The sequence below is a fragment of the Erpetoichthys calabaricus genome, chromosome 14 (genome assembly GCF_900747795.2).
Source record: "Erpetoichthys calabaricus chromosome 14, fErpCal1.3, whole genome shotgun sequence".
NCBI classification, from domain to species: domain Eukaryota; kingdom Metazoa; phylum Chordata; class Cladistia; order Polypteriformes; family Polypteridae; genus Erpetoichthys; species Erpetoichthys calabaricus.
The window spans coordinates 18,032,633-18,320,990 of NC_041407.2; the positions used below are offsets into that span (position 1 = coordinate 18,032,633).

Below are 288,358 nucleotides of genomic sequence, written 5' to 3' on the forward strand. Positions count from 1 at the left end.
ACCCGTAACAGGCTCCTTACAGTAATGAATTATATTAAATATCCATGAATAGATGGTTAACAGATTTGTGAAATACCAGTGGCTCATGAGACTCTTGCTGCATGCAATAACACAAGCAGGTTTTCTTAAGATGTTAATATCCTGCTAGTTAGCCTTCTATACATTAAAGATTGCAGTTTTCCATGTATTGTAAAGCTTTTTTAAAGCACCAAGAATCAACTTTGTATGCAGAGGACCCGTCCCAGAATAAAATGGTTCTTTGTCAAGCAATAACTGTAGGAAAAATCACAGAACCCAGTAAAGAACCTCAAAATGCTATTAAAGAACTAGGATTTTGAAGAATGTATGCATTACTTTTCTCAAACTACTGTATTGTATATACAGGATGACTTAGTGGGCCAACACAATAACATGGAGCCTTTTTAAGGAGTGTGTATGCAAATAAATGCAAAACAAGTATTCAATAATTAATTAATGGGCAGATATTAGGTAACATTTTAGCTATCCTTCATAAGTAATTATTAACAGTCTGTAAGCATTTCGTTAATTGCTCTTAGCATCAATAAACAATTATTAAACACAATAAAATTCAATTATCTTGTTTTAATATCTTGAAAAAAAACCCACAATGTATTATACTCGTATATCAGGCTATTAAATATTACTCATTTACTTAACCATAAACTGCTGGGCTCCATTTATGTTAACAGTTTGGAAGCATTTTACTTTTCAGCCTGTTTAAACAAATCTGTCTCTTTATATTTTTAGTAATTGATAAAAGTTTTTTGTACCTACCTGTGAATTGTCATTGCCTTCATGCACGCAGTGAAGTAGGCTATTCAAAAATAAACTGAAATGGATTGAATATTTAATGGTTAAATGAGAAATTCTAAATATGCCACCTTAGAATTTTATAGTTGGTTTCTTACAGATAACAATTATATTATACACTAAAAAGAAAAATAACATTTTTTTTTAAATAAAAAGAAAAACGTGGTCGAATGACAACAATTTCACTGTACACTGACAATTAGGACTCTATAAACCTATTCACATTTTTCTGTTGCATATTTGAGACTCATAAAACTTCATAATTTTTTGTTTTTTAGCAGACTTTTGTTGACAGTGTTCCACTGGGTTTTGATGGCAGCTGGTACAAGTCACAAGACTGGATGTTCCATATTACCAGAGGGGTGTCTTGTATCATTTAATAGTTTAGAAACCATCTGAATGTGGCAAGGCCTCTCGATCTGGAACTCAACACCCAAAACAGAAGCATCTCTGCTGCTCAGGCAGTTCTTTTTCCACCATGTATCGCTGACGTTAACACATGTAGACATAGCCCCGGCTTGTTTTAAAATAGTTTATTTTGCTCAAAATCCTCTTACAGTGATTCAAGTTTGTCTGCGGTTGATTTTTTTTTTTTAATTACACATTTTGCACACTTGTGTTCCCCTGCCCTGTGAAATTTAGTCTAGGAGCAGCAAATGGCAGTAATGCACAATGGGGGTTCTGTCTGTCGGCTTTAAGCACCAGTGTGGCGTCACGTAAACACTGAAGAGTCTTTTCCCAAATCACAGTGCATCGCAACAACCTGTCCTCTCAGGTCCAGTGATTATTTTATGTGAGATTTAACTTTGCACTTTTTTTGTACTTTGAAAGATTCGGCCCAATCACGCAAGTGTCTTAAGAGAGGATGTGAAGGACACCATCTTTGGCTTTTTTCGATTGGCCACTGTGAAAACATCGAAATAGCTGGAATGCTTTCAGGGCCACATAGTGTGGTAAAGTGATTATGGCTCCTCTGTTGGTAACGGAGCTGACATTCAATCTCCAGGAAGATTTTTTAATACAGTACATAGCAACAGCTGCTGCTCTTGGCCCTCCCTATCCTGAGAGGAAAGATGTTCTTGTTCCTCCCTGATCTGCTTGGCTAGCTGCTGAAAGCCCAAGTGTTTTGCAGATGGTGGCTCTGTGGTCTGGTGTGTACTAAACCGAATAAGTGAATTTCAGAAAGCATATCGCTCTTAATATCACATTCTTCTGTTCTGCCCTGAGATGAATGGCTTACAGGACAGCTGAAGTTGAGGCTGTGGCCAGCAGCATCTCACCAGATGATGTAGTCAAGGTTGACTGAGACATCTAACCATCTGAAGACAAACAATAGCAGACACCAGCACCTTGCACTTTACCATGTCTGGATCAGATTACCCCCGGCTGACTAGGACCTGCCAGACCACTGGTTATAAGATGTATGGTGCAGCTCAAACAGAGCGTTTGCTTTTCCACGGGAGATTAACTGTTTCACCTGATTTATTGCTCTAGTGAATAAACATGATCAGTGTTCATCTTTCCTATAAGTATAAGCCTGTATGCAGTTCCCGAGCTGGACAGAAGACAAAGCTTGTCAAGAGTGGTTTAATGAGTGATGAGAAAGTTTAGACTAGATTAGAAGTTTTTCTTCAGACAGAGAACCATAGACACATGGAACAAGTTACCAAGTAATGTGGCAGAGAGTAGGATTTTAGGAACATTCAAAACTCGATTTACCATTGTTTTGGAGAAATTAGGTGGATAGAACTAGCAAGCTTTGTTGGGCTGAAAGGTGTGCTCTTGTTAAAAATATTCTAAGGTTTTAAGGATAACCACATTCACAAGAAGTGTATCACTCATTAAATCACTAATGACAAACCTCCTAAAACTACTAGAAAGCACCCACTGGCCTTCAGACACATTCACATTTAGTTATCTATCAATGATGACTATGAGCTAAAGGTAATGTCACATTACACAACTTCTAGTCAGAGGGGATGTCAAACGTGACAACTGCATTTGCCGATCTCATCAACTGAGGATGTCATACTATGTCAAATTTGACAACTGTGTGACATCTTTCCAGCACAGTTCCACATTTCCAAAGTATCACAAGCTTGTCCCTTTTACTCACATCGATTAACGGTGACCATGAGAGGGCTTATCATGTATGGCGAGTTCAGCTCCAATCTCAGCCTTTCTTCTTTTTTCAATTCTGTTGTGGTACACATGAGCCTCTCTTTTGTTTGTCATCTCCAAAACACCCATGTCCCCTATTCCTCAAAGCTGCATTTTAAGCAGTGTACTTCAGGCTGAGAGGTTATTGATGACCAGCACTCATGCACAGTTCTTGTCCCTATGACCTGAATGATTTTGTTGTGATTAGTCACAGATTGTTTGGACTGAGTCAATGGAGATGTCAGACTGCACAACTGACTATCATGATATCATGCAGCTAACTGTGTCCGACCCGTTAAGATTATGTAGATGAAGTCTGCAATTGAAAATCGCTGGAAAAGTCATGTAATGTGACATGGCCTTTAGCCAACAGTTTCTATAGAACTGTCTCTACCCTCCCGTAATGATTTTGATTTGTGTCCACAATAAACCTGACAACTTGGGAAGTAGAAAAGTTTATTGTAGTTCCCTTATTTTTGTTCAACCAGCAAAAAGTTGGAAGTGGAACTGTATTAACTCCTGAGACTTGATCACTAGCTACTTGTCACTAGTGTGTCCTCTTTACTAGTGCAGGCTTTCTTGCATGTTAGCATGAGGAGCAGCAGCATAGGCAGGTGCCAGAGGCTACAGAAAAACAGCTTGCGGGCGCTCTTGCGATCGGAGTCTCTATAGAACTGGAAGCTGAGGTAGCTGATGTACAGGTTGATGGGGAGAGAGATGAGAGGGAAGGTCCAGGTGGTCACATCCAGAGCTGGGGCCAAGGCAGAAAGTCCAATGAGGGCAAGGCTGTGACGGAGAGCTACCTTCTTGCAGAGTGCTGGGTGAGTGACTGACATCATGCGGTACCCTCCTCTCGAGTAGTCTTCACGTAGATTCCAGCTCAAGGCATTGAAATGAGGAAATTGCCAGGAGTAGAGAATGGCACCCATTAGTAAGGCACCTGCGGACAGAAAGCAGGCAGGGTTAATAAAGACCTTGCAACTTAACCCAGGACAGTGGAATAAGGAAAAGGCAATAAATTGTCCTATTAGCTGCATGCATGAAGCATTGATATGAATATTAAATATACCACAAGGCAAAATAAATGCTCCTTTCCATGTGTGATGTAATAGATAAGAAAGAAAGATGTAAAAGGCACTGATACATAGATAGATAGATAGATAGATAGATAGATAGATAGATAGATAGATAGATAGATAGATAGATAGATAGATAGATAGATAGATAGATAGATAGATAGATAGATAGATAGATAGATAGATAGATCTGGTTTAACAGAAGCACAAGTAGCACAGAAATATTATAATAATAAACAACAATCCCCACAAATATACACAAGAATTGCAAAAAGGAAGAAAGAACATCAGAGTTGGAAAATGGTAAGAGAATAGTCACACAATGAGGTATTATAAAGGAATATTGCTGTAGGAACAAAGGAGCCCTACTAATGTTTCTTGACATACTTCTGTTGAATAATTTGTTGACTGTTAGTCCTCAATGCACATGTGTCGGAAAGAGTATGTGAAACATTGTTCATAATGGCGATGAGTTTTGCCTTCATTCTTTCTTCTACTACTACCTCCAGTGGGTCAAGAGTGTGTCAGACGGCTGAGACTGCCTTCTTAAATCAGCTTACTAATTCAATAGGACACACATGAAGTGATGTTACTGGCCCAGCAATCTATAGCATACACAGTCACATTTGCATTCACAGAGGTATAGAATATGTAAAGGATGCCACCATCCACATTAAAGGAGTTTCCTCTGCCATGTTCTTATGGAGTTCCTAGAGGAAGAGAAGCAGCTAATGACAGGGGTGCACACTGCTTCCAAAATAATAGGATATTATCTTCCCACAGTGGAGACAGTCTACATCTCCAGACTGAAACAAGAAGTCTTAAAGATCGTCCTATACCTGTCGTACCCCATCCACCTTATGTTTACTCTAATTCTGTCTGGTAAATGGCTTGGGCGTATTAAGAGTAGGACCGCTGTTTCATAACAATGCTTATACTTGTAAGCTGTCAGAGCTTTTAATGTAGCATTCTGATCTCTGTTTTGTCTTACTATATAATCTGGCAGTGGCGTCTGCTTGAATATGCTCAAGTGTGTTTGTTAAGCACAGTAGAGAAAAAATACTGCAACCCTCATGATGCATATTTGTAGCAATACTGGTATAAGCTTTACCAAATTTTCATTAAACTGGCAGTGTTGTGGAAATAATGTAACATCTAAAGTTTTAATTTCACAGCTATCAAGTTATGTAGCTTCTACTTTTTATTTATTTTTTTTTAATCTCATATATTAATTATGTTGGCCCCAAGGGTTGGTCTCGGTTTTGCTCAGTGTTGGGAACAAGTTATATTTCCAAGTAACAAATTAACGCTTTTATGTATATATGAGTGATTTTTGTTATGCAGTTAGGTTAGGAGAAATTTGTTTGCGATTTGTCCATTAAGGAAGACAGAAGTTTCAAGGTAAGTGATAAATGCTTCCAGGTGAAATCCGTAATACTGACTGATCACGGCACCAGAGTTGGTAAGGTTTTGCAAATGATTACCCTATGGAAGTAAGAATTTCACTGAACTGTAGATGTGATAATAATGACTATGTAACTGCAGACCTACATTAGCGTGTACAAAATAAACCATCAAGTGTTCCTCACACCGATCTACATCTCACTGAAATGGTTGATTAAGCTTCACAATTCAAAGTGTCACATACTCTTAGCTCTTCAATGTGCATCTTGCTGTAAGAAGTGTAAAATTATCTTAAATAGCAGCCAACCATTACTTAATGTAGTTGGACCTTTCCACAGCGCACACCATCTCAACGGGCTTTACTGGTAAAGTGTATTAACAAATATATTTGTGTAAAATGGGAGTAATGCTAGGTTAAATGACACCAGGGTTATACAGTCCTGGAGGTGAACCAGTAGCCTTGTACAGGCAGAGTGAATTATTGGTTAAGGCAGTTGACTAGAGTGGTGCATCTCATTAAGAGTGCAGATGATCATAAGTATATGCATTTTCATAGGTTTCAATCGCAATCTGATTATTTGGATATTTACCAGGTAACGCTTGTGGTTGGTCTGTCAGTAGGCAAACAACCGTCATGCTCTCTCAATTGCGAGAAACAGATCATAGATATGTGATACCGTACCTGCCAAATAATACAAAGAGTACACGACATGTGTTTCACCCTAATTGGGGCTCATCAGGTGTACACACCTTTGCATACCCTTATGGGGATTGAACCTCAGATCAGATTGCGATTCAGACCTATGAATGTAATATGGCGATCTTCACCCTGTCAAGTAAGTGAACCAGGCGCTGTAGCGCAACGTCCGAGGTTCGATCCCCGCAATTAATTACATAAAAAAGGCAAATTTCACTTTGCATGAAGGTGCATAACTGCACAAGCTTAGATATGAATATCTTAAGTCACTCTTATCTAGCCTGCTCGAGAGAAAATGCTAGTGTGATAATCAATCGAACTGCCTCGCTGCTTCAAAAACCTGAGCTTGATTCACGGTCCAATATGTGTGGACACTACATGTTCTCTTTGAATAGTCTCAGTTTTAATCAAATCTTATGAGTGTTACCTTAATTAACTAGTTTAAATTAGAAAAAAAAATTTTTTTAAGGAGTTTTTAAATTTTTTCTTGAGTATTGCCTTAGATGTCATTCTGCAGTCTCAGAAATTAGTCACTGTGTATGTTTTCATTTGTCTGTAAAATTCAAAAGATGTTTGCTTTGACACCTGTTAGCATACAGGAATTGGTTTATTCTTTCTCCCTATCCACTTGTTAACATTTTTCTTCAAAAAGAAGTAAATTAATCTTCTTCTTTCACCTGCTTCTGTTAGGGGTCACCACAACAGGTCACCTGTTTCCATATCTTCCTGTCCTCTCCATCTTGTTTAGTCACACCCATCACCTGCATGTCCTCTCTCACCACATTCATAACATCCTCTTAGGCCTTCCTCTTGCTTGGCAGCTCCATTCCTAACATCCTTCTACCAATATACTCAGCATCTCCCCTCTGCACATGTCCTCAAACTAACACAATCTTGCCTCTCTGGCTTTGTCTCCAAATCGTGCAACCTGAGCTGACCATCTAAGGTACTCATTTCTAATCCTGTCCATCCATGTCACACACAGGAATGGACGGGGTTAAAAATGAGTACCTTAATAACGAGGCATAAATAAGAATGAAGCCAACATAACCTTGGACCATTCTGCAACTGTGAGTGTCTGTCATAAAGAATCTGTTACTAATTACTTGGGGGGGGCCCTGTTGCATTACCTGCATTGAAATGGTATGTTCAATTAACATAAAGAAACTGGCTGGCAAAAGTAGCATAAAAACTAAAACCATGTCAATTGTTAAGATGTCTAAACTAGGATTTTATACAACATAACCTAGGTTTTTGAAAAATGTCTAACAGTTAGATCCTGGAATTCTGTGGAAGACTGGAGAGTTTCAGTGACTTCACTAGTATTTAAAAGCAATATATCTGACATGTTACAAAGTTTAGCAACATTTCTCTATTTTTTGTTTCTTGGCATTGTTTCTCTTTGGTTCACTGAGTTGCAGAGGTCAATTCAAATCCCCAATTGCAGAAGTTTTGGAGGCTGAATTGAGGACAGCAGCCCCATGACTTTTTCACTGTCCTTTCCAGTATGTGAAAGTAGTAAATGGATACTGTAAAAGGAGGTTGGGGGGGTGGGGTGGGGGGGATTAAACAGTCATGATTGTGCACCCTGCAGTAAAATAAACACCCTGCCTCTCCGCACTCTCTGACTTCAATGCCGAACCTCAAAACCACTTGAACAATACTTAACTGACACCTGTTCGGCAGAATGCATCTGTCTGTGACTTCAAAGAAGAAATTGTCATTATTTAATGACAAAACTTGCCAACCACTGTTAGCATGATCATGGGAAGACTGTGCTGCCCTTTAAAGAGAGAGCAGGCTTCTACAATATGCTGCAACCTTGCATCAGTGATGTCCACTACCTAAAATTGTAAAGGCACCTGAATGGTTCTGGACAGTATTTCAAAAGTGTCCACTGAATGTGTTATCTATTTTGAATTACTTTTTTTTCAGGCAGTGACTGATGCATAAACCCATGTCGGTTTATCCCATAAATTCTCATCTCTGGAACAAACTCTCTTTATAGCAGTCTCTGGGTGGAGGAGTCTTGCTGTACACAAGGAAGTGGTGTCTATAACCACAACTGTTGAATGAAATTGGAGGGCTAGCATTTCTGAGCCAGACTGTTCTACTAAGAGCTAGTAATAATGTAACTGCTGCAAATCACACAGGAATGTGAAAAATCTAACTTATATAGACATCTCGGGACAATGAAATCATGGCATATAGGAAGTTCATGCAAAGACATTCTTGACCATGGACAAAGAAAATTAGCTCAATGGTATCAGTGCTCATGCACTACAAATTTAAATAACAATGTGAATAGCTCTTTACAAGCTAGTGGTATAGTTCTGTTAAGGTGTCACTCTATGGAGACACTTAAATGAAATTTACTAAACTGGAGTAAGTTATGGTTAGTGGATCAATGAAGAATAAATAATGTTGAGACAAAAGGAAACAAATGCAAAGCTTTTTAAATTATTTATCATATTTTTAGTTAAGAGGCCAAGCAAAAAAAAGGGATGATGCTGATAGCTGGAAAAGTATGAGCAACTCCTATGCTGGTATATATGTCCTTCTCCTTCTACTCATTCAGGTGTCATTGGGTCCAGTTATGCTGAAAAAGGACATTCTAGAGGTTGAAAATGATCTGCTGAGATAAGGCAGCAGAGTTGGATGAGATCTAGAAATGCTGAATGCAATGAATGTTGTGGAGGTTTACTGGTTAATGTAACTTATCAATACTGTGAGGAAAAAGAGAGACAGTGCCTTAGACTTTGGGTATTGAAACCCATTTCTAAAATGAATAATACGAGAATGTACTACAATGACCGAGTGATCCCAGATTCTGTCTCTCTAGGTTAACATTTCCAGGGGTTAAGGAATGACGTCTCTGAACAAAAATTAAACCTCAGATTCAGCAGAAGCAGAGAGAATTCTTTCACAGCTATGAAACTTTGAATCAACACTTCGTTGTTGCACTGACATGAAAGGTCATGGGGAGGTTGAAAAATCATGTCTTCATATATATTAAGGACTTCAAGAAGGTTTATGATAATGTGCTCTACATATGTCGTAAAATACTACAAAAACTGGGTTTGCATGGCTGGTTCCAATATGCCACTGTATATCCTACTTTGCAGAATAAATTTTGTAGCTGCATGTAAAAGGGGGTGATCAGAAAGTTTTGTTCCTCACCTTTTAAAAGAAACATCAGCAAAAGTTTTCAGCATAATCACTGTGAACATTAGCACATCCATTATAACATTCCCAAAGTATTTCTAGGTTACTCAAAACATTCTGTCTTGCTTACGCATCCACACTTCTGCAGCTGAGTTTGTGGTTTTATCTTTGGCACATCCCATAGAGGAAATCCTTCACATTGAGAAACAAGCGGTGGACACACATCTCCAGGACTGTACAATAAGACAGGTTTGGCATCTTTTTGAATCCACAGATTCACAAAGAAACTTTTCCAATCTCATGCAGTGTGAGCTGGCACATTAATCATAGGGGGTTGTCAACAGCTTTTCTATTCAGTTTTTCTATATGATGACTGCAAACGATAACGCAAATCAGTATATAACCTGGTTAAATGAGCTTTTAAAGACATGTGATCACCTTGGACTACCTCCTTAACAACTTAAGTAAAAAATTGCGCACTTACTCTTGCCATACTGGCATGGACCTTGAATTTCTATGGTGTTGAAAAGACACTATTCTGTTTCAAATGCTGTATGGACACTAGGGTTATACAGATGTATCCAAGTTTCATTCATAGTTATGAAAAGCTTCTTAAATTTCTCCCTCTCAATATTCAATAGCTTCAGTTTCTCTTTGAAAAATTCAATGTGGTGATGCTTGATTTCAAAAATGAACATGCACAGAACCTACTCATAAAGAACTGCTTCAACTTATTAATAACAATTCCCTATAGGGCCTGCTATCTTATGTACTATCACTTAAAGCCTCCATTACAATCCGCTCTATAGGTCAGCATTTACTTCTGTCATCGATGGTGAATTCTAGCCAGAAGTTGGGTTATTTTTTTAGAGACATCGTGATATACAAGACATGTGAAGAGGGCTAGCCCTGATGCACTCTGACTAGAGAAGAATGAATCTCTGAAGGCTTCTTTCTTCTAGCATTTAATTTTGTCGTTTTCTGCATGAGGACTTGACTCCAAAACAGGCAATACACACTATAAACCGCAAATGCTACAGGCTTTTCATTCACATATTTTAGTAGAGAGGAACTTATATTTGACCACTTACAAAATCTGCACTGTACATTATCCTTTTCTGGTTCAGGTTCAGACTCTTTGAGAACTCCTATGCTCTTAAGTGGAGTCTTGTTTAAAATGGTCAGTCGTGGTTTATATCCAGCCTGGACACCAGAGAATTGAATCTTTACCAGTTGCTGATAATGATATCCACTTGACCTGATTTGAACGTGCTCAATAGTATGGATGTAAACTACAGCAGTGTAAGTGTTATGGCATCTCTACATTGGAGGTCATGATCCACTCCCAACAAACACTGGCTCGTTCTCTGCAGGCGATGTGATAGATGGTCTCAAAGAATTACAAAGGGAAAAGCTTCACCAAAATGTGTCTTGCCACAGTGTCACTTGTACTAAGAAAGACAAGATAATTTGAGAACTATTCTTAAGTGTTTTCTGTCCATGCATGAAGCAATCTATCAGCAAAAATATGTCTGTTAAAAATGTTAGCAACAATAGCAAGAAATCAAGCAAAAAAATAAATAACTACACTATCTGACACAAAGCAATGTTTGCAATTGTTTTGTAAGTTAAGTCATCTGCCTAATGTTTTCAGTCTGTGACTTGTTTCTTAGCAGCATCAGACCACCAGTGATTTATGTGGCATATACTGTATGAATACATGTTAACAACTATAATTGACAGACAATCGAATGCATTTAATTTAATAAAACAGAGGTCTGTGTTTTGAATGGTTTTGATACATACAATCACAAACAAGGGGCAGATTGAAAGAGTGGTTAGCACTGTTGCATTACAGCTCCAAAATACTGGGTTTGACTACTGGCCTGGACATTAGCTGTACAGAGTTCTCATATTCTCTGCTATGTCATCATGTTTTTTTTTTCTCTGGGTTCTCTGGTTATTTTCCCACATCTGAAGGTTGCGCAAACTGGTGATTACAAAAAAGGCCTCATTTGTGTGAATGCAAGTTGGCTTCAGTTTGCAATATGGTGGCAAACCTTTCCGCAGTTGCTTCTGCCTTTAGTATAGTGCTGTTGGGATAAGTGGTTGAATGAACACTCTTGATCAGATTATAAGTAAATTCTTACAAAAAATGAGCTTATTCTATATGATTGAGTTTGATAATTCCACCTTGCTTGGTTATACAAAGCAAAGAATACGCATGACAAATTCCCGCTTACTTGATGCTCTGCCCCAAATACTCTATTATAATAATACTAGCATACGGCGGTGTAAGAGAATAGGAACAGAAAACGGTGAGAAAGGAATTCAGAAATCAAGAAGAAATAAATACTTCTTGAAAGACGCAGTTGTGCATAGGTATTTTGGTGGAGAAAACAGAATCGCTGCAACATGGGTGTGACATGTCGGGGCATTGTATCGTCGTAAATCCTGCCTAGCGGTTTCCTTGAAAACCATTCGTACAGATGCTGTTGGATTGGACTGAGCGATTTCATGCATGTGTTTGTATGATTTAGCGAAGGGGTTGATGGTTCTGAGCATGGAATCTAGCTGGAGAAGTACATTTTCGCTGCATGCAGAGTTTGCTTTATTTTTTAAGCGTACTTCAGTAGCTTGCGCTGTGTCAAAAACATACAACTGTCCATATCCTGGAGAGGTAGAACTGTTAGTGTATAGTGGAGAGATTTGGTGATAAATTTGCCCGTGTATTTTAAAACAGTATGGTCCGTGGCCAGGAGGTTGAGTTATCTGTGCACCCATGGAAGCAAACGCTAGAGAAGGGTTGTATTCTCGAATGTGTTCACGATAATTTTTAGCTTCTGATGTTTGCAGTGTAAGAAGCTGTTGTAAAGACACAGGTGGCTCCCGCAAGGGTGGTAAAGCTACTTTACCGTTGTGGCAGCACCTTGAGTACTTGTAGGATGTATTACGCTCAGCAGGCCAGTATAGTACATGACATGAAAGACGACGAATAGGAATCGAGAAATGCCGTGTCGGCTGCGTGTGGGCGGGACCGGTTTTGAAGTGGAAGCATGACGAACCAGAAGAGAAATATATATAAGAGATTGTCATATAATTAACAATACAAGCGTTATCAGATCTAAAGGGAAACTTTTAATGATCCCATAGGTTCAATGAGTTAATATTGTTACATGCACAAAGTACAGTGAAATTTTTATTTGCATGTGCTAATCAACATTCAGCATGTTGCCAATGTCTGGTGCGTGATACTTGATCTTTATTACATCAGTTTGGGGATAGCACCTAACGCTTATAGTAACAAAATATCCTTGATACAAGATTCTGTTAAGATGAACGAAATATAACATGATAAACATAGTGAATCATATTACTAGTACCATCTTTCTCTGTTGTAAACTTTACCAATTTAGCAGACAGACCCGAGTACTATCACTGGTAGAGAGGCAAACAAAGCTTTTGCTGGAGAATTGGACTGTGGGCTAAACCATGGAGGCAAAACGTGCAGAATTGGCCTGGCTACCATACACTGTGAACACACAGTACCACAGGCAGTATGGATCATTAAATAATACATACCTGATTACTAAAAGACAGAGGATAGTGAAGCTTTTCCAAGATATACATTATTATTATTATTATTATTATTATTATTATATGTTAACAGTATACAGAGTAGAAACTTAAAAAGTCTCTTTGGTTTACAAATGAGTATTTTAATCAGTTTCAAACCGATATTATGAAGTACATGGACCCCAAGAAAAACAGTAAGATAAGCTTAAACTGCATGGTGAGATCTCTATACTCTGCAATTGATTGGTGAACTTCTGTTTACTTTTTTCTTTTTGTCTCCATTCACTATTTTGCAACATTAAAAATGCTTCCAATGTCTTGGCAAATTCATTACTTTACAACACTCGGTGTGTTTGCTTTTATTTTTTTAATGTTGCAGTTTGTGGTTTTGTTTTGGACTAAGAATCGTCACACTGTTTTCTCCTGCAGAACTGCAGTTCATTGTCAATAGTCAATACATGTACTGTACAGCAAAGTTTTTTGTTGGCTCATTTTTCTTGGGTTGACTTTACACCTGTCTGCTTGAACAATAAGAAAGTTGTATGTTCAATTATGTGATCTTTATTGGACTGGTCGAATGCTTTGCAAATGGTCAAATTGTTCATGTAGAACAAGTGAATGCTTATTTTATAGTTACAGTATACTATGCTGCACAGTAGGCGAGTTTGTGAAGCATTTTAAACTAATAAGCTACAGGATAAAAAGATGCAACGTGTGAGAAAAGGTTTTACACTGTTAATTATCACAATGGTCCTGTAAATGTCACAGTAAAATGAAACAAAGTGGGACTAAAAACTTCAGGAACAACAACCATATCATAGAGATACTGCATGGAAGCATGAAACTGTCAATGAGCTGCACTTGAGGTCCACCTATGTGAAGAGCTTTAGGTTATAGAGTTTGGCAGTTATTGTCTGCAAAATGTCTGCCCAAGAAACAAATTAATTCTAATAGATTAAAAGGGGTTAACAAGAATGGAAAAAAAAATCTACATACCCGCACCCAGGCTTCCTGTTGCCGCTGTCCAGCCCATGACAGGTGGAATTGCACCCACCAATGCCCCTACCCAGGTATTAGCAATGCTCAGCCTCTTCAAAGGAGTGTAGCAGCAGGTGTACAGGAAGATGTTAAAGGCACCAAGGGCTCCAGTAAGGGGGTTCACACCAAAGGTGAGAAGGGCAATGCCAGGAACGGTACAAGCCCCTGCAAATGTCACCGCATGAAGAGGACTGGAAAGGAGAGAAATATGCAAAATGATAAACTTAAAAGGAAAAGTTAAAAGATAAAAATTAAAAAATGGAAAAATATAAACTTTAATTTGAAATGCTGCCCATACAATCATAACCTGGTTCTGTCTCAAAGATTACAAGCAGTGTGTGTGATGTGTAACTAGACATTCATGCAGTCACTTCCATTTTAAGTTACCCCAGATTCAGGGATGTGACAAAAGTCCCCAACACTAACAGCAATTATAAACACGCAGCAAAGAAAACTCCCTCTATATTATACACTGATAACTCAATTCAAACACTGCTGACCTATAAGTTTTAAATTGGCCTGCTCTGAGTGGATATGTGCATAAGGATAAACTGTCATGTTCCAGTGCTGCTAGGAATTATTTTGTGACTGAATATTTTTATGTGGGTTTAATGATGAATGAATGGATAGCACACTGAGAAGCTGATTTAATCTGCTATACTAAGTACTAAAATGTAGAGAGACATATATTCTCAGACTCACTTAAGGGAACACTCAACAGCTATTACTGTCTACATATTATAACCTTTACCTTTTTATTTTTTGTACTACCGTATATTCTCACGTATAAGTCGGGTCTTGAAACCTGAAAAGTCGATCATAAAATCAAACCCTGACTTATACGCCCGTTCAAAAATGCAACAATTTTTTTTTTTTTTACATCTTCTTGCCTCTTCCAATCTTGCACCAGTTTCTCAGGCACATCGGATTTTGTTGCAGCAGCGCAGTTACCAATTTCTTTTGCCACTTCAACGACTTTTAATTTAAAACCAGCTTCATATATTTTCTTCTGATTGAATGCTCCATCGTAGATAAGGGATGCTCTTACGATAAAGGTGTATGAGGGTGTGAGATACAAAAAAAAAACAAAAAAACGTGCGAACGTCGCTTTGGATTAGTCCGTGTATTCAGGAACAATAGTGAGAGAGAGAGAGAGAGAGAGAGAGAGAGAGAGAGAGGTTAGGAGCACACGCTGATATAGTGCATTGCCACACCAACATGGAAAAGAAAGGCTGTGTTCTCCGTGGTTACTCTCTCAGGTGGGCGTTGGCATATCATAATTCCTTGTACCAATAACATGAGTTTTCCACATTCGATTTATACAACCGACATTATCGGAAATTATATGTGACTTATCCGCGAGTATATATGGTAACTATTATGATATCTGATTTCTGTATATTTACTTATGTTGTATTTTGTGATGCTTATTTTCTTTCTCCACCACCACTCTGGTAAAGCATGGATACCTGCACTTTTTGGACTGTGAATCAACTGAGATCATACCACACCTTCAAGTCTCTAACACCACAGACTAATACAAAGAGCAAAACAAGGGAGAAAAATCAATACGGTGGCTGCCTAAGAAGAGATTGTGGTGAACCTGTTACATCAGTCATCATGATTAAGTCATTCTCAGTGTCAGACAAAATTAGGAGCCTTGCATTATTAGGTATTATATAACAGGCATAAGGCTGGTTCTTGCAAAAATCTACATTAAGGCTTTCCTGCCATAAAAATTACTACCTTCCATCTGCTTTTGTGCATTATCATATAAAGAGGAGAGTCTCAAAGACAGAAAGACACTAAACCAGTGAAAAACCATTAATGTATAGTGTAAAATGTATTTTGACATCCATTAGTCAGAAGGGGAATATTTTCTGAAAAAGTGGAAAAGGTTTTGAGAAATAACCATAATAAAGGGTCAGTTGCTTAAATAATTTGATTAACAGTCAGGCTTGTTTTAGGCCAGCATTCCAAATTGTAAGTAACTTTGGCATACGTTCCTCCGGATTTATAGGCACATCATGCCACATCAAAGGAAATTCTGGGAAAGCTCAGACCGAAATGTGTTATGAAACCATTTCTAGGATTCTGTGACGCCACTGAACCACAGTCTTAACAAAATTGTCCAAAGGAAGGACAGAATGCATTTCACTTGTACCTCGGATAAATGTCAGTTAAAACTAAATTATCAGGAATATACAAGATAAAAAAAGAAACTAAAAAAAAAAAAAAACTAATTGGAGAGACGGCAGAACAGCAAAGCAGAAAACCATCTCTTACTAATATTATTATTCCTGGATACTCTTCAAGAATTCTGCAGCAATGTTCTATGGACAACTGAGTAAAAGTAAAAATTTCTATCCCACACAGGACTGATAAGGACAGAGAAAAAACTAACATTAAATTTTACTGTTAGGCACAATTCAGGTTTTGGCCTGTGTAAGCTTTGCTGAATCGGGACCAGGACAAAGTTCAATTAATAAAGAAAGCATGAATGCTATTTTTTTTTTTTTTTACAAGAGTGTAAGCAAGTAACCATTAAAATGAAAAAAAGAAACAAAAAATTACAGTTTTGTAATGGTTTAGTCTAAGCCCTGACCTATAGCCCACTGACCCATTGTATCAGGACACAAACAAACAGTTCATGTTTAAAAAAACATGTGTAGCACTGAGCTGAAGCAGGTCGGCAAAGTATACTTATGTCAAATTCATTCACCGATTGGTAACTGCAGAAATTGTTTAGATGCATTTTATATACTAAGGAGGCAATTAGTATTTCACATGGATTTAATTTTCTTTAATACATTAAATGCATATAAGAAAGTTGTGTTATAAGTTCATTCAGTATCTCATTTTAATCTGATATAACTAGGGGGCTCCGCCCCCTGCTCGCTTCGCTCGCCAACCCCTGGTGTTGGGAATGACAAAGAGCGTGATGTATGAATGAGATATAGAATAGTGTGACGGTGTAGATGATGCAAATAGAAAGCACCCAATAAAGTGTGTGGCACAGTGTAAAGGTTTATTTGAAAATTTCTTTGTACACGCCGTTTAAGTGTAAAAGGTAATTCCAGCTCAGAACTTGTAAGGTCATTTAAGATGGTTATTGTTGTGATCAGAGTCAAGTTTGTCAGAGCTTAGAAAGAGTTGTGTGTTTCCAGGAAGTAATGGAATGACTTGGGTATTTATGTTTTCCACATTAATATTTTTTGGACATAATATAGTGCGTTGTGTTAAAAGGGGCATTTGGTCTAATGAGATTGCTGTTCCAAATCTCTCTGTAACTAAGTCGTCGCAGATAAAGGCTTGAGGAATTGTAATAATATGCGGGTGAAGTCCATCTGTATTAGTGAGTGTACCATCTCTCAGTTGTAATAAGCAATTGTTATGATCTGGTTCTGGACATCGTATCTTTTTTACTAACTGTATCTTTTGAAAGCAATGCCAATTGTCTGCGTATTTTAAGGTGCACTGAACAATAGCTGAGTGAATGGCATCTGGAAGAATAGCTAATCACTGTCTAAAATCTCCTCCTCATAAAAGTACCTTTCCTCCAAATAGAATATTATTATTCATAAACGTTTGTTCATGCCATTGAACATTCATCAATAAACAACATTTTTTCAAGACGGATGTCACGTGCAGTGCCACCGTTAATGTTCATAGTGGATTCCGATTTGTAGGATCTAATGTAGTTGATAAAGATTTCACTTTCAGGTACATCGTCAGTTATAAGCCTCTGTAGATATTCAGTATATGAATGTAAAGAAGGCAGTCTAATTTGACCCTTTTGACAACAACGTGTAAATGTATAACTTGTATTGCCAGTTGTTTCTTCAGGGAAGTGAACTAAATGACAATGATTGCAAATGACATTCATTAATCCGAATGAATTTTCCTGGTGTATGTTTTGCTTGTGCCGTTTGAGAGGCGCGTTGTTGCATGTGTAGTATTTGGGACGTGTTGTTTTGGAGCTGTAATCGATTTGCCTGTGCTGTGTGAGAAGCCCGTTGTAGCCTTCGCTGCCATTAACGTATGTCTGAGACGGGAGGTGTTTCGTTTTGAATCCGTGCCTGTTGCGATGCAGCACTTTGATTGATAGTTTGCGTCATGTGGATCTAGGATGTAGATTTGTGCATATTTGCGTTGTTGATTTGTTTCAGGGTGCACTGTTCCAACGCGATGCAGTATTTGTGCACATATGCGAAAGTAGTATGGGCCATTGCCTTTTGGTGGCCTGATATTTACTCCGGTATATGCAAAAGCAAATGAACCATTGTAGGATCTAATGCAGTTCATAAAGTTTTTACTTTTAGGTACATCGTTAGTTAGAAGCTTTAGTTGAGCTTTGCGTTTTTGGAGTCGAGACATTTTTTCTTTTAGAAATATGGATAAGTAATAAGGAGTATTGCACTCACTGTTAATATGGAGCCTTTTCTGCGGTTGAACGGTTAATAGTGCCTTATTGTAATGAGATCCACCTATGCTGCATAGCCGTCTATTTTGTTGTTTCTTTCGTTTTCGTGTGTTTGTTCCTGTTATCCTTTCCTTTTCGTTTTGTACCCGTGACCGTGTATTCATGACTTGTTTCTTTCTCAGCATGCGAAATATGGATAAGTAATAAGAAGGATCGCAGTCACTGTTAATATGTTTCTTTTTCTGCAGTTGAACGGTTAATAGTGCTTTATTGTAAGGAGATCCACCAATGCTGACACCTATGCTGTCTAGTGTGAAGGTGTTGATGTTCACTTTAGAATATGTGGCTTTGGGCGTCACTTCTTATGGATGTGTGTGTGTGTGTGTGTGTTGGGGGGGTTGAGGATTGTTGTCGCGCGAGCGTCTTCTTTCTTTTTGTGTTCCTGTGTCTTGTTGAATCCCCCTCTTTGTGTGTGTCCCGTCCCTTGCTTGTAGGGTCTGTGGGGTGGTTTTGTGTTCTTTTTTTTGTGTTCCATGGGCTTGTTGAATCCCCCTCTTGGTGTGTGTCCCGTCCGGTGCCTTTTGGGGGGGGGGGGGGGGGGGGTGCCTTGCTGTTGTGCGCGAGCCTCTTTTTTTTTTTTTTTTTTTTTTTGGGTCTAGTTTCGTGTGCAATGTGTTTCGTGCTTTGCTTGCGTTTGAATACTTTTTTATGTGCCGTTTCCTTTTTTCGGTGCTCTTTGCGCCTCATTTCTCAATTTTTCCTGTGCTCACTCCTTTTTTCTGTGGTCTTGTCTGCCTCTCGCGGCCCCTCATCCGCCTCTCTCGCCCTCTTCTATCCGCCTTTCTCGGCTCCTCAGCCGACCCTCACGGACTCTTTTTGCGCCTGCGCAGTACGTCTTTTTGCAGCTACGGCCCATTGCCGGATGTGCCTGCGTCCATCATCCGGTTTAGCATTCTCGGTTAGTAATATGGATTTGTTGTTTAAAATATAAAATAATGCAGAGTATTTTCATTTACACTCTAGCTATTACAGCTAACTACATTAGTTGTCAAGTTGCATTGTGTCATTGCCGGTTACCAAAGTAAAATCTGCACAGTAATCTCTCAGAACAAATCATTAATACCTTTTTATATACCTACGAACATGGTTCCTCTGATATTCTTCTATTGGGCCTCTAAGCAGTATAACTATGCATAAAAAACTGTACGCATAACATTTTCTGGAATACAATGATGCAAATATCTCACCTCCCCCAAAAAAAGACTGGTAATTACAATTCCATATAAGTGCTGGGTGGTATACCGGTTCATACCAAAAACCGTTTTTTATTTTTGTTATGGTATAGATTTTTCTGATACCGCAACAATGGTGTATTTTGCCTAAACAACGCTCAGAACGTGGCACAGAGGGAAACTGTTTAAGGGGGGGCCTTTTTTCACTGCTACACCGCTAAACACACATGCAACGGAATACGTGTGTTAGTGCAGGTGTTCCGCGGGGGCTCTTTTTTACTGCTATACCTCTAAACAGGCATGCAACGGAGTACATGCGGTAGTGGAGGTATTGCATGGTGAAAATGGACAGAGAACATTCCGAAACTTAAGCTGTAGCAGACGATAAAGTTGAACATGATGACACACAAGAACTTTTGCCAAAAAAAGGAGTCACGTTTGTTGTCTGGAGATACTTTGCTTTTAAAAGGTCGGATGTGGACCATTATGTTCAAATGTGTGAATACTGTTTCTATACTACAAGCCAACTTGTTGTAGTTTTATTTTTTTCTATACTGTGTAATGTACCTGGGTACTGTGTAATTGTGTGATGACATGTTGACTTTATTCTCGACAATTCTACTTTATTCTCACCGTTTTTATGTACATGTGCTTTCTCAATTGTTTTATTTTTAATAAATTTGCAAAAATCTCAAGTAAACCTTTTTCACGTTGTCATGATGGGGTGTTATGTGTAGAATTCTGAGGAAAAAAATGAATTTAATCCATTTTGAATAAGGCTGTAACATAACAAAATGTGGAAAAAGTGATGCGCTGTGAATACTTTCCGGATGCACTGTATGTGCATATATACATATATATATATATATATATATACATATACACACACACTGAATGCACGCTAAGGAGATGCGGACAAATCAGCTGCTGCTACCGCGCTGCATATTCTGCATGTCGCACTGCGCGACAATCACTTAAAAGCCTGTACAGCAGCTGCTGCTACCGAGCTGCGTGTTCTGCATGTCGCACTGCGCGACGATCATTTAAAAGCCTGTACAGCAGCTGTCCTTTTGTCTCATTTCCTTGTCTCCCGGGACGTTAAGGTGTCTGCGAGAAATTGTAAGTAGGGCGTGACGTGCAAGTAGTCTCGCGGGACTTCAAAGTTTCTCTTCAAAGAGAATAAAATTTTTTTATGTAACAGATACACACACATATATACAGGTGCTGGTCATAAAATTAGAATATCATGACAAAGTTGATTTATTTCAGTAATTCCATTCAAAAAGTGAAACTTGTATATTAAATTCATTCATTACACACAGACTGATGTATTTCAAATGTTTATTTCTTTTAATGTTGATGATTATAACTGACAACTAATGAAAGTTCCAAATTCAGTATCTCGGAAAATTAGAATATCAATTAAGATCAATGCAAAAAAAGGATTTTTAGAAATGTTGGCCAACTGAAAGGTATGAACATGAAAAGTATGAGCATGTACAGCACTCAATATTTAGGTGGGGCTCCTTTGGCCTGGATTACTGCAGCAATGTGTCGTTCCATGGAGTCGATCAGTCTGTGGCACTGCTCAGGTGTTATGAGAGCCCATGTTGCTCTGATAGTGTCCTTCAGCTCTTCTGAATTGTTGGGTCTGGCGTATTGCATCTTCCTCTTCTCAATACCCCATAGATTTTCTATGGGGTTAAGGTCAGGCGAGTTTGCTGGCCAATCAAGAACAGGGTACTACCATGGTCCTTAAACCAGGTACTGGTAGCTTTGGCACTGTGTGAAGGTGCCAGGTCCTGTTGGAAAATGAAATCTGCATCTCCATAAAATTCGTCAGCAGCAGGAAGCATGAAGTGCTCTAAAACTTCCTGATAGATGGCTGCGTTGACCGTGGACCTCAGAAAACACAATGGACCAACACCAGCAGATGACATGGCACCCCAAACCATCACTGACTGTGGAAACTTTACACTGGACTTCACGCAACGTTGATTCTGTACCTCTCCTCTCTTCCTCCAAACTCTGGGACCTTGATTTCCAAAGGAAATGCAAAATTTACTTTCATCAGAGAACATAACTTTGGACCACTCAGCAGCAGTCCAGTCCTTTTTGTCTTTAGCCCAGGCGAGATGCTTCTGACGCTGTCTCTTGTTCAAGAGTGGCTTGACACAAGGAATGCGACAGCTGAAACCCATGTCTTGCATACGTCTGTGCGTGGTGGTTCTTGAAGCACTAACTCGAGCTGCAGTCCACTATTTGTGAATCTCCCCCACATTTTTGAATGGGTTTTGTTTCACAATCCTCTCCAGGGTGTGGTTATCCCTATTGCTTGTGCACTTTCTTCTACCACATCTTGTCCTTCCCTTCGTCTCTCTATTAATGTGCTTGGACACATCAGTCTGTGTGTAATAAATGAATCTAATATACAAGTTTCAGGTTTTGAATGGAATTACTGAAATAAATCAATTTTGTCATGATATTCTAATTTTATGACCAGCACCTGTATGTATGTATATATATATATATATATATATATATATATGTGTGTGTGTGTGTATCACCCCAGGTTAAGAAGGGGTGAAAGTGCTTACCTTCTCCTCCTCTCATCCCTCTGCAGCACCAAGTAGATGCCCAGGGAGTCCACCCCTTCCACTCTCACGCTTTTAAAGACTACCTCTGCTGGAAGGAAGCAATCAGTTCTGAACCGACTGCACCATACAGCGGAACTCCCTAAAACCTAGTCAAACACATTGTTGGAGACAGACAGCTTTCTTTTCCTCAGTTTCTTTTGTTGTTTATTATAGTGGCATGCATACGGGCCCATTTTGTTTGTTTTAGGTGGGACGTACAAGGAAGAGCTCTGATCAATAGGGTAAATTAACAAATGAAGAAGGAGAGGTGATCTAGACAGTGAAAAGAGATAGCATGATATGAGGCGTGCACAGTGAGTTGTGAAGTAGAAGGTAAAGCAAGTGCGCTATAAAGCTCAAGTCTGGGTGCCTGGCACTGTGGATTTGAGCATTGGTGCTGCTTTGTTAAAAGTACAATTGGAGGGACAGATCAGTAGAGAATAAAGTGGTATTCTCTGTTATAGAAAAGTTGGAATGAATGACGCCACAGCTAGTGCAGTAGAATACCGTATGAATGATTACATTATGATATCAGCATACAGCATAAACATGATTCCACATATCTAGATGATTGTTAATTAGTAAATACTTGCATAAATGCAGGGATTTGATACATATCCTTAATCAAAGTAAGTATGAACAGTCTGCCAAAGAATCAAAATCAAATATACATAATGTCAAGATCAGACATATATATTAAATACATTTTTGTCAAAAATCCCCTTTTAACTGTAAGGTGTAAATGCAGCCATGTCATATTCCAAAATGAAATATCACAGAGCACACAGCCACACTGCAGACTTTTTTCTGATTAAAAGATTCTTGACACTCACTGACAGCTGCTTGTTCCGATTAATTTTGATCTGCCTGAAGTGTGCAGTTCTGTACCTCACTATGAAAAGCATACATAAGCCTAACTCATGCCAAATACAGAAAAGGATGCTTTCATCTTCAAACCCCACAGAAACCATACAGATTACAGTTGCTTATTTTACTTTCAAATTGCACAGTATTTTCTTTGGCAAAGACAATACACCTCATTGGAGGGGGAGAAATGAGGGTCTCGATTCAAAGTTAATCTGGTGAGCCACACTGGCCTCAGCCTTTACTTTCAAACTGCACTCAGTAACATAATTATCCAATTATATATTTACCACTCTACTGTGCACTGCTGGCAAATTTTACACAATAAGTACACTTTTCTGTATATTCATTATATAATAATGACAACAAAGTAAATATTCCAACATAATACTAGAAATACACTGATAGAATGACTTCCCATGTTAAAATAATTTCACAATTACAAACTCATAGTACTTATGTTTACGTTTACTTATTTATCTGTTTATTTATTTACAGTTAATGCACTATCAGGCTAAGTAACTCGCTCGTAATTCTAAATATCAAACACTAGACACCATTCAGCCTCTGGGATTGGCAAAATAAGAAATCATTAAGGCATACTGAACTCTTGAGTTAAGAATCTTTATTCTTAAGGGGGCTTAGAGCAAGATACCAATATGGAATAAAACATAATTACCCCTTGTAAACAGTTGCAATACAGAAAGAGGCATACAATATGACTAGCTGCCCAGTATGCAATACTATTTGACAAAATGAGGGCTGGCACTGAATTAAATCAAATTTTGTGAATTTCCCCTTGGGATTATGTATGTATGTGTGTGTGTGTGTGTGTGTGTGTGTGTGTGTGTGTGTGTGTGTGTATCTATCTATCTATCTATCTATCTATCTATCTATCTATCTATCTATCTATCTATCTATCTCTAAATCCCTTTGCAGGGATCGAACCTCGGAAGTCAGCGCTTAAGGTGCAAAAGTGTATACACTTTATGAGCCCAAATTAGGGCGAAACAAATGTTGTGTACTCTTTGATTTATTTGAAAGGTACTCTATAACATGGCTATGATCTGCTTGTCGCTACTGAGAGGGCGTGGCAGATGTTTGCCAACCAACCACAAGCTTTACCTGGTAGGTGACCACCTAAACAATCAGATTGCGATTCAGACCTATGTGTGGTAGAGGATCACCTTCGGTTCTCGTCTCATCTCTAGAATAAGAGGGGGTGCTGCCACTAATCTTGTCCTCTCCCTTGGCCTCCACAGTGCTGAGAAGACACCCAGTGAGGTCAACTGACATCACCCCTTCTGGTTACCGGTCCATAAATTCTGAACTGGTTGTAAAAGGGGTATCTTTTGCTGAGGAAGCAATCTGTGACACAGATTTTCCTAACTAGACCAAGAGCCTAGACGGCAAGCAGAACTTGAGTGCCCCAGAGAGGCTACCTTTGTTCCTCATCTGCAAATAGCGCCAACGAACATCCTTTTAGTTAGCTTTCAGACTTTGAAGTAAATGGGGACAGCCGGGTGACACCCCAAGACTTCCTTTGGATTACCTGTCATTCCGTGCATGAACACTCTATATATATATATATATATATATATATATATATACTGTATATATAACTGCCACATAAAATACATGCATTGCATAATAATGCCACTCAATTAATTATTATGCTTATCTCTCTGTTATAAAAAAATCTTTGAACGAGGGGCTGGAAATAGACAAAGTAGAACGTCGTAAAGAATTCAAAAATGTTGGCGTGATGCACATGCAGAACAGGTTAGAGACAATGGAAGTAGGAAAATTTGAAAGTCTCAAGAAAATGATAGTAAAGATCGCATTAGTGCAAACAAATGGAAATTATTACTCAGTGAAATAACGGAACAGCGAAAAGAAGATCGAATAGTGTTTGACAATGCCTGGGGGAGAAGAAAGACAAGGCATCGAGATAAAAGGACAGCTGCTGTACGGGCTTTTAAACGTTCGAAGCACCGCACGAGATGCAGCTGATCGAGCATAGACGAGGTTTAAAAAAAAAAAAAAAAAAAAACTTTTTGTTTACCATTGTATCATCGTTTAAGAGGGATTTCAGAGGAGCGACCGTGTCTCCTTGGAATGCGTTCAGCCCCCCTTTTCACAATGGTGTGCAGCGTTGGCGAGGTAGGGGTTTGGCGAGCGAAGTGAGCAGGGGATGTGGCCCCCTAGTTACATACAAAAACAAGTTAATCTCGCCAAATACACTTCTCTCTTTAATTATATTTTAAAACAATATATTCAATTAACAAGCACAAACAATCCAGCTAAACAAATAAATATGCATTTTTTTATTTTTATAATTATATATATTTTTTTTGATGAGACTCTTCCAACTAATACAGGCAGCTGAGACAGGAAGCAAACATTGAGTATGCCAGCCCCTTTATACAGGAAATTGACATTATAACAAATTTATACATTTATATTTTTAACACATACATATACGTTTTGTTACTTTCTTTGTATATTAAATTTTATTAATGAATTTGTTAACAAACTTTGGAAATGGTGTACTGCTTGTTTAGGTAGCATTGTCAAATTATATATTGTTCAAATCTACACATCCTTTAGGATATCTGGATGAGAATTATTTAATGATATCCCAATTCCACGAAGATACATCTCATAGTTGCAGCCTGCCATGTTTTGTGCACAATACAAGCAGAGTGTTAGGAACAGGCAGGGTCTCAGGGTTCCAGCTTGTCATCCAAGTTAGCTGTAATCACACCAGAACTCTGATTATAGTAAAATATCTTTGACAGGTAATAGTTACATTTAAAATTATTCAATTGTCAAATTTGGACCCATTCTCTGCTTGTAAAATCCTGAAACTACTTACTCCATAGCTATACTATGAGCAGGATTGCTTTACAAGTTTAAATCACAGAGGAAACCAAAAGCTCTGTTCATGAATGTTGTTAAATTGATAGGCCATATGTCTCACATATGAATGCAATTATCAGTAACATGAGCACCACTTTTTTGTTTTTTTCAAATAATTATACATTTAGACAATTATTAGACTTTGAATGACTAGAGAAACACAGACATACTTGAAAGCAAAATGCCAGGCTACCATTCAGAAACATAATGCAATATCAACATTTCATTTTACTTGAACAGTCAAGCTAAATAGAAATAACTCTAAGCTCATGGGGGAAGACTGTAATATTTAAACAAACAATTTACCTTTCAATAAGAAGAATTAAGCCAACCATTTCATATTACTAATGACCCAAATGTTACATGTATAAGCCTGGAGAGTGAATGAATTTGGGAGAGCAAAAATCCAGTTCACTGTCTGCCAATATCACTGACAACTTTGGAAAGTTACCTAAAATGTTGGAGGGAAAGCAATGTGGATCTCTTTGAACAGTTTTTAGGACTGACATTTTAAAAAGTTTAGATTTACTGTAAATAATTTTGTCATAACTGGGACAGTAGGGTTTTTGTTCATGTAAATATGTGTCTCTGAAGTCCCAGTTTAGTTCAATTGATTTCCTAAATTCTCAACGTCCCACTCATTCACAAAGGGAACTTCAGAGTTTTGAGCAGGATGCTGGTGATGATTATCTAATTTAATATTGTGGTCGTGTAGGGAGAATACTGTATCATTCAAACAAAGGTCTTGGGGAAAGCCCCTTCTCATGCTAGCACAGGGATCTTAAAGTACATATTTAACTTTTCAATATGCATGAATGATAAGCCAAAAATTTAAAAGATGTCAGAAGCAAAATATGTATAGAACAACAGCGTCTTATCTTCCAACTGAAGTGGGATGGGAAGACTCCCCTTACCTAAAGCAATATGGGGCCAGCCTATTCACGTTGAACAAAAGCCTACTGTTCCTTATGTCCTACGAGGCTATGTTAGCTGTGGCCTCAAAGCCCTCAACATTGCCCTCTCTGGTGTACATCTCACACTACTCTAGGTATCCCAGTACCAGCTGCATCTCATGAAATATGCACCGACAGTTTGGATAGGAAAATGCATGTGTAAGCATTAATTGGCATAAGTCCTCAGCAATAGGAGGGAACAGCAAGGTAGGGTCAAATGTCAACGGTTGGCCCCAGAGGACAAACTATAGCTGGGCGTCCTGGCTCTGACCCTGCTCCTGGCGTGGCTGGCGTCAGCCGGATGGCGACTCCTCTTGCACTGATAGAGACCGAATTTAACCACAAGGCACCATGACACTGCAGCATCTGGGCAGTTTCCTAATGTGACAGAGCACACAAAGCAATTGAATTTATCATCCATCTCCCCTCCAATTAAAGATTGTGATGAATAAATCAGGAATAAAATTAAAAATGCAACACTGAAGGCAGCATGCTGGCAGGGAGGAGTCACCGCATCAGAAGAAGTGAATTTTTGATTAAATAAATACTGTGGCCTGACACAAATGAATGCCTCTATTCAAATGCACTGAGTATTCAAGTTTAGATGACAAAGGTCAGCGCCAGAATGAAGTTAAAAGAGAATTGTGGCACAAAGTATACAGGGCATTAATGTGTAAATTTCAAGTTCATCTGTGTAACAATTGAGGAGTGAATTTTCTAGCTGCCACTCCATAAACATTTTGTCCACAGAGCTTCTTTGTGATTGTGTTTCAGGTGTTAATCAGTCACTGCTTTTCAAATTGCTCAAGTAAGAACGGGTATCTGATTTTATATGACTTTTTAGCTGAACACAAATATCTGTATACAATTCTTACAGGTAATAGTAAGCATAAGAATTAAAAAAAAAAAAAATGTAAGAGGCAGAAAATAAACATAGGGGCCTTTAGGAGTATCTTGTTAGTTAGTAGTTATTACAGGTTTAAAATGTTCACTTCTTATACAGCACCTGAATTCAATCACAGACACGAGGGCTTTAAAGCTATTTGTTGAAATATGAAATTAAATATGAAATTAGCTCTGGCACATGAAAGGACCAGCTTCAGCAACTGCTGCAGAGTTAGTGTTTGGTCACAGCTGAAGCCCATCAGCCTTCAGGTCAGACTTTGTCACACAAGAAATCTGCAGTCACTTTAAAAACACATTTATAAGGAACGTTTGAATGCAGCTGTTAAATATTATTAAAAGCTGACCAATTCTTTTTAAATTCAAGTTATCTGGCAAATGAAGTTGTACCAGGTATGAGATGACATCAAATGCTTTATACATAGTTTTGTGACACTGTGGTGTGTTGGAGAAAGAGACATTCAGCAGAACACAGAAAGGTGAATCCATTCAAAAAATAAAAAAATACATTACAAACTTAATATGAAGTGTCACAAAGGCATACAGAAGTATACATCTTGCCATGTTTAACCTAATCTCTCTCTTTTTTTAATCCACAACAGCAACAGAATTTCACATATATCACAAGCAACCGATTGCTAGTTTCTTTTCTTAAGAATATAAACTTTATTTCTGAAAAGGAAACTAGATAATGGGGGGCAAAAAGCCGAATATAAAATTCAGCTGTGTGCACAAGATACCAGTGTAGATAAAAGCGTCACTTGATTGTTGTAACGTTGGCTCTGAATGCCTACACAACACAAGCACTGAGTTGGGGGGGTGGGGATGGTGGTGGGGGAACACAAAATGGAGAAAAAAAAACTGTCTAACCTTTAGGATTTTAAACTTCTCTCTAATTATCTGCAGAAAAATGTTCGCTACCGCATATTGGCAAAGCCCGCAAACTTTAAGTAGATTATGCATGTTTAAGAAAGAATGAATTTATTTATAGTTCCTAATTGTTGATACTTTGTAAATAATCCTTATTTTCTTTATTAAATTAATTAAAAATGTTCAAATTAATTCAAATTTAACATCAAAAATAAAAAAAGCAACAACAAAAGTTTTATTTTAACTCAGAACAGAGAATACTGTACAAAGGAAATAATAGGATTTACACAAGTATTTTTTTTTTTGTTTTGGTTTTAGAAGAAATTAACTTCAAAACCCTTTGTTTAAGTTTAAAACAGCATCTAAAGGGACTAAATTAGTGTGCTAAAGCGATAGCGGACGGAAAGAGAAGCAAAGCCACTAAGAAATATTCTGTTATCTAAACAAAACACAGGAAATGCTCACCTTCAGATGTGGTAGTTGACAGGCTATTTGATGTTGAAATAAACAGTCTGAAGACTCCAATTTACATTTCAAAGTAGGTGCTCTTTAGTTTAATATCACCTGCTGTACCTGACTGATTGTTATATGCTTTGAAGAGACAATGACATAGTATACTGTAGCAATGGGCATTACGCTAGGAAAGAAGCTCACTGCAGCCTCAAAAAATGCTTTGACTACTCAGAACAATTGTCATTTCATACTCATGTCTAGTTTGCACTTTAACATCTCTGACACCATTGTCCTTCCTTGTAAAGCACAAAACAACAAACCTCCCCACACTTACCAAGTTGAAGAGTGACTGAAAATTTTAGGAATACTCTGAAAAATTATGCAGCCTTTTTAGTAAATGGTATTGGTAGTATTCCATTAGACAGGGGCATTGTTTCTTTAGGATCGTGCCACTTAGGCCAACATATGGTGTAAATAAAACGCCCAAATAATCTGCCCAAAAAATGTCCTATTCCCAATTCATGGCTGAACAAGCCAGGGGTGTACAATACAAGACTACAAATAGCCTCTAATGGGACTGAACTGACAGGGCATATCTATATTAGACCCAAATGTGGCGACTGGAGGTTTCTTCAGATAATCTTATAATTAGAAGTTGCACCAAGCCTGTTTATATTATACACTTGTTTCAGCTCTTAGTCTGTAAATTCACAGTCATTCAACGAGAGAGAGATAGAAATTAAGAAAGGCTTACTCAAAGTTCTACACAAAAATCATTATTATTCATTTTCAGCATTTTCTCTAACTGGTTTCTGTAGCTTTGCTGTTTACATGGCTCTCATTTACGGTTTTCTTCCTTGTGCGAAAACTGTGTCAAATTGATGGTGTCAAAATTATTTGGAAAAAACTAACACAAATCTGAGTCTAAAAACTAAAAATAAAGAGTGAATGTATTGCAGTGAGCCTTGTAGTGAAGAAAAAATCACTATAGCAGGCAAAACTGCTAATGTCTCCACTAAGCCAAGTTGTCTGAAGTTTTTCTCAGGTTCCAGGAATATTTCTACCTTCATTTAAACAGTTTCAAGGTCTTATACTATTCATTTAGAGTGTTTTGTAGTAAAATTCATTGAATTGTTTTTGAACTGCATTTGAATTTATACACCTTAAATACAGTGCTTTAAGTGTCTACTGCTAATCAAAGCAAAACACCGTTGGTTGTTTCAAACATAGTGATAAATGCACAAATTGTGCCAGTATTTTCAAACATCTAAACAAAAAACAATACTGCAGTAAATTCACAACTCTCTTCAGTGAGCACAAACAAGGTGTATCAAAGCAGTTAAGCTTTTTAAAAACCCTTCTCTAACAGTTAAAGTGTACTGCACACATAAATACACAGGTTAAATATGGTCAGGCTTTTTATGCAATATTAGTCAATAAATGAGGATTCTCTCAGCCTACCAACTTATTTTAGACCATACATAATGTAAGAGGTCATGGTGCAAAAGGAAAACATAAAAATGTAAAATGTAGTATTTTCTGATGCATAATGCTGATGCATCTGAAGTACTTTCTGATGCTTAAGTTCATTTTTGCAATCAACATCATGAAAGGCAAAAGACAATGTTATCCTGTGTATGCAAAATCTAGCCTAAAATAACTTAATAGGGCAAAAGATTATGATTAATCTACTGGTTAATATAAAACTAATAGTCATGTGAATCCCCAGGAGTGAGAAAATTACTCTTAAATTGATTACCTTCACTGACTCAAAAACTAATTAATAATCAGCTAGGTAACAGTCACCCCACTCACATTTTCCCCAAGTATCTATACAGGAGAAATTATACAAGATTAAAACAAATACACAAAGAAATGTTGTACCCCTTTGGCACAAGATGAAGTAATAAATGTCAGAAAGCAGCCAAAAACAAACAGCTCACACTAGTCTCCACACACCACGACAAGTCATTCAGTTTAGGTGAATAATGTAAGTAGGTACTGTAAATAAGCATAACATGGATAATTTTGATAATCTGAAAATGTACAGTATAATTCCTAAAAATGTAAAAGGAGACACATTCAATGTCATTTTATTCAGGAAATGGACCAGGACTACTTCAATCAAAACTCTTGATTTCCAGGTGGCCAAAAAGACTAATAAGTAAAGACAAGAATATAAGACAACAAGATGGTGAAGACAGAAAATATACCTACTTTGAAATGGCTTAATGTTATGTTGGTTAGAGTAAGAAGGTCCCTACTCTGGTAGCAGCTGGTGCAATGAGGAAACCAGACTGGGACCAGGAGGCCTGTTTGGCGGTGCCACTTTACCTGACACAAATGTGTTTAGAACAAGGGAGGAAAACCAATGTACCTGTTGGAACACCCATGCAGATGTGGTGAATACATGCAAACAGCCAGTGCCTGGACTGTGAGGCAGCAGCGCAAAATACTGTACCCTGGTTTCTCTCCATACTGATAGAGGCAACATTCCAAAATGAAGGCAGCAAAAATTATGTAAAACAGCATAACATTCTTAAAACCACTTAATAAAATTCAGGGATGTGGGGGCCTGGGGCCTTTCTAAGGCAGCACTACAAAGTGGAAAACAGGCCTGGATGTCAAGTCCATCACAGAAGCAACTTAGAATACCCAATTCATCTATCCTACATTTCTCTGTAGGAGTAAAACCAGTGGAAAACCCATGCAGATGTGAGTGAGACTGTGAAGCAATGCAAATTATGTAAAATGTTTTCATAGGGCGGAGTGGTGGCTGTGAGGCTAAGGATCTGTGCTGGTATCCCGAAGGTTGCCTGTTCGAATCCTCGTCACTGCCAAAAGAGATCCTACTCTGCTGGGCCCTTGAGCAAGGCCCTTAACCTTCAATTGCTCCAGGGGCGCTGTACAATGTCTGACCCTGTGCTCTGACCCCAAGGGGTATGCGAAAACTAACAAATTCCTAATACAAGAAATTGTATAAGGCGAAATAAAAAACAAACAAAAAAAAAAAACGGTGCCACAGTTGTTCCCACTGAAATAATGTCCATCCATCCATCCATTGTCTCCCGCTTATCCGAGGTCGGGTCGCGGGGGCAGCAGCTTGAGCAGAGATGCCCAGACTTCCCTCTCCCCGACCACTTCTTCTAGCTCTTCCGGGAGAATCCCGAGGCGTTCCCAGGCCAGCCGGGAGACATAGTCCCTCCAGCGTGTCCTGGGTCTTCCCCGGGGCCTCCTCCCGGTTAGACGTGCCCGGAACACCTCACCAGGGAGGCGTCCAGGAGGCATCCTGATCAGATGCCCGAGCCACCTCATCTGACTCCTCTCGATGCGGAGGAGCAGCGGCTCTACTCTGAGCCCCTCCCGGATGACTGAGCTTCTCACCCTATCTTTAAGGGAAAGCCCAGACACCCTGCGGAGGAAACTCATTTCAGCCGCTTGTATTCGCGATCTCGTTCTTTCGGTCACTACCCATAGCTCATGACCATAGGTGAGGGTAGGAACATAGATCGACTGGTAAATTGAGAGCTTCGCCTTGCGGCTCAGCTCCTTTTTCACCACGACAGACCGATGCAACGCCCGCATTACTGCGGATGCCGCACCGATCCGCCTGTCGATCTCACGCTCCATTCTTCCCTCACTCGTGAACAAGACCCCGAGATACTTGAACTCCTCCACTTGGGGCAGGATCTCGCTACCAACCCTGAGAGGGCACTCCACCCTTTTCCGGCTGAGGACCATGGTCTCGGATTTGGAGGTGCTGATTCTCATCCCAGCCGCTTCACACTCGGCTGCGAACCGATCCAGAGAGAGCTGAAGATCACGGCCTGATGAAGCAAACAGGACAACATCATCTGCAAAAAGGAGTGACCCAATCCTGAGCCCACCAAACCGGACCCCCACAACGCCCTGGCTGCGCCTAGAAATTCTGTCCATAAAAGTTATGAACAGAATCGGTGACATAGGGCAGCCCTGGCGGAGTCCAACTCTCACTGGAAACGGGTTCGACTTACTGCCGGCAATGCGGACCAGGCTCTGGCAACGCTTGTACAGGGACCGAACAGCCCTTATCAAGGGGGCCGGTACCCCATACTCTCGGAGTACCCCCCACAGGATTCCCCGAGGGACACGGTCGAATGCCTTTTCCAAGTCCACAAAACACATGTAGACTGGTTGGGCAAACTCCCATGCACCCTCCAGGACCCTGCTAAGGGTATAGAGCTGGTCCACTGTTCCGCGACCAGGACGAAAACCACACTGTTCCTCCTGAATCCGAGGCTCGACTATCCGACGGACCCTCCTCTCCAGGACCCCTGAATAGACTTTTCCAGGGAGGCTGAGGAGTGTGATCCCTCTGTAGTTGGAACACACCCTCCGATCCCCCTTCTTAAAGAGGGGGACCACCACCCCGGTCTGCCAATCCAGAGGCACTGTCCCTGATGTCCATGCGATGTTGCAGAGGCGTGTCAACCAAGACAGTCCTACAACATCCAGAGCCTTGAGGAACTCCGGGCGTATCTCATCCACCCCCGGGGCCCTGCCACCAAGGAGTTTTTTGACCACCTCGGTGACCTCAGTCCCAGAGATGGGGGAGCCCACCTCTGAGTCCCCAGGCTCTGCTTCCTCATTGGAAGGCATGTTAATGGGATTGAGGAGGTCTTCGAAGTATTCCCCCCACCGACCCACAACGTCCCGAGTCGAGGTCAGCAGCGCACCATCCCCACCATATACAGTGTTGACACTGCACTGCTTCCCCTTCCCCTTCCTGAGACGCCGGATGGTGGACCAGAATCTCCTCGAAGCCGTCCGAAAGTCGTTCTCCATGGCCTCCCCAAACTCCTCCCACGCCCGAGTTTTTGCCTCAGCAACCACCAAAGCCGCATTCCGCTTGGCCTGCCGGTACCTATCAGCTGCCTCCGGGGTCCCACAGGATAAAAGGGACCGGTAGGACTCCTTCTTCAGCTTGACGGCATCCTTCACCGCCGGTGTCCACCAACGGGTTCGGGGATTGCCGCCACGACAGGCACCAACCACCTTACGGCCACAGCTCCGGTCAGCTGCTTCAACAATAGAGGCACGGAACATGGCCCATTCGGACTCAATGTCCCCCACCTCCCTCGGGATGTGGTCGAAGTTCTGCCGGAGGTGGGAGTTGAAGCTACTTCTGACAGGGGGCTCTGCCAGACGTTCCCAGCAGACCCTCACAACACGTTTGGGCCTACCACGCCTGACCGGCATCCTCCCCCACCATCGAAGCCAACTCACCACCAGGTGGTGATCAGTTGACAGCTCCGCCCCTCTCTTCACCCGAGTGTCCAAGACATGTGGCCGCAAGTCCGACGACACGACCACAAAGTCGATCATCGAACTGAGGCCTAGGGTGTCCTGGTGCCAAGTGCACATATGAACACCCCTATGCTTGAACATGGTGTTCGTTATGGACAATCCGTGACGAGCACAGAAGTCCAAAGGCAAGGGAAAACGCCGTCCAAAATTGTTTTCCATCATAGGAGGTTTGTTTAACCGCTCTTTGTCTCATCCCTCACCTAGGACCAGTTTGCCTTGGGTGGCCCTACCAGGGGCATAAAGCCCCGGACAACAGAGCTCCTAGGATCATTGGGACACGCAAACCCCTCCACCACGATAAGGTGGCGGTTAAAGGAGGGGTTATTGGACTTCTGAAATAATGTGTTAAGTGAAATCTTCTACATACACACACTAACAAAGGACAAAGTATGGTTTTATTATCATATCTCGCACAAAGCTACTAATATAGTAGAATAATGAAAAAGGCAGGTGTGAGATCATCACTTCCATTTGCTAAAGCACAGAGTGACTACAACTGTCAGATAATCAGTTTACCTTAATATGAGGCTTTATAAACCACAAACACTGCTGACATGTAAAAAGATATAACTAGTTAAAATAGTCTGTCACTTAATAAATATTACCAGTAAGACAGCAGAGTTTGTTTTCTTACATCAGGACAACCAGAAATCTGAACTGTGATTAAGTCCCATTAAATAATGTAGTCAACAAAAAAACAAAAGAGAGAACAACCTAAAATGCTTCAGAACCTTCAAAAAAAAAAAAACCTCTTTAGCTGCTTGTTACTTAGATGCTGTGATGTTGTTGTCAACACTTTGAACTCAACAGACTCATAAGCCACCCTGTCGTACAGTCTGCTTCACCCAGACAGGAGGAGAGACGAAAATCATCAAGGTAACTGAAGTAAAAAAAAAAAAAAAAAAAGGTACCTGCATGCCACCACCTGCTCCTCTCATTACGTACCTGAGCTGTCCACGCACCAGGGGCCTTTTTTTTGTCCGATTCATGTTCGAGTCAAAAGGAACTTCAAAGTACTGTGGTAAAATAAGAGAAACAAAAGAGAAGATGGATTTAGAGTTACAAAAAGAAAGCAACAGGACAGATGACTTACAAAATTTTAATTTATAGTGGGAGGTGTGCAACTGTTGTGACACCCTCCACTCTCTCAAATACTGGCATATGAACTCCCTCTCATGTGAAGCAATGCTTTATTATATTAAAAGCTTGAGTAGATAGGAAGAGCAATTTTAAAACAAAACCTGGGAGCTGACACCAGAAAGCCTAAGCAATATGAACAACAAGATGTCTATTTCAAGTTGCTCAAAACAGAAAACACTGTTTTTTATCTATACATAAAAATGTAGGTAATAAACCCTGCAAGCACAAGCTCTTACAATCAAGATGTTTGTACATTTTTTCTGGTGCTTTCTGGACCTTTTGAGGAAATCATTGCATTTTGGAGAACCAAACTGTTTCATTTATTCTCACCTTAAGAGTGCTTTTCTGGATAAATAATCAAGAGTGCTTTTCTGGATGAAAAATGTTTCAAGCCTTACCGTGACACCATTATTATCTCATACGGGTGCTGCCATTTTGTGGTATTTTTTCTTTATCGTTGCCCGAGTGTTGCTACGCAGGGGGCAGCCAGAAGTATTTCCCAGTTATTCGAGATTGTGGATAAAACCTAAAAGATACTGGCAACTAGCGCCTTGTGAAATATTCAGTTTTGACAATTTGCTTGTGCTAGTAACTTTGAATTTTTGTCTTAGCATTTTGGTTTTGAGTATTCTTTTTCTGACCATTAGTTTTGACTTTTGACTATGTTTTATTGCCTGGACCAACTGACACCATTAGTTAACAATTTTCCATAGTAGTAGAATACAAGCACAACAGGTGGCCACTGTAGTTTAGGAGTTCTCATGGACAAGTGTTTTTAAACAGAGCTGATGAGTAACACTTTAACTGTGTTCAGAAGTCCACTGTTTGTAAACGTTTTAAGACTTTTAAAGGCAAATATTTGCATAAGAAATTATTTAACCAAGTTGATGAAAAGATATAAATATAGTCGTTTTATGTTTTGGATTTGTTACGTAAAAAGTTGTATAAAATTCTGTATTTGTTTCAATACACAGAGTCTAAAACAAGTATTCACTGTCAACCACCATCTACCTGTAGCGGGGCCACATAGTTATTGTTGTTTATTGTGTTGCACCCAGTCGCGTCTCGTCTTAGCACCCCGTTTAAACTAATGTGTGTCTGTTAAAATGTCGTCCCCATAATAAGAAACGGGGAAGGGTGTTGCAGGGAGGCAGCGACCCCCTGGACACATCAGGACCGGGATTTTAACAGTTACATCCGGCTCATCATTATTTAAACCATCAGGATGGAAAGAAGGGAGGAGAGGGAGAGAGACAGAGATTTCAAGTACCGACAACCGATCAACATTATTCTGCTATTATTTACATCGCGCCTGGTTCCAGTTTGATTCTCATTCTGCCGAAATTACAACAACACCATCATCGACGGAAACCCCGGGGTTGGACATTATAATCCACCATTCGCGGAGGAAGCACGGTGAGGTCGTTCTGTTTTATTCGGGAGATTCAAACACATCCATTTTGATCAGTCATCCGTATTCTTGACAGTGATTTACCAGGACTCAATTTGTGTTTTGTGTTTGTTATATGTTTGCAGGGGCAAGGGAGGTTTTGTAATTGTACAGGTGTTGTTTTCACTTAGCTGCTTTGGTGGAGGGATATATATATATATATATATATATATATATATATATATATATATATATATACACATTGCATTCATAGTCTGAATCACAATCTGATTGTATGGGTGGTTACCTACCAGGTAACGCTTGTGGTTGGTCAGCAAGTCGGCTAACATCCGCCACGGTGCCCTCTTTCAGTTGCGAGAAGAAGATCATAGAATGGTTAAAATAGTTTTACTGTCAAATAATGCAAAGACTACGCGACACGTGTTTCGCCCTAATTCTGGGCTTATCAGGCGTACACACTCACTGCACCCCCCTCTCAGGGAACTGAACCTCGGACGTCTGCGCCAGATATATATATATATATATGTGTAGATATATTTTACATCGTGGATTTATATTCTTGTATCTGTCATTGTATTGTATTTAATATATTCCCACACTTATTTTACATATTTGCTTTTGTTTGCTAGTCTTTAACCGTCGATTGGGGAGGAGGGAAAATTATTACTTGTTAGAGGTACGGCTTGGTATTGATAGGTTTTCTCAGTAATTCATCCAGGCAAAAGGTCCTGGTAGTATGGCTGCCGGCTGGGTAAGGGGTCGGCTGTTACACACCCACTTCAGAGTTTTTTCATTTCATTATCATACAACATTGAATTACAGTGGATTTAAATTGCTTTTTATGATACAAATCAACAAAAAGGACTCTTTTAATGTCAAAGCAGAAAGAGATATCCACAAACTGACCTAAATTAACTACACATATAAAATGTAAAATAATTCATCTCACGAGCATTCACCCTTCAAATCAGTATTTAAATGATGCGCCTTTGGCAGCCACGACTGTTTTGAGTCTGTGTGCTTAGGTCTCTATCAGCCTGGCCCATCTGCACACTTTTTTCTCTGTTCTTCTTTGCAAAACTTCTCAAACTTTGTGAGATGTTAAAGGCATTTATATGTGAACAGCCTTTTTCAAGTCCAGTCACAAATTCTCAACTGGATTGAGATCTGGACTCTGACTCCGTCACTCCAGGACATTAACATTGTTGTTTTGAAGCAATTCCTGTGTAGCTTTAGCTTTACGCTTGGGGTCGTGATGTTGCTGGAAAGGTTTCTTGCAGACCACATCAAATATTCCTTTAGGACTTCCCTGTATTTTGCATTATTAATTTTCCCCTCTTCTCTTACATGCCTTCTAGGAGGCGCTGCGACGAAGCACTACCACTTGGCAGAGATGTGTTTTCACATGGTTTGGTTAATCAGTGTCAAAAAGGCCAAATGGAAACCCACTGTAATTCAATATAGTATAAAAATAAAATGTAAAAACATCCAAAGTGGTGAATACTTTTTATAGGCACTATATATATATAAAATATACATATACACACACATATATACAGCATACCATATTCTAAATGTGAACAAGGTAGGATGGTGGGAGCAGTATAGCCTTTTATAGCTTATGTATCTGCATGACCTTGTCTTTCATCAGCAGAGGCATCAACATGGTCACTCCACTTACCACATGCACCAACATTTGTTTTTGTGAGCTGAAGGTGTATGAAGTTCAGAAATTAAATGACTCACAGGACAGGGTGGTGACAGGACTTTGTGGCACTGAAGCATTACAATAGACTGACATGTTTAAAACCAGCTAAGGAGTGTCAGTGACAAACAACTTGGGGGCCCATCCACCTCAATGACTTGAGGAGATGTTGAACATATTCACAGAGAGTAACTGTCAATGAAGTGGTAAGCCTAATACATATTAATAGTGACTTTGCTGATGTGACAGTGATGAACAGGTGGGTTTCCACATGGCTGAAAAGACTTTTCTGAAGGTATGCAATGCAAAAACATGTGTTAAGTGTACCTAAAAGCAAGAGGGATATGTTGAAACACGAGGCACTAATTAGTATTAGATATATCTGATATGACAAAGAGGCAGACAGAACAGAGGTAGTGATGTTAGACCCATGGCTCTTTAATCTATCTGCTTTGTTATGTTTCTTTCAATAAAGATTATTTTACGGGGAAAAGAAAAATGGTACAAGCCTATACAACTCTAAGAAAAAGAAGTTAAAATTCAAGTGCAATGTGAAGAAGTGATTAATAATATAATCTTTTATTTCATTCCTGGGTTGTTCCCCCCAAACCCCCCAAGTATAGTTATTTATATGTGCTGTCATGCACTTGCCCGCATAAAGAGGCCAGCTGCTTTTCATCTCTGGGCGAGAAATATGCCATTAACATGTAACAGTATTCATGGCTGTGCTGTCGTAAAGGTTTGCAGATCTGAAATACATCAACTTAAGTGTCATGTTGTTTCATATTTGTTAGCTTGCTTGCCTTCTTTTACAAGCATCATCTGTTTTCCATCAATACAGTTCACTACTTCCTGTCACTGTCAGGCCCATCTGTATGGGACATTTGCTGTTTATAACTTCACACTCTACACAGACACAGTCAACAACGTCTGTTTTGATGACAAAGGTGCAGGCGGATTTTATGCTAATATGACTTCATTGTTGAATTACTTTTTTGAAGTGAATACAAAATTACGATACGATTGTTTTTAACAAGGTAGTGTTTGTGTTCCTGCACGGTTTGGGTTTCTGTATTTGTATCCACTGGCACTTGTACAAACTTGTCTCAAACTGTATAATTTTAATCTAAAAAAATTCTTAACTATGTAAACAAAACATACACACAGCCATTTTGTCCATGCAGGATTATTTTCACACAAGTCACACTGCTTGCTACCGAGCTGCTGTTAATACAGAGCACATCTTAGTAATATTATCACCGAATGAAATCCCAAGTGATTTGTTACTCTAGGAATACTGAATCATGTGGCGTCTTAAATTAGTAAATCTTTAAATCACAGGGAAGTTGAAATGCTGTCATGTTTTACGGTGTGTGCCAGACGATTGACTAACAAATAATTTTAAGCAAATGAGGCAGCAGAATAGTTTACCTTGGTAAAACAACAGGCTGTGTATGCCTAATACCAGTGATCAAAAATGACTTAAATTACTTCAGAAACCTCATATGTACCACTTATATTTCCAGGTATGAACAAGAGGGATTACAAATAAAGTAAAAAAAAAAAAAAAGAAAAACCTGTAAACATTTTTCTAGCACATCCTTGGATTCAGTGACCTTTAAATGGCGAGCCAGGGTCTGCCTATAGAGAAAATTACCAGATTTGCTTAATCCTGGCTAGGGTCTTGTGGACAAAGCTTAATGTGCACGGAGTAGCAGTGGACAAAAATGGCAATCATCCTTGGATTGGGCATTTGCTCTCTCCATCACAGGGGCCACTCTTTCACATAATGCCCACGCTCGCGCACACACACAGGGGGCCAGGTAGGGCTGGATGATTTTATCAATTAAATAGTTTAATGCAAATTAACGTTTTAATGCGATATTTAAATACAATTTATTTATTTTTTTTAAAGTACCAATTAGTACATTTAAACAGTAATGCAAACAATGAATATGCCAATGGACAAAACAATTGAGCTACCAGTCACTCCAGTTTGATTATCTGGTCACGTGTGTATAGCCAAAACACATTAATACAGAAATGGGAATGAGCTTGTTTCAAAGTCAGGTTGAAACTTTAATTGAATTGTATACAATTGGTTTGGAGATGAAAAATCAGATGTCGAACAGAATAACATAAAATGCAAAATTTTCAAAATGACAATAGCAGTTTAGAATAATAGCACATGCAGTTTATTTCCGCACTTCAAACAGAAATACCCAGTGGACTGGACAAACACTTCAGCATGCACCACACAAGGTGTGTTCTCTATTAGGTATCCCATCAAACAGCATGATTATGTTAGGAAGAGAGTGTTCCTTTTCCAGGGACTGATTGAAGAATACACCAGAGATGTCAATCGTGTCTTCTCTGCTTGCCAACATAACCTGACTAAGCTACGGTTGTCAGAAGATTGAATGGGCTGTCTGTAGCAGAGGGGGGCTTATCAGAGCATGCTTGGAGGAAGGGACTCCTCTACATCTAGGTCACTCTACAGACCTGACGTTGGAGTAGTGGAAAGAAGCTGACTGGTGTGCTCTGCAAGCTAAACTGTTGTTTGAGTTAAAAAAGAAGATACAGAGAACGGACTATGGTAGTACTGGAAGGAGTGTCTCAAATACAGGGTAAAACAATGAACAAAATGTTTTAAAGAAAACAGCAGAGTCTAAGGAAAGTTGTCTAAGTATCGTGAAAGGAATGTGGAGGCCACTGGGAGGAAGAACAAGGGATGCAAATGTAAAAACACATTTTAAAAAATGTATTTTAAAGTATGTGCAGAAAGTTTTTTTTTTGCGCCTTTCCTCATGAACAATAAAAATATGTTTTTGTATTTCGAAGAAGAATGCAGTTGTATTTACAATTTACAAAATGTGGAAAACCTCCTTATTTTTTTTCGTAAGAATAGTTCAAAGTGTTTTCTATGTCAAAATACTTAAATAAATCATGACTTGTCTCAAAATGAAAAAAGTAAATAAATAAATAGAGATTTACTTATTTGCCATATCGCACAGCCTTTGTGCCATGTTGGAACAACCTGGGATGTGGAAAGAAAGTAGCACCCAGAGAAAATCTCAAGCTGCCATTGGGAGAATGTTCAGACTCCACACAGACAGCAGAAGCTGTAGCCTCTGTTCTGCTATACTGCCTGTGTCAGCTTACGTTAAATATAAATTGCCTGCAAACTGAAAATAATTTTTTAACGTTGCTTTTACACAATGTAAACCAAAACCACATGCTGACTGAGACAATGATGTTTCATTGTGCATACTCAGTGGGAACATTAACATTTTTACCAATACATACTGTATACTGTTAGATGCTTCTTAGGTTCGTGAGATCAATATTTTAATAAGGAAACTGAATCCTGCCAACCTTAATCATGAAGTACAAACCTTCTTTTGCTTCTAGGAAATGCCCAGGAGAGGCTTCTGTGAATTTATAAGTCTGAACAGTTCATTAAGTTTAAACTAAAACAAGTGAGAAATGGTTATTCCAGTTCCTGATCTGGACTGAGGGTATCACCAGCAAAATATGCAAAAGTGCATCCAATGTGCCCCCATTAAAAGTACTACAAAACTCGATTACTCCTTTGAGAAGAGTCTCCTATGAAATATACATAATGACAAATCCAGTTTCTGTTTTCCTTGAACATATTGGAAAATCCACACTTTACAGCATATTTGGGGGGGAAACACACACATACACACACCTACAATCATACACATAAATGCATGCTTCCCATCATGACAGATGCTGAATTATTGCTAGTCTGCTGCATATACTCTCAGTCTTACCAGAATTTTCTAAATTGATCCTATCCTACTTAGCTGGGTTTTAAAAAACAAAACTCAGCTTTGGGCAGTACAACACCATGTCCCATTAGACGGCTTAACGGCAGCTGTCATTGGTTTACTATCTTACAGTTTGAATAGTTGTACTGTATAAGAAAGGTAAGCTAAAATTACATTTATTTTAATTTACACCTAATCATAAACCTTTCATCCTTCCGGTTTAAGGAGGTGCTAAAAGGTTGAAATCAAATCATAAATAGCACAAAGTATAAAGTAATCTATGAGCCGGTCCAGCAACAATAAATACAAGAAAGAAAAGAATATATTAAAAAAGGGCAGCAGACCTCTCTCAAAATATGAAAAGCCAATGGGCATCAAGTTTAAGTGAGTAAGGGCATTTCCAGCTGCCAGTAGACAGAGCACTGGCATAAGTATACACATGGCGTAGTCTAGGATAGTCATTAAGTTCTGGCAGATGGGAGTCTAGTTCTTGCAAATGCTGCTGTATATTTGTGTATCTATGCCAAATTCCACTTGCTCAGTGGAATAAAAAACAAGCTACTGTAGATTATATATACATATATATTTCTTAGATATAAACGTCTACGCTTGGAAGTGTGTGTGTCTGTCCGCCCCAGAAGTGAGAGGTGGAGTTGGGGTAAGGGCTCCACCTCCGAGGATACGCAAGCAAGGCCAGTACGTCGGCAAAGCGAAACCACCGAGGAAAGAGTCTCTCACTTAATGGCTAATACATAAGACAGGTGAGCACATCAGCAAAATGGTATCCCTTTCATTTTTCCTCCCGCCGCTAATACACAAGCGAGGTGTGCACACTGGCAAAACGAAACCTCCGAAGAAACTTTCAATTACCTGACATCTCAACATTTCAATTTTTTTTCCTGACGATTTCAATAGTTTCTAGGACCCCATGCTGCTTACACAGCTAGTATCTATATATATATATATATATATATATATATATATATATATATATATATATATATATATATATATATATATAAGCCAAATACCACTGACTCACTCATCACGAAATCTCCTGAACCATGAGGACTTCGAATTTGGAATGTAGGTTACCCTCGGTCCATAGGTGCTTGCTAAGAAACGGTTTTAAAAATTTCGTGGTCCAAGCACAAAATTTATTAGTTTTTTAGACCCATTCACTCAATTTCTTTCTAAAATAAATTTCTTTAAAGTAAATTAAAAATACTTTAATTTTTCTGAAGAGAAGAAGTTTTGTTTTGATATTTTTGAGTTTCCACAAAGCGCTAAAATTTGCTATTTATTTATCTTTTTAAAATAATTTAGTTAGGTTATTCCAAGGTATATTAAAGCAATTTTCTTTTTTTTTGAGTTTTTTGATTTTCATACCTTTTTTCTTTTTCATACTTTCTTCACAAATTCTTCTATTAAGTTTATACCTCTTTAAATAAACCCGTAAAACTATGACCGTGGTACGGATGAGTGGTGACGGCTCGTGCCTCTTCTCCTCGCTGGCCTACCTTGTACATGGCACCACCTCTCTGGCCACTCAGATGCGGGGTGACATTGTTAGCCACATTTCTAATAACTGGCGGAGGTTCAAGCCGTACACCATGATGCGGACTGGCAACCCCTGTCGCACCAAGCCTGTTATTTTTGATTTTTGTTTTCAAGTTGGGTAGATTGCTTAGGATTTGTAATTATTTTTAGGATCTTAAAAACCACTTGAAAATCTATTTTTAATATAATTAATATTATAACATTCATCTTCATCTATTTTTAATAACAAATAAATTTAACACTTAAAACTTACGTGGTCTGGTTACTAAATAATACCAGGAGTGGTGATGGGTCACTGGGGCATTAGTACAAAACAAGTTTTGATTATCACTGTTTAAGTCTTCTATACTTAAAACAGCTTATATTTGAGTAAACCATTTCAAGAAATAATTAGTAACCTATTTTGTTTCGTATATGTGCTAAACCATGCCTTATGACTTTTACAGGATGTATACTGTCACTCTGTATATTTTAGAACACATTATTCCATAGCGAAGCATGGGTATTCAGCTAGTGTGTATATATATATATATATATATATATATATAGTATTATAGTATAGTATTTATATACACTCACTTTGGCTGTTAGCAAAAAACTAGGCCAAGGCTTATGTGTGAAATGGCAAACTATTTTGCCATGCAAATAAGTACAATTAAAGTGCTTCCATGTCAATGCCAATAACATACCATGCAAAGAAATGTACAGTAAAAAATGTAATCTGTTGTCTCTATCCCATTCCTAAAAAACACAAAATATAGAGGACAACTACACCAGAGAGACTGTGCAAGATTAAAATCATTTTGTAAAGAGCTTTTGAAGAAATTGTTTCACTAATTTTACACTGTTTGCAGTGAAACTCATTTTATAATGACATAAAATTAAAAACATATGATGGTCATATGAAGAACTTTACACTGATCATGCTTTGTGACAACATTTTGCTACAATGTACTGTTCACCACCAAATTCCTAATTCCTCTTAAGACAAAACAAGCAAGATCATTTGCAGTCTGTCTTTAAACGATACAATTTCAGAGCAATTCTTCTGATTCCAGTAAGAAATGCTCTAATAATAAAATAACTGCAAATCTTCATTTGGTTTAATTTCAAGACACAACATGCTGTACATGCAAAATGGGAGATGCATAATATTTTGGTTCCTTTCTAATGCTGGACACAGTGGTAGTGGTGGCATTGGGGTATTAAACTGTTTGTATAAAAAGTAACTTTTCTGTTTAGAAAGCTAAATTCTGTTCACTATAAAGGTACTGTGTAATAAAACTCTCTCGAGGTTGAGAAGATGTCTAAGCTGCCAACTGTCACCAAAATTAATAATTCACTCTTTACGAATATAGACATTGGTTTTATACATGAGCTTTAGGTACACAGAATTTAATTTACCTCCCTTCTCCTAGTACTATATAGACAGATCATTACAGGTAATCAAACACCCTATCACTTAGATGTTTCAAATGTAATCTGAAAAGTAATACACCAATGGAAGTGGCTGTGAAGAACCCATTACACAACAAGGGATTGTTTTTCATTGAGGGTGAGAAGTATTAAACATTCAATGTATAACGGTGTCAGTTTTTGTTTTTTCTTCAGCATGACTCAAGAAATATTTCCAAAATGTTCTTGCTATCCAGAGCAGACACATAAACTCTGTTTACTATTTGCTGTCCATTTCATGCCACTAATTTTATGTATGGTCAAAGTTCTTTTGCTAAAAATTTGCATTCAACAAGTTCTAATAGCAACATTCAACCATAAAAGATTAACCACAAAGAGGAGAATTCAGCAATATTAGCCACAGCTGAATGACAATTTTCTTACTGGCAATGCCAAACTGCTTTTGTGGCTTTCTTATTTTCCACTTTCCCAGATATAATAAACGCCAGTGGGCAGCTGGAAGTAATTGCATACTACCAGTCATGCTAAAAGGCTTAGGCTGCTCCAAACAACACTTATTCCAATGAGACAATTGGCAGGTCTTACTGTGTTGAAAACCCACATGAGGCATTACAAATATCCACCACTTTTCAAACAATAATCTGAATGCATGCATTTTTAATAACTCATGCCTCCTTAACCATCATACATAAAAGGTTTAATATATATATATATATATATATATATATATATATATATATATATATATAGTACTTAAAAATGGAAGTCAAAAACTTGACAGAGGGAGGTAAAAACAAACAAAGAGATATTTACTGTTTATTCACAATAAAAGATAATTACAGGGCATTTTTTGACCGTATAAGTAGAACTCTGAGAATAAACACGCTCTATAAGTAAAACACATAAACAAAAACTTGCATACTCACTCTCAGAAAAATATGCATATACTTGTCAATTTTACCCATCACAAGTGGTATATTTGGGGTCTGCCATTACCACAAGGCACACAAGATCAAATATCCAACTTGAATTAAAATAAATAAATAACCCTGCTTATCATCGTGGCAGCTTTCTTGCATCCATTTCAACAACACGTTTATCATTACTGAGCTGCCAAGTTTGTTTCCAAATTGACCCCAAGGTATATGCTGTTGGCTGTGGGGAAGGGCTGACTGAAATGCCACAACCAGGTGTGAGAGATGAACGTTTGTATGGGGGCTTAAGAGGAACACTTAAACCTGATCAGCATCTTTATGGCTGATAAAGAACAGTGAGGAGGAACACATTGAACCCTCTTCAAATACCTGTGATGTGCTGGAGAATGTGTGTCTGTGTGTGTGTGTGCACAAGCAATAATCCCTCATGCACTCTTCTTTAAAAGAAAAAGGATTTAGAAGAAACTCCCTAAGGATACAACCTACTGATGGTAAATGTGACAAAATGAAGATGTATTTTAATCTGAAGTGAGGCTCTTATAATGGTGAAAAGAAGGGAGTGGTAGAAGAAAATTGGCAACACCATGTAAGGGAGTGATTCAAAACAGGTTAAAAATATGAGAAAAGGCGGAACATGAGAATAATGAGCAGTGAAAGAACGGTAATGAAACAGAAATAACTAGGAATGCCATGTATGGAAGAGCAAAGACGGATACAAATTAGAATTTGATTACTCTGAGAAGATGAAAAACACATTTTATGGGTACATCTCAGTTTATACAGTGCAGATGAAACACACTAGCTTTACTATTATTAAAGAACCCTGAAAAATTAAAACAGAATTACAAAAATGATTTTTTTTTCTTTTCATTGACCTTTTTCATAGTTTAATGAGAAAACATGAGCCCAAAGATAACAGGAAAGTAGAACATGTAAAACCATTAGGGCACACAAGTTGGCAGGAGTGGATGCATACAATCTCTAATTGTATACTGTAATACCATTAGTGTTTGATGTACAAGTGTTATTAGGTAATACAGCACTTTTGTTAGATATTTAGGGATGAAAATGATCTTCTGAGGTTTCTGAAGTTACAGTGTGGACAGCTAAGGGCATGCCTAGTAAAGAACTTCTCAAATTTGACTGTAAGTGAGTCATTATGTTGTAATGCTTTGCAGTGATACTCATTTTTTAATCATGCTACACAACACCAGCCAAAAACAAATGTGCTAAGGAATATGAGAAAGTAAACAAAATAAGAAGATAAGAAGTATTACAAATGGGGAGAACATTACATTTCTTTGGTGAGCAGTAGTTAAGTTTAACCAATATATCATCTAGATACTTTCAAAAGCTGTTAAGCTTCTTGTCTCAGCTATCTGACTTGGATATTTGTTTCTGGCTGATGGCACCCTTGTTATGAAAAAGAGATTCCTATCTTCCAGCTTGAATACATTTCCCTTAATTTCTATAGGTGTTCTAAAATATGAGATTCACAGTTTAACTCTTATCAAAGCCTTTTACGAGTTCCCAGGCAATCATCTTCGTTTCCCCCTAATGAGGTTTACTGTTCTTAGCCTGTCAAAATTTAACATGCCTTTAACTCAAGAACTGCACTTGTTGGTTGCTCTTTTCTGCACAGCTTCCAGAGCAGTTAAGTATTTTTTGTTGTGTGGTGATCATTTAATTAATGAATTACCAAGGATAAACTTTGCATCCTTTGATTCAAATGGAGCCATTTTTTTGAACAGAAACTGACATTTTATTTGTCTTTTTAATGAATTCTGTACAATAGCTAGGGGATTAGAATATTATATCTATGTACACCCCTTATTCTTTTACTGAGGTCTTGCATATCGTGTATATATAATTAATGCTTCTTTTGTTTAAATGTAGCACTTTAAACTTGTCTACATTACCTAATGGATTTTCCAAATGTTTGCCTGCTTTTAAAGAGCGCCCAGGACATTTTTCGATTAATTTTGCTACACCCTCAGTATTTGTTATCCTTCTAATTTTGTTGTCATCTGTAAATTTCACAAATGTGCGGGAATAAGGTGGTGAATGAGAGAGAGAAAAATCCTGAGGAGCATGCTGACAGCACAAAGTACACAAGATGAGAAACACAGGCTAAAGTAAACTGACACTGATGAAAAGGTATTTTTTTTTTTTTATTATTATCAGGCCTCTCATATATCTTTTGGCAGTGCCAAAGCTTTTGTTATCCTTTTGCTGGCTTAATTCAGACTATGCAGGATGCATCTCAGCCTCAGTTAGGGAACTTGGACTGAAATGATGCAAAATCATTTGTCACTTCTTATACAAGTAACTGGCCATACGGTACTTTAAAAATATAATACAATTTATTTTGTACAGCCTGCTTCTGTAAAATCTTCCAATACTGACCCAAAATGAAAACAAAGGCTTAGATCAAGCAGAATGTCCTACGTCTAAAGTGCAGGGCAGTGAAGAGTGACTTAAGTTGACAACATTTTCATGGCAAAAACAGTTCAATAATTGTTCTCTACAGTACCTGCAAGTGCAAGTTGTTCCAAAAAAATTAAATACACCACACGATGAAACGTGTCAAATCTGATTTCACATACTGTATGTACCCAGGAACACCTTTAGCTTTGGTTTAATATTCTCTTCAAAATTAGTCATATTTGGTGCAACACTGTACTAAAAAAAAGAAGCAGATGTAAACATATAATCTAGCACACACATATATATGAATACAGCTAAATCTTTGTAGATGCTTCATAAAAAAAGGTACTAAAGTGTGAGATGCTGCTACCATTACTCACATTCAGAAAGTTGACGTATGTGTCTATTAAAGGTTTGCAATCCATCTACTCATATGGGCAAACTTATAATATTATATCAACACATTCTTTGGTTTAGAGAGGGGGCCTATCCAAACAACACTGGAGTTAAGGCAGGAAATAATATGGACAAGGGGAATCTGGAATCTCCGATTAGTACAACCTGCATGTCTTCAAGAAAAACAGGCATGTTCAGATTAAACCCCACAGAGACATTGGGAGAACATGCAAACTCCACACAGACAACCTCAAACATTTCACTTAACGGTGGTACACAAATTATTTCTTAGTTCTGAGGCTTACCATTCTGTTTTGTCCTTCTGAAATGCAGAACATACCATGCTGTTCTTTTTAATAAAAAAATGGATTATTAATACTTACATTTTTAAACCAGCATCTTCTTTTTTCCATATAGCAAGTAGTAACATAACAAAATCATATGATATTTTAGTTTTAAAGGCATATGAAAATGAGAGCCCTACCCTCACACCTGAACACACAGTAACATTTTCATACATAAATACAGATCAAAGAGATTTGCAAAAATTTAAAGGAAAAGTAAATTTACAGTGATACATCAACCAATCAATCAGTAAATAAATGAATAAATGGAAAAGTCCCAAATAGATAGATAGATAGATAGATAGATAGATAGATAGATAGATAGATAGATAGATAGATAGATAGATAGATAGATAGATAGATAGATAGATAGATAGATAGATAGATAGATAGATAGATAGATACTTTATTAATCCCCATGGGAAATTCACAGGAACTTAGCATAATGTCATTTTTTGTGTAAAAGTACTAGGTGTTACTTGAGCATACAGTATGACCACTACCACTCTGGGCTAGTTTAGGCAATTATCCTTGTATGCATGTCTTTGAATGATGAAGGAGAACTGTTATATCCAGAGAAAAACACACATATACATGGCAAGAACCTGCAAAAGCCACACAGACAGTGACAAGGTAGGTTAGCTTCAGACCACCTCCTTGTATGTCTACATTTTCCTATAGCTATGTGTATTAAAGGCCTCTATACCTTCAAAATGAACTGTACAAGTCAGAATAGCAAATAATGCTGAACTTTATGTCCTCAATTCAACAATGAAACTGCTGAAGAATGCTAATTGCTTCCAGAAAACATGCAAGTGTCAGTAAACAATGTGAAGAGAAAGTAAAATGTTAAAGCTGAAAGAAATAGTAAAATCAGAATGGAGGAATGAGTGGCATGAGTGCACTATAAATTAATCCTATGTGGTAGAGGCAATGAAGATTGAATTAAAGTACAAACGTACTGAACAATAATTTTCTACCAAAGACACAGGCACTATATGGCGTTACAAATACTGGGCACGGAAAAGGGCCAAACTGAACATACTAAAAGACACTGACAAAACATTAACACTAGTAGGCACTACATGAAGGTAGTATGAAAAGTACCAAGAATTTGCATGTTTACAGAGGACTTAACTATGCTGGTGATTAGTGTCTGTCCAGCGTTTGCTTTGCACCTGATGCTGACAGAATAGACCAGCTTTTCTCAACCTTTAAGTATTTGCGAGTTTTCATAACAGTTTTAATCGTGCCCCCCCCTAACATTTTTTTGAAAGGAGCCCACTAATATCAATTTGTTCTTTTTTAATTAATGATATATCATAGATGCAGATTTTATTATACCTACTTAACTTTTATTGACATTTGTCTAACTCTATATTTATTTTTCTAGTAACAGAATGTAGTTTAAGTTCATTTGTTTTAGTTTCAATAGATGTATTTTTCATATTTTTGATTCTTGTTTTCTTTTTTTCACATCTTCGCGCCCCCCTTTTTGTTACTTCGCGCCTCCCACCCCACAGATTGAGAACCACTGGAATAGACCCTGAATTGGGACAAGTCAGTTAAGAAAACGGTTGGGTGTTTGACTGTATTTTTAATTGCACAAGTAGAGATACTGCAACTGAGAATTGGAAATTCATTCATTTTCCCTAAACTACTTCTGTTGCTTCTGGGCTAGGATCTGACTTGATGTGACCCTGAATTGGATTAAGTGTGTTTTAAGAAAGTTTTACTGTCTGTGAAAAGCTAGAGCCTATCCCAGTGGTATTGCATTTAAGGAAGAAGCCATGCTTGTATATTATTCTATTCCATCACCAAGTACACTTAAAACTAGGCCAATGTAGAATTGCCAAATCAGCCTTTGATATGGTGGAGGGAAAACAAATTAATAAACAATTATTAGCAACAAATTGTTTTATCGTTTAGCTGGCTATCTAAATCCCATGTACATTTATTGTAAATCACATTAACAAGTCAAGGAAAAACACATTTTAATATATGCTGAAGGCTGTGATAAGACCATTTAAACAGTTGTGTACATCCATAATTCTTAAAGGTCTGGGCTCACTTTAATTTGACATTTCCTATGAAGAAAGATTCCTGCAACATGTGCAAATGTCAACTCCCTTAGCATGGAATCATGGCAGCAATGTGCAAGCATTTGAAGAGTACATGTGCAGGAACTATGAGAGGATGAAGAGGGCTCAGCATTTTAAATTTGTATTGTTTGAGGTGAAACAACTTCATCGCTGTTCAGTTTGCATAAGCCCTGTTTTGCAGTGTAACCCAACATGAATAAAACCATGCCCAAATCACAGACCACACATAAAAGTTAATTAAATTTGCCACTGGAAGTGACTAGTTGATTTAAGACTGTGACCTGACACAACACATTCATCATCAGGGAATGAGAACTGAGTGACCGAGTATCAGAAAAAGCATTTGCAAATGTATGCTTCATTGAAAATAACATACAAACTTACTAGAATCATATGTTGTGTGGTAGAAGACCCTGTGAATAAGAAGCTAACTTCAGTCTCATGAGAACATCATTCTGTATCACGTAATGAAGAATAGTGTCATGAAATGCAGCTTCCCTTCGCTGGTGTATAAGGATGACAAAAGGGAGAAATCTCTCACCTTTTGTGACTGTTATGTTTAAAAAATGTATACTTCTCTTTGCAGAGTAATACTGTACCTGAACATGATGGCAACATGCACAGAATCATATAATTGATAGTACAGTGGAACCTCGGGTCACGAACGTCTCTGAACACGTACAAATCGGGTTACGACCAAAAAGTTTGCCAAACTTTTGCATCTGTTCACGACCACACACTCGGGTGACAAACAAGCCAGTTTCCCTTCCGGTTCGTACATGCCGGTGATTTCCGTACGTGTTCAGTCTCTCCCTGGGCATTCCCTGTGCAGCGAGCGAGTGACAGTGAGAGAGCGAGCACAAACGAGCGAGAGAGAGAGAGAGCGAGCGAACAGATTAATTGTATTTACATACAATCCTATGGGGGAAATTACTTCGGGTCACGACCAAATCGGGTTGCAACCAGAGTTTTGGAACGAATTACAGTCATGACCCGAGGTTCCACTATATTCTGTTATTATTCACATGTGCAACACAGTAAACAGCCATTTTAAATTTCAAACATCAGACAAACAGACAATACCATACCATATGATTTTCAAAGCTTGCTTAATCCTAATTGGGATGGCAGGGAAGCTGGAGCCTCACCTGTACAAGCTCTTTAATATCTGACACTTTTATCATTTAAACTTTGCAAAACCTACTTAAAAATCCTCACTTTAGACACACATCATTGCTCAGTTGCATAAACATAAACAAAAAAGATACATTTGCGTCTTAATAAAGTCTCCCCTTTTCTATTTTCAAACAGTTGTTTAGGGTGTGGGGTTATGACTGAAACTATCCATGAACCACTGCCAAAAAATAAGAATTTGTTCCACAACCTGAAACCTAACACACGATTATTATAACAGTCGTACAATGTATTATATTACATCCATGCCCAAGTGAGTAGCTGTTTGTAAAATTACTACTAAAATAAAAATAACTGCAGTAAAATAACTAGAAGCAAAATGTTTAAAGCTCCACTGAAGCACAAGCTGAGAAGTTTATAAATGTCCAGAACCATATAAGTAAATAAGTGTTATGGAAACGTAAATGGAGATGGAAGCAGCTTCCTGACGTCTGTACAGGTCAGATTTTAAAAATGAGTACTGTATTTTAAAGTTCACAAAACATTCATTGAGATAGATTCTGCCTCAATACAACGGAACCTTTTAACAGTTACTTAATAATCCATGTTGCAAGTTCTTCCATGTCCAAAAGCAAACCCTACATACAGTAAATGCCCCTTTGCATACTTTCTCTATTAGCTGTCTCTATTGTACTCACTGTCTGATGTAGTACTGCCACTAGTCTGTGGGAGACAGGACTTACAAGAATTTTATCTGACTACATACACTTGGCAGTAAATTTGATCTTGAACTCAAGTTGCCTTCCTAAACTTCTACACTGTTCAAAAAAGGACTCTGCTTCCTTTTTTTTCCTGCTGCAGTGTCCCTGAAAAGGAGGGAAGCAATAAGTTACAAAGCATACGTTATGTTTGGATTTGTCCAACACTCAATAAATGGAAGTTTTTCACATGTGCAAACCTTGAGTACGCATGGCAGGAGAGGATCAGCAGCAGGGTCACAACCAAAATGTCCAAACCACTATTACTTCTCTCACCTACTACAGTCTTCTATCCAACTTCAGGACTGAAAGCAGGAGTGAAGAGATTATCAAGTTGTAAGATGAGGATGCTCTTGGGCAACAGGAGTCAATCAAGTCCTTATATCCTTTGCTGGGAAGCTTCATGCAAAGGGAGGGAAATATCTTAAGAGTGATGGAAGGTTAACAAAGGACAGAGAAGTATTATCCCAGCTGCTGTCCTCTGTGGCAGGCGACAGAGAACCTGCTTTAGCTGAGCTTTTGAATCTTAATATAATAACATTTTTGCATTGCATAGCATAGCATATTCTAGTGTCTAGACTGCTGTTGAAACTAGTAATGTTAACTTTCTGTATTTTTTTTGTTTACTATTTCTAAAAATTTTGAAAACAATGCAAAAAATCTCTTTCCTATGCACTTCAAGAAAACCTTTGTAGTTTGTGCAACACACAATGTTACACAAATATTTCAAATACAATGTTACTGAAAGAGTGCATTGTGCAATTTGGGGAATAAGAATTGCATTTTACATGTTTGAAATAAAACCATTACATTTAAGTAAAAAAAAAAAAAAGTTCATTTAAAATTCAATTAAATCAGTTATTCAAAGTAATAATTATTTATCAAAACAATTGTTTGGTGCAGTCCAAATATGCATACATATGTTGCTGCTTGAAAGAGAACATTGTGTGATATGGGAAATACCATTTAAATTTTTCATATGAATAAAACACTTGCATTTAAATTTAAAAAATGATTAATCAGAGAACGAAATAAGTGATTTTAAAATATAGTTTTCAGATGCAGTCACTGTATTTGTCCTTGTTTAATGAAATTAAAAGATACTTGTAGGCCCAATATGTCGGTGCTCCAAATATGCTACACAACTAGTTTTGCACAGAGAAATTACAAAAGTGTGCTACACATTACTACAGCAATGTATACAGCAGTAAACAAATTATTTCAATTAAGCAAACATGATGCTTACCCAAGTCAATTTGCATACATCAGCATTTCTAAATGCCATATCAATAGAGTTATGAGTAAATAACAAATGAAGGTATATAAAAAAAATACACTTGGTCAATTGCAGATTACTTGATGAGCTCCACCTACCTTTCCGTTATATGGTAGTTTGAACAATATGCCTCAAGTATCACTTTTTAATCTCCATGAGAAATAATTAGGAAAGAATATGCCTGAAAAAAATTAAGTAATTGGAGAAGGCTGTGTTTTAAGAATATATTTAGTCTATAAAGGGGTGTTGAAGTGATTTTTTCCAGTTTATCTGTATAGTTCTAAATACATCTGCCTGACATTTAAGCTGTGTGTTATTAAATTGGGTAAACACCGGATAAGGTGACCTTACTGAGAGATCATTATACAGTATCACAACTAATACAGAACACAGTTTATAAAGGAGTCAATGGAAAAAGGCTATACTGCTCATCATTGCTTTTCAATTCCTATTCACTTTGTGTGTTCCAATTACGTCTTCAGAAAGAGACCACCTCAAATTACATAACAAAAACATATTAACTTAGAATAAATAAACTTAATAAATACAAGTGAAGAACACACTCAAGAAACTGAAAGACGCCTCCCCCAACAACACACTCAAAGAGCGATGAATAGCTGGCCACCCTGCTGCTCTGACCACAAGGCTGCTGGTGGCCTGATCCTGCTGGAGGTGGAGGATGAGTTTTTAGATATAAGGGCTCCTAAGGGTCCACTTGCTCTGCCTCCACAGAGAGGTTTACACACATATATTGCACTTTATGACACTTTACTCTGCTGTTAAAGCAAATGCTAGTCAAGTTTGAAGGGTGCTGCTAAATCAAGAAAAAGACTTTTCATTCACACTTAAGTCAACGTCCCCACACCTCAGGTTTTATAGGCAAATTAGAAAGCCATCCCAAGCTGCTTCTTATTCATTCATTAAGGTGGTATTTACTGCCACTAAAAGCACTTATTGTGTGATTTTACGTTGTCTGTTAAGTTTTATTGCACTCTCGCTCTGCATTTAGTAATTGACCCCCACAGGCTCCCTGCAAAGAGAACAGGAATATCTGAAGTATCACGGCAGGAGAAAAACGTGTTAAAAAAACAGTCAAGGCATGGAATGCAGGAAAGCACAGGAGAACTTTCTTCATTTTAACAATTAAACACTTGCCTAGAGCCAAGGGTCCAGACAGCATGCATTGTGTGGTCTGACATATTAATGTGAAGAAAGCTTTCCTTGTGCTTTCCTGCTTTCTTTACTATACTCCACTGTATGTAGAAGTCTGTGCCCAAAGCAACACACAAGGCTGCATATATATGATTAACGATAAAGCAAAATCTTATAATAAATTCACCCCCCTACATCCACAAGCGAGACAAAGTGACACTAAATAAACGCGCTGTTATATTCCCCTTATAGCTTGACCAAAAAACAAACTAAAAAGGGCTATGGGTTTAATCAAATTCTATTTTACAAATATGAGAATTCCAGCAGTAGAGTGAATCAAACAGAGTCCATCTGAGACATAAAAAGAACAACTCCTTTATAACTGTAGTAGAATGAGATTCAAACTTTTATTTTTTGGCTCTTGATTCTTTGATTACCACTAATCTCCAGCAATTAGCTTTGGAGGGTGTATTATACTATCTCTCTCTCTCTCACTGTAAACTAAGCAGCCAATTAAAGACTTACTTGTGGGGATTTTCTCCCTAATCTGATTTCTAATCAGCAGGACTCTCGCCACACAATACACACAAGGGAGTGGCAACAGGCCTGCCTGAATAAGTTTAACACACTGAAGCACGAGATGCCACTAAAGAACACCTTTAAGGCCAGTCTTCAGATTAAACGGCTAATGCTGCAATATATATTATGGGAACTGATCAGATAATGAGCGTCTTAAAATTCCACAAAACTTATAATCTTATTGAAGCCAGCGTTTGAGAAACCATTCTGTATGCCATAAATAACGGAAATTATACAGTATATGGTTTTTAATACTGCGCGTAATGAAACCAGTGTTTGGCAAGCACAGCATTTTATTACTTTATTTAGCTTCTCCCAATTCAACACGCTTACTCTGGTGTTGAATAAAACTGGTATTCGGGTGTGAACCTAAAGTGGATTAAGAAGGTTCAGAAGACACAGATTACAGTAAGACCTACATTATATCTTACTTGAAGAAGGGGCCTAAGCGGCTTCGAAAGCTTGCATATTGTAATCATTTAGTTAGCTAATAAAGGTGTCATTTTGCTTGACTTCTCACTACATCAACAAGATCTACGAAAAGGTTTAACAGACAATAGAGAATTCCACCCAGCTTGTCAATTATTATTAACCTATGGTGTCCAATATTGTATTAGTTTTTCTTAATTATATCTTTTATAATTGGGGTGTTGTCATATAGGATTATAATAGAGTACCACATCAAGTGGTCTGGTGGTGCATAAGAGGGAAAGGAGGACCAGCGAAGTATGTGAGGTATTTTTCATAATATGTATGAGGGAGGGAGGACTCGGGTTAAAAGCAGTGTTGGGGTAACAGACAAGATCCCAGTTAGAGTCAGTCTGCATCAGGGATCTGATCTTGTTATGGATATGTTGAGCCATGGGATAAAAGACAAGTCGCCATGGTGAAGGCTTTTTGCTGATGACATTGTGTTGTGTAGCACCAGAAAAGAGGAAGTTGGGGGAAAGGAGAAGGGCATTGGAAGATAGATAGATAGATAGATAGATAGATAGATAGATAGATAGATAGATAGATAGATAGATAGATAGATAGATAGATAGACAGACAGATAGATAGACAGACAGACAGACAGACAGACAGACAGACAGAGGATTGAAGATAAATAGGAAGAAGACAAACTAGAGGTTTAATGAGGATCAGGATTCAGAAGTTGTTGAAAACAGTGGATAAATTTAAATATCTAGGATCAATGGTAGCCAGAGATGGAAAATTGGATGCAGTAATAATCCATATTGTGCAGAGTGGATGAAACGATTGGAAGAATCAGGAGTATTTTGTGACTGAAGAATTAAGGCAAAGGTTAAATGTAAGGATTCTAAAACAGTGGTAAGACCAGTATTGATGTATGAAGCTGAGACATGAGCAATAAAGGAAGAGCATGAGAAGAAGTTGGACGTGGCAGAAACGAGAATGTTGAGATGGATGTTTGGAGTGGCAAAAAAGGACAGAGTAAGAAATGTAACAATCAAAGGTACTGCAAAAGTGATACAGACATCTAAAAAAGTACAGGAAAGTTGTTTGAAGTGATATGGACATGTGACAAGGAGAGACAATGAAAAGGTGGACAAAAGAGTGATGGAATGGAAGTACAACGGAAGAGAAAGTGAGGGAGGCCAAAGTGGAGATAGATGGATAAAGTACAAGATTTGAAGGAAAAGGGGTTAACTGGCATGGAGATGCACGACTGAGCTGTTTGGAGAAGGTTGATGAACCTCACACAGAAGTGGGAAAATATGAAGTGGGAGCAGACAAGATAAGATAAATTTGATTAAATTTTAAACATCTCCAATAACAAGAACTTCATGGGCCTCAAGACCAGTTCTTTTTCATTTAATTCATGTCAGAATTTGGAAAGGTGTCTCCAAACGCAAATATTAATTTAGAGCGATTTCAGATAAAAGTGGAAATGTGGCCTGTAAGAAAACTAAAGAAACCATTTGATCCTGGGGTTTAATTTCATCATGACAAAATAATTGGTTATTTTTTTTTAATTAATTTCTGTTAAAAATCTTTTTATACTGCTGAAAAATATTTTTTTCCATAAAACAGCTCAAAAAGAAAAATGAAATGTTATTGCTATAATTGTTTATATACAACATGTTTATTGAAATATTTTGTTATTTGTAGACATTTTAACATTTGAAAATGGAACCAAATGAATTTAAAAGCACATTGGCGTAGTAGTAGCAATGCTACTCCTCACAATCTCATGGACTGTGGTTTCATTTCTGGTCGATTCATTATCTGTATGGCTTTTGCACATTCTCACTGCGTGTCAGTGAAGGTGCCTTTTTTTAACCCCCCATTTCACTCCTACATAACAAAGATTTGCATACTAGTTTAACTGGAAACTAAGACTGAGTCAGTATGTATAACATTGTATGGACTGACACCCATTCAAGGCTTTCATCCTGTCTTTTGAAAAGTATTATGACAGGCTCAGTTGTCTCAGTTCTGAAACAAAAAAAACTGACAACCTAAAAGCAGGCAGGGCACATCTCAGTTATCGTCAAGAAGGCTCACTAATGTCTATTTACTTCTACATTGTTATGTACAAATAAAGTTAATTCAATTTAGCCTTTTCAAAGACATGTCAACTTGTTTGTATTAAACTCTGCGTCTTGAAATTTTAGGGATAACCACAACAGTAAACTCTCTATGACATTATATCTATCAAATATCTGTAAGTGCGAGAAGATATCCTGTTTAAACAGTCACTCTAAAAACAAAACCCTGAATGGTTACATTAAGTTGTGATTAAACAAAACACACCAATCAGTGTGACCTAATCAGACAAAAACCACTGCAGCAATATAGTGGATTTTAAGGACAATACTAAGGCTGATTAGCCTGTAATGTATGCAGTCTATCAAAGGACTCAATTCAGCTAGCACACACTTCTTCCAGATTGGAGTAAGCAGTCCCACTATGCTGCATTTGTGAAAGGACTGTGCTAATGGATGTCTTGTTTTAAGCTGTACTATGACTGTTAAAAATATTTATGAGTCGGTTATCTGAACATAAGGTCACACTATTATTTTTATTTTTAGTTTAGTGTTAAGCAGATCAGTGATTTAAATATGTCAGATACCAACTTTCATGGTCAAGCTAGCTTCAATATAACAAAAACATTGTTAAAAATAATAAAACATCACACATTATATAATGCCAATTCCAAAAAAGCTGGGGCACTGGGTAAAATGTAAATAAAAACAGAATGGAATGATTTGTAAATCTCATAAGCCCATATTTTGTTCAGAGCAGAACATAGAAAACATAGTTTCATGATGGCCAGATGTTTTCAGTTTTGGAAAGTCTGGAGTGCAGGCAGGCCAGTTCAGCTCCCGGACTCTTCTACTATGAAGTCATTCTGTTGTAATAGATGCAGTATGCAGTTTGGGATTGTCTTGCTGAAATATGGAAGGCCTTCCCTGAAAAAGACGTCAACTGGGTGAGAACATATATTGCTGAAAAACCTCTATATACGTTTCAGCATTGATGTTACAAGCTGCCAATTTCATAGGCACTAATGCACCTCCATACCATCAGAGATGGAGGCTTTCAGACTGAGCGCTGATAACAAGCCAGGTGGTCCCTCTCCTCTTTAGTCCAGAGGAAGTGGCATCCATTTTTTCCAAAAATAATTTCAAAGTTCGATTCGTCTGACCACAGAACAGTTTTCCACTTTGTCCAAGTCCATTTTGAATGAACTTTGTCTCAGAGCAGACGGCGGTGTTTCTAGATCATGTTCACATATGGCTTCTTCTTTGCATTTTAGAGCTTTATCCTGCATTTGTGGATGGCACGGTAAGCTGTGTTCACAGACAATGATTTTTGGAAGTGTTCCTGAACCCATGCAGTGATTTCTACAAAAGAATCAGGTCTGTTTTTAATGCATTGTCACCTGAAGGGCCGAAGATCACGGCATTCAATATTCATCTTTGCCCTTATCCCTTGTGCATAGGAGATTCTTAGAATCTTTTGATAATATTCTATACTGTAAATAATCAAAGTCTTTGCAACTTTACATTAAGGAACATTATCCTTCCACATTTAGTAGATACAGGTTTTTAAAGATTGGTGAAGCTCTGCCAATCTTTACTTCTGAGAGACTCTGCCTCTTCAAGATGCTCTTTTTATACCCAATCATGTCACTGAACTTTTGCCAGTTAACCAAATGAGTTGCAAAATGTTCCTCCAGCTGTTTCTTTTTAGTACCACTTACTTTTCCTGTCTTTTTTGAGACGTGTTGCTGCTATCAAATTCAAAATGACCTAATATTTGTCATAAAATATAAAATGTCTCACTTTCAACATTTGACATGTTTTCTGTGTTCTCCTGTGAATAAAATATGGGTTTGTGAGATTTTACACTGCATTCCAATTTTTTTTTAATTGGGGTTGTATATGAAAACAAACATACAGTACTTTCAGAAAGTATTCACTTTTTTCCACATTTTACTATATTGCATCTTATGTCAGTGGACAGCTACTTTCCTGTCTCTCCAGGGGTGTTCGATTGGGTTCAAGGCCAGGAACTGGCTGGTCCACTTAAGCACGTTCACAGAGTTGACACTAAGCTACTCCTGGATCATCTTTGCCTGTGTTTATGGTCCTTATATTTCCGGAAGGTGAACCTTCAGACCACTCTGAAATCCACAGTGTTCTGCAGCAAGTTTTATTAAGGATATCCGTGTACTTTGCTCCATTCAGCTATCACTCCACCCTGACTAGTCTTCCAATCCATCCTGATGAACACTAACCACATGATGCTGCTGCCACCAACATGCTTCATTATTGGAAGGTATTGTACATGATGAGCAGTGCCTGGCCTCCTCTAGACATGATGCTTAGAGCTGAAGCCAAACAGTTTGATCTTGGTTTCATCAGGCCGGAGAATCTTGTTTCTCACAGTGAGAGTCCTTTAGGACCCTTTTTGTAAACACCAAGCAGGCTTTTATGTCTTTTAATAAGTAGAAGTTTCTATCTGAGCACTGTACCATAATGCCCACATCACTGAAGTGCTATAGTGGCGGTTGTCCTTCTGGAAGTTTTTCCCATCCCCATGCAGGTTCCCTGGAGCTCAACCATAAATGACCACATGAGGTTATTGGTTACCTCACATAAAAAGGTCATTCTCCCCAATTTCTCAGTTTTGCTAGCTCTAGGAAAGATAAGGGTTATTCCAAACGTCTTCCATTTCACAATTATAAGACCACCAGTCTCTTGACATCCTTCAGTTCTTCTCTTCTTTTTTTTTTTTTTGGCTGCTCCTGTTAGGGATCGCCACATCGGATCATCTTCTTCCATATCTTTCTGTCCTCTGTATCTTGTTCTGTTACACCCATCACCTGCATGTCCTCTTGACATCCTTCAGTTGCTTCATAATTTTTTTCTGTATCCTTCCCCAGATCTGTGCCTTGACACAATCCTGTCTACATGCTCTGCAGACAATTCTTTCTAACTCATGGCTTGGCTTTTGCTCTGGTATACCTTGTCAACTGTGGGTTTTTATATAGACAGGTTGAGTTTACCGCAGTTGGACTCTGAACAAAATGTGGAAAAATCTCAAAGGTGATTAATAAAATGGGCTGCAATTGTTCCAAATTTCAGTTTTAGATTTTCAATACATTTACAAAAATTTCTACATGACTACTTTTGACACCATGGGGTATTGAGCATTACATGAAAATGAATGTTAACAATTTTAGCATAATGCCACATCATAACAAAATATAAAAAAAGTGAGGGGCTCTGACTACTTTCTAAATGCATTGTATATACAAAGTATATACAGGGTGAGTCAAAATTATGTTAACACTAATGGATTATTTTTATCTTGACCACACCTTTCCAGGTCGATGGATAGGTCATGGTGGATACATTGCCACGGCCTTCATACTCCCCTGATTTGACTCCCTGTGATTTCTGGTTATGGAGTATGGTAAAGAAGCGCGTGTATGGCAGGAAAGTTTGTGATATAAATAACATGAAGGACAGAATATGGACTGTGGTATCATCTATTCCCTGCAAAATGTGTGTCCGGGCTTTAAATGGTACTGTTGCTCGCTGGTTTTTTGTGTGTTGAACATGATGCCGAACAGGTTGAGACATTCCTGTAAATCATCTTGCATATATGAAGTATGTTTTGTGAATAAATTGTTTCCGCCATTCAAATGTTAACATAATTTTGACTCACCCTGTATACATATAAAAACACACATATATATCTGAGACAATACAAAAGTCTGATGCTCTAGTCTACCACTAAATGAATAGGTGAGAACAATCCCACAGCAGAATACAATTTTATAGAATACATAAGATAAGAATGTCCAACTTGCTTAATGTTATTCAGTGTAAGGGCAGGATGTCCTTGAGACATTTTAAATGATTACTCAAATTTTTTTTGAATTAAGACATTTCCATTCTTGCTAGAAAATTCTGTCAATCTGCCACCAAAGTAGTAAACATTACTCAGAAAGAACAGTACTCAGGAAATTACTCAGCTATTAAGTAATATGAAAAATCAATAGTAGGGAATACAATTTTTTTTTTTTGCATTTTAACTGTGTGAAGAAAAATAAATATGCCGTCACTGACTTGCCTACATTTTGTGTTTATATTGTGGTAGAGGCTGTACATGCCATTTAAACATTTTCTTTCAATTAAGTATTAGTAAACTTTTCAAAGAATGTTGCAATCGAAAATAAGACTGCCAGAGGATGCAACTTAGTGTTTCTTTACACGTCACTCAAGTAAAATAAGAGATTAGCTGTATTTAATAACACACATTAAGTGAGTCTGTTCAATTTACACAGTTAAAACACATCCTGCTTGATCTCCCCTATTATTCAGCTAGCATCAGGTAAACATAGCTTTATATACCATAAGAAATCCATGCGAGATAAGAGGACATGTTAACTGCTGTTGTCACTTTGCAATGGGCCTATCTGCCCAGCTAATAGTAATTAATGACAGAAATAGCCAATTCTGGTTACTATTAACAGAGCCTATTGATCCTGTGCTCCCTGTTAGAAATACATTTTCCTTTTCTCTTGCTACTACCCTCATCAGTCCTAGGGTGAGGTGAAGAGTACTGTATCACAAAGTATCATTAAAAAACACTAAACCTGAAAGCTTGTTTAAATAGAGATTCTCATCAATCTGTTTCGAAGTGTTAGCTGGTGGGGTTCAGTTTGTCTCTGTTGAGTCTTTGTGATAAAGTCCAGAGATATGGACCCCCATTAATCTTCCAAAAGGCTAAAGGTGACTTTTTTTAAAATGGCATGAATAAAGCAATGCTATCAAGAAGGAATCCACGTTCCATTACCTCTAACAGAGATGTAAGTTAAGATCCATCATCAATCCATCAGCAGCCAATGCAAGTTTGTGTTCACTCACAGGCTTATCTGACTGTGACTGAATGAACTAATTTGCAGACAATGGTGGGGGAGATAGCATTTATCAAACACTCCTCATTCAGTTGTGTCAAAAACTCTTGGCATGCATCTTTCAGAGGACAAAGTTTCCAATGCTGCTGCATTTTTTTTAATGGACATGCTTTTCAATCATGATGAGAATTTGTGTTGTTTCGTCAGTGACCCAGAAATCTGTATGGACTACAATCCCAAATTAGGTTTATAAACTCTGGCAGTTAAATGCGTCATACTGAAGAGCTCAGTGACTTTAAATGTGGCACTTTCATAAGATGTCACCTTTACCACAAGCCAGTATGTAAAGGCACTATATAAATAAAATTTATTATTAATTATTATTATTATTATTTATTATTATTATCAACTCTGCCTCAGTTAATTCTATGTGCTATTATTATGAACTGGAAGCTTCAAGGATCAACAATGGTTCTGCCACGAAATGGCAGAACACACAAACTCACAGAGCAGGACCATCAAGTGCCGAGGCACATAGTGGTTCATAATCATCTCTCCTCTATCGCATTATTCACAATAAAGCAAACTGCCTTTAGAAGCAACATCAGCACAAGAACTGCATGTGGGGAGCTTCATGGAGTGGGTTCCCATGGCCGAGCAGCTACACACAAGCCTAAGGTCACTATGTGAATTTCCAAGCATCAGCTAGAGTAGTTTAAAGCACACTGCCAACAGACTCTGGAACAGCTGAAATGCATTTTCTGGAGTGATGAATCACACTTCCTGATCTGGCATGAATCTGGATGAATCTGGGTTTGGTCAATTCCATGAGAATGCCACCTTCCAGACTGCACACAGCCAACTGCAAAGTTTGTATGAAGAAAGGATAATGGTCTGGGGCTGTTTTTCAGGGTTTGGGCTAGGCCCCAATGGTTCCAGAGAACTGTTAATGCTACAACATACAAGAGACGTTCAAAAAGTTTCTGCACTTTTATATTTTCGTTAGAAACGGTGAAAGCGGAAGGAGCAGTATTGGGCATTAAAAAGTTGGTACGACGCTGGGAAAATTGCATCGCAAAGGAAGGTGACTATGTAGAAAAGTGGCAACAGTCTGTGAAGGCCGTTTACTGTTCCAACATGGCCAAGTACCGAGCACAATGCCAGGTTCATAAAGACATGGAGGACCACAACCTTGCTAATCACCTTTAGGGAGAACTAGAACAACAATTGCATGCCAAGTCTTCTTTCTGACCTCACAAATGATCTTTTGGCTGAATGGGTGAAAATTCCCATAGACACACTCCAAAGTTAATTTCATATCAATGGCTTTGGAATGGGATACCCAACAAGCTCATATGGTATAATGGTCAGGTGTCTGCAAATATTTTGCTATATAATGTATTTGTAACTGCTCTTATGGTTAAACAGTGGATGACTAAAAATTGCATACATACATACTAAGGTTGGGCGGTATCCAAATTTTGATACCGTCAAACCTCCTCCCTATTTTACCTCGGTATACGGTATTACCGTGAATAATAAAAAAAATGTGAGGTAAGGCTCAGACAGCGTCACCAAACTGTTGGCTTGTGCCTAAACCGTTCAGAAACTGAATATCAAACACTAATACTGAAACAATAACAAAATAACATGCAGAACAATATTAACAACTTTTATTAGCAACAAATAGCAGTTTATAAAAAAGTGCAAATACAACAGTCAAACAGAATTAAATTAACATAAACATCCAGAACAGGTTTCGCGCGGAGACGCGCACACAAATCAATTAAATTAAATCACACCGCCTGAACAACTTTTAATAACAAAGAAGAGCAGCTTATAAAAAAGTGCAAATAGACCCACAACAGTCAACCAGAGTTGAATTAACATAAACATCATCCATATTATAAAAAGTATTGCAAAGCAATAGTCCTAAACAAAAACTTCTTTCCAGTCTTCTTTCCAATATTGTTTTTAACGTAAACCAAATAAAAATACCTGAATCAATTAAATAAATAAAAATAAACACAGTGCGAATAGGAATGAATGGCAAGTGGCATCAATCTAGTCAAGATTTTTCGCTAGAAAAACCAGCATGTTTACTTTGTCTGGCTTTAACAGGGCACGTTGTGGACCGACAACTTTACCAGCGGTGCTGAAAACCCGCTCCGATGGTGTGCTTGTGGCATAGACGCACAGGTACTTTCGTGCCACTCGCGACATCTGGGGAAAACGCCTGGCAGCATTTTTCCACCAGAAGTGGGTCCTCGTCTCCTTGAGTATCTGGCTCCAAACAGTAGGCTGTTATTTCAGCTCCGACTCGGTCCTCTATGGCAGGGGTCCCCCACTACCGGGCTGCAGCCCTCTGATAGCCGGGCCGCGAGAGAACTGCCGGCAACGGAGACTCTCTCAGACTTTTCAGAACGCTTGGCGGGCGGGGCTTTGCAGCAGCACAGAGAGAGGAGAGAGACCGAGGTGAGAGAGTATTACAACAAAGTATTGTTACAGTCCCGACAGTTTCCCCATATGACATGAGTCTATAGAAATCGCGTTACGACGAAGTACATTCAGCAGATGCTTTCATTACAACGAAGTGACCTTGAAATGCCTGAATGAATCATACACAGAGCAGTTAGATCTGTGGTCGCAGCTCAGATGTGCACGTTTGCACAACAATCCCCAAACAGAAACATTGTAAAAAAAATTCTTTCTTCGAACTTTCCTCTTTCTGTTTTTTTTCTTTTGCTGTTTTTGTTTTCTGTGGTTTTCAGTGATACCTTTTGCTTATTGCTTGTCAACATTTGAAAAACATCCATTGGAATTTAACTCATTGTCACCCTCCTATAGAAATGGCAGACACGAAAAAAACGAAAACAGTGTTAATGTTTGTGATGTGCAATCTGTTGAAATGGCAAATGCAAAGCATATGTCTTTGTTATATGCAAAAAAAGAAGAAAAATCTCAGGTTGCAAACGTATGCGAACTGCTTAATAACTTAATAATAATAGAAATGTTATGTAAATTGTGTATAAAACTGCCCCCCCCCCCACTCCCCCTAGCCCCCCCCCCCCGCCCCCGACCGGTCCGTGGAAAAATTTGCATCTAATAAAGTGGTCCTTACTGTCAAAAAGGTTGGGGACCACTGCTATACGGTGCCGATGCCGACGGGACCTGCCATTGCATCAGATTTTTTTTGCAGCATACTTCCCAGAGTCATCTTTTTTCGTGAGGGTGCAGGTTGCACCTCTCCCTCTTCCACTCTGATGGCCACTGGACCTGCTGCCTCTAAGCTCACGATCTCAGCCTGTAATTCAGCCTTGGTCTCAGCCAATGCGTTGTCATCCGTCTCATATCCTCCACGGGAACGAGGGTCGAGGAAAGTGCATTTTCGCAATATTTTGCGCACTGAATTGGATTCATACTTGGCCTCCAACTTTGTCAGAATTCCAGTTTTGATTGACTTTGTTAGCTGGAGGTCATTTTCTGACGCAGCCAACACATTGTCCCTGCAGAGCTGTAGTATGGGGAGGATACAGGAACTGGTCACATAATTTTCTCCTGACAAAATATCAGTGAAGTCACCGACTGGTTTCAGTGCTTCGTGAACAGCTTTCAAGACGTCCATGTCCTGCCAGGTCAGGGACAGGCTGCTCCTTCTGTCATCAGACAGGACGTGTCTGATCGCTTGGGCCTGCTCGAGGATGCGCTCCACCATTGCCAGTTTGGAGCCCCAGCGAGTTGTACAGTCCTGCCGACGGATGGATGGATGAATTAATTAATGAATGATGAATAAACGATTAAATGAATGAATAGGCCTAAATAAACGAATGAATGAATAAATAGGCCTAAATAAACGAATTAATGCATAAATAAATAAGTCCATTAATGTATATTATTCCATTTGGTCAAATTTGCATGCACATTTATTTTAGGCTAAATAAGTCCCTTATGCGCATCAAGCCTGCATTTATTTGATAAAAAATACAGGAAAAAAATTACAATTTAAAAAATGGTTTTCTATTTTAATATAGCCTACTTTTCAAATTAATTTATTTATGTGATGCAAAGCATATATATATATATATATATATATATATGCCCCTTTTTTTATATTTGAGCCCCTGCCCCTGAGGACCTCTCTGCACGTTTTATGCTTACCGTTATGAGACTATGTTTTGGGAGTCCCAAGTCCACTTGCTTCTTGTGGAGTTCATGCTTACGTTGCCAGCTGTGTGAAAAGGCCCCGACAATATTACGGCATAGTCCGAGGGGGCGCTCGGTTTTTTGCCTCTGGTCATGCAATCCATTTGTGACAGCCAAGTTTAGATTGTGACCGAAGCAGTATAGCCACGGCCAATGCAGGGACCTGATCGCGGCATGAATGTTGGCAGCGTTGTCAGTGGTTATGGCTGAAAGTTTTTTCTCGTCAAGTTGCCATTCCTGAAGTGCAGCTCTGAGCGCAGCAGCAAGATTGTCCGCTGTATGACTCTCAGGAAAATACGTAGTTTGGAGGCATTTGGATTCAAGTTTCCAGTCAGGTGTAATAGTATGGACAGTCAGAGACATATATGGTGTCATGTTAACTGACGACCACGTCAGTTGTTAAGGAATAACTGTCTGCCGCTGACAGCAGCACTTGAACATTGTCTCTAACTTTACTATATAAATGTGGGACGGCTGTTTGTGAGAAATATTTCCGTCCAGGCAGCTTGTACTGGGCATCTAGGACCTTTACCATGTCTGTAAAGGACTTTTTTTCCACTGTGTGGAAAGAGACCATTTCCTTCGCCAAGTATTTTGTCACTGCATCAGTACAGGTTTTCCAACGGACACTGTCCCTTTTGTACTTTGTTGCTTTCCCGAAGGCCCCCATTATCGTCGGCTGCATACTGGCGGTGGACCTAGATGTTGTTGGTCAGGAGGCGTTGAAACTGTTGCACTGAGTGAACTCGGGTCCATCCTCGCAGCAGTGAGTGGATGGTGGTTTCGTATATGCGACCTTAGGTTCGAGGTATTTCCATCTCTCGCGGTCACCTTTTTGTTGCACAATTTGCAAATTGCCTCGTCTGTATTTACCGCCTCTCCCTTCTCGTTCGGTCGAAACCTGAAATACTGCCAAACTGCAGAAGTTGTGTTCTTTTTCGAGACCAGGTCACTTGGTGCGCGACTCGCCATCTTTCCCCACCTCTCTCTTTCTCCTCCACGCTGTCACATGATGACAACCATGCATACGCATTTTTAGGCATTAAATAAATTATATTTAATATTTAATCCTTGTCTCCCATATAAGTGCATTGTTTTTATGACGGTATAATGGTATTGAAACTGATACCGTTGCTATTTTTAGATCCCGCGGGATACCATATTACCGTATTACCGCCCAAGCCTAATACATACATACATTCTTGAAGCCATTCAATCCAATTTAGGATTATAGGTTGGTGGAAACTATCCAAGAAACAGGGGGCATAAGTTGAAGACAACCCTTGAACAAGGTGCCACTTCTTTGTGGAGCTTGATCTTGAACATGCCCACACTTACAATGGGCCAGTTTAGAATCATCACATAGCCTAACATTCATGTATTAAGGAAATTTGGAGGAAAAAAATAGAAACTCTAAAAGAAAATACACAAAGACTGAGGGAAAAGATGCTAACACCACCAAGAAATCAACTGGGTATGGGATCCATGAGGTAGAATCACTAAAAGCTTTCTTACCCTCTTCAGCTGAAAGCTATTTTCTCTAAAATAAAAAAGATGTTATAGTGAGAAGTAAATTTTGCAAATGCAAGTTTTTATATAAACTCCAGTTCTTAAATCACTGCATTGGCTTCCATTTAAGTTCAGCTCAGATTTTAAAATGATTCTTTTGGCATAAAAAAATGTGTGAATTCCTAAGCACCCAACCTAACAACACCCCCTACTGTAAAGAATACATTAATACATGTATCCCAAGGTGTAAGCTGTAATCACATGGTGAAGGTTAGCAACAAATTGGAAGGATGAATAAAACCACTGCTGCAAGCAGAGCTTTCAGCTACACAGCCCACTATGCAATTCTGTACCAGCCAAAATTGCAGAAACTTTATCAGTCTAAGCATTTACATAAAAGTCAAAGACTAGTTATTTTAGCATGGTATATTGAAATTGCTGCTAATACTTTGCCATTCCTTCTTTTCTGTGTCCTGTGATGGTTTCAATGGCATTTTGATCAAGTCACCCCTTACCAATTCTGCAGCAAAATCCTCTCGTGGGGCACATGTATTGTGTGCCTCATATGAATGATTGAACCATCCATTCCTAAAAATATGTACCTCCTTTCAATATGATGTGTGATTAACAGATATAATTTTATGCTGCTACCTTTCATTTTTACTTTTAAGCATTGAATAAACATTCAGTTACAGTATATCTGTCTCTTTAGTGATGATGAAATAGCACATTCAGCTAACATTCTGTACTGAAGATAAAACTTTGTACTCTAAATAGATACGTCAACTACAGGTACCAGCAGCTATTATTTATTATGAAAGATCTAAACATAAATGTGCCTTTATATGACTCATTCTGAAGATTAATACACTGATGCTCTTATCTATATACTTTCTATAAGTTTTCACTAACCTCCGGGGAATCTTTCTGCAACAAACAACTCAGGCCTATAATCCAGCTAACTAAATTTCAATTGCAGAGTTCCAGGAAAAAAAGCAGTGGCATTTATCTTTAGGAGCTTCCTGTCCCTGAATACAATGAACGAAAATTATAATTTACATTCCACAATTAGAACCTTTCTTTGTATGGCTGCTGGCTTAGTGTGTGCTGTACCTGCAAGCCTGTACAATAAACAGCACAGGAGATAAACTTCTTTACTAAAAATTGATAAAATGCTTGAGTGCTGTAATATTTCTATCATGCCAAAACATCCATAGATTTGAACAGGATTATTTATTTTTATTGTTTGCGGTGGGAAAGAATAAATAGTTTGTCAAAAGCCTGAAAGGTCATAAAAGAAGAACATCTCTCTCTTCAAGCATAAGCAGAATTTCTGCCCATCATAATTTCTACTGTGATGACAGCATATTAACACAAGACGCCCTGCTAAGGTATCTGCTTTCGTTTCACTTCTTGAGCTCACTACATGTCAACAGGCAACTAAACCTCAACTCAGTAACTGAGCAAGCTGTCAACAGGACAGCTCTGGAGGATTACAACCAGCAAATTAAACCTGGAGAAGACCACGTTAAAGCTGTAGTAAGAAGACACCAAACGATTTGGCAGAGGAGTCCATAAAATACCTTTGGATACAATGTCAGACTTTTAGACACTTTTTCTCTCGTAGATTGTAACACAAATACAAAAGTGAATTCAATATTGAATATTCCCATTACATTTTTATATAATCTTATTGAAACGAGACTGTTCTAAATGTGAAGTGACAGGTGAACAAATATTTTTTAATGAAGATTCAAGTTACATATTTCCAAATATTCATTCATCCATTTATTTATTGATCACTCTTATTCTAATTGGGTCATGGGGAGACATAGCCGATACTGGCAGCACTGGGCACAATTCTGGAACTAACCATGCATGAACAAGCAACCACTCGGATTTCAGCTCACAATGCTGGGTCTGTGAGGCAACATCACTAACCACTGCATTACTCTGCTCAACTGAAAGACCACTCTTAGTTATAAAAAGTCCATGATTAAATGAAGACTGGGTACTCACTGCAAAAAATGGCTGAACAAATTATTATTGATTCTATTGCCCTTTAATATTTTCTACCGTACCGTGGTGTCTGTTAACTATCAGCAATAAAGCACACAAGATACAAAGTAAAGGGAGACTTTTGCAAAAGTAAAGAATTCAAAGTTTACATGTTGGTATTCATGTGGTTGCGCATGCAAACAGATTCTACCGTTAAGCAAACTAAAAGTTAAATTGTTATGGGTAACATCTTCAGTACTTCAAGTGTTTAAAAAAAAAAAAAAAACTCAAATTCAGTAAAAATGGGAGTAGGAATGACTAACACTTTTTTTTTGCAATACTGGAAGAAATTAAGAGTAACTGTGAGAAAATACAGAGATTCAATACATTTATACTCATTTATTAGTGCCATGTTATTGATAGATAGACAGACAGACAGGTGTGAAAGAGACAGACAGACAGACAAATCTGTCTGTAGGTGGCACTGCAGCACCCCAGACAACTCACCAGTCTCGATTCAATTAAAAGAATAATTTTTATTCAATATCTTACAGAAGGCTTCTCTCTTCTCTTTCACTCCTCCCAGGCAAGCTTTATCTGTCTTCCACACCAGACTCCATCTCCCTGGATGAGGTCGAGCGGCTTCTTTAATCTACGACACTGGAGCACTTCTGGGGCTACGGCATAGTCAAATGAAGGTCCCTGAAAGTAGGGATAACAAATCCCAGCAGTTCCTCCTGGCAGCCCCCACGGAACCCAAAAAGGGCTGTGCCACAGAACTACAGCTCTCAGCATGCCCTGTGGGTGTCGATGAGGGAATCCTAATCTAGGGATGCTCCCATCTAGTGCATCGGGGGATTGTCTCCCCCTGTCCCAACATTGCACTGACCTCCCAGTCAAGTAAGGATCTTGGGTCAATCCATGCTGGAATGCCAGCATATTTGCTCTGGGGATGGTGGCCAAGGCAGGGAACAGTCTGCCTTTCTTCTTGGCCATTCAGTACACTGGCCTACCGACTGGGTAAGGAATCATGTACGGACAGATGGAGAGAAAGATGGAGACATACTTTACTTATCAAGAGTAAATTAAATATTATCATAAACAACAACTTCTCTCAAATACACACCAGAATTACTAAAGCAGAAGAAAATTCCTGCCTTGGCTTAAGATAAAAGGAGCAGTCACAACATATCAACACAAAAAATTAAATTAAAAAGGCAATGTGCTGGAACATCTGCTCAAAAAAGTGATGTATCCAGGACAAGATACACTTGAAAACAAGGTGTCCTTAAATCCAAGAATAAAAGGAAGCATTTGTCTGCCTCTCCCCTAGGTCCAAGGAAAGGAAATATCTGCAAAAATCTCTCTACACTCTCTTTGTTAAATAAACCTAAAAATATTAAATATCAATAAAGAACACTTTCATGGAAAAAATATACAAAAAGGCTGACATTGTCTATTACAAGGACCTGTATATGACAGAGGGATTTTCTTTTTTAGATCTTAAGAGAAGGCAGTATTTTATTAGATGAATCTTTACGAGATCACCAGATGGGGGTATGAAAACAATGCGGTATGTCTTCATTTTAAAAACTTTAGGTTAAGTCACCAGTAAAGAACTCTGAAGGCATATAAGACCTCTTAAACACTTTGTCTCTATTTTCATCCGTTTCCTGCTCTGTCTCATAACTAAAACTTTTCCAGCTTCAAAAAAAGATTAGAACATGGTTTGCCCTGCACTGCTGCAGATGTAGAAGACATAAAGACTTTGTCGGACAAACAGCTGCTTCATCTAAATGTTTAGATGGGACATTTTAACATCGGAAATAAAGCGGTTACTTAATTAAACAGAACACAGCAAACTGCTGGAAATCCTCAAATTAAAAGCTCCCCAAATTTCAGTAAGACAGTCACCAAACAAATGCAAGGAAATTAGAGAACGCCAAGTATTATCACTGTTAGCATGCCTCAGTGATGATAATGCATTTGTGACAGACCTTCAAATGGATAAGAAGTTAGGCAATTTATAAACACAGTGCTCACCCACACGTGAGAAGTACAAACAATGAGTAAAAGCGAGAGGGACAGTCCACACCTGTGGATACAGAGACATCACTAAAGGGTAAGCATTGGTAGAAAGTTCAAAAACTGAAAAGATGTTTAAGCACCAAGAGGCAAAGGAATAAAACCTCTTCAAAAGAGGGCAAACACTACTTTTTCTATCTTGAAAATGTTACAGATTTTTGTTGCAAAGATTAAAAAAGGCAATGCTATTTTATTCTTCACGTTATAATTATTAAAAATGAGTCTAAGATAATTTGCCTTTGCAATCTTTAAAATATTATTTTGGGATGTGAGAAGAAGATCACCACATACATTTCATCAAAAGCATAAAGGGACAAAGCAATCTAAATATTGTAATTTACCATTCATTTTGTTTTCACTCTCTTTTCAAACTCATACATGAAGTTAGTCAGATTTGAACAAGTTATGTTTCTTATATTTATGTGTCTATGAACACACATAATCAGACTGCATCAACAAACCAATGCTCCACAATTCTGCTCGTCACAGTCCACCCTATATTTTTTGTTTGCTCTTTGTTTATTTTGTGTAGTTGCCTAAACCATCAAATTGTCTCTTTTCAAGTAAGAATAGCAGCAGCAGCATTTCATCACGGACTTCCCATGTTACAGTTCTGAGCAGCCCAGAGCAGAATTTTCATTTAGGATACTAAACCCAGTCACTACTGAAAGCTTCAGCATCAGGTTTAACACCTACTGGATGGTTAACCAGTTTTACTATTGTCTATAACCACTTGTAGCTACAGCCTATTCACCTGTAGATCAGTCAACCACTCTTTTTAGGGAGAGGATCATGATCTCATATTTGGAAGTATAGCGTCTAATCCTGGCCATGTCATGCTCAGCTTCAAATGATTTGCCCCTCTTTTAAAATAAAAACAAAATGATACACACAAACACACGCACACACACACAAACACACATACATACATCTCATATATATTTCTCTTCTGGTTTATCCTGCTTCCACTTCAAAACCGGTCCCGCCCACACACAGCCGACATGGCATTTCTCGATTCCTATTCGTCCTCTTCCATGTCATGCACTATACTGGCCTGCTGAGTGTAATATATCCAACAAGTACTCGAGGTGCTGCCATAACGGTAAAGCAGCTTTACCACCTTTGTGGGAGCCACCTGTGTCTTTACAACAGCTTCTTACACAGCATATATCAGAAGCTAACAATTATCGTGAACACATTTGAGAATACAACTCTTCTTTAGCGTTTGCTTCCATGGGTGCACAGATAACTCAACCTCCTGGCCATGGACCATAGTGTTTTAAAATACACAGGCAAATTTATCACCAAATCTCTCCACTATATGCTAATACTTCTACATCTCCAAGATATGGACAGTTGCATGTTTTTGACACAGCGCAAGCTACTGAAGTACGCTTACAAAATAAAGCAAACTCTGCATGCAGCGAAAATGTACTTCTCCAGCTAGATTCCATGCTCAGAACCATCAACCCCTTCGCTAAATCATACAAACACAAGCATGAAATTGCTCAGTCCAATCCAACAGCACCTGTACGAATGGTTTTCAAGGAAAACCCTAGGCAGGTTTTGCGACGATACAATGCCCCGACTTTGCAGCGCTTTTCGTCGGAGAAGATGGCAAAACACCTGCCGTAAGGGACATTTGCATCTATCTCATAGGCAACTCCTGTAAACAGATTTCCACGTTCAATATGAATTGCGATCCTATGGTTTACTCACTTTTATTCCCTTACGGAGACATTGGCTGGCACAAAGATTTACAACATGTTCCCGATAAAAGAACCGTCAAGCGAATAAGGCTTACTCAATGCCAATTTTACGCGTACAGATTAGCAATGAGGAATACATTTAGTATTTTGCACTCCAGCAGCAAACTATTCCAACAGTATGTTATAGATGCGTATGTTAAAACAGAGGGCACGTGTCTCAACTATCTCAGATTACATTAACAAGATCTGCGCGTGGAACAATACAAAGGACTATTAGACGCACTGCAAGCAAACACTGAAAATAACAATGTATGTGTAGGCAAAATGATCATATTACCGTCCACATTTCCAGGAAGTCCAAGATACATGCAACAAAACCATCAGGATGCCATGGCCATAGTACGTAAATTTGGAAAGCATGATTTTTCACATGTAATCCTGCTTGGCCGGAAATTCTACATGCACACTGCGTCTTTCAAGAAGTATTTATTTCTTCTTGATTTCTGAATTCCTTTCTCACCGTTTTCCGTTCCTATTCTTACACTGCCGTATGCTACGGCGGGTGTCGGCTAGTGTGTGTATATATATATATATATATATATATATATATATACATACATATATTACCAACAGTAAGAGTTAGCAGAATCTATAGTACTACAACAACAACAATATATTCTTGTATAGCCCAAAAATCACACACCTCAATGGGCTTTAATTGGCTCGGTTTCTGACAGCCTCGACTCCCTAAAAGACAAGAAAAACTCCCCCCAAAGAAAAAAAGCCCTGATGGAAAAAAGAAAAATGGAAGAAATCTTGGGATAGACTCAAGATGCTAAAATTAAGCTGGAACGGAATGTTTTTAGGCATTGGATGAATGTTAACACTGTTGGTGTTTCATAGTCAGGCCAGTAGTTCCAAAAACAAGGAGAGACAAAGTTAAATAAGCATTCAGAAGAACTATATAAAGAGACTGAACAGTAGGATGAGGGCCATCCTCACATGATTTTACTGCATGTACTTTGCAGTCTGAAATTAAGCCAAGGTTATTTCACTTCATATTATTAATTAGATTTTATGTTGTGAGAATCATTTCAGTTGTTTTTGGTTCACCTTAAAATATGTTCAATCAATGAAGATTAAAAGATAAGCTTGGTATTTCTCAAGTCATAGGTATTTTCTTTGCAAACATGGTATATATGAATTTGCCACATGAAATTTGGAAAGTTTGGTCTGTAAGAAGAAAAAAAAATATATATATATATATAATATTTATATAAATATTATCCTGCCCTCACTTGTGCTTTATAATGGAGGCTGATGGAGCATAAGGCATTGTCATATCCAACTGCAAAAGAAATACAAAATTAAAAGGGTCAAGATTGCAGTTGAATTCCCCATTGCTTGAAAGCACTGGTACAGGCACAGACTTTGTCAGTTATCATGCAGCAAGCTCACAATACTTTGGAAATTTTAAACTATGACAGAAAGTCAATACAAAATCATTTAATTTGTCTTTCCCTGTGATTCCAGGTCATGGAATTTGACATCTTCAAGGCAATATGATCAGCAAGTACAGTTGTCAATTATGTTTTCTCTTTTGACTAAAACTTGTAGAAAAAAGTCAGCAGCACATTTCGAGTCTCAGTCCTGGGGACCTCTATGGCTGTAGGTTTTGTTCTAACAATTTCCACAATCAGCAAATTTTCACCTCTGATTTCAAAATATAATCAGCTGGTCTTTTTTCTTTATTCTGCGTTTAGAAAAAAACAGTAGTGTGAGATTTATGTTCATTAAGATATTTAGAAATACTCACATTGTTTGCCCCATTTTTCATTTCTTAATTCTCTGCTGTCATTTTACTATTTATCTTTTTTATTTTTAGAGTTACTCCCTTAATTGTATACTAATAATGAGAATTAACAATGAAAAAGTAGACCCCAGTGCAAACAACACTTCCTTCTTTGTGAACCTTTTGTTAGACGAGCTCTAAAAGGATTTCTTTAGAGATGAGCTCCAAGCACTATCACCGCAGGGTCACCTAGGCCTGCAGCTGACCGTTCCAATTCATTTGAAAACAAGAGGATAGTTCTCACCTTTTAATCGGACATCTAGCATAATTAGACATGATTTTAGTATTTATTGTGTCTCTCCACAAATGCCCAGCAGGGTCTGTTTTCATTTTCTAAAGGATTTACCAAATATTTGACTAATTTGTGATTTGTATTGTATTTTTGTTTGCTTCACCTTGTTGTTTTGCTCACAGTGAAAGCACAATCTTAGATAAAAACTAATTGTTTAGGTTCTACAATGGATCTTTTAACACTGTTAATAATGAGTACACATGCCAACAGAATGCCTCCTCTTTGCTTTGTTATCTGTACCTGTGTTTGCCGTTTGCAAACTACAAGCTCAAAAATGCAAAGCTCAAAATTTTAAAACACATAATGCAGCAAGCTACTACAGTACTGAGAAAGAAAAAAGAGAGTATAGTAATGCAGATGATAAAAAAAAAATAATCCTTCTAAAAACATTAATCACAATTTGATTGTGAATGATAAAACCTAAAAATCTGCTGTCATAAAGGTAAAAATGTATATTTAGCTGTCACAATACCTTCTAGAGTTAAAAAAAAAAAAACTACTGACTTCACACAGGCAAGCAATAATCTAATAAATTAAACAATAATGCTTTCTTCTTAATACATTAAATTCACTTTGTTACACTGTCCTCTATGAAGCATTCCCCATACCTCACAAAATAAATTCTACAAATGAGAAGAGTCCAACTCACATATCTTGCAAGTTTCTAATTAATCTCTCTCCTGCTCCCTCTCTGTATCACATCTATTTTTTTTATTAGACTACTTTATGATATCTGCTTTAATATTATGGCTTTGCACTCAGGAATATTCAATCAGACAGAACAGCAAAGCTATCATCTTTGAACTCTCATGATACGTTTTATAGATTTATGTATAAGGAACCTTTTAAAAAGGTTACTTATGTTTTAGGTGCAGTGACTTCTCCTGCTAAAGTAATCCATCTAGTCCCCGAGAAGGAAAATAACTGTCCAATTTCCCCTCTCTCCTGATCTGGCGCCACTCCCAGAACAGACTATGCATAGGTTGACACAAAAGAAATGATAACACGGAGGTGCCCTTTGCTCCAGCCTTGCTCTGTTTTAATCTTTGGCAAATTTGTAACGCTGTTAAGCAGACTGCTGCAGCAAGAAGGAATCCAAAAAGAAAAAATAAATGAATAAAATGGGAAACTACGAGAAATGTTTACAAGATTACACCTCCTAGAAATCTGAATCATGGCAGCCAAGTAAATGTTTCTTTTTTTTTTTAATTAACATGGAAGTTGCACCTTAATTTACATGGGTTTATAGATGGGGAGAGAGAGAGAAAACACACAGCTTAATATGAAGAAAACAAAAAATATATATAATCAATGAGGAGGCAACATAAATGTAATGACTCTTTTTACTGGAAATTACACTTGCCCTCAAATCAAACCAATCATAATCAAATTCCAAATACTGTCCAAAAAACTCCCCTTTAACCAATACTGATTGCGATTGACTCTAAATAAAATTATTTACTCTAGCAGGATCTCCCTGGTTGCATAATGCAGAGATAATCAAGGTTTAAAAAGTGCTAACAAAAGATAAAGTGGGATCTCATTGTTGAAAACGTATAAATCTAGACAGGAATAAAGCAGAACACTGAAAACTTTACATGGGACATTAACAACCCTGAAGGTCATTATTAAGAAGCTGAGTAAATATGGCATCACTAGGATATTGAACAGATTAAGATATCCCTCCATGAATGACTCAGGCGCCGCCAAGAGTGGTAGCCTTTTCAGCAGCTCCGTGTACGATTTTTCTACCCTTTTTTTTTATTTATTATTTACTGTATTTCTCTTTTATTTTTTATTGATCATTCCTATCACTTTCTTTTATGTGGATTCGTTCCCTGGACACTTTTACTTTTACTACGTGGACATGGATTTTTACACGCCGAGACTCGTCTATTCAAGTAGTCAACTTCAAGCGCTGAGAACAAATGCCAGTGTCGGTGTGGTTCCCTATTTACGCGACAAGGTAAGAAGGCGGTATTGTGGCAGCAGAGCCGGCACTAAGCTAAAAATGAAGTGGCTTGCGAGAAAGTGGTGTTTTAAGCCTTCGGTGCCTTCTGTGATCTTGGGAAATGTGAACTCAATATCAAATAAGATCGACGAACTGGCTGCGCTGGTGAAAAATGTAAGGACCTACAGAGAATGCAGTTGGTTGTGTTTTTGCAAAATGTGGCTAACTACCACCATCCTAGATGCTAACGTGGAGCTACCCGGGTTTAGCACAGTTAGAGCGAACAGAGACGCAAATACCTGCGGGAAGCACAAAGGTGGTGGACTTGCTCTCTATGTCAATACAAGGTGGTGTAACTCTGGACGTGTAAATGTCAAAATCTCCACTTGCTGCAACGCTTGGTCAGCAACACAGGAGCGCTGTGGGGGACTGTACTTTCTCCGGTCCTTTTCAGCCTATATACATCGGACTTCCAATACAACTCGGAGTCTTGCCACGTGCAAAAGTTCGCTGACGACACTGCTATCATGGGATGCATGAGGAGTGGGCAGGAGGAGGAGTATAGGAACCTCATAAAGGACTTTGTTAAATGGTGCGACTCAAACCATTTACACCTGAACACCAGCAAAACCAAGGAACTGGTTGGTGGATTTTAGGAGACCCAGACAACTCCTGGAAAACCGTGATCATTAAAGGTGACTGTGTGCAGAGGGTGCAGACCTATAAATATAATTGGGAGTGCAGATGGATGATAAATTGGACTGGACTGTCAATACTGATTCTCTGTGCAAGAGAGGACAGAGCCGGCTATACTTCCTTAGAAGACTGCCGTCCTTCAACATCTGCAATAAGATGCTGCAGATGTTCTATCAGATGGTTGTAGCGAGCGCCCTCTTCTACGCGGTGGTGTGCTGGGGAGGCAGCATTAAGAAGAAGGACGCCTCATGCCTGGACAAAGTGGTGAGGAAGGCAGGCTCTATTGTAGGCATGGAGCTGGATAGTTTGACATCCGTAGCAGAGCGACGGGCGCTCAGCAGGCTCCTATCAATTATGGAGAATCCACTGCATCCACTAAACAGTGTCATCTCCAGACAGAGGAGCAGCTTCAGTGACAGACTGCCGTCACTGTCCTGCTCCACTGACAGACTGAGGAGATCGTTCCTCCCCAGCACTATGCGACTCTTCAATTCCACCCGGGGGGGTAAACGTTAACATTATTCAAAGTTATTGTTTATTTTTACCTGCATTGTTACCACTCTTTAATTTAATATTGTTTTTGTATCAGTATGCTGCTGCTGGAGTATGTGAATTTCCCAATGGGATTAATAATCTATCTATCTATCTATCTATCTATCTAAATTGAAAAACTGGGAAGGAGAAAACTCATCAGGAAGACAAGTGAAAGGCCAGCGAAATTAAACAACTGCAGTAAATGACCTTTCCCTGCACACCTTATTGCAATATTTTGCATAACTCTTAGCAGTGACTGGAAAGTCTGAAGACATTTCTCCAAAAATGACATTCAAGCCCATTTGAATTTTGAACAGGTCCTTCACACAAAAAGATTTTTGCCAAATATCCATTACAGTTCATCGTCTAAAAAAAGACAGTACCTACCATTAAATATGGAGGGAGCAACCTCATGCTATGGGGCTAATTCTTTCAGCAGGAGTACAGGCTCTGGTCAGGATTGAGTGCAGGGATGCTTCAGTAATTTTTTCTAGGGCCTATACAAGTTATTAATTTTGTGTCATTTTATAATCAACCTTTTCCAAAACCATTTTTTTGACATTAAGATCCTACATAACTAGCTACATATTAGTCTCTGTACTGATTTTATAGGGTGGCAGCAGTATTTAAAGGAATATTCCACCCAAATATGATATTTTTTTTAAATGTTACCTTACCCAATGTAATTTGTAGTAGTAGGCAAGAAAACAATATATACATGTTTTTGTGGAGAAATTATATATTGTAGATTCAATATCAAAGGAACACAGTAGAAGCAGTCCTGGACAATGGCAAACAATGCAAAAAATATCCATGGAAAGAAGAAAACAAATTCTCACGGAAGAAAAGTTACCACATAACTCATGTTGCATAATCTGTTATCCATTCGTATGGTCAAAACATGCAAAATGTGTGCATTTTTTGCTAAAATATTATTTTCAGTTACATTCTGAAAACTCAGCACTGAATGTCAACGGGAAAGACTTCATTCCCACCATAGTGAGTATATGAATTGAAGACAGGATACTTGACCAATGAATAAGGGAGAGAAATCTTTTCTCATTGTAGCACAACTCCTTGGATTCATGATTATTCTTATTACATTACTTCCTTTATTGTAAATGACAATATCTCTGTCTTCTCTCTGCTAAATGCTTAAATGTAATAATTTTAGAAGAGCACTACTATTTAATTACTGTAATACTGAGAAAAGAACCTGAAAAATATATACAGTATAATTTTTTTTTAAACCTGATGCAGTCACTTGCATTTAAAACTGGACAATGTCAAGAGGCTGCCAATTGATCAGAGCATCATTAATAGAGAGGATATTAAACAGCTCCAAATATAAATGTTTCTGGTGTACTCCTTACTAGCCCCCTTAATTCTTACCTTTCAATACGAGGCCCTAAGTCGACTCAACCTAAAGGCAGCTTAGAAAAAGTGAAATGAATGTCTAGTTATGTGCCAGATAGAGTGTGGACTTTAATCCAATGGAAAATGTGTGGGCTCATCTAAAATGGGCTCTGCACAAAGGAGATCTCCTTATAATTTCATTATATTTAAACACGTCTACAAAAGGGGATACAATTGCAAACTCCAGGAATGCTAAGTTGATGGAGACATATCCAAAGCTGTTTACTGTTGGTATCAAACCAACAGGTGCTCCTATAAAGTATCACTTAAAGGATGGGAACATGGCAGCTAACCTGGTAATTCAACTTGCCACATTGGCAGTATGAAACATATATACTTGCAAACTATTTTAAGTTTAGTGAAAGCTCAAAGATGAGGGCCAAAAATGCATATATTCTTCTGTTAAAAGAAATACCAGAAAAACTAAAGAAATTTTATTTTTCACCATAATCTCCATGAACTCTAATGCACTTATGATAAAATTTGCAAAGTGCCATTCAGATAATACAGTGCATCCGTAAAGTATTCACAGCGCGTCACTTTTTCCACATTTTCTTATGTTACAGCCTTAGTCCAAAATGGATTAAATTAATTTTTTCCTCAGAATTCTACACACAACACCCCATAATGAAAAAAGGTTGAGATTTTTGCAAATGTATTAAAAATAAAACAATTGAGAAAGCACATGTACGTAATTATTCACAGCCTTTGCCATGAAGCTCAAAATTGAGCTCAGGTTCATCCTGTTTCCCCTGATCATCCTTGAGATGTTTCTGCAGCTTAATTGGAGTCCACCTGTGGTAAATTCAGTTGATTGGACATGATTTGGAAAGGCACACATCTGTCTATATAAGGTCCCACAGTTGACAGTTCATGTCAGAGCACAAACCAAGCATGAAGTCAAAGAAATTGTCTGTAGACCTCTAAGACAGGATTGTCTCAAAGACACAAATCTGGGGAAGGTTACAGAAAAATTTCTGCTGCTTTGAAGGTCCCAATGAGCTCAGAGCTTCCTAGAGCTGGCCGGCCATCTAAACTGAGCGATCGGGGGAGAAGGGCCTTAGTCAGGGAGGTGACCAAGAACCCGATGGTCACTCTGTCAGAGCTCCAGAGGTCGTCTGTGGAGAGAGGAGAACCTTCTAGAAGGACAACCATCTCTGCAGCAATCCACTAATCAGGCCTGTATGGTAGAGTGCCAGACAGAAGCCACTCCTTAGTAAAAGGCACATGGCAGCCCGCCTGGAGTTTGCCAAAAGGCACCTGAAGGACTCTCAGACCATGAGAAAGAAAGATGAGACAAAGATTGAACTCTTTGGTGTGAATGCCAGGCGTCACGTTTGGAGGAAACCAGGCACCGCTCATCAGCAGGCTAATACCATCCCTACAGTGAAGCATGGTGGTGGCAGCATTATGCTGTGGGGATGTTTTTCAGCAGCAGGGACTGGGAGACTAGTCAGGATAAAGGGAAAGATGAGTGCAGCAATGTACAGAGACATCCTGGATGAAAACCTGCTCCAGAGCGCTCTTGACCTCAGACTGGGGCGATGGTTCATCTTTCAGCAGGACAACCCTAAGCACACAGCCAAGATATCAAAGGAGTGGCTTCAGGACAACTCTGTGAATGTCCTTGAGTGGCCCAGCCAGAGCCCAGACTTGAATCCGATTGAACATCTCTGGAGAGATCTTAAAATGGCTGTGCACCGACGCTTTCCATTCAACCTGATGGAGCTTGAGAGGTGCTGCAAAGAGGAATGGGTGAAACTGGCCAAGGATAGGTGTGCCAAGCTTGTGGCATCATATTCAAAAAGACTTGAGGCTGTACTTGCTGCCAAAGGTGAATCGACAAAAGTATTGAGCAAAGGCTGTGAATACTTATGAACATGGGATTTCTCAGTTATTATATTTTTAATAAATTTGCAAAAACCTCAAGTAAACTTTTTTCACGTTGTCATTATGGGGTGTTGTGTGCAGAATTCTGTAGAAAAAAATGAATTTAATCCATTTTGGAATAAGGCTGTAACATAAAATGTGGAAAAAGTGATGCGCTGTGAATACTTTCCGGATGCACTGTATCTTGCCAATGCAACCACAAATGAAGCTGGCTTAACACACTCATTGTCAACTTGAAGAGGTATCTCTCCATAATGGAGAACAGAGAGTCCCATGGAGCAAGGCTGGTGAATTAGATAGGTATGAAGTTTGTTAGATTCCAGTTTCCTAGCCATTGTAGCTAGTACAACTGTGAGTGGAAGCTTTGTTGTGAATCAGAAGTAGTATGGTCAGCAGCGTTACTTGATGCTTTTCCCCAATTGATTACCACAAATAACAAAATTCATTATTGGACTATCAGTGGGGACTTTTAAGGTATAAAGCACATATATAAAAAAAATTACTTGCCGGAAATGGCTTGAATATTGAAATCCACTGGAGTCTAGTGATGTATACAGGTTATGTCTCCTCTTATGAAACACTTTGTCAGTTTCTCCAAGTGTGAAATTTATCAGCTTAAGATTCTTATTGGAATATTGGATGTGGCGAAGCTTCATTTCAGGGGTTAACATTCTGGGTACTCAATGTGTGCAGATCCTCCTGAAGTTAAACTCTCCAACACAGCTGAACCATGCCTAATCTTATATACATTCGCTCTTTGTTAATTACGATTTGTACAGTACAATAATGATCATTTTCTTCTGTCACTAGACCTTGTGTCATTTTCGAGAGACATTCTGCCACTACAACATTCTGCAGACAATCTCTTGACTGTGATATATGAAGGGGGTTGATCTTGGCAAGTGGTGAGAATAAAGGTGAATTGTTCTTTCGTTTTAGATACTCGGTTACAGCATGATGTTTAATTTAGCTGTTTTTGGTATTTAAGTTTATATTGTTAAGAAACAGAAAAAAAAGAAGTATGTGGTTTACAGTGTAAGTCACATATTTTAATATGGAGGAGTTAATCTTTGGCCACTTACAAATTCAGCACAGGGGAATACTCCTTTCCGGTTCAAGTTAAAAAAATATTGTTTCTTTTTATTTATTTTTTTAAATCAGCCTTCTTATAAGAAAACAGAATTTAGAATATGTAAAAAAACACAATTATGTAACAAAATAAAAACAAAACAGTGCTGTTGAACATTACTTAATAGCTTGGGAAGCCACTGTTAATTTAACTTATCGCAAAATAATCTCTGTAAAAGTGCTAAACCTGTATCAGCAGCTTTTGTCCAATCTGGACTGCACTATGGAAAAAGAATTTGTTTAATATCCTGCAGTTCTGCAAAATGCCATCTCAATGTATAAAGTATGTAAATTATGCCATTCCAAAGAAAACCATCTCAAACGCAGTAATCTCAATCAATTTATTTTACACTATTCTGAAGAAATCACATGGTTTACATATTACAACAATTACAAAACTGAAATACTGTTTTACATTAACTATTTGTATTAAACCTATCATTTAAAAATCACAATTATTTATGTTCTTGCTGGTAAAAGAATGCCTGGGCAGTGAGTGTAACAAATTGCTGTATTCAGTCAAAATATAACTGACGCCTTTAACTTTCTTCACTAAAATTTACATTATACCAGAAGCCACTGAATAGCTAATGTGGTCAGACTCGACACGTTATTTCTAAAATATCTTTCAGCTAACAGGGACAACGGCAGCAAGCCACAATGGAGCTCCGGAGAACATTTAGAACATGAAAGATTTCATAGAACAGTGTGAATCTCTAGATCACAGGAACTTACTTCACAGCAAAAATAAATACATAAATAAAGCATACTTTTCCAATAAGTGGAAGTTTAGTTTTTTGGGTCAATTTAGCTGTTCAAAATCCTTTGAAGCTAGATGGGTTATTAATTTTCTTTAAATATAAAAGTGTTAATGTGTCTGAAAAGTTTTTTTTTCCCCCCCCAAAAAAATGTTTATTTTGCTGGAAATGGAGTACCTGATAAAGTGGAGTCCTAAAAAAAAATTCCAAAATTGTACTTCAATTTAAAGTGTGCAATTGACAATTAAGAAAATATTTTTGTGCATATTATACCATTTTCTTGCACTTTAAATTCTAGATACCAGAACTAGAATTTTAACTTTTACTTATGTCTCCCTCCTTTTTATTCTCTAACCAGTAACGGCGCACTGCATGATAACGTGCAGTGAATACACTTGACTTGAGCATTCCTAGTTTTCACCCTCTTTCTCTGTATATTTAGCATTTGTTTGCTCAGAGGTTGATGCGCTTTCTGCTTCCTGAGCAGCTCTTCTTCTTTTCTCCACCCTAGTGGTTTGCTTCTTCTCTTCTTTCGTTGGTATCTTTTCATGTTAAAACTGATTAAGTAATTGTTTGTGTTGCAATTACTTAGTAAGTTTTCCTTCATTTTTCACTCAAGTCTTCAATCTGCCTCAAGAATAATTTAAAATATGAAGAGGTAGAGGAAGTGACGGCGAAGGTCGTACGGAATGAGAACGGCGCAAGTACGCATGCACCATACGCATGCGCCACATGGCTGCCCTGCTGGCTGCTCCCAAAAGTTGATTCTACAATAAAATGAAATAAAAATAAAAAGAGGAATAAAAATCATTACCCAGAAAGAGGACAGTAAAGGTCACATAGTAAATGTGTACCAAATCTCAGGTAAATAGGTCAAACAATTTGCGAGCTACTGGTGATTTAAAATCCTGGATAGACAAACAAACAGCCACGGTAGCGTACTATATAAGAAGATGGTGTATTTATCCTATGTTTGAATTTGTTGTCTGCTTTTGGTATTATACTATTGTCCCTATTCCATGGGTGATATATAAGTAAGAACCTCATTGTATTGTGTACACAGTAAACCCTGAATTTTCACTACATTAGTTTCTTGCAGCATCAATTTCCTCCAAAATCTTTTGCCGAAGTTATAGGAAAAGAATAATAATGCACCCGTTCATCCCTCAATGTAATGATCTTTGAACAGTCAGCTTCAGGAATAACATGACAATGCACTGTTTAGTAATTGGCTAGGCTGAGTCAGTTGTACAGGATAAACATTAAAATGTCAAAGTATAAAGGATAAATAAAAGGAATATTAGGATTTTGACAGGTTACTACTATTTATTAAATTATCAAGTTTAAAGGTGACGGCACAAAGCACTTGGCCGAGAGTGTCAAAAATGGGGGGATAAAGTAAAACTGAGGAAAAATTACCTATAAACAGCACTTGTTTGAGAATCAAGTCACAATGAAATAAAATGTATAAAAGATTTTAAGTAATCCCAGAAGCTGCTTGACATCTAGGTCATGTATCAGGGACATAAAATGTAATTAATTTTCACTCAGTCATTCTCTGATGGTACCGTTATCTTTTGTTCCACATTTAGTGGGCTATTTGCTACATCTTGCACTTTAAGGTGCTCTATGACAGTTGTCACTATAAAAGAAGCTGTATAAAGTTCCCGATATGTAAACTAAGGATTAAGTAGATCTCTTTGGAACATGTACAAGTCAAGCCAACTTAAAATCTGCTGCAGACAAACATCACACCCACATATACATTCACTTGCATTTTCACACAATCTAAACATGCTAAAGTTACTTCAAGCTTTTCAAAGGCATTTTTCCTTAACTTCAGGAATTAACTTCCTTAATTTTTACTTAACTTCAGGAACGAAAGAGACAGTACTATTTAGAATCCCTGAAGAAATCCTTTTTTTTAACTAAAAGTCATTAACCATACTGAATCTCCAAAACTACGGTTCAAAAGATGTGCAGAGGAAATGGGCAGAACGAAGCAACATACTTTTTCAAAAATGAACGATTTCTTTATAAAAAGCATCTCCTTTGTTCTGAAACTTAAAAGGCAGGATTATGTATTCGGAAATGGGATGAAGCCACAAATAACTGGGTAGGTTTTTACTTATTACATATTCACCTAGGTTGACTTTTAAGACCTGTACAATAAGCTTTTGGTCATTTATGGTTCCTGAGAAAGGCTCATCTTAGGCAAATCTCAAATAGAGAACTATTAATTGTTTTAGACATAAATGTAAATTTTATGTAAGGTCTTGCATAATTTATGTAAATGGAGGAACACATTTAGAATTTCATTTTGCTATACACCTTGGAAAGTGCACAACAGAAAACATTACTATGTGCTTCAAATAAAATAAAAGAAAAAAAGTTAAGCAAGCTCCAGACAAAACTCTGATAAATGCGTGTAATTCACAAGTGAAATCTGACCAAAGCCCAGAGGCATGACTCTTGTGGACACATTTGCACTGCTTGCCATATCCATGCCATCATAGGTAAAAAAACATGCCATATGTTTCAAGGAACACATGCCTGTAAACAATTACCTTTCTGGAGCTCAAACTATTTGCTTTTATTCAGAGTGGTCTGATAACTACCAGGAAACCATTAGTTCACTTAGAACAGAGCTGAGAGCATTACTGTTAAGTGATGCCATTATGGCCAAAGTGTGAACGGATGCAGCTAAACAGTAAATGAAAACTGGCCTCATGTGTGGATGATATAATATACACATAAAAAGGATAATGAGTGAGACAAAAAACAGATTGTTTGACATACTAAAATCACTACATTTCTTTTATTGTATTTACTTACAATACCCTCAAAAGTTTCCTAAATTGTGGCAAACTTAAGTTTCAAAAAAAGACGATTGTTATGTAGAAAACCTAGACATAAAGTGTAGTGCAACAAACAACCACACGCATTCTAAAAGTAACAGGAATGAAGAAGTCAAAAAACTTTTTTTGATGTAAACTCAACATAAGCAAGACAAAAGAGCTGGTAGTGGACTTCCAGCGTGCCAAGAAGCCTCCAAGAGCATTCACCATTCAGGAGGATGAAATGGAAATGGTGCAGAGCTACAAGTACCAGAAGTTTATAGCGGATGCCATGTGGTGTGTGGGGTGTCATAGACAGTTTGTGCCATTCCCTAGTCCTGATGGTGCTGGAATTGTAAGGCAAGCCAATGGGGAAAGGAGCACCTAGCTCAGAGGGACAAATAAACTTTAAGGGGAGGAGCTGACCATAATTAAAATCATGGCAGGAAAAACACTTGAGGCAGAAGGGAAGAGAGCGCCAGACCAGAAGAAGTCGTCAGATGCCAAAAAAGCAAGAACAAAAGCTACACTACTTGCAGGGAAAAGTCAGGTGAACCCAGATTCATTTCAGTAAGAATGGCTTTCCTTTTCTTCTGGATGAAGTGAAGTTATTCGGGAGAGGACCTTATGGGCCAATGTAAGCGACTGTGTATTATTACTTTTCCCAGGTCAGGACGTACAGCTCGGCACATCCTTCACCATAACAGTCTGTATATGATCATGCCTAACATTGAATATTTAAAGGACTCTGGTTTTCATTAATTCTATTCTCACTATTATTATGTGTGCATTAGTGGTGTATTTTGTTAAGTGTTTTGTTTCGTGAATCATGGGGTTTGCGCTATAGCGCAGTACTATGTTTCTTATGTAATTCATAATAACAAACTTTGTTTAACTCAACATTTGCTTTCACTGGTGTGCTTCTGCACTAGTGGTGGTCTAGTAGGGAAGCAGATTTGGTAGCTCATGCCCCACAGCATTTCTTTATTCATTTTTTTTTCTCTCTAGGTTACTAGGTAAGGTTACTAATTAACCATTGTAAAAAATAGTAAAATGTAATAAATTGAAAGAAAATTGTGTTTCATGTTGCGTTAAGAGGTATTCATTGTGTTACACATTTTCATTCTTTTTGGGTTTGAAATTAACACGCAAATACTTATTAAACTTACACTTTTACTCTAAAACATCAATAAAAACAATACAGTCATATGAAAAAGTTTGGGAACCCCTCAGCCTGCATAATAATTTACTCTCCTTTCAACAAAAAAGATAATAGTGGTATGTCTTTCATTTCCTAGGAACATCTGAGTACTGGGGTGTTTTCCGAACAAAGATTTTTAGTGAGGCAGTATTTAGTTGTATGAAATTAAATCAAATGTGAAAAACTGGCAGTGCAAAAATGTGGGTCCCCTTGTGATTTTGCTGATTTGAATGCCTGTAACTGCTCAATGCTGATAACTTGCAACACCAAATTGGTTAGATGAGCTCGTTAAGCCTTCATAGACAGGTGTGTACAGTCATGAGAAAAGGTATTTAAGATGGTCAATTGCAAGTTGTGCTTCCCTTTGACTCTCCTCTGAAGAGTGACAGCATGGGATCCTCAATGCAACTCTCCAAAGATCTGAAAACAAAGATTGTTGAGTCTCCTGGTTTAGGGGAAGGCTACACAAAGCCATCCCAGAGGTTTAAACTGTCAGTTTCAACTGTAAGGAATGGAATCAGGAAATGGAAGGCCACAGGCACAGTTGCTGTTAAACCCAGCAGGTCTGGTAGGCCAAGAAAAATACAGGAGCGGCATATGCGCAGGATTGTGAGAATGGTTACAGACAACCCATAGATCACCTCCAAAGACCTGCAAGAACATCTTGCAGCAGATGGTGTATCTGTACATCGCTCTACAATTCAGCACAATTTGTACAAAGAACATCTGTATGGCAGGGTGATGAGAAAGAAGCCCTTTCTGCACTCACGTCACAAACCGAGTCGCATGTTGTATGCTACTGCTCATTAAGACAAGCCAGATTCATTTTGGAACAAAGAGCTTTGGACTGATGAGACAAAAATTGAGTTATTTGGTCATAACAAAAAGAAGAAGAACACCACATTCCAAGAAAAACACCTGCTACCTACTGTCAAATTTGGTGGAGGTTCCATCATGCTGTGAGGCTGTGTGGCTAGCTCAGGGACTGGGGCCCTTGTTAAAGTCGAGGGTCACATGAATTCAACCCAGTATCAACAAATTCTTCAGGATAATGTTCAAGCGTCAGTCACAAAGTTGAAGTTATGCAGGGATTGGATATTCCAACAAGACAATGACCCAAACCACAGTTCGAAATCTACAAAGGCATTCTTGCAGAGGGAGAAGTACAATGTTCTGGAATGGCCGTCACAGGCCCCTGACTTGAATATCATCGAAAATCTATGGGATGATTTGAAGCAGGCTTTATTTGAAGCAGCAATTTAACTGGAGAGATTTTGTATGGAAGAATGGTCAAAATACCTCCATCCAGAATCCAGACACTCATCAAAGGCTATAGGAGGCGTCTAGAGGCTGTTAGATTTGCAAAAGGAGGCTCAACTAAGTATTAACCCTAATTTTTAGTGAGTGAATATCATTTCTTTTTCACTAATAAATAAATAAATAGATTTTTCTAATGTTTGTCCCTGTGATTTATTAATTGTCATAGCAAAAGCTATTCTACCGGGAAACTGTAAACGTTTTAATACGAATGGCATATCAAGATCTCCTTTGGTGTCTAATGTTATCCGCGGAAGATGTACTACATTACCTTTCTTGTCGACTGTTAAAATTTTTCGACCAATTTTCAATACTGCTAATCTTTTCCAATTGCATAGCCCATCACTCACACATAAATTACCCAATAACATTACGATACATCCTTCTTTTAACAGTAATTGGGACGGGTGGAAGACCAAAAAGTGTGAACGGTTGTAGATATTCTACGGGATATTGTAAGGTGATGTTTTCATCTTCCACACCATTACCACCAACTGTTTCAGCATAGTCTATTGATACACATTTAACCGATTTGCCGTGTAACCGATCAACAATTTTCACGTTAATTTGTTTGACTTCATCATTTCTCGGTGCTAGGATTGCCCGTGTACTCATTTCTTCTGTTGATAACCCTTCGGGATAAAATTCTTCAATAAGATTTGGACGTAATAAGTCTCCTTTTATTGGGAACTTAAAGTGAGGAAAACGTAAAAATTTATAAGAGCTGACAGCGCAAGAACTGTGTCTGACAAAAGCATTCACACGAAAGAGACGCGAGAGGACCGCGGGCATGGGCCACTAACCGGAAATGGTTGAGAGGAGGGTAGGACCCCCTCTACAAACTGGAAAATATCTCTTGGCAATAGTCTCATCTCAAGATTTTCTTTTATAATAGACATATTTTAAAAAAAAAAAAAAAAAAAAAAAAAAGGAAAGAAATGAGGCTATTAATTTTTTAACCACTTGATGTTTCCAACTTGGGCTTGTCTAAGCAATGTCTGAAAGCAATGGCCTTCATCACTGAGACCACACTTTTGTTTATGCCAGAATTATGTTAAACATATGTTCTGGGTCTTCACATCAATTAGTTCTGATTTTATTTTAGTTATTCTCTTATTTAAATAACTACTGGATGAAAGGTCACAGAAAGACAATGAAAGAATAAATGCATAATAACCAAAAACTACACTCTCCTATTTCAAAATGCTCACCTGGCCTTACTTCATTATTTACATGCAATAGTTAATAGCTCTCTTCATTTTTCATTCCTTTCACATTGAAGTGTTTATTATGACAGACAGTCACTCCCCCCGGCAGGTAAGAAGTGGAAAGCTTTATTAGCCGCTGTGTGACGCAAACACGGGCAGTTTTCAAATTTTAACACCTGTCTAGGTTTCACACCAGGGAACATGATCACGTAATTGTGTTCATTAACTCCAGGTTTTCAGACAGGATCAAAACAACCAGAATTAATGGCGACACTGGCCTTTTGCATAAGGCAGTAACACAGAGAACAAAGCAGCAGGTGGACAGACATTCTTGGGAAGATTTCATTGAATGAATCCACCTTCAGCTCACCTCAAACAAGAAGATATTTGCACTTTATTAAAAAAGAAAATGCCACTGTCACATTCTAGAATGATGCATCCAGCAACTACCCAGTTGTCCGCCAAATTGTAAGAAGGGGGTAGGAAAGCAGTCACCCCCCACACATACAGCATATGACATTTATACATGTGAAAAGAAGAAAGACGGTGTGGAAAGTAGATCTCAGATCGTTACAATAGTGACATCCTAAACTTTGAAAGAAGATGTCACTGCATTCACATTCAAAGAAATCATTTGTACAGTAGTATTACTGGTCTTGCTTTTTCTGCTTTAAAACAATGTATTCCATATCCCACAGCATAAAGTTACACAGTCATCATTCAGTAGCTTTGGATGGATGGTCTTATTCAGCTCATATTTTAATCCAAAGCAATTTATAAATTAGAAGAACATATAATTACTTCCATTTATCCATAACTGGAGCAATGACTCACTACTTAACCTTGAGGAAGCCACATAAGCTGCTTCTACTTAAAATATGAGACTATGTATCTTTGTTATATAAGGATGCTATGAAATAATGCTGAAATAAAATGAGTTAGGCGATTGTTCACCCTGAAATACACCATAAAAATAAAAGGTGGATTAGACAACCATTGCTTGTTCATTACTTTTAGCAATCAGCTTGTTTGCACTTCCAACAGACTGTAAATTACAAGATAAATGGACCTCCTTTTTATCAAGTATTGTCAGCAATTGCTTTAGGTGATGGGGATGACAAAGACCTTTCAAAACTGTTGAACTGTCTAGTGAACAGCAAAAATAATGGATTGCAAAAAAGAAGAAAATTGTGGAGAAATTCAGATTAAATGAAACTGCATAGAAGTTCACTCTCAGTGAGTCTACATTAGCTCTCTTTACAGCAGACTGGTGGTAAGCTCAAAGACAACAAGTTTAAAAGATGTTGTGGTTCAGAATTTAGATTTTATCAAAATGTTCTTAACTAGCTGTGCTACCTGTCTAAGATGGGTTGAAATCTAAGCAATCAATGTACACCTCAGCATTAATGTTTGCAGTACAGCATGCAATTACATATGTCTTTGTTATATGGCATTTGGTATGTGATTCAAAAAGGCAGTACTAATGTTTTTGATGTGCCATCTATTGGAATGAGAAATGCAATGCATTTTATAAAAATGTTTGAGAAGCGCTGTCTATTGGAATCACAGAGACATAGCAAATGGACGGACACACCGAAAGTCACATCCTATTATTATTAAGGTGGATTCAAAATCAAGTCACACCAGTCAACTTCAACACATTAGAAAAACCACCGTTTTATCCACATTATGCTAGACCTCTGACTTATCCTCATGATTTTGTTCAAATTTCCATTTTCTATAAAAAAATGCAGTAGGTAGCTATCCATAAATGGAAGTGGTATGGGGAAAATAATTCCACAATTAAAACCAAATCCTAAAAAAAGTCAGCTGACAAAATAGCATGCTGACTCATAGATATAGCTGCAGATCATAGTTCTCTTTGTGTTGGTGGAACCAGAATGAAAAATTATGAGAACATAAAAACCTAAGTAACTTTGCTTTAGTACAGTAAGACAACTTCTTCTCTGCAAAGTACTTCTGCATTCTGAGATACAACTTAGTCCAATAAAAGTCTGCATTACTCTGTCTGGGTGTGTATTTAGTTTATGGGTGTTTGGGAAACAGTAAGCTGTTCCAGAATTGCTGATCATGGAAAGTGGTATAGCCACATCACTTTGATTTTGTGAAAGGTAATAGCATTTAGTTGTTATTTTGCTTTTATAATTTAGATGTGAAAATAAGTAGGTTACAGTTATGTCCCTTGATGGCAACTTGGAACCATAATGTCACCTTTGCTCTCAATGTTACCTATCCCACCCACACCCCTCACTTGAAAGAGTTAAATTGAACATCATATAATTCTTTGTTAATCCTAGCAATACAGATAGCATGGAGTCACGGCTCTCATGTTTTCAGGATTTAAAAAAAAAAAAAAAAAACTAGACACATCCAGAAATGGCTTTCTCGATATCATGTAAGAAACAAAACCCAAAAGATGCTTCAGTTCTCTTTCAGTAGGTTTTAAACTTCTTTATTATTCTCTGTTGTATCAAAATACAAAATTATGCAGTGGAGTAAAACCTGATTCGTTTTCACAGTAGAACTCTGTTTTTATTGAAATTTTAGCGAAAAATGTTTTAGGGAGTAAAAATGGTCTCTTGCTTGACTTTTCCTTCGCAAAATGAAAAGAACACCCAAAGATCTGCTTTAGATTGTTCAGATTTCGCTTCTTCATTCAAAAACGATTCTCTTCATCTTTTGGTGGCTGGTACTGATTAAAAGGAGCTCCATAACCACACTCTGCTGTTAAGACATTTTTCTTTTTTAAAATAGTTATCGTGACAACTTCTAAATAATGTTAAAACTCTTAATTCATCACTTGGTTTACGATAAAATGACCCAGCATAGTCTTCCAGAGAGAATTGTGGATGGTACGCAAAAGAAGTTTGCTATCTAAATGCTGTAAGTAAAATATATAGCTGCTTCAATATATATTTGACAATTTATGCTTTGCATGCACATATACATGTGGTGAACAGTTGCAACATAAAATCTTCAAGGAGTTGTCATGTTTGAAAACAGGCACTCATGAAAATTCCTGGCACATTCAAAATGAATGTTTCTTCTTAATGAAGTGGTTTAAAGTGAAGACAACAAGCAACACAAATATATATATTTAGAATGAATACAAAAGAAGTTGATATTAAGTCTGTCGAAATATAAAAATGTGTCAAACTAAGCTACAAAAAGGAATTAAAGGCAATAGCTTGACAGATGTCAAAATCAAAAAAAAAAAAACAAAAGAAAAGAAGCCTGAGCCTAAAAGACCTAACATGTTCCTGTGAATGCAAGAAGGGATTCAAAGTGATAAAGAAAAGCCCTAAAAGCACTTTCACTGCATAAACAAAACATATCTGAACTCTTGACTTCAGGGTGCTAATGTGTCATAATGAACTGTTAGAAATGCTATCACCTCCAGCCAATCTGATTCATGTCATTATGCTCAACATGCTCTTAAATTTCTCATGGCAAACAATGGCTCCAAATCCCATGTTCACTCATGTTGAAGGCCTGTGGCTCCCCTCTTCTCATTACAGATGTTTAGAATCACGCCTGGAGCAGACAGGTTACATTCCAGAGAACTTGGACCACTGACACGGCTCTGCTTTCTGGGAGTAGATGAGCTTCACTATACACATGGGCGATGCTGCTCCTTCTGTGCCTGAGGAGGCTCAACTACACCTTTCTAAGTGACAGAGCAGACATGAATCCGTCGGCCTGACAGCTTTCTGCAACACTCAGAAAATGCATCCTTTTATGAGAAAGAAAATTCAAATCTTTCAAGCGGAGAAGAAAAATACAAAGCAATTAAAATTGCAGGTGGAAACCATAAACTAGCACTATAACATGAATGGATTTGTTATCACTCAGAACAGCATGAAATTGAGCCTTGTAGTAAAACGCCTTTGGAAATACAACACCAGATCTACATGGAATACAGTAATTCAAGCACATGTTCCTCTGGGAGCTCTGACCTCCTGACATGCATCTTTTACAATGGTTACCTCGGAATATTAAGCAACTTTAGAACTTTAATCATATAGCACATGTAACCTGTTTGCTTTATTTTTAGTTTATAATATTTATGTTCTCGTCTGAAAGATAATCTATCTACATTTAAAATAAAAAAGTGAACTGTGATGAGATGATTTTCTTACACTATACAGTATATCTGATAAGCTGTAAAATCAGTTTTTATATTGGAAAAACAGCTAAATCTACTGTATGTACACTCATTTATATTCTGAGAAAGGGGCTGGATGACACCTTTTATTGGCTAACTAAAAAGATTACAATATGAAAGCTTTCGAGGCAACTCAGGCCCCTTCTTCAGGCAAGATGTAATGAGTTGCCTTGAAAGCTTGCATATTGTAATCTTTTTAGTTAGCCAATAAAAGGTGTCATTTTGCTTGGCTTTTCTCTACATTCATAATGGCTAACACGGTACAACACCCTAGTACTAGAGAAAGGGGCTGATACTTTTACAAAAAATACCATTTTAATTAAAATTCTACATAAAAGACTCTAAACAGTCAATAACATTTTGTTAACCTCAAAACACTGTCAAAAGCAGAAATACGCACTGCATAACATTATAACTACGTTCATATTAGTACTGTTTCATTTAGAAAATGTAGCTTTTAAACAAAAACAATATTCGTCCATGCTAGAATTTTCAAACTGTCCCCACTAAAACATCCAAAAAAAATGCATGTGACGTAGACATCTGCCTACAATGAGTATGTGCATTAGGGCTGCACGATTAATCTTTTTTTTCTCATGATAACGATATTTATGACCCACGATCAGTTAATAAATATCGTCGCGATTTTACAGTATAAAGACCAAACTGTTTTTTATGGGCTGAGTTTACGGATTGGACTGCGTCACTATGACGTTACTGCGTCTTGATTGCAAGCGCTTTCTGAAGCAGTAGAAGTCAATAGCAGCAATAACAGTCAGTCAGAATAAACATATGATGGCGGAGCAACGTGCAGAAGTGCGATCGTTAGTTCCTAAAAAGGGGTCATACTCAGTTGTCTGGAACAATTTCGATTTCGAGGAATATGATGTTGATCAGGTACGAGTCTTGTGCAAACTTTGCTCCTGTTCCGTCCAAACGTCCCAAGGTAACACAACAAACCTCATCAACCACCTTAAAAGCCACCACAAAGTACACTATCAAGAATTTCAACGACTGAAGGCACAAACAGCAACAACAAAAAATTACCAGCCATCCACAACACAGACAACAATATCAGGGACATTGTTCAACGCAATACCATATCTGTCTAGCCAGTACCGCCGCTCCCTATACGCAGAGTACGCAGTCTGCGTAGGGCACCAACTCCCAGGGGGGCACCATCCCAGCTGCTCAAAAAAATCGTTTTTATATATTATAATAATAAATTAATAGTAATAATATACATATACAAATAAACAAAAATATAAACGTATAAATTGCATTTTACGGTGAACGCAGAGTAGGCTAAGCACACGTGATGACGCGCGCGCCCTCACCTCTGTACCCAAATCTCTGTATTGCTCTGCACATAGCAGTGACGCTCCCTGTAACTGTTGCCTCTGCTGAGTGAAGTTTTTCTAAAATGAAGCTCATCAAAACGTACTTGCGCTCATCTATGGCACAAGAGCGCATGAGTGGTCTGGCAATTGTCAGCATCAACTCTGAATTAGCAAAGGCTTTATCATATGAAGAGCTCATTTACGACTTTGCCTCAAGAAAAAGCAGAAGTGTGCCTTTGTAAATTTTAAACTTTGGAAAGCTCCAGCAGATGACAGTGTTGATTTTATTTCAGTTTATTATTGTTTATTTTATTTATTATAAATGTTTTACTTAAAGTGTGATTTTAGTTTGTATTTTTTGCTGTGGAGCTACAATTGTAATTTATAAATGATACAATTTATTTATGTATTTAATTTTATTTGAATAAAGTTCTATTTTGGCCCCTATAGTAGGTGTTTTTTTTATTATTTTATTTTTACTTCCGTAATATTTGGGGGAGGGGGCACAAAAGTAAATTTCTGCTTAGGGCACCCATTTGGCCAGCAGCGGCCCTGTGCCTAGCTCGCAAAGACACCGGGAAATAACAGAAGCGATCACGTACCATATAGCCAAGGATATGTGTCCAATAACCACCGTGAGCAGTGAGGGGTTTAACAAAATGATCGCAACACTTGATAAAAGATATAGCATTCCCTCACGCAACCATTTTTCCAATGTTGCGCTGCCCTCGCTGTATGCGAAATGCCGAAAAGAAATAGAAAGAGAAATTCTCAGGCTCGGCCTTGAATATTTTGCTGCCACGACCGACTTATGGTCAAGCAGAACTGCGGAACCGTATTTGAGCTTGACAGTTCATTTTATTGACAGCGAGTTTGAGATGAAAAGCAAGTTTTTGCAAACTTTGTTTTTCCCACAAGACCATACAGCGGAGTTTATTGCAGTGGGCCTCAAAGAAGCGATGTCCGCTTGGGGCTTGGTGGAAGGAAGACTTGTGTGCATCACAACGGACAACGCAGCTAATATGATTAGGGCAGCATCTGTGAATAACTGGCCGAGGCTACACTGCTTTGGTCACAGACTTCATTTACCACAGGAATAATCGTCATTATTAATCGTGATAAAAATTTTGAGCAAAATAATCGTGATAATCATTTTTTCTGTTATCGTGCAGCCCTAATGTGCATATTGGTAGAAAAGTTACTGAAGGGACCGTGTTGCGAAAAATTCAAAGCCTGATGAAAATCAGATCCCCCTGTGCTTTATGTGGGTTCAAAAGTATCAGCATGTGTAGAACACTGATGGCGCACTCACAGCATTGAAAATCTTCAAGGAACCACAGAAAATTGCCCAGTGTTACATTAATGCGTTGAAGTAATTGTTTTCAGAACCTGCAATGGCAGTCTTCTCATTAAATAAAAACAATGCAAATGTTAAAGCGACACATAAAAAAAAAAAATAGAACTATATCGTGATCAACTCTGTGTTCATTCGTGGAAGGACTGAGTACGAGGACTGACTAAAAAGTAACCAGACTGTCCCTGTTTCTCTGTCAGGGACGTAGACATGAGAATGTTGTTCAGGTGTTTGTGAACAGTATACATCAATGTGTGTGAACCTGCAGATGGACCGCCATATTCTGCAGCATTCTGTCACAGCGAGTGGAAGCACCTCGTATGTGTCGTCATGGCATATGAAGATGACATTCTTGTTAGATTACGGCAGAGGTGTGTGACTGAATTTTAAGTTAAGCTTGGGAGGAGCGGTAACAAACCTCTGAAATGTTATGACCAAATACACAGTGATGAAACAATTAGCTGTATTTTGGTGGTGGAAGCACTTTCGTGGAGAACATCTTCCGCAGTCACCGATGTTAACATTGCCAAGGCTAACAAGCTGTTAGCAAGAAGAGAACAGGTTTAGTTTATACATGAACTTTCAATGTGTAGGACACTACACCAAAAAAAAAAAATGTTCCAAGCCTGTGGAGTCATCCAATTCTGAATAAAAACAGTCTCATTAGTTTTCAATCAGTCCTCGTATAAGCAATTCACAGCAATCAGAGCACATCTTGTACCAAATAATTGTAATTTGTAAAACTAACTCAACAGATAAAATGAACAAATAAATGGGATTGTGCATGTCTATATCTTTGCTTTAGTGCATTGTGCTTTCGCATCTCTGAGCTGTATTTACTGTGAATTCAGCTGCGTTCATGGGGCTTTGAATTTTTCACTACAACATTAATGCCACTGGCAACAGGATTCACAGCAAAACTGTAGCAACTAAATTATTGGCCTTTTTGCACATGCATGCAGCATTCAAACTGTACAAAACACAATTTAGATTCATACGACTAAGCAAATCAACAAGTGTCATGGAAAGTGACTCCTCTATGTCTGTCATGTTGGAATGTATTTTTTTTTTCCCCTGAGAAAGGTGACCAATCAGAGAATGAGTCCTTGCAATAAACAGAATCCAATCAGGGACGAGTCATGTAATAAGTATGAACCAACCCACAGTGTGGTTAGAGTGTGCTGTTTCAGAAATCTCTGTTTTCAACCAGCTTCACCGAAACGCCACACAGGCTTTTTGAAAAGTCTTTGGCTCTGGAGAGCATTTTCAAAAGTGTTCATTTTTGTCGGTTCCAAACGTTGAGGTAGCGTGGATGAAAGGTGAAAATGGAGACAACAGTCTGCATTTTTAAACAAAAACGTACTAGTGTGGACAAGGCCTTCTGGAAAGAGCGAGGAATCCCATTCAATTCTGGACAGAACATCCGCAAAGATCTCTTACTTGAAAATTAAACTGCTCCCTGCACACATTTTATTTTTCTTAAGTATGATAAAGTACTCCAAACCAAACATATCTGTTAATTAAAAAAGTACTATAATATGCAGTATTTTGATGCTACAAAATATCAGCACACTATTGGCCTCCATTCATAAAAGCTCTGCTTTTAAAACTTGTCTGAAGAAGTGCACAGAACCTGTTGTTTTTGCACCATTCAAACGGAAAGATTTAATTAAGAACACCCTCTGGCCATTTAAAAACTAGACAATCTGGCAGGCATGCCATGGATGCAAACAGTTGAAACATGAATTTACAGATTGCTAGTTGATGGACCTGTTTATTTAGTCGGGCACTCTTTTGGCTGGGTCACACTGCTGAACATTAAAAGACTCATTCAGGAGAATCTTGGAGCATGCTTTCTGCTTATTTCTTCTCTTTTCACTGTGGGTTTTCTTTCAAATGTCAGTCATGTTTCCATTAGGCCTTCACTCCTTTATTCCTCTTTTTTATAGCTGAAAGTCACTTATTTCTTATTACTCTTAACTGCAGATGCACAAAGGTTTTTAAAAGCAGACTTGCATCTCAGATTTTTAACTGCCAGGCAGGCCAATTGGAATCTCCTTAACTATTTCAAGACACAACCCACAGGCAAGTCAAATAAATGATTAAAATAGAGTCCTCAATTTTTAAAGAAATTTTGGGATGGCAACATTTAATAATGTAAGAAATACAGTTACACTATATGCTTCAGGTAGCACATGTCTGCTCAGCAGAGGAGAGTACATAGTGCATCCATACATCTAACTAAATTAGGAAATCCATGACATGCTGCAAATGAAAAAGGTTAGCCATAAAATGTAATGAAATCCAGCACGGGTGGAATGTGCGAAAGAGATCAATAAAGTGAACAAACTGTAAAGAGGCCTTACTCATCATTACTTTTTCTGCACTTTCACATTTTGCAATAAACTGAAATTCTGTGACTCACTTTGATATTTTTTATGAATCAGCAAGCAGCTAGACTGATGAAAAAAATTAAAGGACAGAAGTCAGCTGAAGCAGCTTTGATCTTAACAAACACAAAGGAAATCCTAAATATGTTTGCATCCACCCCTACATATGCTTAAACATGAAAGATGAAGTGAGGAGTTCTTTAAAAATCTTGTTGAAGAAAGACAGGATAAGCTGAATTTTGGGTGTTATATAATTCAGATTTGGTAAGGCTAACAAAACTTCTATGAAAATGCAGCACATGTGTACAGAGACTTGGTAACTTAAGACATTCCAGAAATCTGTGGTGCAACTGTGTACAAAATCCCTCACTTTTACCTCAAGTCATATTCACAGGGGTGCATTTCTGTTTCCCAGGAAAGTCCATTCTCATGTGCACAGTAACAGAAAGGACCTCCTGCTGATTTTAGCACTAACAAAGCAAATGTTAATGCTGCCCCAAATTTTTAAGGGCTCATGTAAACTCTATGTAAATCAGAAGATCGGATATCAGACAACCAGCCTGGTTTTTCCATGCCTGTGTCTGTCTTGGACTTTGCATTTTCACAAAATCCTGCAACATCCTTAAGGCAACCCTCAAGCTAAGCTGAAAAATGGGGCCAAGGTCCACAGGTCTTAAATAATATGTGATGCCCTTCTGCAAAAAAAAAAAAAAAATCTTCTAAGGTATACATATCAAATAGCAACAAAGGATTTTCCAGAGGCTCCGTTTGCCAACCTAACTGATGTCTGTTTGCAGGTTAAATTGTTTGCTGGAATGGTTTTGATATTACAATTACTAGTAGCTGCTAGCTTTCATTCACATATTCACTTATAAATCATTCAAATAAAGTATACCCTCTTAAGATTTTACACACACACACACCCTTCCATTCAAAGTACTAAAAATGTGACTCTGTACAGATGCCATATATATAGTACTGCCATTGTCAAGTGAAGCTTTTATTAGTCATTTTCATTGTGTTCAGTTCTTTCAATATAACAAGTCAGCTTTTAGTAAACATGCATTTTTCCGAACTCTTTTCTGTATTTTTGCTCTAGCCTAGCGCCATGTATAACAGAAGTAGCCTCCATGCCGGAACATGAGTTTACTACGTGACTTTGGCACAAAATGTAAATAAAATACTAAAAACTATGTTTAAATACTATTACGGAAAACCAAAAAACACATAATTGACTTTTACTTAAAGTGAGAGGTGATTAACAGATGCCAGCAGCATAAATAAAAGCAGAGTCTGCTTTTGACTGATAAAGTTGATGCCATACTGCAAAAGCTACAGCTAAAACTGGCACGCAGTGTTGATAGTTTAAGAATATTAAAATTTTTATTAATAGAACTATACTTTGAAAATGATTTCTGCATATATATTTTTTTTATTTCTGTTCCACTGTGCTTTAATGGTGTAGTAGTTCATCGTTAGTGGTCAGTCAAAATTATCTTGTGCCCTTATGTAGAGTCCCAGTTTTGGGAGTCTGTGATCATGGTGTTCCATTTGGCAGTGGCTCCGTGTGGTTGTCTTTCCTCTCCATCTGTTGTCACATTTTGTCTATAAATGATCTTAAAGAAAGCTGCTGCTTGATGGTCATGTACAGCTACACGGGATGTTCAAAGGTTGATGTTTCAGACTTTTAAGGTGAAATTTGTGTTATGTATTATACTATTATAAAAGGTCTTGGACTTGTTCCTCTGATTAAATACTAATTAGCTAAAGTCTGTAACAAACGGGTTCTATTTGATACATCAAAAATGACAAATTGTGGTTTGGAATATTATCAAAGACTAGGTTTCATCTCAGCCCCTAGAAAATGGGATTTTTTTTATACTTTGCCCAGTGGGCATGAGCTCAAAGGTTGCAGGATCAGCCCATCTATACTGTTACATTTGAACACTTGCATAAGCCATTAGCCACAGGATATCCCGAAAATACTCTAAAAGCCTGCTTGTCCATGGCCCACATGGTAGGCTGGGTTTTAACATTCTTACTGAAGTTAGATGAAAGGAACCTGTTGCCTGTCAGAAGAGGCCCCATCTAAAATGACAATAGTAAAATGTTTACTGCCCCCACCCCTTTGTAAAGAAAAAGTTGTATACAATAAAAGTGGATAGGCATGAGGCGACAAGGAGTCCCACATAGAGTTGCTGTTCCTCTCCTCACAACTCTCAAAGGAAACACCCATAAGCTGATGTCATAAATGAAGAATTTTTATATCGTTTGAAACTGTATACACTGTAGTTACCTCTCACTGGGGGATAGATAAAGGGAGACTGAACATTTTATTGTCTTTGAAGATGACTAGAATGAACTGGTGTTATGCAAGATACAGTTACAGGCAGCAGCACTTGCTGAGATGCAAAACAGAAAAATGCTTTAAAGGGGTATTCAGCTGAACCAGCATGGCCAAGGGCAACACAGCGGCAAAAACATTATTGACACAGTGCTCTCAAAATAAGAACTGCCATGCCAACACAATAGCAGAAGGCTTTAAGGTAAAATCCCTTCATCTGGTAAAGATTCAGTTTATCACTTTATTCTGGAAAATGTCATTTTAAAGGTAAACTACCAAGCCACCACAGAGTCAGTTCACTTCAACAATGCAAAGCACAGTCTTAAGGGTTTCACAGGATGTAAATAATCAGCGTAACATATACACATCTGTTTTAAAAAAAGTGTAAAATCTTGCAAAATTTATAAAACTGTAGTATCTAAATTACATAATTTTCATAAAGATGGTCTACAAAGATCTTGAGAGGACTACATCCGGAATATAAAAGAATGCATGTATAATTGAGTTGCAGCTAAGGAATAGGTCATTAATAAGACAATTACTTATCTTCTAAAAGAATAAAGCCATAATGCAGCTATATATTTCATAAACCAATATACACACACAACACTTTGTACTCACTCAAAATTCTTATAAGTAACATCCCTAATGCAAATATTTTTATTATCACACCTATATTTACTGTCAATCAAAAAAGCTCCATTCCCTGCCAGAATCCCATCATTTCTAATAGAACAATCAATCTACACAAAGGGAGCAAACAGAAATAATTGTTGAAGAAGGTATATAATATTTTGTTGTTTCATTGTTGGGTTTTTCATGTTGTATGAGCCTGAATTCTCTATGTGTTGTTTTGATGCCTATTTTTCAATTGTCTGTTGCTGCATTTTCTCACATATATTGTTAGTGTGTACTGTAGAGAGACAAGTCACCCATTTGCCATCGTGCCATGCCACTGCCACCAAGTTTTCTGCCTGCATGAAAACCGTATTGTCACCTCTTTTCATCTTCTGAAACTTTATGAACTTTATGTATGGCATTATAGCCTGGCTCACCCCATGGGATTTGCTTCTGTTTATTACAGAAGTGAATAAAACTTTGCAGCAGCACGTACCTAAGCCACCCGGGGACAAAACACGTTTGGACCAATGCTCCCTGAAGTTATCTCACCAGTTCTGTCCCATCTCTATTTGTAATGCCACAGCGCGCTTCATCTCGTCTTTCGTTGTGGGTTTCCACTTTGAATAACGAGAATGCGATGCAAAGGCAGCCCGCGATTCAAAAAAAATCTCTGCCTACCTGTTTGTCTCGTCTGACAGTAGCTGAAAAGCAGCATCAGGAGAGAGCAGCCTGAAGTACAGTAGCTGGTGATCTGTCGTGTCCAAAAACAAGCCATGCCGTCTTGTAAACTCCGGTAGCCATATCGGCTCTCAACGGATCAATGTATGTGTATTTATCCCATGCGAACCTTGCTGTACATGCATCGGCTGCGCGAAGGCACTCAACTGGCAGCAGATCCGCTCGCGTGGCATCAGCTGGTGTCTGATCAGCTGATGCCTGCTTCTAACTCTCTTGCTCGATCTCCTGATCACTGCCAATAAAGTCCGATTCTGAAAAATCAAGAGTCCGACTCCGCGGTAATGCGCAAAACAACGTCTGCCAAGTGTTTTCTTTTCTGCACTTGCTTCGCTGCCTTTTCACATGTCGGTGCCATCTTGCCATTGTTTACATTTCGCAACTCACGCACACGCAATGTTTATTTGCCGAGTCAACGAGTGTATTTTTAAGCCAGACACTTTCAGAATATCATAAGCCAGCTATTTCAGCTAAGTCCACTATATGTCACACCATTTCCTGCAAGGAGTGATTTAGGGCCTGATATTTAATTCGATTAAACATAACTTCCACTCCCAGTTGCAAATGGGCCAAAGTGTGTTCTATTTTTCTTTCTCTCCTGAAGAGTTAAACTAGCTCATTGCCTCTTTTAGAACATATTATGCTATCTATATATTTACGTGTTCTATAAGAATTCATTTGGTTATTTTATAGGTTTTAACTGCTAAAGTAAATGCATTTTGCTTTTAATGGGAAGTAAGCATAATAAATGCAAATTGTGATTAATACAGTTCTATGGAATGTGCTAGAAGCAGCAAGAACAATGGGGAGCATTGCGCTCACACTAAGAAAAGTTAATACTATTGATATTTCATAACCAAAAAGACAATTTAGAAATTAGGCAAGCAATTCAGCAAACAGTAAAATCGATTTTCTGGCATGGTTATCCAGACCATGTTTCTGACGGCTAATGCCTGACCCAGACAGGGTTAGACCTGGGAAGGGTGTCATAAATACTATGTTCATAAGAATTACTATTTGAAATCACTTCAGTTTTTTGTTTTTCTTTTTGTCCAGTGCCTCCCAACTCACAGGTACGAGAAAACCTCCACATGATATACAGTGCATCCGGAAAGTATTCACAGCGCATCACTTTTTCCACCTTTTGTTATGTTACAGCCTTATTCCAAAATGGATTAAATTCATTTTTTTCGTCAGAATTCTACACACAACACCCAATAATAACAACATGAAAATAGTTTACTTGAGGTTTTTGCAAATTTATTAAAAATAAAAAATGTACATAAGTATTCACAGCCTTTGCTCAATACTTTCTTGATGCACCTTTGGCAGCAATTCCAGCCTCAAGTCTTGTTGAATATGATGCCACAAGCTTGGCACACCTATCCTTGGCCAATTTCGCCCATTCCTCTTTGCAGCACCTCTCAAGCTCCATCAGGTTGGATGGGAAGCGTCGGTGCACAGCCATTTAAAGATCTCTCCAGAGATGTTCAATCAGATTCAAGTCTGGGCTCTGGCTGGGCCACTCAAGGACATTCACAGAGTTGTCCTGAAGCCACTCCTTTGATATCTTGGCTGTGTGCTTAGGGTCGTTGACCTGCTGAAAGATGAACCATCGCCCCAGTCTGAGGTCAAGAGTGCTCTGGAGCAGGTTTTCATCCAGGATGTCTCTGTACATTGCTGCACTCATCTTTCCCTTTACCCTGACTAGTCTCCCAGTCCCTGACGCTGAAAAACATCCCCACAGCACCATGCTTCAGTGTAGGGATGGTATTGGCATGGTGATGAGTGGTGCCTGGTTTCCTCCAAACGTGACGCCTGGCATTCACACCAAAGAGTTCAATCTTTGTCTCATCAGACCAGAGAATTTTCTTTCTCATGGCCTGAGAGTCCTTCAGGTGCCTTTTGGCAAACTCCAGGCGGGCTGCCATGTGCCTTTTACTAAGGAGTGGCTTCCGTCTGGCCACTCTACCATACAGGCCTGATTGGTGAATAGCTGCAGAAATGGTTGTCCTTCTGGAAGGTTCTCCTCTCTCCACAGAGGACCTCTGGAGCTCTGACAGAGTGACCATCTGGTTCTTGGTCACCTCCCTGACTAAGGCCCTTCTCCCCCGATCGCTCAGTTTAGATGGCCGGCCAGCTCTAGGAAGAGTCCTGGTGGTTTTGAACTTCTTCCACTTACGGATGATGGAGACTACTGTGCTCATTGGGACCTTCAAAGCAGCAGAAATTTTTCTGTAATCTTCCCCAGATTTGTGCCTCGAGACAATCCTGTCTCGGAGGTCTACAGACAATTCCTTTGACTTCATGCTTGGTTTGTGCTCTGACATGAACTGTCAACTGTGGGACCTTATATAGACAGGTGTGTGCCTTTCCAAATCATGTCCAGTCAACTGAATTTACCACAGGTGGACTCCAATTAAGCTGCAGAAATATCTCAAGGATGATCAGGGGAAACAGGATGCACCTGAGCTCAATTTTGAGCTTCATGGCAAAGGCTGTGAATACTTATGTACATATGCTTTCTCAATTTTTTTATTTTTAATAAATTTGCAAAAATCTCAAGTAAACATTTTTCACGTTGTCATTATGGAGTGTTGTGTGTAGAATTCTGAGGAAAAAAATTAATTTAATCCATTTTGGAATAAGGCTGTAACATAACAAAATGTGGAAAAAGTGATGCGCTGTGAATACTTTCCGGATGCACTGTATAATTCAACTCATCTTGATGTCTAGCTATGCAAGATGTTGAGCTTTCTGACCCTCTAGACCAAAAAAACTAAGTTTCAGGCCATTTTCAGACCATATACAGTAGAGTCTCGCTTATCTGACCTTTGCTTATTCGACATTCTGTGTTTTCCGACGTCCCACCGCAAAAAAAAAACAAAAAAAACGCATCAATCGGCAACAAGAACTACAAGTTGCGAGCATGAGATTAGTCTATTTTTTTGTTGATAAGTTCATTTTTTCAGTTGTTTTGTTGTAAAACATGATGATTATTAGGTTCATAATGTTTAAAATTATAACATAGTTTGACGTTTAATAGGCTTTATCTTAACACCTCTCATTATCCGACGTTCTGCCGGCCCGTTTATGTCGGATAAGCGAGACTCTACTGTATTCTGCAGAAAATTACACCCTTTTGGTAAAGTGTAAACCAATAGGAGTCTTCAGCAAGAATTACCATAAGGACTCAAAAATGTGCACATCACATCAACTGACACCAGAGGTTACAGCCCTAATGAGTTACGATGGGTCACAGTTACTCCTTTTCACAAAATTCCAAAAAAAGAAGAGGGGGGGAGGGATAGGCATGTGTTTTATACTATGTCAAGGTTGCTGATCGCAGGCATTGATAATATTTTGATATTTGATTCGTTAATAGTGATTCTAACACTCTAAGAGCCTCTCTCGCAAAGCTTAAAAAACGCCAAATTTCAAACATAATCATTTTAGACATTTTCAAGGCCAGTGATTACAAATATGATGTTATTTTCGATCTTTCACTAGGGATCTAGCCCTCTATGGACCTCTATCAGAAGTGAAAAATGACACATTTCTATTATGATCAAAAATATTTAGACTTTAAAGATTTAAACTGAAGAACACATGTAATATTTCAAACTAGGGGGTTTCGCTCGCCAACCCCTTCCCCCAAACCGCCACCAGCGCTATGCGCCATTGTGAAAAGAGAGGCTGAACGCATCCCAAGGAGACACGTTTTTTTTTTACCTCCTCTTTGCTCAATCAGCTGCTTGCTGCTACTGCTGCTGTGCCGCGTGATCTGCATTTCGTGCGGCGCTTCGAACGTTTAAAAGCCTGTACAGCAGCTGTCCTGTTGTCTCACTGCCTTGTCTCTCATCTCCCCCAGACATCCTCAAACACTTCAATCTCTTTTTGCTGTTCCGTTATTTCACAGAGTAATATTTTCCATTTGTTTGTGCTAATGCGGTCTTTACTCTCATTTTTGTGAGACTTTCGAATTTTCCTACTTCCATTATCTCTAACCTGCTGTGCATGTGTATCACGGGACTTGCTTCCAAAGGCTGTAAATATGACGTGACTTGACCGTCTCGCGGGAGATGAGAGTGTCTCTCTGTCTCTCTTCAAAAGATCACGTCTTGTTGCAGGAAAAAAGTCTTGTATCGTCGCAAGTTTTTTTTTTTATAATAGAGAGATAATCTTGCTGATTATGTACTTCTACCTCAAGAAGAAAATCATTAAATTTCTTATGAACACCCCAAATTAGGGCGGCCTACGCTAATTCGGACTTGTAATTAAATACTTTTATATTGGAATCAAAACTTGCCTGTTGTTTGCAAAATCTGCCTTTCCCTTCAGTATTAATCTTTCATCATGAACAAGGCAAAAGCTGACTAAACCTAGCAAGTCTGTAAATCCCTCTTACACACCCACGTAACATAAAAAGTATGACAGTTTACTGATGTTTATGAAGCTGTTTGTCCCTTTTCATGGTTTGCAATGGTTTTTCTTTAGACATCTAGAACCTTCTGCAGTAGGGATAGGCTATGGCCCATTGCACCTTAAACTGAATGAATAAACAATTTTTGAACAGAATGCCTTGAACTGGAAATTGTATGCTTTTATCTTTGTATTACTTGATTTTGGGTGTCCACCTAACCCTTTCAATTTTAAATTAGTTTTCCCAGTATAAGGTAAAAGGGGGATCTTTCAGTAGATAACAAACTAGGAACAGAGTCTGGATGAGGATCATTTTATTTTGCCTTTGAAAACTAAAATAGTATGGTGAGGACTGCAGTCTTCAGTTATGATGTTCTGTATGTACCAGGTTCTCATCTTTTTGCATTCCTTAATATGAAGCATTCAAAGAATGTGTTTGGATCTTAAGTGTTGCTTAATTGAATTGCAAAATGTTAGATTGCATGGAAAAGGTCTCAAAATGTTAAACTGAGAGAATTTCCAGCCAAACAACAACATGCGATAAGAATATGACCTTGGAATGAATACGTTACAGAGCACTTTCAAAGGAAAATATAACATGTGATACAATCTATAAAATTTCTACATAGGTTACAACTATTATTTTTTCAGTTCTTAAATCACCCCAAAGTATTATGAATCAGACAACACAGACACGAGGAGATTTTAATTAAACAAGGTGACTACTATCTATCTACAAAATATCTATGATGTTTCACTATGAATCTGTGACCTGGAATGTCGAGACAGGCAATCTGTAAAATAAAGGCTTTGTTTGCAAATCCATTTGTATCCAGAAGATGAGACTATATTAGTTGTAACTTGTAAATGCAGTCTTAATATCTTCTTTAAAAAGAAAAAATGCCTGTTATCAAATGTTTACTGCATTCTTAGGAGACGTCTATCTAAATTTCATAACATACCTGTGGAATGAAAAGTATATCTAGCTTTATCATGTCACAGCTATGCTTTAAAAGGTTTCCTACCACACAGGCAATGTTGAATCAAAGGAATATGAAGTTGAACTCTTTAAAAATGAGAACTGATAAAGCAAAACAATGTTAACTAAGGCAATGCTAAGCAATTACTGTTGTTGAACATTTAAGGAATGTTGAGAAGCAAGGAAGAAAAGCAAAAATATCTGTTAAAAACATTACGGTTTGAACCACAAAACACAAATGATCCCAGAAATACACTTAATGGAGCTGGGATCCACAGGTTGTCTTTTTAGTGGATGAAACTGTATTTGCTGTTTGCCAGTGAACCTGAACATAAAGCCTACTTGTCAAACCTAAATTAAAACTTCACAGGCACCATATGAATCCCAGTGGACTTGTAAATCTCCGTATAAAAAAGACTCTAATGTGAACGACAAAAATAATGTGTGCTTTTTATTTTGAACTAATGAGAGGCTTGTGCCTGGATGTTATGAAAATCATTTTTTTTTTTTAAAAAAAAAAGGCAATTACAGTTTTTACTTTTTTTGAGTCGAGAACAGCTCTGACGCAAGTCTTTAAGTAATAAAAACATTGCTCTTCATAAGAAATCATTAGAGACTCAAAGTGACAAGTTTTTCTGCACTATAATAGATTAGTGTTTCTTGTAATATTTTCACTGGCTTACTTCAGATTTAGTGGCTGCTGGAGATGCAAGACATACAAATAGAGCACATAATAAATTAAAAAAAGAGTATAGGGGCTGTTTCAAAAGTGGGCTCTTGTGCGTCTTGCTTTTACTGGTTTAACTATGATTTGCAAGAGAAAAAGGTTTTACCTATTTCGCAAGAAATGATGCTGTCAATACAACTTGTGTACAAAAATTAAACTAAAACCTGAAGATAATGCTATTATGTGACGATCAATTAAAGCCAAAGCTGTATGAACAGGCCCTGCGGTGGGCTGGCGCCCTGCCCGGGATTTGTTTCCTGCCTTGCGCCCTGCGTTGACTGGGATTGGCTCCAGCAGACCCCTGTGACCTTGTGTTAGGATATAGCAGGTTGGGTAATGACTGACTGACTGACTGAATGAACAGGCAAGGGAATGTTAAATAAATCAAACTTCCTCACTTTCAGTGTTGTGTGCAAAACAAAACAAAATTAAAAAGGCTATTCAACCCAGCATAGCTCATCAAACTTTTAAAAAAAAAAAAAAAGGCAATCATGTTGAGATTTGAAGGTCCCCAAAGTACTAAAGTACTACCATTAACTAGACTGCTCAGTAATTCTTCTTATGTTATCTATTGTTTCTTGTGTGAAGAAATACTTTCAAACATTATTGCAAAATGTACCCTGAAACAGCTTCCATCTGGGCCCCATGTTCTTGTTGAAGAGCTCATTTTAAAGTAACAGCTGGCATCTACACTATTAATTCCCATAAGAACATTTTTGACAAGAGCAGGTTATTCAACCCAACATAGCTTGTCAATCCCTATTCACCTAATGAAATTGTGTACATTTAGTGTACATACAAAAGGAATAAATGTTTTAAAGCTCGCAATTGTAACATAATATAAATCCTGTAAACATACAAACTCTATTATGCTACTAATATCAGCATTTCATTATAAACTACAAAAGAAAACAGTTTATGAAACTAGAAAGTTGTGAACAATCTTTGCTATAAGCAATGGAGACTGATGAAATGGAAATATTATGTACATACAGAATAAACGTGAAGTATAAATATAATCAATAAGAAATAATACAAAAGTAGAATGTGTTATTGCATTCTGAGCTGTGACATATACCCTCATCAGATCATGGGCAAAAACAAAGTCATCATGAGGAAGGCATGTCTCCAATCTAATAAAGCCACCTGCATACTGCAAAATGCTTACATTATATTCTCCCTAGACATAATAATTTTTAAAATAACTTTGATTACTTTTCTCCTGTATACTTTAAATCATGCTGTCAGTTTAGCTGCACACTTAGTTTTTGCACTGCTCTACTGTTTTTCACATCTATCTATCTATCTATCTATCTATCTATCTATCTATCTATCTATCTATCTATCTATCTATCTATCTATCTATCTATCTATCTATCTATCTATCTATCTATCATTTTCCCTTAGAAGAATCAGTGCATCTATTAAATGTTTAGCGTTTGTAGTTTTTAAAATAACTACTTGCTCAGTTATTATTTCTAAGAAAGGTAAAAAATCACAAAATGACATCTTGTACACTCCATGCTCAGTAATAAATCTGAGCTGTTCACAACACTCATCTTACCTTTCAGAACCTCGTTTAATAAGAATAATCTTCATTCAGAATTGAGAAGTTTATTTGCAACATATACTGTATGTAACGAACATGAAGGGACTCCCAAATAGAGTGCACATTAGGAGGGTACACAAATATACTAAGATGATGGATACCATTTACTTTCAGTTTTAAAGTGTTGTGAATTTCCCCTTGGGATTAATAAAATTTATCTAATCTGATCTAATCTAATCTACCTAATTTACATTAAAGCCAAATAAACAGGAATGGAGAAATAAATTTACAATTTCAGTGAGATTATAGTCTGTAAGTTTAAATACGGGAAAACACGCTGTCATCGAGCTATAAGCATTTTAAATACTACTGAATTCTGAATTCTTATTTTGTGCACTGTTATTCTTCTTAGTACTCATCTTGAGTGTATGTTTTATGATAACATTAGTTTTCAGTTGTTGTGTCTTGGCTTACATTTTTGTATCTTATGTTCTGTATTTTCCTCTGGGATAATAAAGTCAACGCAAACTTCCCTAAAGATCAAAACCGTTTTCCATGACTTTAGCAAAGTTGATAGGTCAGAAACTCAATACAGAATTAACAATTAAAAGGAGCAGTGAACAACTAAATAAAAATGTTTATAAAAGAGTATTGTAATTGGCAACTACAGTGCTTTGACCCCTAAATCCTTTCCAGAGGAGCAGATTATTTAAAAGAAAAAAGTAAAGTGCATTAATGCTTATCAGCTTTTTTTGGAAGCTCAAAAGACGCAATTTGTTTTCCCACTTGTAATTAGAGAAAAATGAACACAGAGAATCCATCTGCCATACACAAATACCCTGCCCTCTGGTGGACAGAGAAAAGCTAATTCTTCAAATGAATCGACCCCTTCCTTATACAAAAGCCCATGAACTCCACCCTGCACTCTTAATTTGATATTTCCTTCATAAGTACCATGCATAAAACACACACTAAATGGACTGCACCAGAGGTCAATGAAGATAAATGCTGCCCTCTAAATGTTAGATAACAAGTCTACAATTCATCAGATTTCTCATAAAGCAATCTTAAGGAAAAAGGTTCAAAGGTCAGCTCAATAGCAGCCAAACAAAATGGATTCAGCCACTCTGTAGTCCACTGAGAACTGCCTCAGAATTCCCATAAGCAGCTTCATCATGAACGCAATGTTGGCTGGCAAATAACAGCAACAGGCTTGTTCCCAGAAAGCTATGCCATCTTACCTTAACCAAGGCAGACTTTTATATTTGAAATATGATACAGTGTAACTCAAAAAGCACATCTTAACCCAAAGGAAGTGTATGATACACTAATTACGATGCATCTTAAAGGTTTGGAAACCAAATGTTTTACTTGTCACACTAAGACATTTGCTTTTAAAATGATTCAGAAACAACAGCAAAAATATTAAAACAAACAAAGCAAACTGAAATACACTAATACAAATATGAGTACTATAATAACAACTGAACTGAGATATATTGTTGGGCCTTTCACAACACTAACCCATGCAAGACATCTATTGTCTCCTTGCTAATGTTAACTCAGCTCTTTCTCAAAACATCTTGCAGGGGGCAAAACATGTTATGTACTCAACTAAATTTCCCCCATCCAACCATTTTTTTTTTCCCCTAACTTTAGGCCACAGGGAGTCACCGCCTTGCTCAGCAGCACTGGGCAGAAGACAGGAACCAACTCCAAATAGGATGCCTGTCCATTGTTGGGTACACTCACACGCTTGCTCATCCCAGACAAACTTAAGTCACTAATTTACCCTGAACAACCTCAAATGCTGCTATAACTTGGCATTTTCTCCACTTCTTCAAATGTTATTACCACACTATCATATTAATTATTTGTGAAATTCTGCACATTCCACATTTTTAACCACAAAAAACTGAAATTTGTGCAGTGTGTGTTAAGGATAGCAAAAATACTGGAGAACTTTAAACCTAACTAGGAGACACTCTAATGTGGTGCATGAAATATCTGGAAACATTAAAAACCCCTTACATTAATTTAATTTTATAATTAAATTTGCCACTCCTCTTGTTGTGAAGAAATCAATAAAATACTTAAAAAGCTGTTTCAACATTTTTTTTAATTAAATTTGCACTGCAATTGCATTTGGAAAATCTACTTTAAGGGACAGTTTCAAATTTAACAAAAGAAGAGAAAATTAAGTTTCAGTTCAATTTTAGAATGGCATTCTGAGCCAACGAGGCCTTAAAAGTTAATCATATACAAGAACATCCAAACCACAGCACATAAATAAATACAGTATACTCATGTAGGCAACGTAAGGGATGATAACGAGGAAAACAATACATCAAGGAAGTGTAAGATAATCAGTTGTAAATAGACTGTCTCAAACAGGAGATAAGAAGAGTTTATATAAATGTTACAATTTCTAGTACATGGCTACAAGAAAAGTCAATGTAACGGGAAATAGAAAAAATATGCACTGTAAATTTTTTGTCTGGAATGTTGAGCATTGAAATGCTCACTCCCTAAAGCAAGTAAGTATGCTTTCATTGAGGTAAACGTGTGGTGTGGAGGATATATTGATGTCGTTGAAATAAGACTCCAATATAAATTTTACCTTAAATGTCTAATTTGGTATGCTGTAATTTATACATTAGCAGCAGTTGGTGTGACTCTAGGCCATGAGCCAGTCGCCGTTAGAATTAATATTGGCTCTACTAAGATAACCAAGATGAATAAATAATTATTGCTTAGTTATAGAGGCATATTCATTAATGTCATACTGATTTCTTTCCTTGAAGCAGCTCTGCAGGAATAAAAAAAAAAAAGTCTCTACACATCTTGCCAACAGTAGATAAAATTATTATGACATAATGTCTGGTTAATAGTATTCCAACTCCATAACCTGCATTAAGTTTTTAAGTTTTCCTCAATGCACCAAATCTCAAAAACACTTTTATACTGATCCTTTTGAGTCACACAGCCCATTAAAAGAGTATGGAAAAAAGACTATGGGAAAAAAACGCCTGATCCCAAAGAGCATGCTCCAAATCCTGACACTGACAGATTTTTGGCTATAAAATTAAAATGTCTCTCAGTACAGCTGCTTTGGGGGGGGGGGGGGACTGTCTTAAAAAACATGTTACACTTGCTTTGAATTTTAAGACTTATAATTTACACTAACGTAAAAGCCACCACCTTATAATAATAACACAGTGTCTAACATACACTTCTTGCTGAAAATGATTTTGTATGCAGCATTTTAAAGTATTTTCTTTGTTCAAATTAATTTTCTCTGCAGAGTTCATTCATTTGACCCTTCAATGCTGGTTCTTCCTGTAAATGTTACGTAGAACTTACAAAGCGTGGGTGTGTTTACCCATCAATAGGGATGGTGAGCTGGGCCATCTTGAGATAGGTTAGAAGTGACAGTCACATAATGAATGGAGTATTTCATATTTGCTAACTGCAGTTGCTGACCTCGTCGCTGGACCATATCAGTTTAAGTGACTGAAAAATCACAGCCCATGTCACATTTATCTACTGAATATTGACCTTCTAGCACAGCTGTGCACACAGTGCCACCGCTACGACTAAAGTTAAAATCAAACCTGTTTTAGTAGAAGTGAGTGGTTGGCTATGTCACATTAGGTGACCGGCTTCATGAGAGCGAGCTGCCGACTGCATCAGACTCACTGTTTATGCAATTGAAAGCTACAACTGAAAAATCACTGGAAAAGTTACATAGTGTAACAGATCCTTAAGACAGGAACCATAAGTACAGATATTTTGTGTGTGTGAGTGGCACGGCAATATAAATAACTAGCATCTATAAATGTATGGTTTCCTTGTAAAAGTAATGATGTTTAGTCCTGAAGTGGTACGGTGAGTCAATTCCTGCCTTGTAATCCTGGGTTATGCTCCAGTTCTATGTGACCATGAACTGGATTACACAAGGAAATTGATGGAGAGACTTGATACCCTGTGACCGTTGTTTTCATCTACAAACTCGTTTTTTAATATACGAGACCTAACAAAAAGAAAGAGAAACACACACCTGTTGATCATTCATCTCAGTCAAGTTCAGTAATGAGCAGTGAAAAAAGAAATTAATCATAATTTTGTAGCTGATTGAACATCAGAGGAAACGGGAAAAAAACATGTACATCCCTAAATGGTATGAGTTACATAAAGAGAATGAACTTTCTACAAACTCATTATTATTTAGGTATGTTGGTGAACAGGAGAAAGACAGAAGCAGCCTGGCATGGCACAAAAGCTGTGTCAGCTGTGTGTCAAGCTTATGCGGCCAGCAACCGGACGCCCAACTTGCAATTACCAAGTTGTATTTAGGAAAACAAAATAATAACACCTTTGGTAAGAGAGTGACCTACACATCAATCAGTTAGGCTTTTAACATGACAAGTTTACACCCAAGAGAGGGTTCCCATGTAGCAGCTTGGCACATACCACTTGACAGGATTGTCATTCTGCACATTTTCATTTACAATATGACGAGGAAAGCCTCCAGTCAAGATTAGATATCAATGACGGGAAGAATTATAATAATGTGCTACATTTTCACCCTCCCCCCCCCCACCCCTTATATCGAAAAGCCACATTCTTGGGTTTCATAAGGCCACACCCTGTGTGTGTGTTCTTTAATTTGTCCTTTTTATTTTGTTTTTAAAAAGCAAAGCTTGGCATGAGATCTGAGAGATTTTTTTTTAATATTATTAGGAGAAAAGAACAATGCACTAAGATCACTTAGCCAGGTATGAGGGCGTTGCATCCCGCTAACACATGCTGATCTGTTTTTAAGGAGGAGGAAGACTGATAGTTTATAAAATGTGTGTTTGAGAACAGGAAAAAAAACTATTTATAAATAAACTTAGATAAAACAGTTATATTATTAAATATGGTGCACTCAACAATTCTGCATATTGAACTGTATTTGTATTCAAAAGCTTAGAGAACAGGACCACCAAATGCTATATTGATCTATCAATTTTTTTTAATGCACAAAACAGAATGTGTCTTTTTGGGGGAGGAAGGTCAAGTAATTTAATTGGCCAAGGTGTTCATTGAAAGAAACATTCAAATATTCAAGCACAAAATGTTACTTTAAAAATGTAGAAGTGCAAAATATATATTTTTTTTTATTTCCAACTTTTTCAGGATCATTTTAACTACAGATGTTGGAAAACTAAAAAAGATTCATATATACAGCACAGTGAAAAAGTAAGTGTCCCCATTTTCATTCTGATGGCTTTACGTGACATAAAAAATATCTAATTCTTATTAAATTCTGAAATTTTACAAACTAACCTAAGGTATCAGACAACACCCAATAGGGTTTACTTTCTCATAACTTTACTCAACAAAAGTAAGACATCATTCTGAAGTCAGGCATAAAAAATTAAGTGTATCCTTACTGTTTTCAGTCAAGAATATGAAGTGCTGCTAATCCATCATACCTGGATTACTAATAATTAAGTTGAGAGGAGATATACTTAAGGTGTCAAATGACCTGCATTACTTATTTAACTATAACAAAGAAAAAATGTTGAAGTGATAAGATAATTATAAACACTGAAAAAACTCAAATATGCATAAAACCAAAAAAAATGAAAATGCTAATTTTCATATTGAGAAACTTATAAGGAATGATTTGAGTGATTGTACAATACTCCACCTTAGGAGGTCTGTCTAAAACAAATTCCTAAATTACTATACAGGAACACATTATGCAGTAATTCCATCTTACATATAGCTCATCTTTTATTTCACATCAAAGAGGTTTGACTGGATAAAGCATTTTCTTCCTCAGTATGTCACAATACAGCCCACTTACATATAATTTTTCTAGCATTTAAGAAAAAGATAGATATATTTTATATATACACAATATAATATTTGTTTTAAATATTCTTGTTAAAGTTATGGTTGAATAGGTTAGCTGAAAAGCCTTCTTTTATTTTGTACATATGAAGTATGGTGCTAACTTCATTCATTTTAACTTGGTAAAAATGGAAGCTATTATGATGCACTGCAAATAAAAACTACTCAAAAACTCTGTCTTAAATAATTTTATAATAAACCTGCAGTTATTGTGTAAAACAACTCCTAAAAGATGTAATTTCTCACATTCAAGACGATACCCTAAAAATCCCCTGCTCCTAACATTGGACACCTAGCAGTATGTGAACGCCTGCAGAGTCCAGGATGCTAGAAGAATCCAACAGTCATCAGTCACGTCTTAGTAACTAACTCAACTTGCTCTGCTGTACTCTACTACTTCTCGTGACATCAGGCACTTCACATTCCTTTCCGTTTACAACCTTCTAATATTCTCCGTTAAAAAACATAAATTAATCCCTATGACTGACCCAACTCTAAAGCTGCGAGACCTGCTGACAGATCAAAGCCACAGTACATCAAACACCCAAAATGAGGACATTTACTGTAATAGGCTAACATTAAAGTGCTTTGTGCCATCTATCACATCCCTTTTAGTGACATCAGCCCGCCCTAAAAAGGTAGCAAGGATACAGACGACAGGCAAAGACCACCTTAACCCAAAGCTCATGATTCTAATGAGCACTGGCGCTCTAGCTTTTGATCAAGAAGCAGATGAAAGGCTGGGCTACATGACTTTGCCCTGGGCGATCTGTGCAGTCAAAACAAGAACATCACAAACAGTGAAAGAAGAAGGAAAAAAAAAAAGTGGAGAGTTTCAATGAGACCCACAAAAGAGAAGGAGTGGTTAATGTGTGCTTGAATGGAGGGAAAAAAAACTTTAAAAGAGCAGTGAGCAGAGGGGGAGAGAGAGAGAAATTTGCATGTTGTCATTCAGAGCTTTGAAATGCCAACCCCAGACAACAGGCCATCTGGAATTATGGCAACTGCATGAGACCACAACAGTAGGAAACGTGGAGAGAAAAAAAAATGTTCCAAGCTATTAAAGTTATATTTACCGTATATATATATATATATATATATATATATATATATATATATATATAAAATCATTCATTTTTCATTTTATGTAGTACGCACCATGGTGCATTCCATCACAAAGCACTGTAAAAACCAGATAACCTTTATTGGGCCCTTAAAAAAATTAAAGCAGACTTTACATTGTCCTTTTTTGTAGTACACTCCACCACAAGCTCTTTTACATAACAGCCAAGCAACCATTGTATAGAAAGTATATTCTACAACGACCACAACTAGAGAAGGGCAGCACATTAGGCTCAAATTCCCGACCCAGTTGCAGAGTTTTCACATTCTCAAGCTTCTCTCCAATGTCCCAAAGACTGGCAGGTTAGTGTTCTAAACTGGCTAGTGACAATATGGTTGTGTCCATGAGTGGGCCCAGCAATGAACTGGTGCCCCCTGCAGTGCTGGTTCTAGAAATTCCTTTATCATGCCAAATTCTACATCTCCTGGACCTATCTGTGCGCATTCCAATCCAGTAGAGGATATTCTTTCCTGCAGTGCCAGTGCGTTAAATAATGCCAAATGAGGCAACAGAAGTGACTAAGTGGTAAAGATTTGCAGTTCTGAGATATCTAAAATATAATTTAAAATAATTCTTACAATATTTAAAGGCAGTAAGTAATTTAGGCACTTATAGGTAACTTACGGTTTGTGCTTAACTCTCATGTTTTGCATTACTTCAGAATGTTAAAAAAAAAATACGAAAAAGACCCTAATTGAAGTGCCTTCTGGGGCAACTGCTTTGTTGTCTCACCCCACGTATCAGCCATGTCTTCCTAGTACCGTTGCTGTTACACTGGCTCTAGTCTCTTGTTGGAAAGTCCCTATCTCTATTTGTGCTGTCAGAAATTCTCTTTTTACAATCTGATTCTTCTTGAGCTCTGGTTGAGGTGGAGCCCACATCAAGAAATGGCTATCTATTACCAAGCATGAGGTATACCTAGATATCTGGAGGCTGGTGATGACTGGACCTCAATCTCCTTAATTTCATTTATCTCATTTATTTGTATGTTTGTTTCCTTGCTTCTGTGTTTTCTCAGGTCCAGTTGTGGTCTCTGCTTTAACTGATCGTCAGTCAGACACTCTATCAGGGATGGCCAACTCTGATCCTGGAGAGCCACAATGGCTACAGGTTTTCATTCTAACTATTTTCTTATTTGGTGACTAGTTTTTGCTACTAATTAACTTTATTTAATTTATTTGCTATTTAAGACTCCAGACTCTTTAAATCACGGCTGAGCAACGTCAGTACTGAAGGCCGCAGTGTCTTCAGGTTTTTGTTCCAACCCAATTGTTTCAGGAGAAATCATTCATTGCTGATGAAGCATTTATTGCTCAAGTGACATTTTTCTGCTTAAGTTTAGCTGTCTCGCCCGTTAAGATTTTGAACCCTTAATTGCTTATTTTAGTCTTAAACAACTTTATTCATTGTTTTAACTGCTCCTTATTAACAATAAGATGCAAATGACAAGGGAACCAGACGTTCTACATCTAGCTTGTCTCCACTTCCACCTGTGTGTATTCATCATTCACTATTTTGTTTAATTAAGTTCTCAGAAGGAAACTGAACTGAAAGTGAAGAACTGAAAATTACTCTTCCGTTTTAGGCTTCCAATCACTTGGATCATTAGAAAGGGAAAAAAATCTATGATTTAAGAATGAACTTACATGGTAGAGTTAAAACTCTAACAAGCCATGGAATTAAATAAGATGCTGTTCTTGGTGAGGATTAGCTTCTAATTAAGCAACTGGGTTGGAACAAAAACCTGCATCCGCTGCACCTCTCCAGGATCACAGTTGGCCACCCCTGCTCTTTATATTCCCTTGATATCCTTTCTATTTCACATTTATCACCACAGGACAGGGTTTACTAATGAAAAAATATGCAAATAATAGAATATTTGTATTAATGCTGTTATGCATGCACGTCTGTGAATCACCCTCTGGGCTTGTCTGAAGCAGGCAATAATCACCCCGGGCCAAGAGGGGGCACTTGTGTTAACCTTCCCTTGTTTTGTCTCCGTAGCAGTGAGAAGACAACCAATTGAGGGAAACTGGCTCTGCATCTACCGGTCTCCCTCTTTTAAAGCCCGCCATTAACCCTTAACCCTCCGGGGTCATAAAAGATCCCTGGGAATCTTTCAAAAAGAGTGGAGTGAGAAGTCAAGCAAAATGACACCTTGTATTGGCTAACTAAAAACATTACAATACGCAAGCTTTCAGGGCAACTCGGGCCCTTTCTTCAGGCAAGATGTGTTCTCCAAAGTCCTGTCTAAATTTCCTACAATGGTCTGGCCATTCTGGCCCCCTAATCATCTCCTGTCTCTAATCAGCTACTCCTCACCACCTAATACCTAATGTGTGGTGAGAGTACTAGAGTAAGAACGGCTACTGTTGCACCATCCGTGTAAATGCTACACATTGGTGGTGGTTTGATTGGTTTCACACGATCTATGTAAAATGCTTTGAGTAGGTTAGAAAAGCGCTATATAAATGTACTATTATTATTATTCCTGTAGGTTGTTAATTAAAAACCCCAAAGTTAACTTGCTCAACTCATGAAACAAACCTGTTGCCAGCTATTGACACATTTTTTGCAATTTTATGATTCTCCTAATGTGAAAAAACAGATAATGGCTTATCAGTACTACCCAAATATGTCTTATAAAAAGGAAACCTGAGTGATGTCAGGGTGTGCATAAAACTATCTAGAGAGTTGAGATGTTCCCACTACCAGTACTTGCTGCTGTAGCAATAATGTAACTGCACCTTAAAAAGAAAAGAACTATTAACCACCTAATTTCTATTCCACTTTCATGTTTTTAAAAGATCATTATCACAGTTGCTCAATTAAGACAAGATCCTGTGCTTACCGATGCAAGAAGTCACTTGTTGATTTTCTTAATTGATGACTAATGCTCCATAATTAAACTTACAGCACTAAAAAACATTTTCTGTCTGCAAATATATTGAAATAATAAGGTATGATCTCAGACATAACTAGTATTTAAACTCATTAGTCATCATTCAAAGAGGTAATAAATGTCAAAAGGAAAACACAGGGTTGTCAGACCAAAATATCATGTTTATTAATCCAATTCAATTTTCTAATTGTCCAAAAGATGCTGCTTTAACTTCAAAAGTGAAACTTAAGGTAAACCATTTAAATGAAAACAGACACACGAAAAGAATGAATATGTCAACCTTAAACCAAACATTTATGAAAAGAATACATTGGTCCGCTGTCTACGAGAATTGAAGTGAGTCCTTCAATGGACTGAGGATAGATTCCCACTTCACAGCCAATTCAACTAGAATAGATTTTGGGGTCCTGCAACCCTGAACAAGATAAGCACATAACTTTAGCCTTGATCAAAAAGTGATTCTTGATTTTAAATTGTTAAACCAGATTGAAAATTAAAAATTTAAAATGTAGGCTTATTCCCGTTACTTATTACGTTTGTAGACAACACGTAAACAAAAAAAATCTATTTGGCAAAGATGTTCAGATTAGTTTGATTAGGAACACTAAACTAACCCTGTACATACGAGTGTGGCCTGCAATAGACTGGCAACCAGTCTAGTTTTATAGTTATTGCCTTGGTCTCAAAACTGCTGGGGCATGCCCTGGTACCCTGAATTGTATTAAGGGGACTCAGAAAATGAATGGATAAACAATTATCACATTAAAGTTACACAGAAACATGGAATATGCAATAATATTTTGGTCCAAGCCAGATCCATGCTTGCCAGCTTCTTAGAACCGGCCTTTGTCATCGGGCCAAAGATATGCTGTAGAAGAACACTGCTGAAGAATCTGTATTTTCTCCAAAAGAATACTATATACACACAAAAAATTACATGTATTTATTCAACAGCAATCAATAAATAAAAAGTATAAGGTAAAACTTTATACATTTTAACACTTTGAATAGTAAGAGTGACTTGTTGGGGTTCACTTTGGGCACTAGCATTGTGTAGTGAACCAAGTAACATTGAGGTTTGCAATTCTGTGCTATGGTGTCTAAGAAACATCGTTGGTGCTAAAACAAATATCCTATCTCATATACAGCCAGAAAATAAAGATTTTCTTGCACTGGTAGACTCAAACAGCATTCCATAATTGTCTGTATTTTTTCCTTTTGATAAATTCTTGCTCATATTAAGAAAAATTAAAAGCTTGTCTGAAGACTACATGAAAAATTAAAGTTGAAAGAGATTCTTCACATTCCACAAATGGTAATGGTTAAATTAGAGGTTAAATAACTGAACACCCAAATGATAAAATGACAGCAAAAAATTTGTAAGTGTAATCAAGAAAATGTACTTTGTTAGTACAACAGGTAAGGATCTGTACAAATTACCGTAAAAGCTAAGTGTGCAGGAGCTATTAACCACCCAGGTCAAAAGGTCTCTAAATAATCAGCATTGTTGCCAAATTACTGACTGCAGTGAGCTGAAATTGAGTTTAGTGCAGCATGGCAGCTTCAACACAGTACATTAAAAAGTACATTCCAGAAAATTCAGCTTTTAAATGAAAGCATTTCAAGTATTTGTAATGTTGCTTGACTTGACTTTTAATGACTTGCTTTAATTTTAACCATAAGAAATGTCCAGCACTCCTGGTTTCTAAACACTGATCATTCACCTTAACGATTTAAACACTCCAGAAGAAATGCAACAAAACAGATGACGCAATAAACAAGACATGCGTTAGTGAATTCTCAGACAATAGTGAACAAGAGAAGGGGTAGATAAAAACTGTAAAGTAACGTGTCTGAGATTGCAAAGTTATAAAACCAAAGGATGGTATTTACTGCAGTTTGGATGCTAAAAACAATGACTCCAGATCTTCAACACTCAAATGTCTACCTTTATTGCGTACCTTTATAATGATAAACTAGGGGTTCTTTTCGCTCGTCAACCCCTTTCCCCTCCCCACTCCTGCCCCCGTCAGCGCTATGTGCCGTTGTGAAGAGGGTGGCAGAACGCACCCCAAGGAGACACGGTCGCTCCTCCGAAACCCCTCTTAAATGGTAATACAATGGGAAATTTTTTTACCTCCTCTTTGCTCAATCAGCTGCTGGCTTGCTGTGCCACGTGATCTGCATCTCGTGAGGCGCTTCGAACGTTTAAAAGTCTATACAGCAGCTGTCCTTTGGTCTCCCTTCTCCCACAGACATACTCAAACATTATTCGATCTCTTTTTGCTGTTCCGTTATGTCACCGAGTAATATTTTCCATTTGTTTGTGCTAATGCAATCTTTACTATCATATACTTGAGACTTTCAAATTTTCCTACTTCTATTATTTCTAACCTGCTCTGCATGTGTATCGCACCAACATTTTTTAATTCTTTACAACATTCTACTTTGTCTTTTTCCGGCCCTGGGCATGGTTAAATCTCTTGGCACAAAGTCTAGTCTCGCGGGACGAGCTGATTATTACTTTCCTTATTTTCAGAATTTGCACATAGATTATTTTTGTTCTTTTCTGCATTCTTTCCTCTCCAACGCTTTTGGGACTCTTTTCGACGCGCTGCTCTTTCTTCTTTGCTTAGTCGTTGACGTATCATCTAGAACGTATAAAATTTTTAAGAGCTGAGAGTACATGGAGTGTGTTTGCCAAAAGCATTCCAACAACTGAGAGGTTAGATGACTGTGGTCGTTTGAAAATGTTTGTAAGTAGGGCGTGACTTGACCGTATCGTGGGAAGCGAAAGTGTCTCTCTTCAAAAGATCACGTCTCGTCGCCGGAAAAAACAGTCTCGTCTCAATATTTTTTTTTTATAACAGAGAGAAATAAAAACCTGAAAGCAAATATGACTTGAGGAAAAAAAAGTGTAAGAGGAATCTTTAACATACATAACATTTCTAAAGAGTGTACAACATCATCCATTCATTTTATTTACCCACTTAGGCCTATACAGTATATGCTAAAGCTTTAAGAAGCCACTGTACTACCAAACATAGCAGAAATTTAGTTAAGAAGAAAATATTAATGTATTTTATGCACACAAGAATGTATAAAATAGTCTAGTTCTATTTCATTTTAATAAGTGCACAAAGAATACAGAAACAGAAAATAAGATGCTGGGTTTCTTGTATGCAACTGTAAAGGATGATTATAACTCTGTGGCACTGCCTCCCCCAAGTCGATATGACCACAGCATGATATGTCTGGTTCCCCTGATATAAACTTACTATCAACAACTGCTATATTTATCAAAAAGGACTGTGAAGAAGTGGACCAAACAGGATGAGGGGGCTCTACAGGATGGCTTGGAAGAGATGAACTGGTATATGGATGTATACAGAGGGGCTTAATCACTTATAAAATAGACAACACTAATTTGTGCACAGGTAATATAGTTCCCACAAAGATAGTGTGTTGCTTACTCAGTACCCATAGACTACTAACAACCTGGACCAAAAAAATAGTTTTTTTCAGGTTAAAAGATAATAAAGAAAGAGTACAATGAGAACCACACCCACCAAAAAGCAGAAAATTAAAGGATATGTTTGGCATTTTTCAAGTTATGTCTTCACAATTAGGGTATCTATTAATTTGCCACATAAAATTGTCTTCTAAAGTGGTGCTTTTTTATTTTTTTATTTTACCAGCTCCTTGTGTGTTTTTGCAGCTTACAATGGGACTAATGGACATAACATTAATGAGAACTTAAGACAATGTGATTGAGTAAACTCACTGACACTCATTCACACCAATTAATCTGCAAATATACAAGTAGAACATGCAGACATGGGTGCTGTGAGGCAGTAATAACAGCGGTGTGCCACCTGTAGAAATTTGAATAAAAGCAGGTGGCAGCGGTGTCAGCAGCAGCTCCGAAGACTGGGAGGCAAGGGTGCAAACTGCAGAAACAGCATTTGCTGAGCCTTAAATTATCCATGTGTTTGAAGGCTCTATTAGTCATACCTCGCATGACAGATTACTAGTACAGTTTGCATGTTTGGTAGAAAAATGTGGCCTGAGATTGTGCTCCTGATGCATAGCCGCCAGCGAGGAGTCAGTGAAAAGAATGGCATATGGGTTGCCTTTGACCCCGGGTGAGCAGAGTCAGGTAGGAGCATATGTCACTGTGTGGTGGAAGTGGCTGTTGAAATAATGAAGTAAGCTTCCGTATTGTGAAAGATACAAGCTATCGCAAGTGCGACTTTTTCAGTTATTATTGCTTAGTTATCTACAGAACACTAAAATTAACATTCAGTGTCAATGACAGTGCTTGGTGATGACAATTTGAGGAGAATTCAAATCCCAGACCCTGAAAGATGTTGCGAATATGACAAGCGGCGGAGTAAAGTGCACAGTCTCCTTTTAATTTGGGAGAATGATACAAAAAAGTTTTGCTTGTTTCAACTAGCTCCATTGCAAGCTACAAGAACAGACAAGGAATTTTTTAAATTTAATAAACATGCTTCATTTTAGAACACAATTTTAAGTGGCAAATTAGTATATACCATGAAGAAATAAGTTTGTTATTTGTCAAGTCAAAGTTATCTTTTAATCATACTGTAGAGGGGACTTTACACAGGAAAATTATTGAAATGTTTATTCACAAATATGACAGCCATCCCCTAGTGAGGCTCTGAACTAACGCCACTTGCTTTTATGTGCCAGAGAAGAAAGATCTCCATGCCATCATCTTGCACAGACACTGATGTCTGTACCCACCCCTATTTGCACTTCCCAGACTGTAGTTTGTAGCTGATCAAGTAAGAAGAAAGCTAAACAAGTTATGAAAAGGCAAGGTAGGTGGACTTGATGGCATCAGTCTAAAGGTATTCTGTGTTTGATTTTGAGAAGGTTCACATCCTTAAATGTGTGCAACCAACTGCAAGAGATGTTCTACCAGTTTATATTGGCTAAGGTGCAATTGTTAACAAGTCTGTATGACCATCAGCATCAAGTGACTCCGTGAGAACCCTAACTACAAAGAGGACTATTTCATTTATGCTAGGTAAAATGCCCAGTGGGGACTGGACGGTCTTGTGGCCTGGAACCTCTACAGATTTTATTTTTTTCTCCAGCTTTCTGGAGTTTTTTTTTTTTTGTTTTTTTCTGTCCACCCGACCTTATGTTAATTAATATTGCCATATTTTAATTTCTTATTTTGTCTTTTATTTTCTTCATTATGTAAAGCACTTTGAGCTACTTTTTGTATGAAAATGTGCTGTAGAAATAAATGTTGTTGTTGTTGTAGTCTGCTTGAGGAGTAAGACCAGCTCACTCAATGCCAAACACTTGAACAAAATGATCTGGAATCTTTATGTATAATATGTTACCGTGGCTGTTTGTTTGTCTGTCCAGGATTTTAAACCACCTGTAGCTGTCAAACCGTTTGACCTATTGACCTGAAATTTGGTACATATATACTACGTGACATCTGATATCCGCTTTCGGGGTGACAATTGACCTCCAAGGTTATTCCTCTTTTTATTTTCATTTTATTGTAGAATCAAACCTTGGCAGTGCACAGTAGGGTGGCTGTGCGGCACATGCGTATGGGCGCCATTCTCATCCCTGCCACCTTCGCCGTGACTTCCCCTATCTCTTCATATCTTAAATAATTCTTGACGCAGATTAAAGACTTAAGTGCCAGCTTAAGTGAACAATTAAAGAAAACGTACTAAGCAATTGCAACACAAACACTGACTTAATCAGTTTTAAAGTGAAAAGATGCCGACGGAAGAAGAGAAGAAGCGGGCAGCTGGGGTGGAGAAAAGAAGAAGAGCTGCTCAGGAAACAGCAAGCGCATCAACCTCAGCAAACGAATGATAAACATACAGAGATAGAAAGATGATGAAAACTAAGAATGCTCAAGTCAAGTGTATTCACTGCATGTTATTGTGTAGTGCGCCGTTACTGGTATCAGTATATTGGTTGTGTATTTTAGGACTGACTACCCCTGAACTCACTAGAAAAACTATCAGAAAAGGGAATAATTTAAAAATTCAGGTCCATCATGTCGAATATGGCTTATCGACAAGGTGATACATTGTACCAGAACATCTTTAGACTCTGTCTCGTTCCACAATAATAATAATAATTCATTACATTTATATAGCGCTTTTCTCAGTACTCAAAGCGCTATCCACACAGGGAGGAACCGGGAAGCGAACCCACAATCTTCCACAGTCTCCTTACTGCAAAGCAGCAGCACTACCACTGCGCCACCTGTGAGGACGATGATGTTCTAAGAGCAGCTATTGAGTATTTTTTTTTGTCCACAGACATGACACTGTACCGTGCCTCTTCCCATCATGCCCATATTCACTCTAACAAGGTACAACAAACATATTGGAATACAGAAAATGTTTCATTAGTATATAAATACTAGGGGGCTTCGCTCGCCAACCCTCCTGGTCTGTGGTAAGCGCCAGCCAGTCTGCGTCTCTGCCACTTTCATATGTGGATTTCACTTTCACTAAACAACAAATCTTTTAATTCTCGCAGATACGCCTCTTCACTGGGAAGAAACACTACTTTTCCCTGATGGCAACACGAATTAGACGATCTACAAGTCCCCAACTTAAAGTTTAAATCTGAAGAATATATTCAATCTCTTTTCGCTGTTCCATTATTTCAACGAGTAATAATTTCCGTTTGTTAGTGCTAATGTGATCTTTACTCTCATTTTTTTTGAGACTTTCAAGTTTTAGTACTTTCATTATCTCTAACCTGCTCTGCATGTGTATCGCGACAACGTTTTTGAATTCTTCACGACATTCTACTTTGTCATCTACTCTTTGTCTTTTATTTCCGGCCCCGGGTGTGGTTAAATCTCTTGGCATAAAGTCTCATCTCTCGGGACGTGAAAGTATCTCTCTGAAAAAGTCACATCTCGTCTCATGCTAAAAAGTCTTGTCTCGTCCCACGATTTTTTTTATTATAATAGAGAGACTACATATATAGTAGTTTGCTTTTGTTTCTTGCTTTGCATTGTGTTTCTCTAACACTGCTGCTGGGGAAAAAGAATTGTCCATCAGGGAACAATAAGATTTATATATTTTCCTTTCTATGTAATTCTTGTTATTTTATTTCATTCTGACAACAATTTTCACAAGAATTAAATTTACTAAGGCTTATACATCTGACTCATCCAAACAAAAAAAAGATTCCATTGCTGAAACTAGTTACGGTACAAATTAATGGTAACATAAGATTTCACATATGTTTTCTAGTCAACTCAAGGGCCGATATATAAAAAAAATTAGCGTCTCTCATCTCTGAAGTATTTTATTTTTTCTTAATACACTCAATACTCTAAAACACCTCCTTAAAATATGTAATCACTGTGGTCTCACAGCTCTAGGGATGCTATTCTAATTCACAGCCTAGCAACGTTCTGTACAGAGTTTTCAAGTTTACTCTTGATCAGTGGTGGTTCCCTCACTGGGTTCATCACTTCCTCCCACACCCAGAGATATGCATAAAGTACTGATGAGTGTGTCTACATGGGCAATGTACTAGCGAGTGTGTCCTGGCATTTGCCAGGCATAGCTGTTGTCTTCTGTGAAAAGCAGCTGAAATGGACTATGGCTCTGCATAAACTTGGAATTGATAAATTATGTTTAGAAAAGCAATTTAACAAATGATGGATGGATCAATTACATTTACTAATCTCTCTGTGACACCATAGAGTTTACAAAATACAGCTATTAGCATCAGAGAGTTTGGTTTTCTTAGTGAAGCCATAAAATGCCTGTCAAACAAACATCCATTGCTTTTAATGTGACATAGAGAAAACAATCATAAGATGTCTAACAAGTACAGAACCCAGAATTGTTTACAATCCTTTTTAAAACTGGAGCTTAGTTATGTTAAGTGACTTGCTCAGGGTCATTCAGTGACTCAGAGGCTGGGAATTAAATGATTGCAAACAGTTTATATTAACCCACTGAATTCCACAAATGAGTTCCTGAAAACTTGGGATTTCTAACCATCCATTTTGAAACCTTGGTATTTAGGTATTTTAAATACATATAGTAAATTTCAGTAAGTCTTTAAATGCTTAATAAATTGAAGGCATAACAAAAAGTGAATGCAAAGAAGATGGATACAATTGCTATGTATCTTACTCATCCATCTATTTTCTGAAACTGCTTAATCTAATTTCAGGTTGTATTCTATTTCTTTTTTCCCTTTCTGGCTATTCACCACTTTGCAATGAAAACTTTAATTTGTTTTAATTAAACAATATTACTTACAAACAAAAGGCTAAATATGATCTAGAACACACAGGAAGAATTACATCTCTTGACTGGCATAGAAATGTCCAGGTATTCCCAGAGAAAGAAATAAAAAACATAACTGATGAAATGGTGGCATGGTCTGCTCAGCTCTGGAAAGTGGCCAACACGATCCAACCACGAAAAAGCAGACAAAGAAATGAAGTGATGACCTGATGGGAAGAGTTTTGAAAAGCACTTTGCACATCTGCTCATCCCCTGCCAGTCTGTGAGAACATTTTATTCAGCAACTTGATTTTTTTACAAAGCAAATGATGTAGAATCTCACTAATACATTTGTCATGCGAGTTCCTACCATATTGAAGTCAAAAGAGTACTTGATTGATTAAAACACAGAGATTTCTATGAATAACCTGTTTCTACCTTACTAGCTAAAATATTCCCTTAGACTGTTTCAAATTTAAATGTATATATGTATATAATGTACATATTTAAATGTATACATCACAGATTAAACTACTAGATCAGTGTTATGACAGAGTTATCAAAAAAGCTATTTCCTGCATGAACTGTGTCTTTCTTAAGGAAAAGAGTCAAACACTCTAATTAGTGTAACAAAATCTCTATGACCTTTAGCCAAGTCTCAACACAGAGTGCTGAGAAGCATTGAAACATTTTTAAATCAAATAGATGGTTAGGCTGATTGAAACAATGTAAATAAACTAAATGGAGGTAGTTTTGTTCAGTGTGACAGGAGCTGGACTTGTAGAAGTTGACAGGGTCAAATCTCAGCACTGGCTCACAGGGGTCACAGATGGTGAGGGCCCACTTCCTACTTCCCTGACTCTTGTCTCAAATTAATTTAAACACTGCTTCACCTTAGCCTCTAACCAATTCACACAAGACGCACTTTGTATGGGAAGAGTACTGCTTATGTATTGAGGCGGTAATCTGAAGGAGAGGGCACCTCAGGGTCCTAAATAGAAGAATTACATGATTTGACACAGAGGATAACTTTACTGACTGTGTATGTAAATTGAAGACTAAACAGAAGTAAAATTGGAGCTTTGAGCACATCTGTTTAATTAACATCTGAATAAGCTCCCTTTTCACAAGACCATGCAGTGGAGTTGCAATCTACCTATGGTGTTAATAAATCACAGTGTCCAGTGTGTGACAATACAATATAAATATGAGAGGAGGTCCATTGCTTCAATTCTTTTTCAGAACTAATGCAAAAAATTGAATTTTTAAATAGAGATTTATCTAGTTTATAAGGTTTTAATATTTCCTCAAAAACATTCTTAAAGTAGTTTACAGATCACATTTTTTGTATTTATTTATGATATGGGTTATCCTAGACTGCATGACTCCTCTACTGTGTAATTTTCTATTTGTTTAAACAAGTTTAACAAAAGTAACACTTTCTATAGTGGGATTGAAAATATTTTTGATTCTTTCTTAAATATTAATCTCAAAACCTTTTCAGTTTCTATTGTACAAGGCAGTTTGATGTGCTGATAGTCCATAAAAGACTTTGCTAATGAAACGTGCGACAACAAGAGTTCAATTTACATAGTATATTTGTAACATTTATTCTTCTATTCTTTGAAAATTTATATAAAATACAGGTGGAATCCAGTTGTAACACAATTTATGGGACCATAAAAATACTTTGTTAGTACAGAAATTTCATTATAATGAACATGGAAAAAATATGTATAATATTGTGACTGGGGTCACCAGCAATTCGCCATCTCTAATAGCAGGGGAGCAAGGACAGCTCCGTAGCTGCTCTGCTGCATCTGGAAGACAGTAAACCGAGGGCAATGTAATCAGTTGTCCTCTGCAGGATCAGGCATACCAAATAATATGCTTGTCGCATGATGCTTAACAACATTTAACTCTGGGATCTGGCCTGCTATTCCTCGCACTCCTCCTGGTCTGCCACCATGGTGATTCCGAGCCGCTGGTGATCTTCTAATTTGAAGATGGGAACTAAGGCAGGATGATTGCCATGTCATGATTCCTAACAAATCCTACTTTGAATGAAGTCTTGAAACTGAACCTGCCCTCTCAATGCAGTAATAAAATACCTGTATTTTCCTTGGAAAACTGGACTCACCTTCCCATCTCTCGTGCAAATCTATGACCTAAGCATGACAATACCTTTATAAAAAAAAAAACAGCGCTTTCTAAGCTACAAAAATATATTTTACTTGAAAATGAGACATTAGATGTAACTTTATTTTAACAAAAATACAGGTATGAAAACACAATGAAAATGAGACATTAGATGTAACTTTTTCAGCATAAACTGACGCAGTTTCTCACTTTTTTCGTTGATTGCAAAGTAAACTCTGAGAAGTACTATGAAACTCGAACAGTAAAGTAGCCGCATGCAACACAACTACCCATGTGGATGCTCTGTGGAGCACAGCACTGACTCAGAATTCAGCTATACCTGTATTATGTTATGCCTACACTCTCGCTGAGCTTCGCCGAGAGTTGGCAACAGAATATCACTTTCTTTTGATCTAACAAGACTCTGAGAAAGTTATAGGCATGGCATTAAGAATTTTTTGCATCGCATTATCATCTTTGGTGACCTTTTTTGGCCAAAAAAAAAAAAACATTTGTTACTACTGAAATTTACATTTTGTTAAAACAAAATCTGTTAAACATGATGTTGTATGAACATTTGTCTGGGTCAACAAAAAGTATTTGTTATTCTGAAAATTTCATAACTGTGGTATTTGCTATACAGTAATCCCTCACTTATCGCGGGAGATAGGTTCCAAGGCCGACCACGATAACTGAATTTCCGCGAAGTAGGGACACCATATTTATTTAATTATTTAACGTGTATTTGGACGTTTTTAAACCCTCCCTGTATTGTTTACAACCCACCCTTTACTCTATTAATAACAGGGACAACTGCTAAGCAATATGAAATCGGTAGATAAGTTTACACTTACTGTATAGTGAAGTACATGTAGCAGCTTGTAGGCGGTCATGACGTCGTCGACCTTGTTGCAAAGATTCCTAAAGCAGATTCCATCCAGACTACTGCCTTATCACGTCCACTTGCAACTCGTTTTGCACCCTGGTTAAAGGACACTGCGGCCGTAGATCTTATATGCTTTTCCTCCTTTTTAAATAAAAAGAATCGATGTCCTGCAGTGGTGTAGCTGTTCCCTTCCTTCAGCATATCCATAACTTTTACCTTTTCTGCAATCATTTGCATTTTCTGTTGGTGCTTGGACACGGCCCCTGAAGCATTAGCACGTTAATGATGAATGAGTGAGATGAGACTTCCTGGTTAATGCAACACTCCGTCGCTGAGCCAATCAGCAGCACACAGGAACTTAACTGCGTGCTCTGATTGGGTAGCTTCTCAGCCATCCGCCAATAGCATCTCTTGTATGAAATCAACTGGGCAAACCAACTGAGGAAGCAAGTAGCAGAAGTAAAAAGACCCATTGTCCGCAGAAACCCGCGAAGCAGCGAAAAATCCGTGTTATATATTTAGATATGCTTACATATAAAATCCGCAAAGTCGTGAATCCGCGAAAAGTGAACCGCGAAGTAGCGAGGGATTACTGTAATGGAATTTGACCTGTATATCATATCTAATCTTATTAATTATAAGCACTTAACACTCTTTGTCAGACCATATGAGCCTCATTTTAAACTGTGGTATATGTCTATACAAACCCTGCTCAAGTAAGATCAAACTGGATAGATTTCCTACCTTTAAATTTAATATGGTTATTGTTTCATCAATTTGTTAATTTGACACCAAACTGTGATAGCACCAGGTTATACTTGCAGAACTGACAGAACTTTAGAACAAAAATTGAAAAGAGAACAACCCATTCAGCCCAACAAGCTCATCTATCCCACTCTCCTAGATTGTCCAAAATAACATCAAGACATGATTTAAAGGTCTCTACAGTCCTACTCTCCACATTATTTGGTAATTTATTCAATGTGTCTATGGTTCATTTCATGAAGAAAAAGTTTCTAACATTTGTGGAAAATCTTTCCTTAAATTTCCAATTTTCTTGTTGTTAAAGTAACATCTGGGGTCCACTGTACTAATTCCTTTCATAATTTTAAACACTTCAATTAAGGTTTAAGCTCCTTCAATCTCTACTCATACCTCTTATTGCAGAATCTGCCTAGTTACTCTTTTCTTGACTTTTTCTAGTATTGCTGTGTCTCTTTTTGTAAGAAGACAAAATCTGAACAAAGTACTCCAAGCAAAGCTTCACTAGTGCTTGATCTCTCCTGTACACTGTTTGGATGTTGATAGTGATGTGACCAATATGACTCCTACTCATAAGGTGTCTCTTCAGGTTTCAGACCTACCATTATGTATTCAAATTTAACTTTTTAACTTCCTATGTGTGCTACCTTACATAAACTCACATTAAATTTCATCTGTCTGCCCAAGCCTGTGTGTTATTCAGATTTCTCTGTAACAAAGAATCAGCTAAATTGTTATGTACCCCAACACCTTTGGTACCTGTGTTTGGCTTACTCTTCTACATTAGTTCATAGTCAATTAACTACTTAATTCTCTTGTATCTATACCAATTCCCCTAAACAACACACAAAGTATTGGTATACATTAATCCACTAAATAAAACACTACTTTTAATTATTTTGGGATATAATTTACAGTATTTTGAATTGTGCTTCAAAAGTAGCACTTTAATGATGCTATGCTTATTTCAAAGTTTAGGTTAAGTTAATGAAAATGAGACACGATATTTTATAGATTATCCATATGATAACTCATTTAACCTTTTCTTTTTTATTATTTTCTAGCTCCATTGGAAAAGAAAAGCAATCATTAGAAGAAATGATAAAAAAAAAAATATATATGCTGACGATATAAAATTTGCCACCCGAGTGTGTGTGTGTGTATATGTATATTATATATATATATATATATATTATATATATATATATATATATATATATATATATATAGGGCGGCACGGTGGCGCTGTGGGTAGCGCTGCTGCCTCACAGTTGGGAGACCTGGCGACCTGGGTTCGATTCCCGGGTCCTCCCTGCGTGGAGTTTGCATGTTCTCCCCATGTCTGCGTGGGTTTCCTCCGGGCGCTCCGGTTTCCTCCCACATTCCAAAGACATGCAGGTTAGGTGGATTGGCGATTCTAAATTGGCCCTAGTGTGTGCTTGGTGTGTGGGTGTGTTTGTGTGTGTCCTGCGGTGGGTTGGCACCCTGCCCAGGATTGTTTCCTGCCTTGTGCCCTGTGTTGGCTGGGATTGGCTCCAGCAGACCCCCGTGACCCTGTGTTCGGATTCAGCGGGTTGGAAAATGGATGGATGGATGGATATATATATATATATATATATATATATATATATATATATATATATATATATATATAGTGGCGGGCGGCTGGGAGCTGTGCCCAGCCGACAGCTAGAAGGACCGAGAGAGGGACTATGCCTCCCCCAGACCACGAGACGGCAGCCGCCCTGGCTTGTATGGAGGCCACGGGAATTGTGCATGGAAGCTCAACCCTATAGGAGCCCATGGCCACAGCCACAGGGTCACCCTGACAATTGTTGAGTCCTGGACATCAGCACTTCCGCCACGAAGGATTACCAGGGACACCCGGAGTACTTCCAGGTGCTCATGCGGCACTTCCACCACACCAGGAAGTGCAGCAGGAAGTTCATCAATGGGCACCTGGAGCATGTCTGGGTGGGTATAAAAGAGACTGCCTCCCTCCAGTCAGAGGCCGAAGTTGGGAGGAAGAGGACGAAGCTCAGAGGAGAGTTGTGGAGGTGGTGAGAAGAGGAAGGTGCATTGGAAGGCACGGACCCTAAGGGTGGATGGTGCAGGAGCATTGTGTGCTGTGCGGGACTTTATGGACACTTTTAATTGTAAATAAACGTGTGTGTTTTTGACTATCGGTGTCTGTGTCCGGAGTTGGTTTTCCACAAATATATAATTTCATTAAGGCTTTAAAATCACGTGTTTATATTATTAGGCACCAATGTAGTAGCAGGTGGCGCAGTGGTAGTGCTACTGCTTTGCAGTAAGGAGACTGTGGAAGATTGTGGGTTCGCTTCCCGGTTCCTTCCTGTGTGGATAGCACTTTGAGTACTGAGAAAAGCGCTATATAAATGTAATGAATTATTATTATTATTATTATTGAAGTGTTATCAGTAAATAAGCAGCAGCAAGTCATTTTGAAAACATTCTATGTACTGCAGGTTAAAAATAAACCCATATTGGTACAGTTTGATGTAAATTAATTCAATATTGAGGCAATAAATATAGTATAAATATTTAAAAATGACAAAATACTGATCATGTTTATGGATTTACATTTTATCATCAGAAAAACAGACAACTAATAACACTCTGTTTATTCTCTGTAACTTGCAAAAAATTATCCACAGATCAAAATATTCTGCAATGACCAATTCCCATTGTGTTAATCATTGATAGCTCTATTCTTATTTTGCTTATGAGGTTTGAAAAAGCAACCAAAGATGCCCATTGTTCTACAACTGACCTGGTTGATGGAGTTGGCAGCACAGGAAGCTAGTCCTGTTCCCACTGAAGTAAGCAAGAAAACAGAAAGATCAAAAGGAACTGGAGCCATAATGTATCCTGCTGCTGCAGTTGTGACAACCAATGCTAGTGAGAAAATTAAAAGAAAAAAAAAAATCTCAAACAAAGAAAAAAAAAAAAGTTTACAGATTGAAAATGTGAATTGTTTGTTAACAGGTAAACATTATAACATATTAAACCTTAGTTTATATTTTATTCCTCAAATAACAGCACAAACTCATTCAACTTTTAAATCAAAGAATATGCATTTTAACTGGCTGCACACTGTTTCATTAATTTAAGTTATAAAGCAAAATTAAAAAGGTTGAAGAGCATAGATTTACTATGATATGAAGAAGTATGTTATACTCAACATAAAAAAACACTTTTGTTTACACACAATTGTTGAGTGGCTTAGAAGAAATAAGAAGTTATCATCAGAGGTCAGAGGTTAGACAACCAACCAGGACTAGCTAAGCCTGCAGACCATCCCCTGGGACAGCAGGGTGGGGGTAGCTCAGGGGTTATGGTCTGGGACATAAAACACCTCTGTTATTTTAGATCCTGGAAGACAACACAGAGAGAAAACATTCCTCAGTTTGAACCATTCTTACCAGAAAAAGTAAAATGGTGCTCTATAATTTTTGGTGTTCACAAAAAAAGCATGAAAGTATCCAGATAGTGAAAAAACAATAAATTCTAATTCTTCTATTAGATGAGCCACTGTCATTTTAATAGACACTCTTAACTTCATAAGTCATTTTATCCTAAAGCACAAACAATATGTTTTATAATGATTACAGCATAAAAGTAAATTGAGTACACTGAATGAATATCACATTTATTAAAAGAAAAACATATGTCTACAGAACAAGGAGATAAATTGAACAGTTCTATAACACCAAGACAGTACCTCAAAATCATCTTTAGTACCAACAAGCTAGCATCTTATACTTGGATCTCAACCAAAAAAAACACAGCAGAACATCTTTTCATAGACCAGTGAGAAGCAATGGAAGTGACAACAAAAAGAAGAAAATTTAATTTAAAAAAAACAGTGCATTTAAATGGAGATGAAAAGCTTCACTGAATCTACCACACAAAACAGTCCTGATGTTAATCACATATATATGCTCTGTTCCAGTGCCAACTAAATTCTAAATTTGTACGGTTCAACACCTGTGAAGTACTTCAACACCAATCAAAAACATATAAGATAGCTATTAATCCTTTTAAACCCCTGTTATAAGCTGTCCAGTTTAAGTCTTAGTAAACACACAAGTGTTTTGTTGTCATTTATTCTGTGCTACAAATATACAGAAATCATTAAAGATGTTTTGTGCTCTTATGGAGCAGAACTATAACAACAAGAGTAGCTTGGTTTTCCCCTGTCTTTGGTCTTGAGTAGACAAAAAAGGTAATCTCTAGCCAGGCAGATTGTAACCAGATTAAAGAATTCTATCACACAATAATGGATGCATGATAATGAACATGTTTCACTTAAAGTCCATGAAATGCAGAGAAATGTTTAGTTGATCACAAAATCTGTTGCATTTGGAGTTTCTTATGCCCATTTGGAACCATTTCATTTTTGTTAAGGGCCATTTCATAAACAAACGCAGAGGCACTATATAAGAAAGGGCAGAGAAGGCTCTATCTTCTAAGGAGACTGCATTCCTTTGATATGGGAAGTGACATCCTTCACATCTTCTACAACTCTGTGATGGCTAGTATGTTGTTCTGGGCTGGTAACAACACTTCAGGAGAGGACCACTTAATCAACCAGCTAATTAAAAGGGCAGGCTCAGTTATGGGACATACTCTGTACCCTCGGGAGGTAGTAAATAAATGAGAAAATTAAAACAAAACTGAGTGCCATTGTGAACAATGCTGCACATCTTCTCTGCGACACATTAATACTGAGGACTTTGAGCAAACAAATTATTCAGTAGAAATATGTCAAGAAACACAACTGGAGCTCTTTTGTACCAACAGCAATACACCTGTATAATGTCTGACTATGAGAGCCTCTGCCAAGTCTGAAGTTTTCTTTCTTTTGACATTTCTTGCTGTTTAGTCATTCTGGCATGTGTTCAGGCCATAGTGTGCATTTCAACATTCTGATGACCAGGGTTGATTAAAATATATACAGTGGCATGCAAAAGTTTGAGCACCCTTGCTTAATGTCTGTTACTGTTGATAGTTAAGTGAGCAGAAGATTAACAAATCACCAAAAGGCATAAAGTTAAAGATGACACATTTCTTTAATAGTTTAAGCAAGATTACATTTTTATTTCCATCATTCATAGGCACAGAATACCAAAAAAAATAAAAAGGGCCTGAAGCAAACGTTTGGGCACCTGACATGGTCTGTATTTAATAAGACCCCCTTTAGCAAGTCTCATAGCTTGTAAATGTTTTATGTAGCCTGCCAAGAGTCTTTCAATTCTTACTTGGGGTATTTTTACCCAATTGTCTTGAATGCCACAACTCTTCTGAAATCTATCCACAGATTTTTAATGATGTTTAGGTTGGAGGACTGAGAGGGTCATGGCAAAACATTCAGCTTACGCCTCTTTAGGTATTCCATTGTAGATTTTGAGGTGTGTTTCAGATCATTATTTAAGACCCATCCTCTTTTTAACTTCAACTTTTATTTCTAACAAATGGTGTGATGTTTGCTTCCAGACATTGCTGGTATTTATTTGAATCCATTCTTCCCTCTAGCAATGACATGTTCCCTGTGTCACTGGCTGTAGCACAAGCCCAAAGCCTGATCAATCCACCTCCATGCTTAATAGTTGGAGACATGTTCTTTTCCAGGAATTCAGCTCTCTTTTATCTCCAAACAAGACTTGTTTCCAAAAAGCATCAGGCTTGTTTAGATGTTCATTTGCAACTTGAGCCACTGAATTTTGTGGCTAGGACACAGGAAAGGATTTCTTCTGCTGACTCTGCCATGAAGGTCCTATATGTTCAGGTGCCGCTGCACAGTAGAACAGTGCACCACCAATCCAGAGTCTGCCAAACCTTCCTGAAGGTCTTTTGCAGTCAAACAGGGGAGTTTTGACCTCCACTATTCCTGTTCACTCTCAACATTACAAACTAAGGGAACACCTACCTGAAGATGCTTTGCTGTCTTCTTGTAGCCTTCTCCTGCTTTGTGAGCATCAATTCTTTTATTTTCAGAATGCTAGGCAGTTGCTTAGAGGAGCCCATGGTTGCTGGTTGTTGAGACAAGGTTTAGGAGTCGCAGAATTAATACAGTGATCCAAATTGCATCACTTGGGGTTTCCTAACGATGACTGTGAACAAGCCATAGCAATAAGGAGTTAATGAAGGTCTGAGACCTTGGGAAAAATTATCGGAGACGTCATATATCTTGGGGTGCCAAAACGTCTGCATGGTGATCCTTTTCTTTTTCTCATTGTACAGTACTATTGTACAAAACAAAAACTATACCCATAAAATGCTGAAAAGAAATGTGTCACCTTTAACTTTATGCCTTTTGGTGATCAGTTCATTTTCTGCTCAATTAACCATTCACGGTAACAGACATTTTCAGCAAGAGTGCCCAAACATCTGCATCCTACTGTATACTTTTTAATATATTCTGTTACCTTGTGAATAACAAAGATATTAAAGTAATGCTTTAGAAATAAAATATTGGTCAGTATACAGGATGCATATGTGATTTAGAAAGCAGTTGCTCTTTTAGACTGAAACAGTTGGACATAAAGAATAACTGCTTACTTTAAGCCAGGCAAGCTTTCTTTCTGTAACAGAGGTCAAAGGAAATGTGCTGCTGGTCAAGCATTTATCAGCCACTAAGCAATTTTTTGACGTTTTAAGTGTGTTAAATAAGACTTTGAATTCAGCTAAAGTTGTCAAGAAAAAGAAAAGGAGGATGACCTTCTTAAAATAAAGCTTGCAGGTTCCATTAATCTTTCTGCTGTAAACTGTGCTTGCAACTGTAACCAAGATTTGAGTTAAGATGTGTTTCAATATGCAATCACTTGCACTGTATCTGTAGCGATCTCTCCTAAAAACTCTATAAGTTGACAAAAGAAGGAATAAAGCAGGAAGATAACATTAAATTATGTAGTGGACAACCATGCTGTGAATACAATCCTTTAAAAATACAAAAGGGAGTGTTTGCAATTAGCACACCGATTTACATTTAATTATACCAAAATTCACTTGGTGAAAACAGACACAAGACCTCCAAGTGCTTTATCCACTGCAAAATGATGAAATGCAATTAGAACCCAATTATTCACATTCATGTCCTGTGTATGATTATAGAAAACTACAATCAGAGAAAAAAAAAAGATGAAAAGTGTTTATAGAGAAAACTTTATGAAGATCTTAGTAGTCATTGAAACCTGAAAAAAAAATGGCGTGGATTTAATAAATACAAAGGATCAATGAATCTGAAAGTACATATATAGATTTAAAAAAGTGTAAATGTCAGATATTGAGTAATGTTGTTCGATTCAAGGATGGAATTGCATCACGGGGAAGACAGAGGGGTAAATATAATTGTCAAATCACTTTGAATCAAACAATAATGTCACTTTTACTGATGGCTACACTTTAGTATTCATGTATATACTTAGCTTACATTTACATTATCTGTATCACGAATATTAAACACAATCATTATGAGTTATAATAGAAGTTCATTTTGAAGAATCAAGGTAAAGCACTAGATATTCAATAAAATCAAAAACTTACTTGAAAGTTGTTTTAGTCACCAAAAGAAACAAGGAAACAAATGGGGCATTTGAAAGAATGCCGCACCCAAAAATGACATTTTTTATGTTACTTACCGCATTTAATGTGCAGTGATGACCGAAAACAAAATGTTTATTTTCCAGTTTTCATGTAGATTGGAGATAAAGTTCTAATAGAATAGATGTCTACGGTAACAATGCTGGATAACAACAAACAATATCAAAAATATCCCTGAAAAAATATCACATTACTCATGTCACATAATCCGCATTCAAGGATTTCTCAATTTCCCCACAGGATTAGTAAAGTTTATCTAATCTAACCTAATGTCAAGTCGTACTTCCAGTAGTACGATTATAACCTCCACACACATATTTTGTTACTAAAATATTGTTAAATAAACCATCTCCGGAAAAGACTTTTGTGAGCAAAAAAATAAAGCATGCTAAGATGTGAATATCCATTTCAACTGTAGACCCCGCCTCCTGTCGTTACATTTATATTCGTAGTGGTGAGCCACAACTGGAGCACTTCGGGATTATCTGGGGGAGTGGTGGCTCTGAGGCTAAGGATCTGCACTGGCAATTGGAAGGTTGCCAGTTCGAATCCTGTAAAGGCCAATAGGGACTCTGCTCTGTTGGGCCCTTAACCTGCAATTGCTAAGCACTTTGAGTAGTGAGAAAAGCGCTATATAAATGCAAAGAATTATTATTATTTAGTGGAAGTCTGGGAAACGACACAGGTGAATTGGGCTGCTTCTGGCTGAAGCATCTCAGATATGCATATGTACAAGGTGTATTCTCTTCTTGATAGTGTTTTCAGTTGCTCTTCATAAACTTTTAACCTTTAGTTTTACATGTCTCTCAGTGCTGGCTTTTTGTTGATATCATGTGAAGTGCAATGTTAGTCAATGAGTAAGCTGAAATCTCGTGGTGGTGAAGTGGGTGGTCAATTCAAATGCCTGTCCCGGAATGTTTCATTTTTGTTCATGAGATTGTTTTCTGGAAGTGACTTACTTAATGATATTTTAGCAAAAACAAATGCGTTTAGGACCGCGTGGGCATACAAACCAGATGACATGATATGTATATTATACAAAACAACTTTTTTTTAAAGGACATTTTAATACTGTTTGCTGTCATCCAGCGTTGGCCACCACAGAGGCCTGTTACATTAAGAACTCTGTTATCTCCATTCTGCATGAAAACAAGAGGTTATTTTTTTTTCTCAGCCATCACTAGAAACTACATGAGGTACATAGCAAATAAAGAAAAAAAACATCACTTTGGGTGGAGTATTCCTTTAAGGCAAGTGTTTTATCTTCTTTTTTTTTTTAACAGTTCAAATCTGGAGTACAATAAAATAAGAAATAAAAAAAAAACAGCGGCTCTGAAGCTCAGTGTCTGTAGGTCCATATACGTCCTTTATATACTGTATGTACCATACAGTGGAACCTCGGTTTGCGAGTAACTTGGTTTGCGAGTGTTTTGCAAGACGAGCTAAAATTTTTAATAAATTTTGACTTGATAAATGAGCGAGGTGTTGCAATACGAGTAGGATGTATACACTTTGTCTGCTGAGCATCATGTGATCACAACTGAGCTGATGGTTCTTCTCTCTCTAGCTGCGGGATTGTGGGCAATCGTCTACTATTCTCAGTCTTAGTTGGTGTGCCTCACTCATATAGTCAACATCCTTACGTGCGTATACTGTTTACTACAGCATTGAGACATTGTGTGTGTGTGCTGTTACGTGCAAGTCCCCGTCTTGCACCCCAAAACACGAAGCCGAGCCTCAGTACTTTAGCAACACCAGCTTTATTCAGCTTGAAACAGCAACAGCGCGGTTATTTATTGTAGCGGGATCTGCCGCTCTCCTATACACAGACACAGCAGTCAGGCAGGGTCGTGGCCGCGCATTTATAATGTTCCTTGTATCACCCATTGACGGCAGGCGCTTATAGCATGTCCGTGATCTTTTCGGATTTGCTTTTACGGCGAACTGCTACAGCACTGGGAGACTGCGATTGCTTTGGGACACTTTTCCGCGTGTCGTCCCGTTGGGTGGAATCCCACAAAAGTTTTAGAAACTCACTCACACCAGCCATGATTCTTTTCAATGGTAAAGTGCAGGTTAATTTGTTTTATGTATTTTTACTTTATATTTTGTATTAATCATTTTTATATGAATTCGCTTTGATACACGAGTGCTTCGGACTGCGAGCACGTTTCTGGAACGAATTATGCTCGCAAACCGAGGTTCCACTGTATATGTCTTTGGAGAGCTTATCTTTAAACAGAACGATGAGGAGTCAACTGTAGAGCCAAAAACTCCACATTTAACAAGAAATGTGTCTATTATGCTGTGGGGCCAGAGATTATGCTGATGATGACAATGATGATACTCTTCTCTACAGTTGCTTTAATGTGCAAAGTTAAACTATTGTTCAAAGCCAAGGAGAATTCTATTTCTTCTAGTGTCTCTGTCTATGTCTGTTTGTTGGCTTCAAGCTGGATACTAAGTTTTCTTTTCCCCGATAGCATGTACCAACCTGCACAATATAACATGGGGATGCATGCTAGAATTAATGTTCATTGACTTTAAAAAGTATCAAGAAAAGTATATCACACCATTACCAAAATTCTTTTAAGATGCAGAAGCTATAAACAATTTCAAGAGACTTCTCAGACTAGACATACATTCTGGGGTATTATTAACTTTTTCCCCTTAATAAAGGCAAGTCATATATACATTTTTTTTCCTCCACACTTTACAACAGTGAAAAAAGTATAAGATGTGTAAGTCAATAGCATATGTGCATGACGACATGTTTCATAAATAAAAGGGTCATTAGCACTATGAGCACTCTCAAGTTGTTATCAGCGTATTTTTAAAAGGTTTCACTTTGTGTGCTACCAGTAATTGTTTAATTAATTGGAAACAATACTCAGACAAACCGTAAGCAAAAGTGTGGTTGAATCCAGAACTTAAAACATTTGCTCCATGTGGTTTGCATGTAATGTGATCATATCCATGTGCCTCATATTGCTTTTTTTGTCAGCTTGCAAAGTGGTTTGGCTCCAAACCAGGTAAACACTTTCTCACTTCTCTGGAATCTCATGCCAGTTTGAAAAAAGGTGGGCTGTGCCCACGACTGGAGTGCTACTGTTAAAAGTCTTTTTCAGACAACTAAAAAACCCTGCATTAAATCCTGAGATATAAATGCTAAATTAGAAGTGTAAACTTGTGTCATTTCGGGGCATCACACATGAAAAGTTGTGAAGAAAGATAGATAGCCAGTTATGTCTAAATGAGCCCCAAGTGTGAGTCTTTGCGCAAAAAAAAAAAAAAAAAGCGCAACGTTAACGTTTTCAAACCTGCTTACTCCAGTTCTGTGTCAAAGAGGCGCTGGAGCCTTAGACAGAGGATCAGTTCATTGCAGAGCCCATTCATGCATACATCTAAAGAAGACAAATTTAACCTAACACTCAGGTCTTTGGGATGTGGTAGGAAAAAAACTGATAATCCAAAGACAAGGGGGATATGTGCAAAACTAACAGAAAGAGACTGTGTGAGGAAGTTGACTTCAGGATGGCGAATCTGTAATACAACTACACATACTAAACACTATCCACGAAGAAAGCTATTAGGACATTTTAATTCAATGAAAGGAAATATTAGCAGCTTAAACAAGTCTGCTATCTACCACAAAAGATAACATCTAGTGCATTCAACTATAGAAATCATAGTCTAGAGGACTCAGGCAGCATTTCTGTAATATATAAAACTATTTTACAGTCCCTCCCTTTCAAAAATCCAAGAGGACAGTGGGAAAAAAGATCTCTTACTCAATATTTCAGAAAAGGAGTGGAAAGTAGCAATGCAGAGAATTCACTCGAGCTCCATATGTGCAAAGCATAGAATTATTCAACTTAAAATTATATATTGAGCACATCTGTCTCATTTAAAACTGTCCAAAATGTTTCCTGGGCAAGATCCAACTTGCAAACGCTGCAATCAAGCTCCAGCCTCACTGGGTCACATGTTTTGGGCCTATATCAAATTAACATCATTGTGGACCAAAATCTTTAAATGCCTTTCAGCCAGCTTGGATGTCACAATCCCTCCTAATCCACTAACAGCTGTGTTTGGTGGGCTCACAGAGGGGCTTAAAGTGGACAAGGACAAACAAACTGTAATGGCCTTTACTATACTATTAGCACATAGACTTATCTTGCTCAATTTGAAGAATCCTAACTCACCTATTCTATGTCAGTGGGTAACTGATGTTATATACTATATGAAACTGGAAAAAATCAAATTCTCACTTGGAGGATCTGTGCAAAACGTTTTCAAAACCGGCAGGATCTAATCAATAACATATTAGAATAAGCATTTAATTTGAGGAAGCAGGTTCTCTCCCCTCTTTTACTCCATTTATCTTTATTCATTTATTATTTTATCTATTCATTTGTCTTTACTAGCATAAAGGTTTACACTACTGGCCTAGCTCTCTTTCTCAGGGGTGGGGGTTGATTTGTTTCGAACCTGTATCTTTTTTTTTCTTTTTGTAAAACTCGAGTTATGTGTATGGAGTGTTATTTGATTTTAATAAATTCAATAAAATTCCAAAAAAAAAAAAAAAAAGAAATCATAAAAGTTAGATTGCCTTAAATTTGCTTAAAATATTAAGATAGATAGATAGATAGATAGATAGATAGATAGATAGATAGATAGATAGATAGATAGATAGATAGATAGATAGATAGATAGATAGATAGATAGATAGATAGATAGATAGATAGATAGATAGATACTTTATTTATCACATTTCTCAATTAATGATGCCTTCTGGATGTTAATGTTTATAAGACAATCACCTATCCATTGAGTTTAGAAGTCATTCAATCCAATTCAAGCTTATGGGGGACCGGAGCCTCTGGCAGAAGACAGAAGCCAATGCCATTAAGGCCAGCCATAGGAAACGAATGCCCGAAGTTAAACTGTCAGTTTAGAATGTTGTAAAAATGTAGTAATTAGGCAGGAAAGTTTCTCAATAAAAATTAGTCCTCACTTTCAGAAGATTCAACAGAAAGAAAATGTTAAATACACTTTCTTTCTACATAAACAAGAGCTAGCCGAGGACATTTATCGCTTACGTTCTTGAAAGATATTTCTAAATTCCTTCCAAAAAAAGCAAAATTAGAAAGCAGCAGCTGCTTCCTGCTGCCTGGCTGTTGGAATGTGTTATAAATGCTTCACATACAAAACCTCACAAACTGACCCTTCTAGGAGTGTTGCAGCATCTCCTGTCGGCTACATGCAGCGATGCTCAGAGAAAAATATCCTGCCAAAGGTCCAATTTTCAGAATTGCTCAATATTTTTTACATTTGGAGTTTTGTCCTTTTCCTGATTATTTCCAATCTGAAAGTAAGTATAAGCATTTGGATTGACAGTCAAAGTGGTACAGGGGTTAGTACAACTTCAGTCATCAGCAATGAACTGTTCACTAACTGCCCAGGTTAGATATCTAATGCCATGCTATCATGGTGAAAAAAATCATTTGGGAATACAAAATTTCTATTTAATTTCCTTAACTGTTTAAAAGAACAGTGCTTATTAATTGTCTTCTTGATTTCTCTTTCATTATTCTGAAAATCTTCTCCAGTATTTTCAATTAACATCAAGAGGCAAACAGGAAGGAAGTTGCAATTTCAGAAGTGATTTCTTCATTAATATTTTACACTTATTAAGAAAAACATCACTTAAGCATTAGCGGGCCATACATTTTCCTCAGAAAGCGATGGATTTTTCATTTTGAGTCTGGTTTCATTTTGTCAATACAAAAAAACGAACACTTAGGCAACATTTGCTTTTTTTTTGCCAGATAAAATGGAGGAAATAGTACAGGGACAAGCTAGATGTAGATTAGGTGAACTGGCAATGCTAAATTGGCCCTCATGTGTGTTTGCCCTGTGATACACTGGTGCCCTGTCTAGGGTTTGTTCCTGCCTTGCACCCTATGCTAGCGAGGATTGGCAACCCCCATGACAGCCATGGTCTAGATTAAGTGGGCTAGAAGCTGACATGACAAGCTAAATGTTTATTCCTACATATGATTTTTGCTTCCAAGAGTTTCCTAGAGCTTAGAGAAGTGTGACCACTCATTTCGCAAGTATTCAGGACAAAAAAGCCTTGTTAAAATCTACAGGAAATTGTAAGAGTGTCTCCACGTGGGTAATACAACTTAACTGCTTTATGAGTTGAGGGCACATAATGCATCTATTTATAAACTAGATTTTCCAGTCACATAACAGAGATAAAAAACAAAGCAAAACAGACATAATTTCTTTAAGATAATAAACACAATTATAAGTATGCTAAAACTAACACTCTAACGCGATTTGACAATGTGTGCTGAAAAAAAAAGGGAAATAAGTTATCTTTAAACTTTTAGTAAACACATTTCAGCAATCTCAGAAAAAAAGGAAGACAACGTGTAATTAGTAACTTGCAATTCTTTTTTTACCATGCAAAATTACAGACACTACAACAAGAAAAATTGAAGAAAAGAATATTGCAAGAAGAAAATCCTGATAAAACAATACATTAGATATATTAGAACAGGCAATTAGAACATTATGACAATTTTAAAGAGAAAGGGCTTTTCAGCCCAAAAAGCTTGTCTAGCCTATTCACCTAGATTGTGTAAAATAACATCAAGTCATGATTTGAAGATCCCTAAAGTCCTACCACACTACTTGGTAAGTTATTCCATGTGTCTGTGATTCTTTGCATGTAGAAACAATTTACAACCTTTGTGCTAAATCTCTCAACAAGCTTTCAATCATGCCCAGGTGTTCTGGTTGCAGAGATTCACTTCAAAGTAACAGTTGGGATCCACCACACTAAAATTCCCCTCATCATTTTAAACACTCTGGTCGTGTTCTCTCTTAATCTTCACTTGCTTAAACTGGAAAGGTGCAATTCCTCTTCATAGCTCTTATATCTGTCTTCTTAAACTGAAAATGCCCAGTCTCTCCTCATAATTCGTATCTCTTATTTCCACAATCAGCCTGGGAACTTCTCTCTGGGCTTTCCCTAGTGCTGCTATTTCATTTTTGTAATATGAACACCAAAACTGTATACAGTACTCTAGGTGAGGCTGCATTAGTGCATTATATAATTGGAAGTTATGAAAGCTGTGGAAAACAAAACATTCACCACGACTTAAGTCCACTTTAATAATACTAATAATAATTCTTTGCATTTATATAGCGCTTTTCTCACTACTCAAAGCGCTCAGCAATTGCAGGTTAAGGGCCTTGCTCAAGGGCCCAACAGAGCAGTCTCTTTTGGCATTTACGAGATTCGAACCGGCAACCTTCTGAATGCCAGTGCAGATCCCTAGCCTCAGAGCCGCCACTCCTCCTTTTCAAAAAGTACCTGAAACAGTACTGGACCAAAAATTAATTTTACAGCTTGAAGCTAAAGGCTTCAGACAAAATGTACAGGACTGAATTTTAAGCTGGTTAATCAGGCAAACAGTGCAAATAGACAATGCTCTGCAAGAAGTGCTATCATGTGTGAGGTGCCTAAAGGGTCTCTGTTCAAACTGCTACTCTAATTGATTTTAATGACACAAAGATCAAAATAGTGAAAAAAATTAACTTTGTAGATGACCAAAAATAATTAGAAGAATGGTGAATAATGAGGAGACATAAACATACCGTATATACACGCAGAAAAGTTCTCTCTTGGATAAGTCAGGGCTTGATTTTACCATATAATTTCCGGTATTTTATAATGTCGGTCGTATAAGTCGAATGCGGAAAACTCGCGCTATTGGTCCAAGAGATTATGATATGCTATCGTCCACCTGAGAGAGTAACCACGGAGCACATAGCCTTTTTTTTCCTATGTATTGTGCCTACGTGACCACACAGTAATACCCAAACTATTCTGAAGCGACATTTGCACCGATTTGTGTTTTTTGTATCTCACACCCTCATACACCTTTATCATAAGAGCATCCCTTATCTACGATGAAGTGTTTCATCAGAAGAAAATATGAAGCTGGTTTTAAATAAAAAGTTGTTGGAAGTGGCGAAAGAAATTGGTAACTGCGCTGTTGCAACAAAATCTGATGTGTTTGAGAAACTGAAGTGAGATTGGAGGAGGCAAGAAGATGTCAAAAAAAAAAAAGTGTCGCATTTTTGAACGGGCATATAAGTCGGAGTCTGATTTTATGATCAATTTTTCGGGTTTCAGGACCAGACTTATACGCGAATATATACGGTAATTTAAAAAAAATTGGAGAGTCTTTAAAATGGGGGCAGACTACAATTTAATGAAGACATATTAGATTAGATTCAAGCAGAGAAAAATGGTGACATTTGTTACAAATACAAAATGGCAACACTGTCCTACAAAAGCAATCCCTGAAATCAATTTAAGGATTTTTACGTTGTTCCTCCAAGAAACACACAGAAAAAAACAGGCAAATGAAAATGACGTTATTTTGCAAAAAAACTGTTGAATATAAATTGTGGGCACAGTAATCAAACCTGAAAATGCACTAATTACACTGCATCAGGATTACCGTGTACAGTTTTGGTCACCAGACTACCTAAACAGCATAGCATCTCTAGAAGCTATCCAGAAGAGAACAACCCAGGAGTAAAGATCCCATCCGATTATGACAGAATAAAGGAAGTAAACCTCTTTAGTCTTCAGCAGAGGAGGTTGCATGCTGACCACGCAAACCATCTCACTAGCGAAGTTAACAATGATTGACAAAATACTGAATATAATAAATGTCCAAAAACATGTCTTCGAACTTTTTCACATATTAATAAAACAAGCCTAGCAGAATTCTTTCAATTAAACAATGAACAACAAACTCAAGAACACTAGCAGAAATTAGCGAGAAGTGCATTCAAGGAGGAAGCCAAGTAGCACTTTTTGCACACAAAGAGCTGAAATAAACTGGGAAAACAATGCAGTTGAAATAGCTTTTAAAAAGTACGACATATGATGACGACATATTGGAACAACTAAACTATTAGGTAGGCTTGAATAAGCTTCAAGGACTAAATATGAGGGGTATTCAATTATAAACAGGAATTTTCATGCTCTGTTCTTATAAATAGTGCTAGGTAGACATGAATCATTGGACAAACGCATGCATCTTTGAACTTGTCATTAGTAGTGCTAGCTGCTCTGTCCCCCCTTCCTGTCAGTTGTAATCAACATGTCGGAGCAGGAGGTACATAGTCTTGCGCAGCGCATTATTGTTCAATTTTTGACAAATGAAGGAGTCATTCCATCTCAGATTTATTCAAGACTAAAAAACAGTTTGGGGATGAGTGTCTCTCTCTCTCTCTCTGTCTAAAGTGTATGATTGGTGCAAGTCATTCAGAGAGGAACTATCATCTCTTCGGTCCACTTAAGGAATTTCTAGGAGGGAAGAAATTCAAGCCGAATGAGGGGTATCCTTCAATAAGGGTAAACACAACAAAATTATTACAGAAAATCTATTAGATAAAGGCAATGATTGAACGTATAAAAAGGCGAAAGCAAGAATATTAAAACATCCAATTAATTAATGCATGAACTTCTAACAAACTATTTCTAAAGCTCTCTATATTTCGTTGTTTTCTGCTCTTACTCATTGTTGTGTTACACTTGAAGCTGTAGATTATGTGCAATGCCACGTAGATATTTTATTATTATCTACTATTATTATCTATCTATTATTATCTAAATTATCTACGAACGCCTTTATTCGCCGCGCTCAATTGAGGTCGCCCTTTTGAAGCTCGCCTTTATTTACGCGTGCCTTTATTCGCCGCGCCCAATTGAGGTCGCCCTTTTGAAGCTCGCCTTTTTGTGCGCGCCCTTATTGAATAGAACCGAATGAGGAGGTTATTGACACTGTGCAAGAATGGTTCAACATGCAGTCAAAAGTCTTCTACTCTTCTGGGATTTAGGAGTTTACTGAGCACTGGAACTAAGTGTATTGCAGTGGCAGGAGACTACACAGAAAAATAGTGTGTAAGTCGTTTCACTGTATTTAATAAATAAAGCATAGCTCATAAATTCCTGTTTATATTTGAACGCCCCTCATATTTTACTCTCTTTTCTCAAACTTCCTAGATTATTGTTGGACATTATTATAAACAATATTTTTTCAGTCATTAGTTTGCTGATGACATTGTGATCTGTAGCGACAGTAGGCAGCAGGTTGAGGAGACCCTGGAGAGGTGGAGATATGCTCTAGACAGGAGAGGAATGAAGGTCAGTTGGACCACCATGACAGAATACATGTGTGTAAATGAGAGCAAGGTCAGTGGAATGGTGAGGATGCAGGGAGTAGAGTTGGAGAAGGTGGATGAGTTTAAATACTTGGGATCAACAGTACAGAGTAATGGGGATTGTGGAAGAGAAGTGAAAAAGAGAGTGCAGGCAGGGTGGAGTGGGTGGAGAAGAGTGTCAGGAGTGATTTGTGACAGACGGATATCAGTAAGAGTGAAAGGGAAGGTCTACAGGACGGTAGTGAGACCAGCTATGTTATATGGGTTACAGACGGTGGCACTGACCAGAAAGCAGGAGACAGAGCTGGAGGTGGCAGAGTTAAAGATGTTAAGATTTGCACTGGGTGTGACGAGGATGGATAGGATTAGAAATGAGTACATTAGAGGATCAGCTCAAGTTGGACGGTTGGGAGACAAAGTCAGAGAGGTGAGGTTGCGTTGGTTTGGACATGTGCAGAGGAGAGATGCCAAGTATATTGGGAGAAGGGTGCTAAGGATAGAGCTGCCAGGGAAGAGGAAGGCCTAAGCGAAGGTTTATGGATGTGGTGAGAGAGGACGTGCAGGTGATGGGTGTAACAGAGTAAGATGCAGAGGACAGAAAGATATGGAATACGATGATCCGCTGTGGCGACCCCTAACGGGAGTAGCCAAAAGAAGAAGAAGGTTAACTTCTCTAGTAAGATGGTTTGATTAATGCCAGCTTGAACATTTTTTTGACCCTGACAACAAGAATGACTTACAAATTAGAGTACCTTGGAATGACTCATTTTTATATGTACCCAACCAAACACTTCCTTAATAAACAAACAAACAAAAAATTATGACACAAACTTCCAGGGTACATTTAAAATTTACTGAAATGCTGTTAGCAGTTAGCAAAAAAAAAAAAAAAGACCCCTAGTATTTCTCAGAAAGGAAGCTTTGGATTAAAAGTTTGTGCAGGTGTGATTTCATCTGGTCATAAGCTAGCTAATTATGTTTTGGATAATTATACACTAATGGAAACTGCAAAACAACACCTAGAAGGAATCTAGTTTGGAATCCAGTAAAACAATATGGTAAAGACAGAGAGGAGACAACGATATGATTAAAGTCTCAAACTGAATGAAGCACTGCCTCACGATACAGTATAGCAAAGATCTCGCCACTGCCATTAATAGGTGGTGTTCACAGCACTACGGAAATGGTTATTTGTGTTATTGCGTAATATGTGAAATAATCTTCATGCCTGGTAGACACTGCTGTGTATAATTTGTTCAGTTACTCATCAAATATAATGTCACAATGCTATCTTGAAAATAAATGCCTTACTCTCAGCAGTCAAAGTACCTTGAGTTCTTTTGCACAAATGAAGGTAACTGTGAGATTGGTCAATGAATCAGTGTGGCATCTGTTGGACCGTAAGCAATAGAAGAATGGCAGTGGTGAAACAGAAGCCAAGTCCTTGGATGAAGCTTTTGATTTGTCAGTCAGGCTACCTCACCATTCTATCCTATGGTCATGAGCTTCAGTTAGTGAACCAGGATGAGGTTGTAAGTACAAGTGGACAAAAATTATGTTCTAGCATTAGTCTACTGGGTGTATTCTCCATGAAGGAGGAACTTGGCAGTCTGGGATGACCTCTGATTAGTGCTACTACTTCTACTACCTGTTAGCAAACAACTGAAGTTATCTGGACAGCTAATGAGGATGTGTCAAGTGAGATGCCCACTAAGAGAAGGCATCTCATAATGCAGACACAGAGCATACTGGCCTTGAGCTGCAGACTGTTGCTAGGGAAACGGAAGTCATACCTGATTAATTTAATCTGTCATAAAACCATAAAAGCAGATCAAAAATAAAACCAGTGTTCCTAAAAGCTCTTTTCTTTCATTGACACTAACTATAATGTTCACAAATCTCTCAGTTAAACCAACCTGTTAGTTTGATTTTTGACAGGCGTGCATAAATGCCAGGAAGATCTTCTAGATGCACCCGGATTTCTTTCCATTGCTTTACTTCTCCTGACTCATGTGTTATTTCAGAGACCACAGTCGAAATATTTTCTTCCTTTTTCTCTTCACTTGAAAATGTTACAGTGGATGGATCTTGGCTGATAGCTGGTATTTGCTGGACGTGATGAATAACCGTTTGCTCTTGTGCCAAATGCGGCCTTTCTAAAAGTGGAGAACCTAAAGGCTCCTGCTTAGGCTTTGCATGCTGACATAAGCCATTGGACATTTTGGTAACATACTGGGAAAGAAAAGAAGCAAACATAAAGTTTGTCAAAATAGTTAAAAAACAGAATACTTGATGTCATTAAAAAGAAGATTCACAATACATTAAATGGAATATGGTGGCCAAGTACAGTGAACATTATAATAAAATAAATCTAAATAAACGTAAATACTTAACATGGGGCCCAACCACCTCTGAGATCAAAAGAGGCAGAATGATCCAGTAATGTATGGTAATGTCCAACTGATTCGGGAAGTTAGCCAAACTATAATTATTGCTATATATAACATGCTACCATGGCTGTTTCGTTTGTCTGCCCAGGATTTTAAATCACCTGTAGCTCTATGAACTATTGACCTGAAATTTGGTACACATATACTACGTGACGCCTACTATCCGCTTTCAGGGTGATGATTGACCTCTAAGGTTATTCCTCTTTTTATTTTATTGTAGAATCAACTCTCGGCAGCGGCCAGCAGGGCGGCGGTGCGGCGCAAGCATACAGGCGTCATTCTCATTCCCTACCACCTTCGCTGTCACTTCCCCTACCTCTTCATATTTTAAATCATTCATGTGGCAGATTGAAGACTTAAGTGAAAAATCAAGGAAAATGCACTAAGTAATTGCAACACAAACACTCACTTAATCTGTTTTAACGTGAAAAGATGCCGATGAAAGAAGTGAAGAAGTGGGCCGCTATAGTGGAGAAAAGAAGAAGAGCTGCTCAGGAAATAGCAAGCGCATCAACCTCTGAGCAAACGAATGCTAAACATACAGAGAAAGAGGATGAAAACTAGGAATGCTCAAGTCAAGTGTATTCATGGCATGCTATTGTGCAGTATGCCGTTACTGGTAAATGCATAAATTAGTAAATGCTGTGTTCCATTATAAAATTATAATAATAATTCTATACATTTACATAGTGTTTTTCTCACTACTCGAAGCACTTCAGTGAGTGGGGAGTCACTTCAACAACCACTAATGTGTAGCATTAACCTGAATGATGCGATGGCATCCATATTTGCGCCAATACGCTCATAACACATGAGCTGTTAGATGGTGAAGAGGTGCGAGAAAGAGCCAATTAGAGACAGGGGATGATTAGGTGGCAAGAATGACCAGTCACGATGGGCAATTTAGCCTGGGTATCGGGATACACCCTACTTTTTATGAAGGATGCCCAGGGATCTTTTAGGACCACAGAGAGTCAGAAACTTGGTATAATATTTCATCTGAAGGACCACACCATATTTAGAGCACAGTGTCCCCATCACTGCACTGGGGCATTGGGATTAATATCCAGACCACAGGATATGCGCCCCCTGCTGGCTTCACCAACATCTCTTCCAGCAGCAACCCAAGTTTTTGCTAGATGTGTCGAAAGCAGTCATTGGTTTGCCGTGTCGTGGGTATGGCAACTTGCTGTATCAGTGCATGCTCCCAACCCCCAACCCCCCTATCCCCCGCTCCCTCCCTCTCCCTCTCTCCAGTACTGGCTGGGCCCCAACATGCTTAGCTTCAGGCCAATGACCTGATCTGAAGCACTTGTGGCACGGCTAAAATTATTATTATTATTACTACTACTACTATTATAAATTGCTCATTTATGCCATTTTCCATGATCTATAAATAAAAAGCAGAATGGTATTAATTGTGAAAAAAAGTAATTTTATTTAATTTTGAGGCTGTTTCTGATGAGTTTGCACACACTTTGTGTGAGGAACTTGCAGATTTGGGTGCGACTGCCAATCCTAATGTGATGTGGGAGACCTTCCGTGATAAGACCCTGAAGGTTGCTGAGGGTTGTGCTGGTGTTACCGGTGTTCCCAGAAGGAGGTGTGTCATCTTGCAGGGCACCCTGGATATCATCGAGAGGAGTCGCAGCGCACGGCTCAATGGCAACTATGGTCTGTACCAAAACTGAGAAGGACGGCTGCGAGGGCTCTGAGGGCAGATAAAGAGGCATTTGTTGAGGAATCTGTGAGCAAGTGACACACCATCTATGGTCTAGTGACCCACGTCCTGCTTACAGAGGAATCAAAGCATTACTCTCATCCACATCTGTTCCTCGGAGTGTCGCAGTCAGGGCGGCTGATGAACGGTCCTTACGGATGACACTGCAGTTGTGACCCGCTGGGCTGGCTACTTTGAGCAGTTGTTCAAAGCTGGTCCTCCAGCTAGGACATTGGATATCTCTGGGTCCACGGTCCTTGAGGCTGATCCTCCAATTAGGTGTGAACCACCCAATCTCACTGAGATTGCACAGGTGGTGAGCCAGCTTGCGGTGTGGGGGTTTTATGGGCTGCAGGGATCTGTGGTATATGGGGAGAACTTCTCCAGGCTGGTGGTAAGGCTGTGTCCTCTTGGCATTACAAGCAATCTTTGCTTCCATTTGGGAGACTGGCATCATCCCAACTGATTGGAAAACAGGACTTGTCGTCCCTATCTGGAAAGGAAAGGGTGATCGCCTGGATTGCAGCAACTACAGGGGGATAACACTGCTCTCGGTGCTGGGTAAGGTCCATGCTAGGGCCGTCCTCAATAGGATCCGTGACCACTTGCTCACCTACCAGCGACCAGAACAGTCTGGTTTTACGCCTAAGAAGTCTACCATCGACCGCATCCTGCCACTGAGGGTTCTCATGGATCACAAACATGAATATCGGCAGAGCTTCTTTGCAGCCTTTGTCGATTTTCATAAAGCTTTCAACTCAGTTGATCGAGCTGCCCTGTGGGACATCCTGAGGGTTCACAGGATCCCCTCGAGGTTGCCGAATATCATGGCCGGCCTGTACACTGGTACTGTGAGTGCTGTGCAGAATGGAGGCAGAACCTCTGTATTTTTCCCAGTTGATTCTGGGGGTCTGTCAGTGGTCTGTTCTGCTCCTACTCTGTTCAATGCTTGTATGGACTGGGTGTTGGGCAAGGTCGTGGGGTCCAGCGGCTGTGGGGCATCTGTTGGTGAAGAAAGATTCACTTTGCTGATGATGCTGTGATCTTCGCGGAGTCAATGGAGACTCTGATCTGGGCGCTCGAGAGACTGAGTGAGGAGTTGGAGTGTCTGGGCTTGCGAGTGTCTTGATAAAAACCAACATCCAGGCCATTAGCGGAGGGAGTGTCGACCTCATCGAGAGGTTTACTTACCTTGGCAGTGATATTCATGTCTCTGGTGACTCTTCCTATTAAGTCAGTAGACGGATTGGGAGAGCATGGGGGGTCATGAGGTCACTGGAAAGGGGTGTGTGGCACTCCCGATATTTATGCAAAAGGAAGAAGGTCCAAGTCTTTAGAGTCTTGGTGCTTACTGTCTTGCTATATGGTTGCGAGACATGGACGTTATCCAGTGACCTGAGACGAAGACTGGACTCTTTTTGTACTGTGTCTATCCGGAAAATCCTTGCGTACCGCTGGTTTGACTTTGTGTTGCTCATAGAGTCCCGAATGAGGCACATTACCTGCATTGTGAGGGAGCATCAGTTACAGCACTACGGCCATGTGGCGCGTTTCCCCAAGGGTGATCCAGCTCGTAAGATCCTCATTGTTGGGGACCCGAGTGGCTGGACCAGGCCAAGGGGTTGCCCACTTAACACCTAGCTGCGGCAGATAGAGGGTCATTTTTGGAGGGTGGGATATGATCGCATGTTTGCCTGGGGGGTAGCCAACCGGGATCCAGAGTTGTTTTGTCGTGTAGTGGGTATGTTCCCCAACTTGACTTGACTTGATTTAATTTTAAATTACAAAAAATGGATATTATTTATTTAACCACATATTTTTACATGGAATTCTTCAGGGGCAGATTCAACTACAGTGCATCTCATATGGCACACATTTTAATTTACTGTAGCATAAGCAATTCAGTGTTACAGGGGACCAGAGCCTGAAAAACTCTGGGTAAATATAATGAAGAAACAAAATGTGCACTACAATATAAAGAGTATTTAGTGCATTAGCTACTTTTATGGAGACAAACTATACTTTTTCACACTCTCACTGTTCAAAACAATTTAGAATGATGCACTGTTTTTCTCATAAAACTATTACGAAATCATTACCATGTCACTTAATAATCTTAATGCCCACCTATACTAAAAAGAATACCACTATACAGAGGTATGATTATTATACTATGGAATGTATGATTATAGTATGACTATTATACTATTAAAGGATAATGGATAAGGATATTACATCCTTTTAATATTTTATATGTGAGCCATCATCAGACAAATAAACTGAAGTGGGACTGCAAAATAAAGAGCAACAAAGGAAACTTCTCTGATACAAATTCAAGCTGCTGCAGTCTGTCTTTCTAATAAAACAATGCTGCCAAGTAAGAGCATTACTGGCCCATAAAGACATAAGCAGAAGAAATCAACATCATGAAATGAGCAAAGCAAAACAAACAATTTCAGCTTACCAGACGTTTGAGAAATGTAAAGTGCTGGAAAGTACCCCATCTGGGCTGGGCTTGTTTGCAAAGCTGCATGAGGTTCCTTGAGTATCGAACATTTTCAAGTCCTTGGAAAAGGCAAACTCCAAACAGACCTACACAAAAACACATACATAATACAACTATTAACAATACGAAAGTCAAATACAAGTTTTTGTTTTTACAAGATTCAGTTTTGCAGCGAATATTGATTATTCCATCCTACTGCATACACCACACAAAATCCTGCAAGTCCCAGCCAGATTTGTATGTGGAGTTTTCAAATTCTCTCCACACGTATCTGTGTTTTTCTCTCATCGCTCCAGATTTCCTCCAACATCCCAAAGACACCTATTAACTAATGAGTTTATGTTGGTCTAACAGGAGTGGATGTGAGATACAGCCAGTTTTGTTAAAAAAAGACTACGGCTACCCATGAAATTGATTTGGGTTAAACAGACTGACATAATGCATTGATGGATGAGATTGGAAATGAATAGATGGATAATAACTACTTAACATACTTGAAATTCACTCCAGCTCAATTGTAAAGAAAGTATCAAATTATCAATTAAAATAAAAAGGAGCAATAGCTATTTAGAGAGACAAAGCAGAATACTGATAAACAGAAAGCTAAGTCACCCTTCTTATCTGTGCTGGTTATAAGCCTGAGTTAATGACACTTGGTGAGCAGACAGGCCACTGCACTGAGTTACAGTCTTCAAACATCATTATACAGTCTTACCTTCTGTGCCCAGCTTGTTCTTTCCAAATCAATGACAGCTCTATCTCTCTGCCAGTGATACTTTAACCTAGTGCTGGGAGGTATACCAGTTCATACCAAAAACCATTTTTTATTTTTGTTATGATATGGATTTTTCTTATACCGCAATACTGGTTTAAATAGCTTAAACAATGTTCGGAACGTGGTGCAGCGGAAAACCGTTTAAGGGGGGACCTTTTTCACTGCTACACCGCTAAACACACATGCAACGGAGTACATGCGTTAGTGGAGGTATTGAGCGATGAAAATGGACAGAGAACATTCAGAAACTTAAGCTGTAGCAGATGATAAAGTTGAACGTGATGACACAGAAGAACTTTTGCCGAAAAAAGGAGCCGTGTCTGTTGTCTGGAGATACTTTGGTTTTAAAAGGTCGGATGTGTACCAAACAACTATTTAATCCAAATGCTGTCAAGCTAAAGTTGTCGCCGGACGCTGCAACATGAGCAATTTGCTGCACCACCTTAGCCGCAAACATGCTATGGTGTACCATGAATGTATGGAACTAAGATTGGCACCCTCCATGTCCTCAGGTAAAACTGAAAAAGCAAGAGGACACTCGAGTCAGACGTGTTTGCCAAAGGTACTGTCTACAACAAAAAAAGCAAGCGGTGGATAAAGATAACCAACTCCATTACAACCCATATAGCTAATGTGTCAGTGGACAGAGATTGTTCACATTAACAGAAAGTGTAGTTGGTTTACAAAAAATATTTACTATTTATTTAAGACATGTTCAGAGCACTACAACTTTTGACAAGCACCTCTGGATATTTTACTAAGTCTGAAAGCCTCTTTGAATGGTTGAAAATATGTTGTCAAAATTATAGTTTAAGTTGTTTGCAAAATTTGTTCAATAAAAAGGCTCTATATTTTGACTGCAACTGTCATGCAATGTGATTCCTTCTCTTCATTAGTGCCACCCCCTTGAAAACTATCACTTTATGGGGTCATGGAAACCGGTATTAATGTGTGTGTGCACAATAAAATGTTTTTTGTACAATTCTCATGACAGTGGAATAGGTTATTCTTAACCAGTCTACTGCAGAAATTGCAGTGGAAAATGTGGTTAACATCCACTCATTCACAGGAAAAAAATACCGTCCAATACCGTGAAACTGGTATCATTTTGAAAAATACCGTGATATAGAATTGTGGTCATACTGCCCAGCACTACCTTAACCCAAAAACTACTTGCCTCCTCCAGATTCATTTTTATTAAAGCAGGAAATAGTCACTGGGGACTGTTCAAAGGGACAGAAGTCCTTAAATTATTTTTAAGCCACATGCCCTCCAGAATGGTTAGAAATGTTCTACGTGTTACGTGTGGAGAGTTACAGAAAATCAACTTGCAAACAGCCCCTTTTCCTGCTCTCTCATCTTAATATATCCACAGATTCACTTTCCAAGGCACCTTTTACATTCACACAATGTATCAGGGAAGCTCTCGGCTCTTATTTCATTAGCTGACAGGGCCTTATTGGCCATTCTGCTCTTCTGTGGTAAGCCTTTGCTAGCAAAGCAACCAATCTTTCTTATGTGAAGCACACACATACAAATGTTGTGTGGTTTTCTTTAGTAAAGTATTAAGCCTTTAATGTTACCAAAATGCTCCAAGCCATAATAATTATTGTAAGCAGAAGAGTTATAGAAATGAAATGAATTATTAACTTTGAAAAAGTTACAATATTAGGAAACCCTTTGGCCACACAATCACCTTATAAGAGTCAGCATACGATTTCATATAAATAGCCTGAAGCTATAGTAATTTGTTATGAATATTCTTTAATAACACAGCGGATTGGGAGGACAAAATATTCCAAACACACAGTGTGATTAAAAGAAAAGGCTCACTGAGCAAAAGCAAATGTCCTGCAGCGGGAAATATCGCTGGCCATGATTCCTCATTCTGAGTCCAAGAAGCAGCTGCACGAGTCTCCACTGCAACTCATATAAGTGACAAGTTGTTTCCCCGGAAGCTACTTCTCTTCATAACTAGATGGAAGGCACATACCCTGCTGATGCTATCTTCAACAACCAGCATGACAAGCAGTTGACACAAATGTACTCAGGTAAAACGAAGGAAAAATATTTAATGTCACACATTCACAAGAAGTGGATGCCCTAATGTTTCTCCCAGGACTGTTTAGTAAAAAAAAAGTTTTCCCAGGTCCTTGTTAAATTCAGTACTTGATGTTACAGGACAGAATGGCCAGATTTTATCTTTAGTGCCTCCACGAGACAACCTATAGTACTAACCCCATGCAGTAATTATTGCTGGCACTACTTATGTTCGAACAGCCAGGTTCCCAACATCCATTTTACTTCCCTTTTTTAACTTCTTATTAGTTTCAACTGTCAGCTTATTCTGAACTAGCTGTGTAAGCCTGTGCTTTTGGTCCTAGAAACTATTGAAATCATCAGAAAAACAATTGAAATGTAGAGATGTCAGGTAATTGAAAGGAACTACTCTGGGCATCTCTATCCTTGGAGGTTTCTTTTTGCCAATGTGCTCGCCTCGCTTATGTATAAGCTGCTAAGCGAGTGAGTCTTTCTTCGCAGGTTTCGTTATGCCGACATGCTGGCCTCGCTTGCGTATCCTCGGAGGTGGAGCCCTTACCTCTCACTTCCGGGACAGACAGACACACACACTTCCACACGCAGAAGTTTATATATAAGATACCAGCATATCTAATCTAGGGTTGTGGGAAGTGGAGTCCTGGGGTACTGGACATAAGACACGAACCAACAATGTTGCCAGTCCATCACATGTTATATTATTTGCTTTGCAGAGCATTTTGTGTTGTGGCTCCTACGCGGATAAGTAAGGAAAACAGAAATGGAAAATGAATTTCATGCTAAGGTGTTTTATTACTATGCACTAGCTAATAATAAACGCTGTGCATTTGCCTGGCTTTATAAAAATGTATACATTCCAATGCTACTCTGGAAAACACAATAAAACTAGCAGATGTGAACCGATAAAAGTCAACAACAGTACTGTACAAAATATTACATCAAAATACTATTAACAGATGTCCTATTCACGTTGGTTTGAGTCTTGTGTCGAATGAGCGGTTGCTCATGTTGTCCCAAATGAGGCACATCACCTGCATTGTGAGGGAGTGTCAGTTACGGCACTACGGTCATGTGGTGCGATTCCGTGAGGGTGATCCGGCTCAAAGGATTGTTGAGGACCCGAGCGGCTGAATCAGGCCAAGGGGATGCCCAGTTAACACCTGGCTGCAGCAGATTGAGGTTAATTTCCGGAGGGTGAGAGTGGACTGCGTGTCTCCCTGGGGGTTTGCCAACCAGGATCCTGAGCTGTTTTGTCGTGTGGTGGATGTGGCAATGCTCCCCAACCTAACCTGACCATTCACGGTGTGCTCCTGCCTTGAACTTCATGCTACCAAGATAGGATCCAGTCTCCTACAACCTCAAAGTGGATTAAGTGGCTTTTTAAGACTGTTATATTACAGTATTTTGCATTAGTAATTTGCTAATTTCATTTGTTTTTTTTTTAAACAATCTCATTTTATTTGCAGTTAAAATTTACAATGCAGTAAAGGAAACAGATCATTTGTTTTTTCTTGAGTGAGTAAATTGTCTTTTACATACCTTGATAAAAAAAGTATAATGTATATTGTCATATCACCAGCTGTTTTCTTTAATAATTTTGGACAACATAAAAAAAATACAGTTTTTAGTAATTAACACTATGTAGATGTTCTTCTGCTGCATTCAGTTGATCAACAGATCAATAGAATAATCTTTATTTGTCCCAAGGGAAAATTTAGCATTTTACAGAAGCACATGAAATTTTACAGCAAACAACAACGACCACTACACTCAAACACACAAGAACTATAAAAGAGAAAACGTCTGACATGGCTAAAGATAAGGAAGCAGTCACAGTGAGGCATTATAGAGAACCTGTTAGTTGTTAAAGTACTGTTAAACTTTTATACAGTACATCTTTACATATAATACGCTACCGTGGCTGTTCGTTTGTCTGTCCAGGATTTTAAATCACCTGTAGCTCGCAAACCGTTTCACCTAGTGACCTGAAATTTGGTACACATATACTACGTGATATCTATGATCTGCTTTCGGTTGATGATTTTTATTACTCTTTTTATTTTTATTTTATTTTATTGTAGAATCAACTCTCAGCAGCGCGCAGCAGGGAGGCCGTGCGGCGCATGCGTATGTGCATAGTTCTCATTCCCTACCACCTTCGCCATCACTTCCCCTACCTTACTACTCACTCTTTTTGTATTTTTAACTTGTAATCTTTTTTTAAGCTTTATTGGATCTAGGCTGAGTGACTTGTTTTTCTCGTCATACACATTTCATTGTATGTTGACCCTGTGTTAACCTATATATGACAAATAAACCTAAACCTAAACCTAAACCTAAACCCTACCTCTTCATATCTTTAATCATTCTTGAGGCAGATTGAAAAATTAAGAGAAACGTACTAAGTCATTGCAACACAAAAACTAACTTAATCAGTTTTAACGCGAAAAGATGCAGACGAAACAAGAGAAGCAGCGGGCCACTTGGGTGGAGTAAAGAAGAGCTGCTCAGGAAGCAGCAAGCGTATCAACCTCTGAGCAAACGAATGGTAAACATACAGAGAAAGAGGATGAAAACTAGAAACGCTCAATTCAAGTGTATTCGCTGCATGCTATCGTGCAGTACGCCATTTCTGGTCTAGTATAATGACAAGAAATATATGCAAACATTAAAAAATTAGAGACCACTTTTTGGGTGTAAGGCTGCAGCAGTAATATTGGGACTATGTTAATTCCTAAGAATTTGTTTTTTCGCAATTATTTCCTATTATCAGAGAAGCAGAGACAGAAACCAGAAATCAAGGCCAAAACATTAGAAAGGGTCTGATGAATATTTGAACTGCCCTAAAATTGGTAAGGCAAGAATAAAAATGGAGAAAGCGCTCAGACCAAAAATATGTTATTTGCATTCTTACTTGCAAAAAAGTCTTTATTTTATAAGGTAACTACTTGTCATTAAACAACCTACCATCCTTTAAGGATATGATCAGTGCAGTGTTCAACACCAATGGAAACATCAATAGCAACCTACTTGACACAACATTAAATGATGTCATCAAACACTGACCAGAGGAATATTAAAAAAATAAATTCAAATTAAATGAGAAAAAAAAAACACAAGTCAGTTTCTAACCCACTTAGTCCTGAGCAGGGTCACAAGGGGGGTGCTGGAGCCCATCCCAGCTAGCATAGGGCAACAGGCAGGAACAAACCCTAGACTGGCTGCCACTACATCACAGCAAAAATACAGAGGAGTATACGAAACAAAAAATCCAAATGCAGACTAATCTTAAATGAGAAATATTATGACATGGCAGACATACAATTGCTTGCAGCTTCGAACATTTAAAAGCCTGTACTGCAGCTGTCCTTTGGTTTCACTGCCTTGTCAATCTTCCCCCAGACATCCTCTGCTTTATTCTTTGTGCTTTATTATGCTGTTTACAAATAAAGTTTCTGTTTCTTAAAAACCCCGAATGAATCTGTGCAACTTTGTGACCCAAGCATGACAAGTGCTATCAGAAGTGGGATTAGTTATTTAATCCTGTACCTCATTAGCAACCTCATCCAGTCCAGTCAGATAATTTAGTTTTTCTGTGGATGGACATGTAACCTAAAATGTGGCCTGATCCTTTAAATAAAAGGTGCGGTTTAGAAATACAAGGATACATGTGGCTGCTAGGAAAAGTTCCCTATATCAATTTTGATGGAGATTTAAAAGACTCTTATGCCCATAAAACCATGTAACTTGGAGTCAGGAGGCCTGGTGGTTGTGGTGATAGTAGCAGTAGCAGTAGTACTAATAGCATTGTCACGTATGCAGAGTATGAGAATAGGAAAGGCCAGAGGAGGACAACAAGCAGGTGAAGACTAGGATAAGGAATTTTTCAAGTTGTCAGGTTTACCAGCCGTCCTACCTGACAGACAGGGCTTGCAACCCTTGTTCACACGCTGGCTCAGGGAAGCTTGTAGATTTTTTTCACCCCTACTGTTGTATTATGTAGCCTATATATTTCTATATAATAAAATCTTTGCCTGAAATATTGTACTGGTAAAGTTACAGGTTTAAGTGCAATTGGAAAAGCCAGGTGCTGAACTTATGCCTTCAGTAACATTCTTGAGTGATTTTGTTTTTGTTTCTATTATAACATTCAGTAAAATGTAGTCAGCCAGTGCAGTGTAGTGGTTAAGGCTCTGGACGTCAAAACTCCAACGTTGTGGTTTCAAATCCAGCTAGTGACACTGTGTGAACAGGAGCAAGTCACTTCATCTGCCTGTGCTCCAATTGGGAAAACAAAAGAAATGGAACCAATTGATCTGAAATGTTACAAGTTGGCTTGTATATAGACATTAGCCAAATAATTATTAATAAGAAAATGCTTCTAAAACTATTTTATCATAGTTTTGAATTTTTTAAATCAAGGCTATTTAAAAAAAACACATGCCTCTGTTGTTTCCACCTGATGTTTTCTATTGTAAGGTGAAGGACCAGCCTATTGTCTTAAAATATTTATAGGTATCCAACTTATCCATAAGAGTGTGTCCTTTGATTACGTTTGAAAAAGGAATATCTATCAGCCACACCTTTGATTTAAGAGATGTTTGTCTGTAAAAGACTTAATAAAATCATCATAGGAATGACCACACTTTTATATTTTCGTTGGAAAAGGAGTAGTAATTGGGCATTAAAAAGTTGGTATGATGCTTGTTTTTTGAAACTCTTAATAAATAAGAGTTAAAAAAAAAAAAACGGCAGAAACTTTTTGAACGTCCCTTGTAAAATCTGTACTAGTAGAGAAACTCATTTTCAACCTTAAGACAGTAACAATATTTTCAAACTGGTCACACTTTGTAATGAGATTTAAAACAGAATGCTGGTTGTTTCTGCAACACTCTCCATAGCAATATTTGTATGGAAAACACATCTACGATCCCATCTGTGCATCTAAAAAAGCATTTATTTCAAAACCAAAATACACTGTGGGAGATCTATTTCTTCCATCCATCCATTTTCCAACCCGCTGAATCCAAACACAGGGTCACGGGGGTCTGCTGGAGCCAATCCCAGCCAACACAGGGCACAAGGCAGGAACCAATCCCGGGCAGGGTGCCAACCCACCACAGGACACACACAAACACACCTACACACCAAGCACACACTAGGGCCAATTTAGAATTGCCAATCCACCTAACCAGCATGTCTTTGGGTTGTGGGAGGAAACCGGAGTGCCCGGAGGAAACCCACGCAGACACGGGGAGAACATGCAAACTCCACACAGGGCGGACCCGGGAAGCGAACCCGGGTCCCCAGGTCTCCCAACTGCGAGGCAGCAGCGCTACCCACTGCGCCACCGTGCCGCCCGAGATCTATTTCTTTTATTACTAAAATTAACTATTAAAGTGGATGAAAGTCAGCTTATCATGAAATTAATTAATAATAAAGAGTACAAGCAGGGCTTAATATAAACAATAATAATAATACTACACACAAAAAAGGCTGAATTGGTGTAAGTCACTCTAATTTAGGGCATTCACAAGAAATGTATTTATTATATACTTCTACCTCAATAAATCAACAATAATAGTTGCATTAAATATTTGAACCATTAAAATGTGTGCCACAACTTAAATGTTTAAAAGTTTTGTGACAGATGGCTGGGATGCCCCTTCACTACATCTGCCAGGGGGACAAGGGTGGGAAGCCCAGTATCTCCCCCTGGATGCTAGATGGCAGCCTCCCTGGGTTGCAGCGGTGCCTCAGACTCCCCCAGGGCTTCATGGGGATTGGAGTTCTGTGCAGCCCTGTGGGGTTCCGCAGGCGCCGCCAGGGGGTGCTGCAGCAGGAGATGCAGGCCCCTTTTGGGCACTGGTTTCGCCTTACCCGGAAGTGCAGCCGGATGTTGCCAATCAAGCACATGGAGCACTTCCGGGTGCCCAATAAAAGGGAGCCAGCAACCACCACTCAGCGGCCAGAGTTGGGGGGTGGAGGAGTGGTGGTGAGAGAAGAAGGTGCTTGGTATACTGTACTGTGCTTGGGACGGTGTTGTGGCTGGACGGATTACGGGGAAGACGTGCCCTCCAACTGAAGAAAAATAAACAGTTTATTTTATTTTACCCGTGCCTCTGTGTGAATCTGTCTCGGGTCGGGCGCTATATAACGTCTTCTTACAGTCTACATATTCTCGAATGTAAAAGAAATTTATCATTTGGTACCCTCTGCTTGAGGTCCATAGAGGGCTAGATCCCTAAATACAGGATCAAAAATACCACCACATTCGTAATAACTAACCTTGAAATAGTTTAAAATGATACCCCACGTTCTTATCTTTGAAATTTGTCATTTTTAACCTAAGAGTGGCTCTTAGATGGCCAGCACCACCAGTAAAAAAAAAAAAAAAAAAAAAAATCAAACATCAAAAATAATTATCGTATTTATGATCAGCAACATTAAAATAGCATAAAATGTCACTCCACATGCCTCTCTTTCTCTTCCCCATTTTTTCAATGTTTTGCAAAAAGGAGTAACTTTGACCCCTCATAACCTATTAGGGAGGAAACCCCTGGGGTTGGCTGATATGGCGTGGGCAACTTCAAGTCCTTCTGATCATTTCTGCTAAAGACACCTATTGGTTTACACTTTGTCATAAGGGTGAAACTTCCTGCACAAAATATGGTCCACAAATGAGGGATCTAAAAGGCCAAAAACAGAAGGGAATGCCAATAAACTCAACTTGTGGCATAACTAGTCATCAAGACAAGTCAAACGGCATATTATAAGTGGGTGTTTTCTCATATCAATAAGTCAGGAGGCACCAGACAGAAAAAAAATGAGGTGATTTCAAAGCGTTCAGATGTAATACTTATGAACTTATGAATATATATATATATATATATATATATATATATATATATATATATATATATATAATTTCGTTTTCCTTCAATTTCGTTGTTCCTTTGTAAAAGTGACAATGACAATAACAACAACAACAACATTTATTTATATAGCACATTTTCATACAAATAATGTAATGCAGCTCAAAGTGCTTTACATGATGAAGAAAGAGAAAAAAACAAAATAAATAAAAATTACAATAACGGAAAACTAATTAACATAGAAAAAAAGTATTGATCTATCTATCTATATAAGGTAGATACCAAAATCAGAAAACACAGAGAAAACAACATATTCAAGGAAAATGTGCATAAACTGGGTGCAATAATCATAATTTAATAAAGTCAATATATGTAAACATAACAGATGGAAAAATCGCAAAAAATGAAACAATAGTGCAAAAATACAGGAAACACCAAATATATAATGAAAAATAAAATATAATGAAATATAAAGATTGAAACAGAAGATCAGTCAAATAACGGTAATTAAATAAGTAAATCAATCAGCACAGGTATATGCACACATAAACATACATATGTATTACTTCTTCTTCCAGCTGCTTCCCATTAAGGGTTGCCACAGCGGATCACCCCTTTCCATAACATACATGTCAATGTTTTCATTTCACTTTTATGTAATATAACATACATATATATTTCAGAAAAGTAAAATGAAAACACTGAAACTGAAAATGTGTCCTTAAATGACACAAAAGACAAAAATGACTCAAATATAGATGAAAAATATTTTTAAAAAAATGTCCTTACTAGATTAACGCAAAGACAAGGCCCTTAAATCTTATCTTCTGTGTTTTCTATACTGTTGCACTATTGCTACATTGTTTTACTTTTTTAAAATTATTTTTCCATCTACTATGTTTGTGGAATGGTGGCTCGGAGACTAGATACCTACGCCAGTGTTCCATCAAACCAGGCAACCTATGGAAACGTATCCAAAGCTGTTCTGCGCACGCACAGTATACATGTATTCTAAAATACGTCAATAAATAAGTTACTTAAATAAATAAATTAAATTAATTAAAACAGACCCTACTAACATTATTATTTGTCGTTTTAGTCATTAGGAGCAAGCGTATCCAAATCTTCAATTCAATGCCCTTCCCATTTTAATCTGTTTTTTTGTCCAGTATTGTTGTGATTGTAAGCTGAACATGACTGGTTTGTGCAAATTTATTTAAAAAAAAAAAGCTGGCTGATGGTGAGTAATACCATAAAAATCTTTAAAAACGTTTTTTGACATTTGGAAGTGTAAATATTTGCATGTGTAGCATATTTCGACAAGGCAGCACAAATCGTCAGAACAGTGGCAATTGGAAGGATCCCTGATGGAATCCAGTAAACGCCAGAAGTGACTCTACTCCGTTGAGCCTTTGTGTGAGGACCTTAACCTGCAATTGCTACGACCTGGGTATGACGTTAACCTACATCAGCCCTGCAAACAGGTCCTCCAACTTGCAGGGAAAACTTGAGGGTTAGTGGCAGGTTTGGCACTCTATCCATCATTAAAAAAAAAAAAAATCAAACTGCTCCAGTGTGGTGCTGAGGTGTCACCCACTGCACTCGAGACCCAGTCGAGGAGGTTTGACAAGTGGTGGGTGTGGCAACGCGCTATCGGCGCATGCTCACAACCCAACTCTCTCTTCGACTATGTTTACATCTGTTGAACTATTGCTGCTACATTGTTTTCATTTTTCCATCTATAATGTTTACATATATTCACTTTATTAAATTATGATGACTATACGGGATTATCCTTAAATAAATTTCCTTGTTTTATAAGTTTGGTATTTACTTTAAGTATGTAACTTTAACTTACATATTATCATCACGGTTTATGTTAAGCAACGCTTATACCCTTTACTATGAGCACTATTTCTTTTGTCGTCATACATTTTGATGGGAAATTAAAACACATTTTCAAAAAATACCCACAGTTTATGACCCTAGACGAACATGAAGAAGTGTTTTTGGGGGGTAGGGGCCACGGGATCTTGGGAAGATTTTGGTGCAAAGTTCACCCATGTTAGGATTCAAATCGCTATCTTTGAAGACGTGCGGCATAAGCAGTAACAACAACACCACTGTCCGACAAAAACTAATAACATCTTTAAAATGAACGAAAACAAAAGATCATCACATCAATAGTAATATACACAAATATCCAAAATATACACGAAAATGAATGGCTAAACAGAAGTGATGGAAGGCTTCCAAACTCAGCACGTACATCACTACTCCAGCACTGTAATGTCACCATTCCTATTTAGATTTTAGTGCGCTATAAACAACGAGGACCGGCTGACTGATGCAAACAGGCTTTGGGAAGAAGCAGCTATAAATCCATTTTTATTCTCATTTTCATAAACAATAATAAAACAAATTTATCAATTCCTAAAAATGATGAGAAAAGCAACTTGTTCAATGAGCTCTGCATCCTCTCACTCCTTTAATAAAAATAATATTTAACCCTCGAGGAAAAAAGACCTTCCTTCTCAAGGTCAGGATGCATTAAGAAGCTTGTATTTCAAACCAAGTCGGCTTCGTTTTGTTTTACGCGGCTTGTAGATAGACACAGGGACACTTCAGAATTGGGTCGTACCTGTCATCCGGTGACATGATGGTTTATACATGTTTGGGTCTCATTGAACACTCGGTTTCGCTTTTCACGCACTGCACGCTGCCATCTTCACCTCCAGCGAGTAAAAAAACAACTTCCAGGTCACAGCTTCCTGCCTCCCCTTCCCCCTCCTCCTCCCTTGTTCGCCGTAAGAACTCTGGCGACACATGCGCAGTAAGCAAAGAGGTAGGCAAGCTGCGAAATTTAGTAATCGTTAACAGCATGACACAGCGAGTAGGGAGGAAGAATGAAAGGTGAATGTGTTTTTAACACGGGGTAATAAACCACTTTAACACCGTTTTGCTCCAATGCCTTTTACTGGCAATCCCGAGCAGGCTTGTTGATAAGAAAATATTTTGACAAGCTCTGGCAATTCGAGCCAGCTTGCTGGTTTTAGTCACCTCGTGTCTCTCTGTTTGTGTGCGTCTGAAACAATATTCAGTTTAGGTTTTAAGAGGCCCCCAGGGTGCTACTTTTCAGTAAAATTCCAGTTCTTTTTGAGAAAAGGTATTTCCTATTATGCGGGATAAGATTTTTTGCCTGCGTGTCTCTTGCTTTAAATGAAGTGTTTTTGTTTTTATTATTTTAAACTTCACTCTGCTGGGTTTCCCCCGCATATAATGTGCACTTTTTTTGAGCTCATTGTATATTTATCTTTGATTTTTTTTTCCCACGTTGGATGGACTGGCCTATTGAGTACAGTTCATTTGAAGATGATGTGGTAGCAGCTGTGAGTGCTGGCATCAGGGTTCCCAGTTACTATAATAAAAATCCCCCCTTCTGTGAGACAGTTTCCTATGTAAAATTATTTTTGCCAAAAATAAATGCAATCCTAAGTGTTCAATACATTGCAATGCAATGCATATGAACATTAAAACATTTTAGAACAATCTAGACAAGAACAGGCCATTCAGCTCAACAAAGCTCTGCAGTCCTATTAACTTAATTCTTCCAAAAAAACATTGAGTCGAGTTTTGAAAGTCCCTGAAGTCTTATTGTCTACTACTCTATTAGGTCACTTATTCCAAGTGTCTATGGCTATCCGTGTAAAGAAAAACTCCCTAATGTTTATGTGAAATTTTACCCTTAACAAGTTTCCAACTGTGTCCCCATGTTCTTGATGAACTCATTTTAAAATAACAGTCTCGATCCACTGGACTAATCCCCTTCACAGTTTTAAACACTTCAATATATCTATTCTTTAGCTTAAACTGAAAAGGCTCAGCTTTTTAAATCTTTCTACACAACTCATCCCTGTAGCCCTTAAATTAGCCTAGTCGCTCTTCTCTGGACCTTTACTAGCACTGCTATGTCCCTTTTGTAACCCGGAGACCAAAACTACACACAGAACCTCAGATGAGGTCTAACCAGTGTGTTATAAAGCTTGAGCAGAACCTTCTTGGACTTGTACTGGACACATTTTGCTATATAACCTAATATTCTGTTAGCCTTCTTAATTGCTTCTGAACACTGGAGGTTGGTAGCTTAGAGTCCACAATGACTACTAAATCCTTTTCATAAGGTGTACTCTTGATTTTCAGATCTCACATTGTATGTTCAAACCTAAAATTTTTCCTTCCTATGTGCAGTACTTCACATTTTCTGACATTAAACTTCATCTGCCAGAAATCTGCCCAAGCCTGTATGTTGTCCAAGTCCTTCTTTAATGATATAACGGATTCTAGATTACCTGCCAATCTACTTATCTTGGTATCATCTGTAAATTTAACCAGCTTGTTACTTATATTACTATCCAAATCATTTATATACTGTATATTAAAAAATAGCGGCGGCCCTAGCACTGACCCCTGCTGGACACCACTCTTAACATTAGCCAATTCTCCTCGCACCATCACCCCTCTCCTTACTGTGTCTGAGCCAATTCTGCACCCATCTACAAACATCACCCTGAACTCCCACTTCTTTTAGTTTGATGCCCACCCTCTCATGTGTTGCCTTTTCAAACGCTTTTTGGAAGTCCAGATAAATCATATCATGGACTCCACTTTGATCATACCCTTTTGTTGCTTCCTCATAGAATTCCAGCACGTTAGTAAAACATGACCTCCCTCTTCTGAGCCCATGCTGACTCTTCAGTAAAACTCTGCTACTTGCCATGTGCTGCTCAATCTTCTCCTTAGTAATTCCTTCCACTAATTTTCATCTGATACACGTTAAGCGTACTGGCCTATAGTTGCTTGGATCTGCCCGGTCACCCTTTTTATATGACAGAATAATATTTGCCATTTTCCAGTCCTTCAAAATTTCCCAGTGTGTAGTGACTTCCTAAAGTATGTGTCAAGGGTTTATATATGTACTTGCTAACCACCGTAAAAATTCAAGGGTAAATATGATCTGGTCCTGGTGATTTGTTTGATTTCAGCCTATTTAATCTGAGCAGTTGTTCTCCCTTTACAATTTCTAAGTCACTCAGAACCTTTTTAGTAGTCCCATTTACTGCTGGGAGATTATCTACGTCCTCACTTGTGAAGACCTCAGAAGCATTCACTATTTCAATGTCTGTATTTTTTAATTACCTTTTACTATTCCTGATGCACTTCATCTCCTCCTTGACTGATCTTTTACTACTGAAATACTGAAAGAGTCTCTTTGGGTCGTCTTTCACCTTATATCTGTTTTATTCCTCTCCAACTGTCTTTTAGCCTCCCTAATATCCTTCTTTTGCGGTGTGCTGGCGCCCTCTCCGGGGTTTGTTCCTGCCTTGTGCCCTGTGCTGGCTGGGATTGGCTCTAGCAGTATTCCATGACCCTGTGTTAGGATATAGCGGGTTGGAGAATGACTGACTGACTGACTAATATCTTTCTTAATGGTTGCCCTTATGTTCTCACTCCCTATGATTCACTTTGGAGATATCAGCCTTATATGCGTTATAAAGTTGTTTTTTTTTCTTTTGCAGCTTCTTTTTTAACTATTAACACACTACAGAGTATTTTAAAATTTCCTATTAACACCAAATTTAGGTATGTACCTGTCCTGCGTTACACGTAAAACATTTTTAAACCTGTTCCACCACTCCTCGGCCATCTCCACAGTTAAAAGCTTATCCCAGTTTATCCTCCTTAAGGCTCATTTATACTTCACTCTCAGAATGCGTACGCACACACATCATGGCTGCCAAGCGTTCCCAGCGTTCATTTGACACATCCTCTGAGCCGGTCCTCAGCAATTAATGTGATGCGTGCGCAAGTTGCAGTGCCAGCAAAAAGTCGGGGGACGCAGTGTGATAAAAGTTGGAATGTGACGTCAGAGTCTCTGTTTACTATCTACATGTGACAGAAAGTCGCTATCCGGATCCAATGGAATCGATGTGTGCGCTTCAATGTTTGATGATTGGTTCGATATGGTGAAGCAAAATGCCAACATACAGATGCATATTTAAGAGTCGCATATTCCCCATCGTAATGACACTACATTTTAAAAGTCTCACATGCCATCTTTTGTGCCGTCTTTTTTTTTGCAACTTCACAGCAGCAACATAATGTACAGCCACAGAGAAAAAAAATGAAGGACATGGTGAAAAGGTGTATTTTGTGATTAAAGTGGAAATTTCGGCTTTAATCTCGAAATGTCCTCTTTAACCTCGTAGTTTACTTTATCATTAAAGCAGACCGTCGTAAATATCATCCCAGTTTTTAATTGCTACGAGCTTCTGGGACTTCCTCCTGACCTGACAGCAGTGGCAAGCAGCAGTAGATCACCACACAAAACACATTAAATGTATGATATCCCAACTCTCTGAACATTTAGAATCCTTAGATTTATACTTGATATCACTTTCATGATGAAATGCATTAGCGTGTGTATGTTACATTTTACAGATAAATCGTTAATTTCGTTTAAATAATGAATACTGTTAATAATGACACACATGGGGGTGACACGGTGGTGGAGCGGTAGCACTGCTGTCTCGCAGGGAGTCATATCGCTGGTATTGCCTGCCTGGAGATAACATGTTTTCCTGCTGGGTTTCCACAGTGTGCTCCGGTTTCCTTCCAAAGATATGCAGATGTGGTGACGCTAAAATGACACTAGTGTGTGCGTGTGCTTGTATTCACCTTGCGATGAGCTGATGCCCCATCTAGGGATTGTTTCTGCCTCGTGCCCAATGCTAGCTGGAATGGACACATCCCTGGATTGATGGATTTAATCATTAAACATCCTTTTCAGAGATATTGCGGTAAGGTGTCATTGAAATTTAATGGCTGTTCCAGGCAATTCACAACACAGCGAAGCCAAACCTGTTCTCACCATGATAATATCTCGCACTGCCACCTGGTGGATTCTTCCAGATTTACGTAAAGTACGAGCGCAAATATGAACAGTACAACGCTTGGGTAGCAGGAGCGTCCACTGGAGCATGTGACGCATCACGTGAAGTATAAACCTGGCCTTAGACTTTGCCACATTTGCTCAAAATGTGCCCTACCAAAGTTAAACTTAACAGTTTTTGTTTTGCATCCTCACACTTACAAATCACTAAGATTTTTATTATATTATGGTCACTTGACCCTAGTGGTTCAATCACCTCAACTCCCTCAATTCTATTGTGATTATTACAAAAAGCTAAATCTAGACAGGCTTCATCCCACGTTGGTGCTTTAACGTATTGTGTTAAAAAACAGTCAGTGATTACTTCTTAAAACTCCTGCTCTTGTGCTCCACTATTATCCAACTTAATATTCAGATAGTAGTCTCCCGTAACTATAATATCCCCCTGTAAACTTGCCTTTTTAATATTACTAAAAAGATGTGTGTTGAAATTATTGCCTGCATTGGGCAGTCTATAACACACTCCTAAAATAAGACCTCTTTGCCTAATGCATTCCAGGTGAAGCCACATGTCCTCACTAAGATGGGGCTCATCATCCAACTGAAGAGGACTTGCCTTTAAATTCTGTTTGACATAAAATAGCAACCCCAGCTCCTTTTTTGTTTTGTCCATCCTTCGTAAAAATGTGTATCCCTCTATGTTATACTCATCCCCATACTTGTTACTTAGCCAGGTTCCCATTATTGCTCTATCATGTCATAATTAAAAACAAAAGAACAAATGATCAATTGCTTTTAACTATGGCATACAATTTTCACTTTTGTATTGCATTTTAATTCATGTCCATAGATCACGTTATTGCTAAAAGCAAAGCAAACACATTGCATCTTCCTTAGTAGCTGCTCTGAGTGTATTGCATTTCAATTCAAAACCAAACATTAATCATGCCAAAACTGATATGTAATCAAATGATCATTCAGCATCTAGTGGTGGGGCAAGGGGCATCAACAGTTAGGATAAGAGTAGTGTCTTGTATAATATATAAGTCTGGTAACAGCCAAGAGTAATTTTTTTTTTAAAACTGGGTGGGATCATTTGAACGACTCTCTGGGTATCAATTTTCTAAACCAATCCATGGCCTCATGATGGTGATGCGCAAAGTAAGGGTATTAATTTTTATCTATAAAAATTAGAGGTGCTTTCCTTTACCTGGTCCGACAGACAGAAAGATTCCAATTACGATTAATTGTCTACTGCCGAAAAGTAACCTAAAAACCAAATACATGTTTATATTTGACAGAATGTAGATCGGGGTAATTACATTCATGGCATTCGTAGTCTGAATCACAATCTGATTGTATGGGTATATACAGTGCATCCGGAAAGTACAGTAATCCCTCCTCCATCGCGGGGGTTGTGTTCCAGAGCCACCCGCGAAATAAGAAAATCCGCGAAATAGAAACCATATGTTTATATGGTTATTTTTATATTGTCATGCTTGGGTCACAGATTTGCGCAGAAACACAGGAGGTTGTAGAGAGACAGGAACTTTATTCAAACACTGCAAACAAACATTTGTCTCTTTTTCAAAAGTTTAAACTGTGCTCCATGACAAGACAGAGATGACAGTTCTGTCTCACAATTAAAAGAATGCAAACATATCTTCCTCTTCAAAGGAGTGCGCGTCAGGAGCACAGACTGTCAGAAAGACAGAGGAAAGCAAACAAATCAATAGGGCTGTTTGGCTTTTAAGTATGCGAAGCACCGCCGGTACAAAGCTGTTGAAGGCGGCAGCTCACACCCCCTCTGTCAGGAGCAGAGAGAGAGAGGAGAGACAGAGTAAAACAAACAGTCAAAAATCAATACGTGCCCTTCGAGCTTTTAAGTATGCGAAGCACCGTGCAGCATGTCGCTTCACGAAGCAGCTGCACAGAAGATAGCAACGTGAAGATAATCTTTCAGCATTTTTAGACGAGCGTCCGTATCGTCTAGGTGTGCGAACAGCCCCCCTGCTCAATCCCCCTACGTCAGGATCAGAGAAAGTCAGCGCAAGAGAGAGAGAAAAGTAAGTTGGGTAGCTTCTCAGCCATCTGCCAATAGCGTCCCTTGTATGAAATCAACTGGGCAAACCAACTGAGGAAGCATGTACCAGAAATTAAAAGACCCATTGTCCTCAGAAATCCGCAAACCAGTAAAAAATCCGCGATATATATTTAAATATGCTTACATATAAAATCCGCGATAGAGTGAAGCCGCGAAAGGGGAAGCGCGAGACAGCGAGGGATCACTGTATTCACAGCGCATCACTTTTTCCACATTTTGTTATGTTACAGCCTTATTCCAAAATGGATTAAATTCATTTTTTTACTCAGAATTCTACACACAACACCCCATAATGACAATGTGAAAAAAGTTTACTTGGGATTTTTGCAAATTTATTAAAAATAAAAAACTGAGAAATCACATGTACATAAGTAGTCACAGCCTTTGCTCAATACTTTGTTGATGCACCTTTGGCAGCAATTACAGCCTCAAGTCTTGTTGAATATGATGCCACAAGCTTGGCACACCTATCCTTGGCCAGTTTCGCCCATTCCTCTTTGCAGCACCTCTCAAGCTCCATCAGGTTGGATGGGAAGCGTCGGTGCACAGCCATTTTAAGATCTCTCCAGAGATGTTCAATCAGATTCAAGTCTGGGCTCTGGCTGGGCCACTCAAGGACATTCACAGAGTTATCCTGAAGCCACTCCTTTGATATCTTGGCTGTGTGCTTAGGGTCGTTGTCCTGCTGAAAGATGAACCGTCGCCCCAGTCTGAGGTCAAGAGCGCTCTGGAGCAGGTTTTCATCCAGGATGTCTCTGTACATTGCTGCAGTCACCTTTCCCTTTATCCTGACTAGTCTCCCAGTCCCTGCCGCTGAAAAACATCCCCACAACATGATGCTGCCACCACCATGCTTCACTGTAGGGATGGTATTGGCCTGGTGATGAGCGGTGCCTGGCATTCACACCAAAGAGTTCAATCTTCTTTCTCATGGTCTGAGAGTCCTTCAGGTGCCTTTTGGCAAACTCCAGGTGGGCTGCCATGTGCCTTTTACTAAGGAGTGGCTTCCGTCTGGCCACTCTACCATACAGGCATGATTGGTGGATTGCTGCAGAGATGGTTGTCTTTCTGGAAGGTTCTCCTCTCTCCACAGAGGACCTCTGGAGCTCTGACAGAGTGACCATTGGGTTCTTGGTCACCTCCCTGACTAAGGCCCTTCTCCCCCGGTCACTCAGTTTAGATGGCCGGCCAGCTCTAGGAAGAGTCCTGGTGGTTTTGAACTTCTTCCACCTACGGATGATGGAGGCCACTGTGCTCATTGGGACCTTCAAAGCAGCAGAAATTTTCCTGTAACCTTCCCCAGATTTGTGCCTTGAGACAATCCTGTCTCGGAGGTCTACAGACAATTTCTTTGACTTCATGCTTGGTTCGTGCTCTGACATGAACTGTCAACTGTGGGACCTTCTATAGACAGGTGTGTGCCTTTCCAAATCATGTCCAGTCAACTGAATTTACCACAGGTGGACTCCAATTAAGCTGCAGAAACATCTCAAGGATGATCAGGGGAGACAGGATGCACCTGAGCTCAATTTTGAGCTTCATGGCAAAGGCTGTGAATACTTATGTACGTGTGCTTTCTCAATTTTTTTATTTTTAAGAAATTTGCAAAAATCTCAAGTAAACTTTTTTCACATTGTCATTATGGAGTGTTGTGTGTAGAATTCTGAGGAAAAAAATGAATTTAATCCATTTTGGAATAAGGCTGTAACATAAAAAAATGTGGAAAAAGTGATGTGCTGTTAATACTTTCCGGATGCACTGTATATACTGTTTGCTCGCCAAACCCACAGCCTGCGCTATGCACCAGCCACTTCGCATCTCTGCCACTTGCGTTGTGAAGGGGGTTGCTGAACGCACCATAAGGTGCTGCAGTCGCTCCTCCGAAACCCCCTCTTTAACGGTGAAACAATGGGAAACAAATAGTTTTTTTTTTACCTCCTCTTTTCTCGATCAGCTGCTGGCTTGCTGATACTGCCATGCTGTATGATCTGCACCTCACGTGGTGCTTCGAACATTTAAAAGCCTGTACAGCAGCTGTCCTTCTCTTTGTCTGTTATTTCCGGCCCCGGGCATGGTTAAATCTTTTGGCACAAAGTCTCGTCTCGTGGGATGTGAGTTCTTGATACTTTTTAGTTTATAATTTAAAAACGGAATAAGAATCTGAAAATCTAACAACATCACATTAAAGTTTGATAAACTCTGAAAAGAATGATACCAAACATATATATGTAGGTTTTAAAATAAGCCTGATTTAAAGCGCAACATAAACATGTCACGTAAAATGAAATGCACAAAATCGTTGCACTTTTAGGCTTAGGATTTTATACATATACAGTGGTGTGAAAAACTATTTGCCCCCTTCCTGATTTCTTATTCTTTTGCATGTTTGTCACACAAAATGTTTCTGATCATCAAACACATTTAACCATTAGTCAAATATAACACAAGTAAACACAAAATGCAGTTTGTAAATGGTGGTTTTTATTATTTAGGGAGAAAAAAAAATCCAAACCTACATGGCCCTGTGTGAAAAAGTAATTGCCCCCTGAACCTAATAACTGGTTGGGCCACCCTTAGCAGCAATAACTGCAATCAAGCGTTTGCGATAACTTGCAATGAGTCTTTTACAGCGCTCTGGAGGAATTTTGGCCCACTCATCTTTGCAAAATTGTTGTAATTCAGCTTTATTTGAGGGTTTTCTAGCATGAACCGCCTTTTTAAGGTCATGCCATAGCATCTCAATTGGATTCAGGTCAGGACTTTGACTAGGCCACTCCAAAGTCTTCATTTTGTTTTTCTTCAGCCATTCAGAGGTGGATTTGCTGGTGTGTTTTGGGTCATTGTCCTGTTGCAGCACCCAAGATCGCTTCAGCTTGAGTTGACGAACAGATGGCCGGACATTCTCCTTCAGGATTTTTTGGTAGACAGTAGAATTCATGGTTCCATCTATCACAGCAAGCCTTCCAGGTCCTGAAGCAGCAAAACAACCCCAGACCATCACACTACCACCACCATATTTTACTGTTGGTATGATGTTCTTTTTCTGAAATGCTGTGTTCCTTTTACGCCAGATGTAACGGGACATTTGCCTTCCAAAAAGTTCAACTTTTGTCTCATCAGTCCACAAGGTATTTTCCCAAAAGTCTTGGCAATCATTGAGATGTTTCTTAGCAAAATTGAGACGAGCCCTAATGTTCTTTTTGCTTAACAGTGGTTTGCGTCTTGGACATCTGCCATGCAGGCCGTTTTTGCCCAGTCTCTTTCTTATGGTGGAGTCGTGAACACTGACCTTAATTGAGGCAAGTGAGGCCTGCAGTTCTTTAGACGTTGTCCTGGGGTCTTTTGTGACCTCTCGGATGAGTCGTCTCTGCGCTCTTGGGGTAATTTTGGTCGGCCGGCCACTCCTGGGAAGGTTCACCACTGTTCCATGTTTTTGCCATTTGTGGATAATGGCTCTCACTGTGGTTCGCTGGAGTCCCAAAGCTTTAGAAATGGCTTTATAACCTTTACCAGACTGATAGATCTCTATTACTTCTGTTCTCATTTGTTCCTGAATTTCTTTGGATCTTGGCATGATGTCTAGCTTTTGAGGTGCTTTTGGTCTACTTCTCTGTGTCAGGCAGCTCCTATTTAAGTGATTTCTTGATTGAAGCAGGTGTGGCAGTAATCAGGCCTGGGGGTAGCTACAGAAATTGAACTCAGGTGTGATACACCACAGTTAGGTTATTTTTTAACAAGGGGGCAATTACTTTTTCACACAGGGCCATGTAGGTTTGGATTTTTTTTCTCCCTAAATAATAAAAACCACCATTTACAAACTGCATTTTGTGTTTACTTGTGTTATATTTGACTAATGGTTAAATGTGTTTGATGATCAGAAACATTTTGTGTGACAAACATGCAAAAGAATAAGAAATCAGGAAGGGGGCAAATAGTTTTTCACACCACTGTAGAGTATATATATATATATATATATATATATATATATATATATATATATTGTGGCAGGTGGCTGGGTGTGGTCCGCAGCCGCCTGCCTATTTAAGGAGCCGCATCCCTACAATCAAGGCTGGATTCGGGTGAGGAGGTGGACAAGGTCAGAGGAGGCGGCAGGAGAGGTCCTGAGTGTTGTGTTGAGAGAGAGAGAGAGACGGCTGTGAAGAGCCAGGACTTTGGGTGATGGTTGGGGTTTGTGTGGTGCACTGAAGACTTTGTAAATAGTATGACTTGTGTGAATAAACGTGGGGTGATGACTGCAAACATGTCTGCCTGTCTGTGTCCGGGAGCACCCTTTCACAATATATATATATATATATATATATATATATATATATATATATATATATATATATATATATATATATATATATAAAATCCAACATCTGTCTGTATGTCTTTCTGCTTTTAACGAGGGAACTACTTAACAGATTTAGATTGGGTTTTTTTCTATAATTTGCTTGAGCATTCTGGTTGATTTTGTGACTCCTCTCATTGCACTTAGTATCATAGTTCACTTGCGGTACTGACTTATTTGCTTGAATCTGAGAGAGTGGCTGTGGGCTGAGGGGAGGGTTGTTGGTTCCCCACGCAGGGAATGCTCTCCCGTCAGAGCTGAATATGATCGGATACAGTGCCAACGTTTGATGTTACAGTGTACCTACCTTTCTCTTGGCCTGAATTACATTTTTTTTAATTGATTGAAGTTTGTTCTGTTTCACTGCTATGTGGGCAGAGCCATGGGCGACAGCTAGTTAGACATTCAAATGTGTGTCACGTGTGCAGAGAGCAGCAGGCTGTTTTTCTTCAGATGGCTCAGATCATTCAGTGTATGTAGTGCAATGCTGTCTGTGTTCTATCAGACAGTTGTTGCCAGCATCCTGTTCTTGGCTGCTGTGCATTGGGGAGGCAGTGTGACAGATAAGAACATGAAGATCAAACATAACAGAGAAGTGAAAGACAAAGTTGGATGTAGTCACAGTCCTGGAGAAGTTGACATTAAATCCAGCACTTAACACTCTTTGGAGTATGAGATTAACCCATAGTCCCCAGAGAAGAGGCACACATGCACAAGGGGAATTTACAATCCTCATGAGGGTATAAGACAAATGCACCAGAAATCCTGCCAATAATCCATCCATCCATTTTCCAACCCGCTGAATCCGAACACAGGGTCACGGGGGTCTGCTGGAGCCAATCCCAGCCAACACAGGGCACAAGGCAGGTAACAATCCTGGGCAGGGTGCCAACCCACCGCAGGACACACACAAACACACCCACCCACCAAGCACACACTAGGGCCAATTTAGAATCGCCAATCCACCTAACCTGCATGTCTTTGGACTGTGGGAGGAAACCGGAGCGCCCGGAGGAAACCCACGCAGACACGGGGAGAACATGCAAACTCCACGCAGGGAGGACCCGGGAATCGAACCCAGGTCCCCAGATCTCCCAACTGCGAGGCAGCAGTGCCACCCACTGTGCCACCGTGCCGCCCGACAATAATTTATTATTAATTAAAATGTATCACTCTGCTTTATTCAGTAGGTTCTCTGTTGCCTGCATTTTATTCTTCAATTACAAATGAAGAATTTAATTACTGCTCTAAAGAAATTTACTACGTGGATTTTGACAATGAATAGAGGCTTCCACTTCATTTAACAGAGCTACTGGACTTCTGCTTCCCCTCCTCAATCGCTATGCATAATGTTAGATCAAGTGCTTGTCTAAATTGCAGGGTGTACACTGGGTCTACTTTGCCAGGTGTTGTGGTCTACATTCTAAAGCCAGCTGACTTACAACAGCCCTCTTGTAACCCTTTCCCCAACATCACAAAAATGCACTTTAGTATATAGTTTCTAACTATAGATATATTTCAAACATATGCATCTTTTGATATTGTTAGGAAAAAAAATGAGGCCTGACAGCAGCAGCCTTACCTTAAAAACTACGGAACATTTGAAAATTTAAATCCGGCTGGTCACAGTCCAGAACACCTTTAACTGACGGTTTTGAGACTGCGAAGTGAGGAATGTTCTGTGAACCATATGGGGAGGGTATTGATGGTCTTATGCAGTGTAGAAACAGACTGCGTCACCTTGTGTATTGATAACACCATGCCTATGGTGAGAGTGAAATGCTTTCTTTAGAGTAAACCTTGCATCACAAGTGTTTTAAAGGCTCTATTGAACATCAAACACAAAGCTTTTAGAACAGGATAAGAAGAGAAATATAGCATTTCCAGAAGGAGTTGAAGGAGAAGATTAGCGAGACCAAAGTATTTATAAGATGAAAAACTGAGTCTTGAGAAGAATAGAAAAATGTGAGAAATGTGTTTAGTTATGTAGGATTACTGGCTACAAGCTGCTAGGTAGACCACCAGCAAAGGGGAAGGGTAAATGAGTTGAACTTGTTTTTCAACTGGTTTGACTTATGGTCTTCTTTACACTTTGCCATCACCTCCCTAACCCACCCCTCCAGTTAGCCCTCCTTTACTGTCAAACATTCACAACAGTTCTGCAACCCAAATCTAACTAAATTACAGGGCTGCACCAGTACTTACTGTCTGCTGCAAACTCCTGGCACTCATCCTCCATCACAATCTATCCATCACTACTAACTGGGTGAAGAGAAAAATGGTCAAACTGGCAGGACTGCAGATATGGGCCGTATCAGCTCTAAAGTACTTAACATGTGTGGAGTTCAGTGTGAGTCTCAGCCTTGAGAGAGTACCACTGCTATGGGAGATATCCTGCCTTGTTTCACTCCACCAAAATGTAATTTCATTGAACTGAGCATAATACGCCTTTCAGGTCATCTTCCATCCCACGTCTGTGCTATGTTGCCCATTTTAAGTTTTTCTTTTTTTTATTTACCAGTTTCAGAAATGGTTTTCCTTTGAAACTCTACCTCTAAGGCCATCATTCTGGAGTTGTCTTTTCTCTGTTACAGCTGACACTGGGATTTGGTGTGTATTTAAGGAAGACCTGAAAGGCGTTTGTTTCTCACACTACACACTCTGATGTCCCTAACGTTTTATACAGTGGTTCATCTGGGCCTTCACCTTCTCCTTCTTCTTCTGTCATGGTAAGATTCAGTTTGCGTTCCTCTCTCAAGACAGTAGTAGACATCCATCCATCCATTTTCCAACTCGCTGAATCTGAACACAGGGTCATGGGGGTCTGCTGGAGCCAATCCCAGCCAGCACAGGGCACAAGGCAGGAACCAATCCCGGGCAGTAGTAGACACCTATGTATTAAATCTTTAAGTTTCTTGGCAGTCTGTTGCATGAAATAACCATTCTGCAAAAGAATTACTTTTTTCTTGAGAAAGCTGGTTCATTTTGGCCATTTTTGAACCCCAAACTGAACTTTAGGAATGTCAATACTTTGCCACACAAGTGAACAGAATAGCAGGTTTCAGAGATGCTAATGCAATTTTTAAAGGATTCTCTAATATCCAATTAGAATTTAAAATGACTAATTAGGGATAAGATGCATGAGTTGAACATTAGGACACTGAAGGAATGATGGCTAAAAATGAGGCTTTGCAGTCATATGTAAAAAATAAATTAAAAATCAGTCATTAGAAGCACTTGACGAGAGAAGCTCTTGGCCTGCATTATAATTATTTTTGGAGGCCTCACACCATTTTCTCTATGTTTGCGACTCCAAATTGCGACATTATTAAAGTAATATGTTGGCATGATTTCTGTACCTGATTATTTTGCTGGACAGCAACAGGCACGTTTCATTATTTTATGGAAATACTTATCACAAGTTCATGTAGATTGTACGTCAACATGTTGAGAACAAAAATTGAAAAACTAATTAGGATGTATTGATAGAAAAAATGTAACTCTTACTAATGAACTGATTGTAGTCCTAGGGTGTTGTACCGTGTTAGCCATTCACTGGTGTACAATTTTGAACAAATTTTATGTTAACTTCAATTTTTAAGCTCATTTACACTGAAATAGATTCTGAAAGTGCAGTTAGTTTTCTTCTATCACATCAGGTTTTTTCTCTACCACTTATATTAGTGCGATTACTGTAGCGTGGATTTGTATAGGCTATTCATTTACACGCAAGACAGTGTGGTCAGCGGTTGTGCACTGCTCTATGTAGTGAACAAGCAAAATCTATTTTTCTACTTACACACGTATTTCCTTTCTTTCAGATCATGTCTGGCTCTGCTGTTTCTCGTCGTAAGTGCCTAAACAACCCTGATTCATTTTGTTATATCTGTGGCAGTTTCACCATTCCCAGTCAAAGGGCGAACATCAGCACATTTGTAGAGCAAGCCTATTTGGCATATTTCAAATTTAAATTTGGTGATCAAGATAAGTCTTGGGCCCCTCATAAGGTGTGCAAACAGTGTGTTGAGGGTTTACGGATGTGGACAAAGGGAACACGTGATAAGATGCCATTTGGTATACCTATGGTTTGGCGAGAGCCAGGAGATCATTTCAGTGACTGTTACTTTTGTATAGTGAAACCTTCAGGATATAACAAGAAAAACAAATGTAACATAGAGTATCCTAGTCTACCATCGGCTAGACGCCCAGTGGCTCATTCAGATGAAATCCCAGTGCCAGTTTTCGTTACACTACCCTCTCTTGAAGAACATGATTATGGTGATGAACTAGGTGACAACAATGATGAAGAGTTTGAAATTGAAGAGGACTCTGTTCGTAAGGGATTAGCTCAGCATAAGTTGAGTGATTTGACACGTGATTTGGGACTATCGAAGAAGGCTTCAGAACTCCTAGCATCAAGACTGCGTGAGAAAAACTTCTTGAAAAAGGAACAAAGGTATCGTACTTTCGAACCAGAGGAATTGCATTTCTGCAGTACTTTAGAACTGACAGTGGCTTTGTGTATTGCCATAACATACCTGGTTTAATGGAGGAATTGGGAATTCCAATCTATAACTCAACTGAATGGCGACTATTCATCGATAGCTGAAGCGGAGCTTAAAGTGTGTCCTCCTTCACAATGGCAATATATTTGGGTCAGTCCCAATTGGCCATTCAGTTTCTCTTTGTGAAGAATATGCAGACATAAAGAGAGTCACTGAGTTGTTGCAATATCACCAACACAACTGGGTCATCTGTGTTGACCTTAAAATGGTATGCTTCCTTCTTGGTCAGCAACGCAGATACACCAAGTATCCCTGTTATCTGTGCGTGTGGGACAGCAGAGATCATGAGAGGCATTGGGTGGAAAGGAACTGGCCTCCAAGATGTGCCCTAAAACCAGCTGATCCAAACATTCTACATGAGCCACTTGTTGATAGAAAGAATATTATGTTCCCGCCTCTGCACATGACACTGGGTCTGATGAAGAAGTTCATTAAAGCTTTGCCAACTGAAGGAGACTGTTTCAAGTACAGTACCTCATTTTGCCATTTCCTAGCCTGTCATTTGAAAAAATAAAGGCCGGTGTGTTTGATGGGCCACAGGTTCGGCAGCTCATCAAAGATGAACACTTCATCAGGACAATGTCAGAAGTCAAAAAGAATGCTCAGTGCTCATTCAAGACCATTGTCAAGGACTTTCTTGGAAATACACGAGCAAATAATTACACAGAAATTGTCCAGAAACTCTTTGAGAGATACAAAATGCTTGGTTGCAATATGAGCATCAAGATGCATTTTGTACATAGCCATCTTTCTAACTTCCCGGAAAACCTTGATGAGCAAGGTGAACGATTCCACCAAGATTTGAAGGTCATGGAAGGACGGTATCAGAGTAGATGGGATGTACATAATGTGGGAGCATCCGGCAGGATTGTCCTAACACTGAACACTCCAGGAAAAGCTATACTGTAAGTGTACATTTTTACCTTAACAGCTTACCCAAATTAAACGTTTTACTGTAAAAAAATGTCATAGAGTAACAATAAATCCTTTGTATGAACAAAAGAAATTTAAATAAACAGTACATTCAAGTTATTATTTAATTTTTTTTTTCATTGTGTGTAAAATTTGTATGTTTTTTGACAAAAATGGAAGGTACCCTGTATCATAAAAACTGGATGTGATAGCAAAAAATGGGGATCATTTCTGGATTCACCACCCAAAAATGAGTAAAAAACAAGTGTAAGATCTAACTCAACAAAAACTGCGTTCCCCAGTGGAATGTAGTGAGAAGTCAAGCAAAATGACTCCTTTTATTGGCTAACTAGAAATATTACAGTATGGAAGCTTTTGAGGCATCTCAGGCCCCTTCTTCAGGCAAGATGTAATCAAGATGCTAGCAACCATAGTGGGTGGAATGGGTATTGATCCTAAATTCTTCTGCTCTATGTAGACTTTCAGAGGAGAAACAAGTGAACCATCTTCATACTGCTGTCACCACATGTTCCCTGCATTTTTTTCTCACCTTATATTCTCTATACGTTGTTAGCTTGAAAAATAAAATTGCTTTCTCTGTGTGTGTGTAGGTGGAGATTAGTGGCCAGGAAATTAGGCCTCCATTGCTGACACCAACTTTATCAAACGCTGGAATTTTTTTTCCACCCATTCAAAACTAAATCTAGAAAAACATATTAATTTAAATATCGTGGAACAATTATTCTCTTTGCAAGACTGAAAGACTTTCAGTTTTAAAGGTGTGACTATTTTTTTTGACACTTTAGCCACTTTGGAAACCTGTTAAAACTTGTTTTTCTTGGCATGAGGGTATGGAAAGAGACGTAAAGAGCTGTAGAGTAGCTGAATACCTGGGCTGAGTGGTTATCCAGTATCTAAATTACGAAGATGGAAAGAGAGAAAAGTTGGTTTCTAAATGATTTTTTTTAGATTCTTGACTTAAACTGCTGAAGAAAAATTCCAGTGATGCAAAGTGTAAACCATTTTATTAACCTGCTTCTTTTCCCCTAAAGAAAGGCAAAATTTTAAAACCAACTAAATTTAGATAGATAGATAGATAGATAGATAGATAGATAGATAGATAGATAGATAGATAGATAGATAGATAGATAGATAGATAGATAGATAGATAGATAGATAGATAGATAGATAGATAGATAGATAGATAGATAGATAGATAGATAGATACTTTATTAATCCCAAGAGGAAATTCACAAATTTAGTTATTGGATAATTATTTTAAGCTATTTTTTTTTATAATTGGAACATTTGTTCTGGAACCTTTCCTTAATGAGAAAAGAACAATTTATAAGTTTAAAGAAAAGCATACGCCAGGTGGGTTACAGTTATTTCTAATAGGGTACCAGAAGAACTGTGAAACAAAAGCCTTAAAGATTATTGGTTAATGTTTAAAAGTTGTTGGAAACATATACATACTTAAACCATTTTTGCAAACAATCTCTAGTCTAGGTTATTTTGAAACAAACAGCTCCAGACAGACGATAATGTATCTGGATGGAATAAATAAAAAAACTAAAAAGGATAGTCCAAAAATAATTAGGATAAGATCGAAAGGGCCTCCCAAAAAAGAGGTTAAAAGGTAGACAGAGGTTAATTACTGGAAGATTGAAAACTGAGCAGCCAAAATCAAAAGGAAAACCAAAATTCCAAGTCTAAGCTTATGAATTTCCCATTGGGATTAATAAAGTATCTATCTATCTATCTATCTATCTATCTATCTATCTATCTATCTATCTATCTATCTATCTATCTATCTATCTATCTATCTATCTATCTATCTATCTATCTATCTATCTATCTATCTATCTATCTATCTATCTATCTATCTATCTATGTTACAGCCTGGTGTTGTCCTTTAGCTTAAATATCTCTTTATTATATAAAAAAAGTCCTGGGACGAGACAAGACTTTTTTCAAGAGATTTTTTCAAGTCACGCCCCCCCTCTCAACCACAGTCAACCACGCACATGGTACTCTCACCTCTCATTTGTATGAATGCTTTTGACAGACACAGTTCCTGCACTCTCAGCTCTTATAAATTTTATAGCACCAAGAAACGATGAAGTCAAACAAATTAATTACACGACAAATTGGTTAAATGCGTACCAATAGACTATTCTGAAACAGTTGGTGGTGATCGTGCAGAAGATGAAAACATCAACTTATCCCAAAAAAGTCAGTTTATTTATTAGAGAGAAAGAAACGATATTTACTCACGGGCAGTTATACGTTGCGTTATCTAATTACTTTCTGTAATGTAAAACAGTTAGGTCTATTATGCATATGAAAGAATTCCCATGAAAATAACAATTGTGCATCCGCCTCCCCATACGTGAGCAGCAGAGCCGCGAAGTAGATAGATAGATAGATAGATAGATAGATAGATAGATAGATAGATAGATAGATAGATAGATAGATAGATAGATAGATAGATAGATAGATAGATAGATAGATAGATAGATAGATAGATAGATAGATAGATTCGGGGGTTGGCAAGCAAAGTGAGCAGGGGGCAGAGCTCCTTAGTATTCTTTATTATTGTTGTTTATCAGTTAATATTTGTATGTGTTTGCATAACTTTTGTTCATTTTATATTTTATATTGTATGTGCTTATCTCCTTGTTAGGTTCCTTGTCTTCTGTGGAAGGTACTCTAAGAGATGAGGGTGCACCATGACTTCTGGGGGACCACCCTTTGCCTTTATATTCTGGGGAAGGAAATGAATTCCATCAGGGCATTGCTGAGTGTTGTCAAGTACAGACAAGCATTGCTTGGCTTCTTATGGTTTATTGGATTGTTGCTTGGATTCTTAGATTCTGATTGGTTGATTATGAAAGGCACTAATTTGCCTTGGGTTGTCTATTTAGGCATACTATGAGCATATATTTTTGGGATTATTTAGTATTTTTTTATTTCTTGACTTTTTTGTACTTTGTTTTGTTTATACAAGTAAATCCCATTATTTATTTGCCTTGTCTCTCAAACCAGAGGTTTAATGGTATCCACTCCCTTTTGAATATGTAAATCATATTTTGAACTTGATAAGCCAGTTCTCCGTGTTGGGCCTGTGCAGGCTAAAGCCTGCCTGTATGGTTTGGGGTGTGGGCTGTCTCTAAGTAGGCCTTTAAGGTCCTTAGCCTGGTTTGTAGTTCTTTTTGGTGGCCTATCACCCTTTCTGCTCTGTTTATGTCACCTGTTCACAACATCTGAACTATTAGCAAAAACATCAAAAAATTAAAGATGCAAAAGTAAGTGAAAGTAGTAAAACATTTGTTATCTTTATCCAGATAAGCTTGTCGCCATCTTATATAGGTGTGCTATTGAAGACATTGCATTTCATAATAGTGGTCACTGGATGGATAATAAACAATGTGGTGGTGCCTATGAAAATCCATTATGATGCTGCACAAAAATTATAATATAATAAGATAATCATTCAGCTCTGCAAAAAAATAAAATAATTATATTATCCATCCTGAAAACATCATGACACTGCCCCCATTTGATCCCTTCATTCGCTATATACACAATAGCCTTTTACAGCTATGAGGATAGTTTCATGAATAGTGCAGTTGTAATTCTTTTTGAACCTTGAAAAGATGTTTGCTTTTGCCAGATCAGGAGATGATGATTAGCTCTAATCTCCAGGTAGTTTGGTTGCATTTCACAGCAAACGTTCAAGTGAACCAGAAGTGATAATAAACACCTAGTGTGTGTGTGTGTGTGTGTCATGCACTTCATTCATTGGGCAGAAACAGTTTTTTCCTGGGAGTAATCAACATAAAGACTGGACAGAAGCTGGGCTTGTGCACTGACATATTTGAGGCGATTATGTGGTTTTTTTGCCAAGCAGAGCTCTGTGAGTAAAACATCTGTTATGTGATAACTAGAAGAAGACATGATTATGCATTACCTTGTATGCTACAGAAAGGGCACATTTCATCACGGTGGCTCCAAGGCAGCTGTACTGAGGACATACTGTATACTTACGTGCCACAATTTCATTTAAATGGCAGACATATCAGGTGAATTTTTTTAAGCAAAAGAAGTTTAATAGGAGACATGATTGAAGTGTTAGAAATGATAAAGGGAATTAGTCCAGTGTTATTTTAAAATGAGTTCATCAAGAACATGGATACAAAGTTGGAAACTTGTTGAGGGTGAGTTTTGCAGAAACATTTGGAAGTTTTTCTTCACACAGTGAACCAGAGACACGTGGAATAAGCTACCAAGTAGTGTGGTAGACAGTGAGGGACTTTTAAAACTTGACTTAATGTTATTTTAGAAGAATTAAGTGGATAGGAATGGCAAGCTTTGTTGGACTGAATGGCTTGTTCTCGTCCAGATAGTTCTAATGTTCTAATTAAATTTCACTGCATGATGTTGCATATTTATTCTCTGTAGCCTGAACACCACCTCTGTTAAAGTTTATTAAAATGTCTGACATCTTTAGGCCTGTAAATATTTGTCATCAATGTTCACTTGGGAATGATTGATTCTCATTTACTACATACTGTTAACGACTCAGGGAGTGCAGACATCTAGGAATGCAATGAGCACTTTACTTTAGATCGGTGATATGTGGCCATAAAAAGGACTGAAGGCTTCTTCAGCAGCCACTTCCATCACACTGCTCATATCTTCTATGTTCCAGGCACTCTCTGCTGCTTCATCCATTTGCCTACAAATATGCACCATCCAGCGCCATCTCGCTACACTAACACAGGCTCAGAGGCAACCCACATGCATACTTTTCAACAGCTGTGTGAACCGCTCCAAGGCCAGGGTCCACATCTGAGGCTCTCTAGCAGCCACTTATCAGGGCTGATGGGTTTTAGCAGCAGAAAGACAAGTAAAAAGTGCTCTCTAAGTACTGTGCCACCAGATCTGTATGTGATCATTTTGATTTACCCAATCACAAGTGAATGTACACGTTTCACTGGTGTCCGGTCATAAGATAGAGAAAAAAATTCTGAGACAGCATGAGGCTTGATCTGATTGACTGGTGCTTGTGCAATTTGCATGTGTGGATTTATTACTTTCTCGTATACGCACAATAGGGAAAGTATTGTAATTGTCCAAAAAAAAAAAAAGATCCTGTTTAGTGGATGCAGTGGATTCTCCATGATTGACAGGAGTCTGCTGAGCGCCCGTCGCTCTGCCACAGATGTCAAACTGTCCAGCTCCGTGCCTACAATAGAGCCTGCCTTCCTCACCAGTTTGTTCAAGTGTGAGGTGTTCCTCTTCTTTATGCACACCACTGCGTAGAAGAGGGCACTCGCCACAACCGTCTGATAGAACATCTGCAGCATCTTATTGCAGATGTTGAAGGACGCCAGCCTTCTAAGGAGGCTGTTCACATCAACCTAAACGAACCAGACTGCAGGATCAATCGCTCCAAACAAACTAGGTGTGGAAATGCCTTTAGGATACATTTTTTCACAGATGATGTTTAAACAAGCAAGTTCTCATTTTAAAACATTGATAAAGTAATGAAGCTTTTGTTTTTGTTGCTGAAGCTTACCTGTTTGTGCCAGAATACTACACTGATAGCATCAGCAGATTAAAGATGAAAGAAGCAGCAAAGAAATAGAGAAAGGAAAATTTAAAGATGATAGCTACACTAAGGTTCTGGGTAACTGGCAATTGGTGAAACCCGTGTGGAAAATGTAAAATGATGTCTGTTAATGACAAATGCCTGTCCTGAAGAGTGAGACTTGCTGTTACCACCGCTGGAAGACTTGGAGCATACTTTGTCACAATTTGTGTTCCTAATGCGGGTGACATTGCAGCCATCATCAGTTACGGAGTCCCAGAGAAATTATCCCTTTGCCTTAAAGTGTAAGAGGTAACCAAAGGTCCAAGCCGACAGCTTTTTTTTTGATTGTATTGATTTTATTAAAATCACACAACATTCCATACAAATAAATCAATTCTTACAAAAATAGGATCGAAAACAAATCAACTGACAGCTTTCATTAGAGCAAGTTTGCTTATCGGCCTCACTAGCTGTAGCAACGCACAGTTTAGTGCCGATGCCTTACTTCTCCCATAGCCTCCAAGTATCAGGATTCAGAAAGCTGCTCACATTCATTGAATATTTTATCTAAAAGGCAGTGACATGCTGAAGCGGTATAGACACTTGTTTTAGTTCTGACGTATTTGTGATTTTCAACCCCACAGCACTTCTGCTTGCCTCCATAATCAGGAGCCTTCAAGTTCTGTCCTGAAAGGCTGCAGTGGCTGCAAACAAAAAAGAGAAAAAGTGAAGGACTGAGAATTACTAATCAGCTCTAGTCCATGAGTCACTTAGATGTTATACTCAGTAAAGAAACAAATCTGCAATATAAAAATGACCTGAAGTGGCACATTGACAGCAATAACAAGCCATAAAATTAAATATGTTCTGTTATGAGCAAAGAATTAAGAAAGTGAGTTGAAATGCTAATTACTGCACCACTGATCATGTCAGAATGGGGAGCATATATTAGTACAGCACATTGCCACACCCACCACATGACAAAACAGCTCAGAATACTGATTGGCGACCCCCCAGGCATACTCGCAGTCCGGCCCACGCCCCAGAAATGACCGTCTGTCTGCTGCAGCCTGGTCCAGTCGCTCGATTCCTCCACAACGAGGATCCTGTGAACCTGATCAACTGTGCCGTAACACACAATACAGGTCATGTGCCTCATTTGGGAGCAACACAAAGTCAAACAAGTGGTTCCCAAGGATTCTCTGAAGAGACACAGTACTGAAGGAGTCCAGTCTTCATCTCAGGTCACTAAATCGCATCCATGTCTCACAACCATATAGCAAGACAGGAAGCAGCAGGACTCTAAAGACTTGGACCTTCGTCCTTTTGTAAAGATATCGGGAGCGCCACACACCCCTTTCCAGCGACCTCATGCTCTCCCAGTCTGTCTACTGACTTCATAGGAAGAGTCACCAGAGACATGAATGTCACTGCCAAGGAAAGTAAACCTCTTGATGAGGTCAACACTCTCTCGGCAGACAGACACACTGATGATGGCTGTGCCCAAGAACTCACCACTGGGAAAGCTAATTAGCCATTAAATATTTTGTTTTGTTTGGAAATATAACAAATCTAAACATATTTTTTAACACAGGTGGGCATTTTTAAGTGGAATATCAAAAGTAATATTTTTTAATGGTTCAGTATATTTTGTTTGCGTTTTTGCTATTTTTACAGTGTTTTTTGCATTGGTCAAAACATAACTATTGACCCTGTGCTCTGACCCCTAAAGGTCATGCGAAAAGAAAATTTCCCATTGGGGATCATTAAAGTACAGGTATATCTAATCTCTCTATTATTTAAAAGAATCCTGGGACGAGACAAGACATTTTAGCCTGGGACGAGACAAGACTTTTTCAGAGAGATAATTTCATGTCCCGCGAGACAAGACTTTGTGCCAAGAGATTTAACCACAGCTGGGGGCCGGAAATAAAAGACAAAGAGTAGATGACAAAGTAGAACGTCATCAAGAGGTTCAAAAATGTTGGAGCAATACACATGCAGAGTAGGTTAGAGATAATGAAAGTACTAAAATTCGAATGTCTCCAAAAAACTCATAGTAAAGATCACATTAGCGCTAATAAACAGAAATCATTACTCGGTGAAATAACGGAACAGCGAAAAGAGATCGAATATATGGACTTAGGTGATATGACAGAAGTATGAAGATATTGTTCGGTTTTAAACTTTAAGTCGGAGACTTGTAGATCGTTTAATTCGTGTTGCCATCAGGGAAAAGTAGTGTTTCTTCTGAATGAAGAGGCTTATACATGAGAGTTAAAAGATTAGTTGTATGTTGAAAGTGAAATCCATATATACGTGAGCGTCAGATACGGGAAGTGGCTGGCATGTAGCATAGACCGGGGGATTGGCGAGCGAAGTGAGACAAATTAAAAAAAAAAAAAAAATCAAAAATTACATTTAGTCTTAGTAGAAACACAAGTTGGGAGTACAATGAAGGATATTAATTAGAGAATTTTCATTATGCTAGTGTTATGGTTATATAATTTGCTCCATGTAGTTTCTTTTTTATGTATTTTTTTTACTTTACGGTACCCCAGCATTTCATTTGTCCCTGCTGAGTCTATCTGGCAGTTCATGATATTCACCTTCTGTTAGCGGAAGTCATCCCTGTTAGCAGTCCAGTGTGTGTACACTAATTACACACAGCCACAGTTCCTAATTCCATTGATTCAATTTTGTTCTCCTTACTTGGTGGGCCAACTTTCACAGTAGCGTCCTGCTTTTTTGGAAGATATAACTCTTCTGACTTACGTTATAATAATAATGTGTCATGATTCAACACTAGGAACAGTCCTGATGGTTTCAAACTTCTTCCTTTTCCTACTTTTTGTAACACTCAGGGCTTTAGAAATAGTTGTATCCCCTTGTCCTGATCTCTGCCTCACCACAACTTGGTCAAGGAGGTCTACAGAGATTTCCTTTGGACGTCATGGCTCGTTTTTTGTCCTGATGTGCAGTGTGGATTGTGGGACATTATGTTACATGAGATCCTTTCTAATCAGTTTGCTTGAGGTGGACTCCAATCAAGTTCTATGTGCATCTGCCTGCTATTATAAGAGATGCCCCTTCTGTCTCAGCTTTCAAATCCTGGCTGAAGACTCACAACTTCAGTTTAGCACACCCTGACTAGAGCTGCTGATTAACTGTGCAGACTGCATCTCTGTTGTCAGTCATTAGCACTAAAACACAAGTATTATGACAGTTAGAATTTGTTACTAACCCTCACCTATTCTGTTTCTCTTCTCGGTACTCAAATGTGACGTTTGATGCCACGGCCCACCTGCCAAGTTGTTTTGCCTGCCTAAAGTAAAGTCATCTCTGATGGAGGATCGCGGGAATCATCGGGTAAAGGGGTCCTTTCATCGGATTGGCTGGGGCAGCACTGACTCAGCTGTGGAATGGCCAAATAGGGGGAGGCAGCTTGATGGCTGAGATCTCCAGGACTCTAAACAAATCCAAATCATATTATGTGATATCATCTAGTGTTGAATTCTGCTCTGTACTTGTAATATTTTTATTTTACTATTATATTGTATTGAGGATTGCTTGTGTTCTGTTCTGTGTATTGTTTTGTATTTACCCCCATTTTTGACATCCACAGCACGTCCAACCTACCTGGAAAGGGGTCTCTCTTTGAACTGCCTTTCCTGAGATTTCTTCCATTTTTTCCCCTACAAGGTTTTGTTTTTTTGGGAGTTTTTCTTTGTCCTCTTAGAGAGTCAAGGCTGGGGGGCTGTCAAGAGGCAGGGCCTGTTAAAGCCCATTGTGACACTTCTTGTGTGATTTTGGGCTATACAAAAATAAATTGTATTGTGTTGTATTATATTGTATCTTAAGAATTATTAAAGCAAACAGAATGGATTCAGCCACAAGTTGGAGCGCCACAGCAACTGGTCTGCGTACTTTCAGACATGAGTGATTTCAGTTTTTGATTTTTAATTTGCAAACCTTGCTGAAAAAATCTTTTCACTATGTCATTGTTCTTCTTCTTGTCTTCTTAGAGAGACTCAAGGCTGGGGAGGCTGCCAAAAGACAGGGCCTGGTAAAGACCATTGAGGCATTCCTTGTGTGATTTTGGGCTATACAAGAAGTAAATTGTTGTTGTTGTTATCATTATGGGTTATTGAGTGTAGATGGATGGGAAAAATGTCAAATTTCTCGATTTACAATTAAATCTACAACACAATAAATTTTGCACAAAAGAGAAGGGGTGTGAATGCGTTATAAGTCCACAGCATATGTGCTGTGAGAAAAATGCACATCGATGGCTATACAAGTAATTTAGCAATTTTTGGAGTTGCCCCGTAGTTAGAGATTTGATCAGAATAAGGTGTCATCCCCCCACGCACAATGGTGGGCAATGGTTAATCTGATCTTTAAATGCATCAAGAGCAGCTTTGTTTCATGAGTGTCACTTGCTGCAGCTACTTGTGTGGGTCAGCTCTTTAAAGTGATTGCAGATATAAATGTCATACAAAAAATTTAAGAGAGAGAGAGCGAGACAGCAGGAGACACATCAGTAACATTACAAAGCAAAACCTGATCTGCAGACAGGCTTAAAATGAAGGGTCGAGTAACCAGAAAAGTCAGATGGAAACCTAATTACAGAGCAGAAGCTCTAATAAGATGGCTCCATGCAGACATCATCACTTTAAACATGTCCTGTAATGAGAGGTCACAGTCTAGTTCGGAATATATATTTGTTCAAATGCCTAATGCATGTACACCCTGCAAATACCTGTTTCTTATTTTGGTCAAGAGAAGTCTCTTTGGAACCTCACGATCAAAGTTTTACAGAAAATAAAATGGGGGGGGGTCATAGAATATAGTCACTCGTGGTTCTGTTTCTTGTGTCCCCAGTACAGACGGTTAGACCTGCTCTGCTTTGTGTAATGAACTACCTAGTGTGTGGAAATTTGATTTTGAGTATGGATTCAAGACTTTTAAAGAACCTTATACATATATATGTGTTTATTCAATGTGTCTGTGTGGAAAAATAGGTAGATATTGCTATATACAGCATGCCTTGAAATAATGTTACTACCAAAAATAAATCACAAAAAAGTTATAAATATATATACAGTATATATATATATATATATATATATATATATATATATATATATATATATATATATATACAGTGGTGTGAAAAACTATTTGCCCCCTTCCTGATTTCTTATTCTTTTGCATGTTTGTCACACAAAATGTTTCTGATCATCAAACACATTTAACCATTAGTCAAATATAACACAAGTAAACACAAAATGCAGTTTGTAAATGGTGGTTTTTATTATTTAGGGAGAAAAAAAAATCCAAACCTACATGGCCCTGTGTGAAAAAGTAATTGCCCCCTGAACCTAATAACTGGTTGGGCCACCCTTAGCAGCAATAACTGCAATCAAGCGTTTGCGATAACTTGCAATGAGTCTTTTACAGCGCTCTGGAGGAATTTTGGCCCACTCATCTTTGCAAAATTGTTGTAATTCAGCTTTATTTGAGGGTTTTCTAGCATGAACCGCCTTTTTAAGGTCATGCCATAGCATCTCAATTGGATTCAGGTCAGGACTTTGACTAGGCCACTCCAAAGTCTTCATTTTGTTTTTCTTCAGCCATTCAGAGGTGGATTTGCTGGTGTGTTTTGGGTCATTGTTCTGTTGCAGCACCCAAGATCACTTCAGCTTGAGTTGACGAACAGATGGCCGGACATTCTCCTTCAGGATTTTTTGGTAGACAGTAGAATTCATGGTTCCATCTATCACAGCAAGCCTTCCAGGTCCTGAAGCAGCAAAACAACCCCAGACCATCACACTACCACCACCATATTTTACTGTTGGTATGATGTTCTTTTTCTGAAATGCTGTGTTCCTTTTACGCCAGATGTAACGGGATATTTGCCTTCCAAAAAGTTCAACTTTTGTCTCATCAGTCCACAAGGTATTTTCCCAAAAGTCTTGGCAATCATTGAGATGTTTCTTAGCAAAATTGAGATGAGCCCTAATGTTCTTTTTGCTTAACAGTGGTTTGCGTCTTGGAAATCTGCCATGCAGGTCGTTTTTGCCCAGTCTCTTTCTTATGGTGGAGTCGTGAACACTGACCTTAATTGAGGCAAGTGAGGCCTGCAGTTCTTTAGACGTTGTCCTGGGGTCTTTTGTGACCTCTCGGATGAGTCGTCTCTGCGCTCTTGGGGTAATTTTGGTCGGCCGGCCACTCCTGGGAAGGTTCACCACTGTTCCATGTTTTTGCCATTTGTGGATAATGGCTCTCACTGTGGTTCGCTGGAGTCCCAAAGCTTTAGAAATGGCTTTATAACCTTTACCAGACTGATAGATCTCAATTACTTCTGTTCTCATTTGTTCCTGAATTTCTTTGGATCTTGGCATGATGTCTAGCTTTTGAGGTGCTTTTGGTCTACTTCTATGTGTCAGGCAGCTCCTATTTAAGTGATTTCTTGATTGAAACAGGTGTGGCAGTAATCAGGCCTGGGGGTGGCTACGGAAATTGAACTCAGGTGTGATACACCACAGTTAGGTTATTTTTTAACAAGGGGGCAATTACTTTTTCACACAGGGCCATGTAGGTTTGGATTTTTTTTCTCCCCAAATAATAAAAACCATCATTTAAAAACTGCATTTTGTGTTTACTTGTGTTATATTTGACTAATGGTTAAATGTGTTTGATGATCAGAAACATTTTGTGTGACAAACATGCAAAAGAATAAGAAATCAGGAAGGGGGCAAATAATTTTTCACACCACTGTATATATATATATATATATATTCTAGGGGGCTCTGCCTCCTGCTCGCTTCGATCGCCAATCCTCGTGCGGGCGCTATGCACCAGCCACTTCATGAGTCTGCTGCTTGCGTATGGGTAAGCAGATGTACAATTTAAACAGATTGTTATTTTCATGGGAACTGTTACACATGAATAATAGAACTAACAATTTTACATTACAGCGAGTAATTAACCATAGTTAAAAATAGTAAAACATAATAAATTGAAATAAAATTATGTTTCATGTTGCGTTAGAGGTATTCGTTGCGTACACCGTTTTTGTTCTGTTTGGCTTTGAAATTAACACGCAAATACTTTTTAAACTTCTGTCTTTGATATCTCTGTCTTTCGAAACTATTATCGCTGACAATTCGTAACATATTGGTTTATTATAAATTCGAGTGTGATCTTTCGGATTCATATAGAAATCCAAGAAAACTTCTTTGTCCGTGTTTTGCAGATAAATTTCATATAAAGCGCAATACTTTAGGAAGTATGAATTTGTATCCATTATTGGCTGTAGAATTTCTAATATGTCTGATTGCTTGTTGCATTGCTTCTCTGTGATCATAAATATAAACCTGACCGAATTGTGGTTTCTTCAAAATTAAACTTGCAGTAGCTTTACTTGTTGCTGGACCACAGATTCTCATGGCGTATGGTCCTGAATTGTGTAAATCTACGTTTTAAGCATTGATTGTTGCGATTGCTAACAGATTATTGTAGATTCGGATATTTTGCCTGTAGTGTTTGTGGATTTCACTTTCACCAAACAACAAATCTTTTAATTCTCACGGATATGCCTCTTCATTGGGAAGAAATGCTACTTTTCCCTGATGGCAACACAAATTAGACGATCTACAAGTCTCCGACTTAAATTTTAAAGCCGAATAATATCTTCATACTTCTGTCATATCACTGATGTCCATATATTCGATCTCTTTTCGCTGTTCCGTTATTTCACCGAGTAATAATTTCCGTTTGTTTGCGCTGATGCAATCCTTACCATCAGTTTTTTGAGACTTTCGAATTTTAGTACTTTCATTACCTCTAACTTGCTCTGCATGTGTAGCGCGCCAACGTTTTTGAGCCTCTTTACGACGTTCTACTTTGTCTTCTACTCTTTGTCTTTGATTTCCGACCCCACTTGGATCTGCTAGGTTTTCAACTCCACTTGGTCCACGTTAATTATAACTTTCTTTATTTTCTGAATTTGTACATAGATTATTATTGTTCTTTTTTGAATTCTTTTCTCTACAACGCCTTTGGGCCTCTATTTTGACACGCTGCCCTTACTTCTTTGCTTAGTCGTTGAAGTCTCATTTGGAACATATAAAATTATTGTCAAGCAAAGGATTACATCGATGAAAACGAATAGATAGTATGTCTAAAAATACTGTCCACAAAAGCTTCTTTAAAGGATGAAACTGAGGACTTTTCATAAATGACTTTAAATGAGGAAAACATAAAAATTTATAAGAGCTGAGAGCGCAGGAACTGTGTCTGACAAAAGCATTCACACGAATGAGAGGTGAGTGGACCATAGGTGTGTTTGAATATATTTGAGAGGAGGGCGGGACTTGACAAAATCTCTTGGCAAAAAGTCTTTTCTCAAGATCTCCTTTTATAATAGAGATGTATATATTGTGGGAACAGCCCGGACACAGACAGGTAGACATGAATTAAAGTCACTACACACGTTTAGTGTGTAGTTCCGGGTGTGGCGGAAGTGCTGAGGTTCAGGGCTCTGTAGGCATCAGGGTGCCCCCTGGTGGTGACCACGGGCCCCTACAGGGCTGAGGTCCCCAAAGCAACCAGGGTGGTCGCCCCCTCATGGTCTGGGGGAGACATAAGCCCTCCTCCGGTCCTTTTGGGCATCCTGGCTGGGTACCACCCCCAGCCATGTGCCACAATATATCTCTCTATATATAAAAGAAAATCCTGGAATGGAAAGCAAATGCAAGGCTACGATACGTGATAATCTCGAAAGACATTTTAAAGACCCGTGAGACCGAGGAGACTTGCCACGGTGCATCTTGCGGGGACTGTAAACATGAGACTTGGTGCCAAGAGATTGTCCCAGGGCTGTAGCAAAAAGGACAGAGGCTGTACAGGCTTTAAAAATATCGAAGGGCAGCGCGACAGCAGCTACCCCAACCGAACGCGAGCAGCGTTATACATCCTGCAAGAAAGAATTCAACCACGCCCGTGGCCAGAAATAAAAGACAGGTATTGCTTTTACAACGTCACGCAAGACCAGGCAGTGAGCCATCATTTAAAACAAGTCCACAGACCTCTAAGCTAGCAGTTGTTGGATTGCTTTTGGCAGACAAGCATCATGTGCTCCGAGCTCTTAAAACAACGACATGCGACAGGCAGAAGAGGCAGCTAGCAAGCAGAAGAAAGACAGCAAATGATCCAAAGGCATATCCTTAGTGTACGTTCAGCCGCAACACCCTTCACAACACGAGCAGTATTATACATCCGGCAAAAAAGAGATGTAACCACGCACGGGGCCGGAAATAAAGAAACAAGTATTGTTTTTACAAAAGTTTTTAAAGTAAAAGTGAAAATAATGCATATGTAACAATTCACAAGAAAATAACAATCTCTTTAAATTGTAGATTAAGGTAAAGTCATCCCTGATGAATGGGGACGTGGGAATGAGGGGTCCTTTCATCGGATTAGCACTACTTCAAATGTGGAATGGCAAAATGGGGGAGGCAGCTTGATGAAAGAGGTCTCCAGGACTTAAAAACAAATCCAAATCATATTATGTGATATCATCTAATGTGAAATTCTACTCCGTACTTCTAGAATTTTTATTTTTATACTGTATTGAGGATTTATTCTGTTCTATGCATTGTACTGTATTGTATTGACCCCCCTTCTTTTTGACACCCACTGCACACCCAACCTACCTGGAAAGGGGTCTCTCTTTGAACTGCCTTTCCCAAGGTTTCTTCCATTTTTTTCCCTACAAGGGTTTTTTTTGGGAGTTTTTTCTGGTCTTCTTAGAGGGTCAAGGCTGGGGGGGCTGTCAAGAGGCAGGGCCTGTTAAAGCCCATTGCGGCATTTCTTGTGTGATTTTGGGCTATACAAAAAATAAATTGTATTGTATATCTGGTAAACCAAACATGGGGGTGGGCGAGCGAAGTGAGCAGGGAGCAGAGCCCCCTAGTCTATATATATATATATATATATATATATATATATATATATATATATATATATATATATATATATATATATATATATATATATATATACAGTATATATATATATATATATATACAGTAATCCCTCGCTACTTCGCGGTTCACTTTTCGCGGATTCACGACTTCGCGGATTTTATATGTAAGCATATCTAAATATATAACGTGGATTTTTCGCTGCTTCGCGGGTTTCTGTGGACAATGGGTCTTTTTACTTCTGGTATTTGCTTCCTCAGTTGGTTTGCCCAGTTGATTTCATACAAGAGATGCTATTGGCGGATGGCTGAGAAGCTACCCAATCAGAGCACGCAGTTAAGTTCCTGTGTGCTGCTGATTGGCTCAGCGACGGAGTGCTGCATTAACCAGGAAGTCTCATCTCACTCATTCAGCATTAACGTGCTCTTGCTACTGCATTCAGGGGATTATCACCTTCATCGTCATCATTTTTACTGCGCAGCATATTCATCACCATCATCACGTCATATATAGCTACGTGTACTTCGCTATACAGTAAGTGTAAACTTATCTACCGATTTCATATTGCTTAGCAGTTGTCCCTGTTATTAATGGAGTAAAGGGTGGGTTGTAAACAATACAGGGAGGGTTTAAAAATGTCCAAATACACGTTAAATAAATAAATAAATATGGTGTCCCTACTTCGCGGAAATTCAGTTATCGCGGTCGGCCTTGGAACCTATCTCCCGCGATAAGTGAGGGATTACTGTATATATATATATGATGCTGTAAATAAGGAGAGCAGGAGACTCAACAAGGTTTACTGAAAAAGCAGCAAAATACACACAAGTTTACAACAGAGCTCAAATCAGAACTGAACACAGCAGGTAGAACAACCCAAGTAATCCACACATACAAAGACATCAAAAGAAATTAGTCCATAAATCTGCACTGATAGGGGGCTATCAGGATTTCTTTCTAAATGCTGACAGATTTCAGCTGCTTTCTTGGCTTTCCGTGCCTTTTCTTCATGTGTTCAATACTTTTTCCGTGTGTCATTCCACTTTATTACACATAACTTAATTTATGGACATATTTGTTTTGATTTCTTTGTGTGTTTGTGGATTACTTGGGTTGTTACCAACATCTGGTGAAAATTTATGTCAATAGCCCCATCAGAAATATATTTACTGTGAAAAGCATTGAACGTTCAATACTTATTTTCCCCGCTGTACATTTGTAGATCAAAAAATAGCAAAGTAGATACAGAATTAGAGTTCGGGTTTTCTAAAGACATGCCTTCTGTTAAAGGGATTGTTGTTTGATGAGTTGACTCTCAGTATCACATGCTAACAGGTGACTACCAAATACAACAACAACAACAACATTTATTTCTATAGCACATTTTCATACAAATGATGTTGCTCAAAGTGCTTTACAAGATGAAGAAAGAGAAAAAAGACAAAATATATAAAAAATAAAATTTGTCAATACTAATTAACATAGAATAAAAGTAAGGTCCGATGGCCAGAGAGGACAGAAAAAACAAAAAAAAAAACTCCAGACGGCTGCAGGGGGTCCGAGGCCACGAGACCACCCAGCCCCCTCTAGGCATTCTACCTAACATAAATGACCTCAATCAGTCCTCGTGATTTTCAGGGTTCTCATGGAAGAACTTAATGATGATGGTCATGTGGACCTCTGGCCTTTAATCCATCAATGTAGGGACAGCATGGTGCTTTGATCGGGTGGTGGTGGCACAGATCAGCAGAGAAAGTAGGAGTTAGTACGGATTTTGGAGCCACCATGAATGATAATGATAATTAAAGGCATCTACAGAGCATCGGGATTAAACTAAAAAGAAGCTATGAGAAAGCCATGTTAAAATCGTGAGTTTTTAGCAGTTTTTTAAAGTGCTCCACCGTATTAGCCTGGCAAATTCCTATTGGCAAACTATTCCAGATTTTAGGTGCATAACAGCAGAAGGCTGCCTCACCACTTCTTTCAGGTTTAGCTCTTGGAATTATAAGCGGACACTCATTTGAAGATCTAACGATTTGGAGTGTAAGGCCTTCAGAGATATAGGATGGAGCTGAGATGATTGAAGGCTTTGTAAACCATAAGCAGTATTTTAAAGTCAATTCTAAATGGCACGTGTAACCAGTGTAGTGACATCAAGACAGGGGTGATGTGCTCAGATTTTCTTTTCCTATTTAAGATTCTAGCAGCTGCATTCTGCACTCGTTGTAATCGATTGATGTCTGTCTTGGGTGGTCCTGAGAGGAGTTCATTACAGTAATCTAGCCGACTGAAAACAAAAGCATGAATTTTTTTCTCAGCATCTTGCTGTTATAAGAGGTCTAACGTTTGCTATATTTCTTAAGTGAAAAAATGCTCTCCTAGTAATCTGATTAATATGTGATTTAAAATTCAGGTCAATAGTTACCCCTAATTTCTTTACCTCTGTCTTGACTTTTAATCCCAATGGATCAAGTTTATTTCTAACACCCTCATTATATCCATTTTTGCCAATCACTAACATTTCTGTTTTCTCCTTAGTTTGAGAAAATTACTACTCATCCATTCAGAAACACAGGGTCTGTGAATCAAGAGAGTCGGGATCATCAGGTGCTATTGATAAATACAGTTGCGTGTCGTCAACATAGCTATGGTAGCTCACGTTATGCCCCAAGATAATCTGACCTAACGGATGCATGGAGACCGAAAAGAGCAGTGGACCCAGAATAGATCCTTGTGAAACACCGTATTGAATATCATGTGTCTTTGAAGTATAATTACCGCAACTAACAAAGAATTATCTACCTGCCAGGTAGGACTCAAACCAATTTAAAACCCTGCCAGAGAGGCCCACCCATTGACTAAGGTGATTTCTAAGAATATTGTGATCAATGGTATCAAATGTGGCACTCACATCTAAGAGGTTGAGAACAGATAAACAGCCTCTGTCTGCATTTACCCGCAAGTCATTTACTACTTTAAATGAACCGATTCATTTTTCTGTTCTTTGTAAAATGTCCTCAGCACCATTTTCAGCTACTGATTCACTAGGAGACAGAAGGTTTGTGGACACCTATAGGAGGTTGTTGGTCACTCCATTCCAAAACCATGTGCATTACTATGGCGTTACCAAGGAAGCTAGCTTTAAAAGGACAATGTTAATGTTCTGGAGAGTCCAGATCTCAATCCAAATGATAATTTGTGGCTGGACGTGACTTGAAAAGACTGTTCACTCATCATCACCTTGCAGTCTGACAGGGTTTAAGCAGCTTTGAAAAGATGGATGGGGAAAAAAATGGCAGCGTGGAGACATGCAAAACTGACAGAAACCTGAGCTCACAGACCCAAGGTGGGTCATGCCTGCCAAAGTGCTGAATCCTGACTTGATGAAGGTAAATATTTACATGATCAGTTATTTAGATAGATAGATAGATAGATAGATAGATAGATAGATAGATAGATAGATAGATAGATAGATAGATAGATAGATAGATAGATAGATAGATAGATAGATAGATAGATAGATAGATAGATAGATAGATAGATAGATAGATAGATAGATAGATAGATAGATAGATAGATAGATAGATAGATAGATAGATAGATACTTTATTAATCCCAAGGGGAAATTCACATACTCCAGCAGCAGCATACTGATAAAGACAATATTAAATTAAAGAGTGATAACAATGCAGGTATACAGTCAGACAATAACTTTGTATAATGTTAACGTTTACCCCCCCGGGTGAAATTGAAGAGTCGCATAGTGTGGGGGAGGAACGATCTCCTCAGTCTGTCAGTAGAGCAGGACATTGACAGCAGTCTGTCGCTGAAGCTGCTCCTCTGTCTGGAGATGATACTGTTCAGTGGATTCTCCATGATTGACAGGAGTCTGCTCAGCGCCCGTCGCTCTTCCACAGATGTCCAACTGTCCAGCTCCGTGCCTACAATAGAGCCTGTCTTCCTCACCAGTTTGTCCAGGCGTGAGGTGTCCCTCTTCTTTATGCTGCCTCCCCAGCACACCACTGCGTAGAAGAGGGCGCTCGCCACAACTGGCTGATAGAACATCTGCAGCATCTTATTGCAAATGTTGAAGGACGCCCGCCTCCTAAGGAAGTATAGTCGGCTCTGTCCTCTCTTGCATAGAGCATCAGTATCATTCTTGACTTTTTCCATCAACCTTAGTAGTTGTGGTTGGTGCCAGCCTACTGGTCGGCAGTCTGCATCAGCAGGAGTCTTGTGACACTAACATTTTAGGAGAACACAGAGAAGGGATGAGTGTTTGTCTAGGTGTCTGCCCAGGTTAACAGAAGATACCATCCACTTCTGACACCAGAAGATGAGTGGAGATCTCATTAGGTAAGATAAGCACAAGCTTGAAGAATTACTGTTTAGGCGGTGTGAGGGATGGCCGGCCTGTCATCCTGGCCAACACCCCTAGGCCGCCAGATGGAGCTCTCCCTGCAGCATAGAGGTTCCGCAAATTCCAGCAGGGCCTCATGGACCTTGTAGTTTTTACAACCAGCCCTGCTGGATACCATGGGGACCTCCAGGAGACACTGTAGTGAGGCTCAGGGAATTCTACATGCCCTATAACTTGGAAGTATGTCATAGGCAAAGCGACAAGGGAAATGACGTGCTCCCGGGATGAAGAAGAGGATTTTTATCTGACCCGGAAGTAACAGGAGATCACATGGACTGAGGGATTGAAAACACTTCCGGGTCAGGGAATATAAAAAGACTATGGGAAATCCCAGACAATGAGCTTAGTTGGGAGGCAGGGTGGCTAAGCGTCTGGGAGTGGAGGATTGAGTATTGGTTATTATTATTTGATTATTGATTTGTTATTGAGTATAGTGGAGTGTTGGTGCTTTGTGCACTTTATTATTATAATAAATATTCATCTTTGGACTTTTACCTGGTGTCTGACGTTTGGTCTGAGGGTTCAAGGGGTCGACAGTGCCTCTATTTGTCACAGCGGCTATTTTGGATGAGTTTTAAGTCTGCTGCTCCTCTGTCTGGAGATGATCCTGTTTAGTGGATGCAGTGGATTCTTCATGATTGACAGGAGCCTGCTCAGCGCCTGTCGCTATTTTATATTGATAGTTAATTTAGACCACGGTTTTAACATTGACAGTAAAGAAAAGTCTCTGTTGAGAAATGTTAAATAAAAATCCAAATTAAATCCACTGGGATTCAATAACATATGCAAACTTCCAAGAGGGTGAGTACCTTTAATAGCACTGCTTAGTTAATGTCCATTTGAAAATAAGTTTTAAACAGGTAATCTCACATCCGTGCCGACATCTCTCTTGAATCACAAATGAACTGCAGAACACTGAAGCTTAGCGTTGCCTCCCGTCTCCACATTTATTGCAGATTTTCATCTTTTTACAGAAGGGATGGATCTGAGGTGAGTATATTTTTGTTATTTTAATCCTCTAGTCCTTCATTAAATACATTATTTGCAAAGCTTGCACTTTCTTTGTTGTTTTATAGATAAACTGTTGATTGGTGCAGGATTTTTAACCCATTGCTTTAGTTTAATGTTGTTCTTATTGGTGATCTACTCCAGGCCTGTTTTGGGAGGACAGAGTCATGTTTAGTTTTGAAGCCCAAAGTGACTCTCCTGTTGTTTATTTATTTTGTAGAATGCGTCAACATGCAAAAAAAAAAAAAAAATCAAGACAAACAACCATCCATCTTCAAATCCAGCTAATGGTCGTAGGGAGGCAGCACATCTCCAGAGTAAGCACAGGGTGTGCGCGGCGGGAGCTGACACAGCACAGGGTGCCACCACATTGCTGGGCACACTCACATCTACATTTTAGAGCCACCAGTTCCACTGACATACGTGAATTAAACACAGTCAGTCGAAGTGAGAGGTAGTCTAGCAATCGAAGGGGCTCAACAGCGACGAAGAACAAAGAATTGTGGGAAATCAAGGTGCAAAGCCCCATCCATTGACTCTCACTGTTTGCATGTTGAGAACTTGAAAACGAAAATGCAAAGTGGAAATGCGTTTTACTTTTCATTTTTCCAGTCTCATTGCTGTTCAGACTGAAAATGAAATCGCAAATGGGAAATTAAAATTGCAAGAGAGATTGCATTTTCATTTTTGTTTTCTTTTTTTGCAGAACATACCTCCCATAAGGAGCCTCCTCCCCAGCCTGAAATATAAAGTGACATCAGGGTGGCCCCGTCTCCTTGGGTACCACCCACAAAACACAAGAGACACAAGAAATTGTACAGTGCAGTAATGTTATATAATAAATCAACATAACAAAATGTATATTTTGTGGAATGGATTTTTGAAGCCTCTAAGTATGCCTCATAGCAGACTGTATAACCAAGTGGACAAAAGGACTTAAAAACAAGAAGGCTCCAAATTTAATTTAAATTCACTAATATAATCAGCAAGGGACTTGTTAGTAAAGGAGTAGAGCCAAATGGCTCCTGGTTTAAATTTGGCTTCTGCTCTGCGGGTCCCAAGTCAGTCCTAACTTTGCGTATGACTCAGTGCTTAGTGAGTAAAGGCCTTGCCGTTCATCCTCCGTGCTACCCAGAGATTCAATTTGCCGACAATAGTGAACACTCAGCTCAGACGGTGGAACCCTGTGTGTTCAACTGAGTGATGCGATGAAGTCTACTTGAGGCCCAACTCAAGCAATTACCTCCTCCGTAACTTGCTTAAAGCATTGTAGATGCCACACGGGCTGGATGGGCATCCAGGCCAGGAAAGGAAGCAGACCTGGAAGGAAGAGATGGATGGACAGCCCCTATAAAAGTAGAGAGATCGCTAGGGAATTGTTATTCCCCCAGCACACTAGGTGGCAGCAGCACCCAGATATCCACACCCAGTGGGAAGCCAGCAGGGCATGCTGGGAAATGTAGTCTTAAATGTAGGAGATCGTTCCTCCCCCAAACTATGCGACTCTTCAATTCCACCCGAGGGTTTAAACGTTAACATTATTCAAAGTTATTGTCTGTTTTTATCTGCATTTTTATTACTCTTTAATTTAATATTGTTTTTTGTATCAGTATGCTGCTGTTGGAGTATGTGAATTTCCGCTTGGGATTAATAAAGTATCTATCTATCTATCTATCTATCTATCTATCTATCTATCTATCTATCTATCTATCTATCTATCTATCTATCTATCTATCTATCTATCTATCTATCTATCTATCTATCTATCTATCTATCTATCTATCTATCTATCTATCTATCTATCTATCTATCTACTGGGGTCATGGGGTGCTGCAAGAGGGCGTTGCAGGGAAACAAGCTGCCTACTCTGATAACCCGGAAGTACTTCCATCGGGCAATCACCCTGGCACCAGAAGTACTCCCGGGTCTGTAATATAAGGGACCGCACTCCCTTATTCAGGCGAGTCGGCACTGGGTGGTAGAGAGGCAACACTCAACTGGAGAAGGGCAGTGCGGTGGTGAGAGAGTATATTGCGGAGAGAGAGAGAGAAAGGGAGACCTGCAGTGCTTGTGCTTTCTGTAATACTTTTAGAGGTATTTTAAATAAAACCTTCATTTATTTGGGTTTATGTCCAGGTTTGGGCAGGCTGACGCCCGGGTGTCCATCTCAGCATCTAAAAGCAAGCTAATGAGAGTTGTACCTCATTGACAACCTGTTCGTTCAAGTGGAAAATCACTCCAACACCCAGGTCATACACTGACCTCTTGTAATTTCCTGAGCTGTGCACCTCGTCCCTCTTCATGCATAAGGAGGCAATCACAGAATTTCCACAGCAAGCTACAAGACCCCAGCAAGGTATGAATACTTTAGGCAGATACAGTATATCATGAACATAAGATTATCAAACTGACTTAATCCAATCCAGTTCGCAGTTGTGTGCAGCTTGAGCCAATCCCAACAGCACCAGACGGAAGGAAGGAACCAACCTTGGACTATGAGGCACTCGGGGACACAGCCCAGGGCCAATTTAAGGCAAAAAAGGCAGCTAAGATTCATTGTAACACATGCAGACCTTACAGAATCAGTGACTAGGCTGAAACAGTCATATGAAAAAGTTTGGGAACCCCTCTCACCCTGCATAATAATTGACTCTCCTTTCAACCAATTCATCATATAGGAAGATGCTGTCATTACAAGACCAGGGATCTCGTTTAAAAAACTTTGCATGGAATCAAGCGTGACAGACATCACGGGTGGGCTGACCTCCTGGGTGGGATAAACCCCATAACCTTACCTAGCAGTATAGTGGATGGGGAGACGGCCTCCCAAGTGTACATGCACACTCAACAGGCTGGGTGGTAGCATTCCTAGACCAGTACGCCATTCATGTGCCTGCAGGGCATGCTGGGAGTTGTAGTCCCATGGTGCAGCCCTGTTGGGCTACTTGGGAGCTGCTGGGAAGGGTTGTCTCTGCTTTCAGGGGGCTTCCGTCTGACCCAAAAGTGCTTCCTCTTTGAGGATAATAGGAGCCCCCTCCATCCACTCAAGGGTCAGAGTCGAGAGAGATGTCGGGTGAAGCTTTCCCAGAGGAGGAAAGGAAAGATGAAGAAAAGAAGAAAAAGTGTTTCTTATATTGAGAGTTGTGAAAATGTATTTTGTTTAACAAAAAAGGGTTATTTTGGATCTAAGACTGTAGTTGGTCTCATTGTGTTTGAGGTTTGGGTGCCACAAATTATACCCCAAAAAACAGGAAAATGCATACACTTGTAAAAAATCGGACTTATAAAAATTTGTTACATGCACATTTCAAAGCAGTTTGCCAATCATCTTGTTATTGTGCATATATGATTCTTTTTCTCTCTCTGAGTTCTTTCCGTTGTTCATGGCAGATGCCATTACTTTTTCACCCTCTTGCGCCATCTACAGTCATATGAAAAAGTTTGGGAACCCCACTCAGCCTGCATAATAATTGACTCTCCTTTCAACAAAAAGGATAACAGTGGTCTGTCTTTCATTTCCTAGGAACATCTGAGTACTACGGTGTTTTCCGAACAAATATTTTTAGTGACGTAGTATTTAGTTGTATGAAATTAAATCAAATGTGAAAAACTGGCTGTGCACAAATGTGGGTCCCCTTGTCATTGTGCTGATCTGAATGCCTGTCACTGCTCAATGCTGATTACTTGCAACACCAAATTGGTTGGATGAGCTCATTAAGCCTTGAGCTTCATAGACAGGAGTGTCCAGTCATGAGATATAAAGGTATTTAAGGTGGTCAATTACAAGTTGTGCTTCCCTTTGACTCTCCTCTAAAGAGTGACAGCATGGGATCCGCAAAGCAACTCTCCAAAGATCTGAAAACAAAGATTGTTGAGTCTCATGGTTTAGGGGAAGGCTACAAGAAGCCATCTCAGGGGTATATACTGTCAGTTTCAACTGTAAGGAATGGAATCAGGAAATGGAAGGCCACAGGCACAGTTGCTGTTAAACCCAGCAGGTCTGGCAGGCCAAGAAAAATACAGGAGTGGCATATGAGCAGGATTGTGAGAATGGTTACAGACAACCCACAGATCACCTCCAAAGACCTCCAGGAACATCTTGCAGCAGATGGTGTATCTGTACATCGTTCTACAATTCAGCGCAATTTGCACAAAGAACATCGATATGGCAGGGTGATGAGAAAGAAGCCCTTTCTGCACTCACGCCACAAACAGAGTCGCTTGTTGTATGCAAATGTTCATTTAGACAAGCCAGATTCATTCTGGAACAAAGTGCTTTGGACTGATGAGACTAAAATTAAGTTATTTGGTCAGAACAAAAAGTGCTTTGCATGACGGAAGAAGAACACCACATTCCAAGAAAAACACCTGCTACCTTCTGTCAAATTTGATGGAGGTCCCATCATGCAGTGGGGCTGTGTGGCTAGCTCAGGGACTGGGGCCCTTGTTAAAGTTGAGGGTCACATGAATTCAACCCAATATCAACAAATTCTTCAGGATAATGTTCAAGCATCAGTCACAAAGTTGAAGTTACGCAGGAGTTGGATATTCCAACAAGACAATGACCCAAAACACAGTTTGAAATCTACAAAGGCATTCATGTAGAGGGAGAAGTACAATGTTCTGGAATGGCCGTCACAGTCCCCTGACTTGAATATCATCAAAAATCTATGGGATGATTTGAAGCAGACTGTCCATCAAATTGAACTGAACTGGAGAGATTTTGTATGAAGAATGGTCAACAATACCTCCATCCAGAATCCAGACACTCATCAACAGCTATAGGAGGACAGCGTCTAGAGGCGTCTGTTAGATTTACAAAAGGAGGCTCAACTAAGTATTGACGTCACATCTCTGTTGGGTGCCCACATTTATGCACCTGTCTAATTTTGTTATGATGCATATTGCATATTTTCTGTTAATCTAATAAACTTAATGTCACTGCTGAAATACTACTGTGTCCATAAGGCATGTCGTATATTAAAAGGAAGTTGCTACTTTGAAAGCTCAGACAATGAGAAACAAAAATCCAAAGAATTAAATGGAGTTCCCAAACATTTTCATATGACTGTACAGTATATGCAGTACTGTGCAAAAGTCTTATACCCTCATGAACAAATACTGTGAGGCAGGATTGCTTTCAAAAATACCACAAATAGTTTTTATTGATCACTTAAGTTCCTAGAAAGTGCAGTAAACAGAAAAAAAAGCATAAATGAAATCAATATTTGGTGGGCCCACCCTTTCTCTTCTCTTATATCCATTGTCATGCAGTTCTTGGAGTTCCTCGTGTGTTCAGAACGTCTTGCCAGAGTTCCACTGCAGACTTTGGCTGACTTGCTTGCTTCTGTCTCTGCAAGTTAACCCAGACTGTCTCAGTGATGTTGAGGTCAGAGCCCTGTGGGAGGTCCTACCATCTGCTGTAGGATTCCGTGTTCATCTTTTCACTGCTGAGAGTTTTTTATGATGATGTCCGTGCATTTGAGGTCATTGTCCTACTGCAGAATGAAGCCGGGACTAATCAGGTGCCCCCTTGATGGTACGGCATGATAGATAAGAATCTGCCTGTACTTCTCACCTATGTACTGTACTGTCCACCAGGACCTTCAGCAGACAAAATTACCTTCGATGAGGGTCAAAAAGGTTTAATTTGGAGTCATCAGTCCAGAGCACCTACAGCAATTTCTCCGCACCCCTGTCTATGTGTTTTCCTTGCATAGGTGAGAAAAAAAACCAAATTTCTCTGTTGGGACAAAAGTCATTTGGGCTTTATTTCCACTTGAAAAGAATGGCTTTTTGGTTTGAACTCTTCCATGAAGACCACTTCTGATAAGGCTTCAGCAGACTGTAGGGGTGCACCTAATGGTTTCTGCATTTTCTTCGTCTTCTCTAATAATGGCACTGGACATCTTCCAGTTTTGAAGGGATGTATTTTTCATGGTCTGCCCTCAGTTTCCATGACTGACCATTGTATTTCAAGGGGGTCTCGACCTTGCCTGTTTGTTTGTGCTTCTTCAGAAAGGCTTGGATAGCACATCTGGAAACACCTGCCCGTTGGGCAGAGACCACTTTGTGTCTTGTTGTGTCGATACTCAACTAGGCCGTGACATTCAAGTGATGACTGATTGGTATTAATGGGACCAAAATGTGCCAAGAAAGCATTCCCCACACCATTACAGCACCAGCACCAGCCTGGATTGTTGATGCAAGGAGGGTTGGATGCATGGATTCATGCTGTTGATGGCAAATTCTAACCTTGACATCCATGCGCCTCAGCAGAAATCGAGATTCATCAGACCAGGTTACGTTTTTCCAGACTTCAACTGTCCAGTTTTAGGGTGCCTGTACTCGCTGCAGCCTGAGCTTTAGGTTGAACCCGCCGTGGTCTTCTGCCATTGTATCCCATCTGCCTCAAGGTTTATCGTGTCGTTCATTCTGAGATGCTTTCTCTGCTTACAATAGAGTGAGTATGTAATTTACTGTAGTTTTTCTGTCAGCTCAAACACGTCTGGCCATTCTCCTCTGACCTCTCTCATCAACCAGGCGTTTCCAACTCCCACTCACTGGACGTTTTTTTATTTTTGTACCATTCTGAAACTCTTCATCAAAGGAGATCAGCTGGTGCAGATATACTGATACCAACCCCGGCCAAAATCACCAAGGTCACATCTTTTCCTCAATTTTAGTGTTTGATGTGAAAATTAGCTGATACTTCTGACCTTTTGTGGCTGCCAGGTAGGTAAGGCAGGATCATGCATGAGTCAAACGCGTACCAAAAGAAATTTCGCAGTCCAAAAAAAGTTTGTTTAAAAAAAAGGTTTAGTGAAATTTCAAAGCAAACAGCTCACACAAAAATAGAGAAACAAGTTGTTACACACGCAGAGTAAAAAGGCAAACAACTTCTTTAAACTTAACTTCTTCATGTTAAACTTCAGTTGCTTTCTTTACTTAAGGGTGAGTTATTTCTCTGTGCTTTATTTAACATTCTGCGTGTTCAGTAAAGAATGTTACGTTACATACAGCTGGGCACGGTTTGAAACGGTGTGCCCTCCATGCCTTACTTACGTCAAGGCAGATCACTAACTGAGACTAACCTGCAATCAGCGGAGCAAGAAAGAGTTACAGTATTCTATTTCAATTCAGCTTGTGGGGGTTATAATAGGACCTCCCATAGACTCTGCACTAATCCAGGGGACGCCGACCCCAGTCCTGGAGGGCCGCAGTGGCTGCAGGTTTTCCTTCTAACCATTTTCTTAATTAGTGACCCGTTTTTTAATGCTAATTCACTTCTTTTCAATTCATTTTAATCGACTTGCTCTTGAAGACTCAGACCCCACAATTGTTTCTTTTACCTTAATTAGCTGCCAAACAATATTGAGAATACAAAATGAGCCAAAACAACTGGTGTCCATCATACAATACCTGAAAATAAAGAAAGGTGAAGGTCTCAGGAATGCTGATCTGCAAAGGTCCCAGAGTACTTAGAAAAGAGAAAAGCAACAATTTCGGAAATGTCTGCTATGGCACAATGAGAGCAGCAACAAGCCGTGGAATTAACGAACGAGTTTAATTAATGACAAGAATCAGATAGATAGATAGATAGATAGATAGATAGATAGATAGATAGATAGATAGATAGATAGATAGATAGATAGATAGATAAAAGGCACTATATAAATGATAGATAGATAGATAGATAGATAGATAGATAGATAGATAGATAGATAGATAGATAGATAGATAGATAGATAGATAAAAGGCACTATATAAATGATAGATAGATAGATAGATAGATAGATAGATAGATAGATAGATAGATAGATAGATAGATAGATAGATGAAAGGCACTATATGCAAATGTCCCAGAGTGCTTAGAAAAGAGAAAAGCAACAATTTCGGAAATGTCTGCTGTGGCACAATAAGAGCAGCAACAAGCCGTGGAATTAACGAACGAGTTTAATTAATGATAAGAATCAGCACCTCATTAAGCAACTGGTTGGAGTGAAATTGGTTGGAGTTTCAGACCCTGACTTAGTTGGTTTTCTGTTGGCTCCCTCACTCACTTCACATTTCATTTCTGTTTGGGTGCCATTTAAGGAAAGAAATAAAGAAAGTCAGGTAAAAAGTCCATTACAATTAATTTATTAATTTACATTTTGTATTCTCAATATTGTTTGGCAGCTAATTAAGGTAAAAGAAACAATTGTGGGGTCTGAGTCTTCAAGAGCAAGTCGATTAAAATGAATTTAAAAGAAGTGAATTAGCAGCAAAAACAGGTCACTAATTAAGAAAAGGGTTAGAATGAAAACCTGCAGCCACTGGTGCCCTCCAGGACCAAAGGTTGGGGACCCCTGCACTAATATATAGGCAAACATTCAACATAATGAAGAAAATACTTCTATCAGCTTAACATCACCTAAATAACTAACAAATGGTCTCTTTACGCCTGTATCTGCCTCATTTTATTCATTGCTTTGCAGCCACATGAGTGGTTGAATGCATGGATAAACAGCTATGCAGGTGTTTCTAATAATTTGTGTATGAATTTTGTAACTGAGGTTTTCTCTGAGGAAAATAAAAACTCTAAAATTGTTGGTGACCAAAATTAAAATTATTACTACAGTGGTGTGAAAAACTATTTGCCCCCTTCTTGATTTCTTATTCTTTTGCATGTTTGTCACACAAAATGTTTCTGATCATCAAACACATTTAACCATTAGTCAAATATAACACAAGTAAACACAAAATGCAGTTTGTAAATGGTGGTTTTTATTATTTAGGGAGAAAAAAAAATCCAAACCTACATGGCTCTGTGTGAAAAAGTAATTGCCCCCTGAACCTAATAACTGGTTGGGCCACCCTTAGCAGCAATAACTGCAATCAGGCGTTTGCGATAACTTGCAATGAGTCTTTTACAGCGCTCTGGAGGAATTTTGGCCCACTCATCTTTGCAAAATTGTTGTAATTCAGCTTTATTTGAGGGTTTTCTAGCATGAACCGCCTTTTTAAGATCATGCCATAGCATCTCAATTGGATTCAGGTCAGGACTTTGACTAGGCCACTCCAAAGTCTTCATTTTGTTTTTCTTCAGCCATTCAGAGGTGGATTTGCTGGTGTGTTTTGGGTCATTGTCCTGTTGCAGCACCCAAGATCGCTTCAGCTTGAGTTGACGAACAGATGGCCGGACATTCTCCTTCAGGATTTTTTAGTAGACAGTAGAATTCATGGTTCCATCTATCACAGCAAGCCTTCCAGGTCCTGAAGCAGCAAAACAACCCCAGACCATCACACTACCACCACCATATTTTACTGTTGGTATGATGTTCTTTTTCTGAAATGCTGTGTTCCTTTTACGCCAGATGTAACGGGACATTTGCCTTCCAAAAAGTTCAACTTTTGAGTCATCAGTCCACAAGGTATTTTCCCAAAAGTCTTGGCAATCATTGAGATGTTTCTTAGCAAAATTGAGACGAGCCCCTAATGTTCTTTTTGCTTAACAGTGGTTTGCGTCTTGGACATCTGCCATGCAGGCCGTTTTTGCCCAGTCTCTTTCTTATGGTGGAGTCGTGAACACTGACCTTAATTGAGGCAAGTGAGGCCTGCAGTTCTTTAGACGTTGTCCTGGGGTCTTTTGTGACCTCTCGGATGAGTCGTCTCTGCGCTCTTGGGGTAATTTTGGTCAGCCGGCCACTCCTGGGAAGGTTCACCACTGTTCCATGTTTTTGCCATTTGTGGATAATGGCTCTCACTGTGGTTCGCTGGAGTCCCAAAGCTTTAGAAATGGCTTTATAACCTTTACCAGACTGATAGATCTCAATTACTGCTGTTCTCATTTGTTCCTGAATTTCTTTGGATCTTGGCATGATGTCTAGCTTTTGAGGTGCTTTTGGTCTACTTCTCTGTGTCAGGCAGCTCCTATTTAAGTGATTTCTTGATTGAAACAGGTGTGGCAGTAATCAGGCCTGGGGTGGTGGCTACGGAAATTGAACTCAGGTGTGATACACCACAGTTAGGTTATTTTTTAACAAGGGGGCAATTACTTTTTCACACAGGGCCATGTAGGTTTGGATTTTTTTTCTCCCTAAATAATAAAAACCATCATTTAAAAACTGCATTTTGTGTTTACTTGTGTTATATTTGACTAATGGTTAAATGTGTTTGATGATCAGAAACATTTTGTGTGACAAACATGCAAAAGAATAAGAAATCAGGAAGGGGGTAAATAGTTTTTCACACCACTGTATATGCATTTCCACAGGCCTGAGATGTACCGATGACCTATTAGGAGCCAGTTTCTGCCTCCCACCCAAGTACTGCTCTACATATTGTGAAGCAGGACACAAACAAAGAGTGGGGGCACCACCTTGGTGAAACTGTACAAGAGGATGAGAAAATAAGGAAACTACGCATTAAATACAGACTGGAGTTCTGAATAGGAACTGAATCAAGATGGCCGATTTCCAGGTTATGAGTTCACGTGACAGGAAAGAGGAAGGGTCCAGGCAGACAGACGCTGAAGTGACATCCATTCTGATGATGGAGGAGAAGAGATGGCATCAGTATACAGCGCCAGCCTCTGGTCCGACAGGTAATTACCATCATGTCAGCCCTTCAGGTGATAACCAGCCATGACTGGGGTTAATCAGGTTTGAGAATATTGTGTTGTATCACTTTGGAGATTTGTACAATTTTGTTAGACTTTCACGTTGATGGATGTAGTATTGTGAAATGCCTGGCGATGGACATAACAGCACTCACTCAGCATTGTGATGACTGAAAAAAATGTGCTGAAATGAAATCAGCTACTCAGAGTCCTTAAGATAAAAGGATTTAGTTTAAGAATATAAATGTTTCAGTTCTTCACTTACCAAAGCTGTTTTTCTTTCCTTTTTAACTGTCTTAATCACAGTGTAATATAGCAACCATCCCAATAAGTGAGGTCAAAACGCCTCATTTATGATCTGGTGTGCTACACTCTTTGAAATGCCTTTTTGTTTGAAAGTGTGCCTTGTCTCAAAGATTAAAATTAAAAATGTGGCACATTTCATCAGAAAATTGATCTACCCACAAAGTGAGAATCTAAAACATTTTTTAAAAAAAGTAAAGTGCTGAACACTGGCAAGGAGTTTCAAGGAGAAAGCACAGCTGCTGGAGGTCACTCTTACATGCTTTCTTCATAATGAGTGGACTGACTAATGTGTGGGGCTAAGGGGGCAGTACCAGGGGGCGGCATTAGCAGGGAGGTGAACGATCAAGCGCCACCGTCTTGGTTGACAAGCTGGTTTGTGTACTTGAGTCAAGTGAAGAGAGCGATGGATAACATTCACCAGGAAAGAGAGTGAGAGGGGGCAACAAATAAAACAATGAAGCACTATAATATGTCAAAGTCACACCCACTGGAAATGTTACAGACAATGAAAACGAGTCTCCCTCACCATTTACAACTTGTATCAGTCCATTTATACACAGCCTTTACAAACAGCTGAGAGTCATCTCCGAAATGGAAAAAATCTGCTCACAGCCCTCATTATGAGATTTCAGTTCAGTGCAAGCAGACACTGTGGTATACAAAGCTGAGCTCAGAGGCCAAGTCCATATGTCGTTTCATCAAGTCTTACACAGAAGGTTTGGAAATCCAGCCTGGAGGCTAGTTGTATGTATTTTATATATATATATATATTCTTTACAAAATAGCAATTGTGAAATCCGGTTTAATATCCAGTCCTGTCCTGTCTCCTTTGATATAGATAGATGTGTGTGTCTAACTATCTGTTATATACTATAGAACAGAGATAGATAGATAGATAGATAGATAGATAGATAGATAGATAGATAGATAGATAGATAGATAGATAGATAGATAGATAGATAGATAGATAGATAGATAGATTAAAGGCACTATATAAATGATAGATAGATAGATAGATAGATAGATAGATAGATAGATAGATAGATAGATAGATAGATAGATAGATAGATAGATAGATAGATAGATAGATAGATAGATAGATAGATAGATAGATAGATAGATAGATAGATAGATAGATAGATGAAAGGCACTAATAGATAGATAGATAGATAGATAGATAGATAGATAGATAGATAGATAGATAGATAGATAGATAGATAGATAGATAGATAGATAGATAGATGAAAGGCACTAATAGATAGATAGATAGATAGATAGATAGATAGATAGATAGATAGATAGATAGATAGATAGATAGATAGATAGATAGATAGATAGATAGATAGATAGATAGATAGATAGGGTACTATATAAAACCCCGAACATCTTCTTTACAAGAACACCAGCCACCATACTCAAACACAAGTTGTCTCCTTCCACCTCCAACAGAGTGTTGCCCACTTTCCCCCATCTCTGACTCAATTAAAGTGAGTCAGCAGGTTTTCTTCTAAGGTCCACCCGGGTACTGCTTCCAGTCTCCTGCCCAAGCCATCTGAAGCACTTCTGGGTCACGTGGGAACCAGGGCAGTCTTCACCTGTCAGCACCCTTTGGCCATCCCCAAAGACCCTGACAGGGCTGTGTTTCTGGACTCCAATTCCCTTGCAACCCTGCGGGTGTCCTAATTGAGTTCAGCCCTGAAGAACACTGCCACCTATTGTGTGGAGGAATGGCTTGCTCCTGGTAAGCCCGTTCACCCGGTCCTTCCATTATGTCCTCCTGGCCTGGTATGAAACCTTCCTTTATCCTGACCTGTCCTTCCTTCCAGGCACCTACAATAGATAGATAGATAGATAGATAGATAGATAGATAGATAGATAGATAGATAGATAGATAGATAGATAGATAGATAGATAGATAGACATGACGTGATCGACCTGTTTCACATTGGATCCCAGCTGTTGGATACTTTGTTAATTGCAGATTTTGCAGAAATATTAGAATATTTTTCTTCATGTAAAGATCCATAGACACATGGAATAAATGACCAAATTAGTGGTAAAGAGTAGGACTTTGGGGACCTTCAAATCTTGTCTTGGCGCTATTTTCGACAATCTAGGAGAACAGAAACTACTAGCTTGATGGCCTAGAAAATGAGAATGGTCTGTTCTCATCACAACTGTCCTAATACCTTAGTTCAACTCTGTCAGAGGTGTTTTCAACATCTAAGGATAGTACGACATCTAGAGAGTCAAATTCTGTAGGTGTGTTTATTGCATTAAACAAATGTTGAAGAATGGATGTTAAGTATATCTTTACTCCATGCTGGTTGGTGGACCAAAATACTGTTCCATAAATGCACAATTCTGTATTTTAAAATCTTTCTCTCAGTTGTTGTTTGTGTGGTATTTGAATGTTCTTCCCGTGTCTGCATGAATTGTCATCCTGCACCCCCAAAGACATGATGTTTAGTTTAATTGGCATCCCTAAATTGGTCTCCAATGGGGAGCGGCTGTGTGAATCTGTGTGGTCTGTTTGCAGGGTTGTTTCCTAAATTGTTTCCAGTGCAGTTGGGATAACCTGAAGCCTCCAACACAGCCCTAAATTGTATTACGTAGGTCTGAGAATGTGTGTATTTATGTATTTTCATGTAATTATGACAGAAAAGGTAGCAAGCCAGACATACCATTGAATATCGCACAACATCATTTTAGAAATTAAAATATGAGGATAAGTTAATAAGTATCCACACTTTTATGACCATTGTGTTTGGGTTAGCTGTACAGCTTTCCCCAAGCAAATGTGGAAACACAGTATGTCTTTAGTCACGGTGGAAACGTTTAGTCCTTGATCAGTCAGTTTCTCTGACTCCGCACTCGGTTTGCCTCCAAGAAGAGCAGCAAGCAGAGATGCACTTTTTATGGACTGTAGGTGTTCCACCCTCCGAAATCTGTTCTTCAGAATCAAGGTACAGATTTTCTCAATGTTGTCGTCAGTTGTGGATGGTCGTCCCGCTCCTTCTTCATGCTTAAAGCTTGTTCAACCATTTTTGAACGTCTCATTCCACTTGTAGGTATTCCTCTGTGGTAGAACGCTGCTTCCATATTGTGCAGCAAGCTCTAAATTTCAATCAAGATTGAAACTTGACCACTCTGACTGCAGACACATCATGTTTCTACATGTGCATGGGGGAAATTTTTACAGCCAACCTAAAGGAAATTATCAGAAAAGTGTGGCTAATCATTGACGTTCCTTTGGTATGTTTTGTTAGTCTATTTCTGGTAGAAACTCATAGTCCAACGTCACAGCCCATCACATTCAAAATTTAAAATAAAATACGGCATATCCATTTCTGTGTGCGGTTTAACATTTCCATTCAGTGGAGTATAAAAGTGAAGGAAAATAAGTCAGATTGAAGAGTCTACTTTCATACCATTTTCTCATCTGGTCCTAAGTGGAAGGAGAGCAAGTCAAACTCCGACTCATGTTTCAGATCTCTTTTCTATCAAGTCTTAAAATAAAGGATATCTCACCAAGCTGAGAGTCTAGTTTCATATACCATTTCAGTCAAGTCTTAAAATAAAGAACATTTCAGAGTCCAGTTTCATTGGACTTTTCCATCAGGCCTGAGAAGAAACCATAGAGTGTCTAACTCTTATAAAGTCTATGTATTGGGTGTTTTGTTACAATGGATTTCATTTGGTGTGTCAATGCCTGTCTAAGGTCCATGTACAGAAATCATAAAAATAACTCTTAAAGTAAACGCCTCCCATTCCTTTACACGGATGTTCTTAAGTCTGCTTTCTCTTTTTGGTTTTCCCATCAACTTGCATCTGTTTTGTATTGACCTTTGCAACTCTGGGTTGGCCCAGACTTGTGATGCTTGGCCTCTGGTTGGAGGACGGGTGGAGTTTCCCCGTACAAGGGGACTGAGTTTATGTAGGCAGCTGTCCTGAAGGGGCCTGGACCAGACATATCTGGGCAACTGAGGCTTGCTGCCGCTATGAAAATTGGCTGCATCCACCTCTCCTCAGCGTACGAAAGTAATCACAAATGTCAGCTGCAGCATAAATCTTCTTCCCTCAGTGGCTCAGAGCCCAGATGGGAATAAGCACTTCACTCGCGAAAAGGCTCCATATCATAAATCTGACAGTATTTAGCACAAATCTGCTTATAGTTGCTTCTCAGTGTCAATTGTTCTACAAGAAGCTCACGTGGTCCTTCCCTGTAAGCAAGCTTTCCTTGTGTCTCACATTTTTATGAGAGGCATCACTCCATAGTCTGAAATTGGGTTGCAGCCCGAGACCAAATATCTAACGTTTAACGATCTGAAACCATTTCCACAATACATTTTACCAGCTGGGCCTTTTTCCAAGTTAAAATATATGACCTAAGGGAATCTGTGACACTTAGTCGCATGGGACACCTTGTCACAGAGCAGGCTGCTGTTTTCCTTTTTTTTTTTTGACTGACAAAGGTCTTGTTTTCGTCATTCCGAGGAAAAATCACTTGACAGATTTAGGATCACGGAAAGTTTTTGTGTGAGAAGCTTGCTAAACTATCTATCTATCTATCTATCTATCTATCTATCTATCTATCTATCTATCTATCTATCTATCTATCTATCTATCTATCTATCTATCTATCTATCTATCTATCTATCTATCTATCTATCTATCTATCTATCTATCTATCTATCTATCTATCTATCTATCTATCTATCTATCTATCTAAAACTCCAAAAACTCCAAAAACTGAAATCCCTTGTTCCTAGAAGTATTCAGACTCTTTGCCGTGGCACTCCAAATTGTGCTCAGGTGCATCCTGGTTGCTTTAATTCTTGTTGAGATGGATGTGGAATTTGATTGAAGTCCTTGATTGGTGTCCACCTGTTGTCAACTGAATTGGTTGGACATCATGTAGAAAGGCACAAGTGTACTTGTGTATTTAAGGTCCCACAATTCATACTGCATGTCAGAATAAAAAACAAGCTATGTAATCCAAGGAACTCTCTGTAGACCTCCATGATGAAATGGTGGTGAGGAATAGATTAGGGTTAAAGGGATAAAACTATGTCTAAAGTTCTGAGTGCTCCCAGGAGCACAGTGACCTCAATAATTGAGAATTGGAAGAAAATTGGGACCAACAGGACTCTTCTCGTTAACTGGGCAAGAAGTGCCTTGATCAGGGAGGTGACCAAAAACCCAATGGTTACTGTAACACAGCTTCAGAAGTCCTCTGCTGAATGAGAATCTCTGGGAAGTTCAACCATCTCAAAAGCATCAATCAGACATTGTTGGCCTAATGGCTAGATGGAACTCCAACACAGCGAAACAGAAGCCTAGTAAATTTGAATAACCCAACAGGAGTGGCAAACGCTGTCTTTTCGCAACTGGAAGCCTCAAGAGGTACCTGCCAATACTCTTTTGTAAGATGGAGCATTGAGATATATGAAGCTTGACCTAGTTTTTCCAGTAATTCATCAATATGCATCATTGAATAAGCTTCAAATTTGGAAACCTTATTTAAGTGTCTAAAATCAATACCCAACCAAATCGAACCATTCGGTTTTGGGACTGATACGATAGGGCTCCACCAAACACTTTTACTCTCACAAATTATGCCTAGTTCTAGTATCTGATATGGGCGCATTTGCACTTTAACACCAGGCTCTGTTATGATTTTAAATTCTGCAAGTTTAGTGAGGCCAGGCAACAAGGAAAAGACATGTGTTTCTTCCTATCAAAGACAGCAACTCCGTTTTCTGAGTGTCTGTCAAATCTTCACCAATAGTAACGTCAGTCTGGGAGACTGTAGTGGTGCATGCTAACACCTTGTCCGGTTCAAGCCATTCTTAATACTGGCCTGGTATTCTAACCATGTAATTTACAGGACCCATCTGCTCTTCTACCACAGCAGGATCATGCCATTTTGTCAGGAACTTATGTGGGTCAGATGGAATCAGAACAAGTGCCCAATTACCCTTTTGAATTGTTGGAGTTTGCTTTTCTCATCATAATTACATTTTTGCATCTCCTGCTCATGCTGCTGATGCTCCATGGCGATACAGGATAATTTAGAAATTTGTTCCTGTAGTGAATGACCCAATCTACAAATGTCTGCACACCCATCCACTCCTCACAAATAATATCCAAGACGCCCCACGAACAGATGCCAAACAGCAACTCAAATGGACTTAAGCCGGTAGAAACCTGAGGGGATTCTCAAACTGCAAACATAAGGAACAACAAAACAGAGTCCCACTCTCAGAAGCAGTGACTGGGGCAGATACAGTCTGAGGGAGAGAGGACAGGAGAGTGAGCCATTAGGTTGGCCCCGGTTTGGTCTTTTAAATGATCTAAACTTCGTGCGAGAAGCATGTTACACAGTAAGCCTGCAAGTTTGCAGCTAATCCCGCAATGGGGACAGGTAATAAAAAATAGAGAAGGGGAACTACTGAACAGTTATGGGCAGCTAAATTGTGGTAACACCAGTCACAATATACATTACTAGACATTAAGCCCGTTACAATAACGGGCGCTAGAACAGTAGTCCATAAACATTAGTAGGAACAGTCTATATTAAATGACAAGGGACCTTTTACCTCATTAAATTTTTTCCGTAAAATGCCTGTAATTTTCTCTGACAGTAATATTGGCTTTGCTGTCCGTAATATGCATTTAATTTTCTGTCACAATGGTGGGCAAACAGCAGATTCTCCCCAACAACTGATGTAATGTGTGCGAAAATAAATCTACTTTTAAAAGTCATTGTATTGTAATGTCATGAAAATTTGTATATTTAGGAAAACCCCTTCAATGACTGACGCTTTACCGGGCCAAGCTTCTTAATCGCAAATCTGACATCCTCAGAGTGAACACTTGCATTGCACAACAATGAGGAAGCTGGTCTCCGCGTCTCAGTACCCGATTGGATTTTTCGTGTTTTCTGTTTTAGATCTTACCTCATTTACCGAAATCCGATTGGATCTGCCACGCGACAGGCGGCCTTTGAAGCATCACACCGTGGCCTGCGCATGCGCACTTCACCAGAAGACACACACACACACAGACACTGGACGCACACAGGGGTTTTACTAAAGAGGATATGTATTTATATATTTATGTTATTATATATGATGTACCTCTCTATATATTTATATATTGTAGCAGTAGAGGTATCGATCCACCTTTTGAACCCTCAGGTACCACTCCAAACACCAGGTAAAAGTATAACAATTATTTATTTTGTTATAATACAATGCACCAAGCACCCTCCACTCCACACTACTCATATAACACAATAATACTCCGAATACAAATACAATTACCAATCCTCCTCTCCCAGGCACTTCGCCACCCTACCTCCCAGCTCAGCTCAGTGTACTGGGCTTTCCCAGAGTCCTTTATACTCCCTGACCCGGAGGTGTTCCTGCCCAACAGTCCGCAAGTCCTTATTCCTTCTGGGTCAGGGTAAACAGTCCTTATCTTCACCCCAGAAGCACATCGTTTCTTCCTGTCATGGGATTATGATGCACTTCCGGGTTAAAGGGCATATATGAGTCTACGGGCCTCCCGACAGCGATTCCTAGTGGTCCCCAAGGTATCCAGCAGGTCTGTGCATAAAAACTACATAGTCCATGAGGCCCTGCTGGAATTCGGGGCAAGTCCATGCTGTCGGGAGAGCTCCTCCTGGCAGCCTGGGGGTGAGGGCCGGAATATGAAGCCGGCAATCCATCACAATATATATATATACATATACACAATCCGTCTGTCTGTCTGTCTGTCTGCTTTTCATGAGAGAACTACTTAACGGATTTAGATCAGGATTTTTTCTATAATTTGCTTGAACATTCCAGTTGATTTTGCAGCTTCTAGTTCGGTTATGGCACTAATTTGTGCAAATCCGAGAGACAGGCTGCAGGCCGAGGGGAGGGGAATGCGGGACCTCAGGAGTAGGGAGCCGGACGGGCCTCTCCTCACTCACGCGCCAGCCTCTGTTCGAGTCGCTCTACCTTGCCTCTGCTTAGTTAGCGATACCTGTTTGTTCAGCAGACATTATCATCTAGAGATTGTTAAAGAGTAACGTTTGACGTTTTTGAGAGAGAGTTCACAGCTACGTCTGTTTTAGAGGGTACCTGATCATTGGCAGAGATATGATGGTCACATGCTCTTCTCCCCAAGCAGGGGATGCTCTCCCATCAGAGCTGGACACAATCAGAACCAGTGGCAACGTTTGACGTGGAAGCGTACCTACCTTTCGCTTAGCCAGAGATGCCTTGCCAACTTTTAACATATTTGGCACAGAGATCACAGCTACATTGATAGCAAAACCAAAAATATTGTATATCAAGAGGCCCTCGGATACGAAAAATTTCAATATCAGTTCTTCTCAATACAAATTATTACATTTTAAAATCATTTTTTATTGATTTTTAAAGTTTGTCCTGTTTCATTACTATGTGGGCGGAGCTGCAGGGGACAGCTAGTATTTTATATATAAATATTTCGGTGTCACTTTATGAGTGTGTGTGTGTGTGTGTGTGTGTGTGTGTATAAACAGAGACATTTTGTAAGAACAAACTGACCCAAACACTGCCTGGGGTGACTTGCCACCTCTTCAATTTTACAATATGTTTGTGTTCACTGCAATGTGTAGGACTTGACACTGGTGATAAAATGGGCTGATAAAACCAAAAACAAGCGCTTGCCTCTCTTGTCGTGTTTTACAATTTCCTCTGGCCTCACCTGTTTCATGGCTCAAGCAGGACCCCGACGCTTCCTGGAAGAAAGATAAATAAATAAATAGAAACTTGTTGCTGGCACTCTTCCTTTGCTTTAACAAAAACGCCTCCCTCCTAACAGGCTCCAGATGGCCAATCCCTGGGGGTTGGTGGTGTTTTCGGTGAAGTTGGTGGGCTGACTGGATGTTTTCCTGGGGCGCAGTTGCAGCCTATACTCCCAACATGAAGGTAGCACCCGGGGGTGTTGAGAAATCCAGCCAGGTGGTAAAGGAAACCCCTTGAGAGGTCACATATGGCACACAAATCATTTCAGAACTGTCTCTGTGAGGGCCAAGGCAAAAAAAAAAAAATAACAGAAAGCCCTATAAACAGTCCGGGGTTAATTTGATTTGAATTGAAATGGAAACATGTTCAAACCCATAAATTACTAGCTGCTGCTAGGACCTGGCGTCTGGCTAGCAGGTTGTTGGGCTTTCCAGCGGGTCCTAAATGGATTACCAGTTAGAAAAGAACCCCGGAAAGTTTAGGTGCTGGTTTTTCCAGGCAGGGAGAAAAAACAAAAAAGTGCAGGATGTCACTGAAAGCAACAGTCGTCAAAGCATCGCATCTGAAGGTTGCCACCCTGTGTGTTTTACCGAGACCCGCACATAAATATCTGATAACAGTGGCTGGCCTTTGCCATGTTTTTCCTTATTTCTTAGACATATCTTTCTTACTTAAATTCACGTCTAGCCCCTGTCACACAAGTGTGATTGGGAGCCAGCTAGAGGGCCTGAATAATAGTAATGCCACATCAGACCACTAATTCTCTCTCTCAATCCTCAGTAGACCATCCACGGGAAGTCCTGCTAGCTTCAGGACCTGAAGACGTTATGTCTGGGTCCGGTGCTATTGATGACATCACTTACGTTCCGACTCCGATGACGTCACTTCCTATACTGGCCTTTAAAGCCGCCATCTTGCCACCATACCATCTGTCCTGTTCCGGACTCTAACCTGTGAACATATCTCAACCATTTTGCAGCCTAGACGTATTATACGGGTGGCCACCCCAAACGTTTGTGATGTCTCTTTGTCATGTTTGTGACACCCCATTGATGTCACTAATTTCATAAGCTGTTCCCAAATAACCGTTATTTGAACTGATTAAAACCACTTTGGTGGTGGGCAGTTGTAACTTGAGAAGGTACCGCTAATCTGTTGTAGAGATCACCATGCCTCACCGTAGGGATGGCACTAGGCAAGTCATGAGCAGTGCCTGGTCCACTCCAGACATAGTGCTTGAAATTCTACCCAAAGAGTTTAAGGTACTGTGTTGAATAAACCTCCTGTATTTTTTTTCTTTTTGAAGTAACATCTGCCATCATTCTAGATAGATAGATAGATAGATAGATAGATAGATAGATAGATAGATAGATAGATAGATAGATAGATAGATAGATAGATAGATAGATAGATAGATAGATAGATAGATAGATAGATAGATAGATAGATAGATAGATACTTTATTAATCTCAAGGGGAAATTCACATACTCCAGCAGCAGCATACTGATAAAAACCAATATTAAATTAAAGAGTGATAAAAATGCAGGTACAGTATAACAGACAATAACTTTGAATAATGTTAATGTTAGCGTGGTGGAGGAACGATCTCCTCAGTCTGTCAGTGGAGCAGGACGGTGACAGCAGTCTGTCGCTGAAGCTGCTCCTCTGTCTGGAGATGATCCTGTTTAGTGGATGCAGTGGATTCTCCATGATTGACAGGAGTCTGCTCAGCGCCCGTTGCTCTGCTGCGGATGTCAAACTGTCCAGCTCCATGCCTACAATTGAGCCTGCCTTCCTCACCAGTTTGTCCAGGCGTGAGGCGTCCCTCTTCTTTATGCTGCCTCCTCAGCACACCACCGCGTAGAAGAGGGCACTCACCACAACCGTCTGATAGAACATCTGCAGCGTCTTATTGCAGATGTTGAAGGACGTCAGACTCCTAAGGAAGTATAGTCGGCTCTGTCCTCTCTTGCATAGAGCATCAGTATCATTCTTGACTTTTTCCATCAACCTTAGTAGTTCTGGTTGGTGCTAGCCTACTGGTCGGCAGTCTGCATCAGCAGGTGGCATGTGACACTAACATTTTAGGAGAACACAGAGAAGGGCTGAGTGTTTGTCTAGGTGTATGCCCAGTGTGGCACCCGGCTGGGGTTCCTACCCGGCCGGGATGCCCAGGGAGCTCATGCCTCCTCCAGACCATGAGGGGGCAACCGCCTTGGTTGTATTGGGGGCCACGGGTACAGGGCTTAGAAGCTCAACCCTGTAGAGGCCCGTGGTCACTGCCAGGGGGCGTCCCCGTGCCTGATGGACCCTGGTGTGGTGGAAATGCTGGGGGGAAGAAGAGAGGGAACACCCAGAGTGCTTCCGGGGAGACAGCTGGCACTTCCGCCACACTTGGGCGTGTCGGGTGGAAGATTGCCGGTGCACACCTGGAGCACATCCGGGTATGGATAAAAGGGGTTGCCTCCCTTCGTTCGAGGCTGGAGTCGGGTGGAAACAGGATGAGGCAGAGTGGTTGGCCTGGACTTTGGGGGAGATTGGGGTTTGTGGAGCACTTAAAGACTTTGTAAATAATAGTTGTGTAAATAAACATGTGGTGGTGCTTAAAAACATGTCTGCCTGTCTGTGTCCAGAAGGGACCATCCACTTCTGACACCAGAAGATGAGTGGAGATCTCTTTAGGTAAGAAAAGCACAAGCTTGAAGAATTACTGTTTAGGTGGCTATTTTGGTTGAGTTTTAGGTCTTGGAGTGAGTCCTAATCAAAGGGAGATCCACAACAAGCATCTCATGAATATGAGAGAGATGAAAGGAGCTGAAACCTATTATTGTTGAAATTGTTGGGCTGTGCCTATGTGTATCTTTATTACTATTATTACATATTTCACTGGAGCGGCACAGTGGTGATTCTCACAGTAAGGAGACCTGGGTTCGTCTCCCTGCATGAACTTTGTGTGTTATCCCCATGTCTTCGTGGGCTTCCTCCCACTGTCCAAATACATGCATGTTAGGTGAACTGGTGATGTTAAATTGGCCCTGATGTGTGTGTGTGTGTGTGTGTGTGTGTGCGTGCGTGTGTGTGCGTGTGTATTTGTGTGTGTGTATTCACTCTTGTGATGGACTGGTGCCCACTCCACAGTTTGTTCCTCCTAGGTTCCAGCCCCCAACCCCAACAATGACCCTAGTCTGGATTAACCAGGATAAAAAGTAACATGTGCAGATGCCACATGGACGGGACGGGCATCCCAGCTAGAAGAGGGGATGATTCCTTACCTGGACGGGATGCTCCTAGTAGGCAGACAGAATCAGGGAATCAGAAGGGATGGACGGACAGCCCATTGAAGATGGAAGATGTTGCTGGGGACTTATAATTTCCCCAAGACACTAGATGGCTGCAGTTTTCCATGAAAGCGCCCATTCAGGAACCAGCAGGGAATGCTGGGAGATGTAGTCCGGCAATACAGCCCTGCTGGGGACCATGGATGCCACAGGGGGGCACTGTAGGGAGTTGCGCTCCCCAATTTATGGGACGTCTGGGTCACACGGAAGTACTTCCTTCGTGCAATCGCCTACACATGATATGACCTCTTTGGCAGGGAATACCATCCAGACATGTGCATCTATTCAGGCGACATAAAAAAATCATTGCAAGTATCCAAGATTCAGACAATAAACCCCAACTATCAGTTTTACAATCCTATTTGCAGTGTGTTTCCGGTAAAGTCTTTGTTTCGAGTGTTTTTATGTTTTTTTTTTTTTTATTTCTTTTCTGGTTAGATAGATAGATAGATAGATAGATAGATAGATAGATAGATAGATAGATAGATAGATAGATAGATAGATAGATAGATAGATAGATAGATAGATACTTTATTAATCCCAGGGGGAAATTCACATATTCCAGCAGCAAAAATATTAAATTAAAGAGTAATAAAAAAAAAAATGCAGATAAAAAAACAGACAATAACTTGAATAATGTTCAACGTTTACCCCCTCTGGTGGAATTGAAGAGTCGCATAGTTTGGGGGAGGAATGATCTTCTCAGTCTGTCAGTGGAGCAGGACAGTGACAGCAGTCTGTCACTGAAACTGCTCCTCTGTCTGGAGATGACACTGTTTAATGGATGTAGTGGATTCTCCATAATTGATAGGAGCCTGCTGAGTGCCCGTTGCTCTGCTACGGATGTCAGACCGTCCAGCTCTATGCCAACAATAGAGCCTGCCTTCCTCACCAGTTTGTCCAGGCGTGAGGCATCCTTCTTCTTAATGCTGCCTCCCCAGCACACCACTGCGTAGAAGAGGGCACTCGCCACAACCATCTGATAGAACATCTGCAGCATCTTACTGCAGATGTTGAAGGATGCCAGTCTTCTAAGGAAGTACAGGCGGCTCTGTCCTTTCTTGCACAGAGAATCAGTATTGGCAGTCCAGTCTAATTTATCGTCCAACTGCACTCCTAGGTATTTATAGGTCTGCACCCTCTGCACACAGTTATAGCGTTAGCTTGTGTTTGGATTTCTTCTCCTGACCCCTTCCTCAGATCCCACCTTCTGGCTTTTTCACACAACACAGAGAAGGACTGAGTACAATCTAATACAATACAATTTACTTTTTGTATAGCCCAAAATCACACAAGAAGTGCCGCAATGGGCTTTAACAGGCCCTGCCTCTTGAAAGCCCCCCCCAGCCTTGACTCTCTAGGAAGACAAGAAATAACAATAGTAGGGAAAAAATGGAAGAAACCTTGGGAAAGGCAGTTCAAGGAGAGACCCCTTTCCAGGTAGGTTGGGCGTGCAGTGGGTGTTTAAAAGAAGGGGGGTCAATACAATACAATACAATAAAATACACAGAACAGAACAAATCCTCAACATAGTATAAAATTTTAGAAGTACAGAGCAGAACTTAACACTAGATGATATCACATAATATGATTTGAGTGTCTGCCCTGATGAAGAGGAGGATTAGTGGAGATCACATCAGGTAAGAAAACAACAAGACTGCGGAGTAATTGTTTAGGCGGCTAGTCTGGATGTGTTTAAAGTCTTGGAGTGAGTCCTAATCAAAGGTCTATGACCCACACCAAGTGTCTCATGAATATGAGAGAGATAAAAGGAGCTGAAGCTTATTATTGTTGAAATTGTTGGGATGTGCCTATGTGTGTCTTTATTACTATTATTATATATTTGGCTGTCATCTTTTTCCAAGTACAAGATCTATCATTTACGTATATTTGAAAAAAAAAAACTTACAGTAGGAACACGTAAGATTAAGTTTAAGTCCAAGCTTTTTGTCATGTGTACATAATACAATGAAATAATTACCTGCAAGTTTCCCACAGACAGTAGCATAATACCAGCAGCAGACCAGAAATGAAGACAATACCTTCATACATTAAAAGCAAAATGAAACTAAAGACACAAAAAACACCTTCATGCAGTCGAGTAGTCTCTTGACCTGCAGATCAAAACTGTTCTCGAATCTGGTGGAGTGACCGCTAATGGTTCTGTACCATCTGCAAAGATGGAGTGGAAAGGGAGCCACAACTGTGGTGGTATTCTGAGCTGCGTCCACCACCATCTGCAGACCTTTGCGGTCCTGAGCTAATCCTGGTGCTGCGTCAGGTGTGACAATTAAGGGGCGTTTCAGCACCCCAAACTCTACACAGCTAGCTACACACACTGATGAGTCTCACATGAACTCTTTGGGCAGTGCAATCCAGCACTTTTATTATGAATAACGTGAACCTGCTACCAGCTTCTTTCCTTCTGTATCGTTGCAGCTCTCACACAACACACTACAGCTTGATAATACCAACAGTCCCACTCTTTTATCCTTCAGTTTTCCTCCACTTCTCCCAGGGGAGTGTTATCCAGCTCTTCTCCCAACCCTGACTCACTGGGCTGAGTGGACGGCTCACTTATAACTCCAGACCTGGGAATACTTCCAGTGCTTAATCAGTTGCCTCCAAGAAGCACTTTCGGGTCCAGCAGGGCTACAGTAGTCCTTGTAATGTTACTTTTTGGCTGCTCCCACTGGTGGCTCACACAGAACCTGACATGGCAGGCCCATGAGACCACAACTCCCATGCTGCCCCTCAGGCATTCATAATGTGGCTTGCCAGACAGGATGCTGCTACCCAGTGTACAGGGCGACACTCTGCTCTTAGCAGGCAGTCACCCACTGTGCTGTCCTTCCCTGTTCCCAAACCCATCCCGGGTGTTCTTCAGTGGTTTTTAAGAGGCCAGCTCCACCGTAGCTGCTGTGAGGTCCTGGCACAGAAAGGAGAAATTGTTACTCCTTCCCTGACCTTCCGTTATCAAAGCCTTCTGGACATGTAAAGGAGTGGGGTCCACACCAGCTGGACACCCCTCACACAGGCTATAAAGTAGCCATTGAGAATGTATATGTAGAAGGTGGTGACCATAGTGTTCAGTTACCAGAAGAATGAATGTCTGTCACAACCTGACCGAGTTTGCAATTAGGGGTTGTGTTAAAAAATTTAATCCCAGAAAATTTTAATAAGATATATTGATGGCAATTAATCTGCAGCTCTTATTTTTAAGAGTAAGAATAAGAACTGGAAGAATGAAACATAATCAAAATGACGTGCCAGGTATGTAGGTTCTGTTCTAAGTCTTTCATCAAGACCAAAATGCTAATCAAAATTCAAAGTCATTAGTCAGAAGTCACATGTGCAGAGTTTTATCCAAATCTCAGATGACGTGTAAGCAGACAGGGTGACCTTTATGTGACATAACAAGTGGCACGCATCCAAGCATCTCCGTGTAAGATCTTCACGGAAATGTACCGACACAACAGTTGAAGCCTACAACAAGACAAAAACGGCATCACGGCACGGTGCAAAAATAGTTCAAAAGAACAACTAACATCATGTTTGAATTCCTTGGGTGAAAAACATCCTTAATTAGATGCATATTTTGTCACAAATTCCTATAACAAATTAAATGAAATAGTCTGTCACAACAGTAACTAACATTTCTAACCGATATTTACGTTAAATTAAATACAAAACCCTAAATGATAGTCGAAATTCACATCAAAATTGTCTTCAACCTGAAGGAATAAGAAAACTAATTCACCCATGACACTTCTAATCTTGGGTGACCTTTTATGTCATTGCAATGATGACATCAAGTTGTCACTGATGCCAAGTCCAAGAAACTTCCTGCGTGACTTGCATCGGGTCATGCATTCAGTTACAGGCAATCTCGTAGTCAACAGCCCAACAGCTCCAGCTGCAAAACCACACAGCCTGCCTTGTTTTTAAGCGTGATGTGAGCCCTTAATTAATAGAAGGGATAATCCCACTGCTGACACCAGTTTATGCTGATATACTTTAGATTATATCAAAGGAAAAGGGTGGTAAAATGATACAGTCATTAGCACTGCTTCCCCAAAACTCCAGGAAACCGGTCAGAGCTCAATTTTCACATTGTCCTCATTTGTTTGGAGTATTTCTTTGGATTTCATATCTTCTCCCAACATGTCAGTGATTTGTCTATAGGGTTGACTGCTGACTCAGAATTGGCCTGGATTGAGTGAATGTGTTTATGTGTGTTTGTGCCATTCTGAACTGGCCGTTTCTTCGGGTTAGTCTATTCCAACGATTGCTTCATGCGGAGAGTTACAGGGTTTCATTGATTCGTTGGAAAAAATTATATGAGCATTAGGAAGATAATAATACTAATACTACTTCTACTACTACTACTACTGATAATAGTTATTATTATTATTTATTATTAATATTATTCATAATTAAATTATTAAAATATTAAATTATTATTTTTATGTACCGTATATACTCGCGTTTAAGTTCTCCTGCAGATAAGTCGACACTTGATTTTACTGTATAACTTCCGGCATTTTATAATGTTAGTCATATAAGTCTAATGCAGAAAGAGATTATGATATGCTAACGCCCACCTTAAAGAGTCACCACGGAGCACATGGCCTACGCAACCACACAGTAATACCCAAACTATTCCGAAGCGACGTTTGTGTTTTTTGTATCTCACACCCTCACACACCTTTATCGTAAGAGCATCCCTTATTTATGATGGAGTGTTCGATCAGAAGAGAATATGAAGCTGGTTTTAAATTAAAAGTCATTGAAGTGGCGAAAGAAATCAGTGACTGCGCTGCTACAACAAAATTCGATGTGTCTGAGAAACTGGTGCGAGATTGGAGGAAGCAAGAAGATGTAAAAAAAAAGTAAGTGTCGCATTTTTGAACGGGCGTATAAGTCGGGGTCTGATTTTATGATTGATTTTTCGGGTTTCAAGACCTGACTTGTATGCAAGTATATACGGTATATAATATTTATTTATTATTATTATTATTATTATTACCGCTTAAGTGGGCATGACTATATGTATATCAGAGAGCTGATGTGGGAGCTAATAAACTGGATTGGCTATCCTCACAGGTGGCGCAGTGGTAGTGCTGCTGCTTTGCAGTAAGGAGACTGTGGAAGATTGTGGGTTCAGTTCCCAGTTCCTCCCTGTGTGGATAGCGCTTTGAATACTGAGAAAAGCGCTATATAAATGTAATGAGTTATTATTATTATCCTACGTCTGACACCAAATTTGTTACAAATATTAGAGAGAAAAGGATCAAATATCATCTAAGTAGATTTGTGTGTGTGTGTGTGTGTGTGTGTGTGTGTATGTCCAAGAGTTGATGTGAGCTCATGTTAATAGGGGATAATCGATACAATTGTCATTAATGAGTTGACATAATGAGAATAGTCTTTGTACTCTCAACAAGAACATGGGGATGCATAGTGAAACTTGCTAAGGGTAAATTTCAAACAAATGTTAGAAAGTCTGCGGTGGGTTGGCACCCTGCTCAGGATTGGTTCCTGCCTTGTGCCCTGTGTTGGCTGGGATTGGCTCCAGCAGACCCCCGTGACCCTGTGTTCGGATTCAGCGGGTTGGAAAATGGATGGATGGATGGATGTTAGAAAGTTTTCCTTTGCACAGAGAACCATAGACACACAGAAAAAAAAATCAAGTAGGGTGGTGGAGAGTAGAACTTTAGTGGCCATCATATCATAGCCTTATGTTATTTTGGACAATCTGGGTGAATAGGATAGAGAAGCTTGTTGACTCCATGTCACAGTTGTTTTAATGTTCTAACGCTCTAAATCCATTGTCACAAAAAGACTCCAGACAGTCAGAAAGGTTTGGGGCAGTCACCCGTATATTTTGATCCTGGCTGCAAAAGGTTGAAAATTGATTGTGTTGTTTACAAGACTGAGTCCAAAATAGAACTGAATACTTGGAGGTAAGATGGCGGTTTTAAGGGCTGGTGGAGGAAATGATGTCATCTATACCAGAGCCGGAAGTGATGCCATCAGAGGTGCCGGAACTGACGTCATCAGAGGTGACAGGACCTGGTGGGATTTCCAGGGAATGGTCTGTAAGGAACTGAGAGAGACAGTCAGCACACTCCGCCACCCCCTGGTCTGATGTAGTATTACATTTACTCAAGGCCTTCAGCTGTCTCCTAATCGCATGTGTGTAACACCATCCTATTTGTGGTCCATCCGTCCACTCTGTATCCCACGTTTTATGCAATACTAAGTGTGGAATATGACCCGGACACAGACAGGCGGACACCGTAGGTACAAAACCCAACACAGGTTTATTCATATTTACATAAAGTGAAGCACACAACCCAGTACTCCCCCAAAGTCCAGGCTTCTAACAATGCCTTTTCTCTCTTCAGGTCTGCCTCTACTCCTCTCCTCCCGAGCTCTGTCTCTCTTCCTCCTGACTCCAGCAATAGGATGGAGGGAGGTAGCCCCTTTTATACCCACCCGGATGTTCTGTAGGTGCCTCCCAATGAGCGCCTGCTGGCATTTCCCGGTGTGGTGGAAGTGCTGGCTGTGCACTCCAGGTGTCCCTGGTCTTCTTCCCCCCAGCACTTCTGGGTGTGGTGGAAGTGCTGAGGGCCAGGTCTCCTCAGTCATCGGGGCTCCCCCTGGTGGTGACCATGGGCCTCTATAGGGTTGAGCTTCCAAGACTCCTTTCCCATGGTCACCAAAGCCATCAGGGCGGTCACCCCCTCATGGTCTGGACGAGGTGTAATCCTTTCTCCGGTCCTTCTGGGCGTCCCGGCTGGGTACCACCCCCAGCCGCTTGCCACATAAGAAATCTTCTCTTAAAGGCATATGTCCCTCTCTACTTTTGCTTGACATTCATTTCTTGGACCTCCTAGTATTTTCTTCACTTAAGTGCTATCTTAACACCTTCTTTCTTTCCATGATGGGAAGTTCTTCATCTTAACACCTTCTTTCTTTCCATGATGGGAAGCCCCTTCCAGCTTGTATTATTTCACTGAGGCACTGACTTTGCAATTCTGTTCTTCTTTCCAGAAATTGAATCAAAATGGTCGCCGGCTCAAGTTTAACTGGGTTTGAACGCTTTGCTATTTAATCAAAAGACTTTCACAAATTATTATAGAAGGGGATGGAAAGTCGTCAACATACTTATTTATAGTTTATAGTCCCAGAACTAGTGGAAAGAAACATAGACACAAAGCAGAAAATGTTATGTTGTTTGTTCTCACCAAGTGACAGACGGAAATGAGGGTTGAAGCAGGGCCCCTGCTGGGCCCCAATAGAAGGCTTTCTGTTCTTTTAAACGGCTTTACCATTTTAATTAGCAAATATGGCCATTTAACATAATTACTGCAGGCATTTGAATCCATTCCAAAGAATTCCCACCATTAAAGAGCATTAGGAAAGTTAATAAGAGCAACTTGGACGAGCTTCAAGAAGAACGGCTGCATCCCCATCATCAGAGTGCTGCCTGCCAAGCAGGATGCCAGTGATATGGGCACTGGCCTTGGGGCTGAGACAAACCAGCTTCTCTACTGCAGACCCCACATGTGGCTGCCGACTGAAATGCTTTTTAGAGAGGAGGTCGGGAAGCAAAGTACAGCCGAGCGATGGAATGCACCAAGTGATCGAGGTGGGAAACAGCGTCTGCCTGTCAGTTTTATCTGTCACGGAGCATTTGTGGCAGCGAGTCATTTAACCCAGCTGTGCTTCCGATAAAAAAAAAAAAAAAAAAAAGAGTTCATCCCTTCTGGATTGCTGTGTCCATTAAGTGTACTGAGCTTGAGTAGTCATTAAAAAGTTCATCCATTAATTTTTAAATCTGCTTATAGAGATAACACACACGTGAGCTTAAAATTAGTCTGTCTCTTCCGGAGCCTGATTTGAATGTGGCACATTCATCATATAGGAAGATGCTGTCATTACAAGACCAGGGGTCTCATTTAAAAAACTTTGCATGGAATCAAGCGTGACAGACATCACGGGTGGGCTGACCTCCTGGGTGGGATAAACCCCATAACCTTACCTAGCAGTGTAGTGGATGGGGAGACGGCCTCCCAAGAGTGCATGCCCACTCAACAGGCTGGGTGGTAGCATTCCTAGACCAGTATGCCATTCATGTGCCTGCAGGGCATGCTGGGAGTTGTAGTCCCATGGGTGCAGCCCTGTTGGGCTACTTGGGAGCTGCTGGGAAGGGATGTCTCTACTTTCAGGGGGCTTCCGTCTGACCCATGAGTGCTTCCTCTTTGAGGATAATAGGAGCCAACTCCATCCACTCAAGGGTCAGAGTCGAGAGAGATGTCGGGTGAAGCTTTCCCAGAGGAGGAAAGGAAAGATGAAGAAAAGAAGAAAAAGTGTTTCTTATATTGAGAGTTGTGAAAATGTATTTTGTTTAACAAAAAAGGGTTATTTTGGATTTAAGACTGTAGTTTGGGTGCCACAAATTATACCCCAAAAAACAGGAAAATGCGTACACTTGTAAAAAATTGGACTTATAAAAACTTGTTACATGCACATTTCAAAGCAGTTTGCCAATCATCTTGTTATTATGCGTATGTGATTCTTTTTCTGTCTTTGAGTTCTTTCCGTTGTTCGTGGCAGATGCCATTACTTTTTCACCCTTTTGCAACATCTACTGTCATATGAAAAAGTTTGGGAACCCCACTCAGCCTGCATAATAATTGACTCTCCTTTCAACAACAAAGATAACAGTGGTATGTCTTTCATTTCCTAGGAACATCTGAGTACTGCGGTGTTTTCCGAACAAATATTTTTAGTGAAGCAGAATTTAGTTGTATGAAATGAAATCAAATGTGAAAAACTGGCTGAGCACAAATGTGGGCACCCTTGTAATTGTGCTGATTTGAATGCCTGTCACTACTCAATGCTAATTACTTGTAACACCAAATTGGTTGATTAGCTCATTACGGCTTGAACTTCATAGACAGGTGTGTCCCATCATGAGATATAAAGGTATTTAAGATGGTCAATTACAAGTTGTGCTTCCTTCCCTTTGACTCTCCTCTGAAGAGTGACAGCATGGGATCCTCAAAGCAACTCTCCAAAGATCTGAAAACAAAGATTGTTCAGTCTGATGGTTTAGGGGAAGGCTACAAAAAGCCATCTCAGATGTTTAAACTGTCATTTTCAACTGTAAGGAATGGAATCAGGAAATGGAAGGCCACAGGCACAGTTGCTGTTAAACCCAGCAGGTCTGGCAGGCCAAGAAAAATACAGGAGCGGCATATGAGCAGGTTTGTGAGAATGGTGACAGACAACCCACAGATCATCTCCAAAGACCTGCAAGAACATCTTGCTGCAGATGGTGTATCTGTACATCGTTCTACAATTCAGCGCAATTTGCACAAAGAACATCTGTATGGCAGGGTGATGAGAAAGAAGCCCTTTCTGCACTCACGCCACAAACAGAGTCGCTTGTTGTATGCCAATGCTCATTTAGATTCATTTTGGAACAAAGTGCTTTGGACTGATGAGACAAAAATTGAGTTATTTGGTCATAACAAAAAGCGCTTTGCATGGCGGAAGAAGAACACTGCATTTCAAGAAAAACATCTGCTGCCTACTGTCAAATTTGGTGGAGGTTCCATCATGTTGTGGGGCTGTGTGGCTAGTTCAGGGACTGGGGCCCTTGTTAAAGTCGAGGGTCGCATGAATTCAACTCAATATCAACAAATTCTTCAGGATAATGTTCAAGCATCAGTCACAAAGTTGAAGTTACGCAGGGGTTGGAAATTCCAACAAGACAATGACCCTAAACACAGTTTGAAATCTACAAAGGCATTCATGTAGAGGGAGAAGTACAATGTTCTGGAATGGCTGTCACAGTCCCGACTTGAATATCATCGAAAATCTATGGGATTATTTGAAGCAGGGTGTCCATCAAATTGAACTGAACTGGAGAGATTTTGTATGAAGAATGGTCAGAAAGACCTCCATCCAGAATCCAGACACTCATCTGAGGCTATAGGAGGACAGCGTCTAGAGGCTGTTAGATTTACAAAAGGAGGCTCAACTAAGTATTGATGTCATATCTCTGTTGGGGTGCCCACATTTATGCACCTGTCTAATTTTGTTATGATGCATATTGCATATTTTCTGTTAATCCAATAAACTTAATGTCACTGCTGAAATACTACTGTGTCCATAAGGCATGTCGTATATTAAAAAAAGGTGCTACTTTGAAAGCTCAGCCAATGAAAAACAAAAATCTAAAGAATTAAGAGGGGTTCCCAAACTTTTTCATATGACTGTATTTTCTCATTTTAATTCCATCATTAAACAGTGGTTACCCTACCTCTTCAAGTTGACTCTCTTGATTTATTTTACATTGAGTACGCCGCTCCTTCTCTATGCCACCTCTTGGAGGTGGGGTGGACCCTGGCCCAGGGACAAAAAGAAAAAGAAAAGCAAAGGTGGGACATGAACTGGGAGCATACTGGTCTGCAACTGTGTCTTGGCCCTAAAGACAAAGCCGCTTCGTTTGAAGGCTAAGAGGATTCGGTGTACTTGTCACTCCTACGGTAGGCAGGCCGCACCTTGAGATGTGAGCAGTGGTCACACCGATAAAGCTACTCTCATTGGGGATGGGGGGCTGTCCCTTGAATAATTTGATGACAAAATTGGTGTGTTGATGTTATGCAGATTAGTAGCGGAAAGGACTTTCTAGTAAGCCTCATATCCCCTTTGGAGTTTATGACTACAAAAGGGACCACGTTGATGGGATGTTAAGACGCATTCATTAACATCAGTGGAACTCAATCTACGGTAAACGTAAAAAATCATGAAAAATTAATTCATTTCATGGCAATGAGACACCGGAAAAGGAAAAACTCTGCGGCTTTCCTTTCGAGAGAAAATGTTTAGGTATGACCTGGGTGCCCGCTGATTTTAGACTTTCGCCCGGTAATTAATGGTCTGCTCGTTTGTTATCCATCCATCCATTATCCAACCCGCTATATCCTAACACAGGGTCACGGGGGTCTGCTGGAGCCAACACCGGGCACAAGGCAGGAATCAATCCCGGGCAGGCTGCCAACCCACCGCAGTCATTTGTTATTGGGATTAATAAAGTATCTATCTATCTATCTATCTATCTATCTATCTATCTATCTATCTATCTATCTATCTATCTATCTATCTATCTATCTATCTATCTATCTATCATATAGTGCCTTTTATCTATCTATCTATCTATCTATCTATCTATCTATCTATCTATCTATCTATCTATCTATCTATCTATCTATCTATCTATCTATCTATCTATCTATCTATCTATCTATCTATCTATCTATCTATCTATCTTATAGTGCCTTTTATCTATCTATCTATCTATCTATCTATCTATCTATCTATCTATCTATCTATCTATCTATCTATCTATCTATCTATCTATCTATCTATCTATCTATCTATCTATCTATCTATCTATAATTCTGTTTGCTTGGCACGTCGTCTTGATGTAAAGGCACAATATTGAATGATGGATTGCTTTGACTCGAGGCCGCTCTTTGGGCAGTCCGAGGCTGAACCGAGACTCCAAATGGGAACTACACTGGTTTCTGTGTCCATTCTTTTGACATCTGCTGACTTCTGCTTGACTTTTGGATTTCACAGGCAGATTCCCCCACCCAACCCTCCACTACCACCACCACCACCACCACCAACGCCCTTATTAATGCTGCTTAGGGATGCTAAAACAACACTTTTGACAGGGATAATTCTGTTTTTTCAGCAGAACACCATCAAATGTACACATCCCCAGAGAGTCTGGATGTTCCAGCGAGCGTGAGGATCATCATGGCCAGTCCATTGTCAGTGAATTTTTAATGGCATGCTAATAGAAGGCTGATAGTGTTGCAAAGGCAGTTTTTAGTTCTGGTCTCAGGAGCGCCATATTTGGCTCAGGCTCACAATGCTAATGGTGTCATCCTGCAGATACAATGATACCCTGGACTGGTGCCAATATTGTGTTCTACTTTTCAAGTTGGGGAGCCGAATGATTTTGGCTTATTTCCAGGAAATGTGTGAATTAGAATGTGAAAAACAGCAAACCAGTGGTCCATCAAGAGCCTTTCACACAGGTTGAGTACATTGTGCTTTGTGGCAAGCATCCAGCTTGCATTTATTTTTTATTTTTTTTGGCCATTAAGTGCAAATTTTCAAAAAGAGAACTGTAAAGCCTATTGAGTGTCCCCAGAAAATATGCACATGGAACACTGCGTCTTCTGATTGAGATTCAATGTCCTATTCTATGTTTTCTAATAGCACTTTGCCAGGCCACAATGATGTTGTACTTGACATGTGAATACAAACGGGTGAGTTTTAGATGTAAAGCTGGAAGGTGATTGGCTGAGCTGACCTAATGACCAATAACCAACGGCCAGAGCTCTAATACTTTATGTTACCCAGTGATTTTTTTTAATCATCATCCATCCATCCATTTTCCAACCTGCTGAATCCGAACAGAGGGTCACGAGGGTCTGCTGGAGCCAATCCCAACCAACACAGGGCACAAGGCAGGAACCAATCCCGGGCAGGGTGCCAACCCACCGCAGGACACACACAAACACACCCACACACACCAGGACCAATTTAGAATCGCCAATCCACCTAACTTGCATGTCTTTGGACTGTGGGAGGAAACCGGAGTACCCGGAGGAAACCCACACAGACACGGGGAGAACATGCAAACTCCACGCAGGGAGGACCCAGGAAGCGAACCCGGGTCCCCAGATCACCCAACTGCGAGGCAGCAGCGCTACCCACTGCGTCACCGTGGTTAATCATCATTCAATCAGTAAATATGGCATGGCCAACAATTTTCATTCAAGTAAATTGATGGTCCAACAAATGTGGTTGACAAGTCTGACAGCCTCCAGCTAGAAACTGACATCAGCTTAACGCATGTAAAGCATTCCCCACACACATGACACACGTATGTTTAATAGAGGTTGTGGTCGTCCAAGGTACTGACAACTTGAAAACTGTTGAGGCGCCTATATAAGTTTATATGTGTAATATGGGGCGGCACGGTGGCGCAGTGGGTAGCGCTGCTACCTCGCAGTTGGGAGACCTGGGGACCTGGGTTCGCTTCCTGGGTCCTACCTGCGTAGAGTTTGCATGTTCTCCCCGTGTCTGCGTGGGTTTACTCCGGGCGCTCCGGTTTCCTCTCACAGTCCAAAGACATGCAGGTTAGGTGGATTGGCGATTCTAAATTGGCCCTAGTGTGTGTACTTGGTGTTTGGGTGTGTTTGTGGGTGTCCAGCGGTGGGTTGGCACCCTGCCCAGGATTGGTTCCTGCCTTATGCCCTGTGTTGGATGGGATTGGCTCCAGCAGACCCCCGTGACCCTGTGTTTGGATTCAGCGTGTTGGAAAATGGATGGATGGATGTGTAATATGGGGCGGCACAGTGGCGCAGTGGTAGCGCTGCTGCCTCGCACTTAGGAGACTTGGGTTCGCTTCCTGGGTCCTCCCTGCGTGGAGTTTGCATGTTCTCCCCGTGTCTGCGTGGGTTTCCTCCCACAGTCCAAAGACATGCAGGTTCAGTGCATTGGCGATTCTAAATTGTCCATAGAGTGTGTGTGTGTGTGTGCCCTGTGGTGGGCTGGCGCCCTACCCAGGGTTTATTTCCTGCCTTGTGCCCTGTGTTGGCTGGGATTGGCTCCAGCAGACCCCCATGACCCTGTAGTTCGGATATAGCGTGTTGGATAATGGATGGATGGATTTTGTTCCTCACTCTTTACAGGTCATTACGGTCACACCTAGCCAAACAACATGAGGTGTCATACTGTTGTAAACCGTCCGTCTGAATCACAGTACAGTATGAAACACCACTGAAAATGGACTCAATGGCAGGCATGTGCAGAGATCACCTTCTGCAGTGAATTAGAGGAAGCCCTGTACGCCGATCCTTTTCCAGCTCACGTCTCTCAGCAAGTGCCTACATGTCACGCGATGCCCATGACGACAAGCCGTTTGGAAATTAGTAAAGAGGGAACATGACCTGCAAAGTAGGTGACAAAAGTGATGACAGGAGAAAAAGACAATCGACACGGGTCAGGTGTAAGTGACAGCAACCGCTTTGGGTAAACATCAAGAGGGCAGGGCTCATCAGATTAAATATACAAGCGGCTATGCTAGTCACTTCTCCATTTTTAAGAGGGTCTTACAGTGTGCCGTTCACAAGATACTTGCAGGCCATGGTGGGCAGAATGTCCTAATCTGATCTAACAAACCGCAGGAATGGGGAAAGTGCACAATCTGGGTCTTCATGTGTACTAATTCTGTATTTAACAATCTGTAAAGTGCATTTTACCATGTAGCTCTGCCACATACATTTATTCTCTGTTTTTCCTTTGGTCACTCTATTGTGTTATTACCAATGGGAACCCTGTGTCTGTCTGAGCACATATAGGAAACAGTGTAAGGCCTAAGATGGACATATTGGGTACACGTCAAGTAAGTCTGTTGCAATGATTTTTCTGGAGGGTGGCATGGAAGTGGACACGGATGTACTGTTAAAAAGAAGCAGGAAAAGAAGAGGAAAATGGCGGAGGTGACAGACGTGAGAAAGCCCGTCTCGTTGGAGCTCTGAAATTCTACACAGTTTGGAGGTGGCTACCTTGAAGAGATCCCGGTATACAGAAGGAAGTAGACGGGATAGTTAAGAGGAACGAGACTGGGTGAGCAGGTCATAATCTTTGTATTCTGGGATAGCATGTCTGAAGACTTGGAAACATCATGGGATATGTTATTTTATGAAGAGACAAAACTGAGTGGACATTGTGGGATATTTTGGGTTCATGATTTTTCATGTTACTTTATACTGTACTAGTCATTTAGCCCGTTACAATAACGGGCGCTAGAACAGTAGTGCATAAACATTAGTAGGAACAGTCTATATTAAATGGCAAGGGACTTGGACCTCATTCTTTTTGTTGGTCGCATTTTTCTTTGTCTTTTAGCCTTTCTTTTGTTGATGTTTACTTGCTGAGCTGACTGTTCTTCGTGGGCTGCCGCCATGTATTGTGTGTCTTTAATTTTCTGTGACAGTAATACTGTCTTGTACGGCTCTATTCAATAAGGGCGCACACAAAAAGGCGACCTCAATTGAACGCGGCGAATAAAGGCGTTCGTAAATAATTTAGTTCAAATGGCTCTGGAATATGTGAAGAACAACAAAAGTGCAGATCTTTATTTACACGCGCCTTTATTTGCTGCGCCCAATTGAGGTCGCCCTTCTGAGGCTCGCCTTTTTGTGCGCACCCTTATTGAAGGATACCGTCTTGTACGTCCACTGGCTTGTATGTCCGTAATATACCTTTAATTTTCTCTGACGGTAATACAGGCGTGCGCGTCGGTAATATGCCTTTAATCTCCTCTGACAGTAATACTGGCTTGTATGTGGCTGTAATATGCGTCACTGTATTGTGTACCTTTAATTTCCTCTCGCAGTAATACTGGTTTGTATTTCCGTAAAACGCCTCTCTGACAATAATATCGCGCGTCGCACCGTGCCCCGCGCATGCGCACTTCACCAGAAGACACCCACACACGGACACCTGGACGCACACAGGGATTTTATATATATAGATATGTTGGAAAAGGGGGTGTGCGGTTACGGAATCTGAACATTGTTGTTGAGTTTGTGTGGTTTGTATAAAGCTGATTTATTACATTTTGATTCTTTTTGTATAAATTAATTTTACTATTTGAGGTAATCTGTCAGTGCCGCAGGAAAGGGTCCTGAAGGCAGTTTAGGGTCGACCTGCAATCCGATTCTAACACGTCGCTAAAAACGTAGTGCTGCTAAAACCTGAGAACTTGTCACAGCGCTCTACGCCAGCACTCAATAAAGAGCGCTTTACAAAGATAAACTTTAAAAAGAAGATAACTGACTTCAGCTTTTTACTTATACGTCTCTTGTCGATGGATGCTTATCCAGTTGGCTGCTTCAGTTGTGAAAATTATTCCACAAGATAATTTTAAAGTGACAGTGGTTTCTGGAAGTATTCACAACCTTCCGCTTTCAATATTTTGTTATGTTGCAGCCTTTTGCTAAAATCATTCAAATTTATTTTTTCCCCCACATCAAGCAACACCCAAAACCCTAGCATGACAAAGAGAAAACAAGATTTTAAAAATAAGTATTCAGACCCTTTAGTCAGTACTTCGCTCAAGGACCTTTGGCAGGAAGTCCAGTCTAAGGGTCTTCTTGGGAATGGTGCAACAAACTTCACATGTCTGGATTTGGAGATAATAATAATAATGATAATAATAATAATAATAATAGTAATAATACTGTAATACATTTTGGGGAGGCACGGTGGCGCAGTGGCTAGCGCTGCTGCCTCCCTGTTAGGAGACCTGGGTTCCCTTCCTGGGTCCTCTCTGCGTGGAGTTTGCATGTTCTCCCCGTGTCTGCGTGGGTTTCCTCCCACAGTCCAAAGACATGCAGGTTAGGTGGATTGGCGATTCTAAATTGAACCTAGGGTGTGGGTGTGTGTGGGTATGTGTCCTGTGGTGGGCTATCACCCTGCCCAGGGTTTGTTTCCTGCCTTCGCCCTGTGTTGGCTGGGATTGGCTACAGCAGACCCCCGTGACCCTGTAGTTAGGATATAGCGGGTTGGATAATACATTTTATTTAATAGGCACCTTTTTTCACACTCAAGTTCACCTTACGATGAAACTAAACAACAGTAATCTCTCTATATATAAAGTCAAATGTCTGTCTGTCTGTCCGCTTTTCACGAGAGAACTACTTAAAAGATTTAGATTGGTTTTTTTTCTATTATTTGCTTGAACATTCCAGTTAATTTTGCAACTTCTGTCATCGCGCTAAGTATCATAGTTTGTTTGCGGTACTGATTTATTTGTGCAAATCCAAGAGACATGCAGTGGGCCGAGGGGAGGATGGCGGGGCCCTCCTCACTCACACGCCAGCCTAGGGACGTAACCTTACCTACGCTTACTTAATAAACGAGAGAAATATTTAACGGATTTAGATTTTTTTCTATAATTTGCTTGAACATTCCAGTTGATTTTGTGACTTCTCTGCGCTAAGTATCATAGTTCACTTGTGGTACCAATTTATTTGCGCAAATCCGAGAGACAAGCAGCGGGCTGAGGGGAGCGAGGTGGGGCCCTCCTCACTTACATGCCAGCCTTGGGGCATTCCTTACCTCCACTTAGCTAGCGAACAAGAGAACTACTTAATGGTAGTTAACTAGAAGAGAGTTTGATGTGCGGTACAGAAAATAGAGCTGCAGATGAGGATCTGAGGGAGCGAGAAGGTGGTGTAAGTCTGTAGGAGATCAGTGAGGTAGGGAGGAGTGAGACTGTGGAGAGCCTGAAATGTTAAGAGCGGTATTTTGTATTGTATTCGGTAGTAAACAGGGAACCAGTGAAGTTAGGAGAGAACAGGTGTGATATGTTCAGCGGATTTAGAACAGGTTATTATCCTAACCGCAGAATTTTGAACAAGTTGTAAGCAATACTGTCACACACGTGCACATGGGAGGCAGCTAAAGGGTCTAAATAGAGAATAATCCCACGCCAGACCAGGGGGTGGCGGGGTGCGCTTTCCTGCAGACCGTTCATGAGAAATTCCGCCTGCCCTGATGACGTCACTTCTGGTTCTGGCTGTTGTGATGACGTCACTTCCGCTATAGAATCAATGGACAAAGAGCCGTCCGTTTCCAGCCCTTCTGATGATGTCACTTCCACTATAGAACCCATGGATGAAGAAACTTCCAGTTCTGGCCCTTTTGATGACGTCATGTCTGGGTCCAAGCCTATGGAAGAGGACAATTCCACTTCCGCCCTTGACAACTTCACTTCCCTTTCTGGCCTTTAAAGCCGCCATATTCCAAACATCTTATCAGTTCTGTTTTGGACTCCATTCTGAGCACATCAGTGCTAACAAATGACCCTTTTGCAGCTATAGAATATTATACGGGTGGCTGCCCCAAACCTTTTTATGACTCTTACGTCTGTTTTTGTGACAATACATTTTTATGGGATGCCACATAGAATAGCATTACAGTATTTAATTTTCTGCCATTCTTCCTTGCAGATCTCCTCCAGCTCTGTCAGGTTGGATGGACTCCATTGATGGACAACCATTTTCAGGTATCCCCGAGCTGTGCTCAAATCTGTGCTCTGATTGTACCCTACAAGAACATTCCCAGAACTGAACCCTACACCACTGCTGTGCTCTCTTTGCTTCATGCTTGGTGTCATTGACTTGTTGGAGCATGAAACGATGGCCCAGTCCGAGGTCTAGTACTTGCTTGAGCAGGTTTTCGTTAAGGATTTCTCTGTATTTTACTCCATTCGGTGTTCCCTCAACCCCATGTAGTCTCCGAGTCCCTGCTGTTGAAGAACAACCTCACAGCACGAGGCTGCCACCACCGTGCATCACCATTGGAATGACTGGTGCCGGGTTTCCCACACATGATGTTAGTCTTGGTTTCCTCAGACCAGAAAATCTTTAGGTATCTTTCTGCAAACTCCAAGATGGCTCCCATGTGTCTCTTACTGAGGAGATGCCACTCTGCCATAAAGCCCAGAGTAGTGCAGTGCTGCAATGGTGGTTGTCCTTCTGGAAGTTTCTCCCATTTCCACACAGATTTACCATCGATCACCTCTCTTATCATGGCCCTTCTCCCACGATTCCTCAGTTAGTCCAGGAGGCCAGCTCCAGGAGGAGTTGTGGTTTTTCCAAACATTTTTCGTTTAAGATTTATGGAGGCCACTGCACTCTGGGAAACTGCAGGAATTTTTGTGTAGCTTTCCTCAGATCTTCATCTCAACACAATCCTCTCTTTGAACTCTGCAGGCAGTTCTTCCAACCTCGAGGCTTGGTGTCTGCTCAGCTCGGAGACCTTCACTAATCAGCCCAATCAACTGAATTGACCACAGGTGGGCACCAAACAAGGTGCAGAAACATCTCAATGATGATGGGATGCGCCTGTGCCAGATTTCAAGTGTCATAGCAAATGGTCTGAATACTTGTCTTCATGGGAATTTCAGTTTTCTTTTTTAAATAAATTTTCAAAGATTTCTAAAAATTATCTTTTTTATTCTGGGATGTTAAATGTTGCTTGATGAGGAGAAAATCAACTTAATTGATTTTGAAAGTGAAGGCGTCTGAATACTTTCATAAAACAACTGGTGTAGCTCCATGACTAGGAAGTGAATAATCAAGTAAATTGTGGACTGAAAAAGAAAAAACAACAAAGTGCATTACGATCATCATGGTCTTATTTGATAAATCGCCCTAATAGTAAGCATCATGACTAAATGCACAAGGCTGTAACATAACGGAATGTGTAAAAGGTGAAAGGGTTTGGGAAAAGTTTTAGAATCCACTGCATATCGTGTCATGTAAAAGTAATATTTTATCACAAGCAATCACTCGATCTTCTCTAGAGACTCCTTCAAACTGATGACCTCCATCAAGTTCACAGTTACCCCATTTTTCAAAAACTGCCTGACACTGAGAGCACCGTTCATTGTGCTACATTTTAAGATGATGGATTCAAACTCATTTCAGCCAATTCAGGGGCAATGCAGAGACCACTACAAAAGCTTTAGGTGTAAACCAGGAGTCATCCATAGTCTGCTCATGCACAAATCTACACCAGTCTACCAGAGACACACTGCTTTGGGATGTGAGCAGAAGGCCAAAGTATCAGGACAAAGTAACCAGACAGGGGCTAGGAAGGGGATCTGAATCCAAAGGACCAAAGGAGAAGCTTAGCTAACTGCTGCACCACTCTAGGAAAGACGTTTAAAGGCTCTTGATTGTCTTATACAGTGTCTTTCACTTTTGTGAAAGGCACGATAGATAGATAGATAGATAGATAGATAGATAGATAGATAGATAGATAGATAGATAGATAGATAGATAGATAGATAGATAGATAGATCAACAAGTATGCTGACTCCTGGACTTTAAGGTATGAGTTATGATGAAAGATGAAAGGAGTTGAATCTTTGTAGCTTAAGTGACTGTAGGTGAAGACATGACGTGATCGACCTGTTTCACATTGGATCCCAACTGTTACTTTAAAATACATTCTGCAACAGGAACATACAGATGTGATTGGATACTTTGTTAATTGCAGATTTTGCAGAAATTTTAGAATATTTTTCTTCATGTAAAGATCCATAGACACGTGGAATAAATGACCAAATTTTGTGGTAAAGAGTAGGACTTTGGGGACCTTCAAATCTTGTCTTGGCGCTGTTTTCGACAATCTAGGAGAACAGAAACTACTAGCTTGATGGCCTACAGAATGAGAATGGTCTGTTCTCATCACAACTGTCCTAATACCTTAGTTCAACTCTGTCAGAGGTGTTTTCAACATCTAAGGATAGTAAGACATCTAGAGAGTCAAATTCTGTAGGTGTGTATATTGCATTAAACAAATATTGAAGAATGGATGTTAAGTATATCTTTACTCCATGCTGGTTGGTGGACCAACATACTGTTCCATAAATTCACAATTCTGTATTTTAAAATCTTTCTCTCAGTTGTTGTTTGTGTGGTGTTTGAATGTTCTTCCCGTGTCTGCATGAACTGTCGTCCTGCACCCCCAAAGACATGATGTTTAGTTTAATTGGCATCCCTAAATTGGCTCCAGTGGGGAGCGGCTGTGTGAATCTGTGTGGTCTGTTTGCAGGGTCGTTTAGATAGATAGATAGATAGATAGATAGATAGATAGATAGATAGATAGATAGATAGATAGATAGATAGATAGATAGATAGATAGATAGATAGATAGATAGATAGATAGATAGATAATTTAGCATAGTTGGCAGGATTACATAGATAGATACTGTAGATGTGATAGGCACTATATAATAGATAGATTTTAATTTTAGCATAGTAGGCAGGATAAGATACAAGTAGATAGATAGATAGATAGATAGATAGATAGATAGATAGATAGATAGATAGATAGATAGATAGATAGATAGATAGATAATTTAGCATAGTTGGCAGGATTACATAGATAGATACTGTAGATGTGATAGGCACTATATAATAGATAGATTTTAATTTTAGCATAGTAGGCAGGATAAGATACAAGTAGATAGATAGATAGATAGATAGATAGATAGATAGATAGATAGATAGATAGATAGATAGATAGATAGATAGATAGATAATTTAGCATAGTTGGCAGGATTACATAGATAGATACTGTAGATGTGATAGGCACTATATAATAGATAGATTTTAATTTTAGCATAGTAGGCAGGATAAGATACAAGTAGATAGAAAGATAGATAGATAGATAGATAGATAGATAGATAGATAGATAGATAGATAGATAGATAGATAGATAGATAGATTTGGCTTTTTATAGAAGCTATTTAGTAAGAAAAAACATAACTATATAGATTAATAAATGTATATGTGCACACACATCAGAATGAGTAAAACAAAATAAAATGTAAAGAAAAAGGAGAATGTGTGACTTGCGTGTCACAGTGACGCACTGTTCAGGTGTATTGCTATTGGTATGATGGACCCCCAGTCGCGATTCTTGGCACACTTCTGCTGACACATTCATTTGTAGGAAGTCCTCCGTGTTTGTGTGTACAGAGTGTGTCCCATGACTGAACTTGCTCTTTTAATTATCTTGTTGATTCGGTGGTCAGCCCAGCACACTGCAGTGTAGAAAATCCCACTGGCCATCACAGAGTTGTAGAAGATGTTTAGGATGTCACTACCCTCATTAAAGGAGCACAGTCTCCTCAACAACAACAGCCTGCTCTGCCCCCCTTTCTTCTATAGTTCCTCTTTGCTATGAGACCAGCCCAACCTGTCATTGATGTGGACCCTCAAGTACCTGTAGGAGTGGACCACCTCTACATCCACTCCCTGAATAGTGACCGGACACAGAGGCTCATTGGTGTGGGGACAGTCAATAAGCAGTTCCTTTGTTTTGCTGATGTTCAGTTGCAGACTTTAAATTATAAAGAACAAAGTGCCTTACATAATAGTCCATCATAATGTATTTTATTTAGCACCTTCTGTATTGTTGTCTAATAAAAGGCACTTTACAAAGCACTATGCTTTACTGTATATGGTGCCTGACACTGAGAGCCCTTCTCCAAATTATTTTACAAAGTAATCCTTTCTTCAATATTTTGTTTTGTGCTTTTCAGATTGAACACAATTCCAAACCACAATCCAGCATTAGCAGTTTTTATTTATGATCTCACTTTCCATAGTGAGCACCATTACAACGGGTGTTTCAAAGAAATGTATCAATCTTTATTATAGCACCTTTCATAACAGGCACAGTGCCAATTCACAGGTCCAATTACGGCTGCAGACACTGGTGTCCAGACCTAAAAAGTTGATTTATCCTTTGCTGTGCAAGGTAATGGCACGCAGAAGGATATTGTTCTGCTTGGGTGGCCCTTGCCTCAAGGTAATCTCTGCAGAGCAGCTGCCGCGAGAGCTGGTTAAATGGTATCAGGGGATCCTCTTGACACAGGTGTCATGTTTAATCTCATTCATATATCAATAAAGAGCAGCACCATATGTGCAGGGCGGTCAAGCCAAACATCACAGACAATCATTGTTTCCATTTAAAGGCTCATCTTCGACTGGTCAATTGCATTTCCATTGGGCTGAAGACAATGAAATCTCCGATGCGCAGGACCCTCACAAAAAGGGCCTTTCTCTGGTAAGACATTAAAGGTCAGCGAGATAATTTTCCAGCCGCTGACCTCCAATCTTTGCAAGACTGAGGGACATTTTTTTTTTTTTGTAAACACAGATTATCAAACATCCATCAGAAGGAATGATTAGAAGATGCAGCTCCTACTATATGACTTACAAGTTTAGGAAAAAAAAGGAAAGATCAGGAGAAGCACAAGAAGTTTCAGATCCAGATGATTTCACTGGTCATTCGGCTCATTATAATGGTTATAGTTGGTGTATCCAGACTGGTGATGTGAATGTGAGTATCTCCAGTAATAGACCCCAAGTTGTCTAGGGCTCTTTTCTGCCTTCTTATATCAATTTCGATTTATGTTTCTTATTATTATTGTTATTGCTTGTGAAGTATTATCTCTCATATTATCTTGCATGCAATTATGTCTTTTATCAAGTCCATGTATATTGTGGGTGGATCCCCAGGAGGCGGGGCCACCCTGACATCATCACTCCTGAGCCCGAGTTCAGTGAGCTCAAATTGAATTGTTTGTTTTTTGCTATTTGTTCCTGTTATGGCTCTGCTCCTGCATGTTTTTTTATTTTCTGTTCAAGCTTTGTCTTTGATGGTTAAATTTGAGTAATTTTCATATGTTGATTATGTTAAATAATGTTTTGTTTATAATATTTGATTAGCAGGCATTTCAGTTTCTATGTATTGTCGTGTGTTCAGTTCTGTTCCTTGTACTATGTGGGTGGTTCCCAAAAAGGCGGGGCCACCTGTCTGTCTCCATGTGGACCCGCCTCCAGTGCTATAAAGGCTGGCGACACTGCCTGGTTAAATGTGCTTCATTTCATCTGTTCTTGGTGTGAGTGAGTTCTCGTGCATTTTTGGAATATTATTGTTATTTCTGAAATTATTGGATTCTGACCTCTGCTCTGTTTGTGATCATGATTTCTGGATTCTATTTTGTGACTTTGTTTGTTATCTGATTACCTTTTGGACACATCCTCTTGTGCCTTTTTGCACCCTTTTGAGCATTTTGGAGTTACAGACCCTTTTACAGATAAATCTTTTATACATATCTGTATATTATGAATGGGAGGTGGAACTGTTGCCCCTTTAAACCCAATAGACAGACACTCTGGGCACCAGGGAAAAGCACTAAGAAGTATTTTTTATTGTTTTCTTCTTGCACAGTGCTCCCTAAGCACCACAGTCACCATATCACAATCAAATAACAAAATAATCACAATTCTCTTCACCTCCACACGTCCCAGCAAGCTTCGTCCATCTCCACCCGACTCTGGCTCCCCTGCTGAGTGTTTAACAGTCCTTTAAATGTTCTATGACCCGGAAGTGCTTCTGTTCTTCCTCCCATGTGACTTACCAGCACTTCCGGGTAAGATGGAGAATTCTGTGTCTTTAATCAACTGGGAAGTACTTTGGGGCTTCTGTTCTTGTGATTTCCTAGTACTTCTGGGCTATAAGGGAAGCATGACTCCCCAGGTCCTTTCACAGTACCCCATGGCGGCACCCACAGCACTCAACAGTGCTGAGAAACTGAACTCCAAGTCCCAGGATGCCCTGTGGGCTCTGCTACACTCCAGGGAAGCTGCCATCTAGCGTTTTGGGGGAGGCACAAAAGTATCTGCCTTCCCCTATCCTTCCATTTCAGGGGTGTCCCAGCTGGGCTGAGATGTCAGCTGTCTTCTGTATGTATATATATTGTAGAAAAGGTGCTATATAGGCGCCTGACCCGGCACAGAAGGACACAGAGGCACGTATAAAACACAAGGACTTTTTATTTTCTTCACCCATGGGCGTACGTCTTCCCCGTGACCCACAGGCAATACACAGTCCCAAAAGCATAATCCCAATCACAGCAACAACACACTCTTCTCTCCCACCACTCCTCCACAAGCTTCGTCCCCTTCCTCCCAACTCTGGCTCCTCGAGTGGTGGTGACTGGCCCTTTTTATACCCCACCCGGAAGCATTCCAGGTGCTTGATCACCTGGTCCTAATTGCATTTCCGGGTGGGGCTGAAGATTCCATGTAGCTCCCCCTAGCGGCCATTCGAGCCCTCAACCAGGCTGTGGAGGACTCCATCTCTCATGGAGCCATGCGCCAGGTTGGGGAATCATCATCCGCCAGGGAGGCTGCCACCAAGCATCCCGGGGGAGGTATTGAAGTGTCCATGGCTGCTCTCCCGGAACAGATGCAGCAGGGGCGTCCCTGCCGGGCATGGGACCCGGCTGTCCTTCACAGGGGGCAGCTGGAGGCAGCTCCTCCGGACCACGAGAGGGCAGCCGCCCTGGTTGGTATGGGGAGCACGGGAACAGAGCATGGAAGCTCAACCCTATAGGGTCCTGTGGTCACCGCCAGGGGGTGCCCAGATGCCTATGAAGCCTTGGACATCAGCAGGAAAACCAGGGACACCCAGAGTGCTTCTGGGTGCTCGTGCGGCACTTCCGCCACACCAGGAAGTGCCGCAGGAAGCTCATCAGGAGGCACCAGGAGCACGTCCGGGTGGACTTAAAAGGGGCCACCTCCCTCCATTCGTCAGCTGGAGTCAGGTGGAAGAGGATGAAGCTTGGAGAAGAGGAGTGGAGGCGGTGAAGGAAGGCAAGAAAGGAAGAGGCCCGGACTGAGGGTGTGTACTTGGCTGTGCATGGTACACTGTATATATTGTAAATATGTCAAATAAACGTGCGTGTGTGTTTGAACCATCGGTGTCTGCCTGTCTGAGTCGAGGCTGGTTTCCACTATATATATATATATATATATATATATATATATATATATATATATATATATATATATATATATATATATATATATATATATATATATATATATATCCATCCATCCATTTACCAACCCGCTGAATCCGAACACAGGGTCACGGGGGTCTGCTGGAGCCAATCCCAGCCAACACAGGGCACAAGGCAGGGAACCAATCCCGGGCAGGGTGCCAACCCACCGCAGGACACACACAAACACACCCACACACCAAGCACACACTAGGGCCAATTTAGAATCACCAATCCACCTAACCTGCATGTCTTTGGACTGTGGGAGGAAACCCACGCAGACACGGGGAGAACATGCAAACTCCACGCAGGGTGGACCCGGGAAGCAAACCCGGGTCTCCTAACTGCGAGGCAGCAGCGCTACCCACTGCGCCACCGTGCCGCCCATATATATATATATATATATATATATATATATATATATATATATATATATATATATATATATATATATATATATATATATATATGTATACTATATATACTGTATACCGATTCTCTTCATAACTTTTATGGACAGAATTTCTAGGCGCAGCCAGGGTGAGGTTGAGGGGGTCCGGTTTGGTGGACTCAGGATTGGGTCACTGCTTTTTGCAGATGATGTTGTCCTGTTTGCTTCATCAGGCCGTGATCTTCAGCTCTCTCTGGATCGGTTTGCAGCTGAGTGTGAAGCAGCTGGGATGGGAATCAGCACCTCCAAATCCGAGACCATGGCCCTCAGCCGGAAAAGGGTAGAGTGCCCTCTCAGGGTTGGGAGCGAGATCCTGCCCCAAGTGGAGGAGTTCAAGTATCTTGGGGTCTTGTTCACGAGTGAGGGAAGAATGGAGCGTGAGATCGACAGGCAGATCTGTGCAGCGTCCACAGTGATGTGGGCTCTGCATCGGTCTGTCGTGGTCTGTCGTGGTGAAAAAGGAGCTGAGCCGTAAGGCAAAGCTCTCAATTTACCAGTCGATCTATGTTCCCACCCTCACCTATGGTCATGAGCTATGGGTAGTGACTGAAAGAATGAGATTGCCAATGGAAACGGCTGAAATGAGTTTCCTCCACAGGGTGTCTGGGCTCTCCCTTAAAGATAGGGTGAGAAGCTCAGTCATCCGTGAGGGGCTCAGAGTAGAGCCGCTGCTCCTCCGCATCGAGAGGAGTCAGATGAGGTGGCTCGGGCATCTGATCAGGATGCCTCCTGGACGCCTCCCTGGTGAGGTGTTCCAGGCACATCCAACCGGGAGGAGGCCCCGGGGAAGACCCAGGACACGCTGGAGGGACTATGTCTCCCGGCTGGCCTGGGAACGCCTCGGGATTCTCCCGGAAGAGCTAGAAGAAGTGGCCGGGGAGAGGGAAGTCTGGGCATCTCTGCTCAAGCTGCTGCCCTTGCGACCCGACCTCGGATAAGCGGAAGAGAATGGATGGATGGATGGATATATATATATATATATATATATATATATATATATATACTGTATATATATATATATATATATATATATATATATATGTATATATATATATATATATATATATATATATATATATATATATATATATATATATATATATATATATATATAATAAACATTTGTAGCCTCCATAAGGCAGTTCTCATGTCCACCTATTTTTTTCTCTCATTATGGTTCTGTTTAATTGGCTGTCTCTGGCGGGGATGAGGGGGTTGGTGGTTTGCTATTTCGGAACTGTTTTGTTTTTTTGTCCTTACACAGCCTAAAAATCAGCTATTAACATTGCTTTCTTTTACTGTGGTCCTTTTCGTTTTATCAGTAACAATTTGATCACAAAAATAAGCATTCGTAATCCGCTCTTATTGTACAGCCAGTGGTTTACGGTTACCCGCTCCCCATCAGGGCATTTCCTGAAGTACTTTGAACCTTATAGTTTGGTGTTGAGTCTCCCATTTTAAGGGTCTGCTTCCTCTGAAGCCAGCAGGTGAAATCTGGGACTTGGCCGAGTTGAGTGTGCCCCTGCTGTGTGCTCACCAAACAGTGTAGAGGCCTTTGTGGATTAGGAGAAGGGCTACTCCCCATATTGTAACAGTTTCTGTTCTGAAGATTTTTATTTCTGGATTGTGTACTGGGACTTGTTTGCTGTAGGATTGCCTTTGAGTCAATTCCTTCCTGCTCGTTTAAGCATTTTTAACTTATTTTTATATTTATATCTAATAAATTCTTTATTTATAACGATTCTTTGTTTGCTCTTCTGTCCACAAGCCAGGGGTTTATGGTCATCCTCCCTCGTTTGGTATAGTTTGGGGCATGTCGAGTTCTTTTGCCAGTTCTTCTTGTTTGGGGCCTCGTAGGCTGGTGTCATGAATTGGCTTGTTTAAATTATTTTATGAGTCTTTCTGTATTAAAAAGTAAATTGTTAGACTCCTTTTGTGCGAGGAATCTAATTTTGGGCTCAGTTTATCGAATGATTGCTTACGTTTTATATTGTGAATTGTTTTGCACTGTTCTTGTCACTGTTTTTACTTTTAATGCAGACACTCCTATTTGTTTCTCTCATCGTTAGGCCAGTTAGGGGTTTGTTTCTTCAAAGACTATGAACTCTTGATTATGCTGTGAACAGTTAAAAGAGTATCTTTTTGAGTTCTTCCTCATCCGAGTATGCGGATACAAAACCTTTATTGTTTAACGTATTTATTCTTTAAACGAATAACTCAATAGTCTTTTTTGGGGTTGACTGTTGTGTTGACTTACTATTTGCATTTTTTAAACATTTCCCTCAGTCGATTGGGATGATCTTACACTCTAGTTTAATTTTAATAGAAGTCTGATGTTGGTTTTGGCAATTTCAATGGTACTTTTTATGTTATTATTTTATTTTTATGGTCTTTGGCGCCATGTTGGATGGGTATTCCTGGCACCATTTTGCACCTTGCTTACCAGGGTCGCTGTAGCATCTCTATTTGGTGTATCTTTGGAGGTCATGACTTCTAACCAATTACACGATGGGGTTAAAAGTCGCTTGGAAAGGTCACATCCTTAATTAAGCTGACGGATTCCTAAACAAACCATTTTGCCTTGAATTTTAGCCTTTCACTCATAGATTCTCCATTTTTTCGATCCTCGCCTACCAGAGCACTGACAATTCACTTGCTAATTCAGCCAATGACTTTGATTTTTGGCACTGACACTTGATTTCTTGATCCTTTGCCTTCTGACTATGCCTTATCCCCTCATCTGACTCAAAAATATGTTTGCCAGTCCCACTAGCATAACAGCCAGGTATCTGAAATGTGTCTCTTCTGGGCTGGCAAGTATAGTTCTTAGCTTGCTTTAATGGTCATTTTGAAAGTTTTGACCCCATTTCACTATATTAATAAAAATAAAATCTAATTTTTGTGTGGAGTATTTCTTTAATGCTAAACTGAGACTCCGCTCCAGTAAAGAGTTAAAGTCAAGTCGCCTGGCACATCCAGACATGTGCGCTCATCTCTACTGCCTGATCGTCTTCTTATTTTGTTATGTAAACTCGATGAGTGTACTTTAGGTGCGAAACATATCCACGAAAGACAAACCCGCCCCACCCCTGTGCTCCTGAGGTGTCCTGCTTCACTCCTTTCAGTGGCATTGCCCAGACTGAGTCTGGAATGACACTGACCTCTAGGCGGCCGGTATTTGAAAATGTTTCTGAAGATTATTTTTGCCTGATTAGCCGTGTGCTTAGCAACCTCTCTGGAGAGCGATTCTTTTTGCCATCTAATGGCTTAAATGCTAATCAGACATTTTTTCAACTAATGCGATGTTACAGATCCCAAAACCCCTTGACACACGTTCTTAGCAGGAATCAATCAATGTAATTGCCTGTTTGCTTCTACAGTAAACGCAGAAGAGAGAGAGAGCGAGAAAGGGCGAGCGAGAGGGAGCGAGAGAGAGCGAGAGAGAGAGGGCGAGCGAGAGGTAATGAGAGAGAGAGAGCGAGAGAGAGAGGGCGAGCGAGAAGGAGTGAGATCGAGATAGAGAGAGAGAGAGAGCGGTAGTTGGGTGAACTTCTCCTTCTCTGCTCGGATTCTCTCCTCTGCTGGGACATGTGTGCCTGTAAACACATCCAGGTGGCTCTGTCGAGTGCTGCGCCCATTTTTCTGTTTGCTGAGTGAGTCTGTCTCTCGCTCGCACAAGTGGGCCTCATCGCTTGCTTGGCTTGGGGCAAAGATTTTGTGCTGCAGGATAATAGACGCACAATGGATCTTAATTGACTTTGAGGCTCAGTGAACCTCTTCTGGGAGGCCTACAGGTCCTGATTTCTAGAAGCTAGAAATTTTGACGGGCGTGTGGCCTGTGGTCTGTGGTTATGATTTCTAGATCTATCTTCAAAATTCTGAGTGAGCTATAGTTCATGTAAGTTCTGAGCACTTTGGATTAGATTGGCTATGACAGCACTAGCTCTGTTATAATAAATGATTGCTGTCCTGTGTGTTATTACATGGGACAAAGCTGAAAGGGTCCAGACAGGAAATTATGTCAGATGTCCTTCGGCAAGCAAATGGAAATTGTGGAAAAAGTAGGATCAACACCCAAATCTTTCCCCGTGTTTTCAGTTGGACCCAGAACTGTAATAAGATATTTAGCAAAATGACCTCTTTTATTGGCTAACTAAAAAGATTACAATATGCAAGCTTTTTACTCAGGCAACTCAGGCCCCTTCTTCAGGCAAGATGTACATCCATAATGGCTAACACAGTATAACACCCTAGTACCCAGGACTGTGAAACACGCCAGGGCCTCACGTGCTTGGCAATAGTACAGAAGAACGAGACTGAGTCCAGCAAGAACACAGGGACATGGAAACTCAGTGAGGGTAAATTTTACACAAACGTTAGGAAGTTTTTCTTCACTTTCTGATCCACAGACACCTGGAATAAGTTACCAAGCAGTGTGGGAGACAATAGGACTGGAGGGACCTTCAGAACTGGTCTTGATATTATTTTGGTGGAATTAAGTGGGTAAGACTGGTGAGCTTTGTTGGGCTGAATGGCCTGTCCTCATCCAGATTGTTCTAATGTTCTAAAATTCAATTGTTTTAGCCTATAATGACTCCAGTTCATTGGATTCAGAATCCAGGGTTCAGATCCCAGCGTGGACACTATTTCTGTGGAGTTTGCACCTTCTCTTTGTGTTTACTTGAGTCTTCCCCTGATATTATAGATGTGTGGATAGCTGGGATAGGCTCCAGCACCCCCTGCGACCCTGCTCAGGACAAAGCGGTTGGGTTGGAAAATGACTGATGATTAGGGTTACTCCTCACATTCTGAAAACATTTGCATTACATGGACTGGTCACTAGTGATGAGTGCAATGCTTTTTACAAAACTGAATTCACAGCAAAACTCAGTGTTTTGATTTGCAGATATAAATTGTAAAAGAAAAAGCATTTTGCGTCTAGCAAAATTTGTGCCATTGATACGTTGCTCACCTATGTGGACAGCCATGAGTGCCTGTCTGAAATAAATTAGCTGCTAAAGAGCTTTAAAAATGTCTACTTACAGGAAGACCAACAGACTGTTCCAAAACACAGGATGGGGTGTGTAATGTCAAGATGGTACAAGGCATATGTTTTAACTATGATAGTAAATTGAACCCAATAAAGTGAGGTGACTCTAAACACAGAGTCCAATAACATTAGGTCAGAATCCTAAAATGCTAAATCAAGTACCTTTGTAAAAGTTTAGTGCCCTTTGTAACTGTCAAAAGTCTCTAATACAGAAAAAAAGTGAGTATAAACATTTGTAATTTATGTTTATTCTAAAATTAGGATAATGTGAACTTTGCAGTGCCATCTTAAATTTGGCTATTACTGACGCAAATCACTGCACAATACGAATTGTGTTATGACAACCAACATGGCTGTGCCTACAGAAAAGCAACGCAAAATGGTGGAATATGTAATGAAACGATATCTATATTTAAGAGGGGGTCGTTATTTGTTATAACAATATTTATTTATTTATTGAACTTATGTATAAAGGTGAATTTCCCCCATGGGTCAAATAAAGTTCTATCTATCTATCTATCTATCTATCTATCTATCTATCTATCTATCTATCTATCTATCTATCTATCTATCTATCTATCTATCTATCTATCTATCTATCTATCTATCTATCTATCTATCTATCTATCTATCTATTGTGATGAACACCCAGGCGACAGCCTGTCCAAACCCCGACATCCCCATCTCAAAGCAAAGTCCCTTATCCAAATAAGGTTTTATTTGAAATACCTCCAAAAAGTATTACATAAAGCACAAAGACACTGGTCTCTCTCTCTCCACAATATACTCTCTCACCACCGCACTGCCCTTCTCCAGTCGAGTGTTGCCACTCTACCACCCAGCTCCAACTTGCCTGAATAAGGGAGTGTGGCCCGTTTTATTACAGACCCAGGAGTATTTCCAGTGCCAGGGTGATTGCCCGATGGAAGTATTTCTGGGTCACACGGAAGTCCCTGCAACACCCTCTGGTGGCACCCCGTGACCCCAGCAGGGCTGCCCTGCCAGACTACATTTCCCAGCATGCCCTGCTGGCTTCCCACTGGGTGTGGATATCTGGTACTGCTGCCATCTAGAGTGCTGGCGGAATAACAATTCCCTAGTGATCTCTCTACTTTTATAGGGGCTGTTTGACCATCTCTTCCTTCCTTTCCTGGCCGTGTAGCATCTATCTATCTATCTATCTATCTATCTATCTATCTATCTATCTATCTATCTATCTATCTATCTATCTATCTATCTATCTATCTATCTATCTATCTATCTATCTATCTATCTATCTATCTATAATATGACACCTTCCATATCTATCTATGTAATCCTGCCAACTACGCTATCTATCTATCTATCTATCTATCTATCTATCTATCTATCTATCTATCTATCTATCTATCTATCTATCTATCTATCTATCTATCTATCTATCTATCTATCTATCTATCTATCTATCTATCTATCTATAATATGACACCTTCCATATCTATCTATGTAATCCTGCCAACTATCTATCTATCTATCTATCTATCTATCTATCTATCTATCTATCTATCTATCTATCTATCTATCTATCTATCTATCTATCTATCTATCTATCTATCTATCTATCTATCTATCTATCTATCTATAATATGACACCTTCCATATCTATCTATGTAATCCTGCCAACTACGCTATCTATCTATCTATCTATCTATCTATCTATCTATCTATCTATCTATCTATCTATCTATCTATCTATCTATCTATCTATCTATCTATCTATCTATCTATCTATCTATCTATCTATCTATCTATCTTGTGGATAGGTGGAAGTACACAAAAGGACTTTAAAGAAGTGTTGTGGTGCCAGCCAAGTTATCCTTTTTAAACTTAAATCATTTTAAAGGAAACAGGTGCTTGATTGCACAAAACTCACAAAGGTAACAAAAATAAAAGTCAGTCTTCTTGACTCTAACAGCTCACCATAGGGGGTCTTTTCTGGGAGTTCCGTTCTAGTTGCAGTTTGGGTCCAAATTGAGACAACTCTCTCTGTGTTGTCCGGTCTTTTATGGTGATCCGACCTGACAAGGTGGAGTCAGTTGCCCTCACTGGGCTTCTTCTTGCTGCTGCACATGAAAAAAGAGACGACACTATTACTGACAGCGCCCCCTCTCACCCTGGGGTGGTATTGCTTACCTCAGATAAGCCCGAATTGTGATCCTCTGACATGTGTGTGTGACAATATCTATATAAAAGGCTAAAGATTGTGTCTGTCTGTCATGTGATTACTTGCGAGCCACTTGGGCTAGAATATTGATCTTGGTCTTAAATGAAAGCTTAGGTCATGATAGGCGGATGGTGAAGCAAAAAATGTGGGTGGAGGCAATTGAAGTTCATGTCTTTCTTACGACAAATCGATTAGGCAAACCAATTGGAAAGGTGACACAGCAGAGTAAAAATGAAGACCAGTGATATCTGCTGAGCATGAAGCAAATTACAGAAGCTGATTAAATGGTTGGAAGAGGAAGTGTGATCGCCATGGCCTCCACTGCATGCAGCCTGCTGGTTCTTGCAAACTACTGGGTCTGGAAGAACCTTGATCTTGAAAGGACCTCAGGTCCACATATTTTCTACATGCAAACATTACAGCAAATCAATACAAATGTCCTAGCAGACATCCAGTGCATGACATTTTGTGTCCTTGTTTCTGGTGTGGCACAGAATGGCACTCTACAGTATATAGATTTGCTCAAGACTGGCATAAAGGGCTGGACACTGACAGGGCTGTCTATTATGGTGAGAAATTTATAAAATGCCAAAAAGTCAGACCATTAAAGTAGACCCTTATTCTGCCACTCCCACTTTAAGAGGGTGCGGTGTGGGGGGGGGGGGGGGGGGGGGGGGGGCATGTTGATTAACAGCCAGCGGACTTTGGCAAACAATAGCTGTTAACACGGCGCTGTCATAAATCACTTGAAGGAGGCAGCTTGCATATAATGGCACTTGATGCCAAAATCATATCCCCCCCCCAACAACACCCTACCAGGGAGGCCCCGAGTCCTTCACACAGTCAACACCTTTTGGTTGAGCATTCCTCTTTTCTTTATCAGAAAGGCAAACTCTTTAGGTACAAAAGGAGATGATTAATGATGGCGGCAAAGGGCTTGCTCAACCCAGGCATGCGTTGATTTATCTTGTTTTAATTGCCCCGATTGCTGAATAAATCCTCCCTCTTGATGGCCACGGCGATGGAAGAAGTGGCCTGGCTTCTTTTTTATTTTTATTTTTTTAAATCCAGAGCAGTGATGGGTTTGAATTTTGCCGACGCTGAATTCTTTATTAATAATGGACGCTCTGTTCCCGTGCAAGAAGGGTTCTTCCCGAGTGATGTTTTTGGTCTCCGTTAGGCAACTCCTTCTTGTCTGCTGCTTCCTCTGAAGCCTGCCAAAATGTTATGAAATGTTGCAGTGATGAATAATATGGCATCGCTATTTGTCCTGCAGACATGTATTTCTTCAGAGAACCATCACGATGAAGTAATGGCTGGTGGCAGCTGGTGTTGTGGTGTTTCACAGCTCCACAGCTGTCAGCTCCGCTCCTTACATCTCCTGTCTCTCTCCTTGATAGGACTAGGGAGTAACTTCTCAAGAAGCCTTCAGACTTGGGGGCACATTTGGATGTGTCACTGTGCTCCATCATTCTGATCACATTCCCTTACTGTCTCTGTTCGCTTTTCTGGAATTGTGAAGCGGGGCGCAGTATGACACCCTAGAGGCTCATCTTCACAAAACTGACAAGGCTGCGTGTCCCTCACTGTCTCTTCACCTTCCAAATAATGAAGCAAGGCCATCCCCACTATGAATGGTCCGAGCTCTCTTCATATACATGCCATACTTTCTATACTGAGACATGCAATGTCAAGAAGTCCTGGGACAGCTCTGGGGGTTGCGCATGGGAGGCCGCTAAATGACCCGATTGATGGTAATTCCTCACCAAACCAGGGGATGGCAGACTGCAGTAATCCTTGCTCTTTTCCATTGACAGACCGATCATGGGAAATTCTGCTTGAGTCCGATGATGTCACGTCCGGTTCCGGGCCCGAGGACGTCACTTCCGATTCCTGTCTGATGACATCATTTTCCGTTTCCCACTAAATAATAATAACTCTTTGCATTTTGTGGGATATGGCCGGCGTGTCATCCCGGCCAACACCCCCAGGCCGCCAGCCCTTCCTGCAGCATGGAGGTGCCCCGAATGCCAGCAGGGAATACTGGACAATGTAGTTTTTATTCTCAGCCCTGTTGGTTACCTTGGGGGCCACTAGAGGACGCTGCAGGGAGGCACAGAGACTATTTGCCTTGCGCCCAAGAAGCACGTCAGAGTCACGTGGACAAAGGGAACGATGTGCTTCCTGGGTGAAGAAAAGAAGGATTTTTTATCTGACCCGGAAGTGTTCCAGGTCACATGGACAGAGACGGTGAAACGCTTCCGGGTCAAGGGCTATAAAAAGGACGGTGAAACACCAGAGCGTTGAGCTGAGCTGGGTGGAAGGGTGGCAACGCGTCTGGGAGTGGAGGATTGATTATTGTATTGGTTATTATAGGGATTATTGTGTATTACAGTAATCCCTCGCTACTTCGCGGTTCACTTTTTGCGGTTTCACAACTTCGCAGATTTTATATGTAAGAATATCTAAATTCATAACGCGGATTTTTCGCTGCTTCGCGGGTTTCTGCAGACAATGGGTCTTTTTACTTGCTTCCTCAGTTGGTTTGCCCAGTTGATTTCATACAAGAGATGCTATTGGCGGATGGCTGAGAAGCTACCCAATCAGAGCACGCAGTTAAGTTCCTGTGTGCTGCTGATTGGCTCAGCGACGGAGTGATGCATTAACCAGGAAGTCTCATCTCACTCATTCAGCATTAACGTGCTAATGCTTCACGGGCCGTGTTCAAGCACCAACAGAAGATGCAAATGATTGCAGAAAAGGTAAAAGTTTTGGATATGTTGAAGGAAGGGAACAGCTACACCGCTGCAGGACACCATTACAGCATCAATGAGTCCATGATTCTTTTTATTTAAAAAGGAGGAAAAGCATATAAGATCTACGGCCGCAGTGTCCTTTAACCAGGGTGCAAAACGAGTTGCAAGTGGACGTGATAAGGCAGTAGTCTGGATGGAATCTGCTTTAGGAATCTTTGCAACAAGGTCAACGACGTCATGACCGCCTACAAGCTGCTACGTGTACTTCGCTATACAGTAAGTGTAAACTTATCTACCGATTTCATATTGCTTAGCAGTTGTCCCTGTTATTAATAGAGTAAAGGGTGGGTTGTAAACAATACAGGGAGGGTTTAAAAACGTCCAAATACACGTTAAATAATTAAATAAATATAGTGTCCCTACTTCGCGGAAATTCAGTTATTGCGGTCGGCCTTGGAACCTATCTCCCGCGATAAGTGAGGGATTACTGTATATGAGTATAGTGGAGTGGAGGGTGCTTGGTGCACATTATTATTATAAAATAAATAATAATTGGACTTTTATCTGGTCTGAGGGTTCAAGGGGTCGACAGTGACCTCTATCTTTCACAATTTATATAGCGCTTTCTCACTACTCAAAGCGCTCAGCAATTGCAGGTTAAGGGCCCAACAGAGCAGAGTCCCTATTGGCATTTTACGAGATTCGAACTGGCAACCTTTTCCGATTGCCAGTGCAGATCCCTAGCCTCAGAGCCACCACTCCGCCCGAATAACCATATAACCACCATGTTTGCCTGTTTGCTTTTTTCTTGTTCTGGACTGAAATCTGTAACACTGAACCACAACCTTCGCTATTTTTGGCAGCCAAATTCAAGTACAGTAAAACCTCAATTTGCGAGTAATTTGGTCTGCAAGTGTTTTGCAAGACGAGCAAACACTTTTAATCAATTTTAACTTGGTCTTGCAATACGAGTAATACGTATATACTTTGCCTACCGAGCGTCACGTGATCACAGCTGAGCCGACGGTTCTTCTCTCTCCGCGGGATTGTGGGTAATCGTCTCCCATGCTCAGTCTCAGTTTACGTGCCTTACTCATATAGTCAACATCCGTACGCGCGTATAATGTTTACTATAGCATTGTGATCACGTGTGTATGCGTGCGTAAAGCACTTTTTTATTTTGTGTGCGAGCGATGAATCTGTTTAATGACAATGCAATGTCACATTTCCTCAAAATCCTCAAAAGGAGAACTGTCATTGGATGGGTTCCTTGTTAAATGTCACCAAAAAATGGAAAAGATTCCAGTAAGCCAACAGACAGCAGCGATCCCGTTAGTTAGAGTGAAAGTCGTCCTACGTGATAACCCTCCTCTCTCTCGTCTCCCTCACACCAGCCTTTATATCCATCCATCCATTATCCAACCCGCTTTATCCTAACTACAGGGTCACGTTCGTATTAATCATTTTTATATGAATATTTTTTTGAGTTTCCATTATATCTTAGGGGGAAATTCCCTTTGGAATACGAGTGCTTTGGATTACAAGCATGTTTCCGAAACGAATTACGCATCACAAACCGAGGCACCACTGTATACGGGTGGCTGCCCCCAAACCTCTTGCTGTGTGGTGTGGAATCGATTACAGGGTGTATAAGTGGTCTACATGAGGAGGAGGAAGAGGAGGAGGAATGCATAGGCTTGCTGGAAGACCTCGTAGGGTAATAACAGGTCTGCTTTAGCAAAACCAAATGAAAAGATGGTGGTGGACTTCATGAAGGGAAAGGCTGCCCTGACTCTGGGCATCAAGTTGTGGTGGTTCAGTTCGGTCAGTACTCAGCAGGCAGTGTGGTGCAGCGGTTAAGGCTTTGGACTTCAAACCCTGAGGTTGTGGGTTCAAATCCCAACTGCTTGCACTTTCTGGCCTGCCTGTGCTCCAATTGGAAAACCAGAAAAAATGGAACCAATGAGATCATAAATGTAGTAAGTTACCTTAGATAAAGGCATCAGCCCTAGAAGCACTTGGACGTACACGTGGTTTCAAGATGCATCTTCAAACAAGCCCAGATGTAACTGTATTTTCTGACATTTTCCAAACATTTCTTCTTGTTCTATCTGGGTGAGGTTTCAAGTGCAATCTTCTAGGTCATGTTTTTTGGGGATTTTGAATCCTTTAATTGCCATATCCAATTTCTTCTACAGTGATCCCCCGACTATCGCGGAAGTTACGTTCCAGACCCACCCGCGATAGGTGAAAATCCACGATATAGAAAGACCACATTTTTTTTTTATAGTTTAAGCCTTGTGGTACCCAGATGGGGGTGGTACCCAGCCGGGACGCCCGAGAAGCTCGGAGGAGGGCTCATGCCTCCTCCAGACCACGAGGGGGCGACCACCCTGGTTATATTGGGGGCCACGGGTACAGGGCTTGGAAGCTCAACCCTGTAGGGGCCCGTGGTCACTGCCAGGGGGACCCCAATACCTGGAGGATCCTGGACCTCAGCACCACACCAGGAAGTGCTGGGGGGAAGAGGAACAGGGACACCCGGAGTGCTTCCAGGAAAACAGCCGGCACTTCCGCCGCACTGGGGCGTGTCAGTGGGAGATTGCCGGGAACACACCTGGAGCACATCCGGGTGCTTATATACAGTGCATCCGGAAAGTATTCACAGCGCATCACTTTTTCCACATTTTGTTATGTTACAGCCTTATTCCAAAATGGATTAAATTCATTTTTTTCCTCAGAATTCTGCACACAACACCCCATAATGACAACGTAAAAAAAGTTTACTTGAGGTTTTTGCAAATTTATTAAAAATAAAAAAACTGAGAAATCCCATGTCCATAAGTATTCACAGCCTTTGCTCAATACTTTGTCGATGCACCTTTGGCAGCAATTACAGCCTCAAGTCTTGTTGAATATGATGCCACAAGCTTGGCACACCTATCCTTGGGCAGTTTCGCCCATTCCTCTTTGCAGCACCTCTCAAGCTCCATCAGGTTGGATGGGAAGCGTCGGTGCACAGCCATTTTAAGATCTCTCCAGAGATGTTCAATCAGATTCAAGTCTGGGCTCTGGCTGGGCCACTCAAGGACATTCAGAGTTGTCCTGAAGCCACTCCTTTGATATCTTGGCTGTGTGCTTAGGGTCGTTGTCCTGCTGAAAGATGAACCGTCGCCCCAGTCTGAGGTCAAGAGCGCTCTGGAGCAGGTTTTCATCCAGGATGTCTCTGTACATTGCTGCAGTCATCTTTCCCTTTATCCTGACTAGTCTCCCAGTCCGTGCTGCTGAAAACCATCCCCACAGCATGATGCTGCCACCACCATGCTTCACTGTAGGGATGGCATTGGCCTGGTGATGAGCGGTGCCTGGTTTCCTCCAAACGTGACGCCTGGCATTCACACCAAAGAGTTCAATCTTTCTCTCATCAGACCAGAGAATTTTCTTTCTCATGGTCTGAGAGTCCATCAGGTGCCTTTTGGCAAACTCCAGGCGGGCTGCCATGTGCCTTTTACTAAGGAGTGTCTTCCATCTGGCCACTCTACCATACAAGCCTGATTAGTGGATTACTGCAGAGATGGTTGTCCTTCTGGAAGGTTCTCTTCTCTCCACAGAGGACCTCTGGAGCTCTGACAGAGTGACCATCGGGTTCTTGGTCACCTCCCTGACTAAGGCTCTTCTCCCCCAATTGCTCAGTTTAGATGGCCGGCCAGCTCTAGGAAGAGTCCTGGTGGTTTCGAACTTCTTCCACTTATGGATGATGGAGGTCACTGTGCTCATTGGGACCTTCAAAGCAGCAGACATTTTTCTGTAACCTTCCCCAGATTTGTGCCTTGAGACAATCCTATCTCAGAGGTCTACAGACAATTCCTTTGACTTCATGCTTGGTTTGTGCTCCGACATGAACTGTCAACTGTGGACCTTATATAGACAGGTGTGTGCCTTTCCAAATCATGTCCAGTCAACTGAATTTACCACAGGTGGACTCCAATGAAGCTGCAGAAACATCTCAAGGATGATCAGGGGAAACAGGATGAACCTGAGCTCAATTTGGAGCTTCATGGCAAAGGCTGTGAATACTTAGGTACATGGGATTTCTCAGTTTTTTTATAACAAAATGTGGAAAAATTGATGCGCTGTGAATACTTACCGGATGCACTGTACATGTTAAAATCTAACTGCACTGAATGTTCTTTTTGTTCTTCTTCTGTTCTAGTAAGAGTCAGTTTACTCTCTTCTGTCAAGACAGTAATAGACACCTCTGTATGAAATCTGTTTTTTGGCGGTCTGTCACATGAAGTAATCATTCAAGCAATAGAACAACAAGCTGTTTAATTTTGGCCATTTTTGAACCCAGAACTGAGAAGAATGTCAGTGCCTTAAAACCCAACTGAACAGAAATAAAGGTATCTCTAATAGCCGACTATCATTTAAAATGACTAAGTAAGGATAAGCTAGGGGCGGCACGGTGGCGCAGTGTTAGCGCTGCTGACTCACAGTTAGGAGACCTGGGTTCGCTTCCCGGGTCCACCCTGCGTGGAGTTTGCATGTTCTCCCCGTGTCTGCGTGGGTTTCCTCCCACAGTCCAAAGACATGCAGGTTAGGTGCATTGGCAATTCTAAATTGGCCCTAGTGTGTGCTTGGTGTGTGGGTGTGTTTGTGTGTGTCCTGCGGTGGGTTGGCACCCTGCCCGGGATTGGTTCCTGCCTTGTGCCCTGTGTTGGCTGGGATTGGCTCCAGCAGACCCCTGTGACCCTGTGTTCGGATTCAGCGGGTTGGACAATGGATGGATTGATGGATAAGCTAAGGGATCTGACCATTAGGACACGGAAGGAATGATGGCTGAAAATAGGGCTTTGTAGTCATATGCAGAGGCGGCCTTAGAGGTCTGCTGGGTCTCGGGATAACCAACCCCACGCCGGGCCGGTTACGTCAAATGCTGTTCCCGGTATGTGTGGACTGTATAAACTTGCGGGTGAATTTAATAAAAATAATGTTAACATACACCGGATTTTCTCATTACAGTATTCAGCCAACGTTTTGCAAGATAACACGTGGAATTTATCAACATATTACAATATTATCTATTAAAAAAGTGCAATTCATAATTCATGACAATACCAGTATATATATACTGGAGAATGTAACTCGACAAATCCGATCGAACGGAACACGCGGACCTCAAAAGCGGGACCTCCCCCAAATGCCAGTCTTGGTCATATGTGAATAAAAAATGTAAAAATCAGTCATTTCAAACAGTAATAGAAATGAGAAGCTCAACAAATGTCTTGATTGTGTTTCTGAATCAGTTTAATGGTATCTTGTGTGGGCGGCACGGTGGCGCAGTGGGTAGCGCTGTGAGGATGGAAGGGGGAAGACTTGCTCGCTTCAGCCGCCTCAGGAAGCGTTGTCTCTGCTGGGCTTTCTTGATTAGTGATGAGGTGTTATGCGTCCATGTAAGTTCCTCAGTTATGTGCACACCGAGGAACTTTGTACTCCTAACAGTCTCCACATCTGAACCGTTGATGCTGAGTGGGATGTGGGCAGGATGTGATTTTCTGAAGTCCACGATTTCCAAACAGTGGGCCCTTAGTGAGACATCTGGGAAAAAGTGGTGTGAATGAGGAAGGATCAATAGAGAAATAAAGAACAGTAGATCAATGGCCTGAGACAGGAGAGGGCAATTAAAATAGACAAAGAAGCATGGAAATCCTGACAGATCCATTTGAGATAGGAAGGAGTGAAGTGGCAGATAAAACACTTCCTGGAGAGCAAGAAAAAGCCAAAAAGTAAAAAGATAGAAAGCTCTTCTCCTAGACGCCTTCCTGCCTGAGTGTCAGCCATCTGAGACCAGCCAGGCTTCCGGTGTACAAGGTGTTGAATTATACATGCAATGAAATGCTTACCTAAATTAAATGAGATGGAAACTCAGTGTCTGCTGTTATTATATCAGAGTTCTTTTCCTGCGTGGGCTTCAGATGCTTATTTTGTGTCTTTGTTGGCCATTTTTGGTCTATCTGTATGTGTTACTATTTCTTTCATTTATATGTTTTAGAATTCAGTATCTAAGCCTGTGTTATGTTCCATGTGTTTTGTGATTGGTCCCCAGAGTGGGAGTGAATACTTATGTGATCATGTTGTGTTTTGTAATTGCCGTTAATTTAGACCACTTTGCAGAGATCTGTTGTCCCTCTGACGTTAATGAGTCGTTATCTGTTGATCAGTGTCAAACAAAAATCACATGAAATCCAGTGGGGTTCAGTGTTGTCTAATAATAAATTGTGAACACGTCCAAGGGGCTCCATACTTTTGATAGGCGCCATTAAGTGTGTTGGATGGACTTCCAGATGTCACATTTGACTCCTTAGTCAGGGATCTTTGTTTTAAAGTTCTTAGGTGGTCTGCCACAGTGTCACTGAAGGGAGTGAACCTTGCACTGGCAACCCATCATGGGACACTTCGCAAATCGTACGTGACCCAAGAGGTGCCAGTGAGTCACGTCTCTTGGTTTAAGAAACGCTGCTGTAGAGTACACCATGAGAATGGCATTAAACCTTTCATCGTGTTTCATTATGTTTAACTTCTTCTTCTTCTTTTTCTCCTACTGCTTTGATTATTATTATTATTATTATTATCTCAGTGGTGAAGCATTAGCAATAGCATCAGAAAACCACAAAACATCATCATAAGTGCCATTTTCCAGCTTGGGTGCTGTAAAATCAGAACGTCATTCATTCCCAGGCATGGCTTAGTACTTCTCGCTGGTAGTGAGTGTAGGATGCTTCATAACGTCTTCTCATGTCCTACTCTTTCGGTGCAATTTCTAGGAGTAGGTCAGAGATGCTTAAAGCTCAATCCAAAGGTCTGGAACATCTTTATGGGGCCATCATGTTAGAATTACCTTACTGGACTCAGGTATCCCTGCAGTCCTAAGCTCCAACATACAACTAAAAGACTAGGAGGCCCCCAAGTAGGCTGCCTACAAAAATATATGGCAGCTGGAGCCCCCTGTTATCTGCAGTTCTGTTCATTGTTAAAGTGCAGCGACCAATGAATCAAGTGACCAAACTCCCATAAAACACAACTCAACCCTCAGAGAGACTTAAGAAAAACTTTGAAATTGAAGCACAAAGTGGCACAGGATAAGAGGACAGATGAGCAATGGGCACATCACATAGACAGACAACGTGACACTGCTACCAAAAATAGACTGGCATGAATGGCGAACAACAGCAGCAAAGTTAGACAAGTCAGGCAGGCCGAATGGCACCAGTTATAGGGAGACAGACAAACAGAACAGGCCATCTAGCAGACAGACGTGGTGACAAAACTCACAGGGGAACAGGGCGCCCAAATAAACATAGATAGATAGATAGATAGATAGATAGATAGATAGATAGATAGATAGATAGATAGATAGATAGATAATTTAATGTAATTGACAGGAATAGATAGATAGATAGATAGATAGATAGATAGATAGATAGATAGATAGATAGATAGATAGATAGATAGATAGATAGATAGATAGATAGATAGATAGATAATTTAATGTAATTGACAGGAATAGATAGATAGATAGATAGATAGATAGATAGATAGATAGATAGATAGATAGATAGATAGATAGATAGATAGATAGATAGATAGATAGATAGATAATTTAATGTTATTGACAGGAATAGATAGATAGATAGATAGATAGATAGATAGATAGATAGATAGATAGATAGATAGATAGATAGATAGATAGATAGATAATTTAATGTAATTGACAGGAATAGATAGATAGATAGATAGATAGATAGATAGATAGATAGATAGATAGATAGATAGATAGATAGATAGATAGATAATTTAATGTAATTGACAGGAATAGATAGATAGATTTTAATTTTAGCGTAGTAGGCAAGATAGATAGATAGATAGATAGATAGATAGATAGATAGATAGATAGATAGATAGATAGATAGATAGATAGATAGATAGATAGATAGATAATTTAATGTAATTGACAGGAATAGATAGATAGATAGATAGATAGATAGATAGATAGATAGATAGATAGATAGATAGATAGATAGATAGATAGATAGATAGATAGATAGATAATTTAATGTAATTGACAGGAATAGATAGATAGATAGATAGATAGATAGATAGATAGATAGATAGATAGATAGATAGATAGATAGATAGATAGATAGATAGATAGATAGATAATTTAATGTAATTGACAGGAATAGATAGATAGATAGATAGATAGATAGATAGATAGATAGATAGATAGATAGATAGATAGATAGATAGATAGATAGATAGATAGATAATTTAATGTAATTGACAGGAATAGATAGATAGATAGATAGATAGATAGATAGATAGATAGATAGATAGATAGATAGATAGATAGATAGATAGATAGATAGATAGATAGATAGATAGATAGATAGATAATTTAATGTTATTGACAGGAATAGATAGATAGATAGATAGATAGATAGATAGATAGATAGATAGATAGATAGATAGATAGATAGATAGATAGATAGATAGATAGATAGATAGATAGATAGATAGATAGATACTTTATACGAGATGAGACACAAAAATAACCGGACTGGGCTTGGGACTTTCCTAGAAAAACGTCTGGAGATCATGAATAATAATAACACCGTATTTTTTGCACCATAAGACGCACCTGACCATTAGACGCACCTAGGTTTAGAGGAGGAAAACAAGAAACAAAAATATTCTGAACCAAATGGTGCACTAATATGTTTAATAAAATATAGCAGAATAATATTTCAACCATGTAAATTCAACAGCGGTATTAAGAAACATCATCACTGTAATTAACAAATAAGGAGAGACTTTAAGGTTCAAGCACTCTTCTAGTTTTATGGAAACCCCAAGAACTCCTCATCGCTAGTGTCAGAATTTATGAAGTTCAGTTGCTCACAATCACTTTGCAGGAGCACGTACCTATCATCACGCGGCATAACCTGTCCAAAGCCACCAGGGGACAAAGCACGTTTGGACCAATGCTCCCTGAAGTTATATTGCCAGTCTAGTCCCATCTATATTTGTAATGCCACAAAGCCCTTCATCTCGTGTTTTGTTCTGGGTTTCCAGTTTGAAAAACGAGAATGCGGTGCAAGCACAGCCCTCGATTCAAAAAATTGCTCTGCATACCTGCTTGTCTCGTCTGACAGTAGCTGAAAGGCAGCTTCAGGAAAGAACAGCCTGAAGTAGTCCAGCGCCTGGTAATCTGTCGAGTCCAACAGCAAGCCATACTGTCTTGTGAAGTCCGGTAGCCAGTTTGGCTCCCACGGATCAATGTCTAGGTATTCCTCCCACACGATCCTTGCCATAGGTGCACGAATGGGCTCAGCTGGGGCGGCTCAGTGATAATGCGCAAAACATTTGTTTTCTGCACTCGTTTCGCTCCCTCGTGAGATGTCGATGCCATCTTGCCTTTGTTTACATTTCACAACTCACGCACACGCAAGGATTAGATGCCGAGTCAATGAGTCTAACATTCCTCCAAGTACAGAAGGAATGCCTGTAACGTAACAGTGAGTTTTGTCGGCCTCTACCCCTGGATGTCGACTTTTGTCAGGTAATACATATCATGGTCTGTGACGCGATATTCGCTCCATAAGATGCACAGACATTTCCAACCTTCTTTTGGGGAAAAAAAAGTGCATCTTATGGTGTGAAAAATACGGTAATTCTTTGCATTTATATATCGCTTTTCTCACTACTCAAACTGCTCAGCAATTGTAGGTTAAGGACCTTGCTCAAGGGCCCATAAGAGCAGGGTCCCTATTGGCATTTACAGGACTCGACCCAGCAACCTCCCGATTGCCAGTGCAGATCCCTAGCCTCAGAGCCACCACTCCACCTATAGAACTATATCCCCTCCTACAGGCCACATATATCCTGTGAAGAGCCCAGTCAGTATTTCCACAACAATCACTACACGGTGAAAAAATCGAACAGCGGATCAACATCAAATTTCTCGCGAAAACGGCCACAGAAACTTTTGGAATGATAAAAACAGTGTACGGTGATAACAGTTTGTCTCACGCACAAGTTTTTGAGTGGCACAAACGGTTCAAGGCGGGACAAGAAAATGTGGAAGACGTTCAACGCCCAGGTCGCCCACGCTCGTCTCGGACGGATGAAAACATCAAAACTGTGCATCACATTGTTCGAAATGATCGTACTGCATTTCCCGTAAAGCAGTTTTTGACTGACAAAAAACATTCCTGTCCTCGATCTTCTTCGCTATTCACCTGATTTAGCTCCATGAGATTTTTACTTGATCCCGAAAATCATAATTGACCTGAAGGGAACACATTCTTCTTCAGTGGATGAAGTGAAGACAGAAACAACAAGCCTGTTGAAGTACCTCAAGCAAGAAGACTTCCAGCACTGCTTCAATCAAAGGAAGATACGTATGGAGAGGTGTAGAGACCGGGAGGGGGAGTAAATAGAAGGTGACAATCATTAGAATGCTGTCATTCATCAATAAATATAATTTTGTTTTACCAATCCAGTTATTTTTGTGTCTCACCTCGTATATACATAATGTTTGGGACAAAGACACACTTTTTCCTTGACTTCCTTCTCCGCTCCACATTTTAAAATTACAAACCAAACAATTCAGACATTGTGATTAAAGAGCACATTGCAGACTTTCATTTACAGGTGTTTGTATACATTGCGGCTTCACCGTGTAGGAATGACAACACTTTTTCTTTGTGGTCTCCTCATTTCAGGCCACCATAATGTTTGGCGTCACAGGAGTTTGTGATTTCTCAGGTTGGTTTCTTTGCTTCATTAGAGATCTCAGCTTGCTTCTACCCCTTTGGAGTCTGTGGTTGCCGTTGATCAACATGAGGACAAGAGCTGTGCCAATCAAAGTCAAAGAAGCCATAATGAGGAAGAAAAGCAAGAATAAAAACATTTGAGATATCAACTTTAGGAGGAACAAAATCAACTGTCTGGAATATCATGAAGAAGAAAGAACACACTGGTGAGCTCAGTAATCAAAAAGGGACTGGTAGGCCAAGGAAGACCTCCACTGCTGATGACAGAAGAATCCTCACTGTGGTAAAGACAAAGCCCCACAGTCTTCAGGGGGCCGATGTGTGTCAGAGATGACTATCAGCAGAAGACTTCATGAACAGAAACACAGAGGACACACTGTAAGATGGAGGCCACTAGTTAGCCACAGAAACAAGATGGCCAGATTACAGTTTGTGAAAAGGACTTCAAACAGACTGCAGAATTCTGGGAAAGGGTCTTGTGGACAGATGAGACAAAGATGGACCTGATCAGAGCGATGGCAAGAGCAAAGTGTGGAGATGAATAGGAAATGCTCAAGACCTAAAGCAGACCACCTCACCTGTTAAACGTGGTGCTGAGGGTGTTAAGGCTTGGCTGCCCCAGTGACTGGCACACTTCTCTTTACTGCTGATGGCAAGCCACACAATGAATTCTGAGGTGTGTAGAAACATCTGATCTGCTCAAGTCCAGTAAAGACCTCCAAACTCACTGGACGAGGCTTCATCCTACAACAAGATGATGACCCCAAACACACTGCTGAAGCAACACAGGAGTTTTTCAAAGCTAAAAAATGGAAAATTCTTGAATGACTAACCCAATTTCAATCCAACTGATCAGGCCTTCCATAATGCTGAAGAGAAAAGTTAAAGGGACAAGCCCCCAGAAACAAGCAGGAGCTGAAGATGGCAGCATTAGAGGCTTGGCAGAGCATCACCAGAGAAGACCCTCAGCAACCTGGTGATGTTGATGAATCGCAGACTTCAAGCAGTCATTGCATGTGAGGGGTACGTGACAAAGTCCCAAATATGACAATGGCTTTAATAGACCTGCCATTGCTGTGTCCCAAACATTACGGTGCCCCAAAATGGGGGTGATGCGTGACTGAGACGTGTAGCAATCCCCTTAAATGAAAGTCTGCAATATGCATTTCAATCACAATGTCCGAATGGCTTTGTTTGTCATTTTAAACTGTGGAGCAGAGAGGGAAATCAGTAAAAAAAAAAAAGGCTTGAATGAGCAAGACAACCTGGTCAAAGCAGATATGGACGCTGAGTTTACAAGAAGTGACTTAAGTCCAAGACTCTGGCTTGTTTCCTCTGAGATCCAAAATAAAACAGGCAATCAGGGCTCAGACATCACCCAGCCAGGAGAGAAGGCCAGTGTAGACATGGTGGTACAGCAATTAGAGCCGACAGAAGCAGACAGGGAGAATTACAGCTGGGAACAAGTATAGGGTAGGACAACGGTGGCGGCAAGAAAGACGAGACGCAGGAACTGTTATTACATCGCGGCAGCACTCAGGTGGACAGCTCTTTTAATTAAAGCATTAGAGGGCGTCCCTTGAGGAGGACCGCCACTGCCGCTGCCACCGCCGCCACCTCTGCACTATTAGATTACCTTTTACCTTGCCAGACAACAACAGCTGATCAGCCGCATTGTTGGCCTGCTGCCCCGGCTTGACCTGACAAGCAGGCTGTTTGACAGGCAGCAACCATTTTGGAGGACGGATGCAAAGGCCGAAAGGTTGTTTCCCCTTGAATTCAGATTATTTTTATATTGTCCAATTAATGGCTGCAGATCTTCTCTGCTACTCACTTGACATCATATCACATCACACAGGTCCTTCTCCCCATCAGCCTTCAACTACAAGACTCTTTGTGAGGGGGCGGGCGGCTAGCCAGCGGGGGGTTGCCAATGGTTAGGTCACTGAAAGCTCATGGGGTCACAGCAAAAGGTCCATCCTCCATTATTAGTCCATCTGAGCTCCACAATTGTTTCATTTGAGGCCTTTCCGTTCCCTTGGGGTTTAAAGACAACACATAACTGTAACTGCTCCTCTGCCTTGGAGGTCCACTGTCAACTGCAGCTCACAAAATGGATGGTAATGGCTTTACCAGATACGGAGGTCGGCTCTACATAGCTGTGCTCCGCGGTAGGCCAAAATATTTGGTTTACTCAGTGGTCTGCGCTCTACCGGGTCATTAACAGGATGTCTGGAATCTTCCCAATGACGTATTTATTCTGATATTCTGCATATGCTCGACTTGCAATCGAGGGGGTTCTCTCAGAATTTTGCCCTTCATTTCCTTGATATATATATATTTTTTTTTTTTGTGAAATAGAGACAAACATGTGTGGTCAGGATCTGCGGCGCAACTTGGATGGATTGCTTGGTGATGAGCTCTATAAAATAAGGATGCAATTAGGAACTATAAACACCTCCGTGAAAGGCACTATATAATGTAAGGAGTGATAGCTGGAGATGTGTGTGTCGTGCCTTTCTCTCCTATTTTCAACAGCCAGCTGTAACCTTGACGATGTGTTGTTAGGACACACCCAGTGAGGGTAACTGACTCCACCCCTTTCCGGTGTCCCCACTACATAAGAGGGTGGCGCTCATTACGAGATGGACCTCCTTCCCACCGTAAGAGCCTAGAGAAATGTCCCTTGACTGGGTGCTACTTTTATTTGTCTATTTAGCGCCATGAAGTGCGAGTTTCTGTTGGACTCAAAGGGTTTCCTAATAAGAGGACAAAAAATTAGTCGCTGTTTTGGAGCAGCCCCATCTAATCAGAAAGATTTCTTCTTCTTCCTCTTTCGGCTGCTCCTATTAGGGGTTGCCACAGCGTTTAATCTTCTTCCATATCTGTCTGTCCTCTGTATCTTGTTCTGTTACACCTGCATGTCCTTTCTCACCACATCCATAAACCTTCTCTTAGGCTTTCCTCTTTTCCTCTTCCCTGGCAGCTCTATCCTTACCACCCTTCTCCCAATATACTCAGCATCTCTCCTCTGCACATGTCCAAACCAACGCAATCTCGCCTCTCTGACTTTGACTACAACCTGTCCCACCTGAGCTGACCCTCTAATGTCCTTATTTCTAATCCTATCCATCCTCGTCACACCCAATGTAAATCTTACCATCTTTAAATCCGCCATCTCCAGCTCTGTCTCCTGCTTTCTGGTCAGTGCCACCGTCTCCAACCTAATCTAATCAGAAAGATTTAAATTTTAAAACAGTGTGTAAAACACAAATCAAGTCTTCTTCAGACTCTCGACCCCTCAGGTTGGCTGTCCAAGATGGCGGCTCTTCCTGGTTTATTGGGCATTCTGGGAAAAGGAGGCGTGTCTAAGGTGGATGGACCTTGGAAGTGACGTCAGACTTGGAAAAACTTCACTCTTCCTTTCTGCAGAGTCCATTATCACACAGCGCCATCTCCTGCCTCGGCAGAGAATTACCATCAGCCAAGCCTATAAGCTGCGTCCCATGTGCACGTGCGTAACACCAGTTATTCACCGAAACTTGGTTTGTAAAATACCGTTAACCAGGTGGCTGGTTTGTGAGAAACCCGGATTTAAAGTGGAAGATTTCCCTACAAATAACCCGACGATGTGTTCATGTAAACCCTTAACTGGGTTACAGATTTTGCTGTTTGCGCGCGTCAGTGGCACTCTGTTCACTTGCTTACCTTTATAGGCCACAGGTAGAAGAGTTCACCAAGATCAGATCCGCAAAGGCAAATCCTCGTTCAATTACATTATTTCTTTTCCTAGTTGAAATAATCCATTGCATTATTTTAGAAATCAAATAACTTTATGTTAATGAGCTAAACGTACAGTAGGAAGTTCAGCAGCACAATGTCTGGAGCAGCAGGGTAACATTTTGAAAAGTAATACAGTTTGATAATTTTTTAAAGTAACCAGTATCTGAATATCCACATGGGATTAATAAAGTTTATCTAATCTAATCCAATGCAATAAATGCGTTATTATGATCACAGGAGCACTGAGTGTAAGACAAGAAGCCCGCATATGGGGTCATTTGCAGGCCTCAATCACTAAGCCAAGCAGAAAGAAGGGCGCTGCATGCAATCCCGTCACAGAAACAAAGGAAGAAAATCTCCGTGTAGTTTTAATAGCTGTTTGCTATTGACATGTCTGAGAATGGATGTCCACTGAGAGCCAGAAAAGCTCTATAGAAACATCATTATTTATTATTTTTATCTATATATTGTCACAAAAATGACCATCAGACATGGAAAAGGTTTGGGGCAGCCGCCCGTATAATTTTTCCCGGCTGCAAAACTGCGTCAAAATAATAGACTTGTTCACACAACTGAGTCCAAAACAGAACTGATTAACTGGAAGCAAGATGGCGGCTTTAAAGGCCAGTGGAGGAAGTGATGTCATCGGGACTGGAACCGGAAGTGACGTCGTTGGCTTCCCCAGAGCCAGGCGGGATTTCCCGAGAATGGTCTTTAAAAGATCGAGAGGGAGAATTAGTACACTTCGCCACCCCCTGGTCCAACGTGGAATTACATGTACTCAAGCCCTTTAGTTGTCTCCTAAACACGCGTGTATGATAATATATATATATATATACAGTTGTGCTTGAAAGTTTGTGAACCTTTTAGAATTTTCTATATTTCTGCATAAATAGGACCTAAAATATCATCAGTTTTTTAACTCATGTCCTAAAAGTAGATAAAGAGAAACCAGTTAAACAAATGAGACAAAAATATTATCCATCCATCCATCCATTGTCTCCCGCTTATCCGAGGTCGGGTCGCGGGGGCAGCAGCTTGAGCAGAGATGCCCAGACTTCCCTCTCCCCGGCCACTTCTTCTAGCTCTTCCGGGAGAATCCCAAGGCGTTCCCAGGCCAGTCGAGAGACATAGTCCCTCCAGCGTGTCCTGGGTCTTCCCCGGGGCCTCCTCCCGGTTAGACGTGCCCGGAACACCTCACCAGGGAGGCGTCCAGGAGGCATCCTGATCAGATGCCCGAGCCACCTCATCTGACTCCTCTCGATGCGGAGGAGCAGCGGCTCTACTCTGAGCCCCTCCCGGATGACTGAGCTTCTCACCCTATCTTTAAGGGAAAGCCCAGACACCCTGCGGAGGAAACTCATTTCAGCCGCTTGTATTCGCGATCTCGTTCTTTCGGTCACTACCCATAGCTCATGACCATAGGTGAGGGTAGGAACATAGATCGACTGGTAAATTGAGAGCTTCGCCTTGCGGCTCAGCTCCTTTTTCACCATGACAGACCGATGCAATGCCCGCATTACTGCGGATGCCGCACCGATCCGCCTGTCGATCTCACGCTCCATTCTTCCCTCACTCGTGAACAAGACCCCGAGATACTTGAACTCCTCCACTTGGGGCAGGATCTCGCTACCAACCCTGAGAGGGCACTCCACCCTTTTCCGGTTGAGGACCATGGTCTCGGATTTGGAGGTGCTGATTCTCATCCCAGCCGCTTCACACTCGGCTGCGAACCGATCCAGAGAGAGCTGAAGATCACAGCCTGATGAAGCAAACAGGACAACATCATCTGCAAAAAGCAGTGACCCAATCCTGAGCCCACCAAATCGGACCCCCTCAACACCCTGGCTGCGCCTAGAAATTCTGTCCATAAAAGTTATGAACAGAATCGGTGACAAAGGGCAGCCCTGGCGGAGTCCAACTCTCACTGGAAACGGGTTCGACTTACTGCCGGCAATGCGGACCAAGCTCTGGCACTGATCGTACAGGGACTGAACAGCCCTTATCAGGGGGGCCGGTACCCCATACTCTCGGAGTACCCCCCACAGGATTCCCCGAGGGACACGGTCGAATGCCTTTTCTAAGTCCACAAAACACATGTAGACTGGTTGGGCAAACTCCCATGCACCCTCTAGGACCCTGCTAAGGGTATAGAGCTGGTCCACTGTTCCGCGACCAGGACGAAAACCACACTGTTCCTCCTGAATCCGAGGCTCGACTATCCGACGGACCCTCCTCTCCAGGACCCCTGAATAGACTTTTCCAGGGAGGCTGAGGAGTGTGATCCCTCTGTAGTTGGAACACACCCTCCGATCCCCCTTCTTAAAGAGGGGGACCACCACCCCGGTCTGCCAATCCAGAGGCACTGTCCCTGATGTCCATGCGATGTTGCAGAGGCGTGTCAGCCAAGACAGTCCTACAACATCCAGAGCCTTGAGGAACTCCGGGCGTATCTCATCCACCCCCGGGGCCCTGCCACCAAGGAGTTTTTTGACCACCTCGGTGACCTCAGTCCCAGAGATGGGGGAGCCCACCTCTGAGTCCCCAGGCTCTGCTTCCTCATTGGAAGGCATGTTAATGGGATTGAGGAGGTCTTCGAAGTATTCCCCCCACCGACCCACAACGTCCCGAGTCGAGGTCAGCAGCGCACCATCCCCACCATATACAGTGTTGACACTGCACTGCTTCCCCTTCCTGAGACGCCGGATGGTGGACCAGAATCTCCTCGAAGCCGTCCGAAAGTCATTCTCCATGGCCTCCCCAAACTCCTCCCACGCCCGAGTTTTTGCCTCAGCAACCACCAAAGCCGCATTCCGCTTGGCCTGCCGGTACCTATCAGCTGCCTCCGGGGTCCCACAGGACAAAAGGGTCCTGTAGGACTCCTTCTTCAGCTTGACGGCATCCTTCACCGCCGGTGTCCACCAGCGGGTTCGGGGATTGCTGCCACGACAGGCACCGACCACCTTACGGCCACAGCTCCGGTCAGCTGCCTCAACAATAGAGGCACGGAACATGGCCCATTCGGACTCAATGTCCCCCACCTCCCTCGGGATGTGGTCGAAGTTCTGCCGGAGGTGGGAGTTGAAGCTACTTCTGACAGGGGGCTCTGCCAGACGTTCCCAGCAGACCCTCACAACACGTTTGGGCCTACCACGCCTGACCGGCATCCTCCCCCACCATCGAAGCCAACTCACCACCAGGTGGTGATCAGTTGACAGCTCCGCCCCTCTCTTCACCCGAGTGTCCAAGACATGTGGCCGCAAGTCCGACGACACGACCACAAAGTCGATCATCGAACTGAGGCCTAGGGTGTCCTGGTGCCAAGTGCACATATGAACACCCCTATGCTTGAACATGGTGTTCGTTATGGACAATCCGTGACGAGCACAGAAGTCCAATAACAAAACACCGCTCGGGTTCAGATCAGGGGGGCCATTCCTCCCAATCACGCCCTTCCAGGTCTCACTGTCATTGCCCACGTGAGCATTGAAGTCTCCCAGCAGAACGAGGGAGTCCCCAGAAGGTATGCCCTCTAGCACCCCCTCCAGGGACTCCAAAAAGGGTGGGTACTCCGAACTGCTGTTCGGTGCATACGCACAAACAACAGTTAGGACCCGTCCCCCCACCCGAAGGCGAAGGGAGGCTACCCTCTCGTCCACCGGGGTAAACCCCAATGTACAGGCTCCAAGTTGGGGGGCAATAAGTATACCCACACCTGCTCGGCGCCTCTCACCGGGGGCAACTCCAGAGTGGTAGAGAGTCCAGCCCCTCTCAAGGAGATTGGTTCCAGAGTCCAAGCTGTGCGTCGAGGTGAGCCCGACTATATCTAGCCGGAACCTCTCAACTTCGCGCACTAGCTCAGGCTCCTTCCCCTTCAGAGAGGTGACATTCCACGTCCCAAGAGCCAGTTTCTGTAGCCGAGGATCGGACCGCCAAGGTCCCCGCCTTCGGCCACCACCCAACTCACACTGCACCCGACCTCCTTGGCCCCTCCCATAGGTGGTGAGCCCATGGGAAGGGGGACCCACGTTGCCTCTTTGGGCTGTGCCCGGCCGAGCCCCATGGGTGCAGGCCCGGCCACCAGGCGCTCGCCATCGAGCCCCACCTCCAGGCCTGGCTCCAGAGTGGGGCCCCGGTGACCCGCGTCCGGGCAAGGGAAAACGCCGTCCAAAATTGTTTTTCTTCATAGGAGGTTTGTTTAACCGCTCTTTGTCTCATCCCTCACCTAGGACCAGTTTGCCTTGGGTGGCCCTACCAGGGGCATAAAGCCCCGGACAACAGAGCTCCTAGGATCATTGGGACACGCAAACCCCTCCACCACGATAAGGTGACGGTTATACTTGGTCATTTATTTATTGAGGAAAATGATCAAATATTACATATTTGTGAGTGGCAAAAGTATGTGAACCTCTAGGATTAGCAGTTAGTTTGAAGGTGTTTTCAATCAATGGGATGACAATCAGGTGTGAGTGGACACCCTGTGTTATTTAAAGAACAGGGATCTACCAAAGTCTGCTCTTCACAACACATGTTTGTGGAAGTGTATCATGGCACGAACAAAGGAGATTTCTGAAGACCTCAGAAAAAGAGTTGTTGATGCTCATCAGGCTGGAAAAGGTTACAAAACCATCTCTAAAGAGTTTGGACTCCACCAATCCATGGTCAGACAGATTGTGTACAGATGGAGGAAATTCAAGACCATTGTTACCCTCCCCAGGAGTGGTCGACCAACAAAGATCACTCCAAGAGCAAGGCGTGTAATAGTCGGCGAGGTCACAAAGGACCCCAGGGTAACTTCTAAGCAACTGAAGGTCTCTCTCACATTGGCTAATGTTTATGTTCATGAGTCCACCATCAGGAGAACACTGAACAACAATGGTGTGCATGGCAGGGTTGCAAGGAGAAAGCCACTGCCCTCAAAAAAAAACATTTCTGCTCGTCTGCAGTTTGCTAAAGATCATGTGGACAAACCAGAAGGCCATTGGAAGAATGTTTTGTGGACGGATGAGACCAAAATAGAACATTTTGGTTTAAATGACAAGCGTTATGTTTAGAGAAAGTTAAACACTGCATTCCAGCATAAGAACCTTATCTCATCTGTGAAACATGGTGGTGGTAGTATCAAGGTTTGGGCCTGTTTTGCTGCATCTGGGCCAGGACGGCTTACCTTCATTGATGGAACAATGAGTTCTGAATTATATCGGAGAATTCTAAAGGAAAATGTCAGGACATCTGT

General features: G+C 39.7%; 1 protein-coding gene across 1 annotated transcript; it reads right to left on the minus strand.

Moving 5' to 3' along the window:
- Positions 1–1,349: 1,349 nt before the first annotated feature.
- On the minus strand, positions 1,350–172,344 carry LOC114664449 (protoheme IX farnesyltransferase, mitochondrial). The gene is made up of 7 exons (XM_028818528.2): positions 172,206–172,344; positions 159,815–159,942; positions 155,097–155,412; positions 138,089–138,213; positions 35,495–35,565; positions 13,906–14,138; positions 1,350–3,931 (listed from the first exon to the last, which is right to left on the minus strand). Exons 1-7 carry the CDS (start codon positions 172,234–172,236, stop codon positions 3,525–3,527), a joined length of 1,311 nt encoding a protein of 436 aa, XP_028674361.2. The 5' UTR covers positions 172,237–172,344; the 3' UTR covers positions 1,350–3,524.
- Positions 172,345–288,358: the final 116,014 nt, after the last annotated feature.

Coding starts and splice junctions, on each gene's coding strand:
- LOC114664449 (XM_028818528.2), bottom strand. CDS start 172,236: ATGTATAAACCATCATGTCACCGGATGACAG. Junction 138,214..155,096: donor GTCAAAAATCAAACTAACAG/GTTGGTTTAACT, acceptor TTTTCTCACTAG/CATTGGTTGTCACAACTGCA. Junction 35,566..138,088: donor CTGCCAACTCCATCAACCAG/GTCAGTTGTAGA, acceptor ATTTTACCACAG/TACTTTGAAGTTCCTTTTGA.